This window comes from Artemia sp. Qi Xiang Cuo, chromosome 18, assembly GCF_049724085.1.
Source record: "Artemia sp. Qi Xiang Cuo chromosome 18, ASM4972408v1, whole genome shotgun sequence".
Classification (NCBI taxonomy): Eukaryota; Metazoa; Arthropoda; class Branchiopoda; order Anostraca; family Artemiidae; genus Artemia; species Artemia sp. Qi Xiang Cuo.
The window spans coordinates 56,942,839-57,231,196 of record NC_142811.1 but is presented as its reverse complement, the minus strand read 5'-3'; the positions used below and the strand labels follow the sequence as shown (position 1 = coordinate 57,231,196).

General features: G+C 34.9%; 3 protein-coding genes across 4 annotated transcripts in view; 1 reads left to right on the top strand and 2 right to left on the bottom strand.

Annotated features, from left to right (window-relative positions):
* LOC148941692 (protein tramtrack, alpha isoform-like) overlaps positions 1-95,621 on the bottom strand; it is a 96,794-nt gene extending 1,173 nt beyond the window's left edge. The window contains exons 1-7 of one of the 2 annotated variants that reach the window (XM_089104056.1): positions 95,420-95,621; positions 74,727-74,982; positions 66,706-67,058; positions 49,603-49,666; positions 30,465-30,509; positions 9,391-9,550; positions 1-1,296 (exon numbers count right to left, since the gene is read on the bottom strand). The exon at positions 1-1,296 is cut by the window's left edge and continues 1,173 nt beyond it. In XM_089104056.1, coding sequence (XP_088960182.1) covers positions 1,032-1,296; positions 9,391-9,550; positions 30,465-30,509; positions 49,603-49,666; positions 66,706-67,058; positions 74,727-74,982; positions 95,420-95,599 — 1,323 coding nt within the window. In that variant the 5' untranslated portion in view covers positions 95,600-95,621 and the 3' untranslated portion in view covers positions 1-1,031. Of the gene's footprint in view, positions 1,297-9,390; positions 9,551-20,174; positions 21,472-30,464; positions 30,510-49,602; positions 49,667-66,705; positions 67,059-74,726; positions 74,983-95,419 lie in introns of those variants that run through there. The other variant, XM_089104055.1, reaches the window with a different exon arrangement.
* Positions 95,622-137,589: 41,968 nt separating this feature from the next.
* LOC148941691 (uncharacterized) lies at positions 137,590-138,066 on the bottom strand. The gene has a single exon (XM_089104225.1). The coding sequence runs from the start codon at positions 138,064-138,066 to the stop codon at positions 137,590-137,592; it is 477 nt and encodes a 158-aa protein (XP_088960351.1).
* Positions 138,067-140,614: 2,548 nt separating this feature from the next.
* On the top strand, positions 140,615-285,589 carry LOC148941690 (propionyl-CoA carboxylase alpha chain, mitochondrial-like). The gene is made up of 13 exons (XM_089104589.1): positions 140,615-140,702; positions 146,065-146,274; positions 157,037-157,204; positions 184,309-184,497; positions 192,168-192,424; positions 240,092-240,273; positions 246,774-246,899; positions 248,412-248,618; positions 261,830-261,958; positions 271,359-271,534; positions 274,114-274,250; positions 281,519-281,706; positions 285,201-285,589. The coding sequence occupies exons 1-13, from the start codon at positions 140,649-140,651 to the stop codon at positions 285,314-285,316; spliced, it is 2,139 nt and encodes a 712-aa protein (XP_088960715.1). The 5' UTR covers positions 140,615-140,648; the 3' UTR covers positions 285,317-285,589.
* The last annotated feature ends 2,769 nt before the right edge of the window (positions 285,590-288,358 follow it).

Genomic DNA, 288,358 nt, shown 5'->3' with positions numbered 1-288,358 from the left:
TTTTTTTTGAATTTTTTTGAATTTTGAATTTTTAGGAAAGATTAATTTCAGGCTTTGCGCCAATAATACCATTGAAGTTAGTGGGTAGAGAATATGCGAATTATTTATAAAAAGAAGAATGTTTTCTTTTTTTTCTATTTGTTAACTTTTTTTTATAAAAAAAAAGAAGCAACAGAGAACAATGCTTGTATGGAAAGCTTTCTTAATATTAATATAGCAAAATTCAGGACACGGTATAGCGAATTTACAAAATAATTTTTTAAGTGAATTTTCTTAATTTCAAAAATTGCCTTTTTCATATCTAGGAATATCTCACATAATTGCTCGCAAGCTTTAACACTGGAATAGAAAAAATAAAACACAAAGTAATAGCAAAAAGTGAATAACGTCTTTATAGCATCAATGACAGGTCAAGTGAACAGTTAAAACTAAAAAGTTAAAAGGAAAAACGAAAAAAGACAAGTTCTGATTACATACCCAGATATCTTGGTGGAAGGTACGGGGGGGGGAGTGCTATCTCATAAATTTGAAAAGACAATAAGTAAATATATACTTTCTGAACGTATAACAGATAGCATTGATACTTTTTCTTGGCATAGACGTTTCGTAACGTTTCTAGCCCCCCCCCCCCCCAAAAAAAGTAGAACCTCTAGCTAGATGAAATTCTAGCCATATACTCATTTTAATACAAATCAAAAATGACACATTCCATAAATAATAAAAAAATGACATAAAACTTACTAAATATATAACATTTATTCCCTTTAGGAATATTGCGAAGTAAAAAAAAAAAAAACTATAAATTTAATTCCATCAAGTTCCTTAAGAATAGCCTCTTCTATTAATCCCCCAAAGGATTCCCCGGAAAGGGGAACTACTAGCAAGATGAAATTGTAGTTAATTCCTTTTTTAATAAAATCAAAAATTGACGGACATCCCATAAATAAAGAAAAATATGATATTAAAGCTATTAAATATATAAAACTTTTTCCATTGAAAAGGAATTTGGCAAAGAAAAAACGACTAGACGTTTAATTCCACCGAGTACCCTTAGAATAGCCTCTTCTATCAATTTCCCCGGAAATAGCTAATTCTCGCCGAACATTGTCAATAATCCTACAGACAAATTCCTCAGTTGACGAACGACTTTCATCAGCTCTGATTGGTCGAGTATCCCGCCTTGATGAAATGGATGAAGCGTTGATTTGATCTACCCCTCGGACTTTGATAGGAGTCAGAGTGACGTCACTGGGAAGGCGAGCGCGCAGTTGGGAGGCACGGTGCTCCATTGAAGGCCTGAAATAAAAAGAAATCTGTATTGTGTTTTTGCGCTCCTGATTTTATTGTATATTTGTATATTGTATATTTGAACCAGAACAGGCTCACTGCCTGTTCTGGCTGTGAGATCAAGTTCATATTATTGGTAGAAATCTTGGGTAACAAGTTTTACATACAACATCAGTTAATTGTAAATTAGTTGTAAAAACTTCGTATCTGTGGTTGTGCTGGATGGAGTGGCCGTCGTAGTCTTGATAGGAATGGTTTTGGGCTAGTAGAATTTGCAGAGATAGTAGAATTTTTCACTGCATAAAAACTAGTGGTAATTGTGCTACGGACAGTCATTGTGAGTTTCACTTGTATGAAAATCAAACATCAGTAGCGGAATAATTCACTTTATGTGTTTTGGTTTCGAAGCAATATCACCAAAAAATTTGTAATCAACAAGTTGAAAAAATCCTAAAATAGTAGAAACATAATCCATACAGCCTTTACTGGACTAAAGTCCTTAGGGAATAAGTTTAAAACATTAACGATATTAATGATTTGGTCGATAAAATAGAGAATAATCTAAATGATTTTGTGTAAATTAAACTTACTGAAAACAAATTTTTTTCGTGAAAAATAAAGAGTAATATTAAAACTTAAAACAAACAGAAATGAGCTTGCATGCGACGTCAAAACCTAAGAAGAGCAGAAATTAAGGGAAAAAAGGAAAAAGAAAACAGAAAAAAGAGCAAAACATATAAAAAGTAAATTTATAACTTAAAAAAGCAGACTTTAGCTTACATATGACGTAAGAACCTAAAAAGGCAGAAATTAAGAAAAAAGAAATGCAAAAATGGAAGTGGAAAGAAGGCAGAAGAATAAAAGAGTAAATTTAAAACTTAAAACAAGCAGAGATTAGCTTACATACGACGTCAAAACCTAACAAGGAGAAGAAATTACGAAAAAGAAAAATAAAAGAAAAAAGAGAAAGCAGAAAAAAGACCAGAAAAACAAAGAATATGTTTGAAACTTAAAAAAAGCAGAGATTAGTTTACATACGACATCCAAACCTAAAAGGAGCAGAAATTACTCACAGAAAAGAATGAAGAAATGAAACAGAAAACATACTGATGCATTATAATGTATCAGTATTATGAACAATTAAGCAAAACTTATAAGGAACAGAATTACAAAATAAGTTAGGCATTGCGGCCCCTAAAACCCCCAAAGAAATTCGTCATTCGCAGTTTACTTAAAACAAATTGAAAGCTTTGTTTAGCCAATTGATGCTTTTACGCATTTGTAAAGAGTGGATTTAAAAGGAAGAAAAGTGACGAAAATAAGAATCTTTAAAAGAAAATTAATTAGTTGTCAGATAGTGAGAATATTTTGTGATCATTTTTCGAAATCGCAATTTTCTAATGTTTTTTTTTTTTTTTTTTGTTCCTAAATTACAAAGTATTAGGGCAGCATTATTTTTTAGTCAGTGTTGCCAAGTTGAAGCGTGAAAATAAATAAACAGAAGTAATAAGTAAAACTTAGCCACGCTTTTCGTCCGTAAAAATCTAAACAATAGGAATCTGCTGATGCCTTCAGACAAAGGAAAGCAATACCTTCTTGAGCTGTTTGATGCCACATAGTTTTAGGTTTTTGCTGATTTTTCCCAAATTCTCATTATTGTTAAGTTTGAAATTGAATTTAATTTATAAAAAAAAAAAAAAAAAAAAATTATGCATATTTGGGAGACTTCAAGTTAGTCTCCCCCATAAGGCCCTATGGCCATGAAAGAAAAGAGGAGAAATAAAACGAAAATTACACAAATGCATCCGTCAAACACTTTTTAAATAGTGCACTCACATCACCAACCCTAATTACCCCTCCCCCCACCCACGAAAAAAAAAATCCAAGCTAGGCAGGGGAGGAGTGCCAAATTCCACCTACACAAATAAACAACAGACCCAATCGGGAGACATTAATTCCTTGGAAAACCGGGGAAAACTTAATTATTAGCAAGGAATTCTTTAATATACTTTTTGAGGACCCACTTCATTTTCACTGCCTTATATATTTTAAAAATTATACTAATTTCATCGTTTTCCGAATGTTTTTGAAGTTTACCTTCAATTTTAATCTTTGGAATTTTTTTTCGATTTAAAAAAATCTGATGATTCTTGTTCTAATTTCCATAATTCTAGTGTACTATTTTTTTTGTATAACACTGGGAAATCAACCATAAACATTCAAAAAATTATTCTGTAGATTTTATGAGTTCAAGGTAAAAATAATTCATTATTCTAGTATACTAATTTTTTTGTATAGCAAAGGGAAGTCAACCATAAACATTCAAAAAATAATTGTGTAGATTCTATTGGCTAACATATTCTATGGGCTAACTTAGCCCAACTATGGGCTAACAGATCCAAATCGACGTAGATTCTATGGGTTAAAGGTAAAAACATAACTAAATTTCTGAATTCAGTACATAAAAATGAAATAAAAATTTATACAATTCAATTTTATATTAGAATTTTTATTGTTCTACAATTATATTGACTATATGTCTTACCACTTGAATGTTTACCTTTATCTTTTGTCTGATTTATTTACCCCTAAAACCGTTGATGTAACCAAAGTCCTATCGGAAACCACTGACGTGTCTGGCATGATTTATCAGCCAAAGACCAAATGCATACAAAAGCAAAGAAAAATATAACCTAATCATTTTTATATATTTTTTCATTTTATTTTTTTATATTGTAATTATTTTTTGTTATTTGTTATGTTTAATATTGTTATTGCAGTTTTTCATTGAAAACCCTGCTTTATTGACTTACATAAATCTTTTTCTTTATTTTTGAACGCAATTTATCAGTATTGATCAGTATTATTTAAAAATTTATCAATATTTATCAAATTTTATCAGTATTTAAAAATCCTGCTTTATTAACTTACATATGTCTTTTTCTTTATTTTTGAACGCAATTTTATCAGTCATGATCAGTGTTTAGAAATTTATCAGTATTTATCAAACTTCATCAGTATTTAAAAATCCTGCTTTATTAACTTACATAAAAATGTTTCTTTACTTTGAACACAATTTTATCAGTATTGAAAAACCAGTTTTAAAAGATTAAATATAATGTATTAACCACTTTATATTAAGAATATATTGCCTATTTTCTCTATCGTTTCCCTAGGCTGCACAGCGAAAGGCATTTTGATTTAAGTCGAAACACAAATAACAGTTTTGGTAGAAAAACATAGTGAAACGCCATCTATTTCTACTTCACTATCGACTCACAAATTTTTGTCGCAGTTAATAATATTGAAAGGTACCAGGTTGTGACTACAGCTTCCAAAAAGCTTTATTGTAAACAAGCAGTTTTATTTCCCCCCCCCCCCCCCACCCACCTTCTCACTTACCATCTTCCTAAAACAAATTCCTCTGTCAAGTTGTCAATCTCAATATTATATAGTCACTCTTTAAGAGCATAACTAACATTTTCTGAATTTTACTGGCGATGAAAGGTAGGTATTTTACGCTTTTTTCCGAGAAAAAATGTAAAATTCCCTAAAGATTAAATTTATAAAATGAGGAATAACTTGAATTACGTACATATCCTCATTTCGATAAATAGTAAATTAAAAATTCTCCAATAGTTTTTTAGTTAAATCATACCGAATCTCTTTCGTTACAGACGTGGCTTTTGTTCTATGATGTACAGGGACGTAATTTGCTATGGGGCAGGAAGAACTGCCCCTCCCAGACCTTGGTTCCCCCTGTAAGACCCGAGTTTGCCCCCAGCTGAAATTTAGTTTCTCCAAAAATCTTGTCAAAACTAAGATAAGCCTCCATAATTTAAGCATCAACAGAGAGGGATTAATTTTCTTTGGTATATATCTACCTATATAATACTATAAAGCATCTTCATAGTAGGCCTACTATATAGTACATTCATGGTACCAAATTGTTCATTTTTCAGTTTTTACTGTCATTCTCACTTGCTTTGGAAAAACTGGCTCCAACTTTGCGGTATTTTGGTTTTGATTAAATCATCAGCTATTGAAGGTTATGAAAGAGTTAATAGTAGATCTGAAAACTTACTTTGGCTGCGTATTTGTTTTAAATGTGGGAAGAGATTAATTTTGGGTGTTGTGTATATCCCTCCACAGAATAGTTCTTATAGTCAGAAAAATACTTGGGAAATTTTAGATGATGAATTGGCGCTAATGCAAGAAAGTTATAGTGATTTAGAGTGCGTTTTGAAGGGGGATTTTAATGTTTATACCGGTGTTGAGGTTGAGATTCCAGATTTATTAATCCCTGATTTAGGAGATTTGATCCCAATTTGTTGTAGAATACCGTGAAGTAATAAGGATGAAAAAAGAATAATAAATGTTTAGAGAAGAAAGCTCCTGGCGCTTTGTGGTGAACATGATCTGATGATTGCGAGTGGAAATTCTGTAAAGGATAAGGGTCTGGGAGAGATTACTTGCCTTTCAGGCCCAACTCCCAAGTTTTGTAGATTATTCACTGATTAATACGCTATTTGCACCTGAATCAATTGATATGGATGTACTATTTGCAGCTGAATCCATGCTAATTGTACCTGAATCGATTTATACGGATGTACTAGACTTACTTGGATCTGATCATACAGCTATTAAGCTTAAGGTTAAGACTGGGCAGTTTCAGGGCGGTGGTCCTCGAGTTAGAAATTTATGTAATGTGGAGCTTAGATCAGATGGCTTAGGAAAACGAATTAGATATGATTTGACAGATAATGATTTTGAAGTATTTAAAGGGGAACTTATGAAGTTGCATGTAACAAATAAGTTGAAAGCGTTAGAAGAGTATGGAAAGGATATACATGGAATAATTATGGAGTTAAATGAAATAATGGGCAGTTGTAAAGAATCGTAAAAATAAAGAAATAAAAAAATAAAAAAAAAGAAAGAAAAAATGAGCGATATTTTGATTTAGAATGCAAGTTGATGAAAGAAAAGCTGAGATACTTATTGAGTCGTTTAAAAGAACGTGATAGTGCTGAAGATCAAAGTTTAAGATTAGCGGAATATAAAGATAAAAGAAGAGATTAGAAAAGATTAATAAAAAGGAAAAAAAGAAAAAGAAGAAACTGGATATTGCAGATGATTTTAGAAATAAATATTTTAAGAAGTTTTGGAGTTATACAAGGAATGATAGTGGAAAATGAATATGAAATACCCATGTTGCTCCAGGCGCCAATTCATGGCCTGATTACCTGAAAAGCTTGGAAGGTGATTGTGTAGAAATACAAGAGGTAGCCCACCACATAACCCAGAGATAGTTGTTTATCCTGAGGGAACATAATTACGATTTAGTAGGGGAAGTGAATAATGATGATATTAAGTTGGTATTCAAGAATTTAAAAGGAGGTTCGGCTGCAGGTGTTGATGGTGAAACCAATAACGTTATTTAAGAATTTTCTTTCAATTTTTATGTCGACAACTGTTTACCTTTGTAATAAGGTGTTAACTTCAGGACAATGGCCAAATGATTGGAAGAGATCATTGCTTATCCCGCTTTTTAAGAGAGGAAACCCCAAGTTGCACAAGAATTATCGTTTAATTGCGCGTTTCCCTGCTTTAAGTAAGGTAATGGAGAAAATATTAGATACCAGGCTTTCTAAATGGTTAAATAAAATAATATAATACATCAATAACAAGGAGGTTTTAGGACAGGGTACGGGACGGTAGATAAAATATTTATTTTAAAGGCATTAATTGATAAGTATGGAAAGGAAAAAACTTGTCTTTATGTGGGATTATTGGAACTCCATAAGGGGTTCGAAAGAAAGCTACTGAAGGATGCCCTGTTGAGAATTGGCCTCCCTCATTTGTTTGTGAGGTGGACAGTGAGTATGTATATTTGTGTGAGTGGAATCGTGTTAGTTGGTAACAGGTTTTCTAGGCTTTTAATATTAAGCTGGGAGTAAAACAGGGCAGCACTCTTTCTCCTAAATTGTTTAATGTTTTAATAAATGATGTTGTTTATTTTCTAGAGAATAGATGGGCTCCGAAAGTTAGCATAGGGACCCATAAAGTATCATTTTTATTATTTGGAGATGATATTGCTTTGGTGGCTAGTACGCCGCAAGTTATGCAGACGCTTCTGAATCTCATAGAAGAATATTTGCAGATGAAAAAATTAAGGATGAACGTTGAAAAGAGTGAAGTTGCTAATCTTTAAAGAAAGGAAAGTAAGTGGTGAAGATAATTATAGATTTAAATTTAATAATAAAGAACTGGAAGTGAGTAACAGAATAAAATATTTAGGATTTGTTTTATCGGAAAATGGAAGTTTAAAGAGTCATGTTGATGAACTAATTAATAGAGGTAAAGTGGCCATGTCTGCAGTTTTTATAAATCCGACGATAATGGGAATTAAAAACCTAAAAATGCAAAAAAGAATATTTAATACAACATTTTTACAAATCACAGAATATGGAGCAGAGATTTGGGGTGGAGAAGCGGCACAGAAGTTGGAGTCCCTCCAGCTCCAATATTATAAAAGACTGCCTGGATTACATCTGACAACTCATTCACAGATTCTGAAAGGTGATATGGGCCTGTTTTCGTTAAAATAACGTAGGTCTATTTTGATGTTTAGATGTTGGTTGAAGCTCATTAGGTGTAATGAAGATAGTCTAGTAAGAGCAGCTTATTATCAGATGTTGAATTATAGTTTGAAAACGTCGTGGCCATCCCGAAATTAAGTCATTACTAGAAAGAGTGGGAACGCCTTACTTATGGAATTATGGTCTTGGTTCCCGTAATGTGATCTACCAACAGATTTAGAAATTTATCTTAGAAGGTCAAGAAATTCAGTATTGGCAAGGGCTGGTTTTAAATTCTACAACATTGAATCATTATAATCAGGCTAAACCTTGCTTTGGAGAGGAATTTTATTTTAAATTTAATTTAAGTGCTCTGACTTTATGTCGATGGATTCAGCTTACGCTAATTGCCTTCCAATCCAGAGCCGGCAAAAGTGTTCGACAAAAAGATAGTTGATCCTGAAGGGCGGTATGTGTTTACTCTTTGTAAAGATGAGGACGAAGATTTGGACCATTTTCTCCGAAAGTGCCCGGTGCTCTCTGATTTGAGGGAAAAATACTTACATGGGATTGTTTTGCTGCTTCCTGGTATTTTACTAAGTAGTGATCCAACCACAATATTTCGTGCTGGTGTCTACACATATAAAAGCTTAGAAAGAAGGAAAATTTTATACAACTAATTATTATTTATTATATAAAATTACAATTATTTTCTCGATAAATTACCATTAGGTATTTTTCGCTATGTATCATGTGTCTGTATGCTTTGTAATTTGTTCTGTTGGGGATGTCTTTATTTTCATAAATTTTAGTGTGTATATGGCTCTTGGGCTTTTGAAATACACGATCTATCTTTAGCCACCAAAGCAAGAAATTATATAGGAGGGAGAAATTGAATTAAAAAGACATACCAAATGGGACAGAAACATGAGAAATTACAGAAATTTTGCCCTAGAAGAACAAAAGCATGCACAGTTCATAAAGTTCAGTCCAAATCGGGAGCCTAGAAGATTTCAAAATTTCATTACATTTACAGACAGGATCTTGTGAAGACTTAGGTACTGGATGAAAGTCCACAAGATGACGCTTGGGGATCCCAAAAGCCTATTTTTGCGTCTTTTGTGGCACCATATACAGCTCGAGAGCCTTGGCAGAGCAATAATAGTTTATAATTTAGCCAGAATATAGATGGCAATGAGCCTTTTAACGCTAAGTTTTTCGTTTTCTTGTATCTTAGTCTAACTCGGATACCACATAATTTTGGTATCTTTATTTACGATACCACAGAAAGCAGTAGACATCACTTGATTTTGAGTATTATAACATACATAAAAAGAAATTGGTTATGACACTGTCAACAGCATTGGCTCTGTCTATCATGGTAAAAACTCTATACCATAGATCCTAATATAAATAGACTTTTGGAAGATAGAAAAATAGAGAGAAAGAGAGAGAGAGAGAGAGAGAGAGAGAGAGAGAGAGAGAGAGAGAGAGAGAGAGAGAGAGAGAAAGCCAAAAGACAAACCTGTAGCCATAGTGTTCACCATCATCGCCCCCATGAGTTCTTTGAATTGGATGATCTCTAAAATAAGGCAACGCTGACCTTAAAGATGAGGAACAATAGCCTTGACTTTTCTGTATCATCTCAGATGGTATCCATACATGCGGTTGTGTCCTTCTAATACCTGTAAAAGCATTATTTAATGCTTAAACAGAACATCAGAAACGACAAAGACGAGGGAAGACCTCATGAGGAGGGAGACAGAGGAGGAGACAGGAGGAGTTCTACAGTCTTTGAGAAATCGAACGAGCCTAACCAATTAAATTCTGGTTCAGTGTTCTCCCACTATCAGTGTTCGAAATACTCGACTGAAAAATCGTCTTTAATGTTCTAAGGGGTTCAAAAGAAACGGTCATATACAAAAAAAAGAAATGACTTTCGTACTTAACGGAAAACAATGAGAACAGTTTTGGCAAAAAAAGGAAAAAGATAGATAGTACGAAAATCCTATCATTACTAAAAGTGAAAAAGAACAGGGCATTTTAGTGTCATTTTGTACTATTAAGTCAAAACCAATTTCCATTCTTACAACTATTACCATCTTTTGCATTCATCCGCTACAATACACATCTTGATTGATAGAAACCGCTTTTAGCTATTTTGCAAAAAAGTTTTATCTACCTTTTGCATTTGTTTACCTTTTGGTTTTTCACAACAAATTAAACAACGAAAAGAATAAAAAGAATTACAAATAAATATTTGAAGCTCACTTATATCTTATTAAATTGGAAAAAACTTAGATTCAACTTTAAAAGAAGAATAGCATCATACACAGTTGTAAATGCTAATAGTAGGGGGCCCCAAATAATGATAATAAAAAAAGCAGATTTGGGTAAAAAAAAAAATCAGCAAAAAGATAAGATAAAAAAATATGACATCGAACAGCTTAGGAAGAAGTAGCTTCGCTTTGAAGGTTTAGTTGTTTTCGAGAATCTGCAGGTAATTAAAATTTGAATTTTTGTGGACAAAAGGTGCTGTCAAATTTAGCTGTTTAGTTTTGCCTATGTATTTCATTGTTCAACGCGGCAACACTGACATAAACATGGTACTTCCCTAAGAGCCTTATATTTTGGAACAACAAAGGAAAAATCTTAGCACGGTTTCCAGGCATAAACAGACCCAATATGGACCAGCTGGCAGGAAATATTTTTATTTTGATGTCCTTGGTATTTTAAGAAATTGGAAAAAGGGACTTCGGAACGTTTTAATTCGTGTTGACAATGCAACCATTTTTTTTACACTTTTTTCAGGCACTACGCACCTTAATATCTGCACTACCTGAGTAATGTGTAAATAATGACAAGTTCGCATATGCAATAAAGACTGCAACACACCCAACAGCTTATCCATAGGATGGAGAGAATACACGCACTATAATACTTTTCAGTATTTGAAAATTGAAATGAGCATTTCTACTTTGCAATAACAGATCTGCCATTCCAATTTTTTGGTTGATGTCACAGTGCTGTAGCGCCCATCTCTTCCGTCACTTAAGTAAATGTAAAAGCTTAAATCATTTTGTGAACCTCGTCGTCTGCTGACAAAGGGCCCATTTGCGAATTCTGCCAGGGGATTAACCCTCATCGAGAGCTGTCGAGAATTGTGGTTTGACACTAGAATTTGACTGAAAAGACAGTGAATTTTTGCGTCCCTTTTGTCGGCGAGCCTGTCAATCAAAGCGGGTGATACAAAATGAACTTCGAAAGTGGCAAAATTATTCAATGTTAATTACTTTGAGCTTAAGTTTAGTGTTTTCCGATCAGGTATACTATAACATTTTAGCGGTTTTTCCTTTCCTGAACTGAAAAAAAAAACTGTTCCATTTGACCGAGAAAACAAAATTTGCACTTTCCGATGATGTACTTTCATCAGCTTTTAGTATTCTGTCATTTATTCGGATATCTTATCCAAGCTCTTACAAGTTATAACAAAAATGTCCCATCAATTCTAAATATAAACCATACAAATTAAACAAAAGTTTATAATAGACTGGATCTCGAAATTACGAATCAAATAGACACTTCCAAAGCTTTATGCAACCACTAGTCCAATATGGTCACCCTGGAAAAAAGTTTCATAACAAGACAAACCTGAAATTTACCATTAGAAAGAGGAGAGTCGAACAGTAAAAATGTTTTCTGTTTGTAATTCCTATTCATAGTTTATTAAAAGAATATATATAATATACATATATATATATAACTTCACAGCGCCAATCGATGTATAGCCCCCTCTGGTCCAAATTGTCGTTCTAGCTTAACCAGTCTAGACAGCGGCAGAGCCTCTTATGGTAACCCTGGAAATCAAGGCAACCAGCCGTCAAACAATAGGTGAGCCATAAATATTTACTACGCATAATTACGCTTTAAAGTGAGTTTATCAGTCTTAAAGAACCTGTGTCTGGTTATTATGATTGTTAATTTCGTCGGGGTTAAAAGTTTTTAACCCCGTCAAGTTTTAAACTCCAGTCAAGACTGGAGTTTTCTCAACTCCAGTCTTGACAAAAGCTACAAACCATCTAGAATATGCATAAAGAATAAAGAAATATTTCACCAAAGTTCCCCCAATTTTTGGTTTTTAATTTGGTGTAGTAGGGAAATATTACACTGGATCCGGAGTGGTGGTATTGGTGCTATCGATGGCAACTTCTTTTTTTCTCTCAGTGATGTTTCCTCTACCTCCCCCACGGACAAGCATTGCTTTTAGAGGAGGTAGTAAAATTTTCTTTTTGTTAAACCTAATTAATAAATGCTAAATTGTTAATGTTAAACGTATTAATAAATAATTATCACGCATCACTTTTTTTTCTTCTATTAGCTCATTAACGTGATTATAGAATAATTGCCCTTGACATAAAAAAGTGTGATGGCACGTTCTTTGGCAACAATGTCCTAGAAAAAAAGGAAGTAAGTTATATATTGTAGGCAATACCATAAGCATTCATAAATGCAATACCTTGTAAAGAAAAGCTTTTGAATTCTCAGCTTTCTATGGAGTCCAATGTTAACTTTAGCAATTTTTCCTGCTCAATACAATAACTTTTTAAGGTCACTTCTTCTCTTTCATTTGTTCATCAAGAAGGAAGGGCTCTGATGGCTTTGAATAATTAATGGGGTTATCTTCCCGATATAACTGTGTAAAGCCCGGGACGTACGGGCTCGGAGGAAGCTTTCTAACAGTCCCAAAAGATGCAGTTTTTAGTTTTCCAACCAAATCGTTTAATATACCAGATTTTTTTTGGGGGGGGGGGGAGCGGGGGAGGGGAGTGTGACCCCCCCCAAAAAAAAAAAATTTAATAAATTGATGTATACATGTTAATTTGTAGGCATCCTACTAATACTGGCTATGGCAACTAAATTGACGCTATGCTACAAATACAAATTTTAAAAGAATGCGAAAAAAGCTAAAAAAAAAAATTATGATCAGGTTTTATGACTGTTGATTGTTAGCCAGAAAAACAAGATACAAAGGGGAAAAGGATAAATAGCGTATTTTCACAAACTAAGAAATTTTTTAATATCTCAAGAGCCAAAGAGGAAATTTGAAGAGTTTAGACTAATTCATTCGGTATAACCATTACAAAAGAGGCGGGAAAAATTCTACCATCCATAAAAACGTTTTCAAAGTTTTAAACATACTGTAAGTGGGGAAAACCACTGCTACCCTAATACAATCCAACCACAACCACTGCTACCCTAATAAACCACTGCGAACCTAATAAAACCCTAATACAATCTAAAGCTATAAAACTGAAATGTTTTCTAAAATGTTTTTGTGTATTCATAGAATTTTCCAAAGCCATTTACAACAACGTTAGTTACAGAAAACTCAACAAAAACAAAAAAAACTTAAAAAGGGCAGCAAAAAGTGTACTCTGATCACTAAAAAAAAAGTTGAGGCACAATGGTGCAAAAGTGCCGATCAAAACCACACAAAACACATCCATTTTTTTTAAGGCAGTATATTTTTTTATGACTTTTTGGGGCCGAATCAAGACAAATAAAGTTAGGATACTATTATTGTTATTGACAGGCTACCCTTCCACCAGCATCACCTTATTATCACTTTTTATCATCAATTATTAATAAAGGGACATACAGCAACAGATTAAAGTCATTGAGTTTTTTTTGCTTTAGATTATTTAGTTGAATTTATGGATATTGATTGTTGTACCCACCCGACCTCAGAGCTTTGTTCATTCTTGGACGGCTACTTGTTAAATGATTAAATGGTGTACTGTTTTTTGTTGTTTTTTTTTCAATAAAGTTTATCTCAATTCAAAAAATTCAAATGGATATTCGGCGCACAATTTATTCTAGATAACAATAATAATAATAAAAAAAATTACAACCTGAAAAAAAAAAAATTAGAACCTGTTTCTAATTTTATTACGCATCTTCCCCTATAAAATTGGCTTTGTCCGTAACTCTAGGGAAAACAGTTAAGTTTTATGTACCAAAGTTTTAAAGTCAACTAATAAGCGACGCTGGCACGGTCGGTGGACGTATAGTCATACTCTTGACCATGGGGCCAGGCATTCAACCCAACCCACCATCAACCAAACTTGATGGTGGGTTGGGGGTCATCCGAAAGGCTCTGTTATACGAGGGGTGTCTTTTAAATAAGGTCCGTTTGAAGATAAGTACACAGCGAAAGATTATTTCAAAAATGTAATTTTAGTTTCAGAGAGTACATACTTTACTCTATTTTTTGGCATAGTTGCCAAGTTTTTTTTTCAAACAATTTATCATACCTGTCAACTAATTTTAAAGTAACCTCTTCATAAAAACTTGCCGCCTGCTCCGCCACCCAAGAATTCACTGCCGTTCTTACGCTGTCGTCATCATTGTAACGGTGGCCATCAAGGTATTGCTTGAGGTACTGTGGCACTATGCTTCTGTATTGATAGTGGTTACTCTTTGCATGAAGTCGACCAAAAAAACACCATGCCTATTCTAAAACACCAACGTCATGATTTTGCGCTGGAAAAGAGTCCTCTTGGCCTTCAGCTTTACAGGGGGGGGGGGGGGGGTATTTCCATTACATGTTCTGTTGCCTCGACTTCGGCGTAAAATGGGGAGCCCATGTTTCGTCTCCAGTTCAACCGGTTGCCACCTCAGTGGCAACCGTTACTATAATGTCGACGTAAAAACGGCAGTGAACTCTTGGTTATCTTAGCAGGCAGCAAGTTTTTATGAAGAGGTTACTTTAAAATTAGTTAAGAGGTATGATAAAGTGTTTGAAAAAACTTGGCAACTATGCCAAAAAATAGAGTAAAGTATGTAGTTTCTGAAGATAAATTTCCTTTTTTGAAATAATCTGTCGTTGTGTACTTATGTTCAAACGGACCTTACTAAAAAAAACATTCCTCGTATTATGATCTATTTCACTTATTCCAAAGCTTGATGTCGTTTGGAACCAATAAAATTAGGAAAGTGTACTCATTACTTGCGGTTACGGCGCATTTATCGGCACATTGAGCGATTTTGTCAGCACATTCTTTATATCCCCCCCCCCCCCACTTCAAAACCCAAGCTACATCCCTGTGGAGTGATCACCAGCATAGAGTGCAGTAATAGGATATAACCTGTACAAATACAGTGACAGGTGTTAGAGCATGCCTCCCTCCAAGAGGCCCTCCTTCCTCCCAACCCATTCAAAGAAACCTGCCGCATCTTGAAAGGAATGAGATTATTTTATTTGAAAAAAATTGAAAAAAATGAGATTATTTTATGTGAGATTGTGGAAAGTGAAAAAATTGTAAATACAAAAAAGCTACAAAATTAACATCAACCGCAATCAACTTCTGATGTTCAATATAGATAATAAGCGATATGTATAGATGTCAAATACCGAATGAATACACAATGCCCAAATAAAGGTTATAACTTTGCGACAATTTTTGAATCGGGAATTGAAACGTGTTCTTCCGGGAGGTTGTAGATACACCATCACCAAACTTGACAATTCCCAGTCCCCAGCTTAAAAAAGTTTTAAGAACTGACATTAATGGCCGAAATTGAATAAACCAATAATTCTAAACCTGTTTTTGGAGAGGGGCAACAAGTAGCCACCTTTGAATAAATAATTTGGCTAAAAATATTCGAGATAACTAGAACGAAATCAATGGCACTTCCCTCCATTAACTAAACATTGTTTACAAATTTCCCTACTATTCTCCACAAATTTCACGTACTTTTAGCAGATTTTTTCATCTTTAGTAGCCGTTGTTAGAAATTCACCGGTTGTTAGAATGGCCCCCACTCGACTAGTAGACCCGGCACTAACTATGCCACCTTAACACCCGCTAGAAGAACAATAATTGACGACAATTTACATTTTTCCTGATTTTCAGAATATTTGGAATTTTGAAAAAAAAAAAAAAAAAAAATATACTGCTAAAAAAGAACAGGATGTATGAGACAAAGAACTATCAAACACAAGATATTAACTAAACACAAAACTTAATTTTGAACCGGGGGTTTTCAGTCTCACAACAAAAAACCCACGATGATATAAATGGAATTAATCAAATACACATTGCACGCATAAATCACCGGGTGAAAACAACACAATTTTGAATTTTTTTACTTTTAAGAAATACACAAATTATTACTGTTTACAACTTCGGTACTTGACTAACTTAAAATTGCTACTGAAGAAGGGGGGGGCGGGGTAGTCAGAAAAAACTGAGGGCAGGGGGGTTGTTTTATGCTTGAAAAGATGAGTTCTTTAAGTCATTTATAAGATCCTTAATTAGACTAGATATCCCACCTCAACAGAATGCATGTCCAACGCTTTCCCAAAATAGGATACAATATTGTCAGGGAAAGTTTGGAGAGCTATTTCGACGAAGCATTAAAAATTTCTTTCGATTACTTTTCACTATTCGGAAACATTTCGATACGGTCTCGTAAGTGGTTGTGCGTTTTTCGATCACATAATACTCCAGGTATGCACTATCGACTGGGGGGGGGGGTATATACCCTTCCTTATTCTCAAGATTTCTGTTTTCTCAATAGTTTTTGTTTCATGTACTTTTTCAGTTAAATCCTCTCCTGCCACTAGCTTTTAAATTCCAGTTCAAGTGCATGATGTCGTGTTTCTTTTTTCGAAAAATTTTTCCCCACCTTCAAAATTGCAATTATTTTTTTAACTCTTTGCCATTCAACATGGGATTGTATTTATTGGGTTTGTATCTCAAAGCGCTTATTGCAATTACTAATTTCTTTTTAAGCTACAATACTCAATAAGCTGCAATCCATCATTTCAGAAAAAAATGTTATATTGTTGTATTGTATGCATTTATGTTTTATACTGTATAAACGGTATGTATTGTATGTTAATATTTTGTATTGTTTTGTTATATTGTTAGTCCTTCGTATTGTTTTGTATTGTATGTATTTGTTTTATATTGTATGTACAGTATGTATTGTATGTTAATATTTTGTATTATTTTGTTATACTGTTAGTCTTTCGTATTGTATATGTTGTATTGTATGTATGTTTCATATTGAATGTATGTATTATTTTGTATGTTAATATTTGGTATTATTTTGTTGTATTGTTAGTCTTTCGTATTGTATATGTTGTATTGTATGTATGTTGTATTGTATTTATGTTTCATATTCAATGTATGTATTGTTTTGTATGTTAATATTTGGTATTATTTTGTTGTATTGTTAGTCTTTCGTATTGTATATGTTGTATTGTATGTATGTTGTATTGTATATATGTTTCATATTGAATGTATGTGTTGTTTTGTATGTTAATATTTGGTATTATTTTGTTGTATTGTTAGTCTTTCGTATTGTATATGTTGTATTGTATGTATGTTGTATTGTATGTATGTTTCATATTGAATGTATGTATTGTTTTGTATGTTAATATTTGGTATTATTTTGTTGTATTGTTAGTCTTTCGTTTTGGGCACGACAATATGCTTGGATTTGAGGATTTACTATATATAACTGATAGTGTCGGTAACTCAAGACAAAGCTTATTTTTAATAAGAACAAATATCGCGCGGCTAGCTTCGATGAAAATTTGTGTCTGTGGAAAAAAATTGATATTAGACTATTTTACGCGCACAGATGGATAAAAATTCGATTGAAGGGGAGGGGGGACATTTCCTATAGGTAAATGAGTATTTCCATAGCTATAGTTTGGGCAAGTCAACCCTATTTTGTTTCACGGTTTGGGGATCTAATAAAAAAAATTAGATACAGTTTTGGTGGGAGGTGGGATCAAGGCGGCTTTCGATATTGAGTTAAGGATGGAGGGAGGGGGGATTTCTGATTGTCAAAAAAAAGTGCACACTACGTAATTTTTGTGGTTGTCATCCAACAAACTTTGCTGCTAAATAACAGCTGATCTGGAATACTCATTGACCAAAGTTGTAAATCAATAGCATACAATAAGAAAAAGTGAAACCCCAAAAAGCTCAACCGATCTACACACTCTCTAAACAAATAGTCAACATAAAGATAATAGAAACAAAGAACAAATGAAAATTCAATTGAAAACAACACGAAAAATATATTTGGTATTAATACGTTTGCCACTGTAACCTTTTAAAAAGAGCTGGATGACACAAGAATCACTAACCATGCGATTTACGTTGCAAGAGGGGGTGGGGAACTTTGCCCCCAGATTTTGCGGGAGATACCCTAAAGGAATTTTGTTCTAACTAGTGTACCTTTTGGTAATACTCCTAGCAAACTGATTAACTATCGAATTAATAAATGGATTTTGATCAACCAATTAAAATTATAACTAATAGAAAACTTTAACATTTAAACTGATTGAATAAATTGTTAGAATGTACTGGTTAGTTTTCGTTAATTAATAACAATATTTAATTAATAACAATAACAATATTTAAATATTTCTACACTTTGCTGAACTGATTGATAGTATTACCGTTAATTTTTTAAGACGTGATTGATTATAATAAATTTGTCAAGAGAAAAGGTGACATGAAAAAAAAAATTGGAACAATGGATCTATAAAAGATGATGCATCATTTCTGATATCTTAGATTGGTAGGACAGGAGGTATTCTACCCTATTAAAGGGCGCCGATGACAATAAGGGCAGTACAAACTATACAAAAAAAGATAAAACAAAGGATAAAAATTGAAAACAGTTTTTGGAAATAAGTAAATCAAGTACTTCCGTTCTCCTTTTTCTTTCAATGGATCAAGCTTATCTTAAACTAGTTTCAAGAGATCAAATTGATTTCAAATAATTACCACATGGCAAATAGCACATTAAGATAGTAAGAAAGGTTTTTGTTTACATCATGGATTTTGACCTAGGGTAATGTTAGGCAAAAAATTCCCCGCTTAGAAGTGACACATACTTACCATTGTTTCTTCTATATCCGCTCATATATATTCCATATAGTATATTTCTACACACGTTGATACAAGTTTAAAATTTTAACTTGTATCAACGTTACCCAGAAAAAGCGCGTTACGCACAACGTTAGCACAGAAAAGGTGTGAACCTTTTCGCAGAAAATTGCGTTTTTGGAGAGGGATTAAAACTCAGCATTTTAAGTCATATATATATATATATATATATATATATATATATATATATATATATATATATATATATATATATATATATATATATATATATATATATATATATATATATATATATATATATATATATATATATATATATATATATATATATATATATTATATAAATATATATATATATATATAAATATATATATAAATATATATATATATATACATAAATATATATAAATATATATAAATATTATATAAATATATATATATATATACATAAATATATATATATATATATATATATATATATATATATATATATATATATATATATATATATATATATATATATATATATATATATATATATTTGGCACAAAGCCAAATTTTAGCATTCAGAAGAAAAGGGAGAATTGGCGAACTTCCCATTGGCTATGGTACTCGATACCTCAAAAAGTGCGTTTTTATAAGAATATTGAGATTTTCCCAGGCCCTCGATGTTGACGCTGGTTAAAATATTCACCCCGTAAAACAAGGTCATCCAGCTCTTTATCTGTCAGTACGAAAAAGTAAATCGTAATGAGAATATTATAAATAGGGAGAGAATAGAGAGAAAGAAGAAAAGAAATTATAAACATACTTCGCTGACAGGTAACGGTCACAGTTTCAAGATTGTCAGTAAATTTGCAACAGCAGACAAGGATACTGGCGATATTAAAGCACAACCAAAATCCGGGGAGAGGAGTCAACAATATCTACGTAATTTGATCGAATTATAGCTAACAAAAAAAAAAAATTACTACAAAACATTTTGTTTGTTGCCGTGTTGGGAAACGCAAAACTTAAATTAAGACAAATTTAATCTTTTTATATGATTTCGTCCGACACTCGGATTACTGAGCAGAAGCCATGCAATCCCCCCCCCCAAAAAAAAACAAGAAAAACAAAAAAACATGGGCTTAGAATCCTGTTGGTGTTAGGCAGGATACCTTGTTACAAACATAGTTTGAAACACGTATCCCCAATCTCGTTTAATAACTTGATGTAAAACTACAAATCTCTAATTTTTTCTTTAATTTTTTTAAATTTTTTTAAGCTTTAAGACTCAGCTCTAAAATTGCCCCCCTTTTCCACCAGCCTTCAAATAACTCAATTTAAGTGAGTGACAAATTAGTTCCCCCCCCCCCCCCCCCCAAAAAAAAACAAACAAACAATAAGGCGCATATTCCTAAGCTTGGATGGTTTTTATATTAGATAATCCATATCACGTTTAATTATTGTCACTGGAGTGGCCAGAAAATGTAAAAGAAAAAATAAAAGCGTGGCTACTATTACATAATAAAAGTAACTTGTATTTTCATGAACATTCTTCACCAGATTGAATTTAGAGCCTAAATCTACTAATTAAAAGCTAAATGAACATTGTCACCTTCTCCCCCGTCTCCCAGCTCCAAACAATAACTCAAACAAGATTTCCAAAACAAAAAATTAACGAGTCACAACCACCGGTATTCAAAAACTCCAAACAAAAATCCCTAAACCTAATAATTTTACAAAAGAAAAGATTAATACAGTCCATAAATTAAAACAAAGCATCATTCAAGACTAGCAGTGCAATACACTCCTAATAACTGGGGGGATTCACCGGGTATAAATTTACTCTATCTCTTAAAACTCCGCTAAGCGGCTCTCACACCACAGACTAAGGCTTAAACCAAAGATTATACTTGACTAATGAAGACGCGATATCTCCTATCTCGTAATATGAGCGAAAATTGGTAGCACTTTAGAGCCGATTTTCTTTGAAAGTTCCTGTTTCATTTCCGCAGAAAGCAACAGCTTGATAACTGACAACGTAGCCAAAAATTAATTAGCATCTATCGCTAAAATTAGTTTTTGTACAGGGTATTTTCATGATCTTATTTTTTAGGTATATATAGCATCTTCAGTTTAACATTGAGGCGATGCTCGATCAGTAACTAGAGCAAGAGGCGCGGGTAGATCAATTGATCCACTGATAGAGTCAATACGCGGCAGACCTTCAGCAAGAATCCCACTTGCCGGCATATGATGGAAATAGTTTGATAAATTGATCTCTTTCGAGGCTTGGGGATCATGGACGGTTTTGGCATGATGCTTAAGCTTATCGGGTCGAGAAAACTCCCTTCCACATAAAAGGCACGGGAACACTTTCCTCTGATTCCCCTCATGATATAAGTAAGCATGACGCTGAAAGCTGTACTTATTTTTGAAAGTTCTTGATATCTGATCTTTCTCGCAGGGCAAACACTTATAAACACCTTCATCAGAAACAGAGGCGTATTTGAATAAATTCAGACCCCGTATTGACATTTCTTGAAGTTGTTCAGTTTCATTGCTTGGAGGCAAATCAATTGATGGTGTTATGTCCTCACTCTTGACCATTGGCAGTGCTGCCACACGGATTCTCCCTGGTTTGATTGGTTTTCGAATTCTGGTGACGCCCAATAGCTGACCACCTGTAATATATTGCATTGTTTTAGTGGAGTTCAGTATTAGTCCCAGTAATTTATTTTCCCGTTTTTACATGTAATAAAAGAATATCTGCACACGAGGGAGAAGACAAGGGGAGAGATGAGTTCGAAGAGTCCCTCCCTATAAAAGTTCCAAAATAAATAATTTTAAAAATCCACAATATTCATATTTTTGACCTCCCCTGTCTTAAGGTTGTGACCGTATGTAGCTATGAATACAAGTATAGATTCAATAGTTTTTAGATATTTGTTTTATTTGTTTATTTTAATGGATTCTAATGTTTTATCACAATACGCCTGCACCACGAGAAATAATTCTAACTATAGTATTGCAGTAAGCATATTAGTTTAGAAATTTATTTATTACGTTTATGTTCTAATAAAACTGTGAGTGTTTATCGGAAAGATGTTTCCAGGAGGTGGTGTTCAGGGGATTCCAATCCAACAAAAAGCACAAGATTTAGTTTTTAAGGAATATGAGAATTAATATTTAGGAGACCAATTGGAAGTTTTTCAAGATGTTTGGCTCATTGCGTATATTCGAACAAATTATATTTCCTACAGAGCCTCCAGGGCCCAAATTAACGCTATAAATTAATAACTGTCACTTGAATCAGAATTCACCGGGAGTAAAAAAAAACTGCAAGAATTGGAGGCAATTCCAACTGCGTTCCAATCATATGACTGAATTGTTATAGCGGAATGTTTACTGATTTCCGTAATCCGGAGACATTATTACATTCATTGCAAGCATAGTTGCAACAGCAAATCATTAAGAAGGCATATGAGAACGTTCAAGGAGGAGTCTGACACTTAAAAGTGGGTTTTTCCACCCAAGTGACTATAATTTTCCTACTTTTTAACCGGTTTTTACAATTTTTTCCGTGGAAGCATCTATGAAAAATTCAAGCCGATGTGATTGAAAGGATAATATTTTTAAATCAAATACAGCAATTATTACAAGCCTGAAGAAGGGATTTTAAACATTCAAGAGGTTTCCATGGATCTTAAACTTCTCTAGTATAAGACCCCAGTCAGATTCTGGAGCAACGAAAATTTTAAATTTGGATCTATTCTAAATAAAAAACCCCTATGACTATATAGCTATAAGTTTATATATAGGCTATAAGTTTTTGCAAACTTCAGGCGATTCCTATATATCTGTATACCAATTCCATGCGCCTTTTTTTTATAGGGCCCTGCCTTTTGCTTTTTCTTTTTTAAACCTAATTACAACGGATATATATTGAACGTTTTTGTTGGGCAGAAGAGGGGGGGTTCAATTCCCAGCAATATAACCATTTCTCGCTAATAATCTAAACATTTATTTATAGGATTTTTAAAACTAAAAATGGTAAAACTTTTCGTTTTCATCTTCTTCACGGGAATTTTTCTTAACTGCATTCAGTATTTCTCATAATAAATTGGTTAGTTTTAAGCATTTCAGTCACTAATGTCGAACGTTTTAACTTAAAGCTATTTAAATATTTGTTTAATTAACGTTTACGGTAGTCCAAAATCCAGTTGACATGCCCAACGTTAAATTGGTTTATCTCTGAGCGTCCGGACCAATAAAACATTAAATAATTGGGAATCTGTCCAGAACCCTCAGTTCAAAATTAGTTAATAATTTCTACTATATTCAATATAACAGTGCCTCATTATAGTTGACATTTGGCTGTGGTAATTCAAGAGGCGGTATGACATTTTAGGTGAGTTATGATTCATAGCCTTTATTCCTATACGTTCACGCAGGGCAGGAAATTGATTGTCCTACACATAAGGCGAAAAGTCAAAACTGCGGCGGTTCAAAAGCCGTGATTTTTTTTTTTATTTATGAACTCCACTAGATGTAAATCCAATTTTTTCTAAGCCAAGCACGTAAAATCGTATTGTTCTAGTCTATTTTCCAAAATTTTACAGTTCCGTTCTAAAAAAACAAATCTAAATTTTATGAAAAATTTGGATATTAACATTCCTTTTGAATTAAAATGGATACCCTTTTATCAAGACTTAGCCCGCATTAGAAATCTTTGCAAGTAATTATGCAAGTATTCACATCCCCTAAAATATAAAGGAGATGTTTATGCATAATTATACCGTCCCAAATATATAAATAAAATTTTTTTACTTGATTATATGCATTATAAATATAATCGATTAACATTGTCTTAAAATAAACAAAAAAAAACATTTGGATCAGTTATGAGATAAAATCTTCGGAAATAGTTATTTTCCAAGGAATTTTGCATTCAATTCTTTTCCTACTTTTGGGCTACTTTAATGAAATTTCAACGAAATTAACGGAATTTAACGTATAATATTACGAAATTTCACTATAAATTAAATATTTGGGCGCTGTTTCAATGCCTTTGATTCTAAACGTAGCGCATCTCTTAAAGGGATATGGAAAAATCATTCTTTTAAGAGAACTATTCGAGGTCGTTTTAGGGAGATTATTGTTTGGACTTTCTTAATATTAAACAAAAAAACAAGTTTTTTTTAACTGAAAGTAAGCAGCGACATTAAAACTTAAACGAACAAAAATTATTCCGCATATGAAAGGGGTTGTCCCCTGCTCAGCGCCTCACTCTTTACGCTAAAGTTTTTTATTGTTTTAAAAAATAAAGTGGTAAGACAGAGTCAAAATTTAGCGTAAAGAGCGAGGCGTTGAGGAGGGGACACCCCCTTTCATATACGGAATAATTTCTGTGCGTTTTAAGTTTTAATGTCGCTCTTTACTTTCAGTTAAAAAAACTTGTTTTTTTTTATTAAATTTCTGAAAGTTTTTGAAGTAATTCAGTCTTGATTTTGGATTACCTTACATGAAGAATTAAAATAGAATTAGTGCATTATTTTTCCTTTTTTTGGCTAAATGTCCTTCTCGAAATTTTGTTGTGACGTAACTTTCGAGTTTACTTGCGTAATTATCTTCTATATTCGTATATTTTTATTACGTATATTAGGGAGTTCGCTCCATAGTCAATACCTCCCTCTTTACGCTTAATTTCGAATTTTCTTCGAATGACAAACCCCTGAATCACAACGGCCTTTTAATTAGAATAGATAGATCTTTTTAAAGTACTAAAAAAACTTTAGCATAAAGAGTGAGGTATTGACTTGGGGGCGAATCCCCTAATATACATAATCATTTCTGTTCGTTTTAAGTCTTAATGTTGCTCCTTACTTTCAGTTGAAAAAAACTTGTTTTTTTATTTAATTTCTGATCGTTTTTTAAATAATGCTGGGAAATCCAGCGCCCCCTTCATAGAAATGTCCCTTCTCCCAATGAAACATCCTCCATGGAAAAGTTCTCCCCCGTAACCCCTACTCCGACCCCCCTCCCTCCCCCACATGAAAAAAAACTCCTGGAAACGCATGTATACTTCCCAATAAACAAAACTATATGTAAACAATGGGCAAAGTTTATAACTTGCAGCCCTTCCCCCAGGAACTTTGGGGGATTAAGTCATCCTCGAAGACAAATTTATTAAATCTTCGACTATGGTGAATAAAATGGCTATCTCAAAATTATGACTGGGTGACTTCGGGAAAAAATGAGCGTGGGAGGGGGCCAAGTTGCTCTCCAATTTTTTTGGTCACTTGAAAAGGACACTAGAACTTTTAATTTCCGTTCGAGTGAGCCCTCTCACGATATTCTAGGACTGGCGGATCGATATAATCACCCCTGGAAAAATAAAAAAATAGAACAAAAAAAATAAACACGCATCCGTGATCTTTCTTCTGGCAAAAAATACAAAATGCCACATTTTTGCAGATATGAGCTTGAAAGTTCTGTAGTAGGGTTCTTGGATACGCTGAACCTGATGGTGTGATTTTCATTAAAGTTCTATGACTTTTAGGGGTTGTTTCCTCCTTTTTTCGAAAATAAGGCAAATTTTCTCAGGCGCGTAAGTTTGGATGGGTAACACTAAACTTCATGAAACTTATATATTTGAAATCAGAATAGGAATCTCATTTTTTGATGTATCTATTGGTATCAATATCCCGTTTTTTAGAGTTCCGGTTACTATTGAGCCGGGTCGCTCCTTACTTACAGTTCGTTACCACGAACTGTTTGATAAGTAAAATTAAGTAATTTTAGTGATACCATCATGGAGAGAAGGTTAGGAATACTTACTTGAGGAACGCCCTATCCCTTAAAAGTGTTTGAATAAGTGTTCTAATCCCTAAAAAATTAGGCCAAGATACCAAACATTCTTTGTCTTTTTAGGGAGGTCTTAACTGCAAGGATCTTAACCCTCTTGGTAGCACAGAAAACAAATTTTTGAATAAAAATACTTAAAATTTAGACCAAGATACCAAACATTACACGCCTTTTTAGGGGGAAAGGGTCTTAGCTCCTAGTATTTTAACCCCTTTGGTAGCACATGAAACTTGGTGGCAACTCTGAGATGATACTAGAAGGTGCAGTTAGACCAAGGAAATCCATTTTACATACAGCCCAAGAGGTATAGGAAAATGAGTTACAAGAACATGTTCATTCCAAACCAAAGAACCACAAGCATATCAAATCCATGACAAAAGTGAATCATTATATTAGAAACAAAACACTACAGAGTGGTTAGTTTGAGTTCGTCACCAGAATTATAAAACCGTGGCAGATGTGTAACTCCAAAGCAACATCAATTATATTTCAATAACCATCACCGTTGTGACAACACCACCAAGTTTAATGACTGATAATAGTAAGACAAATAATAAACTTTATATATATATATATATATATATATATATATATATATATATATATATATATATATATATATATATATACAGAGAATGAACATCAAAATCCTTGGAAAAAATATAATAAAGAATAAATATGCTTCTTAACCATAATTATGTTCAAAACATCTCCAACGTAAGCCTTTAAACAAAAAAATAGCTTGGGATTGATTCTTAAACTGAAAAACAGAAAAAGGGAAATAATCAAGGAACTTGAGGGAAAAGACAAAATATAAATATAATAAATATAAACAAAGTTATAATAACAAAAGACCTTTCCGAATAAAACCAAAGAAAATCATAACTTAAAACAAACAGAAGCTGTCTTGCATACAAATCCCCCTCCAGCCCCCTCCCTTTTTAAACTGAACAAGAGTATGAAATGGAAAACATAAAGAGAATTAAGGGAAAAGGGAGAAAAACCTATAGCACACAGGTACAAACAACAATAAATTTTTACCAAATTATAGTAAAGAGTGAAATCAAACTTGAAACGAACAGAAATTATCCCACTTCCCCTTATTAACGCCAAATTTAACTATTGCTTTACTGGAAGTAGTAGACTGCAACAAACACAGCCATTTTGTAACTGCAATTACTAATTGCCTTTCAAATCATTTGAACTGGAAATTCTATTGTTTAAAGCAGATGAATAATAATAAGTCCCTTCACTCTTGAAGCATTGTGGAAAAGAACTTATTGACACATTGGTTTTTAATACACTGAATCCCCTAATGCAATTTTTATCAATACCCCCTCCCTTTTTCTAGGAGGTATTTCTTCACAAATTATACAAATATTTTCAGGCTAACAGGTTTTCGAGCGGTAGCTTCAAGTTTCAACCTAACTTCCTTCTTTTTGTTGTCCATCCCAAGTGACCCTTTTCACGACATTTATCATATAATTTTATATATTTGCAATCATCATCAAATTCTTTTATTGAATATTTTATTATTAAATTTTTTATAGCTTCGGTTACTGCTAGCATATGTCACTCCTCACTTACGTTGTATTATTACTCACTGTTAGATCAAGGGAAATGGATGGAAAATATTGCCCCTAGTTACAAATACTAACTTTAGAACAATAAATTTCAAATGTTTAAAAAAGCTATGACTGCAGTTTAAAAATAACCACCTTCGCTTAGTTTTTTTACAGTCAAGTTTTAAATATAAATTTCTATGACAAAACAATTCATACTCAGTATTCCTAATGCCTTGGATGAAGCCCGTACCAAGGGCACGGGTTCGATTCCTGGCGTTGCCGGTTATTTGGTTTGGGACAGGGGTCAGTGGCGTGACCCTGTAACTCACCCAGAGTCGACCCAGCTCTAAATGGGTACCTTGAGAAACCTGGGGAAGGTAATCAGGAAAGGAGTGCAAATGCACTGGATGGCTGGCCCCCCATTACACTTCCTGGCTGAAGGGCCATGAAACGTAATCTGTCCTGCCGGATAAAAAGTCCAGTGCCGTTTCTTTTACCTTGGATGAAAGCTGCGTTTTTCGCCTCACTTAGTACTTGAAATTTAGATGTTACGTAGGAATGTGTTTAGCCATAAGCTCCTCATACTCACGCTATAGTATATATCTTAATTATTATGTATAATTAGCCTATTTTTAGCCCTCCCACCTGAAACGAATCCTTGCGTAGATTTGAAAAAAACTGTTACTGTATATGCAACAACCCTTCTTCGCTCTATATTCTATGACAAAATTTGCTGCTAGGCAATTTTGTAACAGCTAATTTGATTTCAACTATAAAACTATTCAAAATTCTCTTGTTGCCGTTAGATTCACCTTTTAATACTATATACTGAATATAATTGCAGCTTTTACATTTAGAGTTTTTCTGCCACACTTTTCAGTTTTCACTACAGGTGACCAACATTATCAGTTTATCATTCATTAGTTACATTTACAGTTTTTCGGCCAAATTTTTTCAGTTGTCACTACAGATGAAAACTTCACAATTATCTGTTTTCATCATTCATAAAGAAATAGACATACCTTTAAAATCCGAATTTCATCCTAAATTCGAATGCAATATTCATTTACGTTGCAAATTTATTTTCCTCCCTCCCTTAATGGTTTTATATTAACTTTTATTAAGGGGGGGGGGGGGGGGGTAAAATAAAAACAAACCCTATTGGAACAAAAATTGATAATTAAACCATTTGTTTCGTATGGTTATCTTCCTCGTTTGCAGCTATAACCCAAACCTAATAGCATCATAGACGCTAACTTTGCCTACTGAGAAACAGTGTTTCCACTAGGTTCCCACAGATTTTCACAAAAGAAAAATAGGTTCTCCCAAGGCTCCATGGAAATTAGCATAAACGAAAATTGATGGTTTCTGTTTTATGTTAACATTCATTTATTTTATTACCATTAATATTTGGGCATAGTTCACAGAATTTAATTTTTTTTTTGTCGAAACCCAGGAAAACTCTGAAAATTTTGGGGATGGTAGAAGCACTTCTAGGACAGGCTTTTCCTCTGTCTGTCATAAATTTCACACAAAAAACCCTTAGCTCGATCATACCCCCTCACTTTCCTTACAGCTTGGACTTACGTGCACAGACGCAACAAGAGAGTGAGAGTAACCTCTCACTGCCGCCCCCCCCCCCCAATTATATTTATTCTTTTTCAACTACTCCGCATATTTCAAACTATTGAATAATACATATGCGACGTGATTAATTTAAAATCATCAACTTTATTTGTCTTAACTGTCTTAGCCAATTGGTTGCAATTTTACAATCCCGGTTCCAATTGGTTGCAATGTTGCATGCAGTGTTGCATTACAATCCCGTGTACTTGAGGACTCGAGTCCTGATTATTTGGTTTGGGACAGGGGTTAGCGGCGTGATTCTGTAAATTCAGCCAGAGTCGACCCAGCCCTAAATGGGTACCTTGAAAAACCTGGGGAAGGTAAACAGGAAAGGAGTGCAAATGCACTGGATGGCTGGCCCCCAGCCCCCAATACACTTCCTGGCTGAAGGACCATGAAACGTAATCTGCCCGCCGGATGAAAAGTCCTGTGCCGTGTCTTTTTTTTATCTTTTTTTAACTTTACTCGACAGCCCCTTACACCGATTATACAATAGTCACATCATTCCTCTAGCCCCCCCCCCTCCAAACCAACGGGTCAGCTCTGAGTGCGTCTTTACTTGTGCACATCTACCCCATAATATAATTTTAGTATTGATAATTGCATATTTGAGGTTGGGGGCAATCGAAAGCTTAAACATGTAGATTGGATGAATTTTCCAGATCTGCTCTTAATTCTAAAACGTATTTGGGAAATATTTACTTAAAAAACCAAAATAAAATCTACAAAATTAGTTTTTGTTTCTAGAAGTGGACAAGAGAGATTCAAGGGCAAATGAGGTTGGGGGCAATCGAAAGCTTAAACAAGTAGATTGGATGAATTTTCCAGATCTGCTCTTAATTCTAAAACGTATTTGGGAAACATTTAGTTAAAAAACCGAAATAAAATCTACAAAATTAGTTTTTGTTTCTAGAAGTGGACAAGAGAGATTCAAGGGCAAATGAGGTTGGGGGCAATCGAAAGCTTAAAGATGTAGATTGGATGAATTTTCCAGATCTGCTCTTAATTCTAAAACGTATTTGGGAAATATTTAGTTAAAAAACCGAAATAAAATCTAAAAAATTAGTTTTTGTTTCTAGAAGTGGACAAGAGAGATTCAAGGGCAAATGAGGTTTGGGGGCAACCGAAAGCTTAAACATCAAGATTAGATGGATTTTCCAGATCTGCTCTTAATTCTAAAACGTATTTGGGAAATATTTATTTTAAAAACTGAAATAAAATCTACAAAATTAGTTTTTGTTTCTAGAAGTGGAGAAGAGAGATTCAAGGCCAAATGAGGATGGGGGCAATCGAAAGCTTCAACATGTAGATTGGATGAATTTTCCAGATCTGCTCTTAATTCTAAAACATATTTGGGAAATATTTATTTTAAAAACCGAAATAAAATCTACAAAATTAGTTTATGTTTCTAGAAGTGGACAAGAGAGATTCAAGAGCAAATGTTCAGTTTTCAGGCTAAAGTTTCCAGGAAAAGATTATTTTTTATTTATATGTTTGGAGGATTAAACATTACTGGCAACATGTAAAAAGGGCAGATAATAGAGGAGGAAAAAAAAGGAGAAAAAGAAGCTATTTACAAGGAGATGCGTATAGAAACTCAAAAAAAAGAAGGGACTTACTTTCGTCTCCGTTGACATCCCCACTATGATTCATACCGTGTAAGTCTGCAAGAGATAGTTAAACAGTAAATAATAAATAATTAAGCAATTTTAACTAAGTACTACAAAACACTATAATAAAACATAAAATTGCGAAGAAAGGAAGAAAACGAGGACAATTAACAGCCAGTGAAAAAATTGAAAAAATTATGCAAATATTTCCGGACGACCCTTTATCAGTAACGGTGAAAGGATAACTCCGTTCACGTGAAGTTAACCTTTCACCGTTACTGAGAAAGGGTCGTCCATTTTTAGTTTTGTGTTTTTATATTAAGGTTTGGTTTTTTATATTTTTATCAGTTTTATTCTGCACTGAGGTAGTCAAGCGGAGGACTTGACCGAAATATTTGCATAATTTTTCAATTTTTTCACTGGCTATTAATTGTCCTCGTTTTCTTCCTTTCTTCGCAATTTTATGTTTTATCATGATTAGCCAGTGTGGTCTCAGAAATTATTTACAAAACACTATAAAAGTTGAAATGACCCAAATGACCGAAGAATGAAACATGCACAAGCGCTATCACTATCACTATCTATTTTAATACCTATATCATTCATCAACCATGATCAATAGACAATTTACGAACAAGAAAAAATAACAAAAAGAAAAAAAACACAACAACTTATCTTCTAAACACAACAGCTTTTTCACTAATATTCTTAGCTGCAGTCCTAACTTTCTTCCCTAAGACATCTTCAGCAGCTTCACAAATTATTTTTCTAAAATTATTCCAACCATCTTCAACAATGTTAAATTTTAAACTCTAACTCTTGTATTTAGAGCGACTAGCGTTATCACTATCACTATATATTTTAATATCTATATCATTCATCAACCATGATAAATATACAATTTACAAACAAGAAAAAATAACAAACAGATAAAAAAACACAACAACTTATCTTCTAAACACATCAGCTTTTTCAATAATATTCTTAGCTGCAGTCCTAACTTTCTTCCCTAAGACATCTTCAGCAGCTTCACAAATTATTTTTATAAAATTATTCCAACCATCTTCCACAATGTTAAATTTTAAACTCTAACTCTTGTCTTTAGAGCGACTAGCGTTATAACTCTCGCTATCTATTTTAATATCTATATCATTCATCAACCATGATCAATAGAAAATTTACAAACAAGAAAAAATAACAAAAAGAAAAGAAAACACAACAACTTATCTTCTAAACACATCAGCTTTTTCACTAATATTCTTGGCTGCAGTCCTAACTTTCTTCCCTAAGACATCTTCAGCAGCTTCACAAATTATTTTTCTAAAATTATTCCAACCATCTTCCACAATGTTAAATTTTAAACTCTAACTCTTGTCTTTAGAGCGAATAGCTTTATAACTATCGATATCTATTTTAATATCTATATCATTCATCAACCATGATCAATAGACAATTTAAAAACAAGAAAAAATAACAAAAAGAAAAAAAAACACAACAACTTATCTTCTAAACACATCAGCTTTTTCACTAATATTCTTGGCTGCAGTCCTAACTTTCTTCCCTAAGACATCTTCAGCAGCTTCACAAATTATTTTTCTAAAATTATTCCAACCATCTTCCACAATGTTAAATTTTAAACTCTAACTCTTGTCTTTAGAGCGACTAGCGTTATCACTATCGATATATATTTTAATATCTATATCATTAATCAACCATTATAAATAGACACTTTACAAACAATAAAAAATAACAAAAAGAAAAAAAAACACCACAACTTATGTTCTAAACACAACAGCTTTTTCACTAATATTCTTAGTTGCAGTCCTAACTTTCTTCCCTAAGACATCTTCAGCAGCTTCACAAATTATTTTTCTAAAATTATTCCAACCATCTTCCACAATGTTAAATTTTAAACTCTAACTCTTGCCTTTAGAGCGACTAGCGTTATCACTATCGCTATCTATTTTAATATCTATATCATTCATCAACCATGATCAATAGACAATTTACAAACAAGAAAAAATAACAAAAAGAAAAAAAAACACAACAACTTATCTTCTAAACACAACAGCTTTTTCACTAATATTCTTAGCTGCAGTCCTAACTTTCTTCCCTAAGACATCTTCAGCAGCTTCACAAATTATTTTTCAAAAAATATTCCAACCATCTTACACAATCTTAAATTTTAAACTATAGATCTGGTATTTATAGCGAATAGCGTTATAACTATATATATATATTGTAATATATATATATTTCAAAAACCATTATAAATATAAAATTTACAAACAAGAAAAAATAAAAAAATGAAAAAAAAAAAACAACAACTAATATTATAAACACAACGGCTTTTTGACTAATATTCTTAGTTTCAGTCCTAACTTTCGTACCTCGGACATCTTCAGCAGATACACAAATTATTTTTCTAAAACTATTCCAACCATCTTCCACAATGTTAAATTTTAAACTCTAACTCTTGCCTTTAGAGAGACTAGCGTTATCACTATCGCTATCTATTTTAATATCCATATCGTTCATCAACCATTATCAATAGACAATTTTCAAAAAATAAAAAATAAACTAACAAAAAGAAAAAAAAACACAACAACTTATCTTCTAAACACAACAGTTTTTTCACTAATATTCTTAGCTGCAGTCCTAACTTTCTTCCCTAAGACATCTTCAGCAGCTTCACAAATTATTTTTCTAAAATTATTCCAACCATCTTCCAAAATGTTAAATTTTAAACTATAAATCTTGCCTTTAGAGCGACTAGCGTTATCACTATCGCTATCTATTTTAATATCTATATCGTTCATCAACCATGATCAATAGACAATTTACAAACAAGAAAAAATAACAAAAAGAAAAAAAAAACACAACAACTTATCTTCTAAACACAACGGCTTTTTCACTAATATTCTTAGATGCAGTCCTAACTTTCTTCCCTAAGACATCTTCAGCAGCTTCACAAATTATTTTTCTAAAATTATTCCAACCATCTTCCACAATGTTAAATTTTAAACTATAACTCTTGTCTTTAGAGCGACTATCGTTATCACTATCGCTATCTATTTTAATATCTATATCGTTCATCAACCATGATCAATAGACAATTTACAAACAAGAAAAAATAACAAAAAGAAAAGAAAACACAACAACTTATCTTCTAAACACAACAGCTTTTTCACTAATATTCTTGGCTGCAGTCCTAACTTTCTTCCCTAAGACATCTTCAGCAGCTTCACAAATTATTTTTCTAAAATTATTCCAACCATCTTCCACAATGTTAAATTTTAAACTCTAACTCTTGTCTTTAGAGCGACTAGCTTTATCACTATCGATATATATTTTAATATCTATATAATTAATAAACAATGATAAATAGAAAATTTAAAAACAATAAAAAATAACAAAAAGAAAAAAAAACACAACAACTTATCTTCTAAACACATCAGCTTTTTCACTAATATTCTTGGCTGCAGTCCTAACTTTCTTCCCTCAGACATCTTCAGCAGCTTCACAAATTATTTTTCTAAAACTATTCCAACCATCTTCCACAATGTTAAATTTTAAACTCTATCTCTTGTCTTTAGAGCGACTAGCGTTATCACTATCGCTATCTATTATAATATATATATCTTTCATCAACAATGATCAATAGACAATTTACAAACAAGAAAAAATAACAAAAAGAAAAAAAAACACAACAACTTATGTTCTAAACACAACAGCTTTTTCACTAATATTATTAGCTGCAGTCCTAACTTTCTTCCCTAAGACATATTCAGCAGCTTCACAAATTATTTTTCAAAAACTATTCCAACCATCTTCCAGAATGTTAAATTTTAAACTCTAACTCTTGTCTTTAGAGCGACTAGCGTTATCACTATCGCTATCTATTTTAATATATATATCATTCATCAACCATTATCAATATAAAATTTACAAACAATAAAAAATAACAAAAAGAAAAAAAAACACAACAACTTATGTTCTAAACACAACAGCTTTTTCACTAATAGTCTTAGCTTCAGTCCTAACTTTCTTCCCTAAGACATCTTCAGCAGCTTCACAAATTATTTTTCTAAAATTATTCCAACAATCTTCCACAATGTTAAATTTTAAACTCTAACTCTTGCCTTTAGAGCGACTAGCGTTATCACTATCGATATCTATTTTAATATCTATATCGTTCATCAACCATGATCAATAGACAATTTGCAAAAAAGAAAAAATAAACTAACAAAAAGAAAAAAAAACACAACAACTTATCTTCTAAACACAACAGTTTTTTCACTAATATTCTTAGCTGCAGTCCTAACTTTCTTCCCTAAGACATCTTCAGCAGCTTCACAAATTATTTTTCTAAAATTATTCCAACCATCTTCCAAAAAGTTAAATTTTAAACTCTAAATCTTGCCTTTAGAGCGACTAGCGTTATCACTATCGCTATCTATTTTAATATCTATATCGTTCATCAACCATGATCAATAGACAATTTACAAACAAGAAAAAATAAAAAAAATAAAAAAAAAAACAACAACTTATCTTCTAAACACAACGGCTTTTTCACTAATATTCTTAGCTGCAGTCCTAACTTTCTTCCCTAAGACATCTTCAGCAGCTTCACAAATTATTTTTCTAAAATTATTCCAACCATCTTCCACACTCTTAAATCTTAAACTCTAACTATTGTATTTAGAGCGACTAGCGTTATCACTATCGCTATCTATTTTAATATCTATATCATTTATCAACCATGATCAATAGACAATTTACAAACAAGAAAAAATAACAAAAAGAAAAAAAAAACACAACAACTTATCTTCTAAACACAACAGCTTTTTCACTAATATTCTTAGCTGCAGTCCTAACTTTCTTCCCAAAGACATCTTCAGCAGCTTCACAAATTATTTTTCTAAAATTATTCCAACCATCTTCCACAATGTTAAATTTTAAACTCTAACTCTTGTCTTTAGAGCGACTAGCGTTATCACTATCGCTATCTATTTTAATATCTATATCGTTCATCAACCATGATCAATATACAATTTACAAACAAGAAAAAATAACAAAAAGAAAAAAAAAACACAACAACTTATCTTCTAAACACCACAGATTTTTGACTAAGAGTCAGAGCAGCAGTACTAACGTTAGTCAATAAGACCTCTTCCGCATATTCACACCTTATTTATCAAAAATTATTAAAAAAATAGTCCACAAAGATAAATATTAAACTCTAGAACTTGTCTTTAGATAGACTATCGATATAGCTATCGCTATCTATTTTAATATCTATATAATTCATCAACCATGATCAATAGACAATTTACAAACAACAAAAAATAAAAAAAACAAAAAAAAACACAACAACTTATCTTCTAAACACAACAGCTTTTTCACTAATATTCTTAGCTGCAATTCTAACTTTCTTCCCAAAGACATCTTCAGCAGCTTCACAAATTATTTTTCTATAATTATTACAACCATATTCCAACCTGTTAAATTTTAATCTATAACTCTTGTCTTTAGAGCGACTAGCGTTATCAATCTCGCTATCTATTTTAATATCTATATCGTTCATCAACCATTATCAATAGACAATTTACAAACAAGAAAAAATAACAAAAAGAAAAAAAAACAACAACTTATCTTCTAAACACATCAGCTTTTTCACTAATATTCTTGGCTGCAGTCCTAACTTTCTTCCCTAAGACATCTTCAGCAGCTTCACAAATTATTTTTCTAAAATTATTCCAACCATCTTCCACAATGTTAAATTTTAAACTCTAACTCTTGTATTTAGAGCGACTAGCTTTATCACTATCGCTATATATTTTAATATCTATATCATTCATCAACCATGATCAATAAACAATTTGCAAAAAATAAAAAATAAACTAACAAAAAGAAAAAAAAAACACAACAACTTATCTTCTAAACACAACAGCTTTTTCACTAATATTCTTAGCTGCAGTCCTAACTTTCTTCCCTAAGACATCTTCAGCAGCTTCACAAATTATTTTTCTAAAATTATTCCAACCATCTACCACAATGTTAAATTTTAAACTCTAACTCTTGTCTTTAGAGCGACTAGCGTTATCGATATCTATTTTAATATATATATCATTCATAAACCATGATCAATAGACAATTTACAAACAAGAAAAAATAACAAAAAGAAAAAAAAACACAACAACTTATATTATAAACACAACAGCTTTTTGACTAATATTCTTAGTTGCAGTCCTAACTTTCTTCCCTCGGACATCTTCATCAGCTTCACAAATTATTTTAAAAAAATTATTCCCACCCTCTTCCACAATTTTAAATTTTAAACTCTAACTCTTGTATTTAGAGAGACTAGCTTTATCACTATCGCGATATATTGTAATAAATATATCGTTCATCAAACATTATAAATAGACACTTTACAAACAAGAAAAAATAACAAAAAGAAAAAAAAAACACAACAACTTATGTTCTAAACACATCAGCTTTTTCACTAATATTCTTAGCTTCAGTCCTAACTTTCTTCCCAAAGACATCTTCAGCAGCTTCACAAATTATTTTTCTAAAATTATTCAAACCATCTTCCACAATGTTAAATTTTAAACTCTAACTCTTGTCTTTAGAGCGACTAGCGTTATCACTATCGCTATCTATTTTAATATCTATATCGTTCATCAACCATTATCAATAGAAAATTTACAAACAAGAAAAAATAACAAAAAGAAAAAAAAAACACAACAACTTATCTTCTAAACACAACAGCTTTTTCACTAATATTCTTAGCTGCAGTCCTAACTTTCTTCCCAAAGACATCTTCAGCAGCTTCACAAATTATTTTTCTAAAATAATTCCAACCAATATTCCACAATGTTAAATTTTAATCTCTAACTCTTGTCTTTATAGCGACTAGCGTTATCAGTATCACTATCTATTTTAATATCTATATCGTTCATCAACCATGATCAATAGACAATTTACAAACAAGAAAAAATAACAAAAAACAAAAAAAAACACAACAACTTATCTTCTAAACACAACAGCTTTTTCACTAATATTCTTAGCTGCAGTCCTAACTTTCTTCCCTAAGACATCTTCAGCAGCTTCACAAATTATTTTTCTAAAACTATTCCAACCATCTTCCACAATGTTAAATTTTAAACTCTAACTCTTGTCTTTAGAGCGACTAGCGTTATCAATATCGATATATATTTTAATATATATATCATTCATCAACCATTATAAATTGACAATTTAAAAACAAGAAAAAATAACAAAAAGAAAAAAAAACAACAACTTATCTTCTAAACACATCAGCTTTTTCAATAATATTCGTGGCTGCAGTCCTATCTTTCGTCCCTCGGACATCGTCTTCATATTCTCACATTATTTATAAATAACTTTTAAAAACATAGTCCTCTTATTTATATTTTTTAATATAGAACTGGACTTTAGAGCGACTGGCTATATCAGTATAACTATCTATTGTAATAAACATATCGTTCATAATAACTGATAAATCGAAAATTTACAAACAAGAAAAAATAAACTAACAAAAAGAAAAAAAAAACACAACAACTTCTGTTCTACAAACCACGTCATTTTGACTCATATTCTAATTTGCAGTCCTAAATTTCGTCACTCAGACAACTTCAGCAGATACACAATTTAATTATAAATAATAATTACATAAGAATTACACAATGTTAAAGTTAAAAATCTAAATCTAGTATATAGAGCGACTAGCGTTATCACTATCTATTGTAATATCTATATCATTTATCAACCATGATAAATAGACAATTTACAAAAAATAAAAAATAACAAAAAGAAAAAAAAAAAACAACAACTTATCTTATAAACACACCAGATTTTTCAATAATATTATTAGTTGCAGTCCTAACTTTCTTCCCGCAGACATCTTCACCAGCTTCTCAAATTATTTTTCTAAAATTATTCCAACCATCTTCCACAATGTTAAATTTTAAACTCTAACTCTTGTCTTTAGAGAGACTAGCGTTATCACTATCGCTATCTATTTTTATATCTATATTATTCATCAACCATGATAAATAGACAATTTACAAACAAGAAAAAATAACAAAAAGAAAAAAAAACACAACAACTTATCTTCTAAACACAACAGCTTTTTCACTAATATTCTTAGCTGCAGTCCTAACTTTCTTCCCTAAGACATCTTCAGCAGCTTCACAAATTATTTTTCTAAAACTATTCCAACCATCTTCCACAATGTTAAATTTTAAACTCTAACTCTTGTCTTTAGAGCGACTAGCGTTATCACTATCGCTATCTATTTTAATATCTATATCATTCATCAACCATGATCAATAGACAATTTACAAACAAGAAAAAATAACAAAAAGAAAAAAACACAACAACTTATCTTCTAAACACAACAGCTTTTTCACTAATATTCTTAGCTTCAGTCCTAACTTTCTTCCCTAAGACATCTTCAGCAGCTTCACAAATTATTTTTCTAAAACTATTCCAACAATCATCCAGAATGTTAAATTTTAAACTCTAACTCTTGTCTTTAGAGCGACTAGCGTTATCACTATCGCTATCTATTTTAATATCTATATCGTTCATCAACCATGATCAATAGACAATTTGCAAAAAAGAAAAAATAAACTAACAAATAGAAAAAAAAACACAACAACTTATCTTCTAAACACAACAGTTTTTTCACTAATATTCTTAGCTGCAGTCCTAACTTTCTTCCCTAAGACATCTTCAGCAGCTTCACAAATTATTTTTCTAAAATTATTCCAACCATCTTCCAAAATTTTAAATTTTAAACTCTAACTCTTGCCTTTAGAGCGAATGGCGTTATCACTATCGCTATCTATTTTAATATCTATATCGTTCATCAACAATGATCAATATACAATTTACAAACAAGAAAAAATAACAAAAAGAAAAAAAAACACAACAACTTATCTTCTAAACACAACAGCTTTTTCACTAATATTCTTAGCTGCAGTCCTAACTTTCTTCACTAAGACATCTTCAGCAGCTTCACAAATTATTTTTCTAAAATTATTCCAAAAATCTTCCACAATGTTAAATTTTAAACTCTAACTCTTGTCTTTAGAGCGACTAGCGTTATCACTATCGCTATCTATTTTAATATCTATATCGTTCATCAACCATGATCAATAGACAATTTGCAAAAAAGAAAAAATAAACTAACAAAAAGAAAAAAAACACAACAACTTATCTTCTAAACACAACAGCTTTTTCACTAATATTCTTAGCTGCAGTCCTAACTTTCTTCCCTAAGACATCTTCAGCAGCTTCACAAATTATTTTTCTAAAATTATTCCAACCATCGTCCACAATGTTAAATTTTAATATATTAAAATGTTATTTATATATAATGTATTTATCACTATCGATATATTTAGTAATAAATATATCGTTAATAAACCATTATCAATATAAAAATTACAAACAAGAAAAAATAACAAAAAGAAAAAAAAAACACAAAAACAGATCTTCTAAACACAACAGCTATTTCACTAATATTCTTGGCTGCAGTCCTAACTTTCTTCCCTAAGACATCTTCAGCAGCTTCACAAATTATTTTTCTAAAATTATTCCAACCATCTTCCACAATGTTAAATTTTAAACTCTAACTCTTGTCTTTAGAGCGACTAGCGTTATCACTATCTCTATATATTTTAATATCTATATCATTCATCAACAATGATCAATATACAAATTACAAACAATAAAAAATAACAAAAAGAAAAAAAAACACAACAACTTATCTTCTAAACACAACAGCTTTTTCAATAATATTCTTAGATGCAATCCTAACTTTCTTCCCTAAGACATCTTCAGCAGCTTCACAAATTATTTTTCTAAAATTATTCCAACCATCTTCCACAATGTTAAATTTTAAACTCTAACTCTTGTCTTTAGAGCGACTAGCGTTATCACTATCGCTATCTATTTTAATATCTATATCATTCATCAACCATGATCAATAGACAATTTACAAAAAAGAAAAAATAACAAAAAGAAAAAAAAACACAACAACTTATCTTCTAAACACAACAGCTTTTTCACTAATATTCTTAGATTCAGTCCTAACTTTCTTCCCTAAGACATCTTCAGCAGCTTCACAAATTATTTTTCTAAAATTATTCCAAACATCTTCCACAATGTTAAATTTTAAACTCTAACTCTTGTCTTTAGAGCGACTAGAGTTATCACTATCGCTATATATTTTAATATCTATATCGTTCATCAACCATGATCAATAGACAATTTACAAAAAATAAAAAATAAACTAACAAAAAGAAAAAAAAACACAACAAATTATATTATAAACACAAAAGTTTTTTCACTAATATTCTTTGCTGCAATCCTAACTTTCTTCCCTCAGACATCTTCAGCAGCTTCAAAAATTATTTTTCTAAAATTATTCCAACCATCTTCCACAATGTAAAATTTTAAACTCTAACTATTGTCTTTAGAGCGACTAGCGTTATCACTATCGCTATCTATTTTAATATCTATATCGTTCATCAACCATGATCAATAGACAATTTACAAACAAGAAAAAATAACAAAAAGAAAAAAAACACAACAACTTATCTTCTAAACACAACAGCTTTTTCACTAATATTCTTACCTGCACTCCTAGCTTTCTTCCATAAGACATCTTAAGCACTTCACAAATTATTTTTCTAAAATTATTCCAACCATCTTCCACAATGTTAAATTTTAAACTCTAACTATTGTCTTTAGAGCAACTAGCGTTATCACTATCGATATCTATTTTAATATCTATATCGTTCATCAACCATGATCAATAGACAATTTGCAAAAAAGAAAAAATAAACTAACAAAAAGAAAAAAAAACAAAACAACTTATCTTCTCAACACAACAGCTTTTTCACTAATATTCTTAGATGCAGTCCTGACTTTCTTCCCTCAGACATCTTCAGCAGCTTCACAAATTATTTTTCTAAAATTATTCCAACCATCTTCCACAATGTTAAATTTTAAACTCTAACTCTTGCCTTTAGAGCGACTAGCGTTATCACTATCTATATATATTTTAATAACTATATCATTCATCAACCATGATCAATAGACAATTTACAAACAATAAAAAATAACAAAAATAAAAAAAAACACAACAACTTATCTTCTAAACACAACAGCTTTTTCACTAATATTCTTAGCTGCAGTCCTAACTTTCTTCCCTAAGACATCTTCAGCAGCTTCACAAATTATTTTTCTAAAATTATTCCAACCATCTTCCACAATGTTAAATTTTAAACTCTAACTCTTGTCTTTAGAGCGACTAGCGTTATCACTATCGATATATATTTTAATAAATAGAACGTTAATAAAAACAGATAAATATAAAAATTAAAAACAAGAAAAAATAACAAAAAGAAAAAAAAACACAAAACAATATCATATAAACACATCAGCGTTTTAACTAATAGTATTAGATTCTATCCTACCTTTATTCACAAATACATCGTCAGCAGCTTCACAAATTATTTTTCTAAAATTATTCCAACAATCTTCCACAATGTTAAATTTTAAACTCTAACTCTTGTCTTTAGAGCGACTGGCTTTATCACTATCGCTATATATTTTAATATCTATATCATTCATCAACCATGATCAATAGACAATTTACAAACAAGAAAAAATAACAAAAATAAAAAAAAACACAACAACTTATGTTCTAAACACAACAGCTTTTTGACTAATATTCTGAGATTCAATCCTAACTTTCTTCCCTAAGACATCTTCAGCAGCTTCACAAATTATTTTTCTAAAACTATTCCAACCATCTTCCACAATGTTAAATTTTAAACTCTAACTCTTGTATTTAGAGCGACTTGCTTTATCACTATCGCTATCTATTTTAATATATATATCATTAATCAACCATGATCAATAGAAAATTTAAAACAAGAAAAAATAACAAAAAGAAAAAAAAACACAACAACTTATGTTCTAAACACAACAGCTTTTTCACTAATATTCTTAGTTTCAGTCCTAACTTTCTTCCCTAAGACATCTTCAGCAGCTTCACAAATTATTTTTCTAAAACTATTCCAACCATCTTCCACAATGTTAAATTTTAAACTCTAACTCTTGCATTTAGAGCGAATTTCTTTATCAATATCTATATCTATTTTAATATATATATATTTCATAAAAAATTATAAATATAAAATATACAAACAAGAAAAATAAAAAAAAGAAAAAAAAAAAAAAACAACTTATCTTCTAAACACCACGGCTTTTTGACTAATATTCTTAGTTGCAGTCCTAACTTTCTTCCCTCGGACATCTTCAGCAGCTTCACAAATTACTTTTCTAAAATTATTCCAAACATCTTCCACAATGTTAAATTTTAAACTCTAACTCTTGTCTTTAGAGCGACTAGCGTTATCACTATCGCTATCTATTTTAATATCTATATCGTTCATCAACCATGATCAATAGACAATTTACAAACAAGAAAAATAAACTAACAAAAAGAAAAAAAAACACAACAACTTATCTTCTAAACACAACAGCTTTTTCACTAATATTCTTAGCTGCAGTCCTAACTTTCTTCCCTAAGACATCTTCAGCAGCTTCACAAATTATTTTTCTAAAATTATTCCAACCATCTTCCACAATGTTAAATTTTAAACTCTAACTCTTGTCTTTAGAGCGACTGTCTTTTTCAATATATATATATATTTTAATATATATATCATTCAAAACACATTATATATATAAAAATTACAAACAAGAAAAAATAACAAAAAGAAAAAAAAAACCACCATCATGCTGTACAAACCACAACAGCTTTTTCAATAAGAAACTTGGATTCAATCCTAACTTTCTTCCCTAAGACATATTAAGCAGCTTCACAAATTATTTTTCAAAAATTATTCCAACCATCTTCCACAATGTTAAATTTTAAACTCTAACTCTTGTCTTTAGAGCGACTAGCGTTATCACTATCTATATCTATTTTAATATCTATATCATTAAACAACAATGATCAATATAAAATTTACAAACAAGAAAAAATAACAAAAAGAAAAAAAAAACAAACCAACTTATCTTCGAAACACAAGAGTTTTTTCACTAATATTCTTAGTTGCAGTCCTAACTTTATTCCCTAAGACATCTTCAGCAGCTTCACAAATTATTTTTCTAAAATTATTCCAACCATCTTCCACAATGTTAAATTTTAAACTCTAACTCTTGTCTTTAGAGCGACTAGCGTTATCACTATCTAGATCTATTTTAATATATATAAATTTAATCAACAATTATAAATAGACAATTTACAAACAATAAAAAATAACAAAAAGAAAAAAATCACAACAACTTATCTTCTAAACACAACAGCTTTTTCACTAATATTCTTAGCTGCAGTCCTAACTTTCTTCCCTAAGACATCTTCAGCAGCTTCACAAATTATTTTTCAAAAACTATTCCAACCATCTTCCACAATGTTAAATTTTAAACTCTAGCTAGTGTATTTATATCGACTTGCTTTATCACTATCGATATATATTGTTATATATATATATTTTAAAAACAATTATAAATTTAAAATTTACAAACAATAAAAAATAAAAAAAAGAAAAAAAAAAAACACCAACTTATCTTATAAAAACAAAGGATTTTTCAATAATATTATTAGTTGCAGTCCTAACTTTCTTCCCTCGGACATCTTCAGCAGCTTCACAAATTACATTTCTAAAATTATTCCAACAATCTTCCACAATGTTAAATTTTAAACTCTAACTCTTGCCTTTAGAGCGACTGGCGTTATCACTATCGATATCTATTTTAATATACATATCGTTCATAAACCATGATAAATAGACAATTTAAAAAAAATAAAAAATAAAAAAAAGAAAAAAAAACACAACAACTTATGTTCTAAACACAACAGCTTTTTCACTAATATTCTTAGTTGCAGTCCTAACTTTCTTCCCTAAGACATCTTCAGCAGCTTCACAAATTATTTTTCTAAAATTATTCAAACCATCTTCCACAATGTTAAATTTTAAACTCTAACTCTTGTATTTAGAGCGACTAGCGTTATCACTATCGCTATATATTTTAATATCTATATAATTTATCAAACATTATAAATATACAATTTACAAACAATAAAAAATAACAAAAAGAAAAAAAAAACACAACAACTTATCTTCTAAACACAACAGCTTTTTCACTAATATTCTTAGCTGCAGTCCTAACTTTCTTCCCTAAGACATCTTCAGCAGCTTCACAAATTACTTTTCTAAAATTATTCCAACCATCTTCCACAATGTTAAATTTTAAACTCTAGCTATTGTATTTAGAGCGACTAGCGTTATCAGTATCGATATATATTGTAATATATATATCGTTCATAAACCATGATAAAAAGAAAATTTAAAACAAGAAAAAATAACAAAAAGAAAAAAAAAACACAACAACTTATCTTCTAAACACAACAGCTTTTTGACTAATATTCTTAGTTGCAGTCCTAACTTTCTTCCCTAGGACATCTTCAGCAGCTACACAAATTACTTTTCTATAATTATTCCAACCATATTCCAGAATGTTAAATTTTAAACTCTAACTCTTGTCTTTAGAGCGACTAGCGTTATCGAGATCTATTGTAATATCTATATCATTCATCAACCATGATCAATAGAAAATTTACAAACAAGAAAAAATAACAAAAAGAAAAAAAAACACTACAACTTATCTTCTAAACACAACAGCTTTTTCACTAATATTCTTAGCTGCAGTCCTAACTTTCTTCCCTAAGACATCTTCAGCAGCTTCACAAATTATTTTTCTAAAATTATTCCAACCAATCTTCCACAATGTTAAATTTTAAACTCTAACTCTTGTCTTTAGAGCGACTAGCGTTATCACTATCGCTATCTATTTTAATATCTATATCATTCATCAACCATTATAAATAGACAATTTACAAACAAGAAAAAATAAAAAAAAGAAAAAAAAACACAACAAATTATCTTCTAAACACCAGAGCTTTTTCACTAATATTCTTAGCTTCAGTCCTAACTTTCTTCCCTAAGACATCTTCAGCAGCTTCACAAATTATTTTTCAAAAATTATTCCAACCATCTTCCACAATGTTAAATTTTAAACTCTAACTCTTGTGTTTAGAGCGACTAGCGTTATCACTATCGCTATCTATTTTAATATATATATCGTTCATCAACCATGATCAATAGACAATTTACAAACAAGAAAAAATAACAAAAAGAAAAAAAAACACAACAACTTATCTTCTAAACACAACAGCTTTTTCACTAATATTCTTAGCTGCAGTCCTAACTTTCTTCCCTAAGAAATCTTCAGCAGCTTCACAAATTATTTTTCTAAAATTATTCCAACCATCTTCCACAATGTTAAATTTTAAACTCTAACTCTTGTCTTTAGAGCGACTGGCGTTATCACTATCGATATCTATTTTAATATATATATCATTTATCAACCATGATCAATAGACAAATTACAAACAATAAAAAATAACAAAAAGATAAAAAAACACAACAACTTATCTTCTAAACACAACAGATTTTTAACTAATATTCTTAGCTGCAGTCCTAACTTTCTTCCCTAAGACATCTTCAGCAGCTTCACAAATTATTTTTCAAAAACTATTCCAACAATCTTCCACAATGTTAAATTTTAAACTCTAACTCTTGTCTTTAGAGCGACTAGAGTTATCACTATCTATATATATTTTAATATCTATATCATTAATCAACCATTATCAATAGACAATTTACAAACAAGAAAAAATAACAAAAATAAAAAAAAACACAACAACTTATCTTCTAAACACAACAGCTTTTTCACTAATATTCTTAGTTTCAGTCCTAACTTTCTTCCCTAAGACATCTTCAGCAGCTTCACAAATTATTTTTCTAAAACTATTCCAACCATCTTCCACAATGTTAAATTTTAAACTCTAACTATTGTCTTTAGAGCGACTAGCTTTATCACTATCTATATATATTTTAATATATATATAATTCATAAACCATTATCAATAGACAAATTAAAACAAGAAAAAATAACAAAAAGAAAAAAAAACACAACAACTTATCTTCTAAACACAACAGCTTTTTCACTAATATTCTTAGCTGCAATCCGAACTTTCGTCCCGCAGACATCTTCAGCAGCTTCACAAAGTATTTTTCTAAAATTATTCCAACCCTCGTCCACAATGTTAAATTTTAAACTCTAACTCTTGTCTTTAGAGCTACTAGAGTTATCACTATCTAGATATATTTTAATATATATATCATTCATCAACCATTATAAAGAGACAATTTACAAACAAGAAAAAATAACAAAAAGAAAAAAAACACAACAACTTATCTTCTAAACACAACAGCTTTTTCACTAATATTCTTAGCTGCAGTCCTAACTTTCTTCCCTAAGACATCTTCAGCAGCTTCACAAATTATTTTTCTAAAATTATTCCAACCATCTTCCAGAATGTTAAATTTTAAACTCTAACTCTTGTCTTTAGAGCGACTAGCGTTATCACTATCGCTATCTATTTTAATATCTATATCATTCATCAACCATGATCAATATACAATTTACAAACAAGAAAAAATCACAAAAAGAAAAAAAAACACAACAACTTATCTTCTAAACACAACAGCTTTTTCACTAATATTCTTAGCTTCAGTCCTAACTTTCTTCCCTAGGACATCTTCAGCAGCTTCACAAATTATTTATCTATAATTATTCCAACAATCTTCCACAATGTTAAATTTTAAACTCTAAATCTTGTCTTTAGAGCGAATGGAGTTATCACTATCGCTATCTATTTTAATATCCATATCGTTCATCAACCATGATCAATAAACAATTTGCAAAAAATAAAAAATAAACTAACAAAAAGAAAAAAAAACACAACAACTTATCTTCTTTTAAGAGAGAGCAGTCAATGGATTTGCAGATGAATGGATTTGCAGAACAATTACATGCTGTAACCTACATAAGATACAGTCCTTAATTCGAATTTTAAGTCAAATGGATGATGAGTTCCCAAATCGTTGCCGTGGCGCTAAAAGATTGCGTTTGACATTTCCACATTACTAAAATAATTATCAAACACAATTCACTAAGCTGCTCACAACGGGGAGGGGGAGTGTGAGCAGGGTAAAGTAGGGAAGAAGGATCAAAGAATGATTGAAGGAATAGTTCTTCCCTTTAAACATAGCTTAATAAACAGTTTTAGACAATTATATCAGAGGTGTACGACCTTTAAGCGGGACAGCAACAATACATTCTATCTACAAAATTATTTAAAGAATTCAGAATTATAACGGCCATCATAAATCTCGTACATTAAACTGAACTCTTGCAGTCCCTAATTAAAATATTTCCCTGCAACACATAACTTCCTAACATGTTTTCCCTGCAAACATATGTTAAAATTACATTATAGATATCTCACAATACCTTGCACTTTACAATTTCTGTTCAACCAGGAGGACAAAAGAAGAAAGAAAAGGAACTCAAGAGTTTCAACTTCAAAGGATTTTATTTTCTTTGTAACTCTACCTCTATCTTGAAGAAATAAAAGGATTTAATTTGACTTTCCGTTAAAGAATTTCATTTATATGGTTTCTCAACGTCGGGTGCAGGCCCCACCAGTAGGGCATGACAATATTTTGGTGGGTTGAGGGCAGGTCGCGCAGCCTATGACTGACTATTCAATTCAAACTTTTTATTTCCTTCGAATACGAAGAGTAAAAAAGAAATAAATAAAAATAATAACCGCTAATCAACAGGCCATAAAATTATTTTAAACTATATAACAACAAATACGCAAAGGCCTATACTTTAGAGCCTGAATTTTGAAAAAAAAATCATATGAATGACGTCAGATTCATATGCATTTAAAGAGCAAAAAAGACACATGATAATTTTGCAATAGCGTCATGCATTGTGTAAAGGTGTTTCATACAGAAAATATTTTTCATTAGCATAAAATATGCTAATGAAATACTTTAGAGCCTAAAAATACTTTAGAGCCTAAAAATACTTTAGAGCATAAAATACTTTCGAGCCTGAATTTTGAAAAAAAAATCATATGAATGACGTCAGATTCATATGCATTTAAAGAGCAAAAAAGACAAATGATAATTTTGCAATAGCGTCTTGCATTGTATAAAGGTGTTTCATACAGAAAATATTTTTCATTAGCATAAAATATGCTAATGAAATACTTTAGAGCCTAAAAATACTTTAGAGCATAAAATACTTTCGAGCCTGAATTTTGAAAAAAAAATCATATGAATGACGTCAGATTCATATGCATTTAAAGAGCAAAAAAGACAAATGATAATTTTGCAATAGCGTCATGCATTGTATAAAGGTGTTTCATACAGAAAATATTTTTCATTAGCATAAAATATGTCTAGAGGACGATCCAAAAAAATAAATGAATACCAAGTTAATTGCCTTTTAAGCTTAATTTATGTGAAACTATGTCTGGAGCTGCAAATTTCAGAGTAACAAAACACGTAAGATTTTGAATAACAAAATCTAAAAAAAGGGAGGGGGCAGGATTTTAGTAATGCCTTGGTGAGGCATGGCCCAAAAGTCGGTTGAGAACCACTAGTTTAAATAAAAGAGTCTGAGCCAGTTTCTACACTGGACAAAATTCTTTCTTAGTTGTTTATCATTCTATACTCTCTAGTATCATTCATATACTCTCTTTATTATAGCATCATATATCTTTATATAGTATCTTTTAGTATCTTACTCTCTTTATTATAGTATCATATATCTTTATATAGTATCTTTTAGTATTTTTATACTTAATATAGTATCATATATCATTATATAGTATCTTTTAGTATCTTTATATCTTTATACTTTATATAGTATATATTATATTTACATCTTTATATAGTATCATTCTCTTTTATCATACATATACTTTCTTTATTATAGTATCAAATATCATTATAAAGTATCTTTTAGTATGTTATATAGTATCGTTATATTTATATCTTTATACAATAACATTCACTTTTATCATTGATATACTATTCTAGACACTCACCCTCTTTTGATGATCCAGCTTGTATTTCAATTGGAGGGGTCCATTCCTTCTTCACACCCATCTCCTACAAGATACAGTCTGATTAAACGTCGGGCTCAGCTAAGACAATAATACCATATATAACCATAACCCATAAATACGTTCTAACCTTGAAATACGCTTTCCCTTAAACACTTTTTCCATTAAAACACTTTCCCTTAAACACTTAAAACACTTTTTCCCTTAAACACTTCAAACACTTTTTCCCTTAAACACTTAAAAACACTTTTCCCCTTAAAACACTTAAAACACTTTTTCCCTTAAAACGCTTAAAACACTTTTTCCCTTAAAACACTTTCCCTTAAACACTTTTTCCCTTAATACACTTTCCCTAAAAACTCTCTTCTGGTTCCGTTTTGTTGACGATATTTTGTCCCTTTGGAAACAAGGGCATGATTCTCTTAATGATTTTTTGGTGCACTTAAAACTTTCGATTCGAATCTTCAATTTACGTTGGAGGTAGAGGATTCAGGGAAGCTTTCTTTCTTAGATTTTTTAATTTAAAAAAAAATATAGCTAATCTTGAATTTTCTATCCATAGGAAACTCATACACAATGATCGTTGTCAGCATTTCTCATGAAACCAGCCTCCTTCACTGAAATTAGGCGTGGATGTCTCTTTAGTCGACCGAGTTCAAAAAATCTGTTTAGGCAATATTGTAGTCTCTGAATTAAATTATGTTAAAGACATCTTATTCTATATATTCTATAATTAAACTTATTGAGAATATTATAGATAGTAGATTCAAAAGTTAAGACAAGAAAATAATGAGCCCATTCCTTTTTTTATTTATTCCTACAAGTAAAAACAAAAATTCTTCTCTTTTACCATATATCCCGAAACTCAGTGACAAACTTAAAAAAAATTTCAAGAATCATAATCTTTCTGTTTCTTCAAAAAATAAGCTAAATGTAGAACATTTTTATAATTCTGGGAAAGACAAAAATAATACTGTACTTGGTAGCGGTGTTTACAAAGTCGATGTTCTCGTGGAAAGTTTTACATTGACAGAGCTTGTCAACAGTTGAGAGAAACACCAATTGAACACAAGCTTTCAATAAACAAACCTCTAAAATCTGAAACTAAAAATCATGAGCTTGACTCTGTTTTGGCCCTCCACGTTTTTGAACATCCAGATAATTTTTTTTTTAACGAAGCAATTTTAATTTCCGCGTTAAATGCTTTACCATAATGTTTAAGGGAGGCAATTGAAAAAAAAACGTAAATAGATACCCTGATTCAAATAAAGACACTGGAGACAAAGCCAAATACAGGGGATGAATTTTACCCCCCCCCCCCCAAAAAAAAAAAAACTTGCCCGACTCGTAAAAACGTAATATAAATGCATAAAAACATACTTTTTAAGGTTTTATCGTGACCCCCCCCCCCCGAACAAAAATCCTGGATACGGCTGGAGATATTCCCATAGACCTTATTTACAATAACTTCACAGAAAGAAAATCAATTAGTATTCTTTCTTATTTTAAGCCAAGATCATTTGACCGTAATAATGAAAATAGGGTCAGTAGACACACTAAGCTAATCACTAAGGAGAGAATTCTTGCCCAATCTATTTTGTGAATAGTTGTTCATTTATTCTGGCTTGGTTTTTTGTGTTTGATTCTTCTACTTTGTTAGTGTTTCTGTGTTTTTCTTGTTTCTTCTACTTTGTTAGTGTTTCTGTGTTTTTCTTGTTTCTTCTACTTTGTTAGTGTTTCTGTGTTTTTCTTGTTTCTTCTACTTTGTTAGTGTTTCAGTGTTTTTCTTGTTTCTTCTACTTTGTTAGTGTTTCTGTGTTTTTCTTGTTTCTTCTACTTTGTTAGTGTTCATTTCAAAATGTTAGTTTTTTTGTTTTCTCTTTTTTTTAACACTGAGAAGGGCTTGGCGGAGGTCCTTGCCAGAAAATCTGCTTTTGTCTTTTCGCTTCACTTTTTCCACTAGCTGAAAACCCTCCCCGTTTTCTTAGTTTATTTTTCAATCATATTTTTTTCCGATTTTTATCGAACATAACCAATAAACATATATTTTGTATTAGTGTATTTTTATATAGGTCATTTATTTATTTTATTATTTTTTTTTTTAATATAAAAAACAACATAATACCCTACGGAGTAACCCAATGCAGCTAAAATGAATAAAATATTGTTTAATATAATTAAATATAATATAGTAGTTAATCATCAAGGTCTTGACTAATTAATTAGCTGAATTAAATAATTAACTTAATTAAGCAATTAAATAGCGAGGTCAGCTAAGAGAACAATATAGCGTCAGGCCATTCATTATTTTCTTAAATATAAAAACAGCATATTTAACAACATGGTTACTTAATGCAGTTAAAATTATTAAAATATTATTTAATATAATCATATAGAAAAAAGTAATTAATTAGATATAACTCTAATAAATTACTTTTATAATATTTAAACTAATTTTATATATCAGACTTTGCACGCGTTTCTGAGCTGATTCAAGTAAAGAAGTAACAATTTTATTTCCCATATTTAATCAAGACACAAAGGGCAGAGTACATAAAAAGAAAAAAACAAGAAAAAACAACAACAAAGGAGAAAAAAAAGAAAGACAAAAAGACACAATACAACATATACTTCAATGTTGCCACATACACAGAGCTGTAAGAAGCATACACAGAAAATTATTTTGTATGTAATTCTTTTTCAAATAAGTTGTTTTCTTATAATGTAAAATCTAATACAATAACCTAGAGGGTCAGCTAATCAAGCTAAAATTATTTAAATATCACTCAATATAACAGTAATTAATAAAAATAATTGAATAGAATTCAAATGTTTAATTTGCGGCTATTTCACTAAATTTTGCATTTCAGACCCTCCATCAAGGAGGCACACTTGTGCCTCTATAAAGAGGCGACCCACCACAATGTTAAGCGATTTCAGGTCCTAGAGGTCGCAGAGAGACGGCGGTAATCGCATTTTGTAGCCCAAGCTCAAACTAAGAAACTTGCAAAATTTCATCCTCCTCCGACTTTATCTTCATGGGGTAAACTGGGCCGGAAGTTTGGACCCTCCCACCACAGCCCCCCTTTAACGTTGTCCGATTGGGCTGAAATTTAGAGGTTAAGCTTTCCTAGGGCCCGGGAGCTTATCCTCGAAATTTCAGCTCAATCCGAACCCTCCTTCCCTGTTTTCAAAAAACCAAATATAGCCTAGCCACTTAAAATTCATTTCTTTTTTTTCTTAGCCACGCCTACAGGCCACAGGTGGCAACGGATCCGGTTGAATGAGGACTCAGTCGAAGCAGAATTCGACCTGTAAGGGCCTTTTGATATTTTCAGACCGAAAAAATTATCCCCCGAATTTACATTTACGAAAAACCTTGTTTTCCTATATTAGCCCATGTTAATTTTTCCCACCACAACCCCCCTTTAACGTTGTCTGATTAACGTTTTATCGCAGCCTTTAAATAAAAAAAAGTTTTTTAAACTGAAAGTAAGGAGCGACATTAAATCTTAAAACGAACAGAAATTATTCCGTATATGAAAGAGGCTGTGCCCTCCTCAACGCCTCGCTCTTTACGCTAAAGTTTGACTTTCTCACAACTCTTTTTTTAAACAATAAAAACTTTAGCGTAAAGAGCGAGGCGTTGAGGAGGGCACAGCCTCTTTCATATACGGAATAATTTCTGTTCGTTTTAAGATTTAATGTCGCTCCTTACTTTCAGTTTAAAAAACTTTTCTTTTATTTAAAGGCTGCGAAAGCGGGGGTTTGGGGGCGGGAGCCCCCCAACTGTGCCTCCTAATCCCTGTACGTTTTAAGGTTCGACATTGTAACTCAGCCTCTTTAACTCTTTAGAAAACGTAGTTTTTTTCAAATAATATATATATACAGTCCATATATATATACCACTATATATATATATATATATATATATATATATATATATTTATATTTATATATATATATATATATATATATATATATATATATATATATATATATATATATATATATATATATATATATATATATATATATATATATATATATATATATATATATATATATATATATATATATATATATATATATATAACATGAAATATAACACAATAGTCTACAGCGTCACCTAACGGGACTAAAAGGTTTAAACATTATTTAATATATTGAATGTAATATAATTAATTAAGTTTAAGTGCATTAAAATTAATCGATAATTGAAACATAATTCAATAGTTTAATACAATCATACAAGTCATTTGTTGTTGTTTTTTAATATAAAATATGATATATTAGCCAGCAAATTTTTAATATTAAATAAAACAGGTTGAAAAAATATAAATAATTTAATTGATTAAAATAGTGCATTAACTTTTTTTTTGTAACTAATACCTCTTTAGTAAGCATTAATTGTCTTATCATTTTCAAAAATATGTGCTTTAAGTCTGATTTAATGTGCGCTTAACAAACTGTGCAAATATTTTAAGATGGTGAAGATTTGTCAAAGAATACATAACACGCAAATAATATATAGCCGGGGGGGGGGGGCAACTTTACCACTTATTGACGAAAATATACCGCACCTTGCCTAGAAGTGTTTCAGGTGTCAATTCTTAAAGGTTTATACCTTTTGGTTATTTTTAAATATATTTATTTACTATGATTTTGTTTGTTTACATAACATTGTTGGATTAGCTAATTTTAGCTAAGTTTTGGATTTTTGGATAATTTTCGTTGCATTAGAGGGTTGGACTTAGAGCTATTTCCCTTTAGTAGAATTGATATAAACGTTACCAATATTAATCAAAGAAATACGTTTTATATGTTATCATTTTAACAATTTACTGTAACTCAGGCATCAGGCATATGTAGAGTAGGGGAGGAGGCACAATGTCTCAAGATTTGAACAATGTCGCCTACTTTTTTTTTATAAAATCGACTAAATTTTATGCATTTATTTGAATTTTACACACACCCCCCCCCCCCCCCAAAAAAAAAAACTCTTAGTACTTGCCTGCCGTCCAACATCAATACTGCTAATAGATAAATCAATAATAAGACAATACTAGCCTTTGAAAATTCGGAAAGAGACGTAAATCTAGATAATTTTACTTCAATATAAAAAGCTGCCAGTAGGCCACTTTCTGCAACACTATTCTGTTTAAATCTTTTAGTTGCGTTAGGTGACGCTGTAGAATTTTGTGTTATATATATATATATATATATATATATATATATATATATATATATATATATATATATATATATATATATATATATACATATATATACATATATATATATCTATATATATCTATATATATACATATATATATACATACATATATATATAGATACATATATATATAGATACATATATATATATATATATATATATATATATATATATATATATATATATATATATATATATATATATATATATATATATATATATATATATATATATATATATATATATATATATATATATATATATAACAAAGAACATTCCTTATTTTCATTTCGAAATTAACAGTTAGGAGATTCACAAAATGATTCGCCTATCCTCATCTGCTCGCAGGTACAAAGCTGGGTTTTGACAGGAGTCACCCAATAAAAAATCGCTTCCTGCGGATAAATATTCAGTTCACTTTTGTTTCACATTCAGAATTTTAAATATCGCTTTTCCGGCAGGTGAAATTTTGCAGAAAAAAAAACTTTTGGTTTATGCACTGGAAAAAATGTACCATCCATATCTTTATTAGTTTTTTTTTTATGTGCCAATGAGAGAGAAAATGAAAGCTGGTTCTTTGAATTGGTTAAGTGGAAATTTACACAATCATATGTATTCTCTTAGACAAAATAAGAAAAAACGTTTGATTTAAAAAAGATAATCCTTAGGACCTACTCCAGACCTTATTTGACATAACATGCTTACAAAATAACGACAAGTACCCCTTTAACCTCCGACAACCCCAAATGTCCTGTAGGCGTTATAAAATAAGGATAATGTAGTAGCTCGAGCGAGGTTTTTGAGTTTAGCATTTAAGTAATGTAGTTCGAGTAGTGGCTTTTAAAGTTGTAAGGAGATAACATCTCATATTGCTGTTTTATGTCCAATTCTGGCCTGATTTTGGCACTAATACCATCAGACAACTATTTGGCTTAAAATATCGAAAACGTTCAAAAATTTACCAATTTCCAATTGGCCCAGTCCAAAATTCTATTTTGGACTTGGTTATAGTAAAAAAAAAAAAATAAATAAATCAGAAGACAAAAGTTCCATGATAATCTTTTCTAGATAAGGGCCAACGATGTCAAATGTACTTAATCTCTAGAGCCTATCTATGTGCCTTTTGTATTTTTGATATGGCATCCGTAGCAACCAAAATTATAGTCAACTTGCAAACATGGGTGGCACTGCCGATCAGATTCATTTATAATGCCAATTTCAATCATTGGCCACAACAGGTTTAAGGTGCTTGGTGCTATATGTTTTTAGCTTATTGTTTTGCTGATTTTAAACTAACATTTCTTTTTTTATCAGTTTGGTGCTATTGATACCAAAAACTGCATAGGAGATCTTTTCATTATGGAGCATCTTCCGAACTTTATTAAAAATTGGATTTCAACTTTTTCCTAATTTTTTAAGATACAAGTCATGAGGAAGCTGTTCAGTACATCCTTGAACCTGATGGTGAAATATCAGAGCTGAATTTGTCACACGATGGGGAAATTGAAGCAGACGCAGAAGACAGAATCAGAATGAAATCCAATTGAGAATGAGGACAATGGGGGAGATCTAGGCATCGACCTAGACGATTTACCCCTTTCCACACTGGCTCACATACAAGAGTTCTACAGGAACGGGCCCCCCAAGCCTTCTATCTCATGTAAACCTTTACATGACCAGACAATAGCTAGTCACATTTCAAAAAAGCGATGTCAGTTGTTTCAACCTCAAAGAGTCTACAAATCGAGAAAGCAAAACTTCCAGCCTCTGGATAAAGAGTGGGAGTCATTTCTTTCCCCACGTTTTCCGAACCGATGAACCCTGTAGATTACTTCAAACTGATGTTTGACAACTGTATGATTGAGCATTTGGTCATCAGACCTATTTCTAAGCAATGCAGAAAGAAGCAATTAGCCTGAAGGTGACCAAAAAAGAAATAGAACAGCTGGGATCCACTTGTGCGTGGCAATTATCCAACAGCCTACCGTCTACCAACGCTATGAAACGGCAACAATATTTCCTGTCATTGCTGATGTTATATCAAGAAGTAGGATAAAGATTGTTTGCGAATAATACCACAAAGGTTGCCTTCAAAGGTTGTCAACGATTACGCCCACAAAGGATGGCCTTCAAAGGCTGTCTACGATTCAGGCAATACTTGAAGGATAGGCCTCACGCATGAGGATTATATTATTCAGCCAAACTGGTTGAAGAGGAATCATATATGATCTAGTAGTGTGTACCAGAAAAAATACAGCAGATGTTATTGAACTAGGTCAAGGAGCAGAGGTTGTTCTACGTCTTGCCTAAGGTGTACCTCGTCATCAGAACTTCAAGTTCTTTTTTTTAGAATTTCTAAACTGTTGATCTACTGGCTGTACCCTAGAAAGCCACCGTCAGCTAATGAAGAGGAGGTAAGGAAGTTTTGGCCATAGGCTTGAACCAGGTGTTGGAACTGTAATTACATAATGGTAAGACAACAAAACAGTTCACGTCGCATCGTGATTCGTTGGGCCTTTTCCAACTGACCATTGTCAAAGATGGGCCTCAAAATGAAAACAGCACTCAGATATTGTCTGCCCCCACTACATCACGGAGTACAATCGTTTTACGGGCGGGGTAGACCTGAACATATGCTTCTAAAATTGTATCGAATAGATATCCGAGGTAAAAAGTGGTATTGGAGTCTGTACTTACATTTTCTAGACGTATTAGAAGTCAATGTATGGTTCTTATATCGTCGACACATGAATAAGCAGGGTTTAAATCACAAGAAGAGCCTCCTTCAATTCAGAAGTGAAATAGCAAGTTACTTCACGAGTAGCAACGAACTACACCTAGGAACCAAAGAAGACATTTTGGTTGAAGATAGCCTGCCTACGCTGCCAAAAACTGTCAATCCACGATAGTATAATAGCTTAAATTTTGACGGGGTAGCTCATTGGCTTGAAGTGATTGCAGATAAGTATGGAATCATGTCTCAAAAACCTAGAAGAAATTTACAAACTCGGAAGGCTCCCTATGATGAACGAAATGCAAACCAACGATTTTTTTCATTTACGTTTTCATAGTTTGGTCTTGAAAGGGTTAAGAAGCTGTAGCTTTCTTTTAAGGTGTATATATTTTTGGGAACCGTCAGATTATTAATGTTCGAATTTTTACGGATGTATGCATTGTCAAATTCAATTCCTTTGCTTTGCTTAGTTATTTTCACAGTTCAACGTGGCAACATTGCGGAAAAACATGATAATGCCCAAAAAATTCAAATTTTTTAAATAATTAAAAGAAAAGATTATAGATCATAGTGATTTACAGACATAAATACACCTATGATAGGTCCAGGGGGGGGGGGGGGGGCAGAAGCGTTTTTATTTTGCGGAGCTTGGTAATTTAATGAAATTTTCTGGGAAAACTAGAAAAATCTAGTTTTCGAAACGTCGTTTGGGGACTTTTTTTCTGACAGAGGGACTTTTTTTTCTTGCAGACCATCTTCCGAGAAAACTTAGCTTGAAATGTAGAAGAAATCTTTTCAGAAAAATTACATCCAAATTAACTTTGTAAGAGGGGTCTAAGCCTCCAAAAGACACTGCTATAGACATGATAGTGTAATTTCCGCTTTTTAAGGTGAAATCTTTTATGGCAAAAACAGAATCCCCCGTATCTTCCAGGTTATAAAAAAATAAAGCGGATTTTTCTGGAAAATTATAACGTAACGCTAAGAAAAAGTCAAAAGGACTTGCTTCAAAGTCCTGCGGACATGGTCAGTCATAAATTTTAGAAAGCATTTTATTTGGGGCCTCCCTTTGCCTTCAAATGACTCATATAACTGATACACTATTTGAATTACCCTTACTCCATGCCTATCAACCTTAGTTCTGCCTTAAGATGGATGGATGATAGACTATCTATCAACAACCGAGATGACATCATTTTTATACGATTCTGAAAAGGCTTGTCCCAGCTTTGCCGCTCGCTCAGACTATCTGTCTTAGCTTTTTTTGAGGGGTTCGCGTGGAATAATTTTCGGGGGATCTTCCGTAGGAGGAATTTTCATTTGCGGGGAGTTTTCATCAGTGGAATTTTCTTTGGATTTCTTTTCTTTTGACATCAGAGCCGACCCCATGATATGTGTTGTTGGGTTCCTTCTGGCATCAGAAGACGTGGGCAACAGAAGGCAACACTAGGCCAATGCCTTGAGAAGGATGCTGCGTTTTTTAGATTATCGCTAGAAGAACTTTGGTCAAAAGCACAAGAGAGGTCGTCATGGAGAGGCGCCGTTGTCGCCTTATGCGCCAGCCGGCGTGGGAAGACCTAAGTCTAAGTAAGTCAGAGCAACGAGCGACGGGCAAGCTTTTCATGTCATAATCCAGTATAAAACGAGTTTTTTCAAATGAAAGAAAAGAGTGACATTAAAGCTTAAAACGAGCAGAGATCAGTCCGCAAATGAGGGGGGGGGGGGGCGTCCCCATTTTCAATCCCTCGCTGTTTGAGCTAAAATTTTACAGCGCTTAAAAAAAACTCATTCAAATTAAGTAGCCCTTGTATTTAAGCAGCCTTTCTTTAAGCATTGGTATAAAAGAAGGGAGGAGTTGAGGCGTGGGATAGTCAACCTCATATACCTCAAGTCAACCTCATATACGTTTGCCTTACACACGTTTTTTTTCTAATGAAGAAAGATCAGGGAGATAATCATCTGAATATTCATCCACTTCATGTGAAAAGAGAGAAATTTTGCAGATACTGCCTTTAGAGCTCTCGGGAATTTTATTTTTTAACTTCCATCAAGATCTCACCCTTTTGGAAAGAGTTTGACTCGTATTCCTAAAATTATGTAAATTTTCATGTGCTAATAGTTTTAATGAGCAACTTTAAAATTAATACATTTGCATATTAAGAATCAGCATGAATAATTTATTTCGTTGTTCCATTATTAGGGAACGATAAAAACTCCCTTTTTTAGAGTTTTGGTTTCCAATGACAAGCGTCACTCTTTACTTACAGCTTGTTACTATTTGCTGTTTGATTCAAGGCTTTGTAAAAATGTGAATGAGGACTGCTATTTGCCCCCCCCCCCCCCCATTCAAGTTTAATACTTATTCAAGTTTAAAACAAGGCTTCAAGACTGATCACTATCCCTGAGAAAATATGCCCATATAAATATTCATATATAAATATTTATAATATTAATATTTAAATATTAATAATTAATATTTAAATGATATATAATATAATATAATAAAAATAATAATATAATAAAAAATAATTAATATTTAAATATAAGTATTTATAATAAATATGCCAATATAAATATTTATATATAAATATCTAAATATTAATAATTAATATTTAAATAATATATAATGTAATAAAAAATAATAATATAATAAAATTATCTTAGAATATTATATTATATAAAATAATATTATAATTAAATAATAATATTATATAAAAAATATAATATAATATAATAAAAATAGTAATATAATCTAAAATAATTAATATTTAAATATAAATATTTATAATAAATATGCCCATATCTCCTAATAGGAGTTGCCCCTCCTAATAGAAAGAGGACCTGCAAATTATTTACAGGTTCACCATTCCCCCGGTTTTCAAAGTGCATTCTTTGAACCTTTTTTTATAGGGGTGTTCTCATGGAAGCTGGGCAAATCAGCTTTGTATCACAAAATGGTAGAAAACGCCACTTTTCTGTTGAACGATTTTTTTGGCTACCTAAAAAAGGAACTAGAACTTTTGATTAGTGTTCGAGTGGGCACTCCCCTATTTTCTAGTAACACTGGTCCGATATGATCACCAAGGCCGTATCCAGGGATGAGGTAAGGGGTTAATAATTTCTTAGACTACACTGCTTTTCCATTTACGAAAAATTAAATAAGAAAAACTTGTTTTAATTTTTATAAAGCAGTGAATACAATAAAATAAAATAAACACTTAATTAAACAAACATACTCCGAATATTTCGGCCCCACGTCCGGGAGCCTTTCTCAACGAAAAAAAAAGAGAAAATGAAACAAAAAATGTTCTTTTTAAAAAACTTAACTTAAATCAAAATAAAACATACTAAACACATAAAAACAAAAGAAAAATTATAAATAAATAGGAAACAAAACTCATATATTAAATAAACACTTCCATGTACTGGCGTATAAACAAAATCGAATGTCTATAATGATTCAAACTCGCCTCCTCCTTTTTTTCCCGTTGAGAAAGGCTCCCGGACGTGGGGCCGAAATATTCAGAGTATGTTTGTTTAATTAAGTGTTTATTTTATTTTATTGTATTCACTGCTTTATAAAAATTAAAACCCGTTCGCTGTAGAATTTTGTGTTATATATATATATATATGTATATATATATATATATATATATATATATATATATATATATATATATATATATAAAAGTGTTTATTTTATTTTTTTCTTGTTTAATTTTTAGGTAAAGGGTTAGACCCCCCCTCGAAATGAGTGTCTGACTCCTAAAAATGTAACAAAAATGGATATAAACAAATTTTCTAAGTGTTTTCTGAGGTTTTTTTGTGTACCCCCCCCTCCAAAAAAAAAAAATTTCTTGTGTAAAACACCTCCCCCCCCCCAAAAAAAAAAATCCTGGATGCAGCACTGACGATTACTCCTGGCAAAAAAAAAAGGAAAAAAAACAACGAAAAAAGAAAAAAAAAACCTTTTCTTCTTATGAGGAAAAAAATCCACTTTTTTAGGCTGGGAGCTTGAAACCTCTACAATGGAGTTCTCTGACATGCTGAATATGATGTCATGATTTTAATCATAATCACTTGACTTCTTAGGGTCTCCCTTATTCGAAAATTCGGCAATTTTTCTCAGGCTCGTAACCTTTGATACATGCCATTAAACTAATGCATTTTACATATTTGAAATCAGCATAAAAACCCGATTCTTTTTTAGAATCAACTCGATTTTTTAGTATTGGTTACTACTAGTCCGTCTCACTCTTTACTTAAAGTTAGTTACCATGAACTATTTGATTCTCAATGAAGAGATTTAAAAGTTTTGGTTTCACTCATTGAAGTTTGCACCTAAAATACACCAACATTTACACATCAAATTCCGAAACGGAATGTTTTAAACTTTACAAAAGCCGAAACCGTAAACCTATTCCGTTTTTAATTTTTCAGAAATCGAAATTTGAATCTTATACCTAAATAGCATCAAACTTTGTGAATAAAATTACCACTTTTTTAAAGGCTTTCCCTCGTTACTGGAACTTAAAATATCAAACTTCAATACAATAGTATTAAAATAAAACAGTATAATATTATAATATTATATAAAAGTATAATATTATAAAACAGTATCAATAGTATAATATTAAATTAAAATAGACCTTTCCGCGTAATTCAAACTTAAATTGAAATGCCGAAAACCGTTATATTCAAATCGAAATATCGATATTCAAATATTAATAACTATCTTGGGTCATTCTAAATTAATTTTCTGTGTTAGCATTAGAAGAGGGGGGGGGGTATTTTAAGTTCTTGGAAAATTTATCTCATTACCCGTTCTGTGTATTACTAAACTTGAGGATGTTCTATATACATATGTATGAATTCGTAACATTCAATCTTTATTAAATTATTTTAATTGTCAACAAAAATCAAAGTTTAAAATTCATAAATTTCCAATAGTTCCCGACCTACCAATTAATTTTAGAAATATGACTATTGATTTTTATTAAAAAGCTTCCTATTGCCATTTAAATTCACGATAGCCGTACAAGTGTCCAACACAAAGGCAAAAGTTTCAAAATCAAATATTCTCTAATGGATCAATAATTCCCTATCCCTTTAATTACCACCAGGGGGAAAAGTCTTAGCCCCAAGTTTCCTAAGAGGCAGACAGGATCAATGTAAATAGGGAGAGCGGGCAACAGTTCCCAGTTCCAGGGCGAGGTTCCAGGGACCTGAGAGTAAAAATAACTAAGGGTGAATAGACGATTTCCCTTTGCCAAAATTCCATGAGAATTCTCAACATATCTTATTGTTCTTAAAGAAACACTCGAGAAATCCGTATAAATATCGCTTAATCAATAGGAAGGAATTTAAGAGGAAAAGTGCATAAGAAATTTATAAGGATTGTACTAGCCTAGCCAGATCACTAATTAGGTGGGGGACACAAAAAAAAATTTTTGTTAGGGGACAAGACAGCCAAACCTCATCCTATTTTTTTCTCTTTTTTGCTGGTTTTATTTTCCAATAGAATATTTAGGCATCAGAAGAAAGGGTTGTTTCACCATATCCTGATTACCCCCCCCCCCCCCCCCGCACAGAAATAATAAAAGCAAATACAAAGTGGGAGGGGACGAAAGGGGGTACTATCCCATTATACGGGCCTCTCGGGTTAACTACTATAGAGTAGGCAATGATAAACCCCGTTTTTGACATGTTTGCCGCTATAGACTAGGCAATGATAGTGTAGTTTCCATTGCGTATACGATATTTAACTGTGTTTTTTGGGGGGGTTTAGGGGGGGGGGAAGGTACCTAGGTTAGGTTAGGTTACGTATTTAATAACTACTACTACTACTACTAACAACTCACCGCAGCACCAAGCCGCCTGAGGCCAACACAGCTACGCACGCTCCTCCTCCCCCCAATCTATTCTTAGCCTCCCTTTTTACACCCGCCCAAGAAGTTCCCATTTCCTTTAAATCTTTCTTTATGACGTCTTTCCACCCCAGACGGGGACGACCTGCTTTCCGTTTAGCCCTAGATGGTTGGCCGAAAAAAACAATCTTCGGCAATCTGTCATCCGCACAACGTGCCCTAACCACCTCAACCTTTCTTTCATTATAGCCCTAGAGAGCGGTATTGAACCACATTTTTCGTATAGCCTATTGATTGAAATACGGTCAGTCTTCCGTGTACCCAGAACAATCCTTAATCAATTTCTCTGGAAAACATCTATCAAATCTTCATCCGCTTTTCGGAGCGTCCATGCTTCAGAGCCAGATTTGACCATCATCACTGTAGCTTCCAATATTCTAATCTTGGTTTGTAGCCTTATCTTCCTATTCTTCCAAACTTTTTTTTAACTGTGAAAAAACACCTTGAGCCTTGGCTATTCTAGTTTTAACATCTTCACTGCTCCCACCATCTTTACTAATAATACTACCAAGGTAAGTGAAGCTGTCCACCTGATAAATCTTTTCGTTACCCAGCGTCACCTTTTCATCTTCACATATTTCTAGCCTTAGTGACTTAGTCTTGCTAACATTAATTTTCAAAACCAATACTAGCACCCTGAACTCGCAAAACGTCTAAAACTTCATTCATTTTGCTCACACTTTCATCTAGGATGCTTAAATCATCAGCATAATTTAAGTCCAGAAGACTTTTTCCTCCCTGTTTGATTCTGTGGTCTCCCAGTGCCTTTCCCGTGCTCCTTAAAACAAAGTCCATCAAAATAATCCATATAAAGGAGGATAGAACACAGCCCTAATTAACTCCTGATTTAATACAGAACCAGCTTCTAACCTCATTTCCTACCTTAACCACAGCAGTGTTATTCTCGCACATAGCACTGATCACTTTAATGTATTTGTCTGGTATACCATACAAGGATAAAACCTTTACTAAGGCTCTTCTATCAACAGAATCGAACGCTTGCTTATAATCTATAAAACTGATGACCAAAGGTGTTTGAAAACTCAGGCACTTTTGAATTATTAATCTAAGAGTGCAACTTTGGTCGACACATCCTCTACCTTTTCTAAAACCGCACTGTTCTTCTCTTAAAACTTTGTCTAGGGCATCTCTCAGTCTAAAAAGTATCATATTACTAAGTAATTTGCTACCTAAAGAGACCAGACTAATTACCCCCCCCCCCTAATGTGCAAATATATAGCCCAAATTTGTTACTAAACTATTATATATTCATCCTATTTTATTTTATTTCATTAGAATTAACCAAACTTGACTTTTTAGAGAGGCCCGCATAATGGGATAGTACCCAAAAGGAATTATGAAACTAAGACACCACACATGAAGGTATGCCAACTAACAAACGTAAAAACTACGTAACGTTTCAGCTTTCTTGCCATAAAGTTCGTAGTGGCGATATGGAAGCAAGGAGTGAGTCGGCCCAATAGTAACTGAAAATCTATAGAACAGAATTTTTGTAACAATAGGTACATCAAAAGAATTGGCTTTTCAGGCTGATTCGAAATATATAAAATGCATTAAGTTTAATGTTTACCATCAAAAATTACGAGCCTGAAAAAAGTTGCCTAATTTTCGAAAAAGAGTTGAAACATCCCCCAAAAGTCAAGGAATGTAATTGAAAATTGCATCATCAGATTCAGTGTATCAGAGAACCCTACTGTAGAGTTTTCAAGCTCCCATTTTTAAAAATGTGGAATATTGTATTTTTTTTTTGCCAGAAGAAAGATCCCAGAAGCGTGTTAATTTTGTTCTTTTTTTGCTCTTCCCAGAGGTGACTGTATCGAACCAATAGTCCTAGAAAATTGAGAAAGGGCTCATTTAAACGAAAATTTAAAGTTCTAATGCCTTTTTTAGTGAATGAAAAAATTGGGAGAGGGGGGGCAACTAGCCCCCTCACACGCCTTTTTTATTCAAAGTCGTTTGATCTAAATTTTGAGCCATTTTGTTCAGTATTATTGAAAGTTCCAATTACTATGTCTTTGGAAATGACATAACCCTCCAGAGCCCCCGGAGGAAGGGCCGCAAGTTATGAAATTTGCCCAATGTTTGCATACAATATTTGGTATAAGGAATTATACTAACAATTTTCAGGAGGGTGGATGTTCTACGGGTACCCATTGGAACGGAAGAATCCGGGGTTGAACTTTCCAGGAAAAATTTTACATGAAGAGAATTTGCCAGAATTCCTATACAAAATTAGTTTATTTGTTTTATTTGTCTTAGTTCCACGTTCGCGACCCCATTTTACATGTGGAGATGCTCTGGGGGAATTCTCCGGGAAAAAAAATTCAGAAGAGCAGGGGAAAATGTAAAAACGGAATTATGCTAAAGAGTATTTTTCAGATGAAACAGTAAACAAGAAATTTTCTGGAGTGAATTCGCAGCGAGGATGGAATTGTCCAGGGGTAATTCCCCGGGGGGGGGGGTAATTTTACGTGGGAGGAACATTCTATGGAAAAAATTTTCGTCGGGGGATTTCCTAGGATTATTTGATAAACGATCCAAAATTAAATTTTAAAAAACAAGTTTTTCTACTGAAAGTAAGGAGCAACATTAAAAGTTAAAACGAACATAATTTCTTCGTATATGAGGGAGGCTCTTCCCTTCTCAAACCCCCCCCCCCCCCTTACGCTAAAGTTAGACCTTTAGTCCCAATTCTTTAATAATAATTCCTGAAATACAAGGACCGAGTAATTAGAATTACAACCTTTTTAAAAATTATTTAAAAATTTTAGCTTGGAGAGGTATTGAGGAGAGTGCAGCCCCCCTCATATACCAAATAATTTTTGCTGGATTTAGGTTTTAATATTGGTCCTTGCTTTCAGTAGAAAGAAGTTATTTTTCATTTAATTACCTTCAAGGATGAAATTGGCCATCCACGCATAGTAAATTGAGATAATGGGGATACGGTCATTTCAAATGGTCAGGGATGGTCACAATTAAGATTAAAAAAAACAATCTTTAAAATTAATTAGAATTACATTTAAAATTGAAATGATCATAATTATAAACAATCCCTGTTTTGTGAATAATCTTGTATTATGTAATCAACTACACTAAACTTTTTAGTTGTTCCGTTTGTTAAATAACACGTAGGTTATTTAGCTGTAAAAAAACGAAAACAAACTTACCTCGGGAGGCGTTCTATTTTTCACCAAGTCCCTTGAATTTTCCTCATCCTGTCCCTCTGTCGATTGGGGTGTTAACGGTGTCGAGCTGTGACGCGGTGGATAAACATTAGTTATTCCAGAAAAACCGGAGTCTACTTTAACATCCAACACATCCATTGGGTCTGCATATTCCGCTCCACCTCCAATTTTAGGAGGTCGGCCTCTTTTCCTCCGCGACCCATAGCTTTGAAAAGGGCTACCGGGTCTTTTGAGCAAATCATTCGGGGATTGTAGGGAGTCTGACGGGTATGGGCTGTTTAACTGATAACGCTGGTAAGGACTATATGCAACGGGGTATTGGCTATCTGCGGGACCTGAAAATGTAAATTAAATACAAATATTCTTTTGAGCATTTTTTTTTCTAAACCACAAGACTTAACCATTACAAATTTTTTTGTCAATATAGATAGAAAAACAGTGGCCTACAATAGACTAAAAAAAAAGAAAAATAGATAAAAATATACGGTACTAGACCCTTAAAGTCCAAACCGGTGGTGCTACTCTCCGTTTCAAGGCCCTTCAGCCAGGAAGTACAATGGAGTGGTTGGGGGCCAGCCATCCTCAGCTTTCGTATACCCTTCTTGATTACCTTACCTGGATTTTTCCAGGTACCCATTTAAGGCTGGGTCGACTCTGGCTGAACTTGCATAGTAACGCCGCTGATCCCCGTTCCAAATGAAATAACCGGCCACACCAAGAATCGAACTCTCCCCCCCTCCCGCCTTTCGTACTAAGAATTCTACTTCATATTTAGCCGCTCCCCACCAAAAGATCCACTGCAGCAATCTATGACAACATAAAAAAGCAATGTCATCATGGCAATGTCATTAATGTCATAAAAAAGTAGCCTCATTATAAAAAAGTAATAATCGAAATTAATGAAATCAAGAATGTTTTAGAGACACAGAGAATTTTGTTTTTGGACCACGTACCCAAAATCTCAAGGCTTTTTTAGATTTCCCCTAAAATTTCCTACATTCCTTCTTCGACCGATCATTTGGGCAGGGGCGTAATTTGCTATGGGGTAGGGGTGCAACCGCCACCTCCAGCCCCAAGTTCCCCCCGACCTCAGGTTGCCCCCCCCCCTATCCCCGCTGAAATTTTCTGAGAAAAATCATGTCAAAATTAAGATGGTACTTGTTTAGAATCCATTAAACACGCGGGGAAGACTGCATCGAAATGTCAAAGATGCTATATGAAAAACAGGTTTTCGCTGCATAGTGAGGTATTGCTCACTCCGTGACAAAGATTTAAACTTTAGTTTTGGGGGGTTGAAGGGGCAAAAAAAGGTACCTAGGTTAGGTTACGTATTTAATATATTCTATGCGTTACAACCATCCCACCACCCACCCCTAATGTCCAAATAAATAGCCCAATTTTGTTTCTGAACTATTATATTTTCATCCTATTTTGTTTTATTTCATCAGCATTGACGAAATTTCACTTATCGCGTGTTTACTGGATCCTAAACAAGTACCATTAACATAAGCCTGCACAATTCAAGTTATATCTTGTGCCTTTATAGTAATATATGACTCATTTTTCAGTTTTCACTGTCATTTTCACTTGATTTGGGAAAATTGGCACACATCTCTGTGTGTGTTTCGTCTCTGTGTTAGTCGCCTCTGTCTGTGTATCGTCTCTGTGTGTGTGTCATCTCTGTGTATGTGTCGTCTCTGTGTGTGTCGTCTCTGTGTGTGTGTCGTCTCTGTGTGTTAGTCGCCTCTGAGTATGTGTCGTCTCTGTGTGTGTTTTGTCTCTGTGTGCTAGTCGCCTCTGTGTGTGTGTCGCCTCTGTGTATGTGTCGTCTCTTTGTGTGTATCGTCTCTGTGTGTGTATAGTCTCTGTGTGTGTCGTCTCTGTGCGTGTGTTGTCTCTATGCATGTGTCGTATCTGTGCGTGTGTCGTCTCTATGTTTGTGTCGTCTTTGTGTTTGTGTCATATCTGTGTCTGTGTCGTCTCCGTGTGTGTGTCGTCTCTGTGTAGGTGTCGTCTCTGTGTGTGTGTAGTCTCTGTGTTTGTGTCGTCTGTGTGTGTGTGTCGTCTCTGTGTGTGTATAGTTTTCATTTTATTCATATTTTCTTTTCTTCTCCATCGTATGTGAGTAAGTGATCATTTTAAATTTTCTTTTGCTTTTCATCTCTGAGTAAGCAACTCATTTGTCTTCCCCCTTTGTACAGGCCAATGAGCATTTGGGAGAATAATAAAATGTAATATTGTATGTGTATCTAATGAAGAATAAATCTTATGTTGACTGATCAGATTATACCCAAACGACATGTGTGCCCACGGGGACCTTTAAGGCACATTATGGCACCGGAAGAAAAATTTATGACTAAGATTCAAATCAGAGCAGTTGAAACATAGAAAAGAAAATACTAATCCAGGAGCAGAATAATACACGCGAACCTGGTTCACCTAAGCCCCGTCAGCAGTCTCACACCCCTTTGACTGCCAAAATTTAGGCATATAACCCCTATTTAAACTCACTATCGTTCAGCGCTTTGTTTATAGGGTAGTTTTAAATGATCAGATGAGAATTATTCATAAAAAAATGTAATTCCTTTAGTTCGATGACTAAAATGATACATGACACAAATGATAATATTTACATATGATACATATAATGACTAAAATCAGTATTTAAGCATTTTCAAGTCACTAACTACATTATTAGACTAAAATTACAACTTAGACACATACTTGCCAGCAGCTCCCTGGAGAAGTGCCCCAATATATTCAAACTGAAATTAGGATCTTGCCCAAATTGTATAGCCCTCTTCAACTGACATTCGGTTGTCATACTGTATCCTTATAATAAAACCCCCTTATAGTTGTGCTGTATGATCGGGGACATCCCCCAACACTAGCAACATCCTTTCGCGATTGATACCACCGCAAGAATTACATTTTTTTTTTTCAACACAGAAACTTGTTTCTAACAAAAGATATAAGGTAACAATATAATAAAAAAAGCACACTGTAAAAAAGTATATTGTATCTTCAGCTAAAATAATTTTCTCGTTACCAGCTATTTTAAAGATTCCATTAACAGAAACCATACTTAAAAAAAGAAATTATTTTACAAGAAGACATAAACTCAGAAGAGTGAAACAAAATTTGATGGTTTGCATTGGCAAGTCGAAGCTTCCACAACCTCTATCTCTTAAAAAAAAAAAAAAAAAAAAAAAAAAAAAAAAAAAATCGGGAGTTTTATTTTGAATGGAAAAGACCCTTCATTATTCAGTTATGCTGTTTTCGTAATAGCGGGGCGACAAATTGAAAAAAGAAACAGGAGTGAAAATACGCGGAAAATAAGCTAAAAACCCATGGTACCAAACACCGCAGGCTTAATTTTTGCTTGAAGGTGTAGTTACCTTTGCAAATCAAGCAGTTCGTAGTAACGAACTGTAAGTAAGGAGCGACCCGGCTCAACAGTAACCAAAACTCTAAAAACGGGATTTTTTATGCTGATTTCTAATATTTAAGTTTCATCAAGTTTGGTCTTACCCATCCAAAGTTACAAGCCTGAGAAATTTGGCTTATTTTCAAAAAATGGGGAAACACCCCCTAAAAGTCATAGCATCTTAATGAAAATCACACCATCAGATTCAGCGTATTAGAGAACCCTGATGTAGAGGTTTTAAGGTCCTATCTACAAAAATGTGGAATTTTGTATTTTCTGCCAGATGAAAGATCACGGATGCGTGTTTATTTATTTTTTTTTTTTCTTCTCAGGGGTGATCGTATCGACCCAGTGGTCCTAGAATATCGCGAGAGGACTCATTCGAACGGAAATTAAAAGTTCTAGTGGCTTTTTAAGTCATAAAAAAATTGAAGGGCAACTAGGTCCCCTCCCGCGCTCATTTTTTTCCGGTCACCCGATCAAAATTTTGAGATAGCCATTTTATTCAGTATAGTCGAAAAATCTAATAACTATGTCTTTGAGGATGACTTAATCCCCCACAGTCCTCGGGGGAAGGGCTGCAAGTTGTGAACTTTGCCCATTGTTTATACATTATATAGTATTGGTTCCTGGGAAGTATACAGACTTTTTCAGGGGGATTTTTTTAGGGTGAGGGGGGGTCAGGGGGAGAAGATTAAGTGGGAGGATCTTTCCATGGGGGGAGGGAATTTTCCATGAAAGGGGCGCCGGATTTCCCAGCATTATTTTAAAAAACGATCAGAAATTAAATGAAAAAACAGCGAAGTATTGACGAGGGGGCGAACCCCCTCAAATACGTAATAATTTCTGTTCGTTTTAAGTTTCAATGTTGCTCCTTACTTTCAGTTGAAAAAAAAATTTCTTTTATTTAATCAGCACATAAGACTGAACTTTTACGGATGAAAAAGCAGTCAAATTTCACTAATTAGCTTTGATTATTCATTTACAAGGTTCAACAACAAGAACACTGACAAAAATACGATACTACACTAAAAACTTCATAAATTCAAAACAACGAAAAGAAAATCTCAGAAAATCGCGGCTTTCAGGTATGAACAGACCTAAGACCTGCGGGGAGGGGGGGGGCAAAAAATACTTCTATTTTTATGGCCTTAGTACTTCAAAGTTTACAAAGCAGAAAGTATTTTTATAAATGACATGGACATAAATTTGATCAAACATATAAAAAGTAACAACAAATCAGAACATAAAAAAGTTCCTGTTCATAGAAAAATGGGATTAGGCACGTTTAAATTTAAGGGTGCCTATAGGACGGCTTCTCTGCATAGAAGACCTTAAATCATACCAAGACTTTAGATCAGTGTAATAAAAACCACCCCTCTCCGTCCGCCCTCAATTTTTCAGTAAAAAGATTACTGAACAATTGTTTCAAAAGACTATTTTGATTGACTGAGCAAAAATTTTGACTGAGTATTGAAATTTTACTTAAGTTTTAAATTGAATTCCAATATTGTAGTTCTCGAGCAGAAAATATCAAAAAGCTGTATATACACTCGTACGATTAACACATAATAAAACTATGCTGATTCGATGATGAAAAAAAAAAATGCAAAGGCATTTTCCAAAAAAAAGTTTTTCAAAGACAAATAACTAAAACCTAAATAATTAAATACTTAAATCCAAAATATTAAAACCTAAAACGAGCAGAAATAAAGTTATAAAAAGTAAAACCAACCGATATCAATATGAATAGATGCAGATGAATAATCAAGTCAAACTTAAAATAAACAGAAATCATCATAAGTAAAAGCAGGACAGCACCCCTTCCTACTCTCAAAGGGCTACGATGCTACCTACGTCATCTATATGACGTAATGACTGTGTGACGTAAGCGTAGGTAATTTAATCGATATCATTACTCACGCTTTCATGACAACATAATTTAGTTTATAAAAATGAACACGACAGTGCCTTTCACTTATGTTATATATTATTATTCACTGTCTTCAGAAGATTTATCATTGATTTATTATTTGGTCTAGAACATAGTTCGATCAGCATTTCTTTTACTATAACATAAATAAATTATTTATTGGTCGAACTCTCGAATTTTTTTTATGCTTCAGTATATTTGAAATATTCAATTTATCTCCAGTAGTCTTAATTTTACATAACATAGTAGGTACTTATCACTAACACATAGCCAATTTGTAATATGAGAACAGTCAGGTGACGCTATTACTTGGAGGGCGTGTTTCTCTAGGGTACTTTTACAATCAGAGATAGTTGACTTTCGATGATCAAAGAGTCACCCCTCCCCCCGTCGAAGACGCCTGTGATGTGCAACCTATTAGGCTATGAGACTACGCTCCAGGCACAGTTATGAGCAAAGAGGAAGCTCATTCAATTATGAGCACTGTTATGAGCAAAGAGCAAGATGTTACAAGATTAGCTTTAGAGGTTACAAGATTAGCGGTTACAAGCGTAGTTATGAGCAAAGAGGAAGCTCAGTCAGTTATGAGCACTGTTGTGAGCAAAGAGGAAGAGGTTATAAGATTAGCTGCTCAGTCAGTTCTTTGTGAAGTATTTAGCTGCTCAGTCAGTTCTTTGTGAAGTATTTAGCTGCTCCGCCAATTCTTTGTGAAGTATTTAGCTGCTCAGTCAGTTCTTTGTGAAGTATTTAGCTGCTCCGTCAGTTCTTTGTGAAGTATTTAGCTGCTCAGTCAGTTCTTTGTGGAGTATTTAGCTGCTCAGTCAGTTCTTTGTGAAGTATTTAGCCGCTCAGTCAGTTCTTTGTGAAGTATTTAGCTGCACAGTCAGTTCTTTGTGAAGTATAGAGAAATGAAGAAAAATTTTAACTTTACGTTTTTTTATGCACCCAAGCAAGCCGGATCCCTGATTTTAATGCTAGCGAGTCATCTACCCTCCAGACAGTCAACAGAACACATCTGCATAGTCTTTTCCGTCGATTCTACATGGAATTGGTCGCCTTTTGAATAAATCATCAACATTTGATGCAATGTTTAAACTTCGTCTGCAACAAGGCCCTTGGACTCGGATGCCTAATACCCTTTTTAAGCATCTGAGAAATGTAAGTCAAAACTTCAGTCGAGTTGGCTGACTCGTTTCATCTGATTGTTTTATTCTCCTTCTAAGAACTACGCTATTCAAGATTCTATGCTCTTTTATTATCAAGAGTAGCAGCCGAAGGTATCAGCGTATAGACAACCTTGTCAGCAAACCCTTTAGAAACTGGAAGGGTGCAATGGAATGTTGGACAAGTCATCAATACATAGTTTCATAAAACTGTTTTTAAACGCAGACAACTTCACTTCTGTTTCAGGTAGAGTAGCATCATCAATCACTTAGACGCGACAAGGAAAACGCAAGTTGAAGAAAATCATCAAAAACTGAAGTCATTTTTTGAAACTGTAAAATTTTGCGGAATGCAACAACTTGTTCTTCTGGGTATGAAACATTCTGGTTCCATCCCCATCAAGGAACCAGAACCCGTCCAAAATAGCATGAGGTTCCAATTATTTTTTTGCGACATGGAAGCCAAAGTCTAAAGAAATATTTTTCGACAGTCGCAAATACCACGTTTCTTCAATTATTCAGAATCCTCAACAAAATTTTTCCAGGAATCCACTGGCAAAATACTGAAGGCCAAGCCCCTTCCTTTTCAATGCTTGTTAACAAAATATGGATGTTTCTAATACTGGGCAATCTGTTTGTGGCCACTGAATCCCTGCTGGAAACATTCATGAGGATTGTCTTACTTTTGTATAAGTTACCGATTAATCTTGGCAAGGTCCTCCATCGTCAATCCTTCAATGTAAAATTATCTCTCTAACCTTTAAAAATTGAAATATAAATTCGCCCTACACGCCACAAAAGCAAAATCTAGCAAAAACAAGTAAAACGTTTCAATAAATTACTAGCCTTTCAAACTTGATCTTGAAGCCACCGATTGGGTCTAGGTCAGCGTCATCGTACAGTAATTTGCAGAATCCTAAACCTGCCCGTGTTTTTCCTTTTACTTTGCAACTCTAACCACAGTATTAAAATAATGAAATAGATCTGGAAACGACAAGCGGGTCTATGGCCGCTATGAAGGGAAATCGCTGTCGCCGCTATGAAGGCCGCTATGTCGCTATGGCCGCTATGAAGGGAAATCGCTGTCGTGTCATTGTTGTTTCTAGGGTTGTAGTTAAAAGCATTTTTGTCGATTGCAATTCAGCTAAGTGGAACTATATTGTCTGTGCAAAATACTTACAATCGTCTGTGGAGGCATATTAGAAACTTATCAGCAATTTACGGCCAACGTTCAGTAGGACTAATTCACCAAAATGAAGAGAGGTAGGGAGAGGGGCTTTTCAAATTTTTTAATGAAAGGGTATTTTTGGCTATTTTGGCTGTCTATTTGGCTATATAGCAAATAGTGGTCTTCAGCAAAACATAAAGCGAAAACTAAAACAAAGAAACCAGTAAAAAAATGTAACACTCGGTAAAATGTCAGTAAAATGTCAAAATCAAGATAAACCATAACCTCTTGTTTTCTGCATTAATTACTAACCTTTTTGAACTCGGTCAGCATCTGCTATTGACGACTCACACTTAAATATACTATCCGGCTGTTGACTATAATCACCAACTTCAGCTAAGCCACGGATCCTGAGAGTTTCGGCTAAATGTAAAAACTGAGGTAATCTATCTTGGTCCACACTAACTTCACCTCTGTACATAAAATCCAATAATGCTCTCATGTCCTGATAATGTACATCTTTCAATATAACTATCGGGTGCTTCGAATTGTGGGAAGCGAAAATCATCTATAAGAAATATAGAATAATACGTGTCTGCACAGAAACATATGTGTATCAAACTAAGTACATATGTGTAAAAACGAAGCTTTGTTATTTATAAATAAAAAAAAAACATCTAAAAAAGAAGCAATTGTCCCATTTAGGGGTATGTTCCACAATTTCAAGCATGACAGATAAAAGTAGCTAATTTGTGTGACAATTTGCTACATTCAATGAACTAAATTTGCAAAGCTTTAATTAAAATATATCATAAGTATCGGAAAAGATCTATGTACTGATAATAAGAAAACAATGTGTGAAAACGACTTTAAACGGAAATTTTTAAATATTTTGAAACATTACATGAATTTATTGATACCCATACAAACTAAGCTGAAGGAGATTTACATACAGAAACACTACTAAATAAATTCGAGATTAAAAATGGCAGTTAAAACTTATTTTCGGCTATACCTTCATATAATCTACGGAATAAAGATCCCTTTTCCATCGAGATCAAAGGAAATAAATGCTTAATTTTAGGGGGAAAGGATTAGACAGTACGGTATTTAAGACTAATTTTCGGATATGCTTTCATATAATATACGGATTGCAGATACTTTTTCTTCAGAAATCAAACGAAAAAAATGTTTAATTTTAGTGAAAAAGAATTCTAAAATATAATCAAAATCTCATGAGATACCGGTCTGAAAGAAATCTTTAAAACTATCACTAATTAATTTACGGTAAGACTGTCAAAAAGAGTGTAAAAAAAAAACTGTAGAAAAAGCGATGCAACTTTTAAATACTTTTCTCGCCACTTATATTGTGCCATATAAATGCCATATATATATATATATATATATATATATATATATATATATATATATATATATATATATATATATATATATATATATATATATATATATATATATATATATATATATATATATATATATATATATATATATATATATATATATATATATATATATATATGTATATATATATATATATATATATATATATATATATATATATATATATATATATATTATATATATATATATATATATATATATATATATATATATATATATATATATATATATATAACAAGGCCGTATCCAGGGGTTAGGGTCACTTGACAAAAAACAAAACATCAATTCAAAGGTATTTTTCCACATCTAAGGGGGTAATTTAACCCCCTTCCTGTAGGTGCGGCTGTATAGAACACGGTAAAGAAACAAAACAATTATTAATTACGATGATAAAGAGTATTATAATTCTAGTGATTTCTGATCAATAATCTAGTGAACAACCAAAAGTGGGTGGTTCCTGAATGGGGCGGGAAGACATCATAAGGAAAAATTTAAACGAAAAAGGATTTAAAGTGGAAAATAGAAAAAAAAACACATACTGCGGGCCTGCGATAAAATAAAAAAAAAATTTGGGAAACGTTGCCACAGCTAAAGGTACTAAATTTCAAAATAAAAGTTTTAAACTTATTGCTTTCTTTTTTTCCTGTCAATAGACCTTTCCACGAAGCCAAATCTGTAACCGGAATAGACAGCAATTTTCAAGGATAAGCATAAAACAGTGACACCAAGGGATAATCCATTTTCAGAATGTCGTACATCAGGTGGCACATGCTAAGCTTGGCAGAACTGTGCACACGAGGCAGAACTGTGCGGCACACATAACGCTGCGAGATATCAAGCATGTGGTGGGAAGGGATTAATCCCTTGAATGAAATTATTTTAAAATTTAATTTCATAAGACTAAAATGATGCAGAAGAAGATGTTTATGTCTGACAAAACTTCTGCAAATAGAATAATCCTGCGAATAACAAACGAACCACTTAATTTTTGTTAAAACTAGTAAATCATATTCAATGATAATATCAATAGCAAAAAATTATTTAAAACTCATCATATAACATGAGCAGTGGAATTGTTACCGAGAATGTCGACAAATTGGTGAATGTCAACATTCAGCGGTGAATGTCCGAAATGCCTTTTTTTCTCCTTGGATTTAGTCAGCGTTGCCAGTCAAATTTTTCAAATCAATGAAAGGTTTGATGATGACAGATTAGTTTAGAATAAATTAGGCTTGGTTAGGTTGGATTAGCTTAGATTAAGTTTTTAACCTATTTCTGATATTTATAACCAAATCTAACCTTGCCTAACGTAATCTAACCTATCCTAACCTAAACCAACATAATCTAATTTAACCTAACCTTAACTTTTACCATCATAGGTTGCATAAGACTGAAAGAGCTGACAAGCAAAGCTAATTGAATCCAAGCAGAGAAAAAGAAGTTTCGAGCATTCATTGGTGAATGTCGACGTTAACCAGATTTCGGACATTCACGGTATCAGCGTTGCCAGTCAACTTTTTCAATTTAATGCAAGGTTTGATGATGACAGGCTAGGTTAGAATAGATTAAGTTTGGTTAGGTTGGATTAGCTTAGGTTTTTACTCATTTCTGATAATTAGAACCCAAATTTAACCTAACCTAACGTAATCTAACCTATCATAACCTAAACCAACATAATCTAATTTAACCTAACTTTAACTTTTACCATCATAGGTTGCATAAGACTGAAAAAGCTGACACACAAAGCTAATTGAATCCAAGCAGAGAAAAAGAAGATTCGAACATTCATTGGTGAATGTCGACATTAACCAGATTTCGGACATTCACGGTATCGGAGTAACACAAAGGAGGGAAAAACGTATAAAGGACGGAACACGTTAAAGGAAGTGAAAAACACGTGTGAATGAAGGAAAAACGTGTAAAGAAAGGGAACACTTTCTACGACGACTCTAAAAGAATGAATGCATCAAACCAACTGAACAAGAGGATGATAGGGACCCGACTACAAACAAGCCACTTCTTTCAAGTTCTAATCCGACTTTTTATCAGTAACATCAAACTTCTGAACATTCCTTCAATTTCTACACCACCTAGGCGAAAACAATACTAATTACCAATGATGTAATTGTGATATATAAAAAGCCGAATTTCCCTACTGAACTCTATGAAGATGTGAGTTTTTCTTGTTTTGTATAGCGTTTGCATTTTCGCCACTACTTTATATGTTTTAATTTATTTTATGATAGATTTTTTTTTCTTTGATAAAGGCTTCCCGACAAGAGTTCGAAATATTCGGGCTTTTATTATTAATAGTGAAAAAACTTCCTTTTTTTATATTTTTCCATTGTCTTATCATAGGTAGCCCAATAGCGCTGCCTAAGTAAAGAACGACGTTGGTACAATGTATTATTATTTTTTGGTTTCTTAGTCTTAGACCAGGGCACTTCGTATCGAAGGAGTTGTCGTAGAAACTTCGAAAAGAGCTCATTCGATTGGAAATTGAAGTGACTTGTGCCCTTTTTAATAGTCGAAAGTGATTGGAAGGCAACTAACATCCCTTCCACGCCCATCATTTCCCCAAACACATCCAATCAAAATTTTGAGATAGCCATTTTGTTCACCGTAGTTGATTTCCAGATAGAAATTATATTTTGAGGAGGACACTCCCCCACAGCCCTCTGGGCAAGGGTTTTAAGTTATGCCCTAGGGGCATATAAGGTTTTTATAGAAAGCTTTGTCGTGGAAACTTCAAAAAAGGCCCGTTCCATTGGAAATTCAAAGGGATATTGCCCTTTTTAATAGTCGAAAGTGATTGGAGGGCAATTAACCCCCCTCTCATGCCCACCTTTTCCACAAACACATCCAATCAAAATTTTGTAATAGCCATTTTGTTCAACGTAGTTGAATGTTCTGGAAATTAGGTCTGAGGATGACAACCCTCACACAGCCCTTAGGGCAAGGGTTGTAAGTTATGCCCTGGGGGCATAAAAGTTTATTTTACAGAAAGCGTTGTCATAGAAATTTCAAAAAGGAATTATTCAACTGGGAATTGAAACGGCTAGTGCTCTTTTTAATAGTCGAAAGTGATTGGAGGGCAAGTAACCCCCTCTCGCGCCCACCATTTCCCCAAACAAATTCCAATCAAAATTTTGAGATAGCCAGTTCAACGTAGTTGAAAGGTCTGGAAATTATGTCTTTGAGCTTGACAACCTCACAACCCTGAGGGCCAGGGTTGTAAATCATGCCCTCTGACATTTACTTTTTTCATAGAATGTGCTGTCATAAAAACTTCAAAAAGGGATAATTCGATTGGAAATTGAAAGGGCTAGTGCCCTTTTCAATAGTAAGAAATTATTGGAGGGTAACTACCCCCCCTCTCACGCCCACCATTTCCCCAAACACATCCAGTCACAGTTTTGAGACAGCCAATTTTTCAACGTAGTTGAAAGTTCTGGAAATTAGGTCTTTGAGGATGACAACCCCATCCCTCAGGGGAAGGGTTATAAGCTATAAGGCTTTTATTGAAAGCGTTGTCGCAGAAACTTCAAAAGGGCTCATTCGATTGGAAATTGAAAGGGCTAGTGCCTTAAATAGTTGAAAATGATTGGAGAGCAACTAACGCCGCTCTCACGTCCACCATTTTCCCAAACACATCCAATCAAAATTTTGAGATAGCCATTTTGTTTAACATAGTTGAAAGTTCTGGAAATTAGGTCTTTGTAGATGACAACCCCCTCACAGCCCTCAGGGCAAGGGGTGTAATTTATGCCTTGGGGGTATATAAGATGTTTATAGAACGCGTTGTATAAGGACTCATTCGATTGGAAATTGAAAGGGCTAGTGCCCTTTTTAATCGTAAAAAGTGATTGGAAGGCTCGACATTTTTATAGTAAAGATCGATGTGGGTACAATGTATTATTTTTTTTTTAGACCAGGGCACTTCTTATCGAAGGAGTAGTCTTAGGAACTTCGAAAAGGACTCATTCGATTGAAAATAGAAAGGGCTAATGCCCTTTTTATTAGTCGAAAGTAATTGGACGGCAACTAGTCTCCCTCCCACGCCCACCCTCCCATTTGCGCATTACCTTTAAAAACTAAAAGTTGCCTTAAGATTAAATCAAAATGTACTGTGTTTATGCTAATTCCCAATAAGGCATCTCAGCAGTATCCCAAGAACGACTGAGGGTATTATGTTCAAACTTTCGGGGCAACTTCTGCTCCTAAAATTTAACCATATCAAAATAGCGTAAGTATGTACATCTGTTTACATCAAGGAATGTAAACAGATTTTTTTTTGCCAATGGTATTTTTCTATTTCAGGTCAACTAGAGGAGGTATGAAACAAAGTCAAACACTGCTATTTGTGTCCAGATTTTTAAAAGGGTGTATGTTGTTAAAAATTGCTGAAAATTTTTCTCCACCATACACATAGCAGGCCAAACCATAAAGTCTTAAAAAAACGAAAAGGTTTAAAGAATTATTTTGTTTTTCCCTGTAAAGACCATGTCAATATAATACGAACAGAAATTAAAAAAAACTTTTTCCACAAAATAAGTTTTTCAATGAAAAGTACAGAACTCCATTAAACCAAAAATAAGCAAAAATCAAATAATCTAATAAACGTTAAACTACCACAAATCAGCATCGATAAAAAAAACTCAAAACGAAGATAAATTACAATAAATAACTGAGTCAAACTCAAAACGAGCAAAAATTAACATGAGTAGGGCTCAAAACTCCTATGCCTTCCCATGGCCAGAACAAAATTTGCACTTTCGTGAGAAAAAAAAATTACAAATGAATGTGCATTGTCAGTTTAATTTACATATACTGATATTTAGCAATCCAAATGATATTTAGTAAATACTATTTGATTTATTAAAGTTATAAAAGTAAAAACATATATATTTTTTTCCATAAAGTTTTAAATACAAATTCGTACATCTCGTATATGTTGAACATTAAACAAAGGACGCGATTCTGATAGAAAAAGAATGAAATGGCCACAACGCGTTGAATAGTCTTCTAGCTAAAGTCTTACGGGGTTTGTTGATAATACGGAACACACTCAAGAATTAGGCTTAGGTTACATCTCAGAAACCGGCTTCATCATAGGCAGCGCGCTAGCGCTGCCTAAGTAAAGAACGATGTGGGCACAATGTGTTGTTTTTTTTTTGTTTTTTTTTTTCTCCCAACCTGGGCCCTTTATATCAAAGGTGCTGTTATAGAAACTTTTAAAGGGGTTCATTCGATTAGAAATTGGAGTGGCTAGTGCCCTTTTTAATAGTCGAAAGTCATTGGTGGGCAACTAGCCCCCCCCCCCCCACGCCCATCATTCCCCCAAACACATCCAATAAAAATTTTGAGATAGCCATTTTGTTCAGCGTAGTTGATTTCCAAATAGAAAATATGTTTTTGAGGAGGACACTCCCCCACAACCCTCAGGGCATGGGTTTTAAGTTATGCCCTGAGGGCATATAAGATCAATGTTGACAATGTACAGTTTATTATTATTTTTTTTTTCTTTAAAGCAGGGCACTTCATATAGAAGGGGTCGTCGTTGAGACTTCAAAAGGGGCTCATTCGATTAGAAATCGAGAGTTCTAGTGCCCTTTTTAATAATCGAAAGTGATTGGAGGGCAACTAGCCCCCCCCCACTCACGCCAATCATTTCCCCAAACACATCCAATTGAAATTTTGAGATAGCCATATTGTTCAGCGTAGTTGATTTCCAGATAGAAAATGTGCTTTTGAGGAGGACATTCCCCCACAACCCTTAGGGCAAGGGTTTTAAGTTATGCCCTGGGGGCATATAAGGTTTTTTATAGAAGGCGTTGTCGTAGACACTTCAAAACAGGCTCATTCGATTGGAAATTCAAAGGGCTAGTGCCCTTTTTAATCGTCGAAAGTGATTGGAGGGCAACTAGCCCCCTCCCCCCCCCCACGGCCATCATTCCCCCAAACACATCCAATAAAAATTGTGAGAGAGCCATTTTGTTCAGTGCAGTTGATTTCCAAATAAAAAATATATTTTTGAGGATGAAACTCCCCAACAACAATCGGAGCAAGTATTTTCATTTATGCCCAGTGTGTATATAAAGTTTTTGATGAAGGCTTTGCCTTATAAAATTCTATAAAGGATCATTATATTAGAAATTCAAAGGGCTAGTGACCATTTGAATATTCATAAGTGATTGGAGGGCAATTAGCCCCCCTCCTGAGCCCATCATTCCCCCAAACACATCCAATCAAAATTTTGAGATAGCCATTTTGTTCAACTTAGTTGATTTCAAGATAGAAAATGTGTTTATGAGGAGGAAACTCCCCCACAACCCTCAGGGCAAGGGTTTTAAGTTATGCCATGGGGGCATATAAGGTTTTTATAGAAGGCGTTGTCGTAGAAACTCCAAAAAAAAGACTCATTCGAATGGAAATTCAAAGGGCTAGTGCCCTTTTTAATAGTCCAAAAGGATTGGAAGGCCACTAGCCCCCCCCCCCACGCCCATCTTTCCCCCGAACACATCCAATAAAAATTGTGATATAGCCATTTTGTTCAACGTAGTTGATTTCCACATATAAAATAGGTTTTTGAGGAGGACACTCCCCCACAACCCTCAGGGTAAGGGTTTTCAGTTTTGCCCTGGGGGCATATAAGGATTTTATAGAAGGTGCTGTCGTACAAACTTCAAAACAGGCTCATTCGATTTGAAATTCAACGGATGTTTGCCCTTTTTAATAGTAGAAAGTGATCATTGGAGGGCAACTACCCCCCCCCCACGCCCCTCATTTCCCCAAACACATCCAATCAAAATTTTGAGATAGCCATTTTGTTCAGCGTAGGTGATTTCCAGATAGAAAATATGTTTTTGAGGAGGAGACTCCCCCGCAATCCTCAGGGCAAAGGTTTTATGTTACGCCCTGGGGGCATATAAGGTTTTTTATAGAAGTCGTTGTCGTAGAAACTTCGAAACAGGCTCATTTGGTTGGAAATTCAAAGGGCTAGTGCCCTTTTCAAAATTCGATAGGGATTGGAGGGCATCTAGCCCCCCCAAGCCCATCATTCCCCCAAACACATCCAATCAAAATTTTGAGATAGCCATTTTGTTCAGCGTAGTTGATTTCCAAATAGAAAATATGTTTTTGAGGAAGACACTCCCCCACAACCCTTGGGGCAAAGGTTTTAAGTTATGCCCTGGGGGCATACAAGGTTTTTATAGAAGGCGTTGTCGTAGAAACTTCAAAACAGGCTCATTCGATTGGAAATTCAAAGGTCTAGTGCCCCTTTTAATAGTTGAAAGTGATTGGAGGGCAACTAGCCCCCCACGCCCATCATTCCCCCAAACACATCCAATCAGAATTTTGAGATAGCCATTTTGTTCAGCGTAGGCTAGTTGATTTCCAGATAGAAAATATGGTTTTAGGAGGATACTCCCCCACAACCCTCAGGGCAAGGGTTTCAAGTTATGCCCTGGGAGCATATAAGGATTTATAAGATGGCGTTGTCGTAGAAACTTCAGAACAGGCTCATTCGATTGGAAATTTAAAGGGCTAGTCTCTTTTTAATAGTCGAAAGTGATTGGAGGGGAACTAGCCCCTCCCCCACGCCCAACATTCCCCCAAACACATCCAATCAAAATTTTGAGATAGCCATTTTGTTAATCGTAATTGATTTCCAGATAGACAATATGTTTTTGAGGAGGACACTCCCCAACAACCCTCAGGGCAAGGGTTTTAAGTTATGTACTGGGGTATACAAGGTTTTTATAGAAGGAGTAGTCATAGAAACTTCAAAAGGGGCTCATTTGATTGGAAATTCAAAGGGCTAGTGCCCTTTTTGATAGTCCAATCTGATTGGAGGACAACAATCCCCCCTCCCCCACGTCCATCATTCACCCAAACACATCCAATCAAAATTTTGAGATAGCCATTTTGTTTAGCGTAGGCTAGTTGATTTCCAGATAGAAAATATGTTTTTAAGAAGGACAGTCTCCCACAACTCTCAGGGCAAGGGTTTTAAGTTATTCCCTGGGCGCATACAAGGTTTTTATAGAAGGCGTTGTCGTAGAAACTTCAAAAAAGGCTAATTCGATTGGAAATTCAAAGGCTAGTGCCCTTTTTAATAATCAAAAGTGATTAGTAATATTTTTTGTTGTTGTTTTATTTAGACCAGGGCACTTCGTATCGAAGTAGTTGTCGTGGGAACTTCGCAAAGGGCTCATTCGATTGAAAATAGAAAGGGTTGATGCCGTTTATAATAGTCGAAAGTGATTGGAGGGCAACTAATTCCCCTTCCACTCCCAACCTCCCATTGGCCCATTACCTTTAAAAACTAAATGTTATCTCAAGATTAAATCAAAATACACTCTGATAATTTTAATTCCCAATAAGGCATCTCAGTAGTATCCCAAGAACGACTGAGGGTGTTATGTTCAAACTTTCGAGGCTACTTCTGCTCTTAAAATTTAACCAAATCAAAATAGTGTAAGTGTATCCAAGCTATCAAAGAAAGTAAACAGATTTTTTTGCGAATGGTATCAAGTTTTCCATTTCAGGTCAGCTAAAAGAGGTATGAAACTAAGTTAAACAGTACTATTTGTGCCCGGATTTTTAAAATGGTGTATGTTGTTAAAAATTGCTGGAAATTTTTCTCACGCATACAAACAACAGGCCAAACCATAAAGTCTTAAAAAACGAAAAGATTTAAAGTGTTATTTTCTTTTTCCCTGAAAAGACTATGTCAATATAAAACGAACAGAAATTAATTTTAAAAAAACTTTTTCCACAGAATAAGTTTTTCAAAGAAAAGTAAACAACTCTATTAAACAAAAAATGAGCAAATCAAATAATCTACCAAGCTCGAAACTACCACAAATCAGCATCGATAAATAAATGAAACTCAAAATGAACAGAAATTACAATAAATAACTGAATCAAACTCAAAACGAGCAGAAATTAAGATGAGTAGGGCTCAAAACCCCTATGCCTTCCCAAGGCCGGAACATAATTTGCACTTTAGTGAAAAAAAAAATATAAATGAATGTGCATTGTCAGTTTAATTTACATATACTGATATTTAGTAATCCAAATGTTAATATTATTTGATTTATTAAAGTTATAAAAGTAAAAACATTTATATTTTTTCCGTAAAGTTTTAAATACAAATTCGTATATCTCGTAAATGTTGAACATTAAACAAAGGACGCGATTCTGATAGAAAAAGAATGAAATGGCCACAACGCGTTGAATAGTCTTCTAGCTAAAGTCTTACAGGGGTTTGTTAATAATACGAAACACACTCAAGAATTAGGCTTAGGTTACATCTCAGAAACCGGCTTCATAGCTACAAAAACAAGTGATAGATGATACAATGCATTGGACTTGTATAATTTGGGCTATATATTCACACATTAAAGGGGGGGGGGTGAATAGGTTATGGACAATGTCAAAATAATTTACCCCCCCCCCCCCCTCCCAATCTCATATGCAAATATATAGCTCAGATTATATTATTATATAAACTAAAGGCTAAATGAAGGTTATATTTCGTTAGGATTAACCCAACTTCACGACTTGAATATGTTCCGTATCATTAACAAGCACCCTTTGCAGAACTATGGTATTCAGGACGAAATAACATGAGCAGAATTGATGTTTAGCCACGTCCTTGCTGCTTCACCTCAAACACTGCTGGCTAAATGAAAGTTTGTGGAAGAGGCAAGATCTACACCAACTGCAATATAAACTAATGACAGAAAAAAAACGGTTCGTTATTAGCCCTTCGAAAGCCGTAGAGTTTTCAAATCATTCGGACACATACGGGGAATCCCCACGAGAAAAAACTTTCCGCCTGATAAAGCAAAGGAAACGATAGAACAGGGATAAATCAATGACTCGTGTTTTTTCTAAAAAAAAAATTATATCTAGGTGAGTAAAACAGAGCTTTAGAGCAGAATAAATAACAAGAAAACGTTCAAATGAAATGAAACTAAGGAGGAACATCAAAAGTTAAAACGAACAGTATATTATTCACTATATTAGGAGGGATGCCCCTTCCTCGACCCTCGTTCTTCACGCTAAAGTCTTAAAAGTTCTTTAAAAATACTTTTCATTCAAATTCAACGGCCCTTGTCTTAGAGCAGTCTTTTTCAAAAAAAAAATCTGACAAATCGTCAAAGTTCAGCGTAAAGAGCGAAGGTTAAGGAAGGAGCAGCCCCCTCATAGGCCTACGGAATAACTTCGTTTTTTTTTAAGTTTTAATGTTGCTACTTACTCACAGTTGAAAAAAATGTTGTTTTATTGAATGTGATTGTTTGTCAAATCATGCCAGGAAATCCACCGTCATGTAAAATTTCCCCCACAAACTTTCCTCCCCACAGAAAATTTTCCCCAATGAAAATCACCACCACGAAAAATACCCCCCGAAAACTTTCTGTATATTCCCCAATAACAAATACTACATGTAAATAAGGGGCAAATTGCTAACTTACAGCTCTTTCACCAGGGAATAGGGGGCAGGGGTAATGTCATTCACAAGGCATAGTTATTAGATATTTAAACCATGCTAAATAAAATGGCTTTCTTAAAATATCGATTATATGTCTTCGAGAAAAAAGGGCTTGGGAGGGGGATAGTTACCCTCCATTCTTTCTGATCACTTAAAAAGGGCACTAGATCTCTTAATTTCTTGAGCCCTCTACTGGTTTGATTCGATCCCCCCCTTATAGAAAAAATAATAATAAACATACATCCATGATCTTTCTTCAGACAAGAAAAAATGTACAAAATTCCACTTTCTTGCAGATAGGAGCTTGAAACCTCTACAGTAGGGTTGTCTGATATGTTGAATTTTATAGTGTGGTTTTCATTAAGATCAATTGTCACTTCAGGGGTGTTTCCCCCTTTTCTAAAATTGGACAAATTTTCTCAGGTTCGTAACTTTTGATGGGTAACATTAAATTTAATGAAATTTAAATTTTTGGAATCAGTATAAAATTAAATTCTTTTGATGTATCTGTTGTTATCAAAATTCTGTTTTGAGAGTGTCAATTACTATTGAGCCCAGTCGCCTTCAAGTCTGCTTTTCCTGGACTGTAAGTCTTGGCCACAGTTTATATAATTATCCAGTATGATCTTTCCCTATTTCACCCATTATAAAAAACCCGGACCTAGGTGCAAGTGCTCCAGAGAACGTTTTTGCAGATATATACATAAGCGGCATTAGATCTTTTCAAGACAAAGAATAATCACCTACGGAGCAAGTACTGACAAAACCACTTGGCCGGCTCAACCAATAAGTGGACAATAAGTGCAGAAATAAGTGGGAGAAGCTTTTTGTTCGCACCGAGAATGAAGAGCCAGAAATCATCTGCGGTAAACTTACTTGTATATTATATAAACTGTGGTCTTGGCGGTCAGAATTTCAACATTCTTTCCAAGGCTGGGCACAATGGAGAAAGATTTGCAGTCGCCTATTGGACTCCCAAAAGGGGTTTAAAGCTTTATCATGACACAAAGATGAGAGAACGTGAACGATGTGAGAGATAATCAAGGCTTTGCTTATAAGGCTTGCTTATAATCAAGGCTTTAATTCCAAATAATTACGGACCTCACATGGGCGAGATGGGTCTCCCTACCACTATCTCATGTGAAAAGGTATGGATTTGTCCATGGCATTAAGTTATCAAATTACAAAAGAAAAGAGAAAAAAAAAATCAGTTTTTTTTCTCACCCCCTGATAAGTCTCTGAATACCACCCCTGGCGGCGTTGGGAATTTCAGTCAAGGAGAGTATGGTGAAACCTGACAAGGCGAAGGCAGGCTTAGGAAGAACGGAGTCGGGACAAAATTATAAGGCATGGTATATTTCCTAGCGGAGAGTAATTTCATAATAATTTTTAACCATCTTTTAGCTCAAATCCCGCGCAATTCAACCCACAGGTTAGGTTGAGTGGCCTAAGCGGGAGTTAGGTGAAATGGCGGTAGAGGTAAATGAGGTAGAGTTATACGAAGGGTGAGTTGCATGGGTTTAAATTAAACGCGGTTCAGTTAAAAGAGTATTGAATTGCACGAGGTTTAAGTTGAATGAGGGCTGAGTTGCATAACGGCTGGGTTAAACAGGGGTTGAGATGGACGGGAGTTTAGTAAAATGAAGATTCAGTTAAATGCGCGAGGGTTTAGTTCAGTCTTTCCAAAGGAATCTAGCACGTCAGAATGAAAATTCACGATAGTAGGGAACCACAAGGTGTCAATTTTGTTTAGTTTAATACCGAATACATACAAATTTTGTCCAATTGTGAGTAAAAAATCAGGTAAATTTGCCCACATATGTAAAATAGTAATTATATATGAATTTGTGTTTCCTAGAATCATCGACACAAATAATTCTTAATCAGTTGAGAGCAGACAAGCCAAAGACCTGTCAATATAAATCTGTAGGCATAAAAAGACTTTAATATTGCTTTATAATGAAAGATAAGATTTATTTATTATTAATTAATCATACAAAGAATACACGGTACAAAGAACCCAATTTGCTTTTACATCTGTAAAAGAGGGGGAATTTATACGATTCAATTAAGCACTAAATCAAAAGAGAGAAAAAAATTATAGTAAATTAATTAAAACGGATTAGTCAGACTACAATCACTGCTACACAAAAAGGAGAACAAGAAGAAAGAAAAGCAAAGCAAAAACATCATATGGTAACCACATTTGTTTTTTCAAGTTTTACGAAGATGCCCAAGGCATGGCATTCTCGAGCCGAATCAGGGAGGTTATACCATATAAAATGAGACGCAACAAGAATTCTGACACAATTTGAGAATTCTGACACCCAGGACCAAACATAGTTCCCTTCCGAAACAGTAAAACCTCAATGTAAACAATGGGCAACTTGCACAAATTACAGCCCATGCTGCAGGAATTGTAGGGGCCATGTTATCCCCGAAGACATAGCTTGTTGGACCTTTCGACTACTGTGAACAAAATAGCTATCTCAAAATTTTGATCAAATATCTTTGAGGTTGAAGGGACAGCTAAAAAATAGCGTGGGAGGGGGCTGATTGCCCTCTAATCCCGTTTGACTTTTAAACAAGGCACTAGGACTTTTAATTTCCAACCAAGTTAACCCCCTCTAGATTTTCTATGACCACTCCATCAATATAAAGTAGTCCAATGAAAAGAAAAATAAATAATACATTGAGTGAATTATTGAAATAAATAATTCACTGTAATTTTTATTTTCATTTTCAATGCTGTAAGAACTGGAAAATAATAAATTTGTAATATACGAGTAATTCGTTTTCAGTGAGGCACCAATGACGCAGAAGGCTTTAGGTTTTTACAGTTAAACAAGAGGGCAGTGTCCAAATTTTGCTTGTAGTGAAACTATATTTGTCTTGACCAATCTTGAGAAGAACTAATAAATTAAACTGAGTATTTGATGCATAATGATATTAATTGCTGAAAGCTTATCAGTTCAAAATTTTACTGTAATTCTAATATTTATTTTCAATATTAAGTACAAAAGAAAACATTTGTAATATAATTCGTTTTCAGTAAAGCGCCAATGACACAGTAGGTTTTAGGCTTCTGCAGTGAGAAAATACCCAAACTCTTGTTTGTAGTTATTTTTATTCGATTCAAACTTGATTTGCATATTCAATTTAAGTTTCAAACGTTTTAAGATTTATTTATTCATTTACGATAATATATAGTGTATGTTTGTTCGCATTGATTGTTCATTTAATTTTTGTTCGTTTTAAGTTTCATTTATACTTTAATAGCAAACCATTTTTTTTCGTTTTAAGTTTGATTTTAATATTCAATCTAAGCATTACTCGCTTTAAGGTCTATTTATTCATTTATATTATTACTTGTTGTATGCTTTTTTTGCTATGATTGTTTATTTAATTTCTGTTCGTTTTGGGTTTCATTTATTCTTTAATAGTAATTTCAAGTCATTTTGAGTTTGAATTTTAACAGGTATTTGTATCTCCTGAGCTTGAGTTTAAAATGGCCTTTACTTTTCTTTGAAAAATTTATTTTTCGGAAAGTTATTTTTAATTAATTTTTGTTCGTTTTTGATTTAAAAAAGTTTCAAGTCTTTATGGCATGGGGGGCGGGGTGCTTACTGTCCGATTATTTTTTACTTTAAAAAACGGATCTAGAACTATAAATTTAAATCGAATGTGGCTTTTTTCAAAGTCTATACGATTACCTCTTTGATGAAAACCTTACATATGAACAATAGACAGCCTGCATAACTTGTGGAAAGCGATTGACAACAATGAATGGATTAAAAAAATAGCTCCAATAAGAGGGTTTAGACCATTTCACTTGCTGACACAAAGGGATCACGACTGTTTGGAATTGACCTTAATAGGAATTTGTATGCCAAAGCAATTTTGCCTCTATCACAGAGTATGTATTTTAACCTTATAATTGATAATTATAATAGATTTCCTATGTGTTCTTCCCATAAAAAACCCTTTCCCATAAGTTATAAACCCCCCTTGATAAGTTATGCCCCAGGGCATAACTTACATCGGCTACCCCTGGGCCCTGGGGGGCTGTGTCGACACCGGAGTTTTTTTTTATCAGAACTTTGAACTATTTTTAACAAAATGTCTATCTCAAAATTTTTATCTGATGCATTTAGGGCGTAGAGGAAGGGGGGCTAGTTGCCCTTCAATCTCTTTTGACTCATAAAGAGTGAACAAGAACTTTCAATTTTCAATCAAATGAGCCCTCTCTAAAGTCTACACGAGCATCCCTTACATAAGAAATAATATGAAGGATTCGGAGAATCCTTAAATTACAACCCTTGCCCTGAGGGCTTTGGGGGAGTTGTAATCCTCAAAGACCAAATTTCCAGAACTTAAAACTACGTTTAATAAAATGGCTGTCTTAAAATTTTGATTGGATGTGTTTGGGGAAAAGGTGGGCGTGAGAGGGGGATTAGTTGCCCTCAAATCACTTTCGACAATTACAAAGGGCACTAGCCCTCGGAATTTCTAATCGAATGAGCCTTTTTTGAAGTTTCTACGACCACACTTTCTGTAAGTACCTTAGAAGTCACCTGGGCATAACCTTAAACCCTTGCCGTGAGGGTTGTTGTGGGAGATTGTTTTCCTCAAAAACATATTTTCTATGAGGAAACCAAATACTCTGAGCTAAATGACTTCCTCAAAATGTCGATTGGATGTGTTGGGGGAATTATGAGCAGGGGGGGGGCTAGTTGCCCTCCAATCACTTTCGACTATTAAAAAGGGCACTAGCCCTTTGAATTTCCAATGTTTTAAAGTTTCTACGACAACGCCTTATATAAAAACCCTAGCTGGCCCCTGAGTTTATAATGACCCGCGTTTACTGGGTGTGGTGGGGAGGTGTTCTTCTCAAAAATGTATTTTCTGTTTGGTAATCGACTACGCTGAGCAAAAGAGCTATTTCAAAATTTCGTTTGAGGGTGCGTTGTGGAACAATGGGCGTGGGGGGGGGGGTAGTTGCCCTCCAAACACGTTCGACTATTAAAAAGGGCATTAGCCCTTTAATTTCCAATTCAATGAGCCTGTTTTGAAGTTTCTACGACAAAGCCTTCTATAAAAACCTTATATGCCCCCAGGGCATAACTTAAAACCCTTGCCCTGAGGGTTGTGGGGGAGTGTCCTGCTCAAAAATATATTTTCAATCTGGAAATCAACTACGCTGAACAAAAATGGCTGTCTCAAAATTTTGATTGGATGTGTTTGGGGGAATGATGGGCGTAGGGGGGGGGGCAATAGACCTTCCTATAACTTTCTACTATTAAAAATGGCAATTGCCCTATGAATTTCCAATAGAATGAGTCTTTATTGAATTTTCTATAACAAAATAGTCAATAAAAACCATTATAAACCCCCGGGGCATAAATTAAAACACATGCCCTGAGGGTTGTGGGGGAGTTTCCTCCTCAAAAATATATTATCTTACAGAAAATCAACTCCGCTCAACAAAATGGTCGTCTAAAAATTTTGATTGGATGTATTTGGGGCAATAAGGGGCGGCTGGGGGGGGGATCGTTGCCCTCCAAAAAGTTTCGACTATTAAAAATGGCAAAGTCCCTTTGAATTTCCAATCGAATGAGCCTTTTTTGAAGTTTCTACGACAACGCCTTCTATAAAAACCTTATATGCCCCAAGGGCATATCTTAAAACCCTTGCCCTGAAGGTTCTGGTGGAGTGTCCTCCTCAAAAACATATTTTCTATCTGGAAATCAACTACGCTGAACAAAATGGCTATCTGAAAATTTTGATTGGATGTATTTGAGGAATGATGGGCATGGGGTGGGAGGGGGGCTAGTTACACTCCAATCACTTTGGACTATTAAAAAGGGCACTAGCTCTTTAATTTCCAATCGAATGAGCCTGTTTTGAAGTTTCTATGACAACACCTTCTATAAAAACCTTATATGCCCCCAGGGCATAACTTAAAACCCTTGCCCTGAGGGTTGTGGGGGAGTATCCTCCTCAAAAATATATTTCCTATCAGGAAATCAACTACGCTGAACAAAATGACTACCTCAAAATTTTGATTGGATGTGTTTGGGGGAATGATGGGCGTGGGGGGGGGGGGGCTAGTTGCCCTCCAATCATTTTCGACTATTAATATGGGCACTAGAATTCTCGATTTCCAATCGAATGAGCCTCTACGATGACCCCTTCCATATGAAGTGCCTCTAGGAAAAAATAAATAAATAATAAAACATTGGAGCCGTATGGCCTTTACTATAGGCAACGCTACAGCGTTGCTTCTGATCATCCCTACACACACACTCTCATTCACTCTTCATAATACATTAGCACAAAGCTGGAAGAGTTAAAACTTATAAAAATAGAATTGACAATCTGTATCCTTGGAGGGCCCAAAGAGGAGTCCAAGGACCTTAGCCCCACGTTACATCCATTTCAAAACATGTCCGCCTGATGAATGTTCCCTGATATTCACGCTCATTCTTTGTAGATGTATTTAGTCGAAAGAAGGACATAGTACACTTTATTGAAACCTCAATAAAGGTAGGATTGCTATTCTGTATATCAGGTGGGTCCTGAGTGCCTAGAAAACAAAACCATCTTTTCTCCCTAGCCTTTCAACTAAAAACATGTAACAACTCTTCCAAATCAGTATAATTCTGAGGATGTTTCTTCACATTTAAAATCACTATTCATAAATAACTTCAGTAGAAAGGGAAACATGTGGCAGTTAATTGAACTATCATACTTGATATTCTAATATGTATAGTTTGACACTTAACGGTTCACACTGATGCCCTCTCCTATCCACTAAGTTATCTCTAATCCCTTTTAAACCAGTATAATTCACAAAATGGCTCCTGGCACTGATCAAAAAGTGGGATAGATGACACCTACTAGAAATCCCCTTGATTACTCAATTGATAATCCACCTAGTCCATCTACTCTAGGTAAGGTCCAAGCTCCCTTTCACCTATACCAGTAAAAACAACATTGACAATGCAAACCAGTCACCTTCAAGAAGAAAATAAATATAGACAACTCAATCCACACAACTCAATACAGGAAACTCCAAACCAGCGCTACCCCCATCCATAAATGTCCAGAATGAAAATAGTTATTCAAAATCTCTCTGGAAATAACCATTCGTATGTACGCAAACGTTAATACGATATACAAATCGTTATCAACGTTATTTTGAAGGGCGATTTCAGAGAACCCAATAACTGGGGCAAACACTTGGAAAAGTTCAGGATATCAGCTGCATTGCTTCAAACCAACTGCTCAATAGCGACAACTGAACCCAAGATTCTATACACAGTGAAAACGTACACCTCAAAAACTCAACCCAGTTCACCCAACATTGAGAACAATCAAATCCACTCAATTGAGGAATCTCAATGTAGACAACACAATGCAGGAAACTATACACTGGAAATTCGCATACCAAAAATTTAACCAAAAAAATTCAATATTAACAATTAATGCCATGAGCTCATCATAAGACATTCTAATTCAGTAAACTCAAAATACAAAACTCAAAACAGAAAACTCAACGCAGTTAATTGAGCAGATAAAACTCAATACAAATAATATATAAAGAGGAATGGCAAAGGAAAGGAGAGAAGCGGGTAAATAAGGAAGTAAAACAGGAGAGATGGGTAAAAAACTTACAAAACTGGAGCAGGGAGGAATGACGAGGAGATCCTCCTCCTGATATTAGTCCGAAGTACCCTAACCCTCAAAAAATTGAAAAATAGTGGCCTAGTAAACACAACAGAACATTTTTATTCACTACATCTGTTTTAAGCTAACATACACCTCAATATTTGAAAAAAGTTCAAGAAAGGTAAAGGTATTTTATTTGTAACTTAGATTACCTTAGGAAATAATAAAAAAAATTCTGCTACTACTATTTATACTATCTTTATATGAGTTTATTTTTGTTCTTTCAAGTTTTACTTTTCATTGAATAAACCTTGAACTTAATGGGTCATTGAACATCTTAGATTTAATTTAGGACATCTTTAGATTTAATCTAAAACATCTTAGGACATCCCTAATATATTATATATTAGGATATCCCTAATATATAATATATTAGCTTAATAAATATCTTAGCATGTGGTGCTAATTTAACTTGATAGTAGGACAAGTCTGGATAGCTTTTCCTACTGAGGAAAAGATTTTATGTTTGTTTTCTTGCCAGAACAGTTTTTTAGTTAGCAGTGATTCTGTGTGTTGTGACTCAGATGCCCAGTTTGAGTGAGCCATCCCAACACTGTCACTTTATGATTACCTTGAGAAAAGATACAGCATATTGACTATACTCTGCCAAAACCTAATATCTACATGAAAAAGTAAATCGAAAAAAAAAATCACGATTTTTTAAAATTCTAGAAATCTTGAAAAATGCAGATATTAGTACTTGCCAGAGGGCAGCTAAAATACTGAGAACAAACTGAATACATATTAAATTATTAGCAATGATATGTTATCATCAAGACCTAGATATACTTGGGTCTGAATCGCAAGAAGAGAGCAAGGGGGCATCAGAGGATTTGTGGGGGGGGGGGCATGGAGTTAACTGACCCCCAAAATGGGTTTACCTAAAATTGCAGCTGGGAGAAATCAAAAGACTTTTCCTTATGATGCTCCAAAGTTGTTTAAATTGTTGTCTAATGAATGTTATGTTTAGACCTGGACTTAAAGGACAGTCCATCAGACCAAACCCTAGATTTAATCTAGACGATTCATATCTAAATTAAAGATCTATTTATATATTTAACTATTAAATAACCAGTGTCCAATATTTATAAAATATTATAGATGAGATTAAAATAAAAACATCTCTATAAATATTGACATCTATATAAAATTTCTAATAACATTAGATATTTTACCTACCATAGGCTATATAAAATACCAATCCAGTACAATACATGCTCAGGAATCATATAGTCTAGACACCTCATAATGAGTACATTCACATATAATACTCTGTTATATAATAATATATGATAATAAATAATAATATAATAATAACAATACATAAAATATGTTATCATCTTACCTGAAAATAGGGGCTGCAAGCAGACAAAACAAGCTTATGAGCTTTTAATAGGACTCCATCAATGGCCAGTGTGACATCTGTGAAAATTTCTGTTTGCAAAAGCTGTTCAAATACAGACAACAAAGCCGAAGAATGGTTATTCCAGCGCAAACAGAATTGTTGTGGTGTTGGAGAGCCCATTTTAGTTTTCTCATGAGCATATACTCACTGGAAAGAAAAGAATTTTGAATAATTGTCAATTTTTCAAATTCCAGTGTAATCATACCCAAATTATTCAAATGTTTGTGAAACCTTTTTTTGCTTAAGGTTTATTTTTCTGTTGAAAACCACAATCTTGTGTCACACCTATAGCTGTCACTAAAACCAAACAACATGACTGTCAAGTATTGGATTTATTAGAATCAGATCTGACAAAAATAATTACAGAGCAAAAATAAACACAAAATAAAAACTGAAGGAAAATCCCAAAACAGCAAAAGAAAAGAGTAAAAAAATAAACAAAACATTTTTTAAGTTATATTATTACCTAGATTTTTCCTAAAAGAGTGATCTAAATTGGTTCAAAAATCAAACATCCTCCTTTTTTTGCGGTGATGCAAATTTATTGCAATTTTATTTGCAGTTTTGCAATTTATTCAAGGCATTTTTCGATCTAAAAAAATGCCAAGGGAATTTCAGAAGTATAATTTGTTAGATATATAAAACAAGATCTCATCTATTGAATGACAGCAAAATCGTTGTTTCATGTTGAAAAATTAACAGCATAGGGTTTCAGACAAAAAATATACCAAAGACTAGCACATAGAACATAAAACTTAAATTGTTGTTGCCTTAGTTTGTTCTATGTTACCTCAAACATATTTATTTCTTTTAGTGACATTCATTGATCCTTATGCAAAAAGAGTTAATAAAGAAAAAAATACATGAATTTTAAGGAGGTTTATGTCAAATTGACAGGGAGGAGTTATTGACAGGGAGGATTTGGAGGAGTTAGACTTTCTTGACATATAAGGCATCACCTTGTTTACTTGAATACAGAATAGTAGGCAGTTTGAGCCTATCCACATTAGCCGGGAAACATTAACATAGAAGACATTAGCTGGAGGAATGAATAAAAGAATGAAAATATGATGCCTGACCTTCATTTTGGTTGCAAATCCATCCTTAAAAGCTTCACTGGTGTTACATTACTCATATGGGGAATGAAAGTATCAAATTAAGAGCACATTTCCTTGCTAAAATAGTGAATATTGATACCTTTCTGACAGCTCCATTCATTTCCCTAGGCATTCACAATACTCCTCCATGGTTGTCTTGATTGGTGTTCCCCATGGCATTATCTTTAGACCAAGCCTCCTTGACTTCTATATAAATGATGCACCAAATCTTTTTAAAAACCTTCTCACTCTTTATGTAGATAAACAGGTAAAGACTAGCAGGTAAAGCTGCCACAACTTATGACATCCAATCTAACCAGAATGACCTTGACAGTCTTGGGAGACGGGCTGATGCAGGGTTACTCACTGTCAATGTTGGTAAATGTCATGTGGTCCACTTTAGCAAAAAGATAATTATCACCAACAATAGCACTTTCAAGGTATTCTCCTTTCACCTGTTCCTGCAGAAAGAGATCTTGGAGGCATTGTGACTTGTGAATGACAAATTGGTACCATGAAAAGTACAAGTTCAAGCCAGCATCCTAGAGTGTACATAAAATTCTATGCATCACTTGTACAACCATGAATTGAAGCTGGAATGTCTTTGGCATCCCATTTAAAAATGTTTTAAAGAAGTACTGAAAACATTGCATTGCAGGGCAACCAACATAATCAGTGGATTGCAACAAATTTTTTTTCAAGAATGCCTACACAATCTCTAACTCTCTAAACTTACATGCAGAAGAATTTGAGCAGATATGAATTAAATTCAAAAAATCATATCTAAAAATAATTTTTCTGTTCTTCTTGCCCACCTACTATGTAAAATGACTAGAGGACATTTGAATAAACTTAAAAAAGAATATCATAAAGAGAAGCTACTTTTCAGCCAGAGAGTAGCCATATATATGGAGTGTGCTCTTAGAAGACATGACATGGTGTCTGCTGAATCTGCAAAAAACACTCAAGTACAGTATTGTCAAAAATTAGCTGCATCATAAGTTTCTGTGCAACTAGGATGGGAGGGACATGGGTCCTTTATTAGGGTCTAACTAGCAGCCAGACAGAAAATAGTAAGTACCAGAAGTCACCATGAAGGATAATGAGGATAAAAATCTTTAATTTTCTCAGGTAATAGCATTATTACAGGTTTGATCACTTGAGAAGGGACTTTTAAATATAAGAGTATTTAAAAAGTTAGCAGATTTCACTAGTTTGCAATATTTTGGGGGTAAATTTATGGTATAGGACAGAAATCTAATGAAAAATATGCTATTTGAGCAATTTAGCCATTGCAATAGTCATTGCTGTAAAAATTGCATCCAAGCTCCCCCCCCCGCCCCACCCTTATGACAGTGATAACTATATTTGGAAAGGACAATGATGAAGAATTGAAAGGTAAATTATATTTGCTTTCTATCTGATTTCTGTCCTATACCATAAACTTACTTTTTTTTATACTTATCTCTCACCAACAGTACAATCCTAATACCAATTTGAAGAACCAAACAAATTCAGCAAACTTTTGTATAAATTATAGTGTTTTTTTTTTTTTTTTTTTTTTTTATTTGAATTTTATGACTGAGTAACCACTTTCTAGCTATGTAACAGGTTGCATCTCCATTCTAGAGTGATACTTGAAGACATGAAAATATAATGGATCAGAGATAATAGGCTTCAGATTATTTGTGCTGGAGGCCAACTTGTTTTGGTAGGAGTACCTTACCAAGTGGGGAAAACCATACAGAGACCAGGATTGGCCAAGGCCTGTGCAAAGCCTCCATTATGGGAAGGGGATGCTGGAATTCAATTGCCATGGTTATGTCTATTATATCTGGAGAGTTTTGAATAGGGAATCAAATAGTTCTACTCATTTGTTATTATTGTGTTTAGTTCCAAGAAGACATCTTGCACCAAGAATTCTTTTTCTTACAACAAGCTGAGCTACACAGTAGAATCTTTGAAGAATTGAAGATAGATAGATAGATTTATTTTCCATATATCAGTAAAATAATTACATAACAATCTACAAATCCCCACAAAGGCTCCATGGCCTGTAGGAGGGGGATTATGAAAAGATCAAATAAACATTAAACATTTAAACGCTTAAGATTTAAACAATATAAACATAACATTAATATTTAAACATATAAACATAAGCATTTGAACTTTTATCATGTAAAGCATTTGCTTCATAAAACGAAAAAAAAAAAAAAAAAAAAGGAGAGTTTACTAAATAAGCTTGATAAAAATACAGTGAATCACAACATCTGTATATATATATAAAAAAAACAATTAAATGAAAAAAAAACTATTGGCAGCAGGCAAAAGTAAAGAAAATTAATCACATGAAAATTTGCTCTGTTCTTCATTTGATTCAGATTTCTTGAAAAATACAATTGGCACATTTTGTAAGGCTAACTTGTCACCAAATCACTAGAAAATATACCTCAAATAGCAACTTGAAGTAATTTAAGGAGTTAATTCTTACAAGCTCTATAGTGATGAATTATACTGTAGTTGATGGTATGTGAGCTCCCCAATCATTTTCCACTTTCCATTACTCTGTTCAGTGTCAATTTTCTTTGAAGGTGTCTGGACAAGCTACTAATATTATTTATTCTTTGAGGGAGCTCTAAAGGTTAATAGCTCTACAGGAGAAAGTGGCTTTGTTGTTGGGAATGGCAAAACATCTTGTTAACCAATTGCAAAGATAACAAAACCTATCGTGATAAATGTAAAAAGGTGCAAACAAGAAGTATTGCAATTGGGGACAAATCAGTGTTTCCTTCTGAAATCTGTCCTGATAAACCTAGTTTTTGTGACTGTAGTACAGACAGTGATGATTTGCTGCCATCATGTCTTCAATTTCAGTGCAAACTGAGACAGATGATCAGTGTGAAAAACATCACTAACAACATATACATATAACAACATCACTCTCTGCAACATCACTGCCGACGACTCCAAGCTGTTTGGGCCTGCAAACCACCAAAGTCTGCAATGTGACCTTCTTAAAATCCAAACGTTGGCACAAGACTGGCTACTTTAATTCAACACATCATAGTGCAGTGTCCTTCACTTTGGAAGCAACAACCCCGATCACCAGTAAAACATGTCTGATCCCAAGTCACTGGCTAGCTTAGAACTAAAGACAAGTCCCGAAGAAAGAGATCTAGGAGTGCTGATAGATGAACAACTGAAGTTCCACGGCCACTGGCAACAAGCAGTTTCAAAAGCAAATTCAAGCCTTGGTCTCCTCAAACGCACTATAACCAGCCGCTCCCGTACAGTCTTTCTAAGGCTCTATAAGGCTATAGTTAGACCCGTTTTGGATTTTGGTACGTGTCTCACCTCCCCTTCTTATAAGAATGATACCAGTCTAATCGAAGGAGTTCAGAGACGTGCCACGAAGTGCATAGCTGGCCTACGAGATCTCCTGTACAACAAGAGACTGGAACGCACGCAGCTGCCAACACTCGTCTTCAGACGCCACCGTGGTGATATGATGCTGACCTACAAGTATAACGCACAACCAAATAACCCCCTCTTTACCAAACATTCCAGTCAGCACCATACAAGAGGACACTCACATAAGCTGTCAAAACGTTTTGTCAAAACACGAACGCGGCAACATTTCTTCTCCGACCGTGTTTTCAACGATTGGAATAGCCTTCAAGTTGAAACGGCGACTGCACCTACAGCTGCGTCCTTCAAGTCCAGACTTGACAAGGAATGGAATAACAAGCCATGGAAATATGAGTGTGACTGTCCGTCCCACTCAACTACTGACTGATGCCAACTTTATCATAATAAGTGTCTTGCTAGGAGGCTGATGCCGCTTGTCATACCCAACCATCTCGCATACTTAATCCGAAGTTGCTGTTGTGCGGCGGTGTCAGCTCTATTCCACTGAGAATGGTCTTTACGGGCCATACCTACCTCATGGCCACCGCTACCGAGTGGGCTTAAATTGCATATCTCCAGCAGACCTCTCCTATGGCGTGTCACTGGGCCCTAACACAGTGACAAATTTTTGCCATCATTGACCCGGAGCAAAACAGATCCAGTATGGACCTTAATTTGCTTCAAAGTGCGAATTAAGGTAATTAATTAAGGTAATCAAAAGTCTGCTTCACTAGCAGTAAAGCCTCCTTTTGTTCCAAGCTGCATTCCTAAGCAAGTCAAACGATTCAAATACAGCCTTCTGAAGCATAAACACTGAAAAACATCTTGATTAATTTTTTAGAGTGCTCCAGGCTGAGCCTGGACTTGATAAGGAAAGAAGACAAAAATGTCTGCTTTGAGATGATCTGTAAGCAGACCTGACACCCCCTTATCTTCATCTGCAGGAAGGCTTCATAGCTTGAGGTGGTGTAATTGTTCTTTGTATAGGATGGATTCAAGTCCACTAGCAATTTTAGTAGCTTACAAATGGACTGCATCAACAGCAGTCTTACATATTTTATAAAATGAATGCCAGGCATATTCCTATCTCTAATTTAGGTGTGAACAAGGGCTAATAGAGACTAATGATGACTATCATATCATGAATACTGATGATTTTTTATATGGTTCTTAATATTTGACTGGCCAAAAGGCAACAGTTAAGCTCATGTTAAGCAACAAGGACTCCCAAGTCTTTTTACTTACTAACTGCTTCAAGTGATAGATTATTTGAAGCACATCCAAATGTATGTCTACAAATCCAAAGTAAAGAATATGGTGTATGACATACTGAACGTCAATAACCACTGGTTAGCCCTTGTCCTTAGCTGGCTTATGTCATATTAAAAAGTTTCAGCATTAGGTGGATTAGCAAATTTCCCAATAAGTTTGGAATCAATACCAAACATACCTAAAAAGTATTGTATTGTAGAGGGTGATTGATAATGTATGATTAATGTCAATGAGGATAGGGCCAAGATATAATCAAATTCTAGATGAGAGGTTTTTTGCAATATTAGAATGTAGTTTAGATAGGTGAATGAAACTTTAAGGAATGTTTCCAGAGTGTAAATTATAGTTTGGAAGAAGTATATACCTCCATCTCTTCCCCCCTCAAAGGGTTAAGTTTAAATGTATGACAAAAAAAAATCCTAGATTGTAGTCAGGCAATCCTAAGAAGCCCAATCCATGTTTATACCATGTTTAATGTTTATGCCATTTTAATTTTTATGTTTTACATTTATGCCATGTTTAATGTTTATATTTATGCCATTTTAATTTTTATGTTTATGCCATTTTAATCAAAATATTTGTCTGAGACAGTGCCCAATTAGACACTGTCTGAGTGTTGGGTGTATTACCCTTTAGCAGGATAGTACCCTTAGCCTTGGACACATATTTTGATTCAAAAGTATCTTTCATAAGCATGGAGAGTAGATTCCTAATCTTAGAAATGATGTAAATAGTTGGGGTTAATTGTTGGTTGGGACTGGGCTACTTAAGTTGCATAACAACAATTTCGAAAAACTTCTTTTTTTAACATTTAAACTTAAACAAAAGTTATCAATATATCCTTGGCTATTTAAATACAATTAATCAAAAAAACTTTGGCACAAAATAAGTTTTTCAAAAAAAAAAGGTAAAGATCTCCATTAAACCAAAAATAAACAAATATAGAATCAAATAATCTACAAAGCATAAAACTACCACAAATCAGTATCAATAAATAAATGAAACCCAAAACAAACAGAAATTAAAATAAGTCAAACTCAAAACGAGCAGAAATTAATCTGAGTAGGGTAATAAACCCTATGCTTTCTAAAAGCCAGAATATAATTTGTACTTTACTGAAAAAAAATTCAAATGAATTTACTGAAAAAAAAGTGCATTGTCAGTTTAATATATATCAAGGAGGCACACTTGTGCCTCTCTAAAGAGGCGACCCACCACAATGTTAAGCGATTTCCGGTCCTAGCGGTCGCAGAGAGACGGCGGTGATCACATTTTGTAGCCTAAGCTCAAACTAAGAAACATGCAAAATTTCACCCCCCCCCCTTCAACTTTATCTTCATTGGGGAAAGAGGGCTGGAAGTTTCAACCCTCCCACCACAGCCCCCATTTAACGTTGTCCAATCGGGCTGAAATTTAGAGGATACACTTTCCTAGAGCCTGAGAGCTTATCCTCAAAATGTCAGCTCAATCCGATCACTCCTTCCCTGTTTTCCAAAAACCAGATATAGCCACTTAATGTTCATCAATTTTTTTTTATTATTAACCACGCCTACAAGCCACAGTTGGCAACAGATCCGGGTAAATGAGGACTCATTCGAACCGGAATTCGACCAGTTAGGGCCTTTTGATATTTTCAGACTGAAAAAATTATCCCCCGAATTTACATTTACAAAAAACCTCGTTTTCCTATAAAAGCCCATGTTAATTTTTCCCACTCCATCCCCCCTTCAACGTTGTCCGATCGGGCTGAAATTAAGAGGATAAGCTTTCATAAGACCTGGGAGCTTATCTTCAGAATTTCACCTCAATCCGATCACTCCTTCCCTGTTTTCCAAAAACCAAATATCAAGTTGTTTTTTTCAGCCACGCCTACAGGCCACAGTTGGCAACGGATCCGGGTGAATGAGGACTCATTCGAAGCGGAATTCGACCTGTTAGGGCCTTTTGATATTTTCAGACCGAAAAAATTATCCCCCGAATTTACATTTACGAAAAACCTCGTTTTCCTATAAGAGCCCATGTTAATTTTTGAAATTCTTAAAAGCATAGTATTTCATTATTAAATTAGATCAAAATAGTCCTCTTAACCTGACAAGACCAACTGCAAGCTTCCAAAAATTCCAGCTCTTTCCCAGGAGTTTTTTTTTGTCGAAAAACGAAAATTTTACTTTGTATTTGCTTGCGTCGAATATAGACTGCAGAGACTAAAAATAATTTAACAATAGTCTCTGATGGTACACTGGTCACTATTCCTGTCTGTCATGCGCAAGACCCGAGTTCGATTCCCCGTCAGAGTAAATTTTTTATATATTGAATTTAAAGTAGCATCTCTTAAATTTAAAGTTTAAAAAAGAAACTCAATGTCTTTTTTAAATCCAATCTATTAAATCCTTCGGCTCAACAGGCGTCTTCAGAAGAATATCACAAGTTGGCCTTCAGCTTACAGGTAAGTCTCCACTGCTTTGATAACATGCTGTATACCTGCATGCTCAAAGAAAAGTTGAAAAAAGAAAATCTTACTGTGCATTTGATTTGAGTATTCAGGAATTAAAAGACTTAACACAAGAATCTTCAAAAGCAGGGGGTTTGAGAGACGGCAGCCCCCCAACTTTAATTCCTGACACAACCAGCTAACAGTTAGTCAAGCAATAATAAGTAATAAACTGTACAAAACGTGCAGAAATTATATGAAAAAAACTATGTTTTCTAAAGAGTTAAAGAGGCTGAGTCACAAGTTCAAACCTTAAAATGTACAGGGATTAGGACGTACTGTTGGGGGGCTGCCGCCCCCAACCGCTTTTGCAGCCTCTTTTGTTAACATTTTTATTTTGGGGGTCTGCCGCCCCCCTCAACCCCCGCTTTTTCCCTTGCAAAGAAATGCTTTGCAACACAAACGAAGTCTGCTTGAATTTTTTACCGTAAGAACATCCTATTGCATCTCTTTGATTAGAAACAGTACTGAGCCTGTTTGCTGGATTTTTTTTACGGGAGATTTTTCCCTAACTGATAACAAGCTATAATGTGATGAACTTGGTATGACCAACTGATTGCAGGCTACAGGACTTAAAAAACCCTAACAAAAGAGGCTGCAAAAGTAGCCTTTGTTATCCTCAAGACATAATTTCCAGACCTTTCTGATAGGTTTAACAAAAATGGCTGTATAAAAATTTTGATTGGAAGTGTTTGGGGAAATGAAGGTGTGGAGGGAGACATTTGCCCTCTGATGACTTTCAACTAATAAAAAAGGCGCTAGTACTCTCAATTTCCAATCAAATGAGCCTCTTTTGAAGCTTCTACAACAAAACTTTCTATAAAAACGTTATATGGCCAAAGGGCATAACTTACAACCCCTGTCTGGAGGGCTATGGGGGGAGGGTTGTCATCCTCAAACACATAATTTCCAGACCTTTCAACTATGTGGAACAAAATCGCCATATCAATATGTTGATAAGAAATGTTGGGGGAAATGATGGGCGTGGGGGGGACTCACCCTCTGATTACTTTTGACTATTAAAAAGGGCAATAGCCCTCTCAATTTCCAATCAAGAGCCATTTTTGAAGTTTTTAAAACAACCCTTTCTGTATGAAATTATATGCCCCCCCCGGGGCATAACTTACAACCTTAGCCCTGACAGCTGTGGGGGGTTGTCATACTCAAAAACATAATTTCCGGACCCTTCAACTATGTTCAACAAAAGTGATATATCTAAATGTTGATCAGAAGTGTTTGGGGAAATAATGGGTATGGGGGGGGGGGACATTCGCCCTCTGATCAGTTTTGACTATTAATAAGGGCGCTAGCCCTCTCAATTCCCAATTGAATGAGTCCTTTTTGAAGTTTCTAAAACAACACTGGAAAAGACCTAATTTCCAGAAATTTCAACTATGTTGAACAAAATGGCTATCTCAAAATTTTGATTGGATGTGTTTGGGGAAATGGTGGGCGTGAGAGGGGTGTTAGTTGCTCTCCAATCACTTTCGACTATTAAATACAGCACTAGCACTTTAAATTTCCAATTGAATGAGCCCTTTTTGAAGTTTCTATGACAACACTTTCTATAAAACTTTATATGCTCTCAGGCAATAACTTACAATCCTTGCCCTGAGGGCTGTGGGGGGAGTGTCATCCTCAAAAACATAATTCCCAAACTTTTCAACTATGTTGAACAAAATGGCTGTCTCAAAATTTGTATTGGATGTTTCTGGGGAAATGGTGGGTGTAGGAGGGGTGTTAGGAAAACTAACACCCCTCCCACACCCACCATTTCCCCAAACACATCCAATCAAAATTTTCAGGACAATATGATGTGTGTAGGGGGACAAGAAGGGGGATCTCCAATCACTTTCGACTATTAAATACAGCACTAGCACTTTAAATTTCCAATTGAATGAGCCCTTTTTGAAGTTTCTATGACAACACTTTCTATAAAACCTTATATGCCCCCAGGGAATAACTTACAATCCTTGCCCTGAGGGCTGTGGGGGGAGTGTCATCCTCAAAGACATAATTCCCAAACTTTTCAACTATGTTGAACAAAATGGCTGTCTCAAAATTTGTATTGGATGTTTCTGGGGAAACGGTGGGTGTAGGAGGGGTGTTAGGAAAACTAACACCCCTCCCACACCCACCATTTCCCCAAACACATCCAATTCAAAGCTTTCAAAATTTCTATAACAACACTATAAGAACCTTATATGCCCCCAGGGCATAACTTACAACCCTTGGCGTGAGGGGTGTGGGTTATCATCCTCAAAGACATAATACTCAAAGTTATAATGATGGTCCTGTATATAGCCTTAATAACTTATTTCTCTGTTAATTCAATCTAGTAATGCACCATAAGTCTTTTGTAAAAATGGGCCTTTTCTGCAGTTGGAAATCTATCTTTATCTGTGATAAGAGTAAATAATTTACCAAAATATTATACAAAATGATTTCAAGAGTGGATAACAATGAATAACAAATGATAATATAATTAATACAAACATGCTACATATTATAAAATAAGAATTTAATTGTTTTAATTTTTTCTTTTAGTTTTTTTATATATATTCTAGGGCTATATCCTGGATCATCAAGAGGATTGGGATCAATTGTCAGAAAAATAACCATGAAAAGAGCATACAATAAGGAATCAAAATACTTTTAATTGCAACTGCCAGCAAGATAAGGCAGTAATACGAGGCATGTTTTTTAAGTAAGTACCGTTTTACGATTACGCCGCCACAGTGCTACGGTTGCCGTTCTGCGCATGCACGCTGGTTACCTACATCTCTTGTCTACGCACTGACGCCATTACAGTCTGATTTTTAATTGTATACGTTGTTTACTGAGTGTTTAAGATGCCTCTGACAATTGTGAGTCCTGCTGATTGTGAAGTACGGGCGGTTATACGATTTCTTAGTGCTAAAGGCATAAAACCGATCGATATTCATCGTGAGACCTGTGAAGTTTATGGACAAAACATTATGAGTGATGGAATGGTAAGGAAATGGGTGAGAACCAAAACAACAATCCATGGAATGGCGATATTCATCATCACCCAAAAAACTGTGCACATGATTTTCCGGGCAGAAATTGTTTGCTTAAATTTCACTTTTTTGGGTGATGATGAATGTCGCCATTCCATGGATTGTTGTTTTGATTCTCACCCATTTCCTTACCATTCCATAACTCATAATGTTTTGTCCGTAAACTTCACAGATCTCACGATGAATATCAATCAGTTTTACGCCTTTAGCACTAAGCAATCGTATAACCACCCATACTTCACAATCGGCGGGACTCACGATTGTTGGAGGCATCTTAAACACTCAGTAAACAACGTATACAATTAAAAATCAGACGGTAATGGTGTCAGTGCGTAGACAAGAGATCTAGGTAACCAGCGTGCATGCGCAGAACGGCAACCATAGCACTGTGGCGGTGTAATTGTAAAACGGTACTTACTTAAAAAACATGCCTCGTAACTTCCTGTAGACTTCTTGCTGGTGATGGTGTGACAACTTCAGTAGATGTATGAGTCCCAATGAACTTCCACTCAATATTTGTTGACCCCAGGTTTGAATGAGCCAATAGTGACTGCCTGGACTGTATTTTCTGTCAACCCATTCCACCTTGGCACTGCTTTAACACTAAAGAAGTTTTGTTACCCTCTTCTTCAAGGTCAGGAAAGATGGAATTTGTTGCTCTGACCCCTAGTGCAGCTCAGGAGAGAAGGGGTAAATACATGTTTCACTATCCTTGAGTTCAGCAGTTTCTGGGTTGTTATAACATCACCTCTTTTTTGTCAATACGTCAGGGTGGGCAATTTCAAAGCTTGTAGGCATTGTTCATATGTAGTATGATGCAGGGTGGACAAGTTTTGTTGCCCTGGTGGTACCAATTTTATTCAGATGTTTTGTTCAGAAGAGTAGTGATTCCAAACTGTTATCAGGTGGAATTTTCTAAGTTTAGACTCTAGCTCAAATTGCAAGTGTGTGATAAAGCTCTACTGTTGACTACCCATGCATTGAAAATTGTCAAGTGTCATATGGTTAAAATATTAAAGTTAATCACATAATTATTAGGAAGATTGATCAAACCAAAGGTGAAATAATCCACTTTGATACTAGTAAAGTTACAGCTCTTTTGAAGGAAACATCATAATAAAATAAAACTTATAACATCAACTCACTTACTTTAAGCTCCTTTTTAACATAAGTTATTACTCAGGCAATGTACCCCCCCCCCCCCCCAAGAAACCTATATATGACCCTCATGACATATATGTTGTTATTTCTATGTTTTGATCTGTTGTATAATGGGTATCTGCTGTCTACACTTAAAAATCGCCAGTTTCATTGGAGTGAGTGATTAAATATTAGAAAAAATATGATACTTGTCTGTTAGAAAAAACATACCCAAGGAGTGATGTTCAGTTAATTCTAATAAAATATACCAAAACATAATGATAATATAACACTGTAGAAACGAAATTATGGAAACACAACAAAGAATTATGGAAAGCAAGCCACACAGGACACATTATATTAAATACCTAACATAACCTAATCTAACCCCTAACCAACTTTATATAATAAATATTTAATAAAAATATATATAAATCATAGTTTTTCTCCCTCAAAATAGGCAAATCATAACCCAGAGAGACAAACTGGTTTTGCTGGATCTTACACAGCATAATTCTTGAGTGTGTTTGGTTTAACAGACAATACCAAAAATACTATTTTAAATTAGTTAAAAAGAAAATATAAATGGAAAAAACAAGATAATCTGATTAGTATAAATATGCTGCATATGCTAGGCATAGGCTATTATATAACAATTGAATTGATTTAGTGTTTCCTTTTAGGGTAAAATCCTAGTTTAGCTACTTTTTGGTACCTTGGAAAGGGGTTAGGTTAAGAAAATGAAATTTTCAGTAATAAATCCAGGGCCAAAAACTCTCTGGGAAGGTATTGCCAAACACTCATGCTAACCCTCTTCTGATTTCTATGTCTTAGAAATTTGCTTACTTGACAGGTCTTACTGACACCTATTGAAATTTTGATGAAACAATATTTTACCTTCATTTTCAGTTATGAGTTTCTTTTTCTTTGATTTTGTTCTGAAAATGGAATTCCTGTTATTTGAGTAGAATTTTAAGCCATATCAATGGGTTTTTCTAAATTTAGGAAATGTATTTGCAGATCTTTGAAACATCATAGATTGAGTTTGAGCAAAGTTGTGATGCTGAAACCAGTGTTCTTGTACTTTATTTGGTGCTTATGTATCAGCCAGGCAACACACAAGAGGTGAAGTTTGGTTAATGCTAATGAAATAAACCAAATTAGGATTAAAATACAATAGTTTATGGGCAAAATTGGGCTATATTTGCACATTATGGGGAGGGGGTAAAGCATAGCATATATTACATCTGTCAACCCATTCCACCTTGGCACTGCTTTAACACTAAAGAAGTTTTGTTACCCTCTTCTTCAAGGTCAGGAAAGATGGAATTTGTTGCTCTGACCCCTAGTGCAGCTCAGGAGAGAAGGGGTAAATACATGTTTCACTATCCTTGAGTTCAGCAGTTTCTGGGTTGTTATAACATCACCTCTTTTTTGTCAATACGTCAGGGTGGGCAATTTCAAAGCTTGTAGGCATTGTTCATATGTAGTATGATGCAGGGTGGACAAGTTTTGTTGCCCTGGTGGTACCAATTTTATTCAGATGTTTTGTTCAGAAGAGTAGTGATTCCAAACTGTTATCAGGTGGAATTTTCTAAGTTTAGACTCTAGCTCAAATTGCAAGTGTGGTTAATGCTAATGAAATAAACCAAATTAGGATTAAAATACAATAGTTTATGGGCAAAATTGGGCTATATTTGCACATTATGGGGAGGGGGTAAAGCATAGCATATATTACATCTGTCAACCCATTCCACCTTGGCACTGCTTTAACACTAAAGAAGTTTTGTTACCCTCTTCTTCAAGGTCAGGAAAGATGGTACTTTATTTGGTGCTTATGTATCAGCCAGGCAACACACAACAGGTGAAGTTTGGTTAATGCTAATGAAATAAACCAAATTAGGATTAAAATACAATAGTTTATGGGCAAAATTGGGCTATATTTGCACTTTATGGGGAGGGGGTAAAGCATAGCATATATTACATACATAACATAAACTAACCTAACCAAAATACCAACTAAATATTTAAATAAAATATACCAACAATGTATTTTCACTGCAAGCTGAAGCTAAGTGTCTAACTGTCTGGTATATAGAAGTTGCTTGACTAGTTTCTTGTATCATCTTTGCAATACAAGTCTTGGGTGTTGCCTGGCTGATACATAAGTACCTTTCATTTAAGCAGATCTATTTTGCAAGGTCTCACTTTTATGACACAAGTTTTACAGGATGCCAAAGGTCAGGTCCTTCTATAGGGAGAAGGAGTGGAGGTAGTTATTACAAAATACCTTCCTGGGACATACTTTAGTCTGTAGACCCATCACTGAAAGTTTCAATTTCCTATCCTAACCCCTTTCCAATATACCAAAAAGTAGATAAAGTTGAATTTTACCCCTTTTAGTTTGATATTTATCCTAAGGCTATATATAGGACCATCAAAAAGGGAGGGGAAATAGCAGAAAAGTGGCCATTAAATTTGGAAATAGTACAACATAAGAAATCAATAATTACTACTTTTGTTTCCTTTGGAAGAGGAACCTCTGTACCTCTGTACTTTTACCTCCAGTTTTTAGATGGTATAAGCCTAATAGAGATTTTACAGTCATTGGTAAAATTCTATTTTACCAATAATAGTTAATTCTATGGTAAAATTCTATTTTACCAATAAATTCTATTTTACCAATTAAAATTCTGTTTTACCAATAATAAAGCCAAAAATAGCTATTTTTGGCTTTCTTGGAAAAGGGTTAGATTAGGAAAATGAAAATTTCAGGGATGGGTCTACAGGCTAAAGTATGTCCAGGGAAGATATTTTGAAGTACCTACCTCCACTCCTTCTCTCTGTAGAGGGTCCTGACCTTGGATGACCTTCAAAAATCTGTGTTTTACAAAAGTGAAACCTTGTAAAATAGATCTTCTGCTTAAATGAAGTACAGAAAAATTGTTTTCAGCTTCACAACTTTGTTCAATCCTGATTTATGAAGTTTTAAAGATATACAAATACATTTCCAAAATTTTGAAAAAAGGATTGATATGGCTTAAAATTCTATTCAAATAACAGGAATTAGGCTACATTTTCAGAACTAAAGCCAGATAAAAAGAAACTGAAAATTAAAGTAAAATGTTGTTTTGTCAAATTTTCAATATGTATAGACATGTCATGTAGGCAAATTTCAGCACCCTCTAGATGGAGAAGGAGTGGAGGTAGGTAGGCTACTTCAAAATACCTTCCTGGTACATACTTTAGCCTGTAGACCTATCCTTGAAAGTTTAATTTTCCTAGCTTAACCCCTTTTCAAGATAGCCAAAAGTAGCTGAAGTAGAATTTTACCTAGGCCTAGTCATTTAACAGTTGAGGTGGCAATCATCTAGGCCTATCTTACTAGGCTACTGGGTAGGCTAGCTTATCTTAGCCTAATTAGTATCTTCATCAGAAATTTTAGGGGAAAACGTGAACCATCCACCACATTAGAAAATTGTAAGTATTTTCAAGAGTGCAATTAGCCTATTCAAGGTGTTTGGTTATTGAGTCTGTAGTAGACAGAGGATAGCCTAGACCAGGGAATAGGCCTAAACCTTTTTTTAAAACTGTAGCTTAGGAGATTTTACTACTTAGACAAGTGTTCAAGTTAACTCAATAGAACTTTCAGAAATGGACATAGCCTAAATTATGCCAGAGGAAGATCTGTCCAAGTTCTAACCTAGCTTAGGCTATTTTGCTAGGCCTACCACTGTTGTTTATAAAGCGAGCATGCTGGAATTTGAGACCAAATTATCCAATTATATATAAAGTATTGGGAAAAAACTCAGAATTAGCTATTTAGATTTGTCAAGCAAGTAGCTCAATAACTTCTGAAAGAGTAGGCCAAGGCCACCCCATTCCTAACCAAAAATACAGGCTAACAAATTGGAAAAACATTCCAACACTGAAAGATTTCCTGGTTCTAATACTAAGTTCTTCAAATCCAAGGAAACGGTACTAGTTCCGTCTATGTTAAGTCAAAACTTCCACAATTTAAAAATTTTAATTTCTCACCCTTTCAAACCCCAGCCATTTTGGAAAAAAAATGATAGTATGCGGGCACCTAAGAAAATAAAATTTTATATGTTATAGATAGCGCTAGAGTACGGTGGAGAATTGAAAAATCCCATAAAAAGTGCAAGACCCGAAGTTTGATATTGCTACAGGTAGGGGGTTGGCGAGTGGTTAAGTTACACCAGTCCAAGGGCACCGGTATAAAATTTTCCAGGAGGGTGACGCCAAAATAGAAGCGGTGGCTGGGTGAAGCGGAATATATTTCAGGATAGTTTTTCGCAGGAATAGGTTTATTTTAAATGCTTTTAGAATAAAACATCTCAAGTAAAAAGAGCAATTAAATTGCATGCAAAATGAACAAAGATAGGTTAAATTTTCAACGGCAAGGCTCCAGGGGAAAAGATCAATTTATTTAACCAATAACGTATTTAATTATTATGCATTTAACCTTAAATTAAAATAAAACTCAAACCGCAATTACAGAAAGATTTATTGCTTCTGTAGATTATAAGAGATGTAGACTTGTCTTTACGCAATTTCCTACGCCTTATAAAAGTCTAAAGAAAGAGTAGAGATACTAAAAAATCATCCTGCCTGCATAGAAACCACCTTTTGATTTTGTACCGGCCATGTAAAATGTACCTCTTTAGTAACAGGACAATTTTCCCTTTCGAACTTAAGTCCCGTATATAGTCTGACATTTAAAAAATATAGAATACCAAAAGAAAAACAAAATCTAAACTTACTAACCAGCTGTCAAATTGAACCTCTTTCTTTTTATTGTCCTTTTCCAATAAATAAAATGAACAGGTTAAAAAGATATCATCACAAGAGAATCTTATCAAATAGTTTTTGATAAAAAACTGGAAATAAAAAGTGACGTGGGCCAATATTCAACAAAAACAAAAATGGAATTCTAACAAAAGTTGCTACACGGACAGTATTGGCTTTTTATGCTGATTCTAAATATATAAAATTCTTTCAGTTTATTGTTACCCACCTAAAACCAAAAATCTGAGAAAATTTGCCTGATTTTTGAAAAAAGTGAAAACACTCCCAAAATAACAAGCAATCTTACTGTAAATCCTTTTATTAGATACATCATAACAGAGAACCCTACCGTAGAGGTTTCAAGCTCTAGTCTTCAAAATGTAAAATATCGCTTTTATTCAGAAGAAACATCGTCGATGCATGTTTATTTGTTTGTTTTTTTCGAGGGTGATCGTATCAAACCGAAGGTCCAATATAATTGGAATGGGAGCTCATTAAAACGTAAATTTAAAGCTCTTTTTTAAGTGAACATACAGTTTGGGCGAGGGGAAAGTCTTGCTTTCTGCTATTTTAGGGCACCAAGCTACGATTTTACCCCAAAGAGAACGAATTTGCAATCAATTTCAAATTATGAGGAGCTAATTGATTTAAAAGTATCAATAACTATATTTTAGGCTTCACAGTTACGAAAGAAGTAATGCCACACGGTGACAGTACTGGATTCAAGCTAGTTGATTCGCTATTATTTGTAATTAATTAAAAAAAAACTTTTTTCACAAAATAAGTTTTTCATAGAAAAATAAAGAAATCCATTGAACCGAAAGTGAGCAGAAACAGAATCAAATAGTCTACCAAGCGTGAAGCTACCACAAATTACCATAGATAAATAAATGAAACCCAAAACGAACAGAAATTACAATAAACAACCGAATTAAACTCAAAACGAGCAGAAATTAACATGATTAGGGCTGAAAACCCCAATGCCTTCCCAAGGCAAAAACATAGTTTTCACTTTACTGAAAAAAATATAAATTTTTTGAATTTTATAACTTTAATAAATCAAATAATATTAACATTTTGATTAACAAATATCAGTATATGTATATAAACTCACAATGTACATTCATTTGCATTTTTTTAGTAAAGTGCAAATATTGGTCTGGCCTTAGGAAGGCAAAATAATTATTCTTCTGGCCTTGGTAGTTTATACAACATCGCTATCTACAAAAACCTTATATGCCTCCAGGGCATAACTTACAACTCTTGCTCTGTGGGCTCTGAGTTGGTTATCATCCTCAAAGACCTAATTTCTAAGACTTTTAACTACATTAAACAAAAAGGCTATCTAAAAGTTTTGATTGAATGTGTTTGGGGAGAAGGTCGGCGTGAGAGGGGGGTTATTTGTCCTGCAATCACTTTCGACTATTAAAAAGGGCACTAGCCCTTTAAGGTACCAATTAAGTGAGTTCTTTACCAAGGTTCTAAAACAAAGCTTTCAATAAAACCTTATACACCCTCAAGGAATTACTTACAACCCTTATCCTGAGGGCTGTGGGGGGGAGTGTAATCCTCAAAGATATAATTTCTGGACCCTTCAACTACTTTGAACAAATTGGCTATCTCAAAATGTTGATTGGATGTGTGTGGATAAATGGTGGGCGTGGAAGGGGTGTTAATTGCCTTCCAATCACTTTCGACCATTAAGCACTAGCCATTTCAATTCCAATCAAATGAGCCGTTTTTGAAGTTTTTGCGACACCACTTTCTATAAGAACCTTATATGCCCCCAGGACATAACTCACAACCCTTACCCTGACGGCTATGGGACGTTGTCATCCTCAAAGACCTAATTTCTAGAATTTTCAACCTCGTTGGACAAAATGGCTATCTCAAACTATTTGATTGGATGTGTTTGGGGAAAAGGTGGGCGTGAGAGGGGGTTAGTTGCCCTCCAATCACTTTCGATCAAACAGTTCGTGGTAACGAACTGTAAGTAAGGAGCGACCCGGCTCAATGGTAACTGAAACTCTAAAAAACGGAATTTTGGTACCAATAGATACATCAAAAGAATCAGATTTTAATTCTGATTTCAAATATATAAGTTTCATCAAGTTTAATATTACCCATCAATTGTTACGCGCCTGAGAAAATTTGGCTGATTTTCGAAAAAAGGGGGAAAGACCCCCTAAAAGTTATTGAACCTTAATGAAATTCACACCATCATATTCAGCGTATAAGAGAACCCTACTGTAGAGGTTTCAAGCTCCTATCTACAAAAATGTGGAATTTTGAATTTTTTGCCAGAAGAAAGATCACGGATGCGTGTTTGTTTGTTTTTTTTCCCCATGGTTGATCGTATTGATCCAGTGATCCTAGAATATTGTGGGAGGGCTCATTGGAACGGAAATTAAAAGTTCTAGTGCTCTTTTTAAGTGACCAAAAAAAATGGAGGGCAACAAGGCCCCCTCCCACGCTAATTTTTTTCTCAAAGTCACCCAATTAAAATTTTGAGATAGCCATTTTGTCCAGCATAGTCTAAAATCTAATAAATATGTCTTTTACGATGACTTAATCCCCACAGTTCCCAGGGGAAGGGCTGCAAGTTATGAACTTTGCCCATTGCTTAAATATTGTTTTGGTTTTTGGTAAGTATACAGACATTTTCTGTAAGGATTTTTTTCTGGTGGGGGTGGGGGGCTGGAGGAGGGGGTTACTTGGGAGAATATTTCCGTGGAGGATGTTTCGTTGGGGCAAGGGACATTTCTATGAAGGGGGTGCCAGATTTCCAAGCATTATTTAAAAAACGATCAAAAATTAAATTAAAAAAAACCAGTTTTTTCAACTGAAAGTAAAAAGCCACATTAGAACTTAAAATGAACATAAATTATTACGTATATGAGGGGGTTCTCCCCCAAGTCAATACCTCGCTCTTTACGCAACAGTTTTTTTTAGTGCTTTCAAAAGAGCTATGTATTCTATTTACAGGGCCTGTGTGATTCAGGGTTTTGTGAATTAAAATTTTTTTTAACTTTTAACTTAAAGTGTGTGGTATTGAATAAGGGGAAAACCCTCCATCCTATACGTAAATAATATATACGTAATAAAAAAAAAACAATAAAAAAAACAAGCGAGACGGCTCAATTAGTAACCGAAACTTTTAAAAACGGAACTTTGATGTCAATAAATGCATTAAAAGAATGGGCTTATAATGCTGATTCTAAACATATGAATTTTATTAAGTTTAGTATTACTCATCAAAGGCTACGAGCCTGAGAAAATTTACCTGATTTTTTAAAGAGGGGGGAAAAATCCCCTAAAAGTGAAAAAATTTTAATGAAAATCACGCCGTCAGATTCAGCGTATCAGAATAGGTTTCAAGCTCATATCTGCAAAAATCTGCAACTGTGTATTTTTTGCCAGAAGAAAAATATACGAATATAGAAGTTCGTTACGTAAGTTAATTTCTAAATTACGTAAGAACCAAATTTAGAGACAGCCATTTAGCAAAAAAAAAGTAAATTTTTTATGCAAATTTTGTTTACTTATTCAATGCCGGCGAGCCAAAATAAAAGCTGCATTAACTAAAAAACGATCAGAAATTAAATAAAAAAAACAAGTTTTTTAAACTGAAAGTAAGGAGCGACATTAAAACTTAAAACGAACAGAAATTATTGTTTAGAAAAAAGAGTTGTGAGAAAGTCAAACTTTAGCGTGAAGAGCGAGGCGTTGAGGAGGGCACAGCCCCTTTCATATACGGAATAATTTCTGTTCGTTTTAAGTTTTAATGACGCTCCTTACTTTCAGTTTAAAAAACTTGTTTTTTTATTTAATTATTAAAAGAGGCATAGCCCTTTGAATTTCCAATCGAATGAGCCCTTTTTGAAAATTCTACGACAAAGCTTTCTATAAGAACCTTATGTACCCCCAGGGCATAAATTCAAAACTCTTGCCCTGAGGGCTGTGGGGGGAATGTCCTCCTCAAAAACCATAATTTCTATCTTGAAATCAACTATGCCGAACAAAATGGCTATCTCAAAATTTTGATTGGATGTGTTTGGGGAAATGGTGGGCGTTGAAGGGGTGTTAGTTGCCTTCCAATCACTTTCGACTATTAAAAAGGGCACTAGCCTTTCCAATTTTCAATCGAATGAGCCCTTTTCGAAGTTTTTACTACAACTCCTTTCGATACGATATATGAAGTCCCCCAAAAATGTTAGGGGGAATGGTTGGCGTGAGGGGGGGGTTAGTTGCCCTCCAATTGCTTTCAACTATTAAAAAGGGCACTAGCCCTTTGAATTTCCAATCGAATGAGTCCTTTTTCTAGTTTTTATTACTTTCAATAAAAACTTTATATGCCCCAAGGGCATAGCTTACAACCCTTGCCCTGAAGACTGTGGGGGAAGTGTCCAGCTCAAAGGTATAATTTCCTGACCTTGCAACTACGTTGAACAAAATGGTTATCTCAAAATTTTGACTGGTTGTGTTTGGGGAAATGGTGGGCGTGGAATAGGTGTTAGTTACCCTCCAATCACATTCAACTATTAAGAAGGGCTCTAGCCAATTTCAATTTCCAATCGAATGAGCCCTTTTCGAACTTTTTACGACAACTCCTTTCGATACGATTTATGAAGTCCCCCAAAAATGTTCGGGGGAATGGTGGGCATGAGAGGTGGATTAGTTGCCTTCTAATTACTTCCAACTATTAAAAGGGCACTAGCCCTTTGAATTTCCAATCGAATGAGCCCTTTTTCAAGTTTTTATGACTTTCAATAAAAACCTTATATGCCCCAAGGGCATAACTTACAACCCTTTCACTGAAGACTGTGGGAGGAGTGTCCAGCTCGAAGGTATAATTTCCGGACCTTGCAACTACGTTGAACAAAATGGCTATCTCAAAATATTGACTGGTTAGTTTTGGGGAAATGTTGGGCGTGGAAGGGGTGTTAGTTGCCCTCCAATCCCATTTGACTATTAAGAAGGGCACTAGCCATTTCAATTTCCAATTGAATGTGCCCCTTTTGAAGTTTCTACGACAACGCTTACTATAAAAACATTACACGCCCCCAGGGCGTAACTTACAACTCTTGCCCTGAGGGCTGTGGTGGATGGGGGGTTGTCATCCTGAAAGATATAATTTCCAGAACTTTCAACTACGTGAACAAAATGGCTACCTCAAAATTTTGATTGGCTGTGTTTGGGGAAAAGGTGGGCGTGAGAGTGGGTTTACTTGCCCTCCAATCACATTCGGCTATTCAAAAGCGCATTAGCCTTTTGAATTTTCCGATTGAAAGAGCCTTTTTTGAAGTTTCTTCGACAACGCCTTCTGTAAAAAATCTTACATGCCCCCAGGGCATAACTTACAGCCCTTGTCTTGAGGGCTGTGGGTAGTGTCCTCTTCAAAAATATAATTTCTATGTGGAAATCAACTACGCTGAACAAAATTGCTATCTCAAAATTTTGATTGGATGAGTTTGGGGAAATGGTGGGCGTGGAAGGGGTGTTAGTTGCCCTCCAATCACTTTCGACTATTAAAAAGAGCACTAGCCATTCCAATTTCCAATCGAATGAGCCCTTTTCGAAGTTTCTACGACAGCTCCTTCGATACGAAGTGCCCTGGTATAAAAGAAAAAATATGATACATTGTGCCAACATCGTTCTTTACTTAGGCAGCGCTACGGCGCTGCCTATGATGAAATTAGGCTACGTTTGGTGATTTGTAATTGCTTATCAGCTATAATGAGGGTGGTGAGTCATTTTTTATGTGGAGGTAGGGTAGATACCTAAAAAATTGCATCTTAATGGACAAACTGCTTACTCTTCAAGAGGCTTCAGATAAATGTTGAAAGAGGTAGGGGGAGTAGGAATTAATTAAAATGTTTCTCTAAACAGGTAAAATCTTTGAATTTCCAATCGCATGAGCCTTTTTTGAAATTTCTACGACAACGCCTTCTATAAAAACATTATATGCCCCCAGGGCATAACTTAAAACCCTTGCCCTGAGGGTTGTGGGGGAGTGACCTCCTCAAAAACATATTTTCTATCTGGAAATCAACTATGCTGAATAAAATGGCTATCTCAAAATTTTGATTGGAGGTGTTTTGGGAAATGATGGGCGTGGGGGGGGGCTAGTTGGCCTCCAAACACTTTTGACTATTAAAAAGGGCACTAGCCCTTTGAATTTCCATTCGAATGAGCCTGTTTTAAAGTTTCTACGACAACACCTTCTATAAAACCTTATATGCCCCCAGGGCATAACTTAAAACTCTTGTCCTGAGGGTTATGGGAGACTGTCCTTCTCAAAAACATATTTTACAACTGGAAAACAACTACGCTGAAAAAAATGGCTATCCCAAAATTTTAAGTGGAAGCGTTTGGGGGAATGATGGGCATGGGGGGGGCTAGTTGCCCTCCAATCATTTTCGGCTATTAAAAAGGGCACTAGAACTCTCGATTTCCAATCGAATGAGCCCCCTTTGAAGTTTCTACGACGACCCCTTCTGTATGAAGTGCCTCTGGAAAAAAATCATAGGCAGCGCGCTAGCGCTCCTTAAGTAAAGAACGATGTGGGCACAATGTGTTGTTTTTTTTTTCCCAATATCCGGGCACTTCGTATCGAAGGAGTTGTCGTAGAAAGTTCGAAAAGGGCTGATTCGATTGCAAATTGGAGTGGCTAGGGCCCTTTTTAGTAGTCGAAAGAGATTGGAGGGCAACTAGAACCCCCCCCCCCCACCGGCCATCATTCCCCCAAACACATCGAATCAAAATTTTGAGATAACCATTTTGTTCAGCGTAGTTGATTTCCGGATAGAAAACATCTTTTTGAGGAGGACACTCCTCCACAACCCTCGGGGCAAGGGTTTTAAGTTATACCCTGGGGACATATGAGGTTTTTATAGAAGGCGTTGTCGTAGAAACTTCAAAAAAGGCTCATTTGACTGAAAATTCAAACGGCTAGTGCCCTTTTTAATAGTCGAAAGTGATTATAGGGCAACTAGTCCCCCCCCCAAAACCATAATTACCCCAAACACATCCAATCAAAATTTTGAGATAGCCATTTTGTTCAGCGTAGTTGATTTCTAGATAGAAAATATGTTTTTGAGGAGGAGACTCCCCCACAACCCTCTGGGCAAGGGTTGTAAGCTATACCCTGGGGGCATATAAGTTTTTATAGAAGGCGTTGCCATAGAAACTTCAAAAAAGGCTCATTTGATTGGAAATTCAAAGGGGTAGTACCCTTTTTAATAGTTGAAAGTAAATGGACGGTAACTAACCCCCATTTTCTCACGCCCACCTTTTCTCTCAAACACATCCAATCAAAATTTGTAGATAGCCATTTTGTTCAACGTAGTTTAAAGTTCTGGAAATTAGGTCTTTGAGGATGACACCCCCCTCACAACCCTCAGGACAAGGTTTGTAAGCTATGCCCTAGGAGCATATACAGTTTTTATAGAAAGCGTTGTCGTAGAAACTTCAAAAAGGGCTCATTCGATTAGAAATTGAAATGGCTTTTGCCCCTTTTGATAGTTGAAAGTAATTGGAAGGCAACTAACACCCCTTTTACGCCCACCATTTCCCCAAAAACATCCAATCAAAAATTTTGAAACAGCCAGTTTGTTCCAAGCAGTTAAAGTTGAGGAAATTATACCTTTGAGCAGGACACTCCCCTCACAGTCTTCAGAGCAAGGGTTATAAATTATGCCCTGGGGGCATATAAGTTTTTATTGAAATCTTTATCGTAGAAACTTGAAAAAGGGTTAATTCGATCTGAAATTCAAAGGTCTAGGGCCCTTTTTAATAGTTGAAAATGATTTGAGGTCAACTAGCACCCCTCTCTCACCTACCTTTTCCCCAAACACATCCAATCAAAATTTTTAGATAGCCATTTTTTTCCGAGTTGTTGATTTCCAGATCGAAATTATGTTTTTGAGGAGGACACTCCCCCACAGCCCTCAGGGCAAGGGTTGTAACTTATGCCCTTGGGGTATATAGGATTTTTTCTGAATGCGTTGTAGTAGTAACTTCAAAAAAGCGTCATTTGATTGGAAATTGAAATGGCCAGTACCCTTTTTAATAGTCAAAAGTTATTTGAAGGCACCTTACACCCCTTCTTTGCCCACCATTTCCCCAAACATATCCAATCAAAATTTTGGAATAGCCATTTTGTTCCGTGCAGTTAAAGTTCAGGAAATTATACCTTAGAGCAGGACACTCCCCCGACAGTTTTCAGGGCAAGGGTTATAAGTTATGCCCTGGGGGTTATAAAGTTTTTATTGAAATGTTTATCGTAGAAACTTGAAAAAGGGCTCATTCGATTAGAAATTCAAAGGGCTAGTGCCCTTTTTAATAGTCGAAAATGATTTGAGGGCAACTAACCCCCCTCTTACGCCCACCTTATCCCAAAACACATCCAATCAAAGGTTTTAGATAGCCATTTTATTCAACGCAGTTAAAAGTTTTGGAAATTAGGCGTTTAAGGATGACAACCTATCCCCCCACAATTCTCAGGGCAAGAGTTTTAAGCTATGTCCTGGGAGCACGTATGGTTTTTATTGAAGGCGATGCTGTAAAAATATACAATAGGTTTTATTCAATGGAGAATTTAAAGATCTCGTATCAATTTAAAAATCAAAAGTAATTTATTGGCTACTATTACCTCTATCATACCCACCATTTCCCCAAACACATCCAATCAAAATATTGAGATATCAATTTTATTCAAGATAGTCTAAAGTTCTGGAAATTATTTCTTTTATGATGATAACACAATCAGAGCTTTCAGTGCAAGTGTTGCAAGTTATGCCCTGGGGGCATATAAGGTTTATATAGAAAGTTGTTGTAGAAATTTCAAAAGGGGCTCATTTGAATGAAAATTAAAATACCCCTGTTTAATAGTCGAAAGTGAGGGGAGTGTAATTAACCCCCTCTCATGCCCGCCATGTCTCCAGACATATTCAATTAAAGTTTAGGGATAGCCATTTTATCCAACGTAGCTGAAAGTTCTGGAACTTATGAATTTAAGGATGACAAACCCCCCAGAGTCCCCAGGGCCAAGGTTGTAAGTTATGCCCTGGGGGCATATAAGGTTTTTAATGATAGAGTTGGCGTAAAAACTTCAAGAGGGGCTCATTCAATTGGAAATTAAGAGGAATATTGCCCTTTTTAATGGTTGAGTGATTGGACGGTAACTTACCCCTCTCTCACGCCCATCATTCCCCCAAAAACCTCCAATCAAAATTTTTATATAGCCATTTTGTTCAACGTAGTAGAAAGTTCACGAAGTTAGGTCTGTGAAGATGACAATCCCCCCCCCCAGCCCTCAGGGCGAGGGTTGTAAGTTATCCCCAGGGGGCTTATAAGGTTTTTATTGAGAGCGTTGTCGTAGAAACTTCAAAAGGGCTCATTTGATTGGAAATTGAAAGGGCTAGTGCCTTTTTAATAGTTGAAAGTGATTGGAGAAAACTAACGCCCCTCTCACGCCCACCATTTTCCCAGACACATCCAATAAAAATTTGGAGATAGCCATTTTGTTTAACGTAGTGGAAATTTCTGGAAATTAGGTCTTAGAGGATGATAAACACCCTCACAGCCCTTAGGGTAAGAGTTGCAATTTATGCCCTGGGGGCATATAAGGTGTTTATAGGAAGTATTGTTGTTGAAACTCAAAAAGGGCTCATTCGATTGGAAATCGAAAGGCCTAGTGTCCTTTTTAATAGTCAAAAGTGATTGGAAGGCGAAATTTTTATAGTATTAATTAAAAAAAACTTTCCGAAAAATAAGTTTTTCAAAGAAAAGTAAAGGCCATTTTAAACTTAAGCTCAGGAGATACAAATACCTGTTAAAATTAAAACTCAAAACGACCAGAAATTACTATTAATGAATAAATGAAACTCAAAACGAACAGAAATTAAATAAACAATCATAGCAAAAAACATACAACAAGTAATAATATAAATGAATAAATAGATCTTAAAGCGAGTAATGCTTAGATTGAATATGTAAATCAAGCTTAAAACGAACAAAAAATATTTTGCTATTGAAGTATAAATGAAACTTAGAACGAACAGAAATTAAATAAACAATCAATGCAAACAAACATACAACATATATTAATGTAAATGAATAAATAAATCTTAAAACGAGTGAAACTTAAATTGAATATGCAAATCAAGTTTGAATCGAATAAAAATAACTACAAACAAGAGTTTGGGTATCGTCTCACTGCAGAAGCTTAAAACCTAATGCGTCATTGGCGCTTTACTGAAAACAATTCTTTGAAATGTTTTCACTTATCTAACTTTAAGAAATAAAAAATTAATTAAGATTTTATGGAATAAATATCAGCATATGCATATTAAATTGACAATGCACATTTTTTTTTTCAGTAAACTCATTTGAATTTTTTTTTTCAGTAAAGTACAAATTATATTTTGGCTTTTAGAAAGCATAGGGGTTTTGAACCCTACTCACATTAATTTATGCTCGTTTTGAGTTTGACTCTAATATTTATTTTAATTTTTGTTTGTTTTGGGTTTCATTCATTTATTGATATTAATTTGGGGTAGTTGTATGCTTGGTAGATTATATGATAGTCCGGACGCCATGTGTTGAAAATGTGAAACATACCACGACGAAATGGGGCTGCTACGAGAATTAGCCTACCCTCCACCCCCTAAAATGACCATGCGGATTCAAAAATACCAATCGCAATTGCTTGCGAGTGGTGGAACACTCCCAAACTTGACATTTTATTATATTTCTGTGTTTTATGCAAGAAAATGCATGTTCCATAAAGTTTGAGGTGCAGTTTTCCGCTCAAATAGAAATGCCTAGAAGCCGTAGAATGTTTTCATAACAAACTAACACGATCAGTTACAAAAAATGACATAGTTAAAAAAAAAATGGCAAAACTATATGAGTGTTGAACAGTCTTGGAAAGTATAAAAAAAATCAAATTGAATATTAGATATATACTACTACTACTACAACTACTACTAATAACTCACCGCAGCACCAAGTCGCCTGAGGCCAACACAGCTACGCACGATCCTTCTCCACCCCAATTTATTAAAAGCCTTCCTTTTTACACCCGCCCACGAAGTTCCCATTTCCTTTAAATCTTTCTTTACGACGTCCTCCCACCCCAGAGGGGGACGACCTGCTTTCCGTTTAGCCCTAGATGGTTGGCCAAAAAGAACAATCTTCGGCAATATGTCATCCTTCATCCGCACAACGTGCCCTAACTACCTCAACTTTTCTTTCATTATAGCCCTAGAGAGCGGTATTGAACCACATTTATCGTATGGCCTATTGTTTGAAATACGGTCAGTCAGTCGGGTACCCAGAACAATCCTTAAGCAATTTCTTTGGAAAACATCTAGCAAATCTTCATCCGCTTTTCGGAGCGTCCATGCTTCAGAGATATTTTTGACCACTGTCATCACTGTAGCTTCTAATATTCTAATCTTGGTTTGTAGACTTATCTTCCTATTCTTCCAGACTTTTTTCAACTGTGAAAAAACACCCTGAGCCTTGGCTATTCTACTTTTAATATATTCACTGCTCCCACCATTTTTACTAATAATACTACCAAGGTAATTGAAGCTGCCCACCTGATCAATCTTTTCATTACCCAACGTCACCTTTTCATCTTCACTTATTCCTAGCCTTATTGACTTAGTCTACCTAACATCAATTTTCAAACCAATTCTAGCACCCTGAACTCGCAAAACCTCTAAAACTTCATTCAGTTTGCTCACACTTTCATCTAGGATGCTTAAATCTTCAGCAGAATCCAAGTCCATGAGACTTTTTCCTCCCCATTTGATTCCGTGGTCTCCCATTGCCTTTCCTGTGCTCCTTATGACAAAAACCATCAAAATAATCCATATAAAGGGGGATAGAACACAGCCCTGCTTAACTCCTGATTTAATAAAAAACAAGCTGCTAACCTCATTTCCTAACTTAACCGCAGCAGTGTTATTCTCGTGCATAGCACTAATCACTTTAATGTATTTGTCTGGTATGCCATACAAGGATAAAACCTTTACTAAAGCTCTTCTATCAAGAGAAGCGAACGCTTGCTCATAATCTATAAAAGTGAGGAACAAATGTGTTTGAAAACTCAGGTACTTTTCAATTATTAACCTAAGAGTGAAAATTTGGTCAACACATCCTCTGCCTTTTCTAAACCCGCACTGTTCTTTTCTTAAAACGTTGTCTACGGCATCTCTTAGTCTAAAAAGTATCATATTACTAAGTAATTTACTACCTATAGAGACCAGACTAATGCCTCGATAATTACCACACTCACTTTTATCACCTTTCTTATAAAGTGGCTTAATTAAGGTTTTCCTAAATTCGTTAGGTACTTCCTCTTTTACAAAAATCTTATTCATAATCTTCAATAACTTATTTCTGATCCCAGAGCCACCATATTTAGGAAACTCATTTACCACCCTATCAGCACCTGGAGCCTTATTATTCTTTAATCCTTTTAGTGCTGTTGCTAAATCCTCCTCACAAAACAAATCTTCCTTCACATCCAAGGTATCACAAACTTTTTCATTTTCCTCTATATTTTTTCCTGCTACTCTATCTCGGTTAAGCAAGTTCTCAAAATGTTCGGCCCATCTCTCCTTAGTTTTTTCATTATCGCTAATGGTGATCCCATTCCTACTTTTAACTGGGAAAGGTCCGGATTGACTCCTCCCTCTCAATTTGTTAACATGCATGTATAGTATTTTGCTATTATGTTGTCTAGCTGCATCTTCCAGATCCTCGGCAATTTTCTCTATGGCCTCCACTTTACACCTCCTTAGTTCATATTACAATGCTTTCTCCACTTTCTTTACATTTCTTTTGTTTTCACTCAGATAATTCTTGTACAAGTCCTTTCGCCTTTCTATTAAACATAAAGCTTTTTCACTAATATTCTTAGCTGCAGTTCTAGCTTTCTTCCCTAATACACCTTCAGCAACTTCACAAATTATTTTTCTAAAATTATTCTAACCCTCTTTCACATTATCAAATTTTAAACTCTTAAGTTTAGTATTCAACTGTTCCTGGAAAGTTTCTCTCAAATTCTCATCCTGAAGTCTACCAACAACATAATTTCCCGGGAGGTAGTTATCCTTCCGAAATTTCAGCTTTAAATTAACCCTTGACACTACTAGATGGTGATCTTTACTTTTAACATCAATAACAGCACTTCTATATACCCTAGTATCTTGTATTGATCCTGCCAGTCTTCGGTTTACTATAATATAATCAATAAGGTTTGCTGTCTTACCATCACGTGAATACCATGTTAACTTATGAGCCATTTTATGACCAAACACCGTATTGGTTATAAACTAGATTGTTATACCTACAAAATTGCAAAAGTCTGTATCCATTACTGTTTTTTTTTCCTACACCAAATTTACCTAGGCTGGGATACCATCTATCCCTATTTCTACCAACCTGGGCATTAAAATCTCCCAGTAATAACATCATATTTCTACCTGGGACCTTGTCTATTTGCTCCTGTAACTGTAAGTAAAATTCATCTGAGTCACCAGTATTTCCGTCAGCCGGTTCTAAAGGGGCGTATACTGCTATAACTGATACCCTGAACTTTCTATTCATAAAATGAGCAATTAGTATTCTATTATTAATACCTTCCCAGCCTAAATAATACTCAGGAGCTTACTTATGCATCATGAGCCCTACTCTCTCTCAATATATCGTATCCTTGCTGCCTGAGTAAACAAATTTTATATCACCTAATTTCATGCTTCCTACCCCTGGGATATGAGTTTCTGAAACTCCTAATAAATCCAGTTCGAATCGTCTTTATTATTTTCGCCTCAGGAAAAGCAATGATCCCGGATACCAGTGCAGGACGGGGATCACCTATCTTCTCAAGTCTACACCGAAGTGCTTAAGCTAGCTTAGAACCGGACAGCAAGAAGTCCCTGGGACCTCAATTGAATGGAGGATTTGTACAACCCTGGGCCCATCTTGGTCACAACGTTTTTCAGCACTTGGCGATGCTCTTCTATCAACAAGAGTCGAAACCCTGCACAGATATTCTCAAGCCTATTACCTCCGACTCATTGTATATTCATTTTTACAAATATTATGCTACTACGGGGAGGCAACCCATTGTAGATAAATTAGCTAGGAAGAGGTTTTTCATCCCAAAGACGTCCAACAAAACATACCAATCCCAGAAGAATTGACCATAAATCAGAATCCAGTGCGAATGCTGTGTCGTTTACTAGGCTATAATTTCCTCGAGGGGCGCCACTCCTCAAGTGGGAAAAGAGTTGACCGCAAGGTCCCCAGTCTTGCAGGTACCCCGAAAAGGTCGAGGCAACCCTTTTCAGAGGCCGTTGTCCATAGATCTGGATCTTACGCCCTGCCACAGTTGTCCTCCTATAGAGGATCCTCCCGCGATGGTGTTCTGCATCACCATGCAATTTAACCCATTACTGGGAGAAGGTTTGCAACTCATGGGACTTATGGACAAACCAGTGGGTCCTTTTGAGCGTACATTTGAGGGGCCTTCTTCCTCCTCCGCCTGTATTTATGACTCCGGGCGAGGGTGTCCAAGATTCTATTATGGACCCCCAGGGACAAGGTCCCCCTTTGGTCCGTGCCTCCTTTGGAGGTACCCAAACACGCAAACTACTTATAAATATATATAACTCACTGAATATATAAGTTATATACAGAAATATAGAACTCACTGAAATATTTAACCTACTACTTATAAATATATATAACTCACTGAATATTTAAGTTATATACAGAAATATAGAACTCACTGACATATTTAACCTACTACTTATAAATATATATAACTCACTGACTATATAAGTTATATACAGAAATATATAACTTATATATAATGATATTAATTGTTGAAAGATCCATCAGTTCAAGATTTTTTTTTCACTGTAATTTTTATTTTCATTTTCAATGCTGTAAGAATTGGAGAAGAATAAATTTGAAATATACGAATAATTCGTTTTCAGTGAAGCACCAATTACCCAGAAGGCTTTAGGTTTTTACAGTTAAAAAAGGGGGCAGTATCCAAATTTTGCTTGTAGTGAAACTATATTTGTCTTGAACAATCTTGAAAAGAAATAATAAATTAAACTGAACATTTGATGCAAAATGATATTAATTGCTAAAAGCTCATCAGTTCAAAATTTTACTTTAATTTTAACATTGATTTTCAAAATTAAGTACAAAAAAAAAAACATTTTTAATATAATTCGTTTACAGTGAAGCGCCGACGACGCAGTAGGTTATAGACTTCTGCATTGAGACGATACCCACACACTTGCCTGTAGTTATTTTTATTCGAGTCAAAATGTATTTGCGTATTAACTTTAAGTTTGACTCGTTTTAATATTTATTTATTCATTTACATTAATATATATTGTATGTTTGTTCGCATTGATTGTTTATTTAATTTCTCTTCGTTTTAAGTTTCATTTATACTTTAATAGCAAAATATTTGTTTTCATTTTAAGCCTGATTTTCATATTCAACCTAAGCATTACTCGCTTTAAGATCTATTTATTCATTTATATTACTACTTCTTTTATGTTTTTTTGCTATTATTATTTATTTAATTTCTTTTCGTTTTGGGTTTCATTTATTCTTTAATAGTAATTTCTGGTCGTTTTGAGTTTGAATTTTAACAGGTATTTGTATCTCCTGAGCTTAAGTTTAAAATGGCTTTTACTTTTCTTTGAAAAAATTATTTTTCGGAAAGTTTTTTTTTTTTTTATTAATTTTCGTTCGTTTTTCATTGCAAGAAGTTTCAAGCTTTTAAGGCATGGGGGGGGGGGGTTCTTACTGTCTGGTTATTCTTGACTTTAAAATACGGATCTAGAACTTTCAATTTTAATCGAATGAGGCTTTTTTCAAAGTCTTTACGATTACCTCTTTGATAAAAACCTTATATATGAACAATATATGAATGGATTGAAAGAATAGCTCCAATAAGGGGGTTTAGACCATTTCACTTGCTGACACAAAGGGATCACGACTGTTTGGAATTAACCTTAATAAGAATTTGTGTGCCAAAGCAATTTTGCAACTATCACAGAGTATGTATTTTAACCTTATAATTGGATAATTATAATAGATTTCCTATGTGTTCTTCCCATACAAAACACCTTCCCATAAGTTATAAACCCCCCTTAATAAGTTATGCCCCAGGGTACAACTTACAACGCCTACCCCTGGGCCCTGGTGGGCTGTGTCGACACCGGAGTTTTTTGTTATCAGAAATTTGAACTATTTTAACAAAATGTCTATCTCAAAATTTTTATCTCATGCATTTAGGGCGTGGAGGAGGGAGAGGGGCTAGTTGCCCTTCAATCTCTTTTGACTCTTAAAAAGTGAACAAGAACTTTCAATTTTCAATCTAATGAGCCCTCTCTAAAGTTTATACGAGCATCCCTTCCATAAAAAATAATATGAAGGATTTGGAGAATCCTTAAATTGCAACCCTTACCCTGAGGGCTTTGGGGGAGTTGTAATCGTCAAAAACCTAATTTCTAGAACTTAAAACTACGTTCAATAAAATGGCTGTCTTAAAATTTTGATTGGATGTGTTTTGGGAAAAGGTGGGCGTGAGAGGGGGGTTAGTTGCCCTCAAATCACTTTCGAATATTTCAAAGGGCACTAGCCCTCGGAATTTCCAATCGAATGAGCCTTTTTTGAAGTTTCTACGACACCGCCTTCTATAAAAACCTTATATGCCCTCATGGCATAACTTAAAACCCTTGCCCTGAGGGTTGTGGGGGATTGTCCTCCTCTAAAAAATATTTTCTATCTGGAAATCAACTACGCTGAACAAAATGGCTATCTCAAAATTTTTATTGGATGTGTTTGGGGGAATGAGGGGCATGGCGGGGGGAGAGGGCTAGTTTCCCGCCTATCATTTTCGACTATTAAAAAGGGCACTAGAACTCTCGATTTCCAATCGAATGAGCCCCTTTTGTAGTTTCTACGACGACCCCTCCCATATGAAGTGTTGCTGGGGAAAAAAAAATAAATAATAAAATATTGGAGCCGTATGGTCTTTACTATAGGCAACGCTACAGCGTTGCCTCTTAAAGATCGATGTGGGTATAATGTGTTATTTTTTTGTTGTTTTTGTTGTTTAGACCAGGGCACTTTGTATCGAAGGAGTTGTCGTAAGAACTACGAAAAGGGCTCATTCGATTGAAAATAGAAAGGGCTGAAAATAGAAAGGGCTGGCGAAAGTGATTAGAGGAAAACTAATCCCCCTCCCACGCCCACCCTCCCATTTGACTTTATGTGTAAAAACTAAATGTTTCCATAAGATTAAATCAAAATGCACTGTGTTAATGCTAATTCCCAATAAGGCATCTCAGCAGTATCCCAAGAACGACTGAGGGTTTTATGTTCAAACTTTTGGGGCTGCTTCTGGTCTTAAGATTTAACCAAATCAAAATAGCGTAAGTGTATCCAACCAATCAAAGAAAGTAAACAGATTTCTTTGCGAATGGTATCAAGTTTTCCATTTCAGGTCAACTAGACGAGGTATGAAACTAATTAAACACTTCTATTTGTGTTCAGATTTTTAAGAGGGTGTATGTTGTTAAAAATTGCTGAAATTTTTTCTCCAGCATACAAATAGCAGGCCAGACTATAAATCCTTAAAAAAACGAAAAGATTTAAAGTTTTATTTTCTTTTTCTCTGAAAAGACTATGTTATCATAAAACGAACAGAAATTAATTAAAAAAAAACTTTTTCACAAAATAATCTCTTCAAAAAAATTGAAGGAATTCTATTAAACAAAATATAAGTAAAAATAAAATCAAATAATCTACCAAGCGTGAAACTACCACAAATCAGCATTGATAAATAAATGTAACCCAAAAAGAACAGAAATTACAATAAATAACCGAGTCAAACTCAAAACGAGCAGAAAGTAACATAAGTTGTGTAACCAGCAGAAGATGAGCGACCTATGACGATGTTATTGTCTTTCCAAAAGGGAAGACAATAACTTGTCTTTTTGAAAGAGTTGCAAAACGTCAGAGGCAGTGCTTTAGCGTTGCCTATAATAAAGGTCATACGGCTTCAGTGTTTTATTTTTATTATTTATTATTTATTTTCTTTCCCAGGGGCTCTTCATATGGATGGGGTCGTCGTAAGAACTTAATAGGGGGCTCATTCGATTGGAAATCAAGAGTTCCAGCACTCTTTTTAAGAGTCAAAAGTGATTGGAAGGCAACGAACACCCCTTCGACGCCCCATTTCCCCAAACAAATCCAATCAAAATTTTGAGATAGCCATTTTGTTCTACGTAGTTGATTTTCAGAAATTATGTTTTTGAGGAGCACACTCCCCCATATCAAACGGCAGATAGCCTCCCCCCGCACTACATTTATTTTTTCCCAGAGGCAATTCATATAGAAGGGGTCGTCGTATAAACTTCAAAGGGGGCAAACTTTTTTCACTTTGATATTCTTACTTTGATACCAGTTTTGACACTTTGATGAAGATTTGATTTTTTTTTTAAGTTCGATTTTTAAATAAGAAATTTTTAAAAACTTGAAACTTTTTGCAATCAAAAACGAAGAAAGATTAATTAAACAAAACTTTTCGAAAAGTTAAAGAATAAATGAAACCCAAAACGAACAGAAATTAAATAAACAATCATAGCAAAAAACATACAACAAGTAATAATATAAATGAATAAATAGATCCTAAAGCGAGTAATGCCTAATTTGAATATGAAAATCAAGCTGAAAACGAAAAAAAAATATTTTGCTTTTAAAGTATAAATGAAACTTAAAACGAAAAGAAATTAAATAAACAAACAATGCAAACAAACATACAATAGATATTAATGTAAATGCGTAAATAAATCTTAAAACGAGTGAAACTTAAATTGAATATGCAAATCAAGCTTGAAACGAACAAAAATCACTACAAAAAAGAGTTTGGGTATCGCCTCCTTCTCTCACTGTATAAGTCTAAAACCTACTGCTGCATTGGCGCTTTACTGAAAACTATACGCAGTCTTGAACAGTCTTGAAAATATAAACAACATCAAATTGAATATTTGATATATAATGATATTAGTTGTTGAAAGATCCATCAGAAGAATTTATTTCACTCTAATTCTATTTTTATTTTCAATGCTGTAAGAACTGGAAAATATGTATTATAATTCGTTTTCAGTGAAGCGCCAATGACGCAGTAGGCTTTTGGCTTTTATTAACAGTTAAGGAAGGGGGCAGTATCCAAACTCTTGTTTGTAGTGAAACTATATTTGTCTTGAACAGCTTTAGAAATAACTAATAAATTAAACTTAATAGTTGATGTATAATGATTTTAATTGCTAAAAGCTCATCAGTTCAAAATTTTACTATATTTTAAATATTTATTTTCAATATTAAGTACAAAAGAAAATATTTGTTTTAAAATTGGTTTCCAGTAAAGCGCCAATGAAACAGTAGGTTTTAGACTTCTTGGGAGGGAGTAAAGAGGGAGGATTTGAATAGATTACGACGGAGGAGGAGCGTACGTAGCTGTGCTAGCTTTAGGCTGGCTGGCACTGTAGTGAGTTGTTAGTAGTAGTAGTTGTAGTAGTTGTTTTTCTATATCGCGATAAGGTTGGAGACTAAGTCAATCAGAAAATTGCTCTTTGATTTTTAAACTATTTCGAGCAAAATGGCTATCTAAAAATTTTGATCAGATGCAATTGGGGAAAACGGGCCATGGGGGGGGGGGGGCTAGTTGCCCTACGATCACTTTTGACTCTTAAAAGGGCACTAGAAATTCTGATTACAATTGAATGAGCCCCCTGTGAATTTTATACTACCATCCTTTCCAAAAAAATCTTATATGCCCCCATGGCATAATTTACAGCACTTGCCCCCAAGTTCTGCTGGGCTGTGTTATCCCTGAAGTCTTTGTTGTATAATATTTGGTCTATTCTGAACAAAATGGCTGTATAAAAGTTGATCGGACAGATTTGGGGAAAAGAGGGTTGAGAGGAGGGGGGGCTAGTTGCCATCGGATCACTTTTTACTCTTAAAAAAGGAATTAGAACTTCCAATTTGTGATCATTTGAGTTCCCTCCGAGGTTAACCCTTTCTTCCGTAAAATCATTATATGTCCCCAGGGCATAATTTACAACCATTCCCCCGGGCATTAGGGGGGGGGGTATGTTGACCCCGAAGTTTTTGTTATCTGATTGTTGGATTATTTCAAACAAAAGGGCAGTCTCATAATTTTGATCGGATGCATTTGGGGAAAAGAGGGTGTGTGTGAGGGAGGGGTAGATACCCTCCAATCCCGTTTGACTCGTAAAAAGGTAACTAGAACTTTCAATTTCCAATCAGATGAGCCACCTCTATAGTTTATAAGACCTCTCACTATATAAAAACCTTACATGCCCCCGAGGCATAACTTAAAACACTTGCCCCTGGGCTCTGGGGGCTTGTGTCGATCCCAGAGTTTTTATTTTCTGATGTTTGAAGTATTTTTAACACAATTGCTATCTCAAAATTTTCATCGGATGGGTTTGGGGAAAAAAGGAGTGGGGGCTAATTGTCCTTCGATCGCTTTTGATTCTTTAAAAATGAACTAGAAATTTCAATTTCAAATCAAATGAGCCCTGTCTAAAGTTTATAAGAGCATCCTTTCTATAAGAACTCTATATGCTCCCAGGGCATAGCTTACAACGCTTTTCCCCGAGCCCCAGGGGATTGTGTCAACTCCGGAGTTTTTGTTATTTGATGTTTGAACTATTTTTAACAAAACGGCTATCTAAAAATTTTTAAATGATGGGATCGGGGAAAAAAGGACGTGGAGGGGGGAGGTGAGTTGCCCTCCCATCTCTTTTTACTCTGAAAAAGTAAACGAGAACTTTTAGTTTCCAATCGAATGAACCCTCTCTGAAGTTTATACGAGCATACCTTCTATAAGAACCATATATGCCTCCAGGGCATAACTTACGACGCCTGCCCCTGCCCCTCTGCCGACGCCTTTGGTTTATTTTTAACGAAATGGTTATCTCAAAATATTTGTCGGATTTATTTGGGGAAAAAAGGACAGGGGGGGGTTAGTTGCCCTCCGATTACTTTTGACTCCTAAAAAGGGCACGGTAACTCACAATTTGCAATCAAATGAGCCCCTTTTGAAGTTTATAGGATGACCCTTTCCATATGAAGTGCCTCTGGGAACAAATAATAATAAAACAATATAGCCGTATGGCCTTTATTTTAGGCAAAGCTATAGCGTTGCCTCTTATCACTTTCTAGCTAAGAGATACAAAGGGTGGCTAAAAAGCCAAAGTCCAGCAAGCCCCCATCAGAAGACCCGATTGCGGCTGAGATGATTAGATGCTCTATATCTACGTGCATAACTGTGTGGATAACGCTCTTTGTGATAACCTGGAGAAAGGAAGGATTTTTTAAAGAGCGGACGTAAAGCACACTCGTAAAAATATTCATAAAAAGTGTTGCTGCAAAGTACAAAAACTTGAGAAGCATCAGCCTAGTATCAATACCTGGAAGAACTATTAGCAACTATTATCCTTGATAGGATTCAATAAATGACCACTAAATCACCCTCTCTGGGAGGAACAGTATGGATTCCAGCAAAATAGCTCGTACGATAACACTGTCTATAAAAAACCTTATATGCCCCCAGAGCATAATTACAACCCTTGCCCTGAGGGCTGTGGGGGAAGTGTCATCCTCAAAAACATAATTTCCGGACGTTTTAACTACGTCGAAGAAAATGGCAATCTCAAAAACTTGATTGGATGTGTTTGGGGAAATGGTGGGTGTGAGAGGGGTGTTAGTTATCCTCCAATCACTTTTGACTATTAAATAGGGCAAAAACCCTTCTGATTTCCAATTGAATGATCCCTTTTTGAAGATTCTACAACATCACTATCTATTAAAACCTTATATGCCCAAGGGTATAATTTACAACCCTTGCCCCGAGGGCTCGGAGGGGGTTATCATCCTCAAAGACCTAATTTCTAAAACTTTAACTACGTTGAACAAAATGGTTATCTAAAAATTTAATTGGGTTTGTTAGGGGAAAAGGTGGGCAAGAGAGGGGGGTTAGTTGCCCTCAAATCACTTTCAACTATTAAAAAGGGCACTATTCCTTTGAATTTCAAGTCAAATGAGCCCTTTTTCAAGTTTCTACGGTAAAGCTTTCAATTAAAACCTTATATGCCCCCAGGGTATAAATTACAACCCTTATCCTGAGTGCTGTGGGGGGGGGAGGGTGTCATCCTCAAAGATAGAATTTCCGGACCTTTCAACTACTTTGAACAAAATTACTATCTCAAAATTTTGGCTGGATATGTTTGGATAAATGGTGGGCGTGGAAGGGGTATTGGTTGCCTTCCAGTCACTTTCGACTATTAAAAAAGTCACTAGCAATTTCAATTTCCAATAAAATGAGCCCTTTTTGAAGTTTCTACGACAACACTTTCTATAAAAACCATATATGTCCCCGGGGCAAAACTTCTAACCCTTGCCCTGAGGGCTGTGCGGGGGGGGGGGTATCACCCTCAAAGACCTGATTTCCAGTGCTTTCAACTGCGTTGAACAAAATGGCTATCTCCAAAATTTTTATTGGATGTGTTTGGGGAAACAGTGGGCGTGAGAGGGGGATTAGTTGCCCTCCAATCACTTTCGACTGTTAAATAGGGCACTAGCCCTTTTAATTTCCCATTGAATGAGCTATTTTTGAAGTTTCTACGACAACACCTTCAATAAAAACCTTATATTCCTCAGGGCATAACTTACAACCCTTGCCTATAGGGCTTTGGGGGAGTTTCCTCCTCAAAAACATAAGTTCTATCTGGAAATCAACTACGCTCAACAAAATGGCTATCTCAAAATTTTGATTGGAAGTGTTTGGGGAAATGGTGGGTGATGTAAGGATGTTAGTTGCCTTCCAACCACTTTCGACTATGAAAAAAGGCACTAGCCAATCCGACCTCCATTCGAATGAGCCCTTTTCGAAGTTTTACAACAACTCCCTCGATACGAAGTGCCCTGGTATTGCACTGCCTATGATACTGATTTTAGGTAGTTGTATGCTTAGTGCATTGTTTGATTCTATTTTTGTTCATCTTTGGTTTAGTGGAGTTCTACACTTTTTTGAAAAACTTATTTTGTGGATTTTTTTTTTTTAATTAAGTTCTTCTTGTTTTGTTTTGGCAGTCTTTTTCAGTGAGGAAGACTGAGCCTCGTCTAAAATTAGACAACCGCCCCTCCAATCAAACACTTTAAATGCCCCCTGGGCATTACTTCGATCCTTGCATCTAATTTCTGGGGTTTGTTTCAACCTCAAAAGCCTTGTTATATGATATTTAGACTATTTTGAATAGAATGCCCATCTCAAAATTTCTATACGATACATTTCGGACAATACGATGTGTGTGTGAAGGGAGGATAGCTGCCCTCCGATCACTTTGACTCTTAAAAAGAGTACTAGATCGTCTGATTACCAATTCAATGAGCCCCCTCCGAAGTTTATATGAACATGCTGTCTGCAAACACCTTATATGCCCCCTGGGCAAGGCTTACAACCCTTGGCCTGTGGGCTGGGGGCATTTTTTATGCTCAAAGACATAATTTCCAGACCTTTCAAATACGCTGAACAAAATGGCTATCTCAAATTTTGACTGGAAGTGTCTGGGGTAATTTTGGGCATGGGGGGGGGCAGCATATGCCCTATTGTCACTTTCGACTAATAAAAAAGGCACTAGTACTTTCAATTTCCAATCGAATGAGCCTTTTTTGAAGCTTCTACGACAAACTTCCTATAAGAACCTTATATATCCCAAGGGCATAACCTTACAACCCTTGTCCTGAGGGCTATGGGGAAGGGTTGTCATCCTCAAAGACACAATCTCTAGACCGTTCAACTACGTTGAACAAAATGGCCATATCAAAATGCTTATCATAAGTTTTTGGGGAAATGATGGGCGTGGGTGGGGGGGATTCTCCCTCCGATTACTTTCGGTTATTAAAAAGGGCAATAACCCTCCCAATCTCCAATTAAATGAGCCCTTTTTGGAGTTTTTACGACAACGTTGTCTATAAAAATTTTATATACTCCCAGGACATAACTTACAACCTTAGCCCCAAGGTTTCCGGGGTGGAGGGGGGTTGTCCTACTCAAAGATATAATTTCCCGACCCTTAAAATATGTTCAACAAAATGTTGATCGGAAGTGTTTGGGGAAATGATGGACATGGGGGGGGGGGGATTTGCCCTCCGATCGCTTTTGAAAAAAAAATTCAAAATGTTGATTGAATGTGTTCGGGGGAAAGGTGTGCGTTAGAGGGAGGGTAGTTGCCCTCCAATAGCTTTAGACTATTAAAAAGGGGCACTAGCCCTTTCAATTTCAAATTGAATGAGCCCTTTTTGAATTTTCTACGATAATACTTTCTATAAAAGCCTTGTATGCCCCTAGGGTTTATCTTACAACATCTGCCCTGAGGGTTGTGGGGGGGGGGGTGTCATCCTGAAGGATCTAATTTCCAGACGTTTAGACTACGTTGAGCAAAATGGTTATCTCAAATTTTGATTGGATGTAATTGGGGAAATGGTGGGCGTGAGAGGGGGTTATCTGCCCTTCAATCACTTTCGACTATTCAAAACATTACTAGCCCTTTCAATCTCCAATAGAATAAGCCATCTTTGAAGTTTCTACAACAACGCTTTCTTAAAAAATCTGTATGGCCCCAGGGAATAACTAAAACCCTTGCGCTAGGGGTGTGTGGGGGTTTTTCCTTCTCAAAGACCTAATTTCATAAGCTTTAAACTACGTTAAACAAAATGACTTGACTTACTTCTGACTTCACGCTCTTGCTCAACAGGGTCGCCAGCATAGAGGAAACTGATTGACAGCACTGTCAGTCTTCTCTTAGCAGCCCTATCCAGGGCTAAGGATGGGACCTCGTTAGGGTCGATGTTGCGGTTTAAGAGGTGTTGATTTACAACATCAGCCCATCTGGTGCGTGGCCTTCCTCGAGGATGTTTCCAGACAATCGAAAGATTGGAGTCCAAAATGATCCTTGCAGGGGTAGTTGGTGGGAGGCGGAGTAAGTGGCCATACCATCTTAGAGAACGAGCTTCTATTTGGGTGGAGAGGTTTGCTAACTTGAAAGTCTTCAGGATCTCAGTCTTGCAGATCTCGTCATACCATCTAAAGCCTTCAACTCGACGTAGGTGTCTAGTTTGGATGGCATCGACCTTTCTTAGCTGTATCTGGGTTGTCAACCATGTCTCAGAAGAGTACAGCATGAATCCAAACCGCGAATCCAATTCGCGGTTTGTGGAAGACTGCTCTCAGGAGCCGTCCGAATACCGAGTTTGCCTTGGCTGATCTGGCTGAGATTTTGGCGTCAAGTGTGCCATTTGATGATATAATTGATATGAGATAAGTGAATCGCCTTCCCAAGTCAACAACTTGGCCATTGATCTTAACAGTTAAGGGTGATTCCGATGCAGTCGGCATTATCTTTATTGACATTATTCTATTGGCATTATCTTTATTTTCTTCCAGTTGATTTGCAGCCCAACTCCGGTGGCAGTGAAGGAGAACGTCTTGAGTGCAGACTTAAGTTGGTCGAGATTTTCGCTAAGGACGGTTAAATCGTTGGCAAAGTCAACATCAGACAAAGTCCTCCAGGATAAAATATTCCAAAATGGTAGGCACGGTGTGTCTCGTTCAAAATGTGGTCGATGACGCAGTTAAAACAGCTTAGGTGCAGCAGTGAATCCTTGCCGTACACCATTTTTGATGGAGAAGGAAGAAGAAAGCTTCGCGTTAACAAGGACAGTGCTTTCTATACTGCTGTAGAGTTCATTATAGAAGCTGACTATTTTTGTTGGCTGGCCCGCAGCTTTCAGGATTAGCCAAAGGGACCGTCTGTCAACAGTGTCAAAGGCAGAACGAAAGTCAATGAAAGCTATGTAAGCTTTTTTGTTGAATTCCAGGGTATTCTCAATGATCTCTCTGACCGCATGAGTCTGTGAAGTTGTCGATCTTCCTGGCATGAATCTGGCTTGTTGGGGGCGACGCAAAGCATGTGGGAATGTTATTGCACGTTTTGTTAGGAGCATTGCCAACAGCTTTCCAGGAACAGAGATTAAGGTGATACCACGGTAGTTGCTGCAATCCGTCTTGTTGCCCTTGCGCTTAAACACTGGCATGATGATTCCTTTTTTCCAGTCTTATGATATAACTTCAGTGCGCCAGATTACGCTGAGCACCATCTGCAGCCAAAGTATCAATGCAGGACCGCCCGTAGTAAGTAGCTCTGAAGCGATGCTACAGGAGCCAGCTGCTTTATTGTTTTGAGTTTCCTTACGGCCAATTTAATCTCCTCAGGAGAAAATTCGGCGCCGTCGAGGACAGGGGTGGCTTCTGCAGCTGTGACAACAAGCTCTGGGTCAATGCAATCGGGTGGATCTGAGTTTAGCAGCTTATTAAAGTGTTTCTCCCAGAGACCAACACATTGAGACTGATCATATATGGTTTCTTCATTCGCTGCTTTCAGGCTTGTGGTCGTTATGGCATGTTGATTAGACAGCTCGTGCAGGATCTTGAATATTGCGCCTATGTCTATTTTTTGGGCTGTTTGCTCGAGCTCAGCGGCTTTGCCCGCAATGAAGTATTTCTTGTCATTGTGAAGCAAGGAGTTACGTTGTTTGTTTAGCTGTCTGTAGAGTGCCATATCTCCTCGTAATCTCGCTCGGCGTCTCCACTCAATAACTTCAAACTTTTGGTTGCTAATCCATTCTTTCTTCTTTCGTGGCTTTGAACCAACAACTTCTGTATCTGCTCTGAGAACATTGTCTTGAAAGTGGTTCATGCTGAATCCCTTTCTGAACACTGGTGGAGAGCCTCGAAGTGGTTAGAGACTTCAACCAAATACTGCTTATGAACCGAGGGATCTTCTTCAGTTGAGAGATGTCTATCTTTTTGTTGGACGAGGGGCTACCCTTATTGGCCCTGAGCCGGAGTTAGATCCTTGCAGAGACAAGACAATGGTCGGCATCTCTGTATGAGCGGCAGTTCTGGACAGACAAAAGTCAGCGTCGTTGAAACGTTATGTGTTCAAAAATATTTTTTGTCAGGCCATCATTGCTGTACCATGTGTACTTTGCAATGTCTTTTCTCACAAGCCAAGTATTTGCGGCTGACAGAGAGTGGGTGATGCAGCAATTTACCAGCCGCTCACCATTATCATTCAGAGCATCAACTGTCACAGGTCCAACAGCAGCATCGTACAGACCGGATATGTTAGCTTGACCGGCGTTAAAATCTCCTAGGACTATGAGGTAGACGTGTGGAGGTACGAAGGAGAGCTAGGAGGACAGTACCGCATAGAAGTCATCCTTATCTTCATCTTGGCCCTCGTTTGTCGGTGCATAGCAGGTCAAAAACAGTTATCTTCCTGTGCTTGCCGTCGATTATTACTCTCAGTAGACGTGGTGAGATAGGTGTAAATGACAATAGGTCTTTCCGAGCAAGGTCGTTGAGAGCAAGGCCGACTCCCACTCTTCTTTGGGGTCCACCAGACCAAAGCAGTGTCCGTCCTTCTCCAATGTCTTCTTCACCGCTTCCCGTAAGGTGAGTTTCTGTTTAGTTCAATTTGGAAGCTCTGGGGACCAGAAAATTTCAAAGGCAGAATTTAATAATGCCTCTTCCTTCTTTTTTTTTCTTCTTCTAATTCACAGCAGGCGGCCTTAAATGTACACAACCATCCTTGTAATTTGGCTCATTATTCGCACTGTCGTCTATCCCGTAATCATTTCTATACTCATTGACAACGATGTTGTTTTGAAAAAACTTCTTTCAAATCCTGATTCATTAAAATATGTCCATGATAAGTAAAAAAAAGATTTCGAATGTACTATTCCTCTACAATTATGTAAGTATTAAAAATTTTTCTTCTGGAACTGCTGTTGATTACCATCATTATTCTTCATAATAGTCAGGGTTACATATAGCCCTAGCCATAAGGTAGACCAAGGCCTGAACAATTGCTTCTGAACACTGTTTTTGATTTTTTGGCTATCTTGGAAAGGGGTTAGGTCAGAAAAATGAGGTAAAATTCTACTTTAGCTACTTTTGGCTGTCTTGGAAAGGGGTAGGTTAAGAAAATGAAACTTTCAGGGATAGGTTTACAGGCTAAAGTATAGGTCAATATACACTAAATCATGTCATCGAGTTAGGAATAAAGTGAATACACTATTCGATGCCTTTTTTATGCTTATTAGGAATAAAATAAGCATTTCTATCGGAAATGTATTTCAGCCCCCCTCCCCCTAGGCCCTATATAGGATGGCCCTAAAATAACCCTGCATGGGCCTATATAGGGGGGGGGCGTAAAGTCATTTCCGATAGAAAATATTATTATAGGCTATTTGTAATCAGCATAAAAAAAGGCATTGAATTTTTAATTCAATTTTTATCTAAATCAATAATATGATTTGGTAGATATTGACCAAAGTATGTCCTGGGAAGGTATTTTGAAGTACCTACCTCCACTATTTCTTGGTAAATTTTCTACCAAATCATATTATTGAGTTAGGAATAAAGTGAATACACCATTTGATGCCTTTTTTTATGCTGATTACAAATATAATAGGCCCTAATCATTTCTATCAGAAATGAATTTCACCCCCCCCCCCGATATATGCCAATTCAGGGTTAGGTTAGGTTGTAGAAATATATACCCTGAATTGGCATATATAGGCCTAGGGGGGGGGGGCTGAAATTCATTTCCAATAGAAATGATTATTATATTTGTAATCAGCATAAAAAAAGACATCAAATGGTATATTCACTTTATGCGTAAGTCAATAATATGATTTGGTAGAAATTTACCTACTTCTCTCTTTAGATGATCCTGAAATTTGCCTTATTGACAGGTCTATGCCTATTGAAATTTTGACAAAACAACATTTTAACTTAATTTTTAGTTTCTTTTTCTCTGGCTTTAGTTCTGAAAAATCCAATTCCTGTTATTTGAGTAGAATTTAAGCCATATCACTGGTTTGTTTGTTTTTTTTTCAAAATTTAGGAAATGTATTTGCATATCTTTAAAACCTTATTAATTAGGATTGAGCAAAGTTGTGAAGCTGAAAACAATTTTGTTGTTCTTTATTTAAGCAGAAGATCTATTTTGCAGGCTCACACTTTTATAACACATGTTAAACTAAATCAAAAGACACTATGTCCATCCATGTTTTTCATAAATATATTAAAATATCTTAGGAACAGAAAAAGGTATTAATTTGACACTTCAAGACCTACTGAAGGAGTTTTATAACCAAATATGGATGTTAAAATGGTCTACCTGCAATATATCTGGCATGGCTAAGGGCTTGAAGGTGAGAGTATTAGGTGCTATTGCAGTGTATATTGAACAAAATCAAAATGCACTCTATGCATGCAGCTTGTCAAAAGGGCAGAACAATATAAGTAAAGAACTGCCTAAGTAAAGAACAATGTTGGCACAATGTATTATTTATTATTTGTTTTTCCTTTAGACCAGGGTACTTTGTATTGAAGGAGTTGTTGTGGAAACTTTGAAAAGGGCTCATTCAATTGGAAGTTGGAATGGCTACTTAGTTAGTGCTATTGTGCTGCCTCTGATAAAAGATACACTGCAAACAAAATCAGTGTCAAACTGTCATAGATAGTCAATAGAAAAGTCTTCATGAATCAATTTTTAGAAAATATTAGCATCCAACTGTAACTTAGACAGCAAAGTAAAGAAATCTCCCATGTTCATTTTTCTACTAAAGACATCTGATCAAAATTTTGAGACAGCCATTTTGTTCAGCATAGTTGATTTCCAGATATAGATTATGTTTTTGAGGAGGACACTCCCCCACAGCCCTCAGGACAAGGGCTGTAAGTAATAACCTGGGGGCATATAAGGTTTTTATAGAAAGTGTTGTCGTAGAAACTTCAAAAAAGGCTTATTTGATTATAAATTCAAAGGGCTAGTGCCCTTTTTAATAGTCAAAAGTGATTAGAGGGCAACTAACCCCTCTGTCATGCCCACCTTTTCCCCAAACACATCCAATCAAAATTTTGAGATAGCCATTTTGTTCAACATAGTTTTAAGTTCTGGAAACTAGTCTTTGAGGATGACAAACCCCCCACAGCCCTCAGAGCAAGGGCTGTAAGTTATGCCCTGGGGGCATATAAGATTTTTATAGAAAGCATTGTTGTAGAAACTTTAAAAAGGGCTCATTCAATTAGAAATTGAAATGGCTAGTACCCTTTTTAATAGTCAAAAGTGATTGGAGGGCAACTAACACCCCTTCCACATCCGCCATTTCCCCAAACACTGCCAGTCTTTATTTTGAGATAGCTATTTTGTTCAATGCAGTTGCAAGGTCTGGAAATTATATTTTTGAGCAGGACATTCCCTCCACAGTCTTCCAGGCAAGGGTTGTAAGTTATGCCCTGGGGGCATATAAGGTTTTTATAGAAAGTGTTGTCATAAAAACTGGAAAAAGGGCTCATTTGATTGGAAATTCAAAGGGCTAGTGCCCTTTTTCATAATCGAAAGTAATTGCAGGGCAACTAACCCCCCTCTCATACCCATCATTTCCCCAAACATATCCAATCAAAATTTTAAGATAGCCATTTTGTTCAACATAGATGAAAGTTCTGGAAATTAAGTTTTGAGGATGATAACCTTCCCCCCCCCCCCACAGCCTTCAAGGCAATGGTTGCAGGGTATGCCCTGGGGGCATATAAGTTTTTTTTTTATTGAAGATGTTGTCATAGAAACTTCAAAAAAGAGCTCATTCAATCAGAAATTTAAAGGGCTAGTGCCCTTTTTAATAGGCTAGTTGAAACTGATTGGAGGGCAACTAACCCCCCTCTCATGCCCACCATTTCCCCAAACACATCCAATAAAAACTTTGAGATAGCCATTTTTTTCGCCATATTTGAAAGTTCTGGATATTATGTCTTTGAGGATGATACCTCCTCCACCCCTCAGGGCAAGGGTTGTAAGTTATGCCCTGGGGGTATGTAAGGTTTTTATAGAGACTGCTGTCATAGAAATTTCGAAGACTTCGAAACTTTGAAGGGCTAGTGCCTTTTTCAATAGTCAAAAGTGATTGGAGGAAAACTAACACCCCTCCCACACCCATTATTCCCCCAAAAACATCCAATAAAACTTTTGAGATAGCCATTTTGTTCAATTTAGTTGAAAATTCTGGAAATTATGTATTTGGCGATGTCATTTTCCCCACAGCCCTCAGTGCAAGGGTTGTAAGTTATGCCCTGGGGGTATATAAGGTTTTATAGAAAGTGATATTAGAGAAACTTTAAAAAGTGCTTATTTGATTGGAAATTGAAAGTACTATTGCCCTATTTGATAGTCGAAAGTGATTGGAGGGTAACTAATGCTCCTCTCATGCACCCACCATTTCCCCAAACACATCAAATCAAAATTGTGAGATAGAAATTTTGTTCAACATAGTTGAAAGTTCTTGAAATTAGGTCTTTGCCAGCGTTATTGTAGAAGCTTCAAGAAGGATTCATTCAATTGGGAATTGAGAGGGCTAGTGCCCTTATTAATAGTTAAAAGTGATTGGAGGGCAAATGCCCTCCCCCATACCCATCATTTCCCCAACCACTCCAGATCAACATATTGATATAGCAATTCTGTTGAACATAGTTGAAGGGTCCAGAAATTATGTTTTTGAGTATTACAACCTTCACAGCCCTCAGGGCTAACGTTGTTAGTTAAGCCCTGGGGGCATATAATGTCATATAGAAAGTGTTGTTGTCATAAAAACTTCAAAAAGGGCTCATTTGATTGTAAATTGAGAGGACTAGTGCCTTTTTTATTAGTCAAAACTGATGAGAGGGCAAATGTCTCCCTCCATGCCCATCATTTCCCCAAACACTTCCAATCAAAATTTTGATATAGCCATTTTGTTAAGCCTATTAAAAAGGTCTGGAAATTGTTTCTTTGAGGATAACAAATCCCCCCAGCCCTCAGGGCAAGGGTTGTAAGTTTTGCACTGGGGACATATAGTTTTTTTTATAAGTATGATCATATAAAATTCAAAGGGGTCTAATTGGATTGTAAATTGGACGCTCTAGTGCTCTTTTTAAGAGTCAAAGTGATCAGAGGGCAGCTACCCTCTCCTCCCTACACACACGTCATATTGTCCTAAAATATGTAATAAAAATTTGAGATAGCCATTCTATTCAAAATAGTCTAAATATAACATAACAAGGCTTTTGGGGTTGAAACAAACTCCAGAGATTAAGGGCAAGAGTTGTAAATTATGCCCTGGGGATATTAAAGGTTTTTATAGAAGGGATGGTTGTTTAACTTCAGAAGAGGATCAGTCTTTCTCTTTAAAAAAGACTATGTCAATAAAAAACGAACAGAAATTAATCAAAAAAACTTTTTCCACAAAATTAGTTTTTCAAAAAAAAGTAAAGAGTTTCATTAAACCAAAAATGAACAAAAATAGAACCAAATAATCTAACAAGCATACAGCTATCACAACTCAGCATCAACAAATAAATGAAACCCAAAACAAGTAGCTTAAAAGCCAGAATATAATTTATACTGTACTGAAAAAAATTCTTTTAAATGTTTTCACTTTTATAACTTTAAGAAATCAAAAAATTAATTAAGATTTTAAACAATAAATATCAGCATAAGAATTATAAACTGACACTGCACATTTTTTTCAGTGAATTCATTTGAAGTTTTTTCAGTAAAGTACATATTATATTGCTGATTTTAGAAAGCATAGGGTTTAGAACCCTACTCAGATTAATTTCTTTTCGTGTTGATAATTTCTGTTGGTTTTGGGTTTCATTTATTTATTGATAATAATTTGTGGTAGTTGTATGCTTGGTAGATTATTTCAAGGCTGTATCCAGGGGGGGGGAGGGTTACCCGGTTTGACCCCCCCCCCCCTAAATTCTTGACCGAGTTGAAAATTAGTAAAACCTAGGTAACAATCAGTAAAATTAGTCGAAAACTGAGTCAAAAATTAGTAACCCCCCCCCCCGAAAAAGTAAAAAATTAGCTAACCCCCCCCCCCCAAAAAAAAAATCCTGGATCTGCCCTTAGATTATTTGACTCTATTTTTGTTCATTTTTGGTTTAATGGAGTTCTATCCTTTTTTTTTTTTTAAACTTTTTTTGTGCAAAAAGTTTTTTTGATTAACCTTTATAAAGAGCTGAAATCAGTTTTCTAGCTCTCAGCTGCAATAATTGACTCATCTTTTCAGGGACAAAAGGTGGCGTTTCGTCGATGTTTTTCCGTTTCTACAGGAAGTCGTCAATTTGACTATTCAACCGACCCAATTGATCCCTCAGAGCCAACGTTTGATAAAATTTTGATCGCCAATAGAGGTGAAATAGCATGCCGAGTGATAAAAACAGCAAAACGAATGGGTATCAAGACTGTGGCTGTTCATTCCATTGTTGACTCATCAGCGGTATTTCTTCTGCTTCTTCTTAAGCTACGGACATTGATAAATTGTTAAGTTGTAATAGAAAATGGTGGGCAAGATCCCCAAAAAATATGTGTACTGGGAAATAAAAATTAGAAATAACATTTAGAGTCTGACAATCTTAATAACAGATGAATAATCTGAATAAGTGGTACAAGTATTTGTTGTAAGTATAAAAAGAAATTTGTATACAGCTCACTAAAAGCTGACCTTGAAAGTGTTTTCTACTAAACGGAATAGAATTTGAAACACAAAAATGAATACATAGATGAAACGAAATAATAAGTGAAGTAGAATTCAAAAAGAATTATTTTAAGAATTATGGGCTGGGATTATGTACTGAGTTAAACTTTATTAATGCTAAACCAAACTTTAACCAAATACTTACGTTTCATGATTCAGAATAGTATAATACAATTAATACAAATACAAATTAATTGTATTGCTCTATAGTATTATTTTTACTATTGTAAATGCAAAATATTTAATTTTGATATATTTTTCTGAAGTTACATAGCAATTAAATAGATTAAACAAAATAATGAAATAGATTTTGATTATATGCAACTATCCCATTCAATCCATTTCCAAAGGTATACTTACATAGCAGTTGTCTACAGTTAATTAAAGGTAATGTTTCTTATGCTTTTACGAGGCTTCAAGTACCAAGGGCAGTGAAAACGGAACCTGTTTATTTGAACTGAATAAGTGGAAACCGTTACAACAGTATACATTGAAAAAATCTTAGGAAAAATCAAGACTCCAATTTTTAATGAAAATGACCTCTATATGCTGTTATGCAGCGTTTCAAGTTTAAAGAAGAAACTTGGCTGAAAATCAGCAAAAATTAACCCAAAATAATTTGTTACCAAACAACATAAGTAGGTATAGCTTTCCTTTGAAGATGTTTGTCTTTGGAAATAAGCAGGTTGTTAATGGTTGAATTTGAATAGAATAAGAGTATTGTCAGGTTTAACCAAATAGTTTGTTTTTGACACAGTTCATATAATTATCCAGTAAGCTTATCGCAGATCATTTCTGGTCTTCGTTCTCGGTGCGAACAAAAAGCTCCTCCCACTTCTTTCTGCATTAGCGGGAATGCGGGTTAGTCTGTTTCCGATTGTTTCCAACAAAGTACATTATTCGTAATAGCGGGTTTCCACTTGTTTCCGATTAGATCACAGTCTGACTTGTCTACCCGTGAAAAGATCTGATGCCACCTATGTTTCTATCTGCAAAAACGTTCTCTGGAGCACTCGCACCTTGATCCGGGTTTTTATAATGGGTGAGATAGGGAAAGATCATACTGGATAATTATATAAACTGTGGTTTTTGATTACCACGTTAAACATGGCAACACTGACAAAAATGTGGTACTACCCTGAAAACTTCATAATTTTTGAAACAATCAAAAGAAAAATTCTAGAAAATTGCGGTTTTTCAGGTATGAATAGGTCCAAGATGGGTCCAGGGGGCAAAAATGTTTTCATTTTGATGTTCTTGGAACTTCAAGGAAAAAACTTCCTCTTTTAGTGCTGCTGCAAGAAACACATAAAGGAGTGTATGCACTTTTTGAGATTCTAAGGACCTTTATACCCCCCTTTAAAAAGATACACTAATCCCTGGCCTAATAGTTGCTGTGCACCTATGCGCTACTGACAACCCTTAGTATCACGGGATAAATAGTTTATCAGTATCGCTACCTTCAAAACTACCTTCAATTTTGACAACTTTTTTTGGGGGGAGGGGGGCTTTGACACTGAAAGGGATAAAAAATGATGGTGGGTATTAAAAAACAGCAACAGGTTTTTGTAAATACAAACTTACATGAGCTTGTGGTATGTACAAGATTCGTGACGCTGAAATGGTCCAGAAATTTTGGTGTTGGATCTTCAGATACATAAAAGACAATTAGATATAGTAAAAAGTAACAGAGTTTGGATTGGAGTGATTACGGGACCATGTTTCTATTTAACATGAATTATTCTATCTTATTCCTTTCTATTCCTCTGCCTCTTCCTTTCCACTTCTGTATTCTTTCATTTAATTCATGTTTATCAGCATTTTTGTATACTATTGCTTTCATTTCATTCTTGCATTCATGTTATTTCTTTTTGTATTTATGTTATGCGCATGCCTGTATATATGCGTATACAACATAAGAAAATATAGAAATACCATAAAAAGTTGTGAAATTTAGTTTTAGTGGGGATGGTGGGTCCACTCCCACCCTGTGTTGGTACCTGAATTAACGTGTAAATAAAAATAATGTAAATAGTACAAAATAGAGGAATCAAATGACTATATGTTATCGAATAAAAAGAATATAAATACTACACAGTAGAGGAAGCACATAACTGTATGTTATTGAGTAAAAAGAATAAATAGTACAAAATAGAGGAAGCAAATGACTGTGTTATTGAATAAAAATAATATAAACAGTGCAAAATAGAGGAAGCAAATGACTATATGTTATCAAATAAAAATAATATAAATACTACACAGTAGAGGAAGCACATAAAAAATAAAAGAAAAAAGGTATGCCATCCATAGTACATTCAATGCTATTGTGTCTGAGTATGCATCTTTGCTGGTGACTTGAAAAGGTTTCCGAATTATTTTGAGGTCTTTTCCTGTTGTTGTTTACCATCTAAAGATATATTTTTGTCAAGTAGTGTGTGTATGACCTTCTCCAATTATTAGAATAAGTCCTTTTCCCTGGGTATTTTCACCAGCGCAATCTATTTTCTCGGGTAGATTGGCACGCGATCTATAGTATCAATTTTCTATTGCGCCATTTTTGATTTCTTATCGTTAAAAAGCGTACTGGGAGCTACCAGAAGAGGGGAAGGAACCTCCCACAAGCGACGTATTGTACCCGCCGGTATTAAGTTACCCGTAAATTGCGGGGGGGCAGTTGAGGGGGTCCTTACACTTCCCTTGTTCCTAGGTTCCTTCATTCTATATGTATTCACCATTTGGTGCTGATGGCGTGGACAGCTGGATTGCTCGTTTATTGTCTTGTTCTAAATGTTGTCCAAAACAGTATCGAAAAAGGCTTTTCTCCAGATATTATTAAGAAACACATGTCTGAATTTTTCACGCTCACTCCAGGTTTCTGATGCTAGGAAGCGAATCGCCCATTTCTGCCGTTCTGGAGAAATTCAGCATAAGAGAGTGGGTACAAACGTGTTTATTAATAGTGTCTCTTGTATTATTGATACTGTTTAAAAATATGATGATGGTTATGTTGGTCTGACAGTCTTTGTTATCTGTAAACCCGGCAAAGTACCCCTTATTCCTGCCGATGCTTTTTGTGCGTTGAGTTGCCGTGTAAACTCCTGTTTGTCTGAGCTACGCTATTTGTCTGATGTTTGTGAGAACTCTCCTGCCTTGAACAATTGGATGTCCTCCGTCGTTAATGCAAGAGTGTACTGTCTCTTCAAAACCGTCCTATGCAGTTATTCTAAAAAACCCACCTACTGACCTCAAAAATCCTATTGAGCGCAAAGAGACCCTGGATGGTCATGATAGTATTGTAAGTGTGAGATCTGATCCTGTCAAGAAAAGGTGAGTAATCCATACCCGAGATAAAGCCTCAGCCGTCTCTCTCGCCGCCGCTGCAACTAGTCAGCTAAATGTATCCACTTATGTCCTTAATCAAAAAGTGCTTGGTATTGTGAGTAACATCCCTGTTATTGTGCAAAAATCAGAGCTTATTAATATGATTCCCGGTCTTGTTGATGCAACTAAAATTGGAAGTTGCGGATCCTTCCGCCTTGAATTTCTAGACGATGCTGCCTTAAATAAGCTAAACAACGCGCGAAGTTTTTACATTGTCTATTGATTCCTTGTGATCGGCCTAAGTTTGGTAAAGTATACAAAATTAAGCAAAACTTAAAGGGTCAGTTCAGATCTTTATTACGCCATACCCTTCCGAATACTTTTGATGGACCCTCGAATTATAGGTTTTGTTCTATTGTAATTAATAGCAGCAAGTGTGTGCCAGCTACCGATTCGATTATCGAAATTAGTGATTTTGTTTCTCATTTTACTCGTGTTTTTTCTACATTTAATCATTCTATCCAGTCCTTGTTTTCTTCCTTATTGCATAATACTGTTCCTCGAGTTCTTTGGCAAGTCCATATATTGTCAATATCTAGTGCTGATATCTATCGGGCTTTTAAGAGTGTTAAAAAATCAAGTGCTCCTGATATGGATGGTCTGTGTTACAATCACTTCAGCATTAGTGTCCATTATTGTTAACACACCTTCAGCTCCTATTCCAGATGTGCTTAGCCCAGTCCTTAGTTCTAGATAGTTTTCTTTCGGGAATCGTAACATCAGTTTTGAAAAAGGGAAAGGACGCAGATCAGTGTTCCAGTTATCGACCAATTACAGTGTCCTGCTTCATGAGCAAGCTGTTCGAGTATGTCGTATTGCCTGAAGTTTTGACTAAATGTGATTTATCTGATTATAAAGTTGGGTTCAGAGCCGGTTTTGGTTGTTCTCAAGCCCATCATAAACTTGTTCAGTTGCTCGTTTCTGCAAAAATTCAAAAAAAGGCCACTTTATTTTTGCTCGGTTGATATCTCGGGCGCTTTGGCAACGTTTTTCATTTACAAGCACTTCGCTGCTTAGTTAAAGCAGGAGTTAATTATTCCGTAGTAAAAGTTCTTTAATATTGGTATTCCAGGTTGTCGGGTTAGTTAAACGGGATGTCTGACATATCTATATCTATCTCAGCCACGAAGAGAGCCCGGCCAAACGTGTTGCGATCTCAATATATTTTTAAAGCTGTGCTATCGGACTGTTTACAAATGTTACCAGTCATTGTATGTGTAGATAACACTGCTGTTTGTCACGTTGCCTATGCTGATGTTGTTCTGCTAGTTAGTCATACTAGGTCAGGCCTCACAAAGAACCTAAATGTTCTGATTAATGCTTTGAGTATGATTGGGCTTTCTGTAAATGCTTCAAAATGCGAGTTTCTGTATTTTAATACTTCTAACCCTGCTCCTTCTTTACACGTGGGTACAATGCTACTCAAGTGTGTCTCAAAGTTGAAATGGCTTGGGATTACTTTTTCTGATACACTTTTGACTACATGCTCGTCTCTGGTTGCTAGTTCTCTGCAGTGTATTCGATTTTCATATGGTAAAATCTCGCCTAATAGAGGAAGGTACAGCCGCCGAGGCTTATGTAAACTTTACCACAGTTTTTGTTCTCCTGCAATTCTTTTTCTTTCCGGTTTGCAGCTTCTAATTCGCAAAAAAAACCGTCACCAGCTAAGGAGAGGTTGTTTTAAATACTCTAAATTCCTGCTATATTTGCCAAGGTGATACAGAAATCACAAGATTATTTCTCATTTTGGACTTATCGACCCTCTAGTGCTGCTTGACAACATCGCTAAGGATCTGAGGACCAATACTCCAAGGAAGATATGTACCAGTGACCCCCTCAGTTATTTTTTTTCCAGATTAGTGATTCTATGGATGTGTTTTATGTGTTTTATTTATGTTGTGTTTTCCTTATTATTTCCTTGTGGATAATATTATTTGTTTTTTTTCTTTTTTTACTCCGTATTTATTTTATATTGCGGGTTACAAATAAACTTACTTGCTTACTTATAACTTAATGTTATTGAATAAAAAGAATATAAATAGTACAAAATAGAGTAAGCAAATGACTGTATGTTATCGATCAATTATCATCACAGAGATACCGCCCGCCAGCCTCTAATGATTTCCGGTCTTTGAATGGAAAAAATGAATTATAGAATAGGGGACAAAAATAAACTAAAAATAGCTCTTGGTATTGGAATATTTGGTTTTCGGATTGGGAAAGATTTGGTTTGGCTATTAAATAAGAGGCATTGGAAAATCCAGACTGGGTAATGGCGGGATATGGTAGGGTTTGTTCAGTCCATTGCTTATAAGCAAAGCCATAATATAGTAATGAGAGGGCTGACCAAGTTGAGAGCAATATATAAGTTTTGCTTTTCTGGTAGTGTTGTTGTACTGGATAACGAAAAAAGGATCTGGGATAGACGGTGGATCTTTTTTTTTAAATAACAAAACACTTCTAATTTTAATAACATATTCAGATCAGTCATATAAGAATTACAGGCGGGAAGGGTGGCTTTGCAGTCATTCTGACGATCAATATCATTAGTCAGGTTCCAGTAAAACCAGTTTCTTTTGACAGTTCCTCCGAAAAACGTGTAACATATCTTCATCAACCTTTTGATTTCCCCACGTGGCATAGTCGGAACTTTCAGAGCCCGATCATTAATGTGGATTTTAGTGTTCCAGTCTTAATTCGAGGACAGTATCATCTTATCCTTCAAAATCCATTTTAACTAAAAAAAGAGAAACACGCTGTGTCTAGGCTGTTCTATTTATTACACATTCACTGCATTCGTCATGCCTGTTAATAATGGTACCTAGGTAGGTGAAGCGATTCACTCGGTCGATCTTCATGTTAGCTAATATTTTTATTCTCATATTCTTCTAAATTTCGAAGCGAGCCCAAAGATTTTTTTTTTAAGTTCGCGAAAATTTGAATTGATGCTAGCCATTAAAGTCATTGTCGACATTTGAGTGAAAATTTACTTACTTACTTACTTACTTAAAGCTCTGGCTCGGCAGCATCGCCAGCGTATCGTCAGCGCCGTCAGTCTTCTCCAGAGTGGTCGGTTCAGGGCGACGGTTGTCGCTTCAGCCGGGTTGATGTTTCTGGAGGCGAGCCGATCACGGATGACATCCGCCCATCTGGTGCGTGGTCTTCCCCTAAGACGCCTCCAGCCTTTTGCAGCTGGGTCGAAATTGAAGATGAGCCGGGCGGGTGTTTGGGCAGGCAGCCGGAGCAGATGACCATACCAACGCAGCGAGCGAGACTCAAGCTGTTCGGACAGGGGTGGGAGTTTGAAGGACCTGAGGATTTCCGAATTTTGTACCCTGTCGGACCATCGGGAGCGTTTGATTTTTCGGAGGTGTTTCGTCTGGATGGCATCTACCTTCAGCGTCTGTGTCTGAGTCAGCAACCAAGTCTCGGCAGAATAGAGCATAACGCTAGCAACCGAAGCAGAATATATTCGTGCTTTGGTGAGGCGGCTGATCTGGGGTTTATGGAAGACTGTTTTTAGAAGGCAACCAAAGACAGAGTTTGCTTTTGCCGCTCTTGCTGATATTTCGGCATCTAGGCTTCCGTTTGAGCAGACAATTGAACCAAGGTAGGTGAACTTCTTGACTACCTCTACAGTTTGGCCACAAATTTCCACAGATGACAGGGGGTTGGACGGCGTTTTCTCAACGGGCATTATCTTGGTCTTCGACCAATTTATTTTCAGACCGAATTTCTCTGCGGCAGAGGCCAGTGTTTCCAGTGTAGTTTTGAGGTCACTAATGTTTTCGCATATTAGCGCCACGTCGTCGACAAAGTCGACGTCTGAAAGAACTCTTCCAGCAAAGCCTATGCCAAATGGCTGCACCTGCTGTGTTTTATTCAGGATATGGGCTATTACACAGTTAAAGAGCTCAGGTGCAGCGGCACATCGTTGCCGGAAACCGTTTTTAATTTTGAAATATCCGGAAGGCCGTCCATTTACGATCACCGCACTTTCAGTGTTATTATACAGCTCTTTGAGGAGACCGACGATTTTCGTGGGTCCGCCAGCAGACTGGAGGATTAGCCATAGTGACTGCCTATCGGCAGTGTCGAAGGCAGATCGAAAATCGACAAAGGCAATGTACGCCTTCCTCTTATATTCAAGAGTTTTCTCTACTAGCTGTCTAATCGTATGGATTTGCTCGGTGGTGGACCTGCCTGGCATGAAGCTTGCTGGGGGCGACGGAGGGCATGGGGGTAGCTTGTTGCCCGTTCGAGAAGCAGCATAGTGAAGAGCTTTCCAGGAACTGAGGGTAAAGTTATGCCACGATAATTGCTACATTCTGCTTTGCTCCCCTTCCTCTTGTAGATTGGTACAAGTAAGCCCTTCTTCCAGTCTGAGGGGATTTTTTCAGAGTGCCACACAAGGTTAAACAGCATTTGTAGCCAGAGGATCAGCTGGACCCCCATTTTTAAGGAATTCCGATGTTAGGCCACATATTCCTGGCGCTTTGTTATTCTTTAGCTTGCGGGTGGCAGCTTTTATCTCCTCAGCTGTAAATTCAGGACCATCAGGAGCAGGTATGGTAGTAGCCGCAGCAGCCGCTAGCTCGTGGTCCGTCTGGTCTGGTGGATCTGAGTTCAGCAGTTTCTCAAAGTGGTCCTTCCACTGGCGGAGGCATTGTGATTGGTCGTAGATATTCTCATCGCTAGCGCTTCGAAGGTATGACGTAGTTTGAGTGTGTTGACCTGACAGCTCACGGAGAATCTTGTAGGTGGTTCCACTGTCCTTTTTCTTGGCGGCCTCTTGCAGTTCGGATGCCTTGCTGTCAATAAAAGTCTTGCGGTCTTTATACAGCATGGAATTGCGCTCTTTGTTTAGCAGTCTGTATGTAGCCTTGTCCCCGCCAAGACGTGCTTCTCGCCTGAGCTCTATGATGGCAAGGGAGTGATTACTGATCCAGTCCTTTTTCTTCCGTTGCCTCATTCCAACAACGTCAGTTGCTGCCGCAAGAGCGTTCTCTTTGAAGGACTTCCATAAAACTCCACTATCATCGCATTGGCCGAGGACCTCAAATCTGTTGGATATCTCCACATGGTACCGCTCAGCCAGAGCGGGGTCCTGTTGGATACGACCGGCATCAATTTTCCGAGAAGACTGGCTGTTCTTCATAGCTTTGAGGCGGAGCTTAATTTTGGCTGCTACCAGCCGGTGGTCGGTGTTCCCGAGCTCAGCGCCACGGTAGGTGCGGCAATTCTGGACAGATGACAGCCATCGTCGACGTACGATGATGTAGTCGAGCATCTTCTTTGTTGATCCATCATTGCTATACCAGGTGTACTTGGCTATATTTGGTCTCTGGAACCGTGTGCTCGCAATCGTTAGATTGTGGGCCAGACAACAATTCAGCAGCCTCTCTCCGTTATTGTTTAGGCTATCCATTGTAACAGGTCCAACAGCGAGATCCCACAGGCCTGATTCGTTTGAAACACTTGCATTCAAGTCTCCTAGTAGGAGGAGGTAGTCGTGGGGAGGTACAGAAGATAGTTCAGAACTAAGCAGGTTATAGAAATCGTCTTTGTCTTCTTCATCAGCGTCGTGTGTGGGGGCATAGCACGTAATGAAAGTTATTTTGCCGTGCTTCCCATCCAGTCTTGCGGTCAGGAGTCTAGGCGATACTGGTGCGAATGACAGGAGGGCCCTACGTGCAGCACTGTTCAGTACTAGGCTAACGCCTCCTCTTCTTTAGCTACCGCCAGACCAAAGCACTGTGCGTCCTTCACCTATGTCCTCTTCACCATGTCCAGGGAGGTGTGTTTCGGTGACTCCAGCTATTGTGACTTTATATTTTTTTTTAGTTCTTCTGCTAAAAGAAGCTTCGAAACGGGTTGGTTCAGCGTCAGGACGTTCCAGGTGGCCACATTGGTGCCACCTTGGTCAACGATGTTCAGAGGGGATCGTCCTTGGGCGGTTTGGGGTCGAGGCGGGATTTGAGAAGACATATCCGAGGCTGAAATAAATCTGATTCCATTCGTAGCAATAAGGGTTTCGGGAGGAGGGCTGCCAACCCAACCGTCCCTAGGTGCATTTGGTTCCCCGGTGGCTAGCCGGATATCCAGAGGCACGTGGAGGGTCGTTCATCATGCGCCAAATTGCATGGGAACTATCTCCGGACGAGCACCACTACCTCCATGAGTGAAAATTTGCTACAAATAAATTATTTTATATTTAATAAATTAAATTGTCTATACAAAACACCTGTGGATCACTTAAAAATACGAAATCAGATAAAACAAAAAGTTGATTTAAAAATCAGGTAGAAAAATGTTTCTTGTAGTGTATAGATGGTATTTTATATCCTTCCTTATCACGCATTTTAATCTTTTGTATTCTATCACTGTCACAGGCAACTTTTTTATTTTTCAAATATGCCAAAGAACTAAATTCTGCCAAGAATATACTTTTTTTTTCGGCTACCGTTTTAGAAATTCAGTACAGTTTGTGTTGGTACATATGTAAGTATAGTTATTGAATTTTCTTTTTTATAATAAAAATAAATGATTAACTAGAAGCCTAGTGAATTTTTTTGTAAAAGCACGAGGTGACTTTAGAAAATAAAATTGGAGCAAGAAAACTGTGTAAAATCAATTTTATTTAAGTTTTTTTGCCTATTTCTTGGAAATTCACTGCATTTGCATTTTGGGTTCGTAAATCTCAGTTTTTTCTAATTATCTTTCAAAATAAATTTTTTGGTTCATTACCCCCCCCCCCCCTCCCCCTATAAATAAGGATCTAATGGAGCCAGAAAATTCTCTAAGAAAATGTCTCCAAAATGATTTTAAAAAAAATGTTGCTCTCAAACACTAACCGAAATTCACACAGGACGTCGTTTTGTTGTTTTTCTTCAGTCTTTCAACACAAGCTGGCTTTATAGTCAATTATTCTTTGGATTAATCGGTGAGTTTCTTGGTTCAATTAAATATTAAAGGATTAAATTATTATATATTGTGATTAAGTTGTATTCAATTAAATATTAAAGGATTCAATTATTATAGTTCAATTGAATTATTATAGTATATTTAATTAAATAATTAAAATATTTATATTATTATATTTAATTCATTGGTTTCTTTCCAGCTGCATGTCAAATTAGCAGACGAATCAATTTGTATTGGGCCAGCTCCTGCAAGGGAATCCTACTTGAATATGGGAAAGATTTTGGATGCAGTTAGAACTACAGGATCTCAAGCTGTCCATCCCGGCTATGGCTTCTTGTCTGAAAATGCAGAGTTTGTCAAAGTTTTGGTAAGAAGTACTGCTTAAATGGGGACATGAACAGAGTAGATGAGGCATGTCGGTCAATCCTTTATCCTCGTAATTTGAAAATCAATAAGCCCTGTACATTTACACTTTGGATATGAAAAAGACCCATAAAACTTCCATACTAAAAGTCGGTAAAATTATAGACGAACTAATTTTTGCTATCTTGGAAAGAGGGTAGGTTAGGAAAAATGAAATTTTCAGTAATAAATCCAGGGCCAGAAATATATTTTGGGAAGATATTGCCAAGCTACTACGTTAACTCTCTTCTAATTAGCTTTATAAATTTGCCTACTTGGAATTTTGACAAAAAAACATATCTTAATTTTCAGTTTTCAGTTTCTTTTTTTCTGGTTGTAGATTTGAAAAATGCAATGCCTGTTATTTGAGTAGAATTTTAAGTCATATCAATGGTCTTTTTTTAAATTTTGGCAATGTATTTGCAGATTTTTTGAAACCGCATAAATTGAGATTGAGCAAAGTTGTGAAGCTGAAAGTACTTTTCTTGTACTTCATTTAAGAAGAAGATCTATTTTACAAGTTTTTATATTTATAACACAATGATTTTTAAAGGTCATCAAAGGTCAGTGCCCTCTTGAGGGAGAAGGAATGGAGGTAGGTACTTCAAAATACCTTCCTGGAACATAATTTAGTCTGTAGATCCATCGCTGACAGTTTCATTTTTTCTAACCTAACCCTTTTCCAAGATAGCGAAAAGTAGCCTTTCTAGAGTTTTACCCTAAAAGTCTAAAGTATGAAAGATGGTAAAAATGAAATTTGATTGTTTGAATTGGTGGGAACTTACACAACCATGAATGTCTAAAAAATAAGGAGAAATCGGGAATGAGTTATAATGAAAAATACTTCCATATGTAGTTATGTCTCTTTTGCCCATATGTAGTTATGCCTCTTTTGCTAGTAGTAGGTGCAAAAGTAAAAAAAAATGTATGGGAAAATTGGCAAAAAATATGCTTAAAAATATGCCGTCATACAGCTTAAGAAGAGTCACCATTCCTCTGAACTGCACTTCTAGTTATCTTTGGGAATCAACGGATTGCTAATTTTGAATTTTTGCAGACGGAAAGCGCTGTCAAATTTTGCGAATTAGGGTTATTTATGCATGGTTCAATGTGGTTACAGTGACAAAAATTTGATGCTGCCCTTGAAGCTTTATAATTTTGAAACAAACAAAAGAAAAATTTTAGAAAATCGTGGTTTTCGGGTATGAATAAACCTGAGACGGTTCCAGGGACCAAAAGTTATTTTAAGTTAATATTTTTTGTTATATTATTTTTATTTTATTATATTTTTTATTTTTATTATTTTGATTTTAATATTATATTTTTAACTTGAATTTTAAGTTATTTTAATTTTTACTTTATTATTTTTTTATGTTATTTTATTTTTTATTTTTATTATTTTGATTTTAATATTATATTTTTATTTTTAATTTTTAAGTTATTTCAATTTAATTAGGCTTCTAATTTTTACGAAATGTGATGGCAAAAAAATTATCAATCTGACGTCCAAAATTTTTTTCTGCCTGTTTGTTGCTATTAAATTCCTGTATATGGTCTTGTTTGGTGTGTGGTATTTATACTGACCGCTCAGCATGAATTTTAAAATACATCCCAGTATTTGACTTGTTTTTTTTAAAGAGCCTCCTGAAGTGAAACCCCTCTTATGAAGTTCCGTATGGTATTTCATCGTAAGATGGCCCATAAGTTGACATGGTAGCAAAAAGATGCAATTAGATTCGTGTTTTACAAAGACCACACTGCCTTTCCATCATACCAACAATAGAGAAGATAACGTAAAGTGCAATCTTCAAATACGATGGATTGTAGAAGAAAACTAATTGAATATTTTGGTCTGAACCGACGAAAATGCTTCGTCGGTTTGAAAAAGAGCTTTAATAGTGAGAGATAAACTTTCCCTGGAAAATCTTATATCAAAAAAGGTTAGTGTTAGTGACTTTTGTTTTATTCAACAAACAGGAAAAAATCACTTCAATCATGACTTTCGCCTTTCTAGAGAAAGATTGCTAAAAAAAGTATATATATATATATATATATATATATATATATATATATATATATATATATATATATATATATATATATATACATATATATATATATATATATATATATATATATATATATATATATACACATATATATATATATATATATATATATATATATATATATATATATATATATATATATATAATATATATATATATATAATATATATATATATATATATATATATATATATATATATATATATATATATATATATATATATATATATATATATATATATATATATATATATATATATATATATATATATATATATATATATATATATATATATATATATATATATATATATATATATATATATATATATATATATATATATATATATATATATATATATATATATATATATATATATATATATATATATATATATATATATATATATATATATATATATATAATTCGGGCTACATTTTTCGGAGATAGCCTGTGCAGAAGTGAGCAACAACGAACATTCAAGAGGCCGTACAGTACTAGCGGGATTTTTTATCCTTAAACTGCTGGGATAAGTTGATTCGTGTGTTGCACTTCCCACGGGTCTTATCTACCGCTAAATCTTTAAAGCTTGTAACGCCGGTGTTGCCAAATTGAATTGAAGGTTTGCTGATAAAATCTTTGCAAAATAAATAACTTAAATATGGTAGAACTCTGCCCAGGTTGCAAGAAAAATGTAACAAGAGTCCAAGGAGGAAGTCAGTGCCGAGACTGCCTAAAATGGCTCCACTTTGGTTGCGCAGGTCTTGCGTATAATAAGGAAGCTACTGACAAACTCCGAGGACAATGGCAATGCTATAGTTGCAAATTTTTTTGCAATGACCAATATAAAGCCACTCCTCCATCAAAAGCACAAAATACTAGAGGGACTCCGAGAGAAGAATCCACCAAAAGCCAAGGTCCCTCGGTAAGTCAGCCTACGAAGCCCAAAGAGATTCCTTTAAGCACTAGTTTCCCAGATAACAACATAGAATGCAGCTACTGTCACAAAGATGTCGACATTGCCACCTCTTTCCTCTGCTTTTTCTGCAACGAGTGGGAACATGCCTCTTGCCGAGGTATAAATGTCGAACTCGTGCTGGTCATGAAGAGAGAAGACAACGAGTGTCTGCTGTTTAAATACTTATGCCTCTCCTGCTTTGCGAAAAGTAGCACTTCTACAGCTTCAAGTGTGACAGCTAACAAAAGCTGAACCTCACAGACATCATGAGGCAACACCTTTGAATCATAGTGAAAAACCCTCACCTCACGACATCCAGCCGACAATAAATGCAATTATTCAGGTAGAAGTAGAAAAGGAATTAAGATAACAGAAAAAGATGAATTTTGTAGTCATGGGGCTGCCTGAATCTACTGCTGTCAATGACACTACACAGGTTGTCAAATTAACTCAAGAAAACGAGAGCTCGGGGCAAATATCACTGAAGGGGAGATACTAGAAACTGCCCGGATTGGAAGACCAAAAGAAGATGGTAGTCCACGCACTTTGTTAGTTAAGCTAAAAACATCACAAGAGCTTGAGATGAAAAGGCAAACAATCCTGAGGGCAGCTCCAAATCTAAGAAAATCATCAAATGAAGAAACTCGTACCAAAGTATATATAAACCCAGATCTCACGCCCATGCAGAGAAAAATGCTTGCCGTGAAGAGCCAACAGAAGAGGAATGCCCGCACCCAGTGCGATCGTCAAATGGAGATCGGCAGATCCATTGGAGGCGAGGTAAAGACTCCAGCGAAGAGCAACGGCAAATATGAAGTAGAATAACCAAAGCCAAACAAATGCCAGCATCCTTCAGACCTAACAAAAAAGCTACTAAAGTAAAAACACTAAAGATACTATATTTAAATGCTGATTCACTACCAAACAAATTATCAGAATTAAAAGTAGAAATTGCAGCAAAGAACCCAGACATAGTAGCAGTGGTCGAAGCTAAGCCTAAACACTGTTGATATCTCCCAACTTTACCAGAGTTAGCCATCAACGGCTACAAAAGCCACACATTGAACATAGATCAAGAAGAAGGTCGGGGAATTATTTGCTACGTCTTAGACAATTTATCAGTCCAGAAAGTATCATCAACAACAAATGGACAGGAAATTATCTGGCTTCAGATATCAAACACAAACCAAGCAACTCTAAATTTGGCTGTAGTATATAGAAGTCCAAATAGCACAGCCGTGAATGACCAAGTACTCTTTAAAGATATTCACGCTATTGTAGCAATAAAAGTTTTCGGGCCGTCCTAATAGCGGTAATGAAGATTGATCGCATCAAGTCTAAAATTATACCCTAAAAGCAGTAAACTTAAACCTTATAAGTTCTCCGATAGTGCCGCTTATAGCGTTAAAGATTGTGCCATCGAGCCCGGCGCCACAACAATGGGTAGTGAAGTAAATTTATAACCGCGCCACCCTCAATTATTGAGAGAAAATAACATGTGTAGCCATATAAATGTGACCTCTTTTCTTCGAGTGACCTGTAGATCAGATTCCCTGGGAACGTCCTTGGAGATTTGCGAACTAATTACCTGTTATCCGACTAGATGCAGACATATAAAATGAAATAAACACAGGTAAAAAACAATAGATTTATTGAGACTTACATATTTAGGTGAACAGCAGTGAGTCACTTCAAGCGACAACAATAGCGACTGAGATACAACATGAAAGAATTGCCAAGCTTGAATGGCGAAAAAATTATATCTGAATGGTCCTGATTCTGATTTACGAATCTCTTCAAAAAGCACTTTTTTCCCCACTATCAAACGTAGCTCTTTAGTCTTGCGCTGTAAGAACTGGCTCACCATTGGCCCCAAGTGGCCCAAGGATGCGAACCCTTTGTCCAATAATCTTTCTTAAATATTTTTGATGATTTAGACGTTCACACGGTTCTTATCGTTTAAACTTCCTTGGAAATATTGTACGTATCATTTTTTTTAGTGTTCCCTAGGTTAGCGAAATCAACGGCATGGATAGCACTGTTCGTTTGAGGAAACTCAATGCAGTTTTTTTTCTTTTCTGATAACGGGAGTTTAATTTTTTTAAATAGTACTAAAATAATTATATGGAGCCATAACTATATGTATAAATAATCAAATTTATTTTTGTATTTTAAATATATCGCATTTCACTCACGGTGTATATTACCCATCCCATTAATTAATGACGTCCCGTCATGAGTACTTGATTGCCTTTGGGCTTTTAAAATGTTCGCGATTTATTAAGTATTTCTTCTATATAATTCTTTTATATTTATGTTATGGCTTAATAAGGATTGCTAAAAATTTTCTCTATTACTTTTCTTATTTTATTCTACGTCCCTATCTAAAATTCATCTACCGGACTAAGATTATCCATGGTCCTAGGCTAGCTACTATACTAAAGATGTTTTTCTTCTACATCTAACACTGATTACTTTTACATTTCCAACAAGGTTGGGGCTATTCTACCTTTACATAAGATTTTTTTTTGAATTCACTTTTTACAAGGCTTTTTTTTTGATTTTGCTGTCTATATGGCACACTACTTTCTATCTATGCTACATTAAATGAATAGCTCGACAACGCTACACATAACTCTATCTGGACATCTAACACTACATACAAGAACGATTTAAAACACACAATATTTGGTTTACCATGTTCACTGGTAAAATTAAAACACTTTCACTGGGGATGTTTTGCTACGCAACGTTAATGATGGGATAATGGGATTTTTGAGTTATCAAAGTTATTAACAAGTAACATATGTAAACTCACATCTATTTCATCACCATTTAAGTCTTTAGTGTACTCAATCCTTCTGTTGTAAATTATTGTTCTTCACTCTTTTCGTCTTGGCAAAATTTTTAAAGCACTTACGTTATGACTTTTCCATCGGACAGTTCAAGCACGATTGTGTTCACACGACAATCTTTTTCTAACTGTCAACTGTAAATTGACGCTTCCCACTAAAGGTGTGGAAATATGCTTATCTGGGTTCATTCTCGCCTGCTTTTTGATAGTTGATATGGTGCCTTATCATTAAGGGGTCGAACACTGGGAGTGCGTTTATTTTCTTCTCAGCATATCATTTTTGGGATATTTTGAGGCACACAGAGATTGTATTCTCGCACAAAATTGTTCATTTGTGTCTCTTATAAAATTGTTAGCTCATGGCTTGCATCTATTAACCTTTGCGGTAATTCCTAGGTTAATCATGGGGGAATTGAAGTTTGGGTTTGGAACAGGTCGACATCAAACTATAGTGACTCCTTCAACATATTGTCTTTAACTTGTGGGAGGGGTTTATTGTCACTGAGGGGTTGGTCACTGGGGTTAATTTTGGTTTCCATGTCCATTGTTAAGAAATTATCTCGTAACACTCATGGGATAATAGAGATATGAACTTTCCACACAGAGGGGATAGGATGGATTTCGAGTGATGGTCGAAAGGGATTCGACGCGTGAGTCTTTGACACATAAATAGTTTTTGGGGTCATCAAGTATCATGAATATACAGTCATATGGTATATGGGTCCATAATGATTATCAAAGGCGACATTTATGTACTTATATCTTGTACTGGTCGATGGGATTCTCCGCATTCATGTGATTGTTTGGTCCGCTAAAGCACTGTAAACAAAGATTAAAACAAAATGTTACCTTGTAATAAATGGAGTCCGTGGTTAAAGTAACACTTATCAAAGGTAACTTTTTCTTTCGTGGACAAATATGGGATGAAAATTGTCTGGAGTCTCCGGTAAGTACCCTTCGTTGGTTGAGGTATGATGAAAATAGATGCTACTAGGTTGTGTCTGCACTGGGCAACTCATTGTAATGCTCGATATCCAATGTGTCAATCCACTTCATATTTAGGTGAACAGCAGTGAGTCACTTCAAGCGACAACAATGGTGACTGAGACACAACATGAAGGAGTTGCCAAGCTTGAATGGCGAAAAAATTATATCTGTATGGTCCTGATTCTGATTTACGAATCTCCTCAAAAAGCACTTTTTTCCCCACTATCAAACGTAGCTCTTTAGTCTTGCGCTGTAAGAACTGGCTCACCATTGGCCCAAGTGGTCCAAGGATGCGAACCCTTCGTCCAATAATCTTTCTTAACTATTTTTGATGATTTAGACGTTCACACGGTTCTTATCGTTTAAACTTCCTTAGAAATATTGTGCGTAGCACCTTTTTTATTGCTCACTGTCTTAGCAAAATTCAAAGCTTGATTGCGTCGTTCTTTGTCTGGGGGTGACTGCAGTTTTTTTTTTGCTGATTAAGGACTTTTCATTTTTGAAACTAGGTTTAACTTAATTATAGGAAGTCGGAATTATCTTTAGAAAGAAGGAACTTTATTTTGGTATTTTAAATGTATCGCATTTTGCTCACGGTACACTATATGTCAAAGATTAACAGAACCAACTCTCATCATTCGAGATTTCAATTACCCTAACATAGATTGGGACCTTCCACACCTCTTAGAGCATAGCGGGTCACCCTCACAGAGGGAATTTCTGAAGATAGTGAACGATAATTACGAAGAACAGCTTATTAAAAAACTAACGAGAATCCGAGGAAGCGACAAGCCAACACTACTGGACCTAGTCCTATGCAGTAATACGGAACTAATAAAAGAACTTACTACAGGTCCTCCCATTGGAAAATCGGACCATGCTACAATTTACTTAGAGGCGATTATAAGTTGCGAAACTATGAGAAAAAAAGAGACGTGGATGTATTCAAAAGGTGATTACAATACCATGCGAACGGAGCTATAAGTTTTCAACTGGACCGAAATACTAAATAACACAGATCTAGTGGATGGCATGTACAGAAAGTTTGCATCCGTAATCATAGACCTTACAAAGAAGTATGTACCAGTAGTCAAAATATTTAAACGACCGCCTCTAAAACGAGAGATCCTTGACCTAATAAAAACCAAGCGGCAAGCCTGGGAGACGCTCAAGCAGACTGATACCGAAAGTGATCGTAGAAATTATCGCGGAATCGCCAACGAAGTCAGGAAAGCCACTAGACAAGAAGCAAGCGAAAAGGAGAGGAAAGTAGCCGAAAACTCAAAGATCAACCCCAAGGCGTTTTGGAACTTCGTTAACTCAAAAAGAAAAGAACAGCCGGTTATTCCCGATCTTAGAAACTCAGCAACAAATTTAACAATCAGTGACCCAATAGCTAAAACCAACCTACTAAATCAACCGTTTTCCACAGTTTTCAAAACAGAGAGGGACAAAGATGAAAGTTGAGATGAATGTCAGCCACTAGTTGTAGGTAAATTTTAAGACATAGAACTGACAAAACAAATGGTCTGCAAAAAACTAAAAAAATCTAAATCCTTACAAATCAGAAGGTCCAGATGGCCTATATCCTAGAGTACCATACTCAAAGAGATGACACAAGAAATTGCAGCGCCATTGCACTACATTTTTGTCAAGTAGCTAAAAACGGGGAACCTGCCTGATACATGAAAGCAAGCAACGGGGATACCCCTCTTCAAAAAAGAAAGCAAATCCGAACCAAATATCTGCAGACCTATCAATGTAACCTGTATCAAATGTGCAATGCTAGAATCTTTGCTCCAGGATAATATACTACAGTACCGACTTAAAAGAAGCCTCATTTCACCTGCACAGGTTGTATTTCTCGAAAAAAGATCAGCAGACAGTTAACTACTTGTTGCTCCAAACGCCTGGAGAAAATATATGGACAGTGGGATGCAGGTAGATATTTTATACTTAGATCTCAGAAAAGCCTTTGATAAAGTCTCACAAAGTCAACTTCTTCGAAAACTACAGTCTACCGGTGTTGGCGATACTATTCTAAAGTGGATTCTCAACTTTCTGAAAGGAAGATCTCAGCGAGTGAAACTGGAGGGATATCTCAGCAGCAATGAGACAAAAGTCACAAGTGGAGCGGTTCAAGGTAGTGTTCTGGGGCCTTTACTATTCAATATTTATATAAACGATCTCCCAAATAACATAGATTCAGAGATACTGCTTTATGCAAATGACACAATGGATGAATGGATGAAAAAAGGGAGCATGGAAGTGAATACAGAAAAAAGTTGTCACGTTTTCGGCTAGGCCCAAAACACATTTCTCAGTACTACTGCTTTGAACGACAACAGATACCTATACAAGTCAAAAGCGCGAGATTTGGGAGTGACAATAGACAGTGACATTACTTTCAACAAGCACAACAAATCAATCCTCTCTAAGCCACCACAAGTCTTTTGACTTATTCAAAAAAATTTCTCTCTTACTGAATCAACACTGTTTTCTATATTCTTCAAATTGTTAGTGAGACTAATGATCAAATATGGTCATACAACAAGACCATTTTTTTTTTTAAAAAGACAGCAATGCAATAGAAAAAATCCAAAGGAGGGCTACTAAATTTGTTCCATCACTTAGAGACTTATCATACCAAGACCGTTTGAAAAAACTGTCGCTCCCCAGCCTCTCATACCGATTTTTGAGAGGAGATCTTATTGAAGTATACAAAATATGCAACAGATACTACGACAACATCCCCCCCAGAAGATATAATAACATTCAAGAATAATAACCTGAGAGGTCACGAGTTTAAGCTAACCGAATAACGTTTCAGAAGAGATGTTGGTAGATGGGCATTCAGCAACCGCACTGTCTCCGAGTGGAACGCACTACAATCAGACACTGTTAACTCAGATTCTGTCAATGTATTTAAGAACAAGATTGACAATCATTATAGTGATAAAGCATTTGATTTAAATTTTTGTAGATAGAGACACAAGCCTGTTTTCGCAATATATTATTATTATTATATTATTATTATTTTTTTTTCTTTTTAGTAATTTCCTATGGTTCCCCTTTGCACCCACATACAGTGAAGGCGTATTGATTGAGTGCTATTTTTTGGATGGAAACAAGCTATGACAAATATATCATTGGGGCCTAAAACTAATTAAAAAACGGTGTCCCTGAATAACCATTATAAAATTATGTACCCAATTTTGCAGTATATTATATTACATTATATCAATCAATTATACCAGTTCTATTAGTGTTAATTATATTGACGAATTACAAAGTGTCCTTTAAAATATTTTGTTGAATAATTTTCAACGGTTTCCTTTTGAACGGAAACACAGCGGAAGCAAACAGTTTGAGAGTTGTTTTTTGCGAATTGAAACAAGTAATAATAAATATATCAAGGGGGCAAAAAACTAATTGTAAAATGTGGTTTAAATATTAGAGGACAATTTGGAATATTTACTATGTGTGTATACAACTATTGTTAGGTCAGAGTATTAAATTGGGGGGGGGGTGTAGCTAGGGCTCACGCGATGGCATATACTGGGCTGAAACACCCCATTAAGAAAACTTTGTTCAATAGTTTTCTTTTGTTTCCTTTTGCACCCACACACAATGGAAGCAAAAAGCAACTGAGTTGCTTTTATGCGAGTTACTCGTAATTGTTCATATAAATAATATGTGGTGTATCACGTTAGTGTTACACACACACAAATATATAAATATATATATCTATATATATATATATATATATATATATATATATATATATATATATATATATATATATATATATATATATATATATATATATAATTTGAAAACTAGGAAATCAATTTTTAATGAAAAATACATCACCTGTATATTCAGCTTAGCAGTTTTGATAGTAGTAAAGGTTAAATTAAAAAAAAAGAAACATGGGTGAAAATGAGCTAAAGGTGAGCTCAAATTAGGAATTCAATTTGAAAACTAGGAAGTCAGTTTTTAATGAAAAATATCTCACCTCTATATGCAGCTTAGCAGTTTTTGATAGTAGTAAAGGTTAAATAAAAAAAAAAAAAAATGGGTGAAAATGAGGTAAAGGTGAGCTCTAGGAATTCAATTTGAAAACTAGGAATTCAATTTTTAATGAAAAATACGTCATCTCTATATGCAGCTTAGCAGTTTTTGATAGTAGTAAAGGTTAAATTAAAAAAAATGAAACATGGATGAAAATGAGCTAAAGGTGAGCTCAAATTAGGAATTCAATTTGAAAACTAGGAATTCAATTTTTAATGAAAAATACCTCACCTCTATATGCAGCTTAGCAGTTTTTGATAGTAGTAAAGGTTAAATTAAAAAAAAGAAACATGGGTGAAAATGAGCTAAAGGTGAGCTCAAATTAGGAATTCAATTTGAAAACTAGGAATTCAATTTTTAATGAAAAATACCTCACCTGTATATGCAGCTTAGCAGTTTTTGATAGTAGTAAAGGTTAAATTAAAAAAACGAAATATGGGTGAAAATGAGCTAAAAGTGAGCTCAAATTAGGAATTCTATTTGAAAACTAGGAATTAAATTTTTAATGAAAAATACCTCACCTCTATATGCAGCTTAGCAGTTTTTGATAGTAGTAAAGGTTAAATTAAAAAAAGAAACATGGGTGAAAATGAGCTAAAAGTGAGCTCAAATTAGGAATTCAATTTGAAAACTAGGAATTCAATTTTTAATGAAAAATACCTCACCTCTATATGCAGCTTAGCAGTTTTTGATAGTAGTAAAGGTTAAATTAAAAAAACGAAATATGGGTGAAAATGAGCTAAAAGTGAGCTCAAATTAGGAATTCAATTTGAAAACTAGGAATTAAATTTTTAATGAAAAATACCTCACCTCTATATGCAGCTTAGCAGTTTTTGGTAGTAGTAAAGGTTAAATAAAAAAAAAGAAATATTGGTGAAAAATGAGTTAAAGGTAAGCTAAAAAGAACATGGTACTAAGCAGCTTAAGAAGGTGTCGCTTTCCTTTGAAAGGGAAGTTGTCTTTGTAACTTCACTGTGAAGTTTCACAGTGAAAGGGAAGTTGTCTTTGTAACTTCACTGTGAAGTTTCACAGTGAAAGGGAAGTTGTCTTTGGGAATAAAAAAATCTTAAAATTTGAATTTTCACGGAAACAAGATGTCGCCAAGTTTAATAAGTTTGTTTTGCTGTCTTGTTTCCGAGGTTCAGCGTGGCAACACTGACGAAAACGTGATTTTTCCCTAAAAACTTCAAATTTTGACGTAATAAAAGGAAAGATCCTAGAAAATGAAAATGCACAAAAATTTGAAATCAGCTACTTTAAACTGTTTTTTTTTCTGTAACTGTTATGATTTCTATGACTTTGTTTTGTCTGAAAGCCCCATCACTGCCCCAGAATAAAAGGCTGAATCATTTTTTTCTAACGTTGGAATATAATTTTTAGTTTAAAGTGCACAATCTATTATTTATTAATTTTAACGCCTGTTCAACGTTTCGCTTAAAGACTACGTAACATCTTCAGATTAAATTCTATTAAGCGTAGTCTTATTTAGGGACCATTAAATTAGGGACAATATGTTTTCAATATACGACATATGCAAAGGGTTTCTGCGTATTTTTTCTGAAATACCTTCTAGGTGACCAGAAAGAACTGTAACCCTGGAACACAAGCAGGTTAACCTGTGACAGCCTAAAAACGTTGTTAAGTTTACGGTGGGGGAAGGGAAGAAGAAATAAAAGCTAGTGGTGTAGATGGGTCGTTTTAGACCCTGCGGATGAAATCATCCCTCTCGACATATCGAGAATTAACATTCATTGTGTACGTTTAAAAAATGGAACGGCTTCTTAAGGACCTTTCTCTCAAAAGTGTGATATCGCAGTCTCCCTAAATCAGTTTAACACTCAAGATAGGAATCTTGGCTGAGAGATATTGAAGGAGGGAGAGAAAATAAGAGGGATAAGGGAAGGCAGTTTTATCATCTTTGTATACTGACCGTAAAATATGTTAAGGGGAGTCTCATTAACGTAGAATGCAATAAATAACAGCACACTTCAAACCGCGAATTTATTAGCATAGTTTAAAATATAAAAGTACCATTACCATCAAATATGATATTGATTTAATTTGATATGGCAGATATTAAATTGAACTTAAGTAGAGAGAGAGAGAGAGAGAGAGAGAGAGAGAGAGAGAGAGAGAGAGAGAGAGAGAGAGAGAGAGAGAGAGAGAGAGAGAGAGAGAGAGAGAGAGAGAGAGAGAGAGAGAGAGAGATAGAGAGAGAGAGAGAGAGAGAGAGAGAGAGAGAGAGAGAGAGAGAGAGAGAGAGAGAGAGAGAGACAGAGAGACAGAGAGACAGAGAGAGAGAGAGAGAGAGAGAGAGCTATTAAGGCTTACAATTAATGAAGTACAAGTCCTCGACCCGAGCATCGCGATGCGATGATGTTTCTATGCATTGCATCTATGCATTGATAATGCTACATTGTGTGCCATCAACAGGAGCATTACAATGCGTTGATTTTTCGCCCGTTTAGACTCTGGGCATCTGTGCGTTTGTGCTGCCACACGAAAATGTCCAGATTTTTCCAGAATAACCCAATATTTTTGTTTCATTCGCCTAATTGTGGGTTTTGATGAACTCCATCCCCCCACTGCTCCCGAAATAATGTCATGCGTATGTGCATTGTGTACACCAATGGTCGCAACTAGATTCTTTCCCTGCTCTATTGTCATGAATAGGATTTTGTGTAATTATTTTTTTTTTCATTTTGTTTCTCATCATTTCTTTTCCTATAGTTTCATTCAGAGATTCAACGATAATGATTTACTCTGGCTAAATTTTATAGTTTAGTGTGATTAAGTTTTGAAATTTTTATTCTTTCTCTTGGAAATTTTACTTAATACTGATATATTGCAAGACCCGCGGTGCCGTCAATTCCATGCTGATATACTGTCCTTACTTGTACTGATGATTGAATAGATACGATTGTATAGGTATTTAACTCATGTGATATCCAAAAATTATCTGGCCATGAATTATTTTACACATGTATATTCAGGAAAGACCTTCAAAGGAGTAACTGCCTGAAGAGTGTGGGGTCAATATCTTGCTATCACGCTCAAGTCCTGCAGTTAGGGTTGCTAACGTCTGAGCACCTGACTAGAGCTGACAACAGCTGTATCAATGCTTCAAGTATAATAGTTTATGTCAAAGGTCCTAATTCTATTGATAGCCTGATTAAAAAAGGGGAGCCTTTGGTATGACAGTGACGAAGTCTTTTCTTGTTCATAGAAAATCTGGAGACTCTTTCACTACACCAGCCTCGCAACGTTGGACAGGTTGTGAATAAAAAAAGGAAAACCAGTGAAGATTATTTTCTTATAATGGTTTAAATAACGCTTTTACATCATTTCTTATTGCGCGACTAAATACAACATATATAAGAAATGGGATTGAATAAAATAAGTAAAGAAGATCACATGAAATACGGAACATAAAAATGCCAAAATCACTTCCAAGCTGTTCTTTGTTGAAAAAGAACAAGAGAAGGCGCAGGTAGGTACCAATTAAGAATAATAACATTATAATAGCCGTAATTTTAGCGTCTATTAGGTTCATCATCTTCTTCCTCGTGGGCATGACGTGAATCTGATTTGTTTTGCGCTTTTGTAGGACTGCTAGGTTTAAACAAACACTCACTATAAATGGAACTGATATGAAGAGATACGTCAATTGGAACTTCCTTAGGTCAACATATTTTTCAGGCTGCCACAAACATGTATTGTAAGTAACTTGCTTAGCAATAAACGGAATGCCTGCTAGTGAAGCTGGTGCAGTCAAAAGACTACCAATAAATATTGAAAGCTTCACTTGTTTCGCATCTGAGAATTTCATAATATATTTAGGTGCCATTGTCAATAAAAACCTTAATACTGTAAGTGCCTGGTAAAATATGACATCGAGTCCATGGAAAACATATTCAAAAAATGCATGTAGCAAACATAAGCTGGGATGTAAGGGCTGTATAATCCAACCTGTTGATATTACATAGCAGATAAAGTGACAAATCAAACTTGAAAATGCTGGAGCTAGAGAGATTTTGTCCAGTGATGAAATTCGTCTTTTTGACTTGTTGATTGCGAATAATATGATTAAAATTAATGCAGCACATAGTATAATGATTGTTGTTGATATAGCGATTGCGATTATTTGGTATCCTATCCACATATTTTCAGTTCAGGAAGTGATGAATGATTCGTCTCATAGAATCTGAAAAAGATGAACATTTAGGCTAGCTGAAAACAAACAAACCCTTGGTCGCGTTACTGGTTCGTTCTTTACTAAGACGAACTAAAGAACGAGGTCGTTCTTTACTAGGTTACTGTTAAGATGTTGGAAGGTTAAAATCACTGCAGCACATAGTATAATGACAGTTGTGGATATAATTATTGCAATTATCTGGTATCCTACCTACGTATTCTCAATTACGGAAGTTATGAATGACTTGCCTAACATGATCTAAAAAGGTACTAAAAGCCAAACCCTGGGTGAACATGGTACTTTTGCTGCAGCAGGGTTGTCTTGTAACTTGATCTGTTCTATGCATTATTATCTTTAGAACATCATGAGATCTAATCAGAGATGGAAAAGGGAATAGAGATAAAATTTCTGCTAGTTTCTATTTATTTCATTTTTCCTTTTTAAAACTTTACCGTGACTCCAGGCTAACGGCAAAACATGACAGCAAAAGGCAGAATTGGGCCTCTTTTTTCGCTGTATCTGTGATCCTAATATAAGCTCGATATATTGTTGTGTTGTTGTGTAAACTAAAAGGAAAAACGATGACTTATCTTCAATGTCATTTTGGCAATGACTTAATTTTTTAATGACTTTTCAATGACAATTTTTTAATGACAAAATTATTAATGACTTAATTACAACACCTATATACCTATGTAGTAAGTATAAATTGGGATCTAGGGACTGTATAATCCATCCCGTTGATATCAGATAGCAGAGAAAGTGAGATATTAGACTTGAAAATACTGGATCTTGGGTAGCATAACTCTTGTTTCTGTTTGTCTATTCTGAGCGTATGATTAAAACCAGTGCAGTACATTTTATAATGATGTTGTGGATATAGTAACAATTTGGTATCCTATCTGTAACTCGGTGTTAACGGTGAAATTTGGTCGCGAAATATTGCAGTTTATTATGTAAATATTGCGAAATATTATGATCTCTTTACTTTTTTCTCTATCTATGGTCTTAATATATGCTCAACACATTATGTTTTACTTGAAAATTTGCAATGACTTAGCTACTACTACTACTAACAACAACTCACCGCAGCACCAAGCCGCCTGATGCCAACACAGCTACACACGCTCCTCATCTATCCCAATCTATTCAAAGCCTCCCTTTTTACACCCTCCCAGGAAGTTCTCATTTCCTATAAACCTTTCTTTATGACATCCTGCCACCCCAGACAAGGACGAGCTGCTTTTCTTTAGCCCTAGACGGTTGGCCGACAAGGACAATCATCGGCAATCTGTCATCCTTCATCCACAGTACGAGTCCTAGCGATTTTGACCTTTCTCTCATTCTAGTCTTGGAGAGAGGAATTGAACTAAATTTTCCGTTGAGCCTACTGTTTGATATACGTTCAGTCAGCTGGTTACCCAGAACAATCCGTTGACAATTTCTCTGGAAAAAATTTTGCGAAACTTCATCCGCTTTTCGGAGCGCCCATGCTTCAGAGCCATATTTGACCACTGTCATCACTGTACCTTCCAATATTCTAATCTTGGTTTGCAGACTTGTCTTCATATTCCTCTAAACTTTTTCTGACTGGGAAAAACATCCTGAGCTTTGGCTATTCTATTTTTAACATCTCCACTGCTCCCACCGTCTTTACTAATAATGCTACAAAGGTAGGCAAAGCTGCCCACCTGATCAATTTTTTCATTACCCGACGTCACCTTTTCATCTTCACTTATTCCTAGCCTTAGTGACTTAGTCTTCCTAACATTAATTTTCAAACCAATACTAGCACCCTGAACTCGTAAAACCTCTAAAACTTCATTCATTTTGCTCACACTCTCATCTAGGATGCTTAAATCATCAGCATAATCCAAGTCCAGGAGACTTTTTCCTCCCCATTTGATTCCGTGGTCTCCCATTGCCTTTCCTGTGCTCCTTAAAACAAAGTCCATCAAAATAATCCAGATAAAGGGGGATAGAACACAACCCTGCTTAACTCCTGATTTAATACAAAACCAGCTGCTAACCTCATTTCCTACCTTAACCGCAGCAGTGTTATTCTCGTACATAGCACTAATCACTTTAATGTATTAAATCCACTAATTGAAGATCTGGCAGACGACAAAATGAATAAATGTAAGCTTATGGGTTATCTTAAAACCTCTTAATTTCATGTTATTTAATATTTTTCTTTTTTTTTACACTGAGAACAGCTAAGAAAAGGCCCTGGCCAAGTTGTTAGTAAAAAACAATTTTTTTCAATGAGATATTTATTTATTGCACGATTCGTATCACCAATCGAATTACCCAACGTCACCTTTACAAACAAAGGTTAAATGTTTGCACCAAGAGCAAACCAAGGGAAATGAGTCAGCCCCTTTTGATTTTTTTTTATTAAAAAAAACAAAACTAGTTTGTTGCATTGAATTTGGGTTATTAATTCAAGCTGCATTTAAAACATTTAAAGCCTAAATGCGTTGTTTAAAGTGAAAAAAAAATCCTTAGTTGTGTTGCTACCAATATATACTCTCTTCTTATAACAGGAATTTGTTGTATATTATTTTTCTTTTCTTTTCAAGAAGGGGTATTACTAAAGGGAGTGTGGGAAGACTTCTGGGGAAGACTTTTTCCTCCCCATTTGATTCCGTGGTCTCCCATTGCCTTTCCTGTGCTCCTTAAAACAAAGTCCATCAAAATGATCCATATAAAGGGGGATAGAATACAACACTGCTTAACTCCTGATTTAATACAAAACCAGATACTAACCTCATTTCCTACCTTAACCACCTTAGCTACTTAGCTTGACTTAGCAACTACTTCTATATACCCATGTGGTAGGCATAAATTGGGGTCTAGGATAAAATGGATAATCCCCCCTGTTGATATCAGAGCAGAAAAAGTGACATATTAGACTCGAAAACACTGAATCTTGGGTAGCATAACTATTGTTCCGGTTTATGCTTTTGAAGGATATGATTAAACACCAGTGCAGCACATAGTACAATTACTGCTGTGAACAATGCTATTGCAATGTTTTGGTATTTTAGCTGCATTTTCAAGGAATTGGTTGGTAGATTTTAAATATCTTACTTTATATGATTGGTAAGTGTCTGTAACACCTAAGAAAACGTATGAGGTTATCCAACGGCTAGCTGATGCCAATGTGTTCCCCAGGTTACTTTTGCAATCAGAGTCCCATTGATTTCTAATCATCACAGCAGAGTATAGCCTGTGTTGTCTTATGGGAGGGGCATCGAATTGTAACTTTAAGGAACAGGCTTTTTTGTGGGGTTGTGGGGTCTTAGGAGAAAAATTTTTCCCTGGTCCTCTCAAAAGTGTATACGCTACGTTTTTCCTATTTATGACTGATCATATCAAATAATTTGAAGGAAGAAGATATATATGGGTTTTCTTAAAAATTACAATTAATCTTAGGTATCTGATGAAAACAGAAAATTTTTCAAGCTCAAAACGCTGACGTTTTCTTTGCAATTCGGCGTCGAAAAAAAGATACTTGGGTAAGATCTCAAAAGATCTCAAAATTTTGATTGGATGTGTTTGGGAGAATGATGGGCGTGGGGGGGGGCTAGTTGCCCTCCAATCATTTTCGGATATTAAAAAAGGCACTAGCCCTTTGAATTTCCAATCGAATGAGGCTTTTTTGAAGTTTCTATAACAACGCTTTCTATAAAAACCTTATATGCCCCCAGGGCATAACTTACAACCCTTGCCATGAAGGCTGTGGGGGAGCGTCCTCCACAAAAACATAATTTCTATGTGGAAATCAACTACGCTGAACTTGAGTTCGCCCCTTTAGCACCAACAAAAAATTGTAAACAGTTGCTAACAACCAAGGGGACAACGAAACCAAACCAATAGTTGAATTATAATCAATAATAAATTTTAATCTTAACTAATTAAATTTTGCTATACTAACTTGCCAAATCTATGCGTCAGGATCGTAATAGTTCCAAATGATATGTCACTGAATAGTGTGAATACTAGCTTGAGACAGTGGCAAATTCAATATATATTATATGTAAGTTACCATGACAATCTTGGCCTTTAATGAGGCATAATCCTTACTTTGTAGTGACTTAGTTTAAGCTACTTGCAACTTTGATGTTTGAGGTTCTCATTATCAGTTTTAAAATGTCTCTTTATGGTTAATGAATGCTAGTTTTTTTTTAATGCCATTTTTGTAAAGAGGTGGTCAAAGAGATTTTTTTAATTATGTATTTAGCGCCCTTGGTCATTCAAAGAGAATAAGAGAGATTATTGTCCTATACTTCCGTGTTAAAAAAAAAACATGCTGTAACTCCATTGACTTGCTTCTGAGTCGTAAACTGATCTTAGTATTCCTTAGTTCTGGAGCGATAAATATTCCCGCCTTTTAAAACCCAAGTTAACTAATGCCAAGGGACACCTCTAGACCAGTGATTCCCAAACGATTTTGGGCCATGCCCCATCTAGGCATTTCTAGAGTCCTGATACCCCCCCCCCCACGATATTAAAATTTTGTTGCCCAAAATGCTATGCATATTCGCTTGAGGGAAGTTTAAGAGGCCATTAACTTGGTATCTTTTTTCGAGTTGTCCTCTAGGTGTATTTTATGCGAATGAAAATTTGTGTCTGTATGCAACACCTTTCCAGAGAAATTGCTTAAGGATTGTTCTGGTACCCGGCTGACTGACCGTATTTCAAACAATAGGCTGTACGAGAAATGTGGTTCAATACCGCTCTCTAGGGCTATAATGAAAGAAATGTTGAGGTCGCTAGGGCACGTTGTGCGGATGAAGGAAGACATATTTACGAAGATTGTTCTTTTCGGCCAACCGTCTAGGGCTAAACGGAAAGCAGGTTGTCCTCGTCTGGGGTGGGAGGACGTCATAAAGAAAGATTCAAAGGAAATGGGAACTTCGTTGGAGGGTGTAAAAAGGGAGGCTTTGGATAGATTGGGATAGAGGAGGAGTGTGCGTAGCTGTGTTGGCCTCAGGCGGCTTGGTGCTGCGGTGAGTTGATAGTAGTAGTAGTAGTCATACAACTATGATTATCTTACAAAAATTGGAAAAAACGGGAATTTAATTTTTGATAACAAAGACCTCCGTTGCAGTTTTTAATATTAGCAGGTATCATAGGCAGCGCTCTAGCGCTGCCTAAGTAAAGAACGATGTGGGTACAATGTGTTTTTTTTTCTCCATACCCGGGCGCTTCGTATCGAAGGAGTGGTCGTAGAAACTTCGAAAAGGGCTCATTCGATTGGAAATTGGAATGGCTAGTGTCCTTTTTAATAGTCAAAAGTGATTGGAGGGCAACTAGCATCCCCCACGCCCCTCATTCCCCAAGATACGTCCAATGAAAATTTTTATATAGCCATTTTCTTCAGTGTAGTTGATTTACACATAGAAAATATGTTCTTGAGGAGAAAACTTTCCCACAACCCTCGGGGCAAGGGGTTTAAGTTATGCCCTGGAGTGATATAAAATTTTTATAGAAGGCTTTGTCGTAGAGACTTCAAGAAAGGCTCATTCGATTGGAAATTCAAAGGGCTAGTATTCTTTTTTAATAGTCGAAAGTGATTGGAGGGCAACTAGCCCCCCCCCCGCCCATCATTCCCCGCAACACCTCCAATCAAAATTTTGAGATAGCCATTTTGTTCAACGTACATGATTTCCTGATAGAAAATATGTTTTCGAGGAGGACACTCCCTCACAACCCTCAGGGCAAGGGTTTTAAGTTATACCCGGCATGTAAGGATTTTATACAAGGCGTTGTCATAGAAACTTCAAAAGATGCTCATTCGATTGGAAATTCAAAGGGCTTGTACCCTTTTTAATAGTCGAAAGTGATTAGAGGGCAGCTGCCCCCCCCCCAAGCCCATCATTCCCCCAAACACATCCAATCAAAATTTTTAGATATCCATTGCGTTCAGCGTAGCTGATTTCCAGATATAAAATATGTTTTTGAGGAGGACACTCCCCCACAACCCTCAGGGCAAGGGTTTTAAGTTATGCCCTGGGGGCATATGAGGTTTTTATAGAAGGCGTTGTCGTAGAAACTTCAAAACAGGCTCATTCGATTGGAAATTCAAATCGCTAGTACCATTTTTAATAGTCGAAAGTGATTGGAGGGCAACTAGCCCCCTCCCCCACGCCCATCATTCCCCCAAACACACCCAATAAAAATTTTGAGATATAAATTTTTTTCAGGGTAGTTGATTTCCAGATAGAAAACATATTTTGAGGAGGACACTCACCCACAACCCTCAGGGCAAGGATTATAAGTTATGCTCTAGGGGCATATGAGGTTTTTATTGAAATCTTTGTCGTAGAAACTTGAAAAAGGGCTCATTAGATTTAAAATTCAAAGGACTAGTACCATTTTTAATAGTCAAAAGTGATTTGAGGGCAACTAACCCCCCTCTCTCGCCCACCTTTCCCCAAAATACATCCAATCAAAATTTTTAAATAGCCATCTTATTCAACGAAGTTAAAAGTTTTGGAAATTAGGTCTTTAAGGATGACAACCCCTCCCCCCACAGCCCTCAGGGCAAGGGTTGTAAGTTATGCCCTGGGGGCATATAAAGTTTTTATTGAAAGTGTTGTCGTAAAAATTTCAAAAGGGCTCATTCAATTGGAAATTCAAAGGGGTAGTACCCTTTTCTAATAGTCGAAAGTTATTGGAGGGCCACTAGCCCCCCCCCCCACGCCCATCATTCCCCCAAACACATCCAATTAAAATTTTGAGATAGCCATTTGATTCAGCGTACTTGATTTCCACATAGAAAATATGTTTTCAAGGAGGACACTCCACCACAATCCTCAGGGCAAGAGTTTTAAGTTATACCCTGGGGGCTTGTGAGGTTATTATACAGGGCGTTGTCGTAGAAACTTCAAAACAGGCACATTCGAGTGGAAATTCAAAGGGCTAGAACCGTTTTTAATAGTCGAAAGTGATTTGAGGGCAACTAGCCCCCCTCCACGCCCATCATTCCTCCAAACAGATCCAATCAAAATTTGTAGATAGCCATTGTGTTCAGCGTAGCTGATTTCCAGATAGAAAATATGTTTTTGAGGAGGACACTCCCCCACAACCCTCAGGGCAAGGGTTTTAAGTTATGCCCTGGAGGCATATGAGGTTTTTATATATGGCGTTGTCGTAGAAACTTCAAAACAGGCTCATTCGATTGGAAATTCAAATCGCTAGTACACTTTTTAATAGTCGAAAGTGATTGGAGAGCAACTAGCCCCCCACGCCCATCATAACCCCAAACACATCCAATCAAAATTTTTATATAGCCATTTTGTTCAGCGTAGTTGATTTCCACATAGAAAATATCTTTTTGAGGAGGACACTCCCCCACAACCCTCGGGGCAAGGGTTTTAAGTTATGCCCTGGGGGTATATAAGGTTTTTATAGAAGGCGTTGTCGTAGAAACTTCAAGACATGCTCATTCGATTGGAAATTCCAAGCGCTAGTGCCCTTTTTAATAGTCGAAAGTGATTGGAGGGCAACTATCCCCCTCCCCCCCCCCCAACCTTTCCCCAAACACACCCAATAAAAATTTTGAGATAGGAATTTTGTTCAGGGTAGTTGATTTACAGATAGAAAACATATTTTAAGGAGGACACTCACCCACAACCCTCAGGGCAAGGATTATAAGTTATGCCCTGGGGGCATATAAAATTTTTATTGAAATTCTTGTCGTAGAAACTTGAAAAAGGGCTCATTAGATTTAAATTCAAAGGACTAGTACCATTTTTAATAGTCAAAAGTGATTTGAGGGCAACTAACCCCCCTCTCTCGCCCACCTTTTCCCAAAATACATCCAATCAAAATTTTTAGATAGCCATTTTATTCAACGTAGTTAAAAGTTTTGGAAATTAGGTCTTTAAGGATGACAACACCTCCCCCCACAGCCCTCAGGGCAGGGGTTGTAAGTTATGCCCTGGTGGCATATAAAGTTTTTATTGAAAGCGTTGTCGTCGAAATTTCAAAACGGCTCATTCAATTGGAAATTCAAAGGGCTAGCACCCTTTTCTAATAGTCGAAAGTGATTGGAGGGCAACTAGCCCCCCCCCCCCCACGCCCATCATTCCTCCAAACACATCCAATTAAAATTTTGAGATAGCTATATTGTTCAGCGTACTTGATTTTCAGATAGAAAATATATTTTTGAGGAGGACACTCCCACACAACCCTCAGGGCAAGAGTTTTAAGTTATGCCCTGGGGGCATGTAAGGTTTTTATAGAAGGTGTTGTCGTAGAAACTTCAAAACAGGCACATTCATTTTTAAATTCAAAGGGCTTGTGCCCTTTTTAATAGTCGAAAGTGATTGGAGGGCAACTAGCCCCCCCCCCCCCCCACGCCCATCATTCCCCCAAACACATCCAATCAAAATTTTGAGATAGCTATTGCGTTCAGCGTAGCTGATTTCCAGATAGAAAATATGTTTTTGAGGAGGACACTCCCCCACAACCCTCAGGGCAAGGGTTTTAAGTTATGCCCTGGAGGCATATGAGGTTTTTATAAAAGGTTTTGTCGTAAAAACTTCAAAACAGGCTCATTTGATTGGAAATTCAAATCGGTAGTAACCTTTTTAATAGTCGAAAGTGATTGGAGAGCAACTAGCCCCCTCCCCCACGCCCATCATTCCCCAAAACACATCCAATAAAAATTTTGAGATAGAAATTTTGTTCAGGGTAGTTGATTTCCAGATAGAAAACGTATTTTAAGGAGGACACTCACCCACAACCCTGAGGGCAAGGATTATAAGTTATGCCCTGGGGGCATATGAGGTTTTTATTGAAATCTTTGTCGTAGAAACTTGAAAAAGGGCTCATTAGATTTAAAATTCAAAGGACTAGTACCATTTTTAATAGTCAAAAGTGATTTGAGGGCAACTAACCCCCCTCTCTCGCCCACCTTTCCCCAAAACACATCCAATCAACATTTTTAGATAGTCGTTTTATTCAACGTAGGTGAAGGTTTCAGAAATTAGGCTTATAAGGACGACAACCCCTCCCCTCGCCGCTCTTAGGGCAAGGGTTGTAAGTTATGCCCTGGGGGCATATAAAGTTTTTACTGAAGGCGTTGTCATAGAAACATCAATAGAGCGCATTCGATTGAACATCGAAAGGGCTAGTGCCTTTTTTAATAGTTGAAAGTGATTGGAGAGTGACTAAGGCCCCTCTCACGCCCACAATTTTCCCAAACGCATCTAATCAAAATTTTGAGGTATCCATTTTTTTTCAACGTATTCGAAAGCTCTGAAAGTTAGGTCTTTTAGGATAAAAACCCCCTAAGGGACATCAGTGCCAGGGTTGTAATTTTTGCCCTGGGTGAATATAAGATTTACATAGAAAGTTGTCGTATATAATTTATAGAACAGATTTTAGTCTTCCTTAAATCCAATTTTTATATGTTTCAAAACTAAATTTTGACTTAAGATTAAATTAAAATGCACTGTGATAATGCTAATTCCGAATAAGCCATCTCAGCAGTGTCCCAAGAACGACTGAGGGTATTATGTTCAATTGTTCGAGGCTACATCTGCTCTTAAAATTTAACCAAATCGAAATAGCGTAAGTGTATCCAAGCTATCAAAGAAAGTAAACAGATTTCTTTGCGAATGGTATCAAGTTTTCCATTACAGGTCAACTAGAGGAGTTATGAAACTAAATTAAACAGTACTATTTGTGTCCACATTTTTAAAAGGATGTATGCTGTTAAAAATTGCTGAAAATTTTCCTCCGGCATACAAATAGCAGGCCAAACTATAAAGTCTTAAAAAACGAAAAGATTTAAAGTATTATTTTCTTTTTTCCTGAAAAGACTATGTCAATATAAAACGAACAGAAATTAATTAAAAAAATTTTCCACAAAAAAAGTTTTCAAAGAAAAGTAAAGAACACCATTAAACAAAAAATGAGCAACAATAAAATCAAATAATCTACCAAGCGTGAAACTACCACAAATCAGCATCGATAAATAAATGAAACCCAACACGAACAGAAATTACAATAAATAACCCAGTCAAACTCAAAACGAGCAGAAATTATTATAAATTGTGCACAAAACCCCTATGCCTTCCCAAGGCCAGAGCAAAATTTGCACTTTACTGAAAAAATACAAATGAATGTGCATTGTCAGTTTAATATACATATACTGATATTTAGTAATCAAACTGTTAATATTATTTGATTTGTTAAAGCAATAAAAGTAAAAATATTTATATTTTTTCAGTAAAGTGCAAATTTTGTTCTGGCCTTGGGAAGGCACACGGGTTTTGGGCCCAACTCATGTTAGTTACTGCTTGTTTTGAGTTTGACTTAGCTAATTATTGTAATTCTTGTTCCTTTTGGGTTCCATTTATTTATCAATGCTGATTTGTGGTAGTTTCGCACTTGGTCGATTATTTGATTTTAGTTTTGCTCATTTTTTGTTTAATGGAGTTCTTTACTTTTCTTTGAAAAACTTATTTTGTGGAAAAAGTTTTTTTTAACTAGTCTAAAAGAAAAAAGAGAAAGAAACGTAGAAAAAAAAGAAAGAAATGTCAAGAAAGAAACTTTAAAGAAAAAAGTTAAAAAGAAAAGAAAGAAATGTAAAAAAAAGAGAGAAACTAAAGAAAGAAAAAAAGAATAAAAAAAAGAAACATAGGTGAAGAAAATGAAAAATCAAGCTAAAGACATTACGGTAAAATAACTGAAGAAGGTATAGCTTTCCTTTAATGGTGTACTTGTTTATTATATTTTTAGATTTTAGATTATAAGCACGAGAAGAGTTTTCAAATTTAGCTAATCAGTGAGGATTTTTTTACGGCTCAACATGTCAACACTGATGAAAATGTGATACTGCTCCTAAAACTTCATAGTTTTGAAAGAACCAAAAGGAAGTTCTTAGAAAGTCGCAATGTTCAGGCATAAATGGACCTGAGACAAGGAGTATAACATATTTTACTAACATTTTCGATGGGATAGGGCAAAATAAGGAACTATATTTCGGAAGTTTTTGGTCAGGACATTTGGTTTTAGAGTACTTCCTTGACAAAAGTGAGCCTATGATCTCTACCCTTCCACCCCAAGACCAAGTTCTATGAGAAAAACAGGCACGTGGCATCTTGTTTGAACCAGAATCATGCAAGGTCAGAGGCTCATTTTTAATTATGTTGCCAAACACTTTTGGTCGCTTCGATGAGCAAAAGTGAGAACATAAGAAAGAAAACAAAGAACGAAAAAAAAAACCGTTAAGCAAAGATAGAACCGAATGAGAATAATTTTCAGCCAGTGAATAAAAAACAAAACGAATTAGATATTTTGGCAAAAACCCCCGCTTAGCCGTCTTTAATTTTTTTTTTTTTTTTTTTTTTTTTGCTTCCGTCTAAGCTACTTCAAAAGGTTGTTTTTGTTTATTATTACAGTATAATATATATATATATATATATATATATATATATATATATATATATATATATATATATATATATATATATATATATATATATATATATATATATATATATATATATATATATATATATATATATATATATATATATATATATATATATATATATATATATATTCAAATATATATATTCTTTTTTTGAGCATTGAGGACGGCTTAGCGGAGGTATTTACCAAAATTTTTCCTCCAGAAACTAATTTAATAAAAAAAAAAAGACATAATTTAGAACTATAAAATCGTAATGTGACAACCTACTCCCTTTTAAAACAAGAACATGTCACGCCTACAGTTTTCTGCTCCTGTATTGTTTCAGATCAAATTAACAAATTAGCCGCAGCCATCTACAAAAACCCGAAGGTTTTTTCTTGTTTCGTTTTTTTATGAAGTAATTATCCTTTATTTTCTGATGAAGAAGCCAGAATGCACAACTAAGGATAATCCACAGATTCATTTATTTCCAGGAGAAAGAAAACGTCGCCTTTATTGGTCCAAACGCGCATGCCATTACTGGAATGGGTGACAAAATTCATTCGAAGATCATAGCTAAAGAAGCTGGTGTTAATATTATACCCGGGTTTGATGGAGTTGTTGAAGGCGGAGATCACTGTATTGAAATTGCCCGGCAAATTGGCTACCCAGTCATGATAAAGGTTATCGTTTCTTCTTGTTATTATTATGTTTTAGGAAAGACCCGAGAGGCATTAAGAAAAGCCGTACTAATGGTTCTGATAACCATATTGGTTGACGCTACAGAGTAGAACCGGAAAAAAGATAAAGTGGAAAAAAGATGGTACTTTTATGATATAGTCCCTACCTAATATTCTTTTAATATGTTTCTCTGACGCTCAATACTAATGAAATATATCTAAGTATGATAGAAATATAATACTTTAGAAACAAATTTGGGCTATATATTTGCGCATTAGGGGGTGGGGATAAAGGATGGGTCTGCATGGCTAATGTGTTAGGTACAGTTATTTTGCATATTATGAAATACAAAACTGTTTTCTGACTTCACACTGTCCAAATATTTACCCCCCCCCTCATGTGCAAATATATAGCCCAAATTATATATTTTCAATCTATTCTGTCAATTATATTTGTCCTCACCCACGGTAAACTGAAAAAAACTAACACAAAAAAAAAACAGTTCTATAATGCGTCAATGAATGAACAACTTGAGCGATAGGGGCTATATCATACAAGTACTAAAAATAATATTCAGAATTTTTGAGGTTCATCACTTATTGAGAATGTATTTAAACGCATTTATAGTATAGTGCTAGTGAATTTGGCTTTATTAGTTAATTGGCTGCTCCCATTGATGCAATATTGCACTTTGATTTGTCTTTTTTGCTTATATTTCAGTCGGAAGGGGGCCACCGTAATAAATGTTTCTTAGGGCACTACCAACCATAAGAACGGCTCTGGCGTCAAGCTGTCTAGGCCGGCAAAGCTGCGCACGCTGCTCATCCGCTCCAATCTATTTAAAACTTTTCTAAAGTCAATTCTGTGCTCTAATTATCTCGTTCTCTACTGCTTTCTACCGCTGAGAGCTGGACAAAAATTTTTTAAACGTTTTGGATAGAACTCACTGTGCAGAAATATGTTCAAAAGAGGTGAAAAGAAAACATCAAAAGGGAAAAGAAATGCCGAAATGGCACAAATAAACGCTGAAAGGATACGTGATTGATATTACTTATCCCCTCTTTCTCTACCAGATATTAACTTAAGTTTATTACCACTTGTAGCAACTTCTACTGCTGAGAAACGGAGAAAACGAATTTAAACGCTTTAGATAGAACTTACTGTGCAGAAATATGTTCAAAAGAGGTGAAAAGAAAACATCAAAAGGGAAAAGAAATGCCGAAATGGCACAAATAAACGCTGAAAGGATACGTGATTGATATTACTTAGCCCATCTACCTCTACCAAACAAAAACTTAAGTTTATTACCACTTGTAGCAATTTCTACTGCTGAAAAATGGAGAAAATGATTTTAAACACTTTAGATAGAACACTGTGCAGAAACATGTTCAAAACAGATGAACAGAAAATCTCAAAAGGGAAAGAAGTCCCGAAATGGTACAGATAAACGCTGAAAGGAGAAGTAATATACAATCCTCTACCTGACGAAAACTTAAGTTTATTACCACTTGCACCAACTTCTACCGCTAAACTGAAAATCTTAAAACACGAACCAACTGAAACACTCCTTTAAAGCTAATAATTTATTAGACAACCAATCTTTAGAAGTCTGATACTGCTTTGTTATCAAACAGTAAAAAGGACGTCATGTGACAACGAAATTAAAAAAAAATGAAAAGAAAAAAATAGTAACAGAGGCTCATTGTTCTTATTGTGTTTTATGAACTCAGGTTCCGTTTTATGCTTAGTTTCCATCCTTACCTCTATTACTTCAGAGTAATTGACACAAAAGGTTTTAAAATAGAGAACTTCTTTTTTCTTCTTGTTCTTCTTCTTGAAAAGGAGTCTTTCTAATTAGTGTTGTTCTCGTCTTCTTGTTATTTGTTTGATTAAAGTGGTCCTAGAATAGAATTTAATTAAAAAATTTCTTTCACAGCATGGTTGCCGAGTTTGAATTTTACGTTACACATAGCACCAGCATTTTTGCTGAATTTCAGACAAACTCCGATGTTCTGAAATTAGTAGGTGGAGGTTTACACAACTATGTATATCATAAAATTTATAACTGATAGATCATATTAAATAAACAATAGTGGGTGCGAAATCAGCGGAAGAATAAAGTGAAAACATACGGCACCAAACATATTAAGAAGGGGTTGGTTTCGTTTGAAGACGGAGTTCTCTTTGGGAATCATTAAATTGCTAGTGTTTGAACTTATACGGACGAAAAGTGTCGTCAAATATATACGAAAAGTAGTAAGCTTTCGGATATCAGTAAAAATACACTTCCACAATTTCATTGTTTTGAAAGTATTGAAATTAAATATTGAACACTAAATATTGAATAAGTATATTGAAGTATGTATATATATTTTTCATAGTTAGCGTTTTTTTTCTAATATTTTACACTGCTTTTTACATTTTGTTATTTTGTGGCTACATTTTGTGGGTTAAAAAAAACCCATGTTATTGGTACGCTGCAGGATCAGAATTTGAAAGACATTTTCCAGGAACAGTTGAATACTAGACTGGAGAGTTCAATATTTGACAATACCGAAAATGGATGGAATAATTTTAGGAAAATAATTTGTGAAGTTGCTGACAGTGTCTTAGGTAAGAAAAGTTAGACATGCAGCTACGAACATTAGTGAAAATGCTTTAGGTTTAATAGAGAGGAGGAGGGGCTGGCGAGATTATTTGAGCGATAGATCATAATGAAAATAAAAGGAAAATAAAGAAATTGGAGAAAGTATTAAAATATGAAATTTAGGAGTTGTGAAACAGAGGCCATGGATAAAATGGCTGAAGATCTGGAAGATGCAGCCAGACGGGCATGGTGATACATTGAGAGGGAGTAGTCAATCTGGACTTGTCCCAGTTGGGGACACAATTAGTGATAAGGAAAGAGTTAAAGAGAGATGGGTAGAACATTTTGAGAATTCGCTGAACCAGGATAGAGTAACAGGAAAAGATATAGAAAAGAACGAAAAAGTTCGTGACACTTTGTAATTGAGGGAAGATTTATTTTGTGAGGAAACATTAGTGACAGTGCTAAAAGGACTAAAAAATAGTAAGGCCCAGGTTCTGATAGTGTGATATCAGATATAATTATAATATCTTTATATCATTATTAGTAAAGATGGTATGTGCAGTGAAGATGTTAAAAGTGGAATAGTCAAGGCCCAGGGCTTTTTTTCACATTTGGAAAAGGTCAAGAAGAATAAGAAGATAAGTCCGCGAACCAAGATTAGAATATTGGAAGCTACACTGATGAAATTGGTCAAGTATCGTTCTGAAGCATGGTTGCTCCGAAAGACTGAGGAGGATTTGCTTTTCCATTTATTTTCAAAAGAAAATGCCTACGGATTGTTTTGAATACCCGACGAACAGGCCGTATATCAAACACTAAGCTATACGAAAAATGTGGTTCAATTCCGCTTTCTGGGGCTATAATAAGAGAAAAGTTTAGATGGCTAGGACACGTTCTGCGGATGAAAGATGACAGATTGCCAAAGATCATTTTAGTCCGCCAACGTTTTAGGGCCAAGCGAAAAACAGGTCATCCCCGAATAGGGTGGACGGATTTCGCAAGGAAATATTTAAGAGAAACGGCAATCTATTGGGAGGGGGTAAAGAGGGAGGCTTTGAATAGATCACGACGGAGGAGGAGCGTGCGTAGCTGTGTTAGCTAAAGGGTGGCTGGCACTTTAGTGAGTTGTTAGTAGTAGCAGTTGTAGTAGTTGTTTTTCTTTACCGCGATAAGATTGGTGACTAAGTCAATCAGAAAAGTATGCGAAAATTTATGATTGGCTCGGCCTTAACGTAGTTCAAAAGGATTGAACCTCAATTTCAACTCGATCCAGTTATGGACGCTAGCTAAATCTGTATTTTCAATGGGTATGCTTTCAGCTGATTCCTGAAATTAGCACTATTGAATCTCGTTATTAGTAAAATCGCATTAAGATTGGACCTTTATGCAGATGTCGCTGTGCATGTCTTTTTCTTTTGAATTCTCTACCTTGCGCCCGAATTACAGTGTTTAAGGCTTTAGACGCATTGAATGCCTTAAGGGTTAAATCGCCTATGATAAAACTTTTGTGTAGCTTTACTTACATGTTTCGATTCTTCTGTATGCGAAGATACTTTTGTAAAGGTTTTCTAAAGCTATTTGTAATACATAACACCACTAAAAAGCAACACCTCAAAATCCTGCATATCACTTGTTAAGTTCAGTCAAATTCTGCACTGGCTTGTCTGAGACTCTTTTTCATAAGGATGAGCAGCTCGACTCCTGGTTGAAAGCTGAGTTCAGTATTGTTGAGCTTTTGTCATATTAATTAAAAAAACTTTTTCCACAAAATAAGTTTTTTCAAAGAAAAGCAAAGAACTCCATTAAACAAAAAATGAGCAAAAATACAATCAAACAATCTACGAAGCGTGAAACTACCACAAATTATTATCGATAAATAAATGAAACCCAAAACGAATACAAATTACAATAAACAACTGAGTCAAACTCAAAACAAGCCGAAATTAACATGAGTAGGGCTCAAAACCACTATGCCTTCCCAACGACAGAACATAAATTTCACTGTACGGAAAAAAAAAAAATTTTTTACTTTTATAACTAATAATTTAAATAATATTAACATTTTGATTACTAAATATCAGTATATGTATATTAAACTGACAATGCACATTCATTTGTATTTTTGTCAGTAAAGTGCAAATTTTGTTCTGGCCTTGGGAAGGCATAGGGGTTTTGAGCCCAACTTATGTTAATTTCTGCTCGTTTTGAGTTTGACTCAGTTATTTATTGTAATTTCTGTTCGTTTTGGGTTTCATTTATTTATCGATGCTGATTTGTTAATTACTCTCCACTTACTTTCGACTATTAAAAAGGTTAATTTCAGTTTCCAATCAAATGAGCCCTTTTGGAAATTTTTACATCATCTTTCTATATAAACCTTATATGCCCCCAGGGTATAACTTACAACCCTTGCACTGAGGGCTCTGAGGGGGGTTATCATCCTAAAAGACCAAATTTCCAGAACTTTCAATTACGTTGAACAAAATGGATATCTCAGAATTTTGATTGAATATGTTTGGGAGAATGGTGGGCGTGAGAGGGACGTTAGTAGCTATCCAATCACTTTCAACTATTAAAAAAGGCACTAACCCTTTCAATTTCCAATTGAATGAGCCCTTTTGAAGTTTCTACAACAACGAATTCAATTAAAACCTTATATGCTCCCAGGGCATAACTTAAAACCCTTGCCCTGAGGGCTGTGGGGGGAGGGTTTGTCATCCTTAAAGACCTAATTTCCAAAACTTTCAACCACGTTGAACAAAATGGCTATCTAAAAATAATGGTCTAAACAACAACAAAAAATATTACTAATCACTTTCGGCTGTTAAAAAGGGCACTAGCCCTTTGAATTTTAAATCAAATGAGCCCTTTTTCAAGTTTCTACGACAAAGATTTCAATAAAAACCTTATATGCCCCCAGGGCATAACTTATAACCCTTGCCCCGAAGACTGTGGGGGGAGTGTCCTGCTCAAAGGTATAATTTCCTGAACTTTGAACGTCGTGGGACAAATTGGCTATCTCAAAATTTCTATTGGATGTGTTTGGGGAAATGGTGGGCGTGGAAGGGGTTAGTTGCCTTACAATCACTTTTGACTATTAACAAGGACAATAGCCCTTTCAATTTACAATCAAATGAGCCCTTTTTGTAGTTTCTAAGAAAACACTTTCAATGAAAACCTTATATGCCCCCAGGGCATGACTTACAACCCTTGCCCTGAGGGCTGTGGGTGGGTTGTCATCCTCAAAGATCTAGTTTCCATAATTTAAAACTACGTTGAAGAAAATGGCTATCTCAACATTTTGATTGGATGTGTTTGGGGGACTGATGGGCGTGGGGGGGGGGGGTAGTTGCCCTCCAATCACTTTCGATTATTAAAAAAGGCTGTAGCCCTTTGAATTTCCAATCGAATGAGCCTCTTTTGGAGTTTCTATGACAACACCTTCCATAAAAACCTTATATTCCCCCAGGGCATAACTTACAGCTCTTGCCATGAGGGCTGGGGGGGAGTGTTCTCCTCAAAAACATAATTTCTATGTGGAAATCAACTACGCTGAACATAAGGGCTATCTCAAAATTTTGATTGGATATATTGCGGGAACTGGTGGGCGTGGAAGGGGTGTTAGTCGCCTTCCAATCGCTTTCGACTATTGAAAAGGGCACAAGCCACTCCAATTTCAAATTGAATGAGCCCTTTTCGAAGTTTCTACCGCAACTTCTTCCATACGAAGTGCCCTTTTCTAAAGAAAATAAAAATAACACATTGTGTCAACATCGTTCTTTTATGGCCTTAGAGTATAACTTAAAACCCTTGAGGGTTTTGGGGGAGTGTCCTCCTCAAAAATAAATTTTCTATCTAGAAATCAACTACGCTGAACAAAATGGCTATCTCAAAATTTTGATTGGATGTGTTTGGGGGAATGATTGGCGTGAGGGGGGCGGGGGCTAGTTGCCCTCCAATCACTTTCGACTATTAAAAAGGGCACTAGAACTCGCGATTTCCAATCGAATGAGCCCCTTTTGAAGTCTCTACGGCAACCCCTTCTATATGAAGTGCCCTGCTTTAAAGAAAAAAAACTGTACATTGTGTCAACATTGATCTTATATGCCCTCAGGGCATAACTTAAAACCCTTGCCCCGAGGTTTGTGGGGGAATGTCCTCCTCAAAAACATATCTTCTATCTGGATATCAACTCCACTGAACAAAATGGCTATCTCAAAATTTTGATTGGATGTTTTTGGGGGAATGATGGGCGTAGGGGGGGGGAGGCTAGTTGCCCTCTAAGAACAACGTTTCGAAACCTTTCAGTTAAAAAAAAAGGCTCAGCGAGTGAAAAAAAGGGCAAGCAAGCTGAGAAATATTTTTCTCTAAAGTAGAAAAAAAACGGGAATATTTTGCCAGTATAAAAAAGCATGGTGTTCTCTTCTACTACTACTGCTACTACTACTAACAACTCACCGTAACACCAAGCCGCCCGAGGCCAACACAGCTTTGCACGCCCCTCCATCCCAATCTATTCAAAGCCTCCCTTTTTACACCCTCCCACGAAGTTCATTTCCATTAAATCTTTCTCTATGACGTCCTCCCACCCCAGACGAGGACGACCTGCTTTCCGTTTAGCCCTAGACGGTTGGCCGAAAATAACAATCTTCGGCAATCTCTACCTTCTTTCATTATAGCCCTAGAGAGCGGTATTGAACCACATTTTTCGTACAGCCTATTCGCAAGTGGACAAAAAATATGTTAACTTTAAAAGAGAATATCAAGATGTTGAAACCTAAACAGATAAATTATTTATAAATTCTCTCTCGAATTTCACCGGTATAAATTATTTTCTTAAACCACACTGCTTTTCCATTTACGAAAAATTAAGCAAGAAAAAGAAAGGCTCCCGGACGTGGGGCCGAAATATTCGGAGTATTTTTGTTTAATTAAGTGTTTATTTTATTGTATTCACTGCTTTATAAAAATTAAAACCCGTTTTTCTTGCTTAATTTTTCGTAAACCGGTATAAATTCCTTTTTATTTTGTATTTTTCTTTACTGTCTGAGTTTTTTATGTCTGATTATTCGGTTTTTACAGGCTTCCGCGGGAGGAGGAGGTAAAGGCATGAGGATAGCATGGAATGACAAAGAAGCCCGTGAAGGCTTTCGGCTAAGCAAGCAAGAAGCCGCTAGCTCCTTTGGGGATGATCGAATGCTTGTTGAAAAGTTTGTAGATAATCCACGTCACATTGAAATTCAAGTTCTTGGTGACAAATATGGCAACGCTGTTTATCTCAATGAGCGAGAATGCAGTATTCAAAGGAGAAATCAGAAAGTGATTGAGGAAGCTCCCAGGTGATTTATTGTTTTCTCTTCGACTTTAAGGGCTAGAAAGACATGACGTTCTACAAGCTAAGAATTTCTGTTTTTATTCAGTATGACAATATTTACTGCTGTTTTTGAACTAGGATTGTTTCTAGATTAACAGTCCATTTTGAGCGTCTTCTACATTGCCCTGCTCAAGACTAAGATGTTCAAATTATTTTTCTTCATTGAATGTCCAACTTTGAAATATTTGCCAAGAATGTGCAGTCTTCTTTGGGAAGAAAATTGCTGGAAGAAATTTAATTTATATTAAACGCTTTTTAATGGCTGGAAGAAAACGGTGGACCTGTCGAGACCTCTATTTAACCACTGTTAATCTTTGACTGTTGGGACAATAATTTTTTGAAAAATGAATTAAAAAATTCTTGCTAACTATTTGTTAAAAAATTGTGTGAACCATTTATTTAATGGTCGTAATTTTAGCAACACACGCTTAAAAAGGAAAGAAAATCCTTGCAATTGCGGTTTTAAATATATACTAACCAAAGAACCTGTTATACAAAAAGGGAGAAACTGAAAAAAGGAAAAGGAAAGAAAAAAAGCCACAAAACGGAAAAAACAATAGAGTATACTTTTTTTGAGGGTCAGAGAAAAACTATTTTGCTACCTTCCCCCAACGGAAAATTATAAGTCCCATTAATCCCCCTCCCCCCAGAAAAATGCCCAATTGTTTCAACTTCATACCCCTTCGATGAGGCAAAACAGGGTAAAATTGCCAAACTATCTATAAATCTATCACCTTTTAATGAAAGTTACTAGCTGCATCCAATATCTTTAAACTCTATGCAGTGCTCGCTTGCCTTTAGGCTTCAGGCATTAAAAAAGAAAAATAGGCAAATGCAGAATTCCCTGTGACTATTGTAAATCAATTGTCTAAATACAAATATACCCCACAGAAATAGTCGCGTCAAGTAATAATATCACATGATTTTTTCCACATTATTGAATGGCTAGGAGTTACAGACAGTTACCAGTTATATGAAGTAAGAGATGCGTTAGAATCAGACGATATTGTTTTACGTGAATAATGAAAGTAGAAATATATGTGCCATGCCTTAATTAGAAAACATATTTTCATGAAAATATTGCTCTTCCAATGTAAAAATTGAAAGAAGGCTTCTGTAAAATATTTAGTTTTTGTGTAAATACAGACCATAAATTTAGCCCATATTCCCAATGGGGGGGAGGGGGATTTCCCCACTCCCAACCGATGTTCAGGTATGATTTATTATATTAATAAAATAAATTTAAACGAATATTTAAGTGAATAAATAGATAAAATATAATAAATACATAATTAACAGATATAATATCATATTTAACAAATATAATAAATGTAAAATAAGATAATAAATGTACTAAAATAAAGTAGTAATTTTAAATTGAATAGCTGCCATTATATGTATTATTAAGGTTGGAAGATTGGATATGTTTATCAAATACACTAGTTTAGATTTCTGTTAGTTAAGTGGGGCAAAAAAAAAATTTTCTGTTATTTTTATGTTAGTGTTTTCTATCTATCTAAATAAAAATACTTTTTATCTTTTATTTTTCTTTGAACTTCTTTTGCAGAAAATACAATCACATTTTTTGGTGAAATTTCCTTGTGTTTTGGATTTCATTGATAACAGCACAGTAATAATACGGGAAAAAAAAATGCCTGAACCAGGAACAAATTGATAAAGTAATGCTTTCTTCACCATCCAGACCAGAAAAAAGCGCTGAACAACATATCCAAAATATCCATCTCTAATCCGTTGTTTTTTTTGCTATTTTTGTTATATTAATTTTTATTTTTCATCAAAAAATGAAGTGTCACGAAATGAGTGGTTGATACGTCTATCTGTATCAGAACCGAGAGCCAAAACTGTTTCTGACGTCAGGTTTTCTTATAAGCGTCAAATAAAATGAAGAAATCCATTTTTAGTGAAAAAAAATAGGAAAATTTCGCTATTTTTGGCAAAAAAAACTAAGTGATAACCATGATATCTCTTTTTTGTGTACATTGATTTTGAATGGGGATGACACTTTGAAGAAATCGACCAACTTTGTGGTATCTTCAAAGTCACGGGTTTGTCTGTTCAGACTCAAGTATCGATGCTGCTCGCTTGTAGAGTAGTCGATATTCGTCAGGTTCTGCAAGAACAGGTTGACCACAAGACACGCCGGCCTCGATAGGACCCAAATCGCTCTCTGTTCTTCAGTCATGCCACCACCACCAGCGAGTCCTCTCGATGTCTTTAGGCTTCGCATGTACTCTTGTTCAATAACTAAGTCTGTTGAGAGGCCGGCCCAGCGCTGATCTGAGCTTCTAATCGTGTGTCCTTGCTAACTGAACATCTGAAACATTTTTGGGTGACGACTGGGAAGTTTAGTCATCTCTTGGATGTACAACCAGACAGGTTTCACGTAAAGGTTGTGCCCAGATGCGGCTAGGCGGGGAAGCATTTCTGCTGCAACCTGCAAATGCAGGTCCCATAGGCCCAGTCTCTCGGCACGTATAAACTTGAGAAGCTTTTCATCCTTGTCAAGGTACTGCAGCCAGAGCTTTGTTGTTCGGTGATCTCTTAGGTCTTCAATCTTCTGTTTGATAATACTTTCTAGTAGTCCTAGCTCTGGTGCTTCCTCAAGGTGTCTGGTGCTTCGTCAAACCTGAATGAGATTCTTAGTACGATCCGGAGCGGAGATAACTTTCTATTTGCATAAGACTGCAGCTCAGTTGCCACAAGATGGCGTTGAGAGCGTGTGTAAATGTAATCACGCTAGCTTGAAACGATCTGGATGTATACTGAAAAAAGACAAACGAACGGCGCACCACCGCCGGCAGAGGCGGCGGCGTTCGGCTGACTTTGAATTAATTTTATGGCAATTCTTTATTACGTCAACCGCAAAGTCGGAGCTTTTCTTTCTCGTGTGGCTTAGTATTCCGATTTTCCTTATTAGAAATGAAGCAGGGTATTTTCAGGTATTTCCCAGAAAATCTATGTGTCAGCCCGAAAAAAAATTTGGTTTCCCGAAAATCACCCAATCACGGTGCCACCCCTTGCGATTTATCGCCAATGACTTTCCATGCCAAATTCCTCACTACTCTCTTGTTCGTTAATTTTCGTCTCTTTTGTTACTCTGCATAAAAACCAGACAGATGCAATTGCAATATACACAGTTCTTCATATGTTGACAAAAAAAATATCCTCTTTATGAAATGAAATTAAATCATTTGGAATGCAGTTTCCCAAATGCTATTTCTTTCATGATTTGTAGTCAAGAATTTGACTACAGCTTCAGTTGAATTTTGAAATTGATAGTCGACAGATTGTTTCTACAGCTGAATTGTAAGTTTGCATAATTTGGTTTTTCTTTTTTAGATAATATTTCCTTAATGTTTAATACACAATTGTTGAACGCCTGATAGATTAAGGAAAATACAATCTTCTCTCTGAAAAATTCCCCCCCCCCTCCCAAAAAAAAATCTTCTAATGAAACAAAATTTAGCTATAGACTAAGCTATGTACAAGGTGGGGGAATTAAATATCGAAATGGAAGTTACCCCAAAAATATGATTCATAAAAAAATTGTAAATTATTGTCTATAGGGGAGGGGGATAGGGGGCTATCATTTTTAAATGATAATACCTAATTTTTTTTATTGAAAACAGGGATGCCAAAAAGATAATAATTTTTTTTTCATTTAAGGTGGAGACGGAAGAAAATGATATCAAATTCCCTGGGAACCATTGAAATATTTTGATAGACCCGGGGCCCCCCATTGGGACTTTTTCATTGTCTTTGGTATTTTGCAATTTCTCATAGCCTACTGGCCTAATTTGGTTTTTGTGTATGCTCCCTTTTAATTAGATTCTTTTGATCTTATTGAATGCCATGGCGAATCTATGACTCAGTTTTCCAATAATTTGAGGTATATCTGAATAATTTCGACATTTTTGTTGTTGTCTTTGTACCCCTTTACTCATACCCTCAATTTTTTTTCAAGGAACACTAAGCTGTTTAACGTTATTTCGCGCGTTTGTTTGAACCATATATTAAGTAAATTATTTTTTTAATATAAAGCTGAGACGTTATCCTATCAAGGTGGTATCCAGAGGGGGGGGGAGTAGGGAGGTTTCACATCAATATCTCGATTTTATTTTTATTGAAAGCAGGGATGCCAAAAAGGTAATTATTTTTTTTAATTTAAAGCAGAGACAGTATCCCATCACGGTTGGTATGAGGGGAGGGGGGAGCATAGGGAGTTATTATATTTAAGTGATAGTACTTTGATTTTTTTCTATTGAAAGCATGGATGCCAAAATTTTTTTTTTTTTTATTCAAAGTAGAGACGGTATACTATCAAGGTAGTATCTAGAGGGGGGGGAGGGTTAGGGAGGTATTATATTTAAATGATAATATCTCTAATTTATTTATTTTTTTAAGCAGGGATGCCAAAAATTTAATTATTTTTTTAATTTGAAGCAGAGACGGTATCCTATCAAGGTGGTATTCGAGGGAGGGGGGGGGGTAGGGAAGTATTATATTTAAATGATAATATCTTGAATTTTTTGTTGAAAGCAGGGATGCCAAAAAATTAATTATTTTTCTTAATTTAAAGCAGAGATGGATCTCATAGAACATTATATAGCTGCTTTAAAAAAAGTACAAAAGGGAGTGTGAAGGGAGGTGAGAGACTTTTAGAAGAATATGGCAGTTTGGTTGCTACCAGTAGGAATTCTGGAAAATTCCACCAGTGTAAAATTTTCCCTGAAAAATTCACCCCCTGAAAACTTCCCTCCCCACAACAAATTGTCACTGTGGAAAATCCCACCTGTATAAAATCCCCCCCCTCACCCAAAAAATATATGCATACTTCCCAATAGCAAATATTACACGTAAACAATGGGCAAATATTCCTATTCCTATAAGAGATTCTTCTTATGTCTTGCTTTCTCTTTGTCGATTCCATCTTCTTTGACGTTCTCTTCAAACTGAAAATCAGGATCCCTATTACGACCTTCATCTTCGTCTGTTAGATCTTATCAATCTACTTCGGTTTCATGGAGCTCCATGACTAGCAAGTTTCTTGTGGCTACTCATTTGGGCTTTCTAGAAAAGCAAGGAATAAAATGGGAAGGCAAAGGAGGGTAAAAGTATTCACGTTCTTGACAACAAATACTTTTCGACCAGTAGAAACGCTATATTTCCCGCTAAAAAGGTTGAAAGAGTCATGAATCGAAAGTTCATCAATCATCAGTCACTATAGTTTCCCTATCAAATGTTAGCTATTCCGACCCTCTAATAACCGCTTTTCAAAATATTTAACACCCACAGTTTTTGCTTTTTGTTACGTAAGTGGATGGGTGGGGTAAAAAACTACCCCAGACACCCCTTACCTTCTTTCTGGGAAGACGCTGGAAGTTGAGTGACTCATCGAAGATTCTTAGTGTGGTGTTCAAAGATAATATGGAACCACAATTGCATAGCCCCAAGGGTTGTTGATAAATATCAACAATAAAAGTACGTGGGATAATTTTATTTCCTACCCAACTAGTTCAGGGGAAATAGTCTGTAAAATTTCAATAGGATAAGCACTTAGATACCGAATCTTGTAATCTTTCATTGTTAATTTTAGCAATCTAATACACAGCAGTTCCCATATAATAGCTTGACGACAGAGATTCAAATCATAAATGTTTCCATGGCTTTTGTTTTCAATAAGTTTACAAAGAAATTCTAGATTTCTAGATCATATGTAACAATTATATGACTTCTATCTATAAAAATTATATATCTATAAAAACTATGGTATATCAATAGTTATATCAGTAGGCTTTCAGGTATATCAGTAAGTAAATTATTAGAAATATCCAGGTAATCTAGCACTTGCTTCGAAGAAAAAGAATTTTATGCAAAGAAAAATACAGCTTTGTCTTTGTCATTGCTAGGGTTTGAAAAAGTAAACTCCCTGACCGTTCAAATTCAGCACTATTGTTATGGGATATTACTATTGATAGCACTATTGTTTAGTGCAGAGAAAACGTACATAAAATACAAAACTGTTTTAGATCAGAATTTCTTATTGAACGTGGAATTGTTTTGTTCTAATTAGGCGCCTTTTGAGTACATTACTTTTTAATCGTTTATTTATAAGCTAATGATATGTTTTTAATCACTTTTCGAAACCTTTGCTAGGGTTGATAATTTGTTTTTGTTTAAGGGGTCAAGATGCAATTAGCCCCAGAACGATTATTGAATTGTAAACGAGCATAGAAAAGACATCAATTGATAAAATCACTTTTATGCAAGCTAAATTATGTTGTAAACTGTAAATTTACTCAATAATTTGGTTCTGGCAATATTCACCTTTTTCACCTTTCCACTTTTTATACCTTCAAAAATGGGCCTCGCCCCCAGGAGCTATACTAGCCATATCCATTAGCCCACGACATATATTTCCATTGGCCCATTTACCTTTCAATAATAATAAAAAAAAATTGTTGCACTTTAAAATAATGGCGCTTCGCGGCACAATTCTACCGACTGAGAGGAAAGTTTTGGAGATGGGTGCCCCCATTCCCCCATGCGTGACGTCCCTGATACTTACTACAATTGCAATTGTGTCCCATCTTTCTCATCCCTTCCTAAGGCCCAGATATAGACACAGAGTATTTACAAAATTTTGTCAATTAGTAGTTTTATAGTTTTTTGTTGGTTGGTAATACCACTGTGTAATTAAAGCAAAAAAACGCAAAAAAATGCTCATGTTGTGGTTGTGCTTTTTTTATGTTATCCACAAGGTCTACTATAATTTGCCTTGACCACTACTAATGAATGTTTGATAACATTCCAATTTTTCCCTAACATCGATTTGTATCTTTTGATTTTACATTGTATCTTCTACAGACAAAGGCTATCTGTAAAGACATTATTCATATCTCCAGGACCCATATTACAGACATTGTATAAGCATTTTCTTGGGAATCAAGATGGATCTACGCTTAATTAAATTTTAATTAATTAAACGAATTAGAACCCTCCTTCGCACCCCTGAGGACATTTTCCAGTGCCAAATGTTTAAGCTACTACAGAGATAGTATAGCAGTGAAAGAAAATGAGCCATTAGATTCTCAATCCAGCACCCCTTCTAAATATTAATTAAAAAAAGTTTTTCCACGAAATAAGTTTTTCAAAGAAAAGTAAAGAACTCCATTAAACAAAAAATTAGCAAAAATAAAATCAAATAATCTACCAAGCGTGAAACCACCACATATCCGCATCGATAAATAAATGATACCCAAAACGAACAGAAATTACAATAAATAACCGAGTCAAACTCAAAACGAGCTGAAATTAACATGAGTAGGGCTCAAAATCCCTATGCCTTCCCAAGGCCAGAACATAATTTGCACTTTACTGAAAAAAATATAAATGTTTTTCCTTTTATAACTTAAATAAATCAAATAATATTAACATTTTGATTACTAAATATCATTATATGTATATTAAACTGACAATGCACATTCATTTGTATTTTTTATGTGCATTTGTATGCAAATTCATCCTTAAAGACCTAATTTCCAAAACTTTCAACTACGTTGAATAAAATGGCTATCTAAAATATTGATTGGATGTGTTTGGAGAAAAGCTGGGCGTGAGAGGGGGGTTAGTTGCCCTCAAATCACTTTCGACTATTAAAAAGGGCACTAGCCCTTTGAATTTCCAATCGAATGAGCCCTTTTTCAAGTTTCTACTACAAAGATTTCAATAAAAAACCTTATATAACCCCAGGGCATAACTTCTAACCTTTTCACTGAAGACTGTGGGGGGGGGGGGTAGTTTCCTGCTCAAAGATATAATTTCTTGAACTTTGAATTGCCTGGAACAAAATGGCCATCGCAAAATCTTTATTAGATGTGTTTGGGGAAAGGGTGGGCGTGGAAGGGCTGTTAGTTGCTTTCCAATCACTTTCGACTATTAAAAAGGGCACTAGCCATTTCAATTTCCAATCGAATGAGCCCTTTTTGAAGTTTCTACGACGCGTTATATAAAAACCGTATATGCCCCCTGGACATAATTTACAACCCTTGCCCTGAGGGCTGTGGGGGGGGGGGTGTCATCCTCAAAGACATAATTTCCGGAACTAAAAACTACGGGGAACAAAAGGGCTATCTCAAAGATTTGATGAGATGTTTGGGGAATAGGTGGGCGTGAGAGGCAGGTTGTTACCCTCTAATCACTTTTCGACTATTTAAAAGGGCGCTAACACTTTAAATTTCCACTCAAATGATACTTTTATAAAGTTCCTGCGACAAAACCTTCTATAAAAAAACCTTATATGCCCCCAGGGCATAACTTACAACCCTTGCCCTAAGGGCTTACCCTAAGGGGGACTGTCCTAAAAAACACAATTTTTATCTGGAAATCAACTATGCTGAACAAAATGGCTATCTCAAAATTTTGATTGGATGTGTTCCGGGAAATGGTGGGCTTGAAATGGGTGTTAGTCAACTTCTAATCACTTTCGACTATTTAAAATGGCACAAACCACTCTTATTTCCAATTGAATAAGCACATTTCGAAGTTTCTACGACAGCTTCTTCAATACAAAGTGCCCTACTCTAAAGGAAAAAATAAATAAATAATACATTATGCTAATATCGTTCTTATATGCCCATATGGCATAACTTAAAACCCTTGCCCTGGGGACTATGGGGGAGTGTCCTCCTCTTTACTTAGTCCCCGTTTCTTGTCTCGTTCTTGAGTGTCCCCGTTCTTTACTTAGGCAGCGCGATCTCGGTGCCTAAGATTTATGCAACAACATTCTATATAAACCTTATATGCCCCCAGGGCATAACTTACAACACGTGCACTGAGGGGGGTTATCATCCTGAAAGGCCTAATTTCCAGAACGTTCAACTACGTTGAACAAAATGGATATCTCAAAATTTTGATTGGATGTGTTTTGGAAAATGGTGGGCGTGAGAGCGGCGTTAGTCGCTATCCAATCACTTTCAACTATTAAAAAATAAACTAGCCCTTTCAATTTCCAATTGAATGAGCTGTTTTGAAGTTTCTACGACAACACTTTCAATAAAAACTTTATATAGCCCAGGGCACAACTTACAACCCTTACACTGAGGGCTCTGAGGGGGTTATCATCCTAAAAGACCTAATTTCCATAACTTTCAACTACGCTGAACAAAATGTATATATAAAAATTTTAATTCGATGTGTTTGAGAAAATGGTGGGCGTGAGAGGGGCGTTAGTCGCTATCCGATCACTTTCAACTATTAAAAAAGGCACTAGCCCTTCCAATTTCTAATTGAATGAGCCCTCTTGAAGTTTCTACGACAATGCTTTCAATAAAAACTTTATATGCCCCAAGGGCATAACTTACAACCCTTGCCCTGAGGGCTGTGGGGGGAGAGGTTGTCATCCTTAAAGACCTGATTTCCAAAACTTTCAACTACGTTGAATACAATGGCTATCTAAAAATTTTTATTGGATGTGTTTGGGGAAAAGGTGGGTGTGAGAGGGGGGTTTGTTGCCCTCAAATTGCTTTTGACAATTAAAATGTGTAATATCCTTTTGAATTTCTAATCGAATTGGCCTTTTTTCAAGTTTCTACAACAGCGCTTTAAATAAAAACATTATATGCCCAATGGCATAAATTATAATCCTCGTCCTAAGGGTTGTGGGGGAGTGTCCTCCACTAAAACATGTTTTCTATCAGGAAATCAACTACACTGAGCAAAATGGCTATCTCAAAATTTTGATTGGATGTGCTAGGGGAAATGGTGGGCGTGGAAGGGCTGTTAGTTGCTTTCCAATCACTTTCGACTATTAAAAAGGGCACTAGCCATTTCAATTTCCAATCGAATGAGCCCTTTTTGAATTTTCTACGACGCGTTATATAAAAACCTTATATGCCCCCTGGGCGTAATTTATAACCCTAGCCCTGTGGCCTGTGGGGGGGGGGGGGTTGTCATCCTCAAAGACCTAATTACCAGAAATTAAAACTACGTTTAACAAAAAGACTATCTAAAATATTTGATTAGGCATGTTATGGGAAAAAGGGGACGTTAGAGGCGGGTTTGGTGCTCTCTAATCACTTTTGAATTTCAAAAAGGGCACTAGCCCTTTTGAATTTCCAATTAATTAAGCCTTTTTAAAAATTCCTCCGATAACGCTTTCTATAAGAAACCTTATATGCCCCCAGGGCCTAACTTACAACCCTTGCCCTAAGGGCTTACCCTAAGGGGGACTGTCCTAATAAACACAATTTCTATCTGGAAATCAACTATGCTGAACAAAATGGCTATCTCAAAAGTTTGATTGGATGTGTTTCGGGAAATGGTGGGCCTGAAATGGGTGTTAGTGGCCTTCCAATCACATTTGAAAATTGGGAATTCCACAAGTCACTTCGGTTTCCAATTGAATTTCTCGCTATTGAAGTTTCTACAGATACTTCTTCAACTCACCGGCCATCGCCGTCAAGGAAAAAATTAATAAAAGGATTATTGGGCCCCAACTATAGCAATTTGCTACCCAGGTCAAAACCACAATATTAACCCATCGGGTTGTGGGGGAGTATTATCCTCTTTGCTTAGTCCCCATTTCTTATCTCGTTATCGAGTGTCCCCGTTCTTTACTTAGGCAGCGCGATCTCGGTGCCTAAGATTTATGCAACAACTTTCTAAATAAACCTTATATGCCCCCAGGGCATAACTTACAACCCTTGCACTGAGGGGGTTATCATCCTAAAAGACCTAATTTCCAGAACGTTGAACTACATTGAACTAAATGGATATCTGAAAATTTTGATTGGATGTGTTTGGAAAAATGGTGGGCGTGAAAGCGGGTCAGTCGCTATCCAGTCACCTTCAACTATTAAAAAAATAAACTAGCCCTTTCAATTTCCAATTGAATGAGCTGTTTTGAAGTTTCTACGACAGCACTTTCAATAAAAACTTTATATGCCCCAGGGCATAACTTACAACCCTTGCACTGAGGGCTCTGAGGGGGTTATCATCCTAAAAGACCTAATTTCCAGAACTTTCAAATACATTGAACAAAACGGATATCTCAAAATTTTAATTCGATGTGTTTGAGAAAATGGTGGGCGTGAGAGGGGCGTTAGTCGCTATCCGATCACTTTCAACTATTAAAAAAGGCACTAGCCCTTCCAATTTCTAATTGAATGAGCCCTCTTGAAGTTTCTGCGACAACGCTTTCAATAAAAAGTTTATATGCCCCCGGGGCATAACTTACAACCCTTGCCCTGAGGGCTGTGGCGGGAGGGGTTGTCATCCTTAAAGACCTGATTTCCAAAACTTTCAACTACGTTGAACAAAATGGCTATCTAAAAATTTTGATTGAATGTGTTTGGGGAAAAGGTGGAGCGTGAGAGGGGGGTTAGTTGCCCTCAAATCACGTTCGACTATTAAAAAGGGTACTAGCCCTTTGAATTTCAAATCGAATGAGCCCTTTTTCAAGTTTCTACGACAAAGATTTCAATAAAAACCTTATATGCCCCAGGGCATAACTTATAATCCTTGCCCTGAGGGTTGTGGGGGAGTGTCCTCCACAAAAATATGTTTTTTATCTGGAAATCAACTACGCTGAGCAAAATGGCTTGGAGGAATGGTGGGCTTGGGAGTTGGGTTAGTTGCCTTTCAATTACTTTCAACTATTAAAAAGGGCACTAGCCCTTTGAATTTCCAATCGAATGAGCCCTTTTTCAAGTTTTTACGACAACGCTTTCATTAAAAACCTTATATGCACCCAGGGCATAACTTACAACCCTTGTCCTGGAGACTCTGGGGGGAGTGTCTAGCTGACTTGAGGGCTGTGAGGGGGTTGTCATCCTCAATGACCTAATTTACAGATCTTTCAAATACGGTGAACGAAATGGCTATCTCAAAATTTCTATAGGATGTGTTTGGGAGAATGATGGGTGTGGGGGGGGGGGTCCTCCAATGACTTTTGGCTATTAAAAAGGGCACTAGCCCTTTGAATTTCGAATCGAATGAGCTTTTTTTTCAAGTTTCTACGACAACGCCTTCTTTAAAAACTCTATATGCCCCCAGGACATAACTTAAAACCCTTGCCCTGACAGCTGTGGGGGAGTGCATTCCTCAAAAAAATATTTCCTATGTGCAAATGAACTAGGCTGAACAAAATGGCTATCTCAGAATTTTGATTGAATGTGTTTGGGGAAATGATGGGCGTGGGGGTTGGGGGGGGGGCTAGTTGCCCTCCAATCATTTTCTACTATTAAAAAGGGCACTAGCTCTTTGAATTTCCAATCGAATGAGAATTTTTTGAAGTTTCTGCGACAACGCCTTCTATTTAAACCTTATATGCCCCCACGGCATAACTTAAAACCCTTGCCCTGAGGGTTGTGGGGGAATGTCCTTCTCAAAAACATATTTTCTATGTGGAAATCAACTACGCTGAACAAAATGGCTATCTCAAAATTTTGATTGGATGTGTTTGGGGAAATGATGGGCGTGGGGGGGGGGTAGCTGCCCTCCAATTACCTTCGACTATTAAAAAGGGCACTAACCACTCCAATTTCCAATCGAATGAGCTCTTTTCAAAGTTTCTACGACAACTCCTTCGATACGAAGTGCCCGGGTATGGAGAAAAAAAACACATTGTGCCAACATCGTTCTTTACTTAGGCAGCGCTCGCGCGCTGCCTATGATAATAACCCCTGCCATTGCAATTGCGGCCCGTACCACTCAAACCTTCCCAAGGCCCAATTTTAGCCCCATGCTTCTTACAAAATTGGTCTCAAGTTTAGTAGTTTTATTACTGTTTGCAGTAATTTCTCACCAATAAAACTCGTTCGTAATATCAATATGTAAATAAAACAACAGTAAAACCAGAAAACTGCATAATACGTCATGGATGTGCGTACTTTTTATGTTATTCATAAGGTTGACTGTAACCTGCCTTTGCCACTACTATCATATATTTGAGAAGACTTCAATTTTTCCTTAACATTTATTTTTATTTAACCAAAATTAAAATACTGGTTCTTTTTTGATTTTTAATATGGAAGCCTATATTTTTCCAGTTTTAATAATTACTATTCTTGCCACTGTCTGGCGCCCCCCCTCCCCCAATTTTGGTCAATTTTATAAAAATTAACAGTCTTTCAAATTCTCCCCCCTTTCCCATAAATCTTTCAAAAATTGAAAATCGCGAATTTTGCCCGTGTTTTCAGGTCTGATCAACACCCAACCCCTTAGACTCTTGGGTATCGTCCTATGCTGTTCGTAAAACCTGGCAATTTTGAATCGTATTTTCTTCTCCTCAAAAATTGGGACACAGTGTCAATTATAAAAAGATAAATAAATAAAATGAGGTTATCCATTATAATTTATCAATCAAAATTATGTGAATCGCTGCTTAGTAAGATCGAACAACCAAAGACCTTGTGTGAGTGCTGTGAGTGTGGCTGTGAGTCCTGATTTAAGGTTTACTGGTGCCATCTCCCGTGTCGTAAGACAGACGGACTAGCATTGAATTGCAAATTTACTACCAGCCATCCATAAAACATAAATATAAACATTATTTAATTAATATTTTTAATTTTAATTAACATTTTTAATTAATAATTAATATTTATATAACGTTTTTATATAACATTTTATATAACATTTATATAGCATTTTTAATTAATAATTAATATAACAAAAATTAATATATTTATTTTAATTAAACATTATTTAATTAAAATATAAACACTATTTAAATTAATGTAAATTTTTTTCCTTCCGTTTAACTTGTATCAGTTTCTATTTAGACGGAGAAGATTTTTCTTATGAACATAAACAAAAGAAATTTTTGTCTGCCACAATTTTATTTTATTTCTCTTTTCTTTCTTTGTATTTAGTCGAGGGTGTAAGTCTTAAGTTTACCAAAAAGAACTTTGTTTTACAATAATTACATGACATTTATCCTGATATAAATTCCTTAACTTAGATTTAGGAGGGCTGGTGGATGTTTTGTTAGGTGAGAGGAGTGTACTTGAATCTGGGATGTGTTTTTAGCTCCTAATTTCCTAGCTAATGTGTAATCCCCCTTCATCCCCTATAATATTTTATGTCATGTCTGTAATGTGTTTCCTGAGGTGTGATATTTATCATGTTGTTGCAATGTAATCTGTGGAGCATAAAAGTTTACATTCGCATTTTGGTTGTGATAAAAGGTTGGGGGTGGCAATATGGTTGCCACTGGGGAATATTGCTAAATAAGCAGAAGTGGAAATACCTCTGCGGGGATCCTCGATCCCCGAGAACATTTTTATACTATGGCGGTAATATGGTTCATAGGGTATGATTAAATAAAAAACAGTAACTATATTTTCAACTACTACTAACAACTCAGTGCAGCACCAAGCCGCCTGAGGCCGCGTACGCTGCTCCATTCCCACTATATTCAAAGCCACCTCTTTACACCATCCCAGGAGGATCACATTTCCCTTATTTTTTCTTTATGATGTTCCTCCACCCCAACCGTGGATGACCTGCTTTCTGTATAGCAATAAACGGTTGGCCGAAAAGGACAGACTTGGGCCTTCATCCTTCATCCTTGGGCACAAAAAAATGGGACTCAAGTCGCCGCCCATGTGGTTTTTTTCAATTTTTACTGTAGGTGGCTGAAAACCTGCAGTCGAAGGTTTTCAACGGCTATTCCAAGGTCTCATAGTCCCTAGGTCCCAAAGTCCCATGTGTTTTTTTCTATTTTTACTGTAAAGGGTGAAAACCTGCAGTCGAGGGTTTTTAAGGGCTATTCCAACGGTCTCCTTTTTTTCCATCTGCCACTGTTTTGAGCATTTAAAAGCCCTTTCTCGAAATTTGAATAAATCTATTTTCGTCATCGCTTTTTGCTTTTAAGTTTAACATGGATAAAAGTTACCATTTTCGTATTAGTGTCAAATAAGGAGTCTTTAACATATGAATTTTTTTAAATCTGTTTTTTTGTATTCGGTTAAATTTGCTTTTTTTTTGCAACCAAGGGGATTTGGCACTTTTGAGAGAAAGTGCTGAAAGAGGTCTCAACCTAGCTCAAGATACAGATGACAGATTTGCATGCTCATGGAATTTCTAAGCGAGTGATTGAATTATGGTAATTATCACTAGAATAAAGATGTAATTTTTACATCTAAAAAAAGATGTAAAAATTACAAATTTATAAAGAATAAAAAAAAAGATGTAAAAAAAAAGATTAAAAAAAAGGTGTATAAAGATGTAAAAAAAAGATGTGTAAAGATGTAAAAAAAATATGTATAAAGATGTAAAAAAAGATGTATGAAAAATAAAGATTTAATTTTCGGCCGCATACAACATATTCTTTTTTCCCATATGAGGCTACTTTCTAAACCGGGGGTGCTGATCTCCGTTTTGTGGCATCTTCGGCCAGGAATTGCAATGGGGGGTCTGGGGGCCAGCCATCCTGTGCTTTTGCACACCCAATCAATCAATTTATTCAATCAATAAACACAACAAAATACACTTCAATATAAACTCCCCCGTAAGGCTCTATGGCCAGTAAAAACAGGGGAGAAACAAAAATGAAACAAATAAAAGTATTTTCAATATAATGCATTGCATTTCAACCTTTCAAAGACTCAACACACACACAAACACAAAACAAAACACAGAAGAGAATAAAAAAACAATAATTAAAAGACCCAAACAAAAAGCGATTTTATGAGACCCCCCCCCCCCCCCCCGAAAAAAAGGATGTAGGACAATCCAATAAAATAAACCAAATTCCAAATATATAATTGAAACTAAACCACAAAAAAATATTATACAAACTCAAAACCCCTCACAACAAATGTTTCCAACCCAGGCTAGTGACACCCGCCTCCCCAAATAATAATATTAAAATCAACAAAAATATAATTAAACATGAAAAATCAAGACATTAATAAATTTCTTAAGATTCTTTTGAAAGTAGCAAACGAGTGACATTCTTGAGCTGACTCAGGTAGGCTATTCCAAACGATATGACAAGCAGTTAATGGATTGAAGTCAGACCTAACTGATGGAGTAAATAAAATATTAATATTCCTTGTACTGCGAAGATGATGCGTAGACCTATCAGTGACGAAAGAAGGAGTATTTTGAAGGACTGTGTGAACATCACCGTGAATTTGATGAAAAGTGAAAGGCGCACACAAAATAATGTAGAGAGACTGCAAATCAAGTAAAATGCTAGTTAGGTTAGTTGTAGAACAATTTGTTACCCGTATTAGCCTTCTTGCCCCATCAGATACCTTAGAAAACGGTTTAAAAAAGGAAGGGAAAGTTGAGATCCATATTGTAGGGCAATAAGAGACGTAGGACTAAACTAGGCACTGGAACAAAATTTTTAGAACTGATCCAGGAAAAATTTTTTTTAGCTTCCTAAATATTCCGAGACTCCTCGAGATCTTCATATTAATTATTCCAATATGATGCTTGAATAAAAGGTTTTCATCAAGAAGAATACCGAGAAATCGGACATATCGTTACTTAGGTCTACTGAGAGAGCCCCTTGAAAGCTGGATATTAGTTAACTCAGAGCACGCCAGAGAAATACGGGAAAAAATTAAAAAACTTGACTTATCATTGTTAGCAACATTTAGGGCAAGGCAATTTGCATCAAACCAAAGAACGACTCTCTTAAAGGGGTCAACTAATTTGGGAAGCATTTCAGACTCGGTTCCTACTACAGTACCAATGGTACTGTCATCAGCGAAAGCAACGAGAGTGTCCACATCCTGCGAAAACGATGGATTTTTTTTTTTTTTTTAGCATTGAAAGATTCAGGATGACATAGGCGACAGCAAACTGTAGGTTTTTGATTCATAATCGCAACTATAAGGTCATTAACATAAATCAAAAACAAAAACGGTCCAAGAACAGAACCTTGGGGAACACCAAACTCAACTTCAGACGAAAAGTGGGAAAGGGAATCTACGGAGATAGTTCTACCTGACAAATAGGAATCAAACCAAGCATGAGCCTGTCTTCTTACACCATTGTGTAATAGCTTATACAGCAGAATCTCATGAATTAAAGAGTCAAAAGCCTTACGGACATCTAGGAATATAGCAGCAGGAATCAAACCAGAATCAAGCGCGGTGTGGAGAAAATTTAAAAGAGCTACACATTCATGCTCCGTAGAATGTTTACCTCGGAAGCCAAACTGAAAATCATAAAAAATCTTTTAGTCTCTAGAAAAGCAAGTAGACGGGAAAGCATGGTCTTTTCAAAAATTTTGTTAAGAACAGACAGCAAGGATGCACAACAATAATTGTCTGGATCATTTCTTGGTCTACCTTTATACAGAACCATTACTCTAGCTCGCTTAAGAGAACTGGGGAAAATCCCATTTTCAAAAAAAAGATTTATAAGCTTTGTCAATGGAGAATTAATTGAAGCAAGAATGAACTTAACTACCATAGTTGGAATACAGTCAGGGCCAGACGACGAAGAACCCTTCAAGCTATTCACAATCCTGGCTACTTCAACATCAGAAGCCGGATATAAGACTATCGATTTGAGACAAGGCGGACCAAGATAAGATTTGTAATCTGGTTGTGACTGTGAAGACCTGACTGAAGAAGCAGTGGTTTTCCCATAATTGGCAAAATATGATGTAAATGCTTCTTGAACAGATGGAATACCCTCAACTTCCACATCATCAACTAAAATCCTTGGAGGGATAGAAGGAGCCGGAGAAGAACCTTTGAGGATAGAATTGATCACTTGCCAGGCTTTTTGAATATCTTTCCCACAATCCGAGAATTTTTTGGAATAATAAAGGAATTTAGACTTTGGGCATAAAGAATTGAAAACATTCCTGTAGAGTTTGAATTGCTGAAGACGTGCAGCATTCAAAGATGGCTTTGCTGACTTAAAAGCTTTCCAGAGATTATTTTTTGTTCTCAAACTCTTTAGAAGACCAGGGGTCATCCATGGATTAAGAGGAATAGATCCTTTGACCTTGAAGTAGAGGAGGACAGAGCACATACGTCAAAAATAGACTCCTTTACTGACTCATAAAAGCAATCAAACTTAGAACAAAAATCATTATCGCCACCAAAAATATTCCATGTCTTCTCAGCTAAATGGGATCTAAGGCGGATCAATTCATTCAAACCAAACCTAAAAGAAGCTGAAGCAGATACTTGAGTGTCCCCATTCAATGTTTTTTCAAGGATAAAACTGGGAATTACAGGAAAATAGTCTGAAATATCACTCACCACAACAGGATTCCGAACCAAATTAACAGACGAAAAAATTTCATCAATTAAAAACACTGACGTATTAGTTAAACGTGTCGGAATAGAGGTTGTTCGTAGCATCCCAGCAGTGAGCATATCTGAGAGAAAATCCGTCGTAGTAGAGGTAGCCATGTCAATTAGAGTTAAGTTAAAGTCTCCCATTATTACAAGTTCACGTGGACGTCTGCCTATTAAAGTCAAGACCTCATCAAGGACCTGAACAAAAGAAGGGACGGATCCACTGGGGGATCTATAAACATTACCAATTATCAAAATCTTATTTTTTAATTTGATTTCAATAAACTGGGATTCAAAAACCCCTTCGTCATTCTTTGACAGATTGCTTCGAACAGTATAGGGAAAAATACACATTACTAGTCCACCCTTTGCCATCCTTCTGCGATTTAGTTACTCCATTTTGTAACCGGGTATATCTAAAAGCATTTCATTGCTAGAAATAAGAAAAGTCTCACATAATCCGATAACATCGGACTACCCCTCAGAAACCATCTGCCTCAGCTGATCAAGTGATGAGCAGAGAGTCTTGGTATTAAGTTGAAGAACCGAAAAATGATCATTTCGTTTAGTAGCCCACTTCACATTAGAAACATACTTACTAGTTATGCATTGGGATATATTTAGGGAATTTCTTTTAATTTGACCAATAGAATTATTAATAAAACTCAAAACATCTAAGGTGTTTCTTTGTAATTGAAGTAAACGCCCATCAAGGGAGTTAAAATTCCCATAGCCTGATTTAGAAAAAATCATATAACTTAAGGAGACTGTGTATCAAACCTGCAACGCAACACACAGAAAGTAAAATAAATAAAAAAATAAATAGGCTATAAATAAAAACAAAAAATAAAAATAAATAAAATCACAACAATCATACCAATACTGCAATACTGCAAGATACTAAGCATACCTAGAAAAAAAAAAAAAAAAAAAAAAAAAAAAAAAAAAAAAAAAAAAAACTCAAAACAACTTATTTTTAAACACACTCGGCTAGAGTATGAATTTTTTAGTGACACTTTCACCGTTAGGCCTTGCCAAAATTTGCCCACGATCAGTCCAAACACTGGGGAAGGTAAGCAGGAAACCCTTCCTGCTTACCTTCCAAATTTCTCCAGCTGCCCATTTAGAGCTGGGTGGACTCTGGCTAAGCTAACAGAGTCACACCACTGACCCGCGTCCCAAGCGAAATAACTTGCCACGCCAGGGATGGAACCCGTGCCACTTGGACAAAGAATTCTCAACCCAGCGCACGTTCACTTATATAAACATGATAAACATCTTGAAAAGTATAATTAAAATTATAATAAAAATTATAATTAAGGATAATGATGTGAAATTTGATTGCTTGAATTGGTTAAGTGGAAAGATACAAAACCATATGTATTCTTAAAATTGGAAAAATTAGGAGTTCAATTTTTAGTGGAAAAGATCTCCATATGCAGGTATGCGGTTTTTAGAGAAAACAAAAATTAATAAGGAAACGCTCGTTAAGAACCAGGTATAAATTCGGGAGAACGGCCAGGATGAACGCCATTAATAGAAAAAATTTATAGGCACAAATTTCAAAACATAAGAAACGTTTGTCAGAAGCATGGCTTTTTCATAAATTTTTTTTAAGTTAGAAAAAGAAGGAAAGAAGTGAGGATAAAGGTTCTTCCCTTGGATAATATTTTAACTAGGATCATTATACATATTATAAAGTAAAAATTGTTTTCTTAACATGTCTCCTTATGAACAGTACTAGTCCCAGAATTTATACCAAGAACCAGCCAAAAATAAGCTTAAAACATGTGCCACTAAGCAGCGTAAAAAGGAGTAGTTTTCTATCAACAGATGGTTAACATTTGAATTTTCACGGATAAAAGATATTTTTAAATTTAGCTAATTAGGCTTGTTTATTTTTTTCAGGTTACAAGTGCCAATACTGATGAAAATGTGGTGCTGACGTATTGAATTTGAATTTGTTTATTTAATTCATATAAAGATGCAAAAAAAACTTTAGCCCCCAACGGAGATCGGAGCTCGAGTAGGAATGACCTATCGACTCGTGACAGCACACCATATATGGGCATAGAGTCCCTAGGGAGAACACCTGTGCTGTCAGTCCGACGGGGCACCATACATGGGCATGGAATCCCCAGGGAGAACACGTTTCCGAGAAATTGATTGCGTAACCTAGCCTAACCTCATGAGCTCGTGATGGGGCACTATATATGGGCATAGACTCCCTAGGGGAAATGGATTTCTGAGAAATTGATTGCGTAATCGAAGGAGAAATGGATTTCCGAGAACTTGATTGCGTAGTCGATTGGGAATTTTATTGATCTAGTACTCGTGACAGGACTCCATATATGGGCATAGAGTCCCTAGGGAGATGGTTTTTCTCACTGAGAATGAAAAAACAGGATTTTTCTCACTTGAAAAAACAGGATTTTTCTCACTTTGTTGGATGTTTCTTGGATGTAAAAAACAATTGAAGGGTGTTTAATGGTTGTCAACAGCAATTTATGCATGTTTTTATGGTTTTTGTCACTGAGAATGAAAAAAAAGGATTTTTCCCACTTTGATTTATTTTCAAGGAGAATTGTCTCTATGCAAAGTTTGTTAATGTCTTTGGAGTTCGTCCAGGAGAATTGTTTCCGGGCGAAGTTTATTAATGTCTTTGGTGCTCGTCAAGGAGAATTTTTTCTAGGTGAAGTTTGCAAATGCGCATTAACGGTGAGGAAGAGATATTTTGATCTTAGAGATGAAGAGATTAACGCGGGATAGGGTTTCCTGGGAATTTCAAATGTGACAGCGCAGGGATGCCAAAACAAAAGGAACTCGCAGAAATTACGTTTAGGAATTATTTGGATGAAACTGTTTTAGACATTTTAGGGAATTATTTGGGCGAAACAGTTAGAGACATTTTAGAAGATGATTGAGAAGATGATATGGGGTGAAACTCTGTGGACGTTATAATACACAAGTTCTATTTGAACAGTGTTGTGAGGTCCTCTACCCCAGCCCCAAAGGGCTCCGATCCCCCTACCCCAACCTCGAAGAAAGCCCCCAGCCCCCAAAGATCCCCCGGGCTCCCAAAGGACCACTCAGCCACCCAAGGGCCCCCCGGACCCCCAAAGGCCCCCCGGGCCCTCAAAGAACCCCTTCCCCATTTTTTAATACTTTTTTTGTGCACTTGGTACACAGAAGGGCCCCGAAATTTTAAAAGGCTTTATTATATCTTTTCAAAACAAGTTCCTTTCTTAATATCATTCCTAAACCCATTTTACAAGTTGAAGTACCCATCCTTTTCACCCACAACTTTACTTTACAGCTTTTTGAATGCACCAAAACCAAGCAGTACTTTTCAAAAGGCATCTCAGAAGAAGTTCCTTTCTCAATGTTCCTCCTAAACCCATTTCACAAGTTGAAGTAGCTATTCTTTTCCCCACAACTTTACTTTACGATCTTCGTAACAACCCCAACACTAAGTATTGTTTGTTAATGGCATTTCAGAATAAGTTCTTTTCTTAATGTCTTTTCTAGACCAATTTTAGAGGTTGAAGTGCTTACCTTTTTCACCACAAAACTAGTTTGTAACTTTTTGCACACCTCAACTTCAAGCTATACTCTTCAAAAGGTACTATTATACCTTCTTAGAGGAAATTATTTACTTAATATCCATCCTAAGCCAATTTTACAAGTTTCAGTGCTTATCTTTCCCCCAAAACTTTACTATAATGTTTTTTGGGTGCCCCAACATCAAGTAATACTTTTCATAAGGTTTTATTATATCTTTTCAGAACAAGTTCTTTACGTAATTTTCTTCCTAAACCCATTTTACAAGATGAAGTACTTGTCTTTTTCCCCACAACTTTACTTTACGACTTTTTTGCACACCCAAACATCAAGCAATACTTTCCAAAAGGCTTCATTATATCTTTTCAGAACAAGTTTTTTTCTTAATGTCCTTCCTAAACCAATTTTACAAGGTGAAGTAGTTATCTTTTTCACCACAACTTTACTTTACGACTTTTTCGAATGGCCCAACATCAAGCAATACTTTTCAAAAGGCTTTATTATATCTTTTCAGAACAAGTTCTTTACGTAATTTTCTTCATAAACCCATTTTACAAGATGAAGTACTTATATTTTTCCCCACAACTTTACTTTACGACTTTTTTGCACACCCAAACATCAAGCAATACTTTCCAAAATGCTTTATTATATCTTTTCAGAACAAGTTTTTTTTTCTTAATGTCCTCCCTAAACTATTTTTACAAGTTGAAGTAGTTATCTTTTTCTCCACAACTTTACTTTGCGACTTTTTTTCACACCCCAAGATCAAGCAATACTTTTCAAAAGGCTTTATTATATCTTTTCAGAACAAGTACCTTTCGTAATATCCTTCTTAAACCAATTTTACAAATTCTAAATTTTTCCTTAGTAGATAGAAAAAGCTATATCACAGTTCCGAATATTTTCTCGAAAGATAAGCAGTTCTATTTCAATTTTATATTTTCTCAATGAAGTGAAAAAAAGTTCAAGTTCTCTTCTGAATTTTCTCAATGAAAAAGAAATTAGTTATTAATCAATTCTATTTTTCCAAATACTATAAAAATTTTTCACTTCAGGTCAGATTTCTCTCAAATAGAGGAACAATTTTTAAATACTGTACCAAATTTTCAATGGAAGATAGAAAAGTTTAAGTTCCCTACTGAATTTTATCAAAGAACAACCTACAATTGTAATTTCTCCAGAGAAAATAAAAATCTTCCAGTTAAGTTTTAAGTTCACCAAAGACACAAAGAAATTTGAAGTTCTATTCTAAATTTTTCCGTAGTAGATAGAAAAAGCTATAGCATACTTGTGAATATTTTCCCGGAAGATAAAAAGTTCTAGTCAATTTTTAATTTTCTGAACTAAGTGAAGAAAAGTTCAAGTTCTATTCTGAATTTTCTAAATGAAAAAGAAATTAATTATTGATCATTTCTATTTTTCCAAATAATATAAATATTTTCCAACTTCAAAATGGGCACACACAAAAACTTACACACACACACAAAAAAAAACTTACACACACACAAAAACTTACACACACACACAAAAACTTACACACACACACGCACAAACACAAACTAACACACACACACACACACAAACTAACACACACACACAAACATACACACACAAAAAACTGACACACAAAAAAAAACTTACACACACAAAAACATAAACACACAAAAACATACACACACAAAAAAACTTACACACACAAAAACTTACACACACACACAAAAACTTACACACACAAACAAAAACTTTCACGCACACAAAAACTTACACACACACACACAAAAACTTACACAGACACAAAAAATTACACACACACACATAATTACACACACACACAAAAAAAAAAAACTTACACACACAAAAAAACTTACACACACACACACAAAAAACCTTATAAACACACACAAAAAATTACTCGCACACAAAAACTTACACACACAAAAAAACTTACACACACAAAAAAACTTACACACACACAAAAAAAAACTTACACACACACAAAAAACTTACACACACACAAAAACTTAAAAACACAAAAACACTTAGACAAACACACACACAAAAACTTACACACACACAAAAACTTACACACACATAAGAACTTACACACACACACACACACACAAAACTCACACACACACAAACACACACAAAAAAAAACTTACACCCACACAAAAAAACTTACACACACACATAAAAACTTACACACACACACACACACACAAAAAACTTACACCCACACAAAAACTTACACACACACACACAAACTTACACACACACAAAAACTTACACACACAAAAAAACTTACACACACACACACAAACTAACAAACACACACAAAAACTAACATACACACAAAAAATTACACACACACACACACAAACTAACAAAAACACAAACAAAAACTAACACACACACACACACACAAACTTACACACACACACAAAAACTTACACACACACAAAAACTTACTCACACACACACAAACTTACACAGACACAAAAACTTACACACACACATAAACTTACACACACAAATAAAAACTTGCACACACAAAAACTTACTCACACAAGAACAAATTAACACACACACAAAAACTTACACACACACAAAAACTAACACACACACAAAAAAAAACTAACACACACACATGAGAACTTACACGCACACACAAAAACTTACACAGACACACAAAAACTTACACACACAAAAAAAACTTACACACACACACAAAAACTTACACACACACACACAAACTTACACACACACAAGAACTTACACACACACAAAAACTTACACACACAAAAAAACTTACACACACATAAAAACTTACACACACACACACACACAAAAACTAACACACACACAAAAAAACTTACACACACACAAAAACTTACACACACGCAAAAAATTACACACACCCAAAAACTTACACCCACACACAAAAACTTACACACACACAAAAAAACTTACACACACAAAAAAATACACACACACAAAAACTTACACACACACAAAAAATTACACACACACACACAAAAAAACTTACACACAAAAACAAACACTTACACACACAAACAAACTTACACACACACAAAAACTTAAAAACACACACAAAAAATTACACACACCCACACAAACTTACACACACACACAAACTAATACACACACACACACACACACAAATATACACACACACAAAAACTTACACACACACAATAAAATACACACACACACACACACAAAAACATACACACACACAAAAACTTACACACACACACACAAACAAACACACACATAAGAACTTACACACACACACAAAAACTTTACACACAAAAAAAACTTAAAAACACAAAAAACTTACACACACACACACACAAAAACTTACACACACATAAAAACTTACACACACACAAAAACTTACACAAAAACACAAACATACACACAAACAAAAAATTAAAAAAAAACAAAAACAAAAACAAACACAAAAACAAAAAAAAAAACAAAAAAACTTACACACACACACACACACACACAAAAAAAACTTACACACACAAAAAAACTTACACACACACACAAACACAAACTTACACACAAACAAAAACTTACTCACACAAAAAAATTACACATACACACACATTTTACACACACACAAAAACTTACACACACACACAAAACTTACACACACACAAAAACCTACACACACACACACAAAAACTTACACACACACAACTTTACATCCAATTCACTTTAATGCTAAATTTTCTTAAATTCAGTTCTGACTTTTCTCAAAGAGATGAAAAAATTTAAAGTTCTGTTCCAAATTTTTACATAGAAGACAGAAAAAGTTAAACACACACACACACACACACCAAAAATTACACACACACAAAAACTTACACACACACACACACAAAAACTTACACACACACACACAAACTTACACACACACACACACACACAAAAACTTACACACACACACAAAAAATACACACACACAAAAAATTACAAATACACAAAAAAAATTACAAACAAAAAAACATAAACACACAAAAAAACTAAAACACACACAAAAAATAACACACACACACACACAAAAACTTAAACACACACAAAAACTTACACACATACAAAATCTTACGCACACACACACAAACTAACACACACACACAAAAACTTGCACACACACAAAAACTTACACACACACATAAGAACTTACACACACAAAAGCTTACACACACACACAAAAACTTACACACACATAAGAACTTACACACACACACACAAAAAAACTTACACACACACAAAAACTTACACACACGAAAAACTTACACACACAAACAAACTTACACACAAACAAAAACTTACACACACAAAAAAATTACACACACACACACACACAAAAACTTACACACACATAATAACTTACACACACAAAAAAAATTACACACACACAAAATATTACACACACACAAAATATTACACACACACACACAAAAACTTACACACACACAAAAACTTACACACACATAAGAACTTACACACACACACACACAAACTTACACCCACACACAAAAACTAACACACACACAAAAACTTACACACACACAAAAACTTACACACACAAAAAAACTTAAAAACACACACAAACTTACACACAAACAAAAACTTACTCATACAAAAAAATTACACACACACACACAAAAACTTACACACACACACAAACTTACACACACACAAAAACTAACACACACACACAAAAACAAACACACACACAAAAACAGACACACACACACACACAAAAACTAACACACACACACACACAAAAAAACATACACACACACACAACTTTACATCCAATTCACTTCAATTCTAAATTTTCTTAAATTCAGTTCCGAATTTTCTCAAAGAGATGAAAAAATTTAAAGTTCTGTTCCAAATTTTTGCATAGAAGACAGAAAAAGTTACACACACACCAAAACTGACACACACACACACAAAAACTTACACACACACAAAAACTTACACACAAACACACAAAAAAAAACTTTAGATAGAAGTTAGTAGATAGAAAAAGCTATATCACAGTTGCGAATATTTTCTCGGAAGATAAGCAGTGCTATTTCAATTTTAAATTTTCTCAATGAAGTGAAGAAAAGTTCAAGTTCTCTTCTGAATTTTCTCAATGAAAAAGAAATTAGTTATTAATCAATTCTATTTTTCCAAATAATATAAAAATTTTTCACTTCGGATCAGATTTTTCTCAAAAGAGATGAACAAATTTTAAATACTGTTCCTAATTTTTCATGGAAGATAGAAAAGTTCAAGTTCTCTTCTGAATTTTACCAAAGAACACACTCCAATTGTAATTTCTCAAGAGAAAATAAAAATATTCCACTTCAGTTTTAAGTTCACCAAAGACATAAAGAAATTTAAAGTTCTATTCTAAATTTTTCCGTAGTAGATAGAAAAAGCTATAGCATACTTGTGAATATTTTCCCGGAAGATAAAAAGTTCTAGTCAATTTTTAATTTTCTGAACTAAGTGAAGAAAAGTTCAAGTTCTATTCTGAATTTTCTAAATGAAAAAGAAATTAATTATTGATTATTTCTATTTTTCCAAATAATATAAATATTTTCCAACTTCAAAATGGGCACTCACAAAAACTTACACACACACACAACAAAAAAACTTACACACACAAAAAAACTTACACACACACACAAAAACTTACACACACACACAAAAACATACACACACACAAACTTACACACACACAACACACACACACACACAAACTTACACACACACAAAAACTTAAACACACAAAAAAAATTACACACAAACAAAAACTTACACACACAAAAACTTACACTCGCATAAAAACTTACACACACACAAAAACTTACACACACACAAAAACATACACACACACACACACACACACAATCTTACACACACACACACAAACTTACACACACACACAAACTTACACACACACACACACAAAAACTAACACACACACACATAATAACACACACACACACACACAAAAAACTAACACAAAAAAAATAAAACAAACACACACACACACACAAAAAATAACACACACAAAAAAAAACTTACAAGCAAACAAAAACTGACACACACAAAAAAACATACAAACAAAAAAAAAATTACACACACACAAAAACTTACACACACACAAAAACTTAAACACACAAAAAAACTTACAAACACAAAAAAACTTTCACACACATAAGAACTTACACACACACACACACACACAAAAACTTACACACACACACAAAAATTACACACACAAAAAAACTTACAAACACACACAAAAACTTAACCACACACACAAAAACTTACACACACACACACACACAAAAAAAAACTTACACACACACACAAACACTAATACCCGCACAGGCAAACTTACACACACACAAAAACTTACACAAGCACAAACAAACTTACAAACACACACAAAAAATTACACACACACAAAAACTTACACACACACACAAACTTACACACAAAAACTTACACACACACACACACACACACAAAAACTTACACACACACACACACAAACTTACACACACACACACACACACAAAAAAAAACAAACACACACACACAAAAACTTACACACACACAAAAATTTACTCACACACACAAAAACTAACACACACACAAAAACTTACACACACACATAATAACTAACACACACAAAAACAAACACACACACACAAAAAATTACACACACACAAAATATTACACACAAAAAAAAAAACTAACACACACATTATAACTAACACTCACACACAAAAACTAACACACACACACAAAAACTTACACGCACACAAAAACTTACACACACACACACACACAAAAACTTACACACACACAAACAAACTTACACACACATAAGATATAACACAATCAAAAACAATTACACACAAAAAAAAACTTACAAACATACAAAATATGACACAAAAAAAATAAATTACTCAAACACAAGAACTTACACACACACACAAACAAACTTACACCCACACACAAAAATTTACACAAACAAAAAAACTTACACACACACAAAAACTCACACACACATAAAAACTTACACACACAAACGAAAACTTACACACACACACACAAAAAATTATACACACAAACAATCTTACACACACACAAAAACTAAAAAAAAAAAACAAACTCACACAAACACACACAAAAACACAAAAAAAAACTAACAACAACAAACACACAAACACAAACACACAAACACACACAAAAACAAACACACACACACACACAAAAACTTACACACACACACACACACACAAACTTACACACACACACACACACACAAAAACATACACACACACAAAAACATACACACACACAAAAACTAACGCACACACACAAAAACTAACACAGACACAAAAACTTGCACACACACAAAAACTTACACACACACATAAGAACTTACACACACAAAAACTTACACACACACACAAAAACTTACACACACACAAATTCTTACACACACACAAAAAAACTTACACACACATGAGAACTTACACGCACACACAAAAACTTACACAGACACACAAAAACTTACACGCACAAAAAACTTACACACACACACATACACAAAAACTTACAAACACAATCACAAACATACACACACATAAGAACTTACACACACACAAAAACATAAAAAAACACAAAAACTTACAAACAAACAAAAAAAAACACACAAAAACAAACATAAACACACATAAAAACTTACACACACACACACAAAAACTTACACACACACACAAAAACTTACACACAAACAAAAACTTACACACACTCAAAAACTGACACAAACACAAAAAATTACACACACACACTAAAACATACACACACACACACACAAAAACTAACACACACACAAAAACTTACACACACACAAATACTTGCACACACACAAAAACTTAAACAAACACACAAAAACTAACACACACACACAATAAACTAAAACAAACAAAAAACTTATACACACACAAAAACTTACACACACACAAAAACTTACACACATACACAAAAACTTACAAACACACAAAAAAATTACACAAACACAAAAAAAATTAAAAACAAACACAAAAATTAAACACACACAAAAAAACTTACACACACACACAAACTTACACACACACACACACAAAAACTTACACACACACACAAAAACTTACACACACACAAAAACTTACACACACACACACAAACACTCACACACACACAAAAACTTACACACACACAAAAAAAATAACACACACAGAAAAACTTACACACACTCACACAAAAACTTACACACACACACAAACACTAACACACAAACAAAAACTTACACACAAAAAAATTAAACAGACACACACATTTTACACACACACAAAAACTTACACACACAAAAACTTACACACACACACAAAAACTTACACACACACAAAAACATACACACACACACAACTTTACATCCAATTCACTTTAATTCTAAATTTTCTTAAATTCAGTTCCGACTTTTCTCAAAGAGATGAAAAAATTTAAAGTTCTGTTCCAAATTTTTACATAGAAGACAGAAAAAGTTACACACACACACACACACACACAAAAACTTACACACACACAAAAACTTACACACACACACACACAAAAACTTACACACAGACACACACACACAAACTTACACACACACACAAAAACTTACACATACACACAAAAACTTACACACACAAAAAAACATAAACACAAACACAAACTTACACACACACAAACACTAACACAAAAAAAAAAAAAAACACAAACACAAACACTTAAAAAAACACAAAAAAATACACACACAAAAAAACAAACACACAAACAAAAACTTACTCATACAAAAAAATTACACACACACACACAAAAACTTACACACACACACAAACTTACACACACACAAAAACATACACACACACACACAAAAAAAAACTTACACACACACAAAAACTTACACACACACACACACACAAAAACTTACACACACACACACACACAAAAACTTACACACACACACAACTTTACATCCAATTCACTTAAATTCTAAATTTTCTTAAATTCAGTTCCGACTTTTCTCAAAGAGATGAAAAAATTTAAAGTTCTGTTCCAAATTTTTGCATAGAAGACAGAAAAAGTTACACACACACACACACACCAAAACTGACACACACACACAAACAAAAACTTACACACACACAAAAACTTACACACACACACACACAAAAAAACTTTAGATAGAAGTTAGTAGATAGAAAAAGCTATATCACAGTTGCGAATATTTTCTCGGAAGATAAGCAGTCCTATTTCAATTTTAAATTTTCTCAATGAAGTGAAGAAAAGTTCAAGTTCTCTTCTGAATTTTCTCAATGAAAAAGAAATTAGTTATTAATCAATTCTATTTTTCCAAATAATATAAAAATTTTTCACTTCGGATCAGATTTTTCTCAAAAGAGATGAAAAAATTTTAAATACTGTTCCTAATTTTTCATGGAAGATAGAAAAGTTCAAGTTCTCTTCTGAATTTTACCAAAGAACACACTCCAATTGTAATTTCTCCAGAGAAAATAAAAATATTCCACTTCAGTTTTAAGTTCACCAAAGACATAAAGAAATTTAATGTTCTATTCTAAATTTTTCCGTAGTAGATAGAAAAAGCTATAGCATACTTGTGAATATTTTCCCGGAAGATAAAAAGTTCTAGTCAATTTTTAATTTTCTGAACGAAGTGAAGAAAAGTTCAAGTTCTATTCTGAATTTTCTAAATGAAAAAGAAATTAATTATTGATTATTTCTATTTTTCCAAATAATATAAATATTTTCCAACTTCAAAATTGGCACACACAAAAACTTACACACACACACACAAAAAAAAACTTACACACACACAAAAAATTACACACACACACACAAACTTACACACACACACAAAAAAAAACTTACACACAAACAAAAATTTAAACACAAAAAAAAACTTACACACACACAAACTTACACACACACACACACACACAAACTTACACACACAAAAAAAATTACACACACAAAAAAACTTACACACACAAAAACTTACACACGCATAAAAACTTACACACACACAAAAACATACACACACAAACACCAAAAGACTTACACACACACACAAAAACTTAAAAACACACACACAAACTTACACACACAAAAAAAAATAAAAACAAACACACACAAAAACATACACAGACACAAAAACTTACACACACACAAAAACTTACACACACACACACACAAAAAAAACTTAAAAAAAAAAAATTAAACACACACACACACACACACAAAAAATAAAATACACAAAAAAAAAATTACACTCAAAAAAAAACTTACACACACAAAAAAACTTACAAACAAAAAAAAAATTAAACACACAAAAAAACTTACACACACACAAAAACTTAAACACACAAAAAAACTTACACACAAAAAAAACTTTCACACACATAAGAACTTACACACACACACACACACAAACTTACACCCACACACAAAAACTTACACACACACAAAAACTTAGACACACAAAAAAACTTACACACACACAAAAAAACTTACACAAACACAAAAAAACTTACACACACACACACACACACAAAAAAAAACTTACACACACACACACAAAAACTTACATACACACACAAACACTTACACACACACAAAAAATAAAACACACACAAAAAAAAAAAAACACACAAACAAAAACTTACACACACAAAAAAACTTACACACACACAAAAAAATAAACACACACAAAAAATAAAACACACACAAAAACTAACACACACACACACACACACACACACACACACACACACACACACACACACATACACACACACACACACACACACACAAAAACTAACACACACACACACACAAAAACTTACACACACACAAAAATTTACTCACACACACACAAACTTACACAGACACAAAAACTTGCACACACACAAAAACTTACACACACACATAAGAACTTACACACACAAAAACTTACACACACACACACAAACTTACACACACACAAATTCTTACACACACAAAAAAACTTACACACACACATGAGAACTTACACGCACACACAAAAACTTACACAGACACACAAAAACTTACACGCACAAAAAAACTTACACACACACACACACACAAAAACTGACACACACACACACAAACTTACACACACATAAGAACTTACACACACACAAAAACTGACACACACACAAAATCTTACACACACACAAAAACTTACACACACACAAAAACTTACACACACAAAAGAACTAACACACACACACACAAAAACTAACACCCACACACAAAAACTTACACACACACAAAAAATAACACACACGCAAAAACTTACACACACACAAAAACTTACACACACACACGAAAAATTACACACACACACACACAAAATAACACACACAAGAAAACTTACACACAAACAAAAAATTGAACACACACAAAAACTTACACACACACACAAAAACTAACACACACACAAACTTACACACACACACAAAATTACACACACACAAACACTTACATACACACAAACACAAACTTACACACACACACACACACACACACACAAACTCAAATACACACAAACACGCAAATATACACACACAAACTCACACACAAAAACTAACACACACACACACACACACAAAAACTTACACACACACAAAAACTTACGCACACACACACAAACTTACACAGACACAAAAACTTGCACACACACAAAAACTTAAACACACACATAAGAACTTACACACACAAAAACTTACACACACACACAAAAACTTACACACACACAAATTCTTACACACACAAAAAAAAAACTTACACACACATGAAAACTTACACGCACACACAAAAACTTACACAGACATACAAAAACTTACACACACAAAAAACTTACACACACACACACACACAAAAACTTACACACACACACAAAAAATTACACACACATAAGAACTAACACACACACACAAAAAACTTACACACACACAAAAAATTACACACACAAAAAAACTTACACACACACAAAAACTTACACACACATAAAAACTTACACACACACACACAAAAACTAACACCCACACAAAAAAAATTACACACACACAAAAAATTAAACACACACAAAAACTAACACACACACAAAAACTTACACACACACAAAAACTTACACCCAAACAAACTGACACACACACAAAAACTAACACACACACAAAAACAAACACACACACAAAAAATAACAAACACACACAAAAACTTACACACACACACACAAAAAAAACTTACACAAAAAAAAAACTTATACACAAACAAAAACTTAAACACACAAAAAAACATACACACACACACAAAAAATTACAAACACACACAAAAATTAAACACACACAAAAAAAATAACAAACACACACAAAAATTAAACACACACAAACAAAAAATTACACACAAAAAAACTAACACACACACACACACAAAAACTTACACACACACACAAAAACTAACACACACACAAAAACATACACACACACACAAAAACTAACACACACACAAAAAAACTGACACAAACACACACAAACTTACACACACATAAGAACTTACACACACACACACAAAAACTTACACACACACACACAAACTTACACACAAACAAAAACTTACACACAAAAAAATTACACATACACACACATTTTACACACACACAAAAACTTACACACACACACACACACACAAAACTTACACACACACAAAAACGTACACACACACAACTTTACATCCAATTCACTTTAATGCAAAATTTTCTTAAATTCAGTTCTGACTTTTCTCAAAGAGATTAAAAAATTTAAAGTTCTGTTCAAAATTTTTACATAGAAAACAGAAAAATTTACACACACACACACACACACACCAAAAATTACACACACACAAAAAAATACACACAAACACACAAAAAAAATTACACACACACACACAAACTTACACACACACACACACACACAAAAACTTACACACACACAAAAACAAAAAAAAACAAACAAACTTACACATACACAAAAAAACTTACACACACAAAAACTTACACACACACAAAAAAATAAACACACACACACAAAAAAACTTAAAACAAACACACACAAACTTACACACAAACAAAAACTTACACACACACACACAAACTTACACACACACACAAAAACTTGCACACACACAAAAACTTACACACACACATAAGAACTTACACACACAAAAGCTTACACACACATAAGAACTTACACACACACACACAAAAACTTACACACACACAAAAACTTACACACACACAAAAAATTAAACAAACACAAAAAATTACAAACAAAAAAAAATTAAACACACACACACACAAAAACTTACAAAAACAAAAAAACTTAAACACACAAAAAAACTTAAACACACACACAAACTTACACACACACAAAATCTTAAACGCACACACACAAAAACTAACACACACACAAAAACTTACACACACAGAAAAACTTACACACACACACACTCAAACTTACACCCACACATAAAAACATACACACACACAAAAACTTACACACACACAAAAACTTAAAAACACACACAAACTTACACACAAACAAAAACTTACTCATACAAAAAAATTACACACACACACACACACAAAAACTTACACACACACACAAAAAATAACACACACACAAAAACATACACACACACACATAAAACTTACACACACACAAAAACTTACACACACACACACACACAAAAACTTACACACACACACACAAAAACTTACACACACACACAACTTTACATCCAATTCACTTTAATTCTAAATTTTCTTAAATTCAGTTCCGAATTTTCTCAAAGAGATGAAAAAATTTAAAGTTCTGTTCAAAATTTTTGCATAGAAGACAGAAAAAGTTACACACACACACACACACCAAAACTGACACACACACACATACAAAAACTTACACACACACAAAAACTTACACACACACACACACAAAAAAAAACTTTAGATAGAAGTTAGTAGATAGAAAAAGCTATATCACAGTTGCGAATATTTTCTCGGAAGATAAGCAGTGCTATTTCAATTTTAAATTTTCTCAATGAAGTGAAGAAAAGTTCAAGTTCTCTTCTGAATTTTCTCAATGAAAAAGAAATTAGTTATTAATCAATTCTATTTTTCCAAATAATATAAAAATTTTTCACTTCGGATCAGATTTTTCTCAAAAGAGATGAAAAAATTTTAAATACTGTTCCTAATTTTTCATGGAAGATAGAAAAGTTCAAGTTCTCTTCTGAATTTTACCAAAGAACAAACTCCAATTGTAATTTCTCCAGAGAAAATAAAAATCTTCCACTTCAGTTTTAAGTTCACCAAAGACATAAAGAAATTTAAAGTTCTATTCTAAATTTTTCCGTAGTAGATAGAAAAAGCTATAGCATACTTGTGAATATTTTCCCGGAAGATAAAAAGTTCTAGTCAATTTTTAATTTTCTGAACGAAGTGAAGAAAAGTTCAAGTTCTATTCTGAATTTTCTAAATGAAAAAGAAATTAATTATTGATTATTTCTATTTTTCCAAATAATATAAATATTTTCCAACTTCAAAATGGGCACACAAAAAAACTTACACACACACACAAAAAAAAAACTTACACAAACAAAAAAACTAAAACACACTCACAAAAACATACACACACACGCACAAAATAACACACACACACACAAACAAACATACACACACACAAAAATACTTACACACACACACACACACACACACAAACTTACACACACAAAAAAACTTACACACACACAAAAACTTACACACACAAAAACTTACACACGCATAAAAACTTACACACAAACAAAAACTTACACACACACACACAAACTTACACACACACACAAAAACTTACACACACACACACACACTCACACACACACACAAAAACTCACACACACACACACAAACTTACACACACACAAGAACTTACACACACACACACAAAAACTTACACACACACACACAAACTTACACACAAACAAAAACTTACACACAAAAAAATTACACATACACACACATTTTACACACACACAAAAACTTACACACACAAAAACTTACACACACACACAAAAAACTTACACACACACAAAAACATACACACACACACAACTTTACATCCAATTCACTTCAATTCTAAATTTTCTTAAATTCAGTTCCGACTTTTCTCAAAGAGATGAAAAAATTTAAAGTTCTGTTCAAAATTTTTACATATAAGACAGAAAAAGTTACACACACACACACACACACACCAAAACATACACTCACACAAAAACTTACACACACACACACACACAAACAAACAAACACACACACACACACAAACTAACACACACACACACACACACACACAAAAACTTACACACACACACAAGAACTTACACACACACAAATAATTACACATACACGCAAAATATATCACAAACACAAAAAAATACACACACTCAAAAACATACACACACACACACACAAAAACATAAACACACACACAAAAACATAAACACACAAAATATCATACGCACACACACACAAACTTACACACACACAAAAACTTGCACACACACAAAAAATTACACGCACACATAAGAACTAACACACACAAAAGCTTACACACACACAAGAGCTTACACACACATAAGAACTTACACACACACACACAAAAAATCACACACACAAAAAAACTTACAAAAACAAAAAACTTACACACACACAAAAAATTAAAAAAACAAAAAAAATTACACACAAAAAAAATTACACACACACACACACACAAAAAATTAAACACACATAATAACTTAAACACACACAAAAACTTACACACACACAAAAACTTACACACACACAAAATCTAACACGCACACACACAAAAACTTACACACACACAAAAACTTACACACACACACACAAACTTACACACACACATAAAAACTTACACACACACAAAAACTTACACACACACAAAAACTTAAAAACACACACAAACTTACACACAAACAAAAACTTACTCAAACAAAAAAATTCCACACACACACACACACAAAAACTTAAACACACACACAAAAAATTACACACACACAAAAACATACACACACACACACAAAAACTTACACACACACAAAAACTTACACACACACACACACAAAAACTTACACACACACACACACACAAAAACTTACACACACACACAACTTTACATCCAATTCACTTCAATTCTAAATTTTCTTAAATTCAGTTCCGAATTTTCTCAAAGAGATGAAAAAATTTAAAGTTCTGTTCCAAATTTTTGCATAGAAGACAGAAAAAGTTACACACACACACACACACCAAAACTGACACACACACACACAAAAACTTACACACACACAAAAACTTACACACACACACACACAAAAAAAAACTTTAGATAGAAGTTAGTAGATAGAAAAAGCTATATCACAGTTGCGAATATTTTCTCGGAAGATAAGCAGTCCTATTTCAATTTTAAATTTTCTCAATGAAGTGAAGAAAAGTTCAAGTTCTCTTCTGAATTTTCTCAATGAAAAAGAAATTAGTTATTAATCAATTCTATTTTTCCAAATAATATAAAAATTTTTCACTTCAGGTCAGATTTCTCTCAAAAGAGAGGAAAAAATTTTAAATACTGTTCCAAATTTTTAATGGAAGATAGAAAAGTTCAAGTTCTCTTCTGAATTTTACCAAAGAACACACTCCAATTGTAATTTCTCCAGAGAAAATAAAAATCTTCCACTTCAGTTTTAAGTTCACCAAAGACATAAAGAAATTTAAAGTTCTATTCAAAATTTTTCCGTAGTAGATAGAAAAAGCTATAGCATACTTGTGAATATTTTCCCGGAAGATAAAAAGTTCTAGTTAATTTTTAATTTTCTGAACGAAGTGAAGAAAACTTCAAGTTCTATTCTGAATTTTCTAAATGAAAAAGAAATTAATTATTGATTATTTCTATTTTTCCAAATAATATAAATATTTTCCAACTTCAAAATGGGCACTCACAAAAACTCACACACACACACAAAAAAAAAACTTACACACACACAAAAACTTACACACACACACAAAAACTTACACACACTAAAACAAAATAACACACAAACACACAATCAAAATTACACACACACACAAACACATACACACACACACAAAAACTTACACACACACACACACACACCAAAAAAATTACACACACAAAAACTTAAACACACACACACAAAAACTTACACACACACAAAAACTTACACACACACAAAAACTTACACACACAAAAACTTACACTCTCATAAAAAAACTTACACACAAACAAAAACTTACACACACAAACACCAAAAGACTTACACACAAACACAAAAACTTACACACACACACACAAACTTACACACACAAACAAAATAAAAAACAAAAACACACAAATACAAACACAGACACAAAAAAATACACACACACACAAAATTACACACACACACAAAAAAAAAAAACTTACACACACAAAAAAACTTACACACACACACACAAAAACTTATATACACACACAAATCTTACACGCACACAAAAACTTACACACACAAAAAAACTTACACACAAAAAAAAACTTACTCACACACAAAAACTTACACTCACACAAAAACTTAAACACACAAAAAAACTTACACACAAAAAAAACTTGCACACACATAAGAACTTACACACACACACACAAAAACTTACACCCACACACAAAAACTTAAACACACACACAAAACTTACACACACACAAAAACTTACACCCACACAAAAAAACTTACACACACACATAAAAACTTACACACACACACACACACAAAAAAAAACTTACACACACACACACACAAAAACTTACACACACACACAAACACTTACACACACACAAAAACTTACACACACACACACAAACTTACAAACACACAAAAACTTACACACACAAAAAAAACTTACACACACACAAAAACTTACACACACAAAAAAACTAAAACACACACACACAATTACACACACACACACAAACACTTACATACACACACACACAAACTTACACACACACACACACAAAAACTTACACACACACACACACACACAAAAACTAACACACACACAAAAACAAACGCACACACACAAAAAATAAAACAGACACAAAAACTTGCACACACACAAAAACTTACACACACACACATAAGAACTTACACACACAAAAACTTACACACACACACACAAACTTACACACACACAAAATATTACACACACAAAAAAAAACTAACACACACATTATAACTAACACTCACACACAAAAACTAACACAGACACACAAAAACTTACACTCACAAAAAAACTTACACAAACACACACACAAAAACTTACACACACACACACAAACTGACACACACTATATAACTTACACACACAAAATATATTTAACAAAAAAACAAACTTACACACACACAAAAAATGTCTCAGACATAAAAAAATACACACACACACACAAAAACTTACACACACACAAACAAACTAAAACACACACACAAACCTACAAAAACGCAAAAACTTACACACACACAAAAACTAACACACACACACGAAAACTTACACACACACACACACAAAATTACACACACACACAAACTTACACACACACAAAAACTTACACACACACAAAAACTAACACACACACACAAAAACTAACAATCACACACAAAAACTTACACACACACAAAAACTTACACACACACACAAACTAACACACACAAAAAAAAACACACACACAAACACTTACACACACACACACACACACACACACAAACAAAAAAAAACACAAACACAAAAACAAACACACACAAACGCACACACAAAAACTTACACACACACACACACACAAAAAACCTTACACACACACAAAAACTTACACACACACAAAAACTTACACAGACACAAAAACTTGCACACACACAAAAACTTACACACACACAAAAGAACTTACACACACAAAAACTTACACACACAAACAAAAACTTACACACACACAAAATCTTACACACAAAAAAAAACTTAAACACACATGAGAACTTACACTCACACAAAAAAACTTACACAGACACACAAAAACTTACACGAACAAAAAACTTACACACACACACACACAAAAACTTACACACACACACACACACTAACACACACATAAGAACTTACACACACACAAAAACTTACACACACACAAAAACTTACACACACACAAACACTTACACACACACAAAAACTGACACACACATAAGAACTTACACACACACACACAAAAACTTACACCCACACACAAAAACTTACACACACACAAAAAATAACACACACGAAAAAACTTACACACACACACAAAATTACACACACACACTAAAACTTACACACACACACACACACAAAATTAAACACAAAAACAAACTAAAACACACACACAAACTTACACAAACAAAAACAATTACAAACACACACAAAAACTTACACACACACAAAAAAAAAATTAAAAAAAAAAAAAACTTACACACAAACAAAAACTTAAAAACACACAAAAACTTACACACACACACAAAAACTTACACACACAGACAAAAATTACACACACACAAAAAAACTAAAAAACAAACACAAAAATTACACACACACACAAAAACTTACACACAAACAAAAACTTACACACACACACACACAAAAAATAACAAACACACACAAAAACTTACACACACACAAAAACATACACACACACACACAAACTTACACACACACACAAAAACTTACACACACACACAAAAACTAACACACACATAATAACTTACACACACACACACAAAAACTTACACACACACACACAAACTTACACACAAACAAAAACTTACACACAAAAAAAATTACACACACACACACACACAAAAACTTACACACACATAAGAACTTACACACACAAACAAATTTGCACCCACACACGAAAATACACAAACACACAAAAACATACACACACACAGAAACTTACACACACAAAAAAAAACTAACACACACACACACACAATAAAATACACACATACACAAAAACTTACACACAAACAAAAACTAACACACAGACAAAAACACACAAACACAAACTTACACACAAACAAAACTTACTCACACAAAAAAATTACACAAACACACAAAAACTTACACACACACACACAAACTTACACACACACAAAAACTTACACACACAAAAACTTACCCACACACACACACACAAAAACTAACACACACACACACACACACACAAAAACTTACACACACACACACAAAAACTTACACACACACACAACTTTACATCCAATTCACTTCAATTCTAAATTTTCTTAAATTCAGTTCCGACTTTTCTCAAAGAGATGAAAAAATTTAAAGTTCTGTTCCAAATTTTTACATAGAAGACAGAAAAAGTTACACACACACACACACACACACACACACACACACACCAAAACTTACACACACACACAAACTATAAAAATAACACACACACAAAAACTTACAAACACACACACACACACACACACAAAAACTTACACACACACACAACAACTTAAACACACGCACAAAAAATTACTCACACACACACAAACTTACACACACACAAAAACTTGCACACACACAAAAACTTACACGCACACATAAGAACTTACACACACAAAAACTTACACACACACACAAAAAAACTTACACACACATAATAACTTACACACACACACGCACAAAAACTTACACACACACAAAAACTTACACACACAAAAAACTTACACACACACACAAACTTACACACAAACAAAAACTTACACAAACAAAAACTTACACACACAAAAAAATTAAACTTACACACACACAAAAACTTGCAAACACATAATAACTTACACACACACAAAAACTTACACACACACAAAAACTATCACACACACACAATCTTACACACACAAAAACTTACACACACACAAAAACTTACACACACATAAGAACTTACACACACACACACACACAAACTTACACCCACACACAAAAACTTACACACACACACAAAAACTTACTTGTGTGTAAGTTGTGTGTAAACTTGTGTGTGTGTGTGTGTGTGTGTAAGTTTTTTTGTGTGTGTGTAAGTTTTTTTGTGTGGGTGTAAGTTTTTGTGTGTGTGTAAGTTTTTGTGTGTGTGTAAGTTTTTGTGTGTGTGTGTGTAAATTTTCTTGTGTGTTTAAGTTTTTGTGTGTGTGTAAGTTTTTGTGTGTGTGTAAGTCTTGTGTGTGTGTGTGTGTAAGTCTTTTCATGTGTGTAAGCTTTTTTGTGTGTGTAAGTTTTTGTGTGCGTGTAAGTTTTTGTGTGTGTGTGTGTAAGTTTTTGTGTGTGTGTGTAAGTTTTTTTGTGTTTGTAAGTTTTTGTGTGTGAGTGTGTAAGTTTTTGTGTGTGTGTAAGTTTTTGTGTGTGTGTAAGTTTTTATGTGTGTGTGTGTAAGTTTTTGTGTGCGTGTAATTTTTTTTGTGTTTGTGTATGATGTTGTGTGTGTGTGTGTTAGTTTTGTGTGTGTGTGAGATTTAGTGTTTGTGTAAGTTTTTATGTTTGTGTAAGTTTTTATGTGTTTGTAAGTTTTTATGTGTGTGTGTGTAATTTTTTGTGTGTGTGTGTGTGTGTGTAAGTTTTTGTGTGTGTGTGTAAGTTTTTGTGTGTGTGTAAGTTTTTGTGTGTGTGTGTTTAAGTTTTTGTGTGTGCCCATTTTGAAGTTGGAAAATATTTATATTATTTGTAAAAATAGAAATGATCTATAACTAATTTCTTTTTCATTGAGAAAATTCAGAATAGAACTTGAACTTTTCTTCACTTTGTTGAGAAAATTAAAAATTGAATTAGAACTTTTTATCGTCCGGGAAAATATTCAAACCTATGCTATAGCTTTTTCTATCTACTAGGGAAAAATTTACAATAGAAATTTAAATTTCTTTGTTTCTTTGGTGAACTTAAAACTGAACTGGAAGATTTTTATTTTCTCTGGAGAAATTACAATTGGAGTGTGTTCTTTGGTAAAATTCAGAAGAGAACTTGAACTTTTCTATCTTCCATGAAAAATTAGGAACAGTATTTAAAATTTTTTCATCTATTTGAGAAAAATCTGATCCGAAGTGAAAATTTTTTATATTATTTGGAAAAATAGAATTGATTAATAACTAATTTCTTTTTCATTGAGAAAATTCAGAAGAGAACTTGAACTTTTCTACACTTCATTGATAAAATTTAAAATTTATCTTCCGAGAAAATATTCGCAACTGTGATATAGCTTTTTCTATCTACTAAGGAAAAATGTAGAATTTGTAAAATTAGTTTAAGAAGGATATTAAGAAAGGTACTTGTTCTGAAAAGATATAATAAAGCCTTTTGAAAAGTATTGCTTGATCTTGAGGTGTGCAAAAAAGTCGTAAAGTAAAAATGTGGTGAAAAAGATAACTACTTCAACTTGTAAAAATGGTTTAGGGAGGACATTAAGAAAAAAACTTGTTCTGAAAAGATATAATAAAGCCTTTTGGAAAGAATTGCTTGATGTTTGGGTGTGCAAAAAAGTCGTAAAGTAAAGTTGTGGGTAAAAAGATAAGTACTTCAACTTGTAAAATGGGTTTAGGAAGAAAATTACGTGAAGAACTTGTTCTGAATAGATATAATAAAGCCTTTTGAAAAGTATTTCTTGATGTTGGGCCATTCGAAAAAGTCGTAAAGTAAACTTGTGGTGAAAAAGATAACTACTTCAACTTGTAAAATGGGTTTAGGAAGGACATTAAGAAAAAAACTTGTTCTGAAAAAATATAATAAAGCCTTTTGGAAAGTATTGCTTGATGTTTGGGTGTATAAAAAAGTCGTAAAGTAAAGTTTTGGTGAAAAAGATAACTACTTCAACTTTTAAAATGGGTTTAGGAAGAAAATTACGTAAAGAACTTGTTCTGAAAAGATATGATAAAACCTTTTGAAAAGTATTGCTTGATGTTGGGCTATTCGAAAAGCCTTATAGTAAAGTTGTGGGGGAAAAGATGAGTACTTCAACTTGTAAAATTGGTTTAGGAAGGACATTACGTAAAGAACTTGTTATGAAAAGATATAATAAAGCCTTTTGAAAAGTATTGCTTGATGTTGGGGTATGCAAAAAGTCGTAAAGTAAAGTTGTGGTGAAAAAGATGAGTACTTCAACTTCTAAAATTGGTTTAGAAATGATATTAAGAAAAGAACTTGTTCTGAAATGGCATTGAAAAGTATTGCTTGATGTTGGGGTGTGCAAAAAGTCGTAAAGTAAAGTTATGGGGAAAAGGATGGGTACTTCAACTTGTAAAATGGGTTTAGGAGGGACATTAAGAAAGGAACTTATTCTGAAATACCTTGTGAAAAGTACTGCTTTGTGTTTGGGCATTCAAAAAGCTGTAAAGTAAAGTTGTGGGTGAAAAGGATGGGTACTTCAACTTGTGAAATGGGTTTAGGAATGACATTAAGGAAGGAACTTGTTCTGAAATGATATAATAAAGCCTTTTGAAATGTGGGGGCCCTTCTGTGTCTCAAGTGCACAAAAAAGGTATTAACAAATGGGGAGGGGGTTCTTTGGGGGCCCGGGGGCCTTTGGGGGGCCGGGGGGCCGGGTGGTCCTTTGGGAGCCCGGGGGGCCTTTTGGGGCCGGGGCCTTCCTTGGGGGTTGGGGTAGGGGGGATCGGAGCCCTTTGGGGCTGGGGTAGAGGACCTCGCAACACTTTTCAAATAGAACTTGTGTATTATAACCACCACAGAGTTTCACCCCATATCATATTCTAAATCATCTTCTAAAATGTCTCTAACTGTTTCGCCCAAATAATTCCCTAAAATGTCTAAAACGGTTTCGCCCATATAATCCCTAAACGTAATTTCTGCGAGTTCCTTTTGTTTTTGCATCCCTGCGCTGTCACATTTGAAATTCCTAGGAAACCCTACACCGCGTTATTCCCTTTATCTCTAAGTTCAAAGTATATCTTTCTCACCGCTGATACGTATTTGCAAACTTCACCCGGAAACAATTCTCCTTGCCGAGCACCAAAGACATAAATAAACTTCTCTCGAAGACAATTCTCCTGGACGAACTCCAAAGACATTAATAAACTTCGCCTGGAGACAATTCTCCTTGAAAATACATCAAAGTGAGAAAAATCCTGTTTTTTCATTCTCAGTGACAAAAACCATAAAAACATTCATAAATTGCTGTTTACAACAATTAAACATCCTTCAATTGTTTTTGACATCCAAGAAACATCCATCAATGTGAGAAAAATCCTGTTTTTTTCAAGTGAGAAAAATCCGGATTTTTCATTCTCAGTGACAAAAACCATCTCCCTAGGGACTCTATGCCCATATATGGAGTCCTGTCACGAGTACTAGATCAATAAAATTCCCAATTGACTACGCAATCAAGTTCTCGGAAATCCATTTCTCCTTCGATTACGCAATCAATTTCTCAGAAATCCATTTCCCCTAGGGAGTCTATGCCCATATATGGTGCCCCGTCACGAGCTCATGAGGTTAGGTTAGGTTACGCAATCAATTTCTCGGAAACGTGTTCTCCCTGGGGATTCCATACCCATATATGGTGTGCTGTCACGAGTCGATAGGTCATTCCTACTAGCTCGTAAAGTTGGGTTGAACACAATGTACGACGCATAAAAGAAGTAATTCTTCTTATCCCTAATAATAGCAAAAACTACAAAATAAAATAAAATAAAACAACCAAAACGAAGAAATGCTAGGCGGGAGGGGCGTGGGAGGTCATCCCAACAAGGTGATAGAAAAATAAACGTACAAACATATAATATATTTTAATATTCCAAACAATCTTTAGTATTTCCTTCTCTATAGATAATCTAATTTAAATTTAAAATCTAAATATAGAGACGTAAAAATTTCCCAATTTTAAAACAAGTTAGAAAAATATTAGAAAATCGTGATTTTTGTATGAATAAACCAAAGGTAGATCCAGGGGTAAAAAATTTTTTATTTTAATTTCCTTGGTCATCGTTATAAATAGAGAAGAAGAATACAAAAAGTGAAAAAAGTAAAGAGTAGAGGTATAAATTAATTTAGGAGAGAACAAAAGAAAGCAAGTATCGGACAGAAAAATCTGGCTTCAAAGAGAAAAAGAAAACTGAAAAAAAACTCTAATAGCCTATCTTTTTTAATTTTTGACTATTCACGCTCATGGTCTTAGACCAATTTTAGTCTTTAAAAAGCAGAAGAAAAAGCACCAATTTTTGTCTTATTTTCTGATTTTTAGTAATTTTTGGAAACAAGTTAAATGTGGAGCAATATTCATTAAATTGGTCAAAACGGATTATAATTTTGGAATTTGGGTCTAATGCAAGTTAGTATAACTCTTCACCATTATGAAAAAGCTTTTAATAGCCTGCATGTTTAACTTCTGATTTTTTACATTTACGATAAATAGATAATCTTTATTCTCAAATTAGCAAAAAAAATTGTCTAATTTTCTCACTTTTAGCACGTTTTTGGACCCAGCAACCAGGAAAGCTATGGGTGAACAAGCTGTTTTGCTGGCAAAGAATATTGGTTATGGCTCAGCTGGTACTGTTGAATTTTTAGTAGATCCCCAAAAGAATTTTTATTTCTTAGAAATGAATACGAGACTCCAAGTGGAACATCCAATCACAGAAGCCATCACAGGTTTGTAATAATATTCAGAAAAGTAATATTAATTAAAAATAAATAAATTCATTCTCTTTGTTTGTAGACTTTTCCTATGTCCATTTTAAAGTTCAGTGGTCGGTACGACGATATGGAAAACAAAACGATTGAAAAAACAATTTTAGCCAAATCTTTAGCTAACCTTAATTTATAATCTCAAACATCAGGATGTCGTAAGAAGAGATTTAAGGGAAATAGGAATTTCTCGGGAGGGTGTAAAGAGAGGGATACTGAACTGAATGGCATGGAGGAGAAGCGTGCGTAGTTGTGCTGGCCTCAGGTTGCTTGGTGCTGCAGTGAACTGTGCTGGCCTCAGGTTGCATGGTGCTGCAGTGAACTGTGCTGGCCTCAGGTTGCTTGGTGCTGCAGTGAACTGTGCTGGCCTCAGATTGCTTGGTGCTGCAGTGAACTGTGCTGGCCTCAGGTTGCTTGGTGCTGCAGTGAACTATTATTAGTAGTAGTACTATTCATTAAAGTTTATGATACACAGAATAAAATTAAATGAAGATAATATTTATTAACAAAATAAGGGAAAGTTGTATCCACACGATAAGTACAAAAACTATTTATTAGAGGAGCGCTCCTTGGTCCCCCATATCGTAATATTTAAATTTTTTCTATAATTCCCTTTTTACTTACATTTTACCAGTAACAAATTAATAAATATTAAATACCAACATAGGTAAAAGTAAACAGGGCCTTGCAAAATGACGCTAATATCTTTATTGTCGTATCAGTCGAACATGTACACAGGTTACCCCCCCCCCCCCCAAGAAAAAGATCCTCAGGAAATAATCTTTTCGAATATTTTGGGGAACGGGCGCAAAAATATATAGAAATGCCGATACTTACCCTTTCTAATACAACCGTTGGGGGTACCGAAACCCTTCAACCCAGGAAAACTCTCTTTCTCCATCATTAGCCCCTTTCCATAAATTTCCAACATAGAATGTGAAGTCCCATCTTAAGAGAAATTGAGTATATAAAGAATTAAGTTGGATTGTCTTATTTTATTTTTCTCTAACTAATAATTTAAAATTATGGTTCTTTCTCAATGATAGAATTTTAGAACTGATGAAATTCACCCTTTTTTTGTCTGCTTGCCAATCATTATGATTCCAGAACAGCTAGAGTTTTCATCATAGTTTCATTCTCGTACTAATATTATCTAATTTTTCTCTTACTAATATTATAAAATTGTGGTTCATTCTCCTCAATAATTTTTTTATTTCTTGTCTGTTTGGCAGTCACTTTTATTCTAGAACAGCTGGAGTTTTCAATATGATTTCATTGTTGACCTTTCAGTTAGTGATGGGTACAAAAATGTTATTTATCTTGAGTTTGGTAAGCCAAATGCGATTAGGATTACGACAAATGTGCAAGGATATTATATAATAATATTATAATAATATTGTTATAATATTATTATAATATTATGTATTTATTATCTAAAATAATATAATAGGATATATGATTAAATTTATTATGGCAAATAAGAAATAACAATATTATTTGTAGGAGGAAAACTAACAAACTTGTAAAGAATGTCGCTGGAAGAAGTACTAGGAATCAGGGAACTAAATTTTCTTTTGGGAAGAGCCTATAAATTTTGTATAGGCTCCAGACTTTTTGAAGAACTCAAGTCTCTCCTGCGTTGCGTACCCTGCAGTCGACGACCAACTGAAACCCTTTGGGAGTTTTACGCGCCTACTAGCGGGTATTTGTATCAGAGCTGCTTCTAAGGGGCTACATATATGTGTGCAGCTTGGTAATAGCACTCTGAGGAACGTTGGAAATTACCTAATTTATCGCTTTATTTTGAAGATGATTGACAAGATTTGATAAAAATGAAAAATAAAATACTATACAAAGCGAATTACAATTTTCCATAATTAAATTAAAAATACTGAACAACTTCTTTCTTCGTTAATAATGCAAGAAATACGCTAGATTTAGGTCTTTTTCTAATGACCACTATAAAAGAAAAAGAGTAAAAAATTTGAAGCTAAGAGAGGAAAGGAAATAATAAATGAAAAATAAAACCAAAAAAGGGTGAGAAAACGAGGATTTTGTCAGCCAGTGGCAAAAACATGAAGACGAAAAACAAGCAAATATTTCGACAAGAACCTCCGCCAAGTCGTTCTCAGTGCTAAACAAAAAAGAGAGAAAAAAACAACAAGAATCTAATCTTTTGGAGTTTACTGCACAAGATCCGAACAGACCCTCCGAATGTGTCTGTTTGGATCTTGTGCCGTAAACTCCAAGAGGTTAGATTCTTGTTGATTTTTTCTCTTTTTCTTTTTTGTTCAGCACTGAGAACGACTTGGCGGAGGTCCTTATCGAAATATTTGCTTGTTTTTCGTCTTCACATTTTTGCCACTGGCTGACAAAATCCTCGCTTTCTCACCCTTTTTTGGTTTATTTTTCATTTATTATTTCCTCTCCTCTCTAAGCTTCATACGTCATGTATAGCTAGTGTGGTCTTACAAAGTATTTAATTAAAAAAATTACAGATGATCTACTGAATAGCCGACTGCAGGCCAAACCGTGTTTGATAAATGCAAATATTGTGTAAAGCCAAATAACTCAAAATAAACCAATATTCAATTTTATAGAAATATAGTAAGACAATAAAAAAAGCTAACTAAAATAAATATGTAAATGATTATATCAGGGCTAATCAGTGAATTGCCTCCAGCCTCCATGAAATATCGTTTTTTTTCTATTCAACGGTTTGAGGGGACGGGATATATACTAGAATGACAAAGAAAACGGTTATATAGGATTAAATTAGCTTTTAATCGAAATTTGACAAGTTTCGTAGACTTAAGCATTTTAGTCAATACTGTAGACTTGATCTAAGTTACATTTGGGTGAAACAAGGGCCCATTTTCGAGGGTGGAAAGTCCGAACCAATTCTGGCATATTGTTCTACATAGCGGGGTAACCTGAAAAAAAAATAAATAGAATTCTTTATAATAAAATAAATATAATGAAAAAATAAATAGAATTCTTTACAATAACCGGTTTACATAGTTTTTTTTTAAAGTTTTTTTTAGCATGGAGCTAGTCAAGTTGGCGTCTTTAAAATATTCTGTCACAAATTATAACTATTGCTTTTAAACAATATTTTATAGCATTTTGGCTTTTAGTTCTCATTTTTTTGGGGGGGGGGGGGCTGCCTTAAGAACCAAGTCATTGCTTTAATTGATTTTAAAAAACCTTTAATTAAATCTTAACCAAAAAAAGGTTTTATGCTCCAATTGCTTTGATGCTTTTATCTCCATAATAAAAAAATGGTCGCTAGCATATTCTCTTTCTCGGTCTTAAATGCTGATTGAAGGGGTATCACAGCAACGTGCTATTCAGTGGCTCATTCGTGTATAAATCTCTTAAAATTTTGGGAAATCCGAAATAGCGAGGTTTTTGGGTGAAATTTACTTCTCCATGACCGACACTATTTTAAAAGTGGGACTGGTGTATAAGGTGTAGATGATGGTGCGTGGTAATATCACCAATATGAAAATATCTTTGCAGGTAGCCGTATTATAGATCTAAATTCCTTTCTAGGTTTTCCTTAAGCATTCATACTTACAAGAACAAAATATGTAATACTGAATAATTTTTCAGTATGAAATGGTACAACGCTTTCATATGAAAATTTTCAATATGAAAGGGTACAGCAACCCTAATACGGAATTTTAGCGGTTTTTAAATCTTAGTATATATGAATTCAAATTGATAACAGTTCTTAAGTGCCATCCATACAAAGCTGTTAACATGGTTGTGTAAAAAATTACCATTGATCGGACTTTTTGGTAGTGATCATAAGATAAATTTACGGGGAAATGGTAAAATGTTGAAGGTAAATGGTAAATTTGCCTGTTTTTATGTTTAAGATAGTCTCAAATCCTGAAGACCAGTTCCTCTATTAGTTGTATATAAAATTTTTAGAGATTTTTTTAGTCCATAACCATAACGCCATTGCTACTGCTTCCAACAACTGATTGCATTACCGCCCCCCCCCCCTAAGGTCAACACAGCTGCGCATGCTTGTCCTCTACCCTGATCTATTCAAGCTTCACTCTTTACTCAACCCAAGTAGTTCAAATTTACTTCAAATCATTTCCTTAGATTTCTTTCCACCCTACTCGGGGTAATTCCCAGGTGGCCCCGCCAATCTCTCCTGCCTCAATTGTAAAATATGGCCTATCCATTTTAAGCTTTCTTTAAGTATAGCCTGAGAAAGTGGGATCGAACCATTTTTTTTTACAATTTACCGTTTGACACGGTTTCACTCTTTTCTTTGACTAAACAAAAAATTCTTCGATTTTATCATTTACAGCATTATAATAAATATGAATTGTCAAATATGCCAAATTTAATGGTGTATTTTGGTCAAGAACGGTCATTCGAACGAGTTCCTAAAAGTGTCCTTCGAAAATTCACTTTGAAACTTTCTAATAAATCTTCCTCAGCTTTCTGCCCATTTAGAGCCATATTTAACCACTGTTTACCCTGACTCTTATAGTTTAATCTTTGTTTGCAGGCGTATTTTCATGGCCATATCTATCGACCACAACTTAACTTGACTTACTTTGACTTAACGCTCTTGCTTGGCAGGGTTGCCAGCGTAAAGGGAACTAGTTGACAGTGCCGTAAGTCTTCTCCAGGTGGTCCTGTCCCGGGCTACTGATGGTGCCACGTTTGGCTAGTGATGGCTGTTCCGGGCTAGTGATGGGGCCTGGGCCTCATTTGGGTTGATATTGCGGCTGATGTGTCGCCCACCTGGTGCGAAGTCTCCTTCTAGGACTTTGTCAGCCATTTTCCATGGGGTTGAAATCCGTGATGATCCTTGCAGGGGTGCTTGGCGGGAGGCGGAGTAGGTGGCCGTACCACCTCAGGGAACGGGCTTCTGCTTGATTGTAGAGATCTGACAGATTGAAGGTCGTCAAGATCTCAGTGTTGCAGACCTTGTCATACCATTTGAAGCCTTTTATTTGACGCAGGTATCTAGTTTGAACGGTATTGACTTATCATAGCTGCGTTTGAATTATTGGCCACGTCTCAGAAGAATATAGCATGATGCTTGAGACTGTGGCGTTATAAATTCGGGTTTTGGGTTGGTGACTAATTTGTGGTTTGAGGAAAATATACCACAACGCATACAGAAATTAAAAATGAAAACCATAGCATAACGCTCACAAAAATATGACTCATAAGGGCCCAAAACAGTAAAACATACTATTAAATAAAAAATTTAAGACCAAGTTAACATTACGATAATTTTACAGAGTAAGCCTACTTTTCTGCATAATGTTGATTCGTTATTAAAGTATTCGTATTCAAATTTATTCGTATTCGAAGTATTCGTTATCAAATGTTGGTTATTTCTAAATTCTTCAAAGAAGGAAAAACACATGGGTCTATCATGATCCCATGTACTTGCGGAAGCTCATATGTGGAATGTACTAACCGGAATTTGGAATGAGATTATTACAGCATAAAGATTCTATTTCTTCGGCTTTAAAGCAAGATTCTAAGTCTGAAGATTTTACTTCAGCCCTTTCGGATCGGAACATATTTTCAATTTTCCAGACCATTTAACTTTGTCCAATAATGTTTTTTTGATGTCTAGGTATCAAGGCTCAAAGCAAAATTTTTACGTAAATCTTGAAATAGAGAAAATTTTATTCAAGAAAATTGCTTTAAATTGTGACACAGATGAATTTGGGCTGAATTCCACCTATCATGACTTATTAAACTCTGATAGAGTAAAGTTCAATTCACCCAATGTAATTGACCTTTGTCCAAGTACTATTTCATTGAACGCTAATGAACCGGGTCCAAGAAGGTCAAGGAGGCTAGCTTCCGCCTTTGCTTTGAAAAGAATTAGAGATTTTAACAATATGTAGTTTTATTTGATTTCGCATATAAACTATTGTTTTTAATTGTTTCAGTTTAGTTTTACTACTGATGGCGGTCAGTGTATATGTGACCGAAATATGTAGTATTTTTGTGAATTTCTATCACTGTGAAACACTGCCTATTAAAAGGATTTTATACCTGTTTGAACTTTTATTTAAAACCATGGTTGTGCCAAAAGTGCTGGGAACAGGATCTTCGAAAAGGGGGGTATGGAAGAAGAATGATCGGTGGTTGGCCCCTTGTGAATTAATCAATGGTTTGACTCTTACAGAACCCTCGAAACAATTTCTATTAGAGAAAGCCCTTTAAAGTGTATATCGTATTTCTGATAATTCTCCAGAAATAGGATCTAATTGAAAACTTTCACAAGATCGATAAAATCTAATATAGTCTTGTAGAGTCGTTTCCAGATTATCGCGGCAAAATTATTTGTTCCGTTAACCTGTTCTCTCTGTTAAACAAGAGTTTTTCCGTTATGAATTTTACAGATAACTAAGGACTAGAAAATATAGCTTGTATTTTGTTTAACGACTTACCCTTGTAAATTTTAGGGGTCGATTTGGTTCATCAGATGATTCGTGTTGCCAAAGGTCATAAGCTAAAATTGAGACAAGAGGACATTCCTATTCATGGATGGGCTATTGAGAGCAGAGTCTATGCTGAGGACCCCTTTAAAAGTAAGTCTTTTTAGCTTAATACCGCAAGTAGTTTCTTAGCTGAGAGCACTCTAGTGAAATTAATACAGTAATACAGTACGATTAATACAGTACAGTACGAAATTAATACTGCTCATTTTTGGTGTAATGGAGTTTTCTACTTATCTTTAAAAAACTTATTTTGTGGAAAAATGTTTTCAAATTAATTGCCTACAAAATCCAAGTTTTTATAGTTTTCATTACTATAAGCACAAAACGCTGTTAAATAGTTTGCCACTACAAACTGTTTGGTATGATTCATTCTAAAATATGATGGTCAGGATGTAGGGTTTTCATTCTCACTGACGAAATAACCGCAAAACAATTTGAATGGTATTGACAATCCTACAAGTAGATAAGGAGAACTACCATGAAAGGTTGCTCCGCAACACAAGACATCTTAGCTGAAATAAAAAAAAAAAGAAGCAAATTAAGACAAAGAAAGTAAACGGAAAAAGATTTAAATAAAAAAAGAAAGAGAAAGGGAAGAGAAAAGAAAGAAAGAAAGAAAGAAAGGAAGATACAGAAAGAAAGAAAGAAAAAAAAAAGAAAGAAAGACAAAATCGAAATATAAAAGAAAAATCAGAAGTGCTATCCCGCAGCAAAGTTGTCTTGGCTAAAAATTCCTTATTTTAACACTAATGACATCTCTATTTTTCTGTATTTTCGGTTTTTAGTTTTAGTTCTATGATGTTTATATTGTCCATTGAAGGACGGTTAATTTAGAAAAAAAAGAATCTTCATTACTTCTTCTAATCTTCAAATTCAAAAGAATCTTCAAATTTGATTTTATTCATAACAAAAGAAGATAAACTAAGTAGACATCTACCAGTAGATATATACTAAGTAGATATATACCAAGGAAAATTAGTTGGAGAAGGACATACAAAACTATCTTACATATCGAAAACATAATTTTGCAAAAGACTTATCCTAGTTCATAGACTTACGAACAATATTGCAAAATCTTGTACGGTGCTGTTGCTGTTAAATTAATACCAAGGTCATGAAAGATGGAAAAAAGGGAAGGGAAAAAGTGTCCAGCAAACAAATGTTCACACTTTTGCATAAATGTATATAGTTGCCCAAATACTGCATGTCCTTTAGGGTTAATATAGATAATGTGTCTCTCATTGGATATAGCTAAATAAGGTATCCCTGCTTTAAAAATTAATCAACAAATTAATTTAATTTTAATGTAATAAAAATTGATTTTATTTAATAACAGTTAAATTAACTTAAAATAATAATTTACCAATTGGTCGTCTCCATCGCTACATTGAGCCTACTCACCTACCTGGTCGTCTGGTCGCCTGGTCATCACTTGACTTTAGGGTTAATATAGATAATGGTTCTCTCATTGGATATAGCTAAATAGGGTATCACTGCTTTAAAAATTAAGAAACAAATTAATTTAATTTTAATGTAAAAAACTTAATTTTATTTAATAAAAGTTAAATTAAAAAAAAATAATTTAACAAAATACAATTTCAGATTTTGGGCTTCCATCAATTGGTCGTCTCCATCGTTACATTGAGCCTACTCACCTACCTGGTGTTAGATGTGACAGCGGCATTGAGGAAGGATCAGAAATCAGTATTTATTACGATCCCATGATTTGCAAACTTGTCACCTACGCTGATACAAGAGAAGAGGCCATCAAGCGCAGTCTAAATGCTTTGGATCATTATGTCATTAGAGGTATGAATTTTGCTGGATATATTTGCGAAATTTTCTTTCCGGGAAAGTGGGAGATTTTGTTGCGGTGGGATATACTGTAATCTATAAACAAACTACAAAATAAGTTATTTTTCAATGCAAGAAATAAAAAAAAACGTAAAATCCTAGGATATCAAGGGGGGCTAAAGCTGTCCTTACGTCCGTACATGTCCATAAAACAGAATAAGTGTATTTTAGGCTATTCTTTTACAAGAAGGGATTTTTTCTGACCTATCTCATAGCATTCGTCCTCCTCCTGTATGTAGTCCTGGAAGGATGAACGGATTTTAAGTTGGAAGGTGGGGTGAGGAATATACCCTTGGGTGGCTTATGACATAACGACTTTTAAATGTCTTTGCATTTACTGATGAGCAGTGGAGATGTTGAAAGTAGAATAGCCAAGTCTCAGGGTGTTTCTTCACAGTTTAAAAAATTTGGAAGAATAGGAAGATAAGTCTGCAAATCAAGATGGGAATATTTGGAAGCTACTGTGATGACAGTAATCAAATATGATTCTGCAGCATGGGTGCTCCGAAAAGTGGATGAAGATTTGCTAGATGTTTTTCTGAGAAATTGCCTACGGATTGTTCCGAGTACCTGGCTGACTGACCGCATTTCAAACAGTAGGCTGTACCGAAAATGCGGTTCTATCCCGCTTTCTATGGCTATAATGAGAGAAAGGTTGAGATGGGTTGGGCACGTTCTGCGGATGAAGGACGACAGATTGTCGAAGACTCTTCTTTTTGGCAAACCGTCAACGGCTAAACGGAAAGTAGATCGTCTGCGTTTGGGTGGGAGAGTGTCAGAAAGAAAGATTTAAGGTAAATAGGAAATTCCTGGGAGGGTGTAAAGAGGGAGGTTTTGAATTGGTTGGGATGAAGGAGGAGCGTGCGTAGCTGTGTTGACCTTAGTCGGCTTGGTGGTGCCGTGAGTTGTTAGTAGTAGTAGGTGACTGATGATTTTCTTAAACAGGATTTGAAGTCAATTATCAGAATTTCTTCATCGCCCACTGTTTTATGTGATAATTGGTTAGGTTTATTTCACGAAATTTGATTATTTTAAAGTAAATTCTAAGCTGATATTCTTTAAGATGCTTCCTTAGTTCAATTTTTATTCTATATCAAATAGAATAAAAATATAGTAAAATTTATTGTAATGCCCGCTGCTTTTATGAATTAATACCATTCGTCTAAAACACCAACGTTTAAACTCTCGCCCACAATCTAAAAAAAAACAACTGAGGTGTGCCTCAGTTGGCGAATAACGGTATTAAGGAGCTTTCGTTTTTGAAAAATAACGTCAATAAGACGAGCAACGCTAATAATGCTAAAAAGATAATATGTTCTGTTTCTTGAATACATCTTAATATTGAACCAATATTTCTGGTTCCAGAGAAAGGTCTGGTCTCTTTTAATCTTACTAATCTAATCTTTGCTAATCTTACTAATTTAATCCTAATAATAAAGAAATTGCTGTACGAAAGGAGGGTGGAATTTCTTCTGATCGCCTTATCCATCAATTAGCACTAGGAAAAATCTGCTCTTTACAATTTGTGCATAAGCATTCAAAGCTTAGAATCCTTTTGGCAATTATCAAAGTAATTAAGACAGGTCTTCAAAGAACATCTGATAAGATTTTCTAATTCGCTGTCCAAACGGGTATAACTACTGGATGTATTTAAACACAAAGAAACTAGACCAATGTTAGAAATAGTCGTGTTAGAGAAAATACTCTAATCAACCAAGCCTTTTAAATTCCGAAATGAAGACAATTTACAAAAAATTTGCAATATTTCATTTGCAACATTTGCAATATTTCTTTACGTGAAGAAATACTGAAATACCTCTTTCACTTCTATTTTCACATTTGGGAACGGAAATTCTAATTTTTCCTTTGAATTTTTTTTTCTTTTTCTTTTTTGACGAAGAAATGAATTCTAGAAATTTAAGAAAACAGATTTAATTTTGCAGTAAAATATTTTGTTAGAAACTGCATGGAATTGCTGCTGGAAAAGTTTAACTAGGAGACTTGAACGATATTTTACTCGATGCTGAAATCGTTTTGGTGAAAAATGACCTGATTATGTCATTTTGTGATTAACTTAAATAAAACTGACGGTCCTATTTCGACAATCGTCTTACATTAGTAGCTTTCATTGGTAATTCTGCCAATAAGCTGAATCACAAACTTTATTAATTGGTAAACTGTGGAATGTCCGGAAAGGGGTTTAGGTAATTTCCAAAGCCACACTGCTTTTCCATGACGATAAATAATAGTTCAAATAGGATCCAACCATCTTCCACTTTATCAAATTTTAAACTCTTGAGTTTAGTATTCAACTGTTCCTGGAAAGTTTCTCTCAAATTCTCATCCTAACTACCCATAACTTCCCGGGTGGTAGTTACCCTTCCGATATTTCATCTTTAAATTAACCCTTGACACTACTAGATGGTGATCTTTACTTTTAACATCAATAACGGCACTCGAATATACCCTAGTATCTTGTATTGACCCTGCCAGTCTTCGGTTTACTATAACATAATCAATAAGGTTTGCTGTCTTACCATCACGTGAATATCATGTTAGCTTATGAGCCATTTTATGATCATACGCCATTTTTAGTATATCTAGACTATTGTATTTGCACCATTGCAAAAGTCAGTATTCGTTAATGTTTTCTTCTCCCGCGACAAAAAGACCCAGGCTGAGAGACCCTCAATCCCTATTTCGACCAGACGGAGCATGAAGGACTCCTAGTAATAAAATCATATATCTACCTGGGACCCTGTCTATTTGCTCCTGTAACTGTAAATAAAATTCATCTGAGTCACTAGTATCTCCGTCACTCGGTTCTACAGGGGCGTTGATACCTTTGATCAGTTCTTTGTCAGAGTTCAACCTGTCAACGCCTCTCTAAGTTCAAAGCTGCAGTGATTGTGACCTTTGTCCAAATGGCAAAACAAAAACGAAACTGTCCAGAATGCAGACTACGAGTTACTTCTAACTCAATCAAATGTGCAAATTGTGACTCTTGGTTCCACGCAGGGGCCGAAAAGTGTGCCAGGATAGACCCTTGACTGCTCCACTAAATCCAAGGTAAACCTTACTTCTTCTCCGGGTCTTTCTGTACCCCGTTCTGGCTTCCCTCGAACGCCTCGTACCCCAGTTGAAAGAAAAAGAATTCTTAGCATCCTAAGTGACCTAAGTAGTCCTACTCCTTATCCTGACCCTCCACACAGCCAGCTTTCTGTTTCAACAGAAAAATCAAACAAGCCCCAGGAGGCTAGTTCAGTTGGTCCTACAATTTTACTTGCCCCACCCCAGTGCCAAGTTCTTGAAGTCCTTCCCGAAGGTCCAACGCATGTATCATGCCAAACCACTGAATGCAGCATGGATAAATATGTTCGAACGGACAGCGTCACGACATCCCCCTCATCACAAGCAGATTTTACAAAAATTTTGACTTTAAAAGAAAAGGTAAGGGATGTGTTAATGCTAATTAGAGATTTTTTGTCAATTTATGAAAATGATTCAAGAAGTCAATTTACAAATTATTCCATCACAAACGAGGTAAATAACACCTTAGATTCTCATCATCAAAACAGTGCATTGTCCCCAAGCTCAATGAATATTAATGAAGAAAGCAGAGGATTAAGTTCATCAACTTTAGCCACTACGAGTGACATAAACCTAAGTTCAGATATTGTACCTGACCCCAATATCACCTCTATTCAACCTAATTATAATCCTGTCCTTGAGAACTCAATCAGAGATACCCGAATTTGTTTTGAAAGTACTGAAGTGATTCTGACTAATAATAAGGACTTCTCTGCAAATAATCGCAAATGTGCTAATATAATTTTGGCAGGTATATGCAAATTAGGGGATAAATTTCATTTTGGACTTGGTTGTGGTCCAAGCAAGCTGCAAAAAAAAAGTATTCCTGATAATAGTGTTATAAAAAAATTGTAAGTTTTTTAAGTAAGTAAATTGTAAATTAGGTCGAAAGTGCCCCTATAATCATGGATATATTACCCGTAACTCCAAAAAACAAAATTAAACTAGTCCAAGAGTTTGTTCTCAATTTTTATATAACAAGTGCGACCAAAAGAAGTGCTAGTTTTTAGTCGTTTTTAGTGCACTTATGTCGTTTTTACCTCACTGGCAAGTGTACTAAAACAAAGTGTAATTTTGACCACGTTCCTTTATGTAAGTTAGCATCAAGTGGGCGTTGTTTTGGGTGTGATAGCCTGCATATTTATGTCCCCCCTTCCTTTTTACGAAATAAATAGACATAGACATAGGCTTATTAAGATCGAACAGCGTAGCCATGGCTAATTTATGTCGTCTTTACAACAATATGGAAAAAAAAATTCAAATAACACTATAAGAACACTAACTCGTGAATACAAATAACACTAAGTCTTGTTGTATGCTTCTGCGAAAAAGGGAACAAACGTGTTTTGTAGCGGTTGGTCCTGCAGACCGGGGGTTGTAGCTTCGACTGGGATCTGGTTCTTTGGTTAACAAGAGCATCGGGTGGGATGATCAGTCTGTGATGGGGCAAAGATAGCAGTGACTTGCCGGGGGACATGATCAGTGATAATCGTCTGTCGCTGAGAGATTCAAGGTTCAGTTCTTGCAAGAGTTTGTTGTAGTCGTCACTTCTGTTACCAACGATTATGTTAACAGCTCGTTTTTGCAAAGATTTAAGGTCATCGCAAAGGTAGTGGGTGCTCTGGACAAAAGGTCCCCAGACAGCGACGGCGTATTCGAGTAGAGGTCTCACATACGTAATATAGGCATTTTTTAGGCTTTGAGTGTCGCAGCCAAACCTGCGCATCAGATTGATTATGTTAACAGCTCGTTTTTGCAAAAGGTCATCGCAAAGGTAGTGGGTGCTCTGGACAAAAGATCCCCAGACAGCGACGGCGTATTCGAGTAGAGGTCTCACATACGTAATATAGGCATTTTTTAGGCTTTGAGTGTCGCAGCCAAACCTGCGCATCAGGAATAGGGTCTGAAGTGATGCATTGCCAGCCTTAATAACCTTCTCCACGTGTTCGGTGAATGTGCAGTCCATCGATAATGTGACTCCGAGGATTTTTTCAGATGGAACAACAAGGAAAGGGACTTGCGGGAATTCCAGATCACGTTTTAAGGGGCAAAACCTGAGGATCACTGATTTATCTGCATTCAGTGTCAGCTTGTAACGTTCACAGTCCTCAGAGAAGGATGTCAGAAGGGTCTCGCAGAACTGACGTTCGATTACACCTTCTCTCACGAGGTATTTCAGGACAAATGATAAATCGTCGACGAATTTGAGTCGCTCTTCGAAATTCTGAAGGAGGAAGTTGACGAGGGAGATAAATATGAAACCAACAAGTCTTGTACCCTGAGGGGCTCCACAGGTAAGTTTAGACCAGTGTGAGATCAAGTCACCTTCAAACAATGGAAATACACACTGCATTCTGTCCTGGAGGAAGCTCATCACTAATGCAAGAGACTACTTTTGTGCGCCCATTGCTTGCATATTTTTTGCTGCCGTAAGATGACAAATCAGGTCTAATGCCTTCCTGAAATCGGCGAGAGCTAGGTCGATGAAGGTACTGCCCTTGTCAAGCCACTTAAAGATAATGTCAACTAGGCGCACGAGGTATATCGCGGTATTGCAACCTTTGAGGCCGCCATACTGGTAACGGTGTATGTTTTCCCGCGTTTGCTTGAGCAATTCACGCAGGATGAATGACTCGGTGACTTTTGCAAAGGTAGATGTGATTGATATCGGTCGTAACTCGTTGCAAGATTTGGGTGTTTTAGTCTTCGGTATAACACGCACAAATGCGTGTTTCCAGCACGACGGGAAAGTTGACTGGGCGAACCATTCTCTGATGATGTGTCGAAGTGGCTTGGCCAGGAAAAGAGAGAATTCTCGTATTAACCTTATAGGCAGCTCTTCAGGAAAAGAGCTACTGGATGGATTCAACTTGTTCAGCTCTTTGAAAACTTGATACTCAACTATTTTAATTTCACCTTTGTCAGGGCATATTGACAGTAGATTCTCATATTTCAGTGTTAGTTGGGGCAGGAAAGGATGTACAAATGTCAGTGAAGTAATTGTTGACGTCATTTGCACTCACGAGTGACCCATCATCGTTCAGAATACGGATACTGGATGATACTGTTTTTCCAGCAATCTGCCTTACTAGACGGTGCCATTTACAGGGATTCTTTTTTATTCCAGGGTCCGAACGGGATTTTCCGAAGGACTTTCTTGGCTCGTCACAAAGGCTAACGATTTTGTTTCTTAATAATCGTAACGACGTTCTGTCACCACTTGACTTCCTTGCAGTATTTTTTTCGCGAATCAGCTGTTTTATTTTTGGAGTGATCCAGGGCTTGTCAGATTTGCTCACGACAAATTGCTTTTCCGGGAAAACTTCCAAGTATTTGTCATAGAGTAGGGACTGAAATATTTCTGCTTTCCTGTTGACATCGCTTTCGTTGTATACTTCGCTGAAGCAGTGAGTACCGACCCACATTCCGTACGTATTAATAGCAGACTTCGTGATAGGTCTCCGGAGTACTTTTATTTTCTTAAGCTTCCTGATTTCACTTTTTGCCTTCATCAGCAGAGTGTGATGGTCCGATTTGCCCAATGGCCCGTTCGAAGACACGTCTTTGAAATATGGAGCAAGGTTTGTAAGAATAAGGTCAAGGTTGCTCCCGGTCACTTGGGTGGGTATCTTGACCACTTGTGACATACCCAGCGTATTAGCCAGCCATTGTTTCTTTGTTTGGTTGAAGTCACCAGCTATTATGAAGCCCGGGCGGCTATACCGCTGACGTAATGTGTCTAACGTAGACTGAAGGTAGGATACCAGCAGCTGTCTGTTATTGGCGCTTTCCGGATAGTAGATACTTGTGATAGTGATGCAAGAGCCATCTCGTGGTAAATGTTTTGGCTTGCATAATGCCCAGATCGCTTCATGGTTAGGGTCATTGAAGTTATCTAAATATTTGCAGGGGATATCATTGCGTACATACAGGGCAACACCTCCGCCAATCCTGTCTGTTCTAGTGTTCAAGAAAACCTTGTAACCAGCCATCCTTCCACTTGTTTCGTCGAGCTGCCATGTTTCGGTAATTGCGGCGATATGGATGTTATTCTGACGTAGAATGACATCTAACTCATCTACTTTATTCGTTAGTGAGCGGACGTTGCTCAGAAGGAAGTTTGGAAGTTGGTGTTTACAAGAGAGAACCTGCGGCGATACTACTGGAGGACAATCAGACCAGAAATTATTGGTAGGAGCATTGTTGTCAGGAATCAGCCAGGGCGGTAGGCTCACGCGCGGGATTGAGACTAAACAACTCTCACGCTTAGGCTTTTGGCTGGCCAATCGTCCGTAGGTGACTAACACGTCAATCTTAAATTTCTTTCTGCCACCTCTGCGTCCTCTTCTTGTTCGCTTGCGAACGAAGGGAACGTCATCTATATTTTTATAAATTCTCAGTGTGACGAGTGTGGCTATGACAGATGGCGCCAAAACAGCAAAAGAAATGAAAGTACCTTTTTTGCATTGATCAATCCAGTTTTCAGCAGCAGCCTCAGTCACAAAGAATAGCACTATTAATACAGTTTTGATTAATACCACTTTCATCGCAAAAGGAGGAGTATTTCAAGGCACTGAACAAGTTAAACTAGGATAGAATGACTTGCAGCCTCAACGGCGCGAGAGCCATCTACCTTTTTTCATCGAGCTGCAAACAAAAAACAAGTGCAAAAACTTGGGCAGTCCCAGCTGTTACCAGTCAAGGTAACAAGGTAACCAACGTATTTTAGGGCGACGCTGAAAGTAGTCACGACCCCCCCCCCCCTCCCCTAGTTCCTTTTCCATTCGACTTTCAGTCTTATCCCCCTGCATACCCGATACAGCGCAGTATACCTCAGCCTATCCCCACCTTATCTCCCATTCTTTGTACTACCTTGCGGTATAAGAAATCTTTTATCCCTTTTTTTTACTGATATAATAAATAGTGGTTAATTTGTATATAAATTTTGTCTTTTCTCTTATATAATAAAAGAAACAGCTCGTTTTTCTTTATGCTCTTTTTTTTCCCTATCCCCTTTTTATGTTGTTTTTTAAACATTTGTTAATGTGTATATAATTCATTTTTTCAGTTTTATCAGTTTTTATCTTTTTAACTAGTTGCCATTTTGCAGTTTTTAATATAAGTGACAAAGGAATCATATAGCATTCCGATATTTAATCATTTACTTATTTTTATTTTTTTGGATTGGTTGCCAATTTTTTAGTTGTTGTGCTTTTGTTATGATTTTCTTGCTTGTTTGTTTTTTTATGGACTTCGAAATTCGAATTCGGCCCTTCTGGGCTTGTGATAGTAATTTCTCGAAATAAATATCTATATATCTATACCCTGAACTTTCTAGTCATAAAATGAGCGACTAGTATTCTATTATTAATACCTTTCCAGCCTAAACAGGTCTTCGCGGCTTTCTTATTCATCATTATGAGCCCTGCTCCATTTCTATATATCCCATCCTTCATGCTTGAGTAAACAAATTCTACATCATCTAATTTAATACTTCCTACACCTGTGGTATGTGTTTCTGAAACTTCTAATAAGTCCAGATCAAATCATCTGAATTTGTCAGTCAAAATGTCGATACGATAGTCATTTTATAATGTCGTAACATTCCAAGTTCCAATTTTCATGTTCTTTAAATCATTGAAATTATTTTCGCCTCGGGAAACGCAATGATCCCGGATACCGGTGCAGGACGGGGATCACATATCTTCTCAAGTCTACACCGAAGTGCTTAAGCCGGCTTAGAAGCGGACAGCAAGAAGTCCCTGGGACCTCCATGAATGGAGGCTTTGTGCAATCCTGGGCCCATCTTGGTCACAACATGGTTTTCAGCACTTGGCGATGCTCTTCTATCAATAAGAGTCGAAATCCTGCACAGACAGTCTTAAGCCTATTACCTCCGACTCATTATATATTCATGCCTACAAATATTATGCTACTAGGGGGAGCCAACCCATAATAGATAAATTAGCTAGGAAGAGGTTTTTCAGCCCCAAGATACCCATTAAAACATACCAAGCCCAGAAAAATTGTCCATTAGTCAGAATCCCGTGCGAATGCTGTGTCGTTTACTAGGCTATCATTTCCTCGAGGGGTGCCACTCCTCAAGTCCATAAATGTCCATAAATATCGGTTCCATAAATGTTTATTAATTTCAATAAATGTTTAAATATTTATTAATTTTAAAATCATCTCAAATATTATGTTTGGGTATATAAAGTTGAATGTGACTAATGTTGAGTTAGTCACAACGTTTGTGATCTCCACATCACAGAATGTGCGAATTTGTGTAACTAGCAAATTTGTGTTAGTCAAAAAGTCCCGCAAAATAGTAACAGTTTGTTAAATCAAAAGATCAAGTATATTATTTTAACAATTAGCCATAAGCATCAACAACAGGAAGAACAGTCGGGAATTCTTTTCGGAAACAGTGGAATACTATATTTTAATGAATATTTGAACTCTTATGTCCAAGGGCCGTCCTCAGCGAAACATAAATATATAAAAGAAAAAGAGACTTACAATAAACAACCATTAAAACTAAAATGAAAATTTTTAAAATGCCCTAGCATCCTTACTTCAGCGAAGTTCAACCAGGACTGATAAATAAAGTGAGGAGAAATAAGGCGAAGTGAAAGTGAAAGAAAAACAATGAAAAACACACTTTCACCGCTAATCTTTCCTTTTTGGCAGCTAACCTCGAAGGTCTTTTTGTAACTGGTTCTGTGTTAGTTTCTACTTGTTTTTTCAATATGTATTTAGTAAAATCATTTTTTATGAAATTTGTGTATAAAGCATTTAGTGAGTATTCCCCCAAATCCCTATTTAGGGAAATATTATTATTTATTCTGAGTCTGGTTTCAATTGCTCCTCAAACAACCTGTTTTATGCCTAGGTCTTTGCTAATAAGGGCGGATTCTTTAAAAGATATTGTGGGCATGGGGTTATCAAAAACATGGCTGCTTAAAGCAGAATCAAAAGAAGTATTAGCACTATTAGAATTTGAGCTTTGGTGATATCATGTTTATGCTGTTGTAGGCGTTTTTCTAAATTCTGATGGGTACTATCTACGTAGTATTTGCCACAGTCACATGGTATTTGATAAATCCCTCTTTCGCGAGTAACTGGAGTTTTATCTTTACCAGAGTTTAGGAAATTCATGAATTTGAAATTATTGGTAAATACTACATGCAGATTATTTTGTGTGCAAACTTTTTTTAAATTCGCAGTTATTTCTGGGATGTTTTGGGTCTTATTAGCAATGACCTAGGCATAAGACAGGTTGTTAGAGAAGCAATTGAAATCAGACTCAAAATAAATAATAATATTTCTGTAAATAGGGATTTGGGGGAATACTCACTAAATGCTTTATGCACAAATTTCATAAAAAATGATTTTTACTAAATACATATTAAAAAATCAGTTGACACTAACACAGAACCAGTTACAAAAAGACCTTCGAGGTTAGCTGCCAAAAAGGCAAGGTTAGCAGTGAAAGCGTGTTTTTCATTAATTTTCTTTCACTTCAATGAATTGCCTTATTTCACCTCACTTTATTTATCAGACCTTGTCAAATTTCGCTGAAGTAAGGATGCTAGGACTGTTTTAAAAATTTTCATTTTAGTTTTAATGGTTGTATGTTATTGTAAGTCTCTTTTCTTTTATATATTTATGTTTTGCTGGGGACGGCCCTTTGGCATAGGGTCGAAATATTCATTCAAATATAGAATTCCACTGTCTTGGGAAAAGAATTCCCTATTGTTCTTGTTGTTGTTGATGTTTATGATGGAAAGGGAGTTTGTAGTTGTTTAACAATTAGTCAATTTATATTTGTCAATATCCTTCGCCAGATTTGTTAATTTTCGAGTGTCATTTGTAAAAAAAGACACTTGTTATTTGTTCAATTGTAACTATAAAAAAAAAAGAAGAAAAAAAAAGTGTCACACACCTGCTAAAATAGGTAAAAAGAAACAGGCTTAGTTTTTGTTTGTGTGTGTGGGGGGGGGGCATAGCCTGTCCTTAAACTTATTGCAACGTCAAAAAAAAATTTGGGCGATTTGCTTGTGTTAAGTCTTAAAAAAAATACTTATACTTTTTTAATCAACAAGTTACATGTAGCATTGACTAAGTCGTCAAGTTGAACGCTATAATAACGCAATTTAAAGAAAATTAATAGTTGCTTCCAGTTGAACCGACTTTCCCGCCCCCAAAGCCATGTGCAGAACTTTGCTGATCGGTGGTTTACGATTATTCTTTAACCTTGTCTGTCATCAACAGTTGGTTCAAGGTAAAACCGTTTTAAAACAAAATAAGACATACGAAATAAGCCAACTATATATATATATATATATATATATATATATATATATATATATATATATATATATATATATATATATATATATATATATATATATATATATATATATATATATATATATATATATTATATTACGTTTTTTTATTGTATTTAAGTGTAATCAGGTTTTTGTGTGTTTGTTTGTTCATAATATAATTTGCGTTTTGAATTACTAATAGACTAAGGAAGGTGTTTTTTTTTATTTTCTAGCTACGCTGTGTAAAATCTAATTTGGCATATCTCCCCGCTCAAATTAAGAATCATATGAGAAAGTGGTTATCAAAATTATGCAAAGAAAGAAAAAGCGATAACAGAAAACAAATATGCAAAAAGCACATGGGGGTAAAAGAAAAATACAAAGAGTTAAGAGCTGCTTTTTTTATCGATCCCAAATGAAATATGCACTTGAATGAATGTCCTTCACATGGTTGTCTATTACCAAGGAAAAACAGCCAAAAACAAGCCAAAAGCCAGCCAAGGACTGGTAAGGTCGTGATTAGTAAGTGCAAATTTTGAATAAAAGAGATATAGCACCCTTACGAAGGAATATTTCATTTGAATAAAGGTAATATTAAATGCATCAAGGCTCACCAGAAGAATACCACCAGCCTTTATGGGTTTCTAGGGCTATAATGGACGAACGTTTAGTAGGGTATTTTTGGTTAGGTCTCTTTTTTTACTTTTACACTTTAAGGTAGTTTAAGGTGGTCTAAAATTTGGAGCCTGTGAAGTATTGAACCTTCATAGCCCTCTTGTCTGCAGATGTTTTTAAAGATCAACGAAGATGTAGTGAAGATATTTCTTTCAGAAGTAAAGCCTATTATATTAACATCCTTAAACAGGTTCAAAATGCTGAAAAATCTAAAAAAAAGTGCCCACCTAAAAATGAAGAAGAAAGTAATGTACATCTAAAAAAAGAAAGTAATTTGGTGATCTGGGCCGAAGTACGCAAAGCAGAGCAGTAATAGACGGAAAAAAAACTTAAGAAGATGCGAATTGCCTTTGAAAATGCTGGGAATCAAAATTATGTTAATGACTTTTACGGAAAAAAAGTGTTGTTTGATTTAGCAGATTAGTTTTGCTTACTTGTCTTGACGGTTCAACTGGCAACACTGACAAAAATGTGATACTTACCTAAAAACTTCGTAATTGTGAAAATAAAAATCATGGTTTTTAGGCATGAATAGGCCTAAGATGGAGTCAGGGAGAAAGAAGTGCTTTTATTTTGATGATTTTTACACTTTAAGGTAGTTTAAGGGGAAAAAAAAAAACACATGAAAACCCAATTGTTTGAGGGTTAAGTCACGTTTCACGGATGAAAGATAATAATATTTCCTGATTGTTTTTTTTCTCTTATTTCATATTTGTTTTTTTTATATTTCTTTTTGTGTAAATTTTCTACGTTTGTCATAAATTTTCTAATTTTCTACGTCTTCTCTTCTTTTGTTCGTATCGTATATTTTTAGTTTATATTATCGTTAAATTATTGAATTACTTGAAAATTGAATTTAAAATTACTAAATCGAAATTAATTTCAATTACTAAATTGAAAACTAGAGTAATTTCTCCATAGAAGAAGTAGAGAAGTAGAAGAAGAACAAGTAGTTTCTTGTTTGTTTGTTTGCATGTGTTTTTTTCCATTTTTTCTTTTTTCTTTTTTTCTTTATAGCTTTGATTTTGTCTCAGCTATTGAAAACGTCAATGTATATTTTATTTTAAGGAGTTACTCACAATATACCATTATTGAGGTCGATTTTAACCCAACCCAGATTTATCAGTGGAGATATTAACACGAAATTTTTACCAACTGTCTATCCAGATGGGTTTCATGGCGTTGATTTGAGTGCAGGTAAACTGGAATTTTTTTCTTTTACTAAGTATTTGCCAAAATTCTTTATAGTTTAGCTATAATAAAGAGCATAGTTACCGTAATTCCTTTCTTAGTTTTACTTGTTCTTACTCTCCTCCTGTCTATATCGTCTTTTTAACTTCTTCCTTTGATCCGTAAGATCAATTTTTGTCTATGTGACAAAGACAACCTCAAGTTCTTTATTGACTGTTGTGTGGCAAAAGATTCCAAGCTTCAAATTTTGATTTTAAAATTTTATCTCAAATTTCGTATCATATATTTTATATTAGATTTTAATCAAAATGTCTGGGCTTCAATCCTCCCGTCGAAATTTATAACCAGAAAAATTCTAAAATACGCAATTCGCATGTGATACTGTTCAAAATTTTGACTAATATTTTTGAATATTAAGATCAAGACATTCCTCGGTATTAATTTGTAGTATCCAAATCAAGATGTGACATCAACAAGCATTGGTGGTCAATTAGAATATTTATCTAGCCAATTAACCAATATAGCCAATTAGAATTATTATTGAAAATTAGAACCAATTTTTATTTAGCCAATATTGTCAATTACAATTATTGTAGCCAATTAGAACCTATTTTCCCTTAAAAAATGTAGGTTTATATCTTAGAAAATTGATAGATTTAGAAAATATAAATGTTTTTGCTTTTATAACTTTAATAAATCAAATAATATTAACATTTTGATTACTAAATATCAGTATATGTATATTAAACTGACAATACACATTCATTTGTATTTTTTTCAGTACGAACAGAAATTACAATAAATAACAATATATAAATGTTTTTACTTTTTACAATAAAAATTAATATAATAAAAAATATAAATAAAAATATACAATAATAAAAATATAAATGTTTTTACTTTCATAGCTTTAATAAATCAAATAATATTAACATTTTGATTACTAAATATCAATATATAAATATTAAACTGACAATTCACATTGATTTGTATTTTTTAGTAAAGTGAAAATTCTATTCTGGCCTTGGGAAGGCATAGGGGTTTTGAGACCAACTTATGTTAATTTCTGCTCGTTTTGAGTTTGACTTGGTTATTTATTGTAATTTCTGTTCGTTTTGGGTTTCATTTATTTATCGCTGCTGATTTGTGGTCGTTTCACGATGGGTAGATTATTTGATTTTATTTTTGCTCATTTTTTGTTTAATTGATTTATTTACCTTTCTTTTAAAGAATTATTTTGTGGAAAAAGTTTTTTTTTAATTAATTTCTGTTCGTTTTGTATTGACATAGTCTTTTCAGAGAAAAAGAAAATAAAACTTTAAATCTTTTCGTTTTTTTAAAGATATATAGTTTGGCCTGCTATTTGTATGCTGGAAGAAAAATTATCAGCAATTTTTCACAACATTTACCCTCTTAAAAATCTGGACACAAATAGAAATGTTTATAGTTTCATACCTCGTCTATTTGACCTGAAATGGAAAACTTGATACCATTCGCAAAAAAATCTGTTTACTTTCTTTGATAGCTTAGATACAGTTACACTATTTTGATTTGGTTAAATATTAAGAGCAGAAGCAGCCCCAAAAGTTTGAACATAAAACCCTCAGTCGTTCTTGGGATACTGCTGAGATGTCTTATTGGGAATTAGCATTAACATAGTGCATTCTGATTTATCTTATGGCAACATTTAGCTTTTAAACATAAATTCAAATGAGAAGGTGGGCGTGGGAGGGGGATTAGTTTTCCTCCAATCACTTTCGACTATTAAAAAGGGCATCAGCCCTTTCTATTTTCAATCGAATAAGCCCTTTTCAAAGTTCCTACGACAACACCTTTGATACAAAGTGCCCTGGTCTAAACAACAACAACAACAACAAAATAATGCATTTTACCAACATGGATCTTTACTAGAAAAATTTCAAGCCTTCCAATTCCTTTTGACTATTAAAAAGGGCACTAAGCCTTTGGATTTCCAATCGAATGAGCCCTTTTTGATTTTCTTCGACAACACTTCCTATAAAAACCTTGTACTCGTCCGGGGTAAAAAACACAACCGTCACACCTTTGAAGGTGGTTCTCTTCCTGTCAGACCAAATCTAAAGAATTTTTAACTATGTTAAAATAATGACTGTATCAAAATTTTGAGTTGATGTGTCTGAGAAATCGGTGGGCGTGAGAGGGGCGTTAGTCTTTCTCCAATCACTTTCGACTATTAAAAAAGGCACTAGCCCTTTCAATTTCCATTCAAATGAGCCCTTTTGAAGTTTCTACGACAACGCTTCCAATAAAAACCTTATATGCCCCCAGGGCAGAACTTACAACCCTCGCCCTGAGGGCTGGGTGAAGGGGCTGTCATCCTCACAGACCTAATTTCCAGAAATTTCAACTATGTTGAACAAAATGGCTATCTCTAAACTTTGATTGAATGTGTTTGGGGAAATGGAGGGTGTAAGAGGGGGGTCAATTTCAATTTCCAATCAAATGAGCCCCTTTTGAAATTTCTACAACAACTTTCTATATAAACCTTATATGGCCCCAGGGCATAACTTACAACCCTTGCACTGAAAGCTATGATGAGGTTATCATCCTAAAAGACCTAATTTCCAAAACTTTCGAATACGTTGAACAAAATGGATATCTCAAAATTTTGATTGCATATGTTTGGGAAAATGGTGGGCGTGAGAGGGGGATTAGTTGCCCTTCAATCACTTTCTACTATTAAAAGGGCAATAGCCCTTTCAATTTTCAATTGAATGAGCCCTTTTGGATGTTTTTACAACATCGCTTTCAATAAAAACCTTATGCCCTGCTCCCAGGGCATAACTTAAAACCCTCGCCCTGAGGGTTGTGGGGGGGGGGGGGTGGATGGGTTGTCATCCTTAAAAACCTAATTTCCAAAACTTTCAACTACGTTTAATAAAATGGCTATCTAAAAATTATTGATTGGATGTGTTTGGGGAAAAGGTGGGCGTGAGAGGGGGGTTCGTTGCCCTCAAATTACTTTCGACTATTCAAAAGGGCACTAGCCCTTTGAATTTCCAATCGAATGAGCCCTTTTTCAAGTTTCTACGCCAAACATTTCACTAAAAACCTTGTATGCCCCCAGGGCATAACTTATAACCTTTGCCCTGAAGACTGTGGGGGGGGGGGGAGTGTCCTGCTCAAAGGTATAATTTCCTGAACTTTAAAATGCGCTGAACAAAACGGCTATCGAAAAATTTTGATTGGATGTGTTTGGGGAAATGGTGAGGGTGGAAGGGGTGTTATTTGCCTTCCAATTACTTTCGACTATTAAAAAGGGCACAAGCCATTTCAATTTCTAATCGAATGAGCCCTTTTTGAAGTTTCTACGACAACGATATGTTTGGGGAAATGGTGGGCGTGGAAGGGGTGTTAGTTGCCTTCCAATCACTTTCGATTATTAAAAAAGGCACTAGCCATTTCAATTTTCAATCGAACGAGCCCTTTCTGAAGTTTCTACGACGACGCGTTCAGTAAAAACCTTATATGTTCCCAGGGCATAACTTGCAACCCTTGCCCTGAGGGCTCTGGGGGAGTGTCCTCCTCAAAAACATAATTTCTATCTGGAAATCCACAACACTGAACAAAATGGCTATCTGAAAATTTTGATTGGATTTGTTTGAGGAAAAGGTGGGCAAGAGAGGGGGGCTAGTTGCCCTCAAATCACTTTCGACTATTTAAAAGGGCACTAAACCTTTGAATTTCCAATCGAATGAGCCCTTTTTCAAGTTTCTACGACAAACATTTCAATAAAAACCTTATATGCCCCCAGGGTATAACTTATAACCTTTGCCCTGAAGACTGTGGGGGGAGTGTCCTGCTCAAAGGTATATTTTCCTGAACTTTAAACTGCGTGGAACAAAATGGCTATTTCAAAATTTTGATTGGATGTGTTTGGGGAAATGGTGGGCGTGGAAGGGGTGTTAGTTGCCTTCCAGTTACTTTCGACTATTAAAAAGGACACAAGCCATTTCAATTTCTAATCGAATGAGCCCTTTTTGAAGTTTCTATGACAACGCTTTCTGTAAAAACCTTATATGCCCCCAGGGCATAATTTACAATCCTGACGGGCATAACTTATGTCCTGAGGGCTGTGGGAGGGTTATCATCCTCAAAGACCTAATTTTCAGAACTTTCAACTACGTTGAACAAAATGGCTATCTCAAAATTTTGATTGGATCTGGTTGGGGAAAAGGTGGGCGTGAGAGGGGGATTAGTTACCGTCCAATCACTTCCGTCTGTCAAAAAGGGCACTGGCCCTTTGTGTTTTCAATTGCATAAACCTTTCTTGAAGTTTCTACGACAATACCTTCTATAGTAATCTCATGTACTCCCAAGGAATAGCTTACAACCCTTGTCTCGAGGGTTGTTGGGGAGTGTCCTCCTCAAAAACATATTTTCTATCGGGAAATCAACTACACTTAACCAAATAGATACCTCCATATTTTGATTGGGTGTGTTTGGGGGAATGGTGGGCGCGGGGGGGGGTCTAGTTGCCCTCCAATCACTTTCGACTATTAAAAAGGGCACTAGTCCTTTGAATTTCCAATCGAATGAGCCTTTTTTGAAGTTTCTACGACAACGCCTTCTATAAAACCTTATATGCCCCTAGGGCATAACTTAAAACCCTTGCCCCGAGGGTTGTGGGGGAGTTTCCTCCTCAAAAAGATATTTTCTATATTGAAATCAACTACGCTGAATAAAATGGCTATTTCAAAATTTTTATTGGTATTGTTTGGGGAAATGATGGGCGTGTGGGGGCTAGTTGCCCTCAATCACTTTTGACTATTAAATAATGCACAAGCCCTTTGAATTTCCAATCGAATGAGCATTTTTTGAATTTTCTACGACAACACCTTCTACAAAAACATTATATACCCCCAGGGCATAACTTAAAACCCTTGCCCCGAGGGTTGTTGGGAGTGTCCTCCTCAAAAAGATATTTTATATCTGGAAACCAACTACGCTGAAAAAAATGGCTATTTCAAAATATTTATTGGATGTATTTGGGGAAATGATGGGCGTGGGGGGGGGGGGGGGCTGTGAACCCACCGAACCCTGTCGACAATTAAAAATGGTCCACGCCACACCAATTTCCAAACGAATGAGCCCTTTTAGAAGTTTATACGACAACTCTTTCGATACGAAGTGCCCGGGTATGGAGAAAAAACAAAAAAAAACACATACTGCCTACATCGTTCTTTACTTAGGCAGCGCTAGCGCGCTGCCTATGATATTTAAGTAATTATGTTGCTAAGCTATAACAATTGTTTCTTCCCAATCCACGTGTGTGCATATTTAAGCATAAAAACAGAATTATAAAAACGGAACAGACCAGCAACTGGTAATTCTTTTTTTCAAAATCCTTTTAAATGTTTTCACTTTTCTAACTTTAAGAAATCAAAAATCAAGTAAGATTTTAAGGAATAAATATCAGCATATGTATATTAAACTGATAATGCAGATTTTTTTTTCAGTAAATTCATTTGAATTTTTTCAGTAAAGTACAAATTATATTCTGGCTTTTGGAAAGCTTGGGGTTTAGAACCCTACTCATATTAGTTTCTGCTCGTTTTGAGTTTGACTCTTATTTATTTTAATTTCTATTTGTTTTGGGTTTCATTTATTTATTGATACTGATTTGTGGTAGTTGTATTCTTGGTAGATTATTTGATTCTATTTTTGTTAGTTTTGGTTTAATGGAGTTCTTTACTTTTCTTAAAACTTATTTTGTTGAAAAAGTGTTTTTAATTAATGTCTCAAAAAGACCAGGTGTATTAAGGTAAAACCTTAAGAAAATGTTTAGGAGGTTGTCAAACAAAATTAAAATACTCTATATGTAGAATGATTGTCAAAAGGACGCAACACAAATATCTAAGGAATGGCTTATGGTGTTAAGTTGAAATTTTTGGTCATGTTGAAAAGGGACTGGAGGGCAACCATCCCCCTCCCACTCTTGCCGTTTTGATGCCCCCCTTAACACTAATATTAATTGTGAAAGACCCTTTTATTCAAAATAGTCAAAATATCTAAAGAATGTGCCTTAAGGGATGCTATGCAACTGCAGCCTCCGGGGTAAGGAATGTATGTTATGCAATTTATCCATTTTTTACATGCAGAATTAATCATTGACAAAGGGGGGAATATTTGATCCTGGGTGTGTCTGAAAAGGTTAAGGGTATTGTGGTAAAATTCGAGGAATTTTGAAGGGTATGTTGAGCTAAATCAAAAGACTATATGTATCCAAATTATCGAAAAGGTGTTTATCTACAACATTATCTATAGCATTTTAGGATCTGGTAAGGGTCTTTAGACTTCCATGGCCACTGCTACTGCGACTGGAATTGCGACTGCGAGTGCTCGTGAATGTGACTGCAGCTGCTTGTGACTGCAAATACTTAGAGAGCATGTACACACATATGTTGCAAATCTGCAACATATTAGGAACAGCTAAGGCTGTTAACTTGAAGTTTCAAGGCCACTACTACTACTACTACTATTGCAAATGCGACTCGTTGTGACTGTGATTACTTCAAACTGCGGCAACTTGCGATTGTGACTGCGACTGCCTGCAACTGTGACTACATCTACTCGTGACCACTTTCAGGGTATGCTGAGAGGGATGTTAAACAAAATCAAAACTCATTATTTACATGCTGATTGTCAAAAGAGCACATCAGCAATATCTCAGGAACGGCTAAGGGCATTGAACAGTGCTCCGGGCATGTTGAACAGTGCTTGGTGAGGAAGCAATGCCCTTGTCTTTTTTAAACCCTTCTGGAAATGTCATCCCTCCCACAGCCCCCGGTGAAAAGGTCGTAAATTATGCAATATGCCCATTGTTTACATACAGGATTTATCATGGGGAGAGAGGGGGAATGTTTAATCCTGAGTGTGTCAAAAAAGGCTAAGAGTATTAAGGTAAAACTCAGGGAATTCTGAGGGGGATGTTGAACTCAATCAAAAGACACTATGTTCATCTAGGTTATCAAAAGAGTATTTTACAAGCCAAGAAGATTGTAGGAAATTTCAGGAAGTGTTGAATTAAATCAAAAGACGTCATATCCATTCTGGTAACTAAATCAAAAGACACCATATGAATTAGGGTTGTCAAAATGGCTGGTCTGAAATATCTTGGGAACAAGTAATGGCATTAAGTTCAAACTTTTAGAGCTGAGGGAGATGTAAAACATAATCAAAATACAACTATGTCCATACAGGTTGTCAAAACTGCATATGTGCTACATATGATGACCGATTGGCTATTGGTTTTTAGTTGAAACTTTCAGGAGATTTAGAACTTAATTAGAAGATACTATGTACACTCAACTTGTTAAAATAATGTATGCAATATTTTAGGAGCTGTTAAAGATATTAAATTGACACTTTCAGACAATGTTGAGGGGGATGTTGAACTCAATTAAAAGGTACTACGTGCATTTGTTTTGTTTCAAGAGCGTATCTGCAGGGTCCCAGGAACGGTTAATGTCATTTAGTTCAAAGTTGTGGAAAATATTGAGGGGGATGTTGAAATAAATAAAAAACAAACTAATTCGAACTAATAAATTAGAATTGGAAGTTTTAATTCTTACGCCGGAGACGTGAAAAACTAGAGACATATTTTTTTATATTAACCAATAACAAAACTTGGTCAATAAAAAACGGACAGAAATGAATTTAAAAAAAAAACTGCGCGAAAAAGAAGTGTTTCATAGAAAAGTAAAGTGCCATATTAAACTTAAGATCAGCGTAGATAAATTCCTATAATAGTTCAAACTCAAAAAGACCAGAAATTATTATTAAAGATTCAGTGAAACTCAAAACGAACAGAATTTAAAATAAACGATCATAGTAAACATAGAGATAACAGGTTTTTAATATAGATGAATAAATAAATCTTAAAGCGAGTAAAAATTAAACTTACTATTTGAGTCAAACTTAAAACGAACACAAATTACTACAAATAGAAGTTTGGCTGTTGGCCCTTCCCCCTCTTCTAACCGTAAAAGAACAGAGCCTATTTCGTCATTTTCACTCTCGACTTCGTTAAAAATGCATCAGAAGTCCATCTAAAGAAACAGCCTTTTTAATCTTTTTTTTTTTTGCAAAAATTCTAAAACGTGTGGCAATACTGCGCAAAAATCAGTAATTTTGGCACTTTTTGGCGAATCTTTATGTGATGCCAACTCAAAAAAAAATTCAATTTTATTCGAGGACATTTAACTGATTCTGGACTCGAAAATGACACAAGTAGTAGACTAGTTCTTGCTTCCCAGAAAATGAAATCTGATAGCCTGTCCCAGAAGATCTAATGATTACGAGAATCTTACCCCCTCGCTATGGAGGTCAGTTTAGATATATACCCCAAAAGATACAACTCGGAAACTTATCTACTTTTTGCCAAGTGTGGTTACTATTTAACGACAAATTTTATGATGGAAGTCATATCTTTTCCCTCTCCTCTTTGAGATTAGATCATATATGGCCCACAAAAACTATAATAAAGGCACTTGCTCTTATTATCTGGGGCTCAAACAACCATGTTTGAGTCACATCAAACATGGTCATGGATGGAGAGTGGGATGTCTCTAACTTTAACAGATTGGGATATAGTTGGAGCGTGCATAGCTGCGTCGGCCTCAAGTAGCTTAGTGCTGCAGTGAGTTGTTAGTAGTAGTCTTCCACCCCAGTATTTTTTAGTCGTTTCACCCCCAGTAAAAAGCTCGCACAGAACGAGGAAGCTCATAGTCTTAGCTAATAACCTCTTCTCTCACATTCGGTTAATTCATAATATGCTGTCAGATTTTGCTTAAGCACGAAAATTATACGTGATTATACTTGGGTTTTTAAAACTGGATCACTTGCTTCCAGTCCATTTTCTTCGGGATTTTTTTTTTTCTACTTTATGCTATCCAATGGGCTCATGTAACATCAGTTTAGCTTTTCTTTGACTGGGATCCATGAATGGAGCTAAATAGTGTCAAAATTTAGCACTTCTTTTCTGTTTTCTTTTCTTAATATAATCCATGAATGGGATCCATGAATGGAGCTAAACAGTGTCGAAATTTAGCACTTCTTGTCTGTTTTCTTTTCTTAATATAATCCATGAATGGAGCTAAATAGTGTCGAAATTTAGCACTTCTTGTCTGTTTTCTTTTCTTAATATAATCCGTGAATGGAGCTAAATAGTGTCGAAATTTAGCACTTCTTGTCTGTTTTCTTTTCTTAATATAATCCATGAATGGGATCCATGAATGGAGCTAAACAGTGGCGAAATTTAGCACTTCTTGTCTGTTTTCTTTTCTTAATATAACTACAATGTTTAAGTTTTGATTCTGTGTTGAAGAAAATCCGTTTATTTTCTTATTGGCATAACTTTTTTCAGGCGAACGAAATAATTTGGCAGCAATTGCTGCCTGTATGTGGGCCAAAGATGACGTGAGGTCGCGCGGTACAACTGATTCCATTTCAATAATTCCCTCCAAGTGGCAGCTGGTGGCAACCATTCTTGACCAGGAAGTGCACATGGAAGTTAGAAAAAAGTCGTGTGGTAATTTTGAGGTAGGTAAACAAGTCTAATTGATCTGTTAGGTTTGAGCCAGGTGAACAAACCAATCTTATAATGGGCCACAGTGTAAATATATTAACGGTAGCGAAAATTCTTATACTCTCCATTAAACTTTTTTTTAAACACATCAGTCTTGACGTATCTTCATGACTCTGCCTTCATGCACGCGCAATGACAAATGTTTAGCGCAATATGGCGGACATGTAGGAAACTATGGCTGTGACGCAGACGGATTTTCCCTTTCCTAGCGCTTTGATCGGTATAATTTCTGAAGAAACTTTTCGCTGCTGTTATATGTTTATGCTTATGCTTATGTTTATGCTTTTTAATGAGCTGAGAGCATAAAGGAAGTATTTGTATCGAATTTGAAACGCCACAATTTGAAGTGCCACAATTTTAGCACTATACTAGGGCACTGGTGTAGCATACGCGCTCGATTTGGCTTCGTCTCCTAGGTATCGTCGTCCAATTAAGCGTTTTTTTTTGGAAAATAAGATCGTTAGTCTGTCTCTTCTTTTATTGGTTGGATGTGTGGCCAGTATTTGTTCAATCATTGGGATCTAAGGGCTTTGTAGTACGATGTAGTTTTTATGCAATAAGCCAGGGATCTACATCAGGTGATTGTAGAGTATGTCTCAGCATCACAAGTGTAGCTTGTCTGACCAATTTTAGCTTCCACGGATGTGTAATAATAAAAGTCTATCAAGGCGAGTCTGAAGCTTATCGGGTGAAATAAAGTGGAAACAGGCACGTACGCAGGAATGGGTTTCGGGAAATCTTTCTGATTTCTGATTTGCCCTCACTCGGGAGAGGACAAATCTTTCAAAACCGTTATTCTGTGATGAAAATCAGAAAATATTGGGAGAATAAACAAATTTGAGATTTCGAGGGGGGCGGAGGCCCACCCCCCTGCGTACGTGTTTGAGTGAAAGGGCATTTGAGTTCACATTAGCCTTGGCTTTTAAGATAGATTCTCTAGTAGTTTTCCAAGTGATAATTTCGGTCGCTTGCAACACCGTCATTGATGCCCATGAAGACGACAGTGCCATGTTTGGTAATGACTATTTTAGGCTTATTTAAATTTTTGAAAGTGTTACTTTAAAGATGCTCAGAATATCTAAAATTAATCATCTTCACCATGGGAACCATGTGGGCTTAATATTAACGATGTCAATTTTCTCTATAATAGATTTCGATTACTTGTGCAGACTTTTAGCAATATTGAATACCTGAAATTCTGGGAAACTCCAACAGTCTATAGTTTCAGATTCCAAGTACTATAAAGTTGGATATAAGGTTGATTTTAAGGGAGTATCGGTTGCTCCTAAACCGGATATGAAATATATTGGCCTCCCAATCGGTGGCTCTCTTAAAGCAACTAGAAAGCTTCTCATCCCTTATTTCTAGTGCCGGACGCTCAGTGCCTATGGTACCATGGTATCTAATAAACTTTGGCTAATAGCTAAATTGTATAACTCATATGCGCTTCCAAATTTTTTGTACCTTGCACCTTTTTGGAGTACCTTTTCGGCAATGGAACTAAAGCAACTCCGGCGAATTTATTACTCGTATGCTAAATATCTTCTCGGTCTCCCCCTTTGGCCAAATAATTCTCGGGTCAATAGGAGATGCGGTATTATAGACCCTACTGCTGCCAAGGTCATATGCATTGAAGTTTACAGTAACGGAATCAATGGCCACCCATTGTGTTCACTTTTAAAACATTATATGTGTCGTATTTTTTTTTTTTTTTTTGTAATTATTGTAGATGGCAATTAACTCTCAATTGATCATACTTTTTTCATTAAAAAGAGAAAAATTAACAATAATAAGCAAATATTACTTCATCCAAGAACTACTTACTAAACTTATTAGATTTATATAATTTACTATATTATATTTACCTGTATTTATAAAACTTATAATATTTATAAAAACTATTATAAATTTTTACTACTTAATAAAATTATTTTATTTGTATATATTTATATAGTTTATTATATTATATTTATTTTATTTATAAAACTTATTATATTTAAAAAATTTACTATAATTATGTACTACCTAACAAACCTATTATTTGTATATATATTTTATATAATTTATTATATTATAATAATTTACTACTTAATAAACTGCTTAATAAACTTAATACAAGTTAGAATATTATTCCAAGTTATTGGAACTAAATAGCGGAAACTAAAGCCGGTATATGTGGTGTCTCCATGTCCAACCACCAAACTGTCATTAGATGAGGAAAGGGTACTAATAATAAATGGTATTATATGAGTAACTGGGGTATCATATCAATCAGTGAGTATCATGTCTGAAATGTATTAATGCGAAGGAACTGATAAAAGACTGAAGGACACGTTTTTCCTAACTTACTAAATTAACCTTTCCTTATCATATTAAACTTCCCATATTTCTTTTCCTTTGTCATTTTAATTTTCGAAATCTGTCTGTTTTTCTGTATGCTATTGCTATCTCGTTTGTTAAGGATTTCCCTTCATTTTGTATCAACACTTTGCATTAACTATTTACCATGTATTTAGTCTACCACTAATTATAGGTTATTGTTGATGGTGCAGCCATCAATGTAGAAGGAAACATATCTTTTGGAGAGCCTGTATTGGAGCTCAGAGTTGGGGAGTCTTCATATGTTGTTCAACTTATTTCAAAGAATCCAACTGGAACGTTACGCCTTCGGTGCGTATTTCACTCCTTTCCTTCTTCTTTTTTTCGTTATTCTTCTTTCTTCTTCTTTTATTTCACTTCCTTCCTTCTTCTTCTTTCCCTTCTTCTTCTTTTCCTTCTTCTTTCCCTCTTCTTCTTTTTATTTCACTTCTTTCCTTTTCTTCTTCTTCTTCTATTTCACAGCAGGCGGGCTTTTTAGTATTTACTATTTAGCCCTTCTTCTTTCTTCTTCTTTTTATTTCACTTCCTTCCTTCTTCTTCTTTTCCTTCTTCTTTCCTTCTTCTTCTTTTCCTTCTTCTTTCCCTCTTCTTCTTTTTATTTCACATCTTTCCTTTTCTTCTTTTCCTCCTTCTTTCCTTCTTCTTCTTTTTATTTCACTCATTTCCTTCTTTTTCCTTTTCCCTCCTTCTTCTTTTTCTTCTTTTTATTTCGCTTCTTTCCTTCCTGTTTCTTTTAGCTTCTGTTATTGGACCTATAAAACTTTCATTGGAAAGCAGTACAAAAATTAAATTTTTACTGGCATATTTTAAAAAGCCGTATACGCAAGAGTTCATTTTGAAGGGGGGGGGGGCTATTTCTAAAATAACAAAGTCCGACGACTTATAAATAGGAGCCCATTTTGAATTGTTTAAGTCAGTTGTACCAGGTACCTAGAGTAACTTAGCAAAACCGTTGAAGTAACAATATGCCACAATCACCATTTGTATAGCAAAGTTGCAACTTTCTCAAAGAGATTTGCTTCAAAAAATGGATTGATTTCGAAAATTCAAAACGTACCACGTCAAAAAAGTGTTAAAATGGCGCTTACAAGCCCCATTTTGACAATGATCGTTGGAGTTTTAGTGTCAAAGTACTTGATTGACTCCTAAAATTATTCACAGGCTCTAATTTTTTTTTGGGGGGGGGCCTTTTTTCAGGTTTTGGTCTTCGAGAGAGGGGTGGGGATGTATATATTTTTCATAAGCCATTTAGCGGTAACTAAGTTCACATTTTAACGTAAATTATTAAATATAAGAAATTCAGAGCTGAAATTCACAAACCCTTACTAAGCAGACTTAGAAAATTAAAAAAATTTTGGTATTTTTGACATTTAAAAAGCATTGAAGACCAGCAGCCCCTACCCCTCCGACACACATGTCATCTTTGCAGCTTTTTGGTTTCTTTTTCCATGGATCCTGTATACTTGTTAAATGTTCTTTGAATAATTCTTTCTTTCTAAAAAAAAAAAATAGTTGTCTGGTGAATTTCCTAAAACTATTTGAAAATCTTCGCCTGGTGCAAGCAAACAGACAGACAACGAAAAGTCCAGGACATTTTATCCAGCAGATAACTGGTGCGTCAAAATATAATCATTAATGATTTTTTTTTTCTGATTTTGCCTCTTGTTTGTTTTTGGACTTGCTCAAACTGCCGCATGAAAATGCCTCATAGATAAAAATAAGGTCAGTGTATTTAGGAGTAAAGTTTTAGTAGTTCTATAAGTACGCTAGGTTGGGGGGGGGGGGACGGAGCGATCCTAATTTAAAAAGTTGACGAAATATAAACCAAAAGGGGGACAAACGACTTGAAAATAAGACTAATATAAGAACTAGGGACTAAGACTGTCATAGTCAAATTCAAATTCATTTAATTCAAAAACAAGACATAGCTCTCGTGGGCAAAGCCCAAATATAATGTTTCTTAATCATAATTAGCAAAATAAAGTTGTCTGATAAAACTTTGTCTGGGTAAATAAACTAAAGGATAAAAACACTTGAGATTGAGAATAAAATTATCTGATAAAACTTCGTCAGGATAAAATAAACTAAACAATAAAAACACTAGAGATCATTGTAATATTTCACAAAGCTTTTACTGTAGTGCATGGTGTTACAGTGGACTGGGATTAGTTTTGGAACTTTTTCAGCCACATCCCTGGGGGGACGAGCTCTTATAGGGACAAAAGGTAGGGACAAAGGGGAGGAATGATCGGTAGATGGGATGTTGAAGGAGGGAGGAGCCAAATCTTTGGCATAATTTTTTTCGGCGGGAAGAAAGGGATTAAAGTTCAAATTCTTTGATGTAAAAGGAGTCAGGTAGAGGGGAACCACCATAAATGATTTGCAGTGATCTCTTCCGAACTCGTTCTATTTTATCAGTTTCATCCTGGGTAACGGAAAAGTGCCCAGCCGGACAAGCATATTCAACTAAGGGGCGGATGAAAGTGCAAATTATCAGTTTCAGGCTGTCCTTAAGAACTCGAAATTTTTTCAGTGTTTTTAGCATTTGGATTGCGCCGTTAGCTTTTTTTACAATTGTCTTTGTATTCTCCCGCCATGAGAGGTCAGAAGAAATCACCACACCAAGTAAAGATATTTTATGGCTTATTAGCTCGGAAGTTATAGGAAGTTCAAAAAAAGGTTGAGTATTCTGAAGAAAAGAAAATGTCGTGACCGAGCATTTGTCTTTATTCACGACCATGTTTAGTTCAGCCGCCTCTGAGGCAACTTGGTCGATGAAACCAGCAGCATTGCTTTTCGAATCCTTAGATACGATTTCCGTTAAGGACAAGTCGTCAACGTATTTCCATCTGTCCTCCTGCTCAGAAGCAATTTCATTTATCATGAGGAGGAAGCCCAGCTTCCTCCACAGGATCTCCACAACTGTGATCCACAAGGATCACAGTTCCTTGTGGAATTCCACAAAAAACTGGCAGAAAAGTGGAAAATTGGTCTTTATACTTCACAGTTTGCTCTCTATTTGTTAAGAAGCTCTTGATGATTTTAATAAGAAAGCTGGCTATATTTTTTTCCGCCATTTTTTCTAAAAGGATTTTGTGATCAACAAGCTCAAATGCTTTTCTGAAATCAAATACAATTAAATTTGTCCATTTTCCAGGTTCATCCAGGTACTTTAAAATAAAATCAATTATATCAATCAATTAAATTAAAAAGGTAATTAACTGTCAAACTCTTAGGGATATTACCAAACTGCTTTTAATCAATTACTTTAAAAAGATATTTTTTCAGCCATGCGGCAACAAGGCTTTCGTATATTCTGCTAAAAACTGACGTAACTGTGATCGACCGGACACCAGAGAAATTATTAGCTGCTCCTTTCTTTGGAATGGGGGTAATAAACCCTTTCTTCCATTTCTTTGGAAAATATCCTGTTTTGGCTATATTATTGAAAATTATCTGAAGGGGAAATAATAATTCTTTAGCAAATGCTTTAATGAGAGCAACTGGAATGTCAAAAGGGACAACGGAAGTTCTTTTTAACGAAGAGAGTTTACGGATTATAATTGCCGATGAAATATCAGCAATTAAATTATCATCTGAAGGAGTAGTTAAATTTACTGGAGGTTCCTAGGGTGGAAGAGGGGGGTAAGACTGCACAATTGAAGCAAAATGGGCATTTTAAATCATTCGCAGCTTTCTCTAGAGGCTCCTCCTTCATGAAGTCAACTGGTTGAGAACTTTTGCCAGTCAGACTTTTTACTTTTCTGAAAAACTGCGACGGCTTGGACTCCAAAAGATGGTAAACTTCATTTTCATAGTAATTTGCTTGTGCCTTTTTGATTTTCCATTTTATTTGGTTTGCCAACTGTTTTGCTTGGTTCACTTGACCTTTTCGTATTAGGTACAATTTATGTTTTATCAGTCGCTTTACTTTTGAATTTACGTATGGTTTATCACTAGAACAGAATTTAGTCTTACGTTCGGGAAAGCACTCGAGAAATTTTGAATTTACCTTATTATGGAATTCTTCTACTTGGGAATCCAAGTCTTAAGCTGAAGAGACCGCGACCCAGTTTCCTAGTCGCTAGAAAACGTCTTAGTTTTTGTCCAATAAGTCAGCTTTCTTCATATAACAGGATGATAGATATACTGGATGATAGATGGATAGACTTATTAACAAATGAAATGACATCATTTTTATACAATCCTAAAAATGGCTTATCCCAGATTTGCCTCTCAATTACTCGGACTATCTGTCTGGGCTTTTTCTGCTATTAGCCATGTTTTGATACCTCCTGTCCTCATTGATTTAATCACATTTTGGATGAATCAAGCGCAATTCCAACCTATCACCATGGATATCAACGTCAAGATTTGCTATGCAAACTGAACGCGTTGTCTCGGACTTGAAGGGCTCATCCCAGATTTAGGTTCAATTGGATCAATCCATCAAAAATCTTAAAAACTGAAAGGTAGCTTGTACCTTTTTTTCATTTTATGCGTGCGTGTAATTAGTTTCTCTAACAGACAATGTTATGCAATTATTTTGAAGTTCAGAAAGGAAATTAATAAATCCTCTCAATCGCTATTTTTCTGGCCAGTAAATCCAAAAACATTCTGCGAAAATTTTTAAGCGAAGACTCTTTCAGCATATAGGAAATCTAAACCATTTGGAGCTGAACTTTCAGTGAAATATGCTTACTTGTTTAGTCCGTTTTTGACTGTAGGGGGTATATTTTTACCCCCTATATGGGATAACAGGGGTGAGTACGGGACGAGGGGTGAGGTACATTGTTCCATAAGTTTTCGACGATCACTTTTTGGATCACTTTTTATTGTGAAATGAGTTTATTTGTTTATGTTATCAGGGCCGGACAAGGAGCGATTGGAACGATTGGGCCCAATCGGGCCCCATGTTTAAAATGGCCCCTGGTGGCCTACAAAATGAACAATTTTTTTTCGACATTGTGAAATACTTTTAACAATTGATAGCAAGAATCAGAACGAGTCCAAAATGAAAGTGAAGAAGAAAGAAATATTACGTTAGAATAACAACGTCATCGCAGTCTTCGACGCCAACAAACTGAGGCGCAAAACCCACAAAAAACCGTAAACTACGCAAGTGTTAATTAAAAGTGGGACCTTTCAACGTTGTACGTATTCACTGTGGAGTCCTCCATTTTCCCGCAGTAAAAGTAGCCAACAAAGGTGGTTTATTTGAGGGCAGCTGCTTGCTTGGTCGAATTGCACTGCTACCTCCATAATTTCCAAATGAATTGGTTTGGCCTTTTATAGGGCATCAGTTGGTCTCTAAAAAGTTCCACAAACAAATGCGAAACTTAAACTCATGTTTTGCTTTAGTTTCATTCAACCTGAGTGATGATTTAACCATAAATTGTCATAATGTTTTTAACTTCAAAGTAGATGGACAAATTTATCCCAAAATCAATTTAGTATCCCAAAATCACATCCATCACAAACCCCTGAATGTGATTTTGAACCAAATTCATATGGCAAAATGTACTTTTTATGCCCCGATGGAGCTGCTAAAGAGCACCTTGTACATGCTTTAGATCAGGGGACATCTCGTAACCCAATGGATCTCTTGGAAAAAATATTGCGAGACACAAACAACAATGCCAAAGGCTGCATGAAATGGCGAGAAGTGGAGGATGATTTAAATCAACCTGTTGCTTCACTGGGACAATAGCCTCGGATAGAAGACACATGACAAAAACAATCAATATTTAAAATCCTAGCTGTTGGTCTCCCGGCAATATATATATATATATATATATATATATATATATATATATATATATATATATATATATATATATATATATATATATATATATATATATATATATATATATATATATATATATATATATATATATATATATATATATATATATATATATATATTATATATATATCTATATATATATATATAAGTAATTATACCTCTTCGCCAAGTAACTACCTCTTAAACATAATATATATATATATGTATACATTGCCCCGCGAAATAAATTCCAATCGGACCCCGCACCTTGTCGATCCGGCCCTGTATGTTATCAGATATCATAGTTATATACTGTTAATTATAGGCTGTAACTCCAGCAAGTTATAGGCTATTATTCCAACAATTCTATTTCTCTCGGTTTCCAGCCTTAAATGCGGAATAAAGACGTTTTTAATTAAGCAGATGTTATTTTATATATTGTAATTTTTATTATATTTACCAACATGGTACAAAAACTGGAAGATTATTTCTCGTTTTGGACTTGTCGATCCGCTAGTGCTGCTTGACAACATCGCTAAGGATCTGGGGGCTAATTCTCCGAAAAAGATGTCCACCAGTGGTCCTCTCAGATATTTTTCCCCCGATTTGTAATTCAGTTTTCATTGCTATGTTATTTATGTTACATTTTCTTTTTGTATTTCCTTGTTGGTTATGTGGCTTTGTTCTTTATTTCACATTTATTTTTGTACTACTGTGGGTTATAGATAAACTTATTCGCTTACTTATAGTTATATGGTATCATTTTGTAGCTTTAAAGAAAAGTTACAATAATTCTTTCGTTAATTCCTGATTTAGCTAAATTCAAAATAGATTCCAAATCGCAAAAAAAAAAAAAAAATTGGGATTTTGTTCAGATACATCTTTGTTATCTGTTTTAACAGAATACGAATACATTTACCGTGTATGGCATAAAAGCTTTGAATTAAATATGTCTGGTATTGTTACTATATCATGTTATTGGACAATTAATCATCATTTGCTGGGATACTCTTAGACACAATCTAAAAGAGTTCCAAATTCAGATTTTGAAAACTTGATATGTTTTTCTTTGTATATTTTTGATAGCCCTTTTTAGGCAGCTGGGGGTTTTTTGATTTCACAATAGGGTTTTACTTATACAAAATCTTAAACAAAGATTGTATTCTAATCAAATACTACAGTAAACGGGAGTTTTCACTTACTTTAAATGTAAGGTTAATGTTTTATTGCGTCGAAAGCTAATTTCAGACTGGAATATGCCAAAAGTTTTTATTTTTTTTAAGCGATTGTAGACCCGTTCACAAAAGGGCTTTACTAACACCAAGATTCTGCTCGTTCAAAACCTGAGATTAAGATTGTACCCCAATCAAACACTATGGTAAATGGGAGTTTGTATTGACATTAAACGAAAAACCACCGTCTGATAGGGTCGAAAGTTAATTTAAGACTAAAATACCCCAAGTGTTGTGAGGTATCTTTATTTTGTATCATGGCATTATAAAAATAATATAGTCAATACTGTTGCACTCTGATTCTTCCCATTATAGCCAAGATTTCTGTATCTTTAAAATAGTATCTTTATATGTATCTTTAATATAGTATCTGGATATGTAATATTCTTCATGCGTTTTATAATTCTTTGTGCTTCTTTTCTTTTAATTCGGATTTTTCGCAATGTAGGGAGCGTGCCAAAAGCTGAACACTTCGTTATTGAACTTGATGTCAATTTTTAAGAATTATATTAATTAAGAACATATTAATTATTTTACAGATTTGAAGGCACACCCTTCAATGTCAAAGTGGTAACTAGCAAGGTCCACGATCTCCTCAAATTGATGCCAGAGAAACCCAAGTTGGATACAAGTAAAGTGGTGTTATCTCCCATGCCCGGAATGGTAAAATCTGTCAATTGCACAGTCGGGGAAACAGTCGTTGAGGGCCAGGAACTCCTGGTTATTGGTAAGACCTTTTGTTTGATAAAATTTGTTTACTGTTTATTTCTCAACTGAGGCTGAGGAGTAAAGTACAACTCACTGGTAATTAACTTCGATAAGTATTAGAAGAGTAGGAACTCGAAGTATAATATCGCAAATATCATCATTATCATCATCATCATCATGTTGCAAGTAACACCATCTCTTCGATTACTCTATTCTAATAAAAAAGCCTACTTTGCACTTCCTGTTTTGGGACAAGTCACGTAGTAATTTAAGACCTTTGCCTTTGTGCTTATAGGCCTTCTGTGTCACGTAGTGACTGATATATTCCTAATATACACCCCTGGAAAATTCCCTCATGGCTTTATTTTCGCGGGGGGGAGGGGGGAATCATTTGGACTCCCGTCTATAATTTATTGTTACTATGGTTCTAGCCTGATGCTCCCCGGAAAATTCTGGCGATGCCAAGTGTTATCCAAGACTACCCCTGAATTAGTTTACGTTGACCTTTATCCTATTTCGTCTATTTAGCTAGACGAAATCTTGTAAAGAGGAGAAGTAGTTCTCCGTGGTTTGGGGATTTTCTCGGGGAAATAACCGGGGAAAGAGAAGAGAGGATTCTAATAGGATTTTCTGGGGGGAAAATGTCAGCGGGAAGGAATCAGCAACACAACTTTAATGGGCCTATGTTTTGGAGTTAATTAGAATTTTTGTTTTGGAGGAAGTTGTGACATGACCCAAATTTACTTCAGTAAACTTCTAAGAAGTCTCAGTGTGTTTTTTTTTTCTTTCTTTCTTTCTATCAGAACACCGTATTTCAAAAACATAAGTTGAATGCTGTTGTCTGTCAATACAAGCTAAAAAAAACTGAGCCTGGTTTCTAGTATGCTTATTCTAATAACCGAGCTTGGTCTAGTAATCCTACAGAGTTTTGATATAGTCACAATTTCTTCAAATTCGCATTAAAAAAATATTTTCACAAAATTCACATTCGAAAATATTTTTTTTATGTATCAGAACGGTAATGGATCAAACAGTTCGTGGTAACGAACTGTAAGGAAGGAGCGACCCGGCTCAATGGTAACCGAAACTCTAAAAAACGGAATTTTAACACCAATAGATATATCAAAAGAATCAGATTTTAATGCTGATTTCAAATGTACAAGTTTCATCAAGTTTAGTCTTACCCATCAAAAGTAACGCGCCTGAGAAAATTTGTCTGACTTTCGAAAAAAAGGGGAAAAACCCCCTAAAAGTTATAGAACCTTAATGAAAATGACACCATCAAATTCAGCTTATCAGAAAACCCTTCTGAAGAGGTTTCAAGCACCTATCTACAAAAATGTGGAATTTTGCATTTTTTGCCAGAAGAAAGATCACGTGTTTATTTGTTGTTTTTTTTCCCAGGGGTGATCGTATTGACCCAATGGTCCTAGAATATCGTGGGAGGGCTCATTGGAACGGAAGTTAAAAGTTCTAGTTCCCTTTTTAAGTGACCAAAAATAATGGAGGGCAACTAGGCCCCCTCCAAAGCTCATTTTTTTCCCAAAGTCACCCGATCAAAATTTTGAGATCGCCATTTTGTTCAGCATGGTCGAAAATATGATAACTTTGTCTTTTAGAATGACTTAATCTCCCGAAGTCCCAGGGGGGGGGGCTGAAAGTTATGAACTTACCCAATGTTAACATTTAGTATTGGTTATTGGGAAGTATACAGACGTTTTCAGGGGGATTTTTTCTGGTAGGTGGAGGGGGGGGTTGAGTCGGGGTTTATATGGGAGGATCTTTCTATGAAGGAAGTTTTCATAGGGGAAGGGGCATTGCTATGAAGGGGATGCCGGATTTCCCAGCAATATTAAAGAAAAAGATCAGAAATTAAGTAAAAAAAACAACAAGTTTTTCAACTGATTTCAACTGATTAACTGATTGTGATTAAGGGTCATTTTTAAAGAATTGGAAATAAATTCGAACTTTAGCTTAAAGAGCAAGGTATTGACTAGGGGGCGAACCCCCTAATATACGTATTAAAAATCTATGAATAAAGAGGCTCGTTACGTGAGTTAATTCGTAAGTTACGTATATTTATTACTAATAAAAATGTTCGTAAATAAAATTAAACAAGTTTCGAGAAAGCCATTTAACCAAATAAAAGTAAAATTAATATGCAAATTTTGTTTTAATTATTCATGTACGGTGAGCCAACATCAAAACCTGCATTAATTCAAAAACGTTCAAAAATTAAACAAAAAAAAAAGTTTTTTTTTAACTGAAAGTAAGGAACGACGTTAAAACTTAAAACGAACAGAAATTATTCCGTTTATGAAAGGGACTGTCCCCTCCTCAACGCCTCGCTCTTTACGCTAAAGTTTTTTATTATTTAAAAAAAATAGAGTTGTGAGAAAGTCATTTAAAATGTGCATTTGTTTAAATGCACATTTTAAAAATATTTCTTGAACTTTTTGCACAAAATATATATTTAAGAAGCACTTTTTATAGACCACACAGATGGTGGATCCACATTTAGAACACGTAACATTTGTAAAATATTAAACATCCCAATTATATGAATATCTTAAGAAATACCGTTATATTTAAGTAACCCTTATAGAGCACTTGGGGCATATATGGGGTATTTAATGCTCTACAAAGTTCTTTTATTATTATTAAGATTAAATTCTCATTTCAGAAGTTTTTGATCATTTTTGACGCAAAACGCAGACTTAAAATATATTTTTGATGTATCATTCCGGTTGCAGATCCAAATAAAATGTAAAGTCAATAGAGTTTCGAAACAGTCAAACATCAAAATTATAGATTTGTTGGAAAAACTGTGATATCTGAACGTCCACCCCCCCCCCCCCTTTTTTGGAGGATATGAGCACATTAAGTTTTGTGCATTTAGTTTTTGAAACTTTGTATAAATTTCGTGCGTTCAGATTTGTTTTCTACGGAGTTTTGATACCTTAAAAAAAAATGTGATACCTTTAAAACAATAAATTTGTTTTCTACGGAGTTTTTATACCTTTAAATTTGTTTTGATACCTTTAAAACAATAAATTTGTTTTCTACGGAGTTTTGATATCTTAAAAAAAAAATTGCAAATAAACGTTCTAAACATTTTTTCACACAAGAATTAAAAATTTTGATTTTTTTATATCAAATCAGTAACAGATCGTCGTAATGCTAGGAGGGCCCAGATCCCCTTCCCCCTGGGATATATGCATGCATTCGAAATTTTAATAGCATCTTTTCAAATTCTCATTTTGAAACTATTTTACACATGTTATGCTAGAAATACATTTTAAGAACTTTCTGTTATATATCAGTGGCTTGTTTAAATAGGGAACACGTCGCTTTTTCAAAATATCAAGCTTCTGGAATATTTAAAAACCATGATATTTAGGGGACCCCTTGGCCCCTCCTTCCACCCTCTCTTGGGGTATATGTATGCATTTGGTGTCCAACATAATTTTGATAGCTTAACAATCTATTTAATTGATTTCTTTGGTTTTGCAGAGGCAATGAAGATGCAGAACAAACTTGTGGCTGGATCCGCAGGTAAAGTAAAAGCTGTTCACTGTAAGCCAGGACAAGCAGTTGATGACGAAGCCCTTCTTGTTGAACTCGAATGAACTTATAGCAATGGTTAACTTGTATGTTTTTCAGGGTAATGTAATGTATTTGTGATAAATGTTCAACTTTGGTAAATAAATCGTTGCTAGTGTGCCAAAAGGCTGTATCTGGCATTTTCAGACTCCTAAGAACATTGCTCCAAACCATTTACGAAGCTGTTTTCAAAGGGAGGATAAATTCTAATTCCTTTTCTTTTTGATTCTAAATACATTCTAAGACCACATTGGCTATACGTGACGTATGAAAACAAGAGAGGAAAGGAAATAATAAATGAACAACAAAACAAAAAGGTGAGAAAACGAGGATTTTGTAGTCAGTGGTAAAATATGAAGACGAAGAAGCAGCAAATATTTCGATTTTTTATTCAGTTTCCATTCTGCTCTCGTCAGATTCACTTCGGAAGGTTAAATTTTTTTTTTTTTTTTTTTTTTATTATGTTTTTTGTTTTTTTTTTTTTTTGTCACTTGGCGGAGGTCCTTGTCGAAAAATTTGCTTGTTCTTCCTCTTCATATTTTGCCACTGGCTGACAAAATCCTCGTTTTCTCACCTTTTTGATTCTATTTTTCATTTATTATTTTCTTTCCTCTTTTGTTTTCATACCTCTTCGATTCTCTTGATTCCCTTTGATTCTCTTGGTCTTCTCTCTGGCAACAGCTTAAAAATCATTGTAAAATAAAATTCAGTACTTTGAAAATGCCAGTTACAACAATTCGGTGGAACAGAGACGAAATAATGAAAAAGCATTTGTCTTGGTATTAAAATGTTGGTTATCTATTTGTCTTTATTTTGTTAATATAGTTTCTCCTAACAAAGACTGTTTTTTGACTTTTCTTTATTAAGTTCTTAAGTAAGCAGGGCCTCTTTTTTTTAATATCTATGCTAAAATGATCATTATTGCCAAAAAGAGGGATGACTTCTTCCGTGATTTTGCAGTTTCTGACTGTTGATGCTAGGTTTGCCACTGTCATTTCGACACTTCCTTCAGAAAAAGTAGCATTTAAGAGTCCCTACTTAAATACTATGTTTTTGTCTTTTTTCAAGTCACGGTGGATCGCGATTTCTTCATTCGATTAAGTTGGACAAGGATGGCAAAAAAATGAGGATACTCCTTACAACTTCTGCTTTTAAAAGGTCTAGATTTTCCACCTCACCATGAGAGCTAAAAATACCGGACTCAACACTCGTAATTATTTCGGAATATTTACGCGTGTCTGAGCCATGGCAAATTTAAGTCTTTCAATAAAATACTTAGCTCTTACATGTAAAAAACTTGAAAGATATTTTTTGTAAGCATATAAGTTTTTATTAAGCATATAAGCATATTATAAGTTTTTTGCATCCCATATAAGTTGTCCTTCTTTGTCATAAAATAGAAAAACATGTTTTTCAACTGTAAGCAAGGAGTATCTTTAAAAATTTTAAACAAACAGATTTTTACGTATATGAAGGGGGTTGCCCCCTCGTTAATACCTTGCTCTTTACGCTAAACTTTGATTTTCTATTAAATCTAGGAGGAAAAATCCTTGACCGTTATAATTTTTTTGTAAAGGATGACCGGTGCGAAATCTAGGAGGAAAAATCCTTGACTGTTATAAATTTTTAACCTCCAAATCAGAAGCTTTTTTATAGGCGAGTTTTTGCTAATTCGAAAACGTGTCAACTTAACGTGAAACAAGATATTAAGAATTTGATTGAATTCTGGAGCAGATACACTATGATAAAGTAAACATTTGAAATCCGAGGGGTTACTAAGGAGGTATCATTTTTATCTATGGTCTTGTACAATGTGTGCTAAAGTTTTGAAACCAATTCTCTGGATAAATGACTATCAGATCAGTCATAGTTAGAACGTCCGAAAAAAATTGTACATTCTTCAGACAGTTTGCGTCATATCCTAGCTTTGCTCCGCCCTCGAATCATTGGTTAACGCTAAATTAACCAAGAAAATACAGAGGAAAAATCTGACTACCTTTAGCCAATGAGCCCTCGCTATCAAAGCGTACTTCTGTTTAGTTTCAAGTCAGGTATTATGATCATGGTTGCAGCAGTAGCTGCATCCTAGTAAAGAGCGAACCACAGCCCATAGTAATAAAAAGTTAAAAACGCGTTTACAAAAAAACTGCCTAGTAAAAACAAATTGCCATTTGACATTGAACCAGCAATGGTGATTATTATTTCGTTTCGTCTTAAGAGTAAAAGTTTATTACAAAAAGAAATATACGATGATTTCTAAAAAAGCCTCAAACCCTTTGAAAATGGCATCAGATCAAAAAGTGTGCCATTGGAACCAGCATAGTCGAAAATCTACTACAGGGGAATTACAGTCCCCCTCCTTCTTCTTCTTCTATTTAACAGCAAGCGGGCTTTTCAGTAAAACTATTTAGCCCTTTTCCTTTTGCTTCACTCTGTGGGCTACAGAGCTACTGGCTTGATTGCCTCATATTTATTATATATATTCAGATATCTTTCAGCAGATCTTTCGAATCTAGGAGTTCAAATATAAGATGATAGATATCGATTTCTATGCTCTATGTGCAGGTATAGTTGGATAGGCTCTTGGCTGATGGTGGGATTTTGTGGTGTTTAAAGTATATTTAAAGTTTAGAAAGCAAGGTATCCTGTACAGCCGCCAATATATTACATTCAAATAGGTAATGGTCAGTTGCTTCATTATTCATATTACAATGCCTGCAAAGAGGGGACAGGGGAATTGAACCACTTGAATTAGAAATCTTATATGAGAATGCAAGGAAATTTAGTCCATTTGTTCCAGAACGAATTCTATGATAAATTTTAGAAAGATACTTATTGGGAAAGGGGGAAAGGATAGGATTGATCTTATTAAAATTAATATCTGATAGCCTCCATCGGTAAATGTCTCTAATTGGGATTGGTCTCCCACTTGGCTGGTCAATATTTATAGCATTTTTTGCGATTTCATCAACCTGATGATTACCACTTATGCCAGAGTGGCTAGGAATGTACTGAAAGCAAGTTTTTATGCCACTTGAAGCAAGATTATCAATAATACTGTGACAATG

What these genes read in the sequence shown, in the direction of transcription:
- LOC148941691 (XM_089104225.1), bottom strand. Translation starts at nt 138,066, where the DNA reads ATGCTGTACTCTTCTGAGACATGGTTGACAACCCAGATACAGCTAAGA.
- LOC148941690 (XM_089104589.1), top strand. Translation starts at nt 140,649, where the DNA reads ATGTCCATGATAAGTAAAAAAAAGATTTCGAATGTACTATTCCTCTAC. An exon ending in GTGATTGAGGAAGCTCCCAG is followed by an intron (nt 192,425 to 240,091) that starts GTGATTTATTGT and finishes TCTCACTTTTAG; the next exon opens with CACGTTTTTGGACCCAGCAA. An exon ending in ACTGGAACGTTACGCCTTCG is followed by an intron (nt 274,251 to 281,518) that starts GTGCGTATTTCA and finishes ATTATTTTACAG; the next exon opens with ATTTGAAGGCACACCCTTCA.